Source organism: Capra hircus, chromosome 18 (genome assembly GCF_001704415.2).
Source record: "Capra hircus breed San Clemente chromosome 18, ASM170441v1, whole genome shotgun sequence".
Taxonomy (NCBI): Eukaryota; Metazoa; Chordata; class Mammalia; order Artiodactyla; family Bovidae; genus Capra; species Capra hircus.
In genome coordinates, this window is record NC_030825.1 from 3,113,828 (window position 1) to 3,384,895 (window position 271,068).

Sequence of the window (271,068 nt, forward strand, 5' to 3'; positions counted from 1 at the left end):
TTGATTCCAGCTTGTGCTTCATCCAGTCCAGCATTTCTCATGATGTACTCTGCATATAAGTTAAATAAGCAGGGTGACAGTACAGCCTTGACGTACTCCTTTCCCAGTTAGGAACCAGTCTGTTGTTCCATGTCCAGTTCTAACTGTTGCTTCTTGACCTGCATACAGATTTCTCAGGAAGCAGGTAAGGTGGTCTGGTATTCCCATCTCTTGAAGAATTTTCCACAGTTTGTTGTGATCCACACAGGCATTGGTGTAGTCAATAAAGCAGAAGTAGATGTTTTTCTGGAACTCTCTTGGTTTTTTGATGATCCAGCGGATGTTTGCAATTTGATCTCTGGTTCCTCTGCTTTTTCTAAAATCAGCTTGAACATCTGGAAGTTCATGGTTCATGTATTGTTGAAGCCTGGCTTGGAGAATTTTGAGCATTAATTTGCTAGTGTGTGAGATGAATGCAATTGTGCGGTAATTTGAGCATTCTTTGGCAATGCCTTTCTTTAGGATTGGAATGAAAACTGACCTTTTCCAGTCCTGTGGCCACTGCTGAGTTTTCCAAATTTGCTGACATATTGACTGCAGCACTTTCATAGCATCATCTTTTAGGATGTGAAATAGCTCAACTGGAATTCCATCACCTTCACTAGTTTTGTTTGTAGTGATGTTTCCTAAGGCCCACTGGACTTCGCATTCCAGGATGTCTGACTCTAGATGAGTGATCACACCATCGTGATTATCCGGGTCATGAACATCTTTTTTGTATAGTTCTCTGCCACCTCTCAGAAAACTAAGATCATGGCATCTGGTCCCATCACTTCATGGGAAATAGATGGGAAAACAGTGGAAAGTGTCAGACTTTATTTTTTGGGGCTCAAACTCACTGCAGATGGTGATTGCAGCCATGAAATTAAAAGACGCTTACTCCTTGGAAGGAAAGTTATGACCAACTAGACGGCATATTGAAAAGCAGAGACATTACTTTGCCAACAAACGTCCGTCTAGTCAAGGCTATGGTTTTTCCAGTGATCATGTATGGATGTGAGAGTTGGACTATGAAGAAGGCTGAGCACTGAAGAATTGATGCTTTTGAACTGTGGTGTTGGAGAAGACTCTTGAGAGTCCCTTGGACTGCAAGGAGATCCAACCAGTCCACCCTAAAGGAGATCAGTCCTGAGTGTTCACTGGAAGGACTGATGCTGAAGTTGAAACTCCAATACTCTGGCCACCTGATTTGAAGAGCTGACTCATTAGAAAAGACCCTGATGCTGGGAAAGATTGAAAAGGAGAAGGGGACGACAGAGGATGAGATGGTTGGATGTCCATCACCAACTTGATGGACATGAGTTGAATAAGCTCCGGGAGTTGGTGATGGACAGGAAGGCCTGGTGTGCTGCAGTGCATGGGGTTGCAAAGGGTCGCACGACTGAGCGACTACACTGAACTGAAGTGGAGTGTAACCTAGAGTTGACATAATGCTACCTATTGTGGAGATGTCACAGGCGAGCTCTAAACTCGGGGTGTTCAGTGCCTCCCAGCGCCATAGGGAGGGTTCGATACCACTTGGAGGTCTTCATCCCTAAAGTGGACTCTGCAGCCCCCTCTGTCAGGCTTTCCTATGGCACAGTGGCAGTTATGTGGTTTGATTCTGAGAACTAGCCAAAGCTTCTAGGTAAGTGATTGGGTTAGCGGTAATCTGAAAATGTTTCCACAGTAAATCTGGGAGCAAGCATCCTCACCCATGACTGAGAAAAGTATTTTTCCCCATGCTGAACAGTAAATCCTTGTATTGTTTTTCTTTCAAGTCTGTTTTACATATAGTGTTATGCAACTGTTAATGCTGCACTCCTAACTTATTCCTCCTCCTCCCTCCCCATTGTCTCCTTTGGTAATCATAAATTTGTTTTCTATGTCTGTGAGTCTGTTTGTTTTATAGACAATTCATTTGTATAATTTCTAATTCCACATGTAAGCCATATACAGTATGCATTTGTCCCTATCTTACTTCACTTAGTATGATAATCTCTAGATCCATCATGTTGCTGCAGATGGTATTATTTTATTCTCTTTTATGGCTGAGAAATATTCCATTATGTATACATATACTATAAACTTTATCCATTTACCTGTCAACGGACATTTAGGTTGCTTCCACGTCTTTGCTCTTGTAATTATTTCTGCTCTGAACATAGGGGTGCATATATCTTTTGGAATTACAGTTATTTTTCAGCTATATGCTCAGGAGTGGGATTGCTAGACCACTGGGTACTCGTATTTTTAGTTTTATAGGGAACATCCATACAGTTTTTCATAGCGGCTGCAGCAGTTTACATTCACATCAGCAGTGTACGGGGGTCCCTTTCTCCACACTCTCTCCAGTATCTATTGTTTGTAGACTTTTTAATGAACACCATTCTGACTGGGTAAGATGGTATCTCACTGTAGTTTTGATTTGTATTTCTCTGATAATTAGCAGTGTTGAGCGTTTTTTCATGGCCATCTGTCTTCTTCTTTGGAGAAATGTCTATTCAGTTATTCTGTACTTTTTTATTTTTTAAATTTAATTGGAGGCTAATTACAATATTGTAGTGGTTTTTGCCATACATTGACATGAATCAGCCATGGGTGTACATGTGTCCCCATCCAGAGCCCCCCTCCCACCTCCCTCCCCATCCCATTCCTCTGGGTCATCCCAGTGCACCAGCCCTGAGCACTCTGTCTCATGCATCCAACCTGGACTGGCAATCTGTTTCACATATGATATATATGTTTCAATGCTATTCTCTCAAATCATCCCACCCTCGCCTTCTCCCACAGAGTCCAAAAGACTGTTCTATACATCTGTGTCTCTTTTGCTGTCTCACATATAGGGTTATCATTACCATCTTTCTAAATTCCATATATATGCATTAGTATACTGTACTGATGTTTTTCTTTCTGGCTTACTTCCCTCTGTAGAATAGGCTCCAGTTTCATCCACCTCATTAGAACTGATTCAAATGTATTCTTTATAATGGCTGAATAATATTCCATTGTGTATATGTACCACAGCTTTCTTATCCATTCGTCTGCTGATAGACATCTAGGTTGCTTCCATGTCCTGGCTATTATAAACAGTGCTACGGTGAACATTGGGGTACACGTCTCTTTCAATTCTGGTTTCCTCGGTGTGTATGCCCAGCAGTGGGATTGCTGGGTCGTATGGCAGTTCTATTTCCAGTTTTTTAAGGAATCTCCACACTGTTCTCCATAGTGGCTGTACTAGTTTGCATTCCCACCAACAGTGTAAGAGGGTTCCTTTTCTCTGCACCCTCTCCAGCATTTATTGTTTGTAGAATTTTGGATAGCAGCCATTCTGACCAGCGTGAAATGGTACCTCATTGTGGTTTTGATTTGCCTTTCTCTGAAAATGAGTGATGTTGAGTATATTTTCATGTGTTTGTTAGTCATCTGTATATATTCTTTGGAGAAATGTCTGTTTAGTTCTTTGGCCCATTTTTTGATTGGGTCTTTTATTTTTCTGGAATTGAGCTGCACGAGTTACTTGTATGTTTTTGAGATTCTTTGTCAGTTGCTTCATTTGCTGTTATTTTCTCCAATTCTGAAGGCTGTCTTTTCACCTTGCTTATAGTTTCCTTCATTGTGCAAAAGCTTTTAAGTTTAACCAGGTCCCATTTGTTTATTTTTGCTTTTATTTCCATTACTCTGGGAGGTGGGTCATAGAGGACCCTGCTGTGATTTATGTTGGAGAGTGTTTTGCCTATGTTCTCCTCTAGAAGTTTTATAGCTTCTGGTCTTATGTTTAGATCTTTAATCCATTTTGAGTTTATTTTTGTGTATGGTGTTAGAAAGTGTTCTAGTTTCATTCTTTTACAAGTGGTTGACCTGTTTTCCCAGCACCACTTGTTAAAGAGATTGTCTTTAATCCATTGTATATTCTTGGCTCCTTTGTCAAAGATGTCCATAGGTGTGTGGATTTATCTCTGGGCTTTCTATTTTGTTCCATTGATCTATATTTCTGTCTTTGTGCCAGTACCATACTGTCTTGATGACTGTAGCTTTGCAGTATAGCCTGAAGTCAGACAGGTTGATTCCTCCAGTTCCATTCTTCTTTCTCAAGATTGCTTTGGCTATTCGAGGTGTTTTGTATTTCCATACAAATTGTGAAATTACTTGTTCTAGTTCTGTGAAAAATACCCTTGGTAGCTTGATAGGGATTGCATTGAATCTATAGATTGCTTTGGGTAGTATACTCATTTTCATTATATTGATTCTTCCAATCCATGAACATGATATATTTCTCCATCTATTTGTGTCCTCTTTGATTTCCTTCATCACTGTTTTATAGTTTTCTATATATAGTCTTTTGTTTCTTTAGGTAGATATATTCCCAAGTATTTTATTCTTTTCGTTGCAATGGTGAATGGAATTGTTTCCTTAATTTCTGTTTTCTTATTGTTAGTGTATAGGAATGCAAGGGATTTCTGTGTGTTAATTTTATATCCTGCAACTTTACTATATTCATTGATTAGCTCTAGTAATTTTCTGGTGGAGTCTTTAGGGTATTCTATGTAGAGGATCATGTCATCTGCAAACAGTGAGAATTTTACTTCTTTTCCACTCTGGATTCCTTTTATTTATTTTTCTGCTCTGATTGCTGTGGCCAAAACTTCCAAAACTATGTTGAATAGTAGTGGTGAGAGTGGGCACCCTTGTCTTGTTCCTGACTTTAAGGGAAATACTTTCAATTTTTCACCATTGAGGATAATGTTTGCTGTGGGTTTGTCATATATAGCTTTTATTATGTTGAGGTATGTTCCTTCTATTCCTGCTTTCTGGAGGGTTTTTATCATAAATGGATGTTGAATCTTGTCAAAGGCTTTCTCTGCATCTATTGAGATAATCATATGGTTTTTATCTTTCAGTTTATTAATGTGTATTATGTTGATTGATATGCAGATATTGAAGAATCCTTGAATCCCTGGGATAAAACCCACTTGGTCATGGTGTATGATCTTTTTAATATGTTGTTGGATTCTGTTTGCTAGAATTTTGTTAAGGATTTTTGCATCTATGTTCATCAGTGATATTGGCTTGTAGTTTTTGTGTGTGTGTGTGGCATCTTTGTCTGGTTTTGGTATTAGGGTGATGGTGGCCTCATAGAATGAGTTTGGAAGTTTACCTTCCCTCTGCAATTTTCTGGAAGACTTTGAGTAGGACAGGTGTTAGCTCTTCTCTAAATTTCTGGAAGAATTCAGCTGTGAAGCCATCTGGTCTTGGGCTTTTGTTTGCTGGAAGATTTCTGATTACAGTTTCAATTTCTGTGCTTGTGATGAGTCTGTAAAGATTTTCTATTTCTTCCTGGTTCAGTTTTGGAAAGTTGTACTTTTCTAAGTATTTGTCCATTTCTTCCAAGTTGTCCATTTTATTGGCATATAGCTGCTGATAGTAGTCTCTTATGATCCTTTGTATTTCTGTGTTGCCTGTTGTGATCGCTCCATTTTCATTTCTAATTTTGTTGATTTGATTCTTCTCCCTTTGTTTCTTGATGAGTCTGGCTAATGGTTTGTCAAGTTTATCTTCTCAAAGAACCAGCTTTTAGCTTTGTTGATTTTTGCTATGGTCTCTTTTCTTTTGCACTTATTTCTGTCCTAATTTTTAAGACTTCTTTCCTTCTGCTAACCCTGGGGTTCTTCATTTCTTCTAGTTGCTTTAGGTGTAGTTAGGTTATTTATTTGACTTTTTTCTTGTTTCTTGAGGTAAGCCTGTATTGCTATGAACCTTCCCCTTAGCACTGGTTTTACAGTGTCCCATGGGTTTTGGGTTGTGTTTTCATTTTCACTCATCTCTATGCATATTTTGATCTGTACCTTTTTTGATTAGGTTGTTGCACTACTTGTATATTTTGGAAATTAAGTCCTTGGCTGTCATATTGTTTGCAGGTATTTTCTCCCAGTGTGTAGGTTATGTTTTCATTTTGTTTTTGGTTTCCTTTGCTGTGCAAAAGCTTATAAGCTTGATTAGGTCCCATTTGCTTTTATTTCATCTTGGGAGACTGAAGGAGATACTGTTATGGTTTATATTAGAGAGTGTTTTGCCTATGTTCTCTTTTGTTTTATGGTACCATTTTGAGTTTACTTTCATATATGGCATGAGGGATGGAAAAGTATTTGAAGGCCAGTGAATGCTTGTGTTCTTTGGATGTTGTTTTAATAAAGTCAATAGTGTTTTTGTTTTGCCTTTTCTGTCCACTTAGATAGCTGGCTTGCCTCTCAACTCTGTTTTTTCCCTTCTGCTCCCCACTCCCTTGTCATTTCTCTTCCTTTGCTGCCGTGGATGCAGATGGAAGAATTTATATTCGGAACTGACATGGTGGCATCCTCTCTGGGGGCTTTGAGAACTGGAAACCAATTTTCACTAAAGTTAAGAACCAGCTGGAGATTCAGAATCTATAGAAAGCCTGGGATCACTTTGGCATGTGAACTAGATTATAACAAAAATGCCTCATATTTGTCTAAGATGTTAATTTTCAACACATTTTTAGGAAGAGCTCCTTATTTGATCTTTGTAACAACGTAAGGGCAGCATACAGTTTGCCTCTTGGAAGGCTGCAGTCACTGTTTAGCAGATTCAAGGAACTAAAATCTTGTTAAGGAACTTTCTGTTTATTACTTATTTAAAATCAGTGCTGGTATGTTACACTAGGGGGAAGCATTTTTGTAGAACTTCATATAAGACTGAAGACATTTTTAAAAAGGAGAACTGTTTTAATATGGTCTTTTACTCAAATTTAAAATAATTTGTTGAATAGTTAACATAGTCACATCATTTCAAAATCAAAATATATGGAAGGGTTTATAAATGAAGAGATTCTCCCTGTCTATGTGGACTTAACTTTGGGGAAATTTCTAACTTTTAAAAGCGGAGAGAATAATATAAAGAACACATGTCCCTGCCAGCCGGCTTCAGTCTAGCTTCATCTTGATCCCTGTCCCACTGGATCTTTCCTGGGTGATGGACTTGACCTTAAAACAAGCTGAGGATCTGTCTTTCACAGCTGTTAGAACATAGGAAAACACTGCCTTTTATTGCGTATCTCTTTGGGGGCCTTTTAATTAAGACCTTTTGTCCTACCATTGATGCCTGTAAGATTTTATTTGAGGGCCACACATAGTATCTTCCATAGCACCTTTCCTTTCTACAGAGTATCTTTTTTTCTCTGTCTTTATGACAAGAACTTTGTAGGGATGTTCCATAATTCCACCAAGGCTTCGCTTCTGATAGATGGCCCAGTTGGCTCTTCTCACAAAACCTCCCCAAGACACTTTGAGAAAGGAGCAGGAGGCGAGGTGTGTAGGGGAAGGCAGTTTTGAGGCCCCTCAAGCTGAGGATAGGGTTTGGGTCTGTTGTGTCGCTCAGAGCCCCTGCTGAGTTCCCTGCTGCGTCGGATGCCACAGCTGGAGACGCTGGAGATCATGAAGTTGGTGAACTGCCCCGAGACCTTCACCCCAGACATGCGGTACATCATGGGTGAGTCTCCCTCAGTGCGGGGCTACTTCATCCTGGTGGGAATGAACTGCAGGCCTTTCATTTGGTGGAGGAGCTGGAAAGCAAGTCCTTCCCACTCAGACTGGGCTTGCTGGGCTTCCTTTCTTCTTGTTCACATGGTCTGTGATGTACTTAGTCCAGCACGTTCGTAGTTAGCAGATGACGTGTCCATAGAGAGCTGTCCCCTTAAAGGTACTTGCCCCTTGTTCCAGGCACGTCACTGTACAGAATGTGTTTGGAACCCCTCTTTTGGAGTTAGCCTTGGATTTAGACAGGCATCTTCTTTACCTGTTTCTAAATTCTCTGGTACACTCTGGTAACAGGTACAAATGATTTTATGTGCACTGTTGATCTTTAGTGACGGTAAATACACATACCTAGTTACCACAGATGCAGAACTTTTCTCAAGGACACATAGCAGGAGTTGAGAAAATGTCTGTTTATTCATTTACAAACTTAGTAACATGAAAAGAAAACCTTAATTGAAATCTGGCTTGATAGAAACACAGTGCACAAAGTTAATGCCGCATTAATGGGGGCAGAAACACTCGGTCACCCTGGGTGCCTGTCATCCCCAGGGTGCGGGAGAAAGAGCCCGTTTACTAAAGGGCCTCGCACAGCTGCAGGACCACATGCTGACAGGGATGGGAAAGGGCTGAGCTGAACTGCACATTTACAAACGCAAAGAATGAGTTGTATCCGCTGCACTAGTTACAGTGGCGTTTTCATACATCCCAGGGGTTGACCAGAGAGTAGTGTTAGCTGTGCTGCTGGAAAACCCTTCACTGGAATGAGCTGCGGAAGCTTTCGACCCCACCACACCCGCCTGCTGAAGGTCCTTCTTCCATTTTTGCCCGCTGTGTGATGCTCTGGAGTGTAAGGCACTAGAACCTGGCTGGGCGGAGGAGGGCCCCAAGCCCCAGTTCCTGGTGTGCAAAGGGAATCCTGGCATCAATCTGTTGAAACAGGTGCTAAAAGTATCCCCTCCACGACTTATAATTCCTGTCCTTGAGAGACAGAAAAATGAGAAGGGAGGAAGTCTGCAAAGGATAAAAACAGGTGTATCTAAATATCATGAGAAAAATGACCCATGAAGAAATGTGTAATTCTCCAAGGGTTTTGCTCAGAGAAGAATCATATTATACAAGGAACAACTCTGGTGTTTAATGGACAAAGAGAAGGCAAAGACATACAAAAATACTCAGTCCTCTTAAAAAATAGTGTATCTGTAGTGGTGAGGGGCTGCAGATGCCAGCCCCAGATAGTGACAATGAAGGAGCCTTACAGCTAACTCAGCACCATAACGTGGAGGGCAGAGTGGCAGGGGCGTGGGGCACATGCTCACAGGGGAGCCCTAGTCCCCTCAGGACTCACTGCCCGGCCTGGTCACTGCCGTGTACTTCACCTGCCCTCTCTCTCTCCCACTCAGCTGTGTTTGAGGCCACGTGCCTGCACATGACGTGCAGGAGGAAGAATCCTCGCTCAGGAGGAACTTCCTCTGTATGATGTTGAGAAAATGCTGCTCATATCAACGTTTGTGAGGGATGAGTGTGGATGTGCAGAAAGAAAGGAAATAGTAGGTTATACTTGCATATTCAACACTGTTGACTAGATCTCTAGCTTGGATACTAAAGACGATCCTCACTGACTACACTGGCCAAGAGGCAACAAAGAGACACAAAAAGGACCTTGTAGTTAATGCCTGAAAGCCAGCTGATATAGTGGTTTTAGAGGCGGAATCAAGGGGGGTCATCTCTTCAGTAACACAAAATCACTTTTCAGAAGTGCCTGTCACTCCAGCCACACATGTGGTGGTGGAAGACAGGATTAACATCTCCAGTGCATGCAAAGGCAGGGGAAAGAAGCAAGCTGAAGAGTTATTCTTCACGTTTTGTTACTTTCTTGGAAGCAACAGCCCAGGAAAGAAGAGATGCAGCTAAAACTCTTGATCTGTACAAGGAGGTAGAGTCCAAGGACTGAATGCCTCCTGAGGAGAATCAAGCGGAAGTGACTTGGTGCTGCTCCAGTAGAAATGGGAACTCTGGGGCCAAGGTTAGACTGGGGTTAATCACTGGGCTAAATGGCATAGTGTGCATTTAGGGGGTACAGGGACTCCCCAAAAGAGCACCTGAATGTAGTGGGAACTGTTTGGTTCTGTCTCCTGGAGTGTGTCCTGCCCACGCAGTGCTGTGTGACCAAAACACAAGCTAAGGGACATCAAACGGGCTACCCAGCCAGGGAGGTTTCTTGTCCCTTTTTTTTGTGTGTGAAAACCTTCTCAATTAGAGCTTTTATCACAGAGAAGAAATCTTCAACGTCAATCACATGACCATAGGACTTACACGTGATACAAGTAACTAGGGGCTTATCTCAAGGGAGAAGACCCCCAGTAGACTTGGAACCTGGATTCTCCATCTGTTTGAAGCCAACACACTGTATTTCTAGGTTCAAAATGATTCAACTGAATATGCTGAGAAGATTGTGGACCCCCTCTCACAAGACAAATCATTTCAGAGAAGAAAGTTCATCCATCTAAAACAAAGAGTCCAGCCACCCCTTCAACAAACCATCGAGTCTCCAGGAAGAAAGAGATGAGTTGTCACGGGTCCAGTCCCCAAGTCAAGGAAGTGATACAGAAATGAGGATGTTTTGATTGTCAACCATGCCTGAGGCAGGAAGGAGTCACTCTTTTCAGTTTAGGACCAAACAGAGAAACCTACCAGATTCATATTGCCTATTCCAATGAAACAAAGGAGATTTCCAGGGTGAATGTAAAGTGCCAGAAGGTAAATATGTAAGTTTCAGGCCACTCAAAAAACAAGTGATGCCCCCAGAATCTTGACAGCTTGTACTTTACACATACATCTAAAATCTAGAATTTCCTTTGGATTCAGTCCCAATTGAATTTTCATTTATAAAGACAACTTCGCAGTGGTGCCGAGCATGGGATACCTTTAGTTCTACATCAGTCTCTATCTTCCTGGGTCAGTCAGCTCTCTGCGGGCAACACCTGCGTTGGCGAAGGCTCATGTCCTGCTCCCCCAAGTTTCACGGCTGCTGTTCTGTGCTCTCCAGCTGGGCAGCACACCTCCTCTCTGCCTGGAAGCAGCACCTCTCAACTCATTAAATACACACTTACATCAAAATACCAAACCCCCAACAGATTTCTAATCACGTACTCCCTCATTAATCAGTGAAGACCTTGTAAGAAGGTGGACACTGAAGTCAGTGATCAAGTGGGTAAACAGAAATCCCAGAGAAATGCCAGAGTAGGCAGAGATCTGAGAAGTTTAAGCTTCTCTAATAACATGAAAGGATCATCTTGAATATACTTACAGACCTGTCAGGACTAATGCAGCCAAGACACCAAAGGCTACGGTTCAAGTCCCTAGCAGCAATTTGTCTGCAAGGGGAAATGACATGTGGGGATGGATATCACAGTCCGGGAGATCTTTAGCAAACACAGGCAACGCTTAAAGCGAGCAGGGCCTTCTCACCCCAGTCGCTTTCTATTCCAGATGTGGAGAGATGGCTAGAAAGAGAAGATGGAAGCAGACCTCGGGCTCAGGTAACACACTCTCCCCACACTGGGATCAGAGGGCACCTCCACGTGGCTCTGTCTCTTCTCTGTGGGGGAAGCCAGACCCGGGGTCCCAAGTGGCTTCCAGCCACTCAGCATGGCCCCAGGCTCACTCCCTCAACCAGGGTGCCCAGCCTGCCTCCCTCGCCCTGCTCTAAAGGGGGAGAAGGTCTGCTGAGCCAGCGGCTCCTGTGGCAGGGACATGGGAGGCTGACCTGAAAGTTACGCGGGCTCGGAGAAGAGGATCATCAAGGTGGGGTGGCTGAACTGTGAGCAGCTGAAAGAAAAGCAGCACTGTTTCCAGAAGACTCAGCACTGCTGAGCTGTACTTTGAGGTCAGACTCTGTCAGCTGGGAAAAGCAGCCCAGAAGGCAAACTGGCCTTTCTCTTCAAACAGTGTGGCTTACTTGTCTACTCAGCCAAACAAACCAACCAAAAACCCCCTCACTGTAGAGGTTAGCAAGAGATGAAGAAACTTACAGGCAGGTGGCCCTTGCCCAACAGTCTGATAACTGGGTCAGTGGGGAGGCCCAGGAGGGTTAACTGTTTATCTCTGCTAACCCCCAGGTATCATCCTCACGATGCCTCTCTCATCAGCGAGGTAGGTGGTCATCCTCCTGACAGAGGGCTAAGGGAGCCAACCCGTAACACAAAGAAATGGGAGGAGGACCTGCCCGGCTGAAAAGCATAAGCTGTTCCACAACAGCAACCCACAGAATTCACAGGTTCTTGCAAGGAAACAGCCCCACAGAGAAGGGCACTTAGCCTGCAGCCTGCCTCGCTTCCAGACACAGCACGTGAAGTCAGGCTATCAGCACAACCCACCTCACAAGGAGTCTGCTCCTACCCTCTGCCACCACGGGAACCTGAGAGGTGGAGTAGCAGCGACCAGCCCAGAGTATCAGGAGATGGGGGACGCAGGGGGAGGAGGAGATGGGAGACGCAGGGGGAGGAGGAGATGGGAGACGCAGAGGGACGAGGAGATGGGAGACGCAGAGGGACGAGGAGATGGGAGACGCAGAGGGACGAGGAGATGGGAGACGCAGGGGGACGGGGAGATGGAGGGAGACAGGAGGGAGCAAAGGAAGAGTTAAAAGCGGGAAAGTCTACCAGGAGAGAAGAGATGGGAGGCCAGGCTTAACTCAAGAAAAGGGAGGGGTCGGGAGGAGGAGAAAAACCCCTATGATGATGATAAGGAGGGGTGGCAAGGAGGCCGCCTGGCCTCACTTCCCGTGCAAGTCACTCAGCTCCACGTCCTCCTTCCGGCGCTTATGCGTGAGGAGGGAGGAGACCGGGTAGAGCTTGGCCTTGGCCTGGAACCGGTGTCCTGCAATGTCAATCTCATATTCTCCCCGGTTGATGAAATCCGCTGTCACCACCTGCTCCTCCCCCGTGTCCTCGGAGAAGTTGTGCACGAAGCCCAGACACACGTGGCGTTCCAGGGTGTAGCCGTAGGCGCTGCTGGTGGTCTTGCCCACGTACCGCCCGTTCCGGTAAATGGGCTCCCCCCACCACGGCCAGAGGTCCAGGTCTGTGTCGTGGTCGTCCAGGATGAACATGGTGAGGCGCTTGTACACTCCACTCTGCCTCTGCTGCAGCAGCGCGTCGCGCCCGATGAAATCCACGCCCTAGGGAAGAGAGGCGGCGCTCAGAGGCCAAGCCCGGCGTCACCGCGGAGGGCCGCCCCTCCCCGCCTCCCCGCTGCACGCTCTGGAGAAGGCGTGCTTCCCACTGTGTGGAAACCTGCGTTCCCAACATGAGACACCTTCAGAGGATCCTTGCAACAGCAAGGTTTACATCGTTCTGTTTTATAAACACATTTCAATCACGAGACCACACAGAACAAAAACAGGCAGAAAAATCTACACTTAATAGTGCTTGTTCAAACTGTTTTAGAAAAGCAATGTTTTTATATAATCTCAACAAAAAGTCCATTTATATATTGTATGCATATATATTTATGCATATTACAAAAAAGCAGAATAAAAAATTAAAAAAAGTTTTCTTTTTATATTGGAATATAGCCAATTAATATATTGGAATATTATATTCTAATTATTTGGAATGTATTAACTCCAATATAATATCCCAATTAATTGGGATATATGCTGGGAGGGATTGGGGGCAGGAGGAGAAGGGGACGACAGAGGATGAGATGGCTGGATGGCATCACTGACTCTACGGACCTGAGTCTGAGTGAACTCCGGGAGTTGGTGATGGACAGGGAGGCCTGGCATGCTGCGATTCATGGGGTTGCAAAGAGTCAGACACAACTGAGTGACTGGACTGAGCTGAACTGAATTGATTAGCCAATTAATTGGAATATAGCCAACTGCAGTCCCCTGAACTACAAAGAGCTCAAACCAGTCCATCCTAAAGGAAATCAGTCCTGAACATTCACTGGAAGGACTGATGCTGAACCTCCAATACTTTGGCCACCTGATTCGAAGACTCACTGGAAAAGACCCTGATGTTGGGAAAGACTGAAGGCAGGAGGAGAAGGGGACGACAGAGGAGGAGATGGCTGGATGGCATCACTGACTTGATGGACATGAATTTGAGCAGACTCTGGGAGTTGGTGACAGGCAGGGAGGCCTGGCGTGCTGCAGTCCATGGGGTCGCAAAGAGTAGGGCACAACTGAGCAACTGGAGTGAACTGTTCACGGAGTGAACTGGACTGACAGCCAGATAACAATGTTGTGATAGTTTCAGGTGAACAGTGAAGGGACTCAGCCATATATATGTATCCATATATAGATCCATGTATGTGTCTATCCCCTGCCCCCCGCCCCCCGTCCCAGGCTGCCACATAAAACAGAGCAGAGTTCTCTACGCTATACAGTAAGTCCTTGTTGGTTATCTATTTTAAATATAGCTGTGTGTTCACATCCATCCCACACTCCCCAACTATCCCTTCCCCTCATTCTTCCCTAAAATAAACTTAACAGTGATTGTGTCTGAAAAAAAATGAGTGATTTTAATTTTGTTTTTCCCTATTTTCCAAACTGAGTATTCTTTAATTTTACATCAGAGAAAAATACTTACCTAATCATTCAAAAAGAGCAGCAGAGATCTACTATGTTGTTTGGTAGAGGATGACTGCTAAAAGATTTTGTTAAGTGAAAAAAGTAAGGTGCAATATACCAAGTGTGTAGTGTCCAAGCACCACAATTAAGAAAGCAGTGAAGGGAGACTCCTCTGCGTGCTCTGCACGGATGCTCTACAAGGAGACAGGGCACTGGTGCTTCTGGTCAAGCTGGCAGGAGGGCTGGGGGCACTCAGAGCGGGGAAAGAGAATTTTATCCTCTTAAATGGTGATTTAAAAAGAGCATTTCCATATATTAATTTTGAAACAAAAAAAATTGGGAAGTTGAATGTAATGTGACTCATTTGTACATGTTTGTGGCAGGTTAATGAATCGCCATAACCAATTCTGGAAAATGCCCAGAAAGCACTCAGTCTAAAACAGAGTGTTTCCTTAGTCAGTGTTTTATCCCTCAGACATCCTGAGGCCTCAGCCCCTGTCCACCTGTTCTCCTGCAGGCTCCCTGCCTGGAGAGCTGAGGGCGGAGTGGAGTATGCACACGAGTACAATACCTTGTCTAACTTCACCCGAGACTCTCCTCCACATTCCAGGGGTGTGGTGAGGGTGTTTAAGTCCTGACCCCAGAAGGCAAAAAACTTCTCAATTCGGAGACTACGAAGAGCATAATACCCAGCATTCCGGATTCCGTATTTCTGGCCCACGCTCATCACTTCATTGTATACGTGCAGGGCGTACTAGAGGGAGAGACGAGAGGTCAGTAATGAGCAGACCTTCAGCACTGAACATGGCGCACGGCTGGCTGTCCCTGCTACCCGGACAGGGCGGGAGGTTGGACATAATCCTCAGGAGCCCCATTGCCACAGCCCAGACTTAAGTTCCAGGAAAGCAGCACCTGTCTCTTCACTTCTCTAGAAATGTCTAGGATCTTAGCACAGAGCAGCACGACATAACTCACAGAAGCTCTCTTACCACTCAGCAAACAACCAATCTCGTAACCGCCTCTCCGCCAGCCACGCATCCTTCCCGCTGTGTTCTCTCGCCCCTGCTCCCCAACCCTGGTCCTTCCCTCGTGCACTGGACCACGCTGTGAAACTAGTATTGCAGGTAACTCTAGGCGTGCATGCACAACTCTGATCTGTCACACCAACTGTGGCATCTCAGCCCGGGAGCAGGTCACAGAGGATCTCCCACCACGTCCCGCAGCATCCAGTCTCTCACACTGCTTTGTTTTTGGTTCCAGATATGTTTAAGTACCAGACAACTTAAATGAGCAGAAAGTTTTCCAAACTGAAAGCAAATAATCTAAACATACTATGTTAAGCCTAAAGGCCAACAACAGCTATACTGTTTACTTTAAAAACTGTAACTCAGAGAAAACAAAACACAGAAGAATGAGAAAGACAGATGTTATATAATCCACACTTAGGTGTGGAATCTTTAAAAAAAAAACACACACACCAAAAAAAACCCCCAAAATAGCATCCAAACTCACAGAACAAGAGACCAGATTGGTTACTAGTAGGTAGAGGGGTGAGGACTGGAGGAAGGTGGTCAAAAGGTTCAAACTTCCTCATAAGGTAAGCACCAGGGATGTAGTGTACAACATTTAACTACAACCGACACTGCCGTGTGGTACACATGAAAGTTAAGAGTAAACCCTGAGATCTCCTGTCATCACACAGGAAAAAAGTTTTTTTCTTTTTTATTGAAGCTGTATGAGACAGTGAATGCTAAGTCTACGTAAGTCAATCCATTATACTGTCCACCTTAATCTTATACAATGATGTATATAAATTATCTCTCAATATGACTAGGGGGAAAAGGAAAAGCAGCTTCATTGGTATTGCAATTCTTTAATGTATATGGCTCTATAAACTGTACTACTGCAGCAAACAGGCCTAGACTAAACAGAACAATGTGGTCAAGACGATTTTAGATGTGAAAAAGGGAGTCTGAGCTATTGGTACAACACAGCCTGTGGTATGTGTGTAAGTCAAACACTGGAGATAGCAAAGGTGGGTGGAGGAGACCAGTGGGGACTGGCTGGGCAAAAAGAGTAAGAATGAGCCGTATCTTAGGCGGGGTCAGTGTCTCAAGCTGAACGCTTTGTGTCTGAGTTAAGAGGAAGACAGAGGAGGAAAGATGGAAAGCAAGCTACTAGTCTTGGACTAGAGAAGAAGAGCAAAGGGAAAAGTAGGTCCCCACCGTTTACTCACTTTCTCACTAAATGCCAGGCATTGAGGGTAAACAATCTGCCGTCTGCCACCATGCTTCTGGAAACCATCTCTTCTAAGAGACAAGTATAACCTTCTTGAGGACAAAAACCAGCTTGAAAAGAACCCAAGCAGTGCAAAAATTACCTCTTGGACTCATGGAAAACATAAGTAAGAATGGGACCAGCCCAAGAAAATCAGGTAGGAAACAGGCCTTCCCCCTCCTGATAGACTTTGCTGATTAACGACCTGGGAGCAGGTGGTAACAACTCAGTGACCATATTCACAGTTGATCCCCTGTCAGTACAGGCAAAATGTATCAGCTATATGTGTATCAGCTCTTCTCAAATTGTAACATTTGAGTGTGAAAAAGCAGATGAAATTTCATGGGATGGCAAATCCATGCTTGTCACAACTGGACACAGGAAAGAAAATGCAGGAATAAAATTGTTAAGAAACAAGAAAAATGATTACTATTTGTATATGGTCAGACTGAACTCTGGAAGTTCCAGAGAAACAACTGAAAAACAGCTATAAACAGTAAGACAGTTTAGGAAGAAAACAGGTTAAAGCATTAATAAACAGAAGAAAATCACCTAGAAGATACTAGAATAAAGATACCCTTCCTATTCACAATAGCAATACCACCAAAATATTATTCATATAAATTTGTAACATCTACATGAGGAAAACTTCAAAATGCTTCTGAAGGTCACACACACACGTCAGGGAACGTTTAACAGGAGGACTCCTGTGTGCTGTTTTCTGTCTCTCATAAATCCTCTGTTTCTTATCAGTTCCTGGTAATGACTGGAGCAGCACGCTGGTCCCAGGACTGAGGTCATGAGATAAAATGCATGCGTGGATTTCCTTCAGTGAACACTCTCCTTACGACAAAACTGCTTAGTCACGACCCTCTTTCTCGAGATATGGACTGTCTTCTGACATTATGGCCATTGCTAATTCCTCATTTCCTTGGTAACAGTTGCTGTACGTCTGGTTTCCTGCTCTTTGTCATTGTTGAAAGAAATTCCTTGCACAACAGCCTATATATACTCACAGAAGGATCATTAAAGCACCCTTGCTCCACCAGAGGCTTAGGTCCCCGTGTCTTTCTCTCTCTTTCCCCCTCTGGCTAATTCTCTGGAGCGTGGAAACCCGCCGAGCTCACTCTCCTGCCCATGCTTTCAAGACTTCTTTGAGAGAACGCCCTGTGCCTTCGTGAGTGGTGCAAGCCCTGTTCAAGGGTTTTATTGGTTCTCTGCGTAAACCAGGGAACATTAGCTTCTTTCTCTCTTTCACTTTCTTATCGTCGACTCTGGACCACCAGGTTCCGGTCCATTAAAGGACCGCAACACACACACACAAACCCAAATATAAAAGGTACATTCTGATTGTAATATTCAACACATGTAAGAACGTCAATTCTTCCTAATTGACAAACATAACACAACCCAAAAAATCAGGGTGTTTTTAACTAGATGATTATAAATGTTTATGAGGGAGCATAAGGAAATAGGAATTATTTTCCAGAGTTTTCCAAGCTGTGAGGGAGGAAAGCATTACCAAGTATTAAAATGAACAATAAAAACTCAATAATTAAGATAATGTGGTCCTGGATAAACAGAACAGAATAAAGGTTCAGAAATATACCCAAATGTAGCAACTTAGTATGTGATAAAGGTAGAATCTCATGCCGATTGGTCATCCATGTTAGAAAAAATAGTCTGATCCACAGCTCATAAAATGAACCAAGAGACAGTGCAAAAGATTGGTGCATTTAAATATTTTAAAAGCCCCACAAACCCATAAATAGCAATAAGACAAACTATAAATAAATTTAATAAAAACCTGAAAACACCAGAAGAAAAGTGGAAAAATTTTATAACTCTGGGGTGGGGAAGCCCCTTCTATGTATCAAAGTTTGGAAGCCACAAAAGGTTGATCAATTTATCTACAAAAAGAATAAATTTTTTTTTGCAACATATGGAACATTTTCCATAATAAAAGTAAAATTTAAAAAACCCTTCTACACGGTAAAAAAAAAACAACAAATCAAGACAAATGGGAAAAAAAAATTACAACTTAATAGGAAGGACTGTCTGGTTCAGAGAAATTGGGTAAAAAGACAAATAATTCAATACAAAAATGGACAAAAGATAGAGCCAGAACATTCATTCATATAGCACTTACTAAGCATTTACTATGTGCCAAGCTCCTCTGTGCTGGTGACACAGAAGTTAAATAACTCTGCATTCAGCAAACCTGTATTTAAAATGGTTAAACTGTTGAACAAAATAAAGAAAATATATATTCTGAGAGACACTGGTAAGCACCCTGAAGAAAAACAGGGAAGAGGCTAGGGAGGAAGGGGCTGGTGGACGCAGCTTTGAAGGTCTCATCAAGAAGGCAAGTGTGAGCAGACCTGAAGCAGGTGTAGCCCTCAGCCTGGTGGCTCTATGGAGGACGGACTGCCAAGGAAGGCGGAGGGCAGGTGGAAAGGCCCTCCCCCCCTCCCCCCGCCCCAGGCTTCAGACGCTCGCCCAGCAGGGAGTGAAGGGCTGGGAGCAAGAGGCAGGAAGAGGGGAGATAGGAGCAGCAGTGAGAAGGGCAGGAGGAGCGGTGCAGGCCTGCGGACAGGCTTTTACTCAGAGGGAGCCGGGTTTTGAAAAGCAGCTCCATCTCTTGCATAAAACTGCACTGACAAACTGCTCTGCCCCCATCAGCCCAAAGCCTGACAACCTGGTGCCAGTGCAAGCAATAAAGAAAAAGGGACTCTCGTACACTGCGGAACTTTTTATAACAGCCAAGGACGAGAAACCTGTAAATGTCTATTAACAGCAGACTAGTTAAACTATGATTCAGGGCCTTCCCTGCCAGTGGCTAAGACTCTGCACTCCCAATGCAGGAGGCCTGGGTTCCATCCCTGGTCAGAGAACGTGCTGCAACAAAGACTGGAGATCCCACATGCTGCAACTAAGGCGCAGCACAGCCAAATAAATCATTTAAAAATAAATGATTCGACTATATAATGGAATACAATGGAATACTGTAGCACTTTAATTAAAAAATGAAGGAAAAAAGGAAAAGGAAGCTCTTTCTTAGGTCCTGGCAGGGGAAGATCTGTAAACTGTTTGGTAAAACAATCAAGATGAAGAAGCGCAGTATGCTTCCGCTTGCGTTTCTAAAAAGGGGGTTGTGAAGATGTCTTTCAACTTGCTTCCATACGTACACAACTCTGACGTGATATAAACAATTCTATCACTGGTGGTGGCTGGTGAGAACTGGTCAGCGGCGCTGAACACATTTTAGAGATGTTTAATTTTAGACCATGTGAATGCTCTAGACCTACAGAAAACAGTAAAAACGTCACACCCTCTCTCACGCAGCCGGCTGCGGCGAGGAAGGCTGGCAGACGGGCCCTCTGCGGCCCCCCACCCCCTCCCCGCGGTGCTCACCTCTATGGGGATGTAGAGCATGAACCCCGGCTCGCCCGTGTGCGTCATGCTCATCACCCGGATCCCGTTGGCGTAGCCCACGCTCATCTCCTGTGGAGACCAAGGGAGGGGGTCACCGTGGAGGTGTCAGAGGATGAAGGTCTCAGGAGCCCTCTCATTAGCTCTGCACCCTCCCTGCGTCTGACCCTGGAGGAGACAGACACATGTGAATGAAGGAATTTCTTCCCCGATGGTCTGCTTCCAGGCAATGGGGTCACTAGGCACATAGCCCGGCCTCCCAACGCCCAGCTCAGGAGCGCCAGCCCAGCCGCTGGGGGAGTGGAGGCAGTCTTTGACAAGTAGGAAACACTCCTCTCCACAAAGTCCTGCTGAAGATCTGCTGGTTTTAGTCACGACATCAGGAGCTATGAAGAGCAGGCAAATGTTCCTTGGTGGACCTGGCCGACCAGCCCTGGGCACCTGCCCCAGAGAAGACGCTCGTTCACCTGCTACCCTGGGGGGCAGACACTGGGCTCCCCGTGTTCTGAACACGTTTCCAGCAGCAGTGACTCAAAAGGGCCTCTGACTCGACCACGCTCTGTGGCGGGGTGTGGGGAGCCCCAGAAGGCCCCCAGCAGGCCGCCTCCATGGGGAGGCACAAGGGTCTGGGGCAAGCCTCTTCTCAGAGCAAAGAAAGGGCTCTGACAGGGCCGGCCGACAGCTAACAGAGCTTTCTGCTGCTTTAACTGTGCCACAGAGAAGAGAGAGCTGTGAAGCCACTTAAGAGGAACCTGACTTCAGTCTGAACTTCAAAGAGCACCCCGTCAGTAACTGTTCCAGAGCTGCCTGTGACAGCTGCCAAAACATCCGTCTGTGCAGACCTCTCCATTAGCCGCCTCCCAGAGTGTTCAGCTGTCCTTCTTTTCACTCAGCTGCACTTTGTTTCACTCAGATCTACTTGCCAAGTGTAAGAAAGAAAACCATGGATGTTTAGGGATTCGCCTAGCCATTTCTTATCTGAAGGGGCCACGTACACAGAAGTCGCTTCATGGGTGGAAAAGAGGAAGCTCTGCATGGAGAGAAGGGACCTGACCTTGGCTGGCGTCTTCTGGCATCAGTGTCATAGTACTGCAGCATGAAAATGCAATCCACTGCTACAGAAGGCAATGGGCTTCCCTGACAGGTCAGCCGGGAAAGAGTCTGCCTGAATGCAGGAGACCCCGGTTCAGTTCCTGGGTTGGGAAGGTCGCCTGGAGAAGGGGAAGGCTACCCACTCCAGTATTCTGGCCTGGAGAATTGTCCACGGGGTCGAAAAGAGTCGGACACGACTGAGCGACTTTCACTTTCACAGAAAGCAATGAATATATAGAACTGATAATGAGAAAAGTTAGGTCCACTTTCAAGATATCAATGTTTATTAAATAAGAAGACTGTAAAGAATGGAAAATAGTGGATATACTCATTTTGTTTGCTTAATGAACATAAGAATACACTCTGTGGATGTTAACACCATAATGAGAACATGTAATTGCCATCTCTATACAAGAACATTCCCTGCTTATTTAAAAACTAGAAGTTTTCCAGTACTCACCTTGCAGAACAGACTTGGGAAGTGGTCTGGAGTCATAGGGGCATAGGACAACTCGGACAGCACGTCCACAGCTCGAGGACCAATCAGGTTGAGGGCTAAAGGGGAAAGAAAAGGACATGTCTGGCTGCTCCAGGTGAACAGCTGAGCCAATGGGGAAGGTCTGTTCTGGACTTGCTCACCTATGGCCAGGTCTGGGTGGCAAGACCATGAAAACCTTCCTGTGTTTAGGCAGTCCTAGGATGCACCTAGGTTCTGGCAAACACATTTATCCTGACAAGGCTGCTAAGTGCTGCCACTGACTCCTGGCATGTGAGAGCCTGGCCAGTTGTGGCCTCTTCCTGGGTACAAAGGAAGACGAGTCTCTACAGCCGCCTCTTCAGGGAGACTGGGAGCATGAAGCCAGAGGACAGGAGTCTACTCCCAGGCCTGGCCCTGAACACCTGCATAGGTCCCGCTCCCCGCCTCTTCCCAGTGCAGCTGTGTGATGGAAAAGCCTCAAACACAAATCAGTAACAGGAGAGCCCCAAGGAGACCTGCCCCCTGGCTGGGATCTGTGACAGCAGCTGAGCACGTCACACATCAGATACCCTCAGAGGGACTGGAAAACAGGCTGGCTTCCGTAAGCTTCTAGTTTTCCAATCTGGTAGCAAGAACGCCATCATATTTGCTACGATGAACTCGCCTCTGGTGGAGGCAAGGCAAGGGTCCTTTAAGTGAGAAGCAGGGAGGGGTTAAAGCTGAAATTAGGGGGCAGAAGAGAAAGGGCTGCTCCATGAGAGGATTGCTGAGGGGGAGATAATCAGGGAATAAGTTAACCATCCTTAAGAAGTATTTACTTACTTAAAAAAAAAAAAAAAAACTAAGGGGAAATTGTGATGAAAACAACATTTACATAATGAATTAAAATAATTTAATAATGAGTCATTCGTTAATTCAACAAATATTTGCACTCTGATTTGCTGACTGTAGGGGATACAGCAGTAACCACACAAACAGAGAAGCGATAAGTCATCCCACACTTCACTTATAACGTGGGGAAGTGCTAGCGATCCATTGGCTATGACCAGGAGCCTCTTACAAGAGGCTAATTCTGACACTCCTGAACACCAGATATGAAGAAGGCAAATGGAGAAGACAAACCTGGATCACTGGGCCAGCTGACCCCGGAGGGCCCTCTGACCCCAGCAGGCCCCCTGACCCTGGAGGGCCCCTTACCAGTGTATTTCCAGGTGACGTCCTCCAGAATCAGGTTGCTGTCTTCTGGCATGTATTTCTTAAGCCAAGCCCAACAATGGACCTGCTGGTCGGTTGGAGAAATCATGAAGAAACTGAAAGTGAGACCAAAAGTAATCAAAACCAGGCAGCAGAAGAATGATCAGGAAGCAGCAGGTTCTCAGCTAGAGTGAAAGCAACGGACAGAACGTGCCCAACGGTCTCTTCACTTTCAGGAAGGGCCAAGAGCACATCCTTCTCAGACACACCACGTCAGGACAAAGCAAGGTCTGGCGTCCTGCTAGTGCCAAGAAATCACACAGCCTACCAACGTAAGATAAGGCACTTTCTCCAAGCAGAATAACTAGCTCTCCACACTAGGCCTTAAATAATCTGGTGCGTTTCCCCTCTCCTCGTGGCGGGGCGGAGTGCGTGCGCGCGCGCGTGCACGGGCACTGCGGATGGACTGGCCGCGCCCCGATGGCACGCTTCCCGCGCTCGGCGGCGGCGGCGGCGCCTGGGGCCCAGCCGCGGGGCGGCGCCCGGCTCACCTGCGCTTGCCCAGCCGGGCGACGCTGCAGTCGTTCTCGTGCCCGCCGCGCTCGTTGAGCATGCCGGTGTGCACGACGTGGCCCACGGGCACGTCGAGGTCGTTGGAGAAGAGGCGCTGGAGAGCTGCGAGCGCCTGGTCCCCAGGGGACTGTGGGGGCGAGACAGAGACGCAGATGGCAGAGCCTCCGCCTGGCAAGGCGGCCTGCCGCGCACAGCCACTCGCTGAGAGAGTCCAGCTAGCTGGGCCTCGCGCAGCAGCGTGTGCAGCTTCACCCCACCGCAAGGAGCTCAGGTAAGCTAGCTACTGACTCTAGCGTCAGACAGGCCTCTACAAGCAGAGAAAGAATCAGAGACAAAGAGCTAAAAACTCCAGAAAATGTTAGAATTCAGCTGACACACTGAAATATACCCGAGTTCTTACAGAATCAGTTTTGAAGTGACAGATGGAAAACAAGAGGCATATAATAAACATGCATGTTTCTAAGTCTGTTCTTTGGGTTCTCAAATACTTACTGTTATTTCAAACTTTGTGAAAGAGGACATGTCAATGACACACACGGCTTCCTTACAGCACTTGACTTCCGACCCCACAATCTCAAACCAGTCTGGCTTGTAGAAAGTCTTGCTCTGCTCCAAGGCCAGGAGGTCTACAGGACAGAGAAAACCAAAGGAAGAAGCAAAAGGAGGGGATTTGTCCTGGTGGGTTTCCTTGATAGCTTAGGACAGTATAATTGGTTTTTATTATTTATTCTCCCAGGAACACAGTCGAGTATACTGATTTAAAAATGAGGTTTAGGACTTCCCTAGCGGTCCAGTGGTTAAGAATCTGCCTGTCAGTAAGGGGACACAGGCTTGATTCCTGACCCAGGAAGATCCCACATGGAGCAACTAAACCTGTGCACACAACTCCCGGAGCCCGCGTGCCCTGGAGCCTGCGCCCTGCAACGAGAGCCCGCGCGCCACAGCCGGAGAGCGGCCCCCGTGCGCCACAGCTGGAGAGCGGGCCCCGTGCGCCACAGCTGAGGGAGCCCCGTGTACCACAACCAGAGAGGGGCCCCCGTGCGCCACAGCCGGAGAGCGGGCCCCGTGCGCCACAGCTGAAGAAGCCCCGTGTACCACAACCAGAGAGGGGCCCCCGTGCGCCACAGCTGAGGGAGCCCCCGCTCAGCAACACAGACCCGGCACAGCCAAAAGTCCGTAATTTAAAACCAGACCAAACCAAGATTTATTATCCTTAGGACAAAAGAACAAATACAACAACGTGCCTTCTTACCCTTGTCTGGTGGCACGAAGTACTTTGGCCTCTCGAATCCATGTTTCTCCATCCACCTGGCTCCCTGCGCGTCCAGCCGGTCATAGAGAGGAGAGGTGCGTAACTGCCTTCCAGTCTGGAAATCCCAGCGGGGAACCTTCAGGTCATAGAGCAGAGCTAGGAGACGGAAGAGCAGGCCGTGAGAGCCCAAGCCACGGAGCTGAGCACCCCTATCCACGAGACTCTGGAGCTGCTTCCATTCAAAAGAGCATGCTTTCCAGGCTGCTGTAGCCCAATTTCCCAACAGCACCCAGTGTGACAGGAACGTTCCAGAAGAAAGGACTGCATTGTAAGAGCTGGTGTCGCCCCTCCACAGAGTTATACAGCTGTGAGTCACGTCAAGACTCCAGATCTTTGTTTATAGTTATTTTTAAGCTGGCAGGTGGAAACAATGGGAGAAAGGGTTCTAAACCTTGCTGAGCTCCCAGCAGGGATGAAGGTCACGTCTACACAGGACACGGGAGGTTATATAGTGTGAAACACCGGCACCTGCTTCTTTCCAGTGCGTGTGTGGTTGGAGTCTCAGACCTGTCACACACTTGCCCTGGCATTTAACCATCTCTGAAGCAAAAGGGCACATAGCGCACTTGATATGGAACCTGACAGGTTGCACAGTTTGTCCCACTGACATTGTTACATAACAAGGCTAGGGGCAGAATTCACTTCTCCTGATGTCCAATCTGCAACAGCAGTAAGTAAAAATATCCAGAAAGAGTATGATCTTTAGTGTCTTCCAAAGAGAAGACTGGACTTCACACAAGGCCAAACAAGAGGTACTTCGCTGAGGCAGAAGCAAGCCATGCTGCCCTCTCTGAATGGTCCAGATCTCTTCTGGGGTTTAGGCTCTACCTTCCAATTCCCCATCTTCTGTCATGAAAAAACTTGCAACTCATGAGAATCAGAGAAGGGCCCCCAAAGTGCTATATCTTTAAGAAGCTCAAGCTTCATTACGATTTGCACAGAAAATAAAAAATCTTGGCAGTCACACATACGGCTACCAGCCCGTGCACCACAACCACTGAAGCCGGTGTGGCCTGGAGTCTGTGCTCTGCAAAGAGAAGCCGCTGCAATGAGAAGCCTGCGCACCACAGCAGAGCAGCCCTCCCTGCCAGAACTGAGAAAGGCCGCACGCAGCGCCGAACACCCAGCACGGCCAAAAAGAAATACATTATATATATAGATATTTTAAGCTATCTCTAAAGAGCTCACTGGGAAATAAAAAGCCAAGACAAGATAGTAATCCTTCAAAGTCAGAAGCAAAAACAAAGAGAAAGTAGGAATGCATGTCTGGCATTTACAAGAGAAGTGGTTTCCTCTTTGGTGAGCATACGGTGGGTGATGACGAGAGCCACTTATGCTTTCAGACTAACTTGACAAATTCTCTGCCTTGGAAAGCAAACCATGATCTCAAAGACCAAGTGGGGAGTGCGAGCATTCACTGTGACACAGCAAAGTGAAAAGCAGGCAAAGACAAGAATGTTCAAGAAGCTGCTGCTACACGCCTGACATGAGTGACCCCCGTGTGTCCCAGTCCACCTCCTGGTCACGGAGGTGAGCACTGCACAACACACTGAGCAAAGCAGTCCACGCGTGTCATGGGCCTGACACCCCCAACACAGGCCTGGGCCGGCCAGATGCCAGGGCCCAACCTGAAGCGACTGCTGAGGAACCGGGGAGGAATCTGCCCTGTGGAGACAGCGCCAGCCAGACGCCTGCGGAGAGGGGCCGTGGGGATGCAGCTTCACTCACGCATGACCTCCATGACACGGTGGCGCAGGAAGGTTCGGCTGCTCTGGAGGGCTCCAAACCGCTTCAGGTCCAGTTCCCAGACGTTTTCCGAGGGGTAGCCGTGCACCATCCATTCAGCGAGGTACCTGCAAAGGGGGAAGTTGCCAGGCCTCTCAGCGCCGTGACACTCTCAGCGCAGGACTAGGACTCCAGCACCAACGGGATCGCAAGACCCTGTCTTGTCAAGACTGGCTGAGAGATTCTCTAATTCTTTAACTTCTGGAGGAAGCAAATGAGATCCACCTACTGCTCTCACAAGACCACCATGAGGACAGGAGCGCTAATGGTAAGACTGCCTGGGAAGTATTAGGGCTCGGCAGCCCACTCCAGTATTCTTGCCTGGGAAATCCCATGGACCGCAGAGCCTGGTGGGCTACAGTCTACAGAGTCGCAGAGTCAGACATGACAAGTGACTCAGTACACACGGGTGAAGGAATAAGGCTAAAATAAACATACAAATGTACTCTATACATGTTGATTTTTTTTCCCCTGTAAAACAGTCATCTCAGGAGGTTATATAGTTATATGGCCTATCACCTTTGCTCCAAACATTTTTGGTAACTTCTAATCCATAACTGTCTTCAGAGCCATTCCACAGTTCACCCAAGTATACTTACCGGTCAGTTAATTAAAAATTTTTTTAAATTGTGGTGAAATACAGACAATATGAAATTTACATCTCAACCATTTACAAGTACATACATCAGGGATGTTACGTATTTTCACACTGTCTGTAATGATCACCACCATTCACCTCCAGAATTCTTTTCACTTCCCAAACAAACTACATCCAGTAAACAGAGACCACCCCCCGCACCCCCATCAACCACCATTCTATGTCTGTCTCTATGAACAGCACTACTCTTATGTATTCAAATAGGTGGAATTTCATAGCATTGTCCTTTTGACACTGGCTTTATCTTTATTAGTACCAAATTTTAAAATAAAACCTTGGGTGATGAGCATGATCTTCTACTCTGCTCACCAACACTACTTCCAAACGCAAAGAACACATTCGAAGGACCAATGCTTGTTATGACTGAAGCAGTACAGACGAACACCCCACTGGTTCCCAGGCTAACTCCACAAGAGGGGTTCACAGTGACATGCCTGCAACAAGGGCCGAGTACCTTTACAGGGGCAGAGCTCTCTACGGACACGTGTCGTCCGCTTACTACGAACGTGCTGGACTAAGTACATCACAGACCATGTGAACAAGAAAGGAGGAAGCCCAGCAAGCCCAGTCTGAGTGGGAAGGACTTACTTTCCAGCTCCTCCACCAAACGAAAGGCCTGCGGAGTTCATTCCCACCAGGACGAAGTAGCCCCGCACTGAGGGAGACTCGCCCATGATGCACCGCATGTCTGGGGTGAAGGTCTCGGGGCAGTTCACCAACTTCATGATCTCCAGCGTCTCCAGCTGTGGCATCCGACGCAGCAGGGAACTCAGCAGGGGCTCTGAGCGACACAACAGACCCAAACCCAGTCCTCAGCTTGAGGGGCCTCAAAACTGCCTTCCCCTATACACCTCGCCTCCTGCTCCTTTCCCAAAGTGTCTTGGGGAGGTTTTGTGAGAAGAGCCAACTGGGCCATCTATCAGAAGCAGAAGCCTTGGTGGAATTACGGGATATCCCTACAAAGTTCTTGTCATAAAGACAGAGAAAAAAAGATACTCTGTAGAAAGGAAAGGTGCTATGGAAGAGCAGATACTATGTGTGGCCCTCAAATAAAATCTCATAGGCATCAGTGGTAGGACAAAAGGTCTTAATTAAAAGGCCCCCAAAGAGATACGCAATAAAAGGCAGTATTTTCCTATGTCCTAACAGCTGCGAAAGACAGATCCTCAGCTTGTTTTAAGGTCAGTCCATCACCCAGGAAAGATCCAGTGGGACAGGGATCAAGATGAAGCCAGACTGAAGCCGGCTGGCAGGGACATGGGACGTCTGTATGTTTTTCTCTTCACTTGTAAAAGTCTGAAATTGCCCCAAATTAAGGGGAAAAAAAATTAAGTTCAAGTGGAAGAAAGGACACTCTTCATGACAGACCCTTTCATACCTTTTGAATTTGGAACTAGATGATTATATTGCCTATTAAATAAATTATTTAAAAACTGAGTAAAAGAACATATTAACAATTTCGCTTTTAAAAATTCTCTTCCATCTTAAATGAAGTCCTATCAAAAGGTTTCAAAATAAAAGAAAGTAGGTTTCCTCCTAGCCTAAAATTTCAGCAATGAGTTTAGACGAAAAAGTGAGAAGACAAAATTAACCAAGATTTTAATTTTAGGTCTCTGAATCGGCTTCCCAGGAACTATATCCTTAGACCAGACAACCTCTGTGGACAACCAAATGGGGTTGTTACAAAGATCAAATAAGGAATCACAGGTATACCTTGATTTGTTTCCAGACTACTGTAATAAAGTGAATACTGCCATAGTGAGTTATGTGAATGTTTTGGTTCCCTCAGCGCATATAAAAATTATGTTACAGTGCATGTAAAAATTATATTGTATTATGTGTTCAACAGAATTATGTCTAAAAAAAACGAATGGACAGGATATTCCCTGGCAGTCCAGTGATTAGGACCCCACACTTTCACTGGTGTGTGCATGGTGTTCAATAGCTGGTCAGGAAATTAAAATCCTGCAAGCCTTGTGGGGAAAAGAACACCAAAAACAAAAAAAGCAAAAACACAATACCAATATACATACCAAAAAATGTAAATTAAAAAATACTTGGCCAGATATACAAGCAACCTAAGTGTCCATCAACAGATGTGGTATATATATACAATGGACTGCTATGCAGCTATTAAAATATTATTTTGCTACTTGCAACAACATGGACAGACTTAAAAGGTATTATGTTTAGTGAAATGAGTCAGAGAAAGACAAATACTGCATGCTATCACCTATATGTGGAATCTAAAAAGGAAAGAAACTAGTGAATATAACAGAAAAGAAATGGATACAGACTTGTGGTTATCAGTGGGAGAGGGAAGTGGGAAGGGGCGAGGTAAGGGGAGGGAGTATAGAGGTACAAAGTACTATGTATGAAATAAATAAGCTACAAGCATGTATTGTACAACACAGACTATAGTATTTCATAACTATTAATGGAACATAACCTTTTAAAATTGAGAACTGCTATACTGTTTGTACACATGAAACTTGTATATTGTGTACATCAGTTTTATCTCAAAAATGCCACTAAACATTCAACAATTTCCGCTCAGACTTCAGTATATTATTAAAACTATAAAAAGGTAAAAAAAAAAAAAAAACCCTTACTGCTAAAATATGCTATTATCCGAACCTTCAGCGAATCCTATCTTTTGCAACTGACAGATCACTGATACAACAGATAGATCATTAATACAACAGACAGATCACTGAAGAAATACACAGATCACAAACCACAGATCCAATGACACACATAACCGTGAAAAAGTCTGAAGTCTTCCTGTAACTACCGAAATTCAAGAGATGAAAGTCAGAAAATGCTGTTGGAGAATGGTGCCAATAGGCTTGTTCAGCGCAGCGTTTGCCACAGACCTTCAATTTACTGAAACAAACTCAGTATCTGAGAAGCACAATAAAATGAGCCATGCCTGTGTTTCTGAAAAGGCTTTAATGTGTAACATCTTAGACAAATACAAGGCTCTCATGTTAAAGTCTAGTTTACATACCAAAATGATCCCAGTCTTCCTGCAGATTCTGAATCTCCAGCTGGTTCTTGCCCTCAGTGAAAATTGGTTTGGGGTTTTTCTCAAAGCCCCCTGACAGGATGCCACCCTGCCAGTTCCGAATATAAATTCTTCCATCGGCATCTACAACAGCTGAGAGGGAAAAATGACAAGGGGGTAGGGAGCAGAAGAGAACACAGGGTTTAGAGGCAAGCCAGCTGTCTACACGGACAGAAAAAGAAGTTAGACAGAAACACCTAAAATTGCCCGTATTAACCAGGCAGTGTTCAGTAAACACAAGCATCATTAGCTTTAAAATGCTTTTCCCAGTCATGGGCGAGGATGCTCCTTCCAGATTTATTGTGGAGACTGTTTTTCTGATTACCCCTATACCAATCACTTACCTAGAAGCTTTGACTAGTTCTCAGAATCAAACCACATAACTTGCCACTGTGCTACATGAAAGCCTGACAGAGGGGGCTGCAGAGTCCACTTTAGGGATGAAGACCTCCAAGTGGTATCGAACCCTCCCTATGGCGCTGAGAGTCACTGAGCAGCCCGAGTTTAGAGCTTACCAGTGACATCTCCACAATGGGTAGCATTATGTCAACTCTAGGTTACACTCCAGACATGGCCAAGTCAGACCTCTGTCTGGGACTACAGTTAGCTTGCAAAGAAAGAAACAAAACTGCTCTAATGGTACGCCCACTTTGGCCATCCTTTCATAAAGAGACATTCAAGTCAAGTTAGAACGGGGTCCACCGCCCTGTAACATGCTCCAGAAAAGAAGTGAAAAGACTCTTCTGGGCGCAGTCTGTCCTCAGCAGAAAGCCTTTCTTGGCAGAGGACGGAGCAGGGGCGAGGAGACAAGAGTAAAAACAAAGTGCAAGTCCTCACTTGGCGTGCTGCTCGGCAGCGGGGTCTCCCAGGGGCGAGTCAGAAGGTAGAAGTGTTCGCAGGCATGTAACGGGATGCTAACCGGCTCCTCGCTGCACAGACCCAGCTCGTACGCCCACTACAGACGCACAGAGGGAGGGGTGGGTGGAGAGGAACAGAAAGGCGCGTGAGCAAGGGCGGCCTCTTGAGACGAGTGTCACTGCGAGCGGCTCCTGGGCGCTCCCGCTCCCCATCAGCTGTGGGAAGCCGACTCCCAGCTTTAGTTCCTAACGTTTCAGAGGGGAGCAACACTGAACCGGCTGAGCCACGGAGTCTGCTTTCTGAGCAGAGAAGACAGAGCCACCAGCTCGGAAGGGGAGCCAGGCCCTTGGAACCCCAAACACCAACCACGAAGACCTCCACGTGGTGGAAAGCACTCCCGGCTGCCCCTAGGACCGTGGAGGGGGGCAAGGGACAGTCTGCCTTCTGGGCTGCAGGGTTTGGGGTCCTGACACGGGACCCACGCTCCCGACACAGGGGCACCCCAACGCTCGTCTGCTGGGCGGCGGGATGGCACGAACCACCACGCAGCCCGACCAGGGACCGAGCGCTGTCCGTGCTGACTCTCTGGGCCTCCCTGAGCGGGGCTGCCCCTCGGCCGGGGAGGAGGGGGACGGCGCCCGGCTTCCACACGAGGGGCGAGGGCGGGCTTCCCGTGTGGAGGGGGAGATTCCGAGTTTTCCCGGCCAAGAAGGAACAGTGTGTCCCGGACGCCTGCTTAGTCCATCAGAAAACTAGGCTTACCTCTGTACCCCAAATCCTGGAGACAAAGTTAAATAAGAAAGGCAGCGACCCAGTCTCGTCACTGACCTACCTGACCAGCACAGTTGACAAAATACTGGCACTGGATCTGTCCTTTGTCTGTCTCCACGCCGGTGACTTGACCTCTTTTGACCATAACATGAAGAATACTTGTCCGGTCATAGATCTGAACACCTGTCCCAAGGTAAACACAGAGTTGGGTTTTGTCACCTGCTGTCTCAGAGTCAGGCATTTGCAGCAGCTTCTCAAGAAACACTGAACAGACCAGGCCCATGCTTTACCTTTGGAATCCAAAACACTCCTAGAACCACATCCTGAGATGGTAGAAAGGGGCCTTTCCCAAGACTGAAAAGACCAGGCCAACTGAAAAAACCAACTGAAGCACATGATGAAATCTCAGGGATCCTGGGCCTTCCCTGGCGGTCCGGCAGTTCCGGTCCACGCTTCTACTGCAGGGGCCTGGGTTCCATCCCTGGCTGGGAATCAAAGGCCCACAAGGAGCATGGCGCAGCCAAACAAAAATCCAGGGATCCTTAAAGGGGCCGGAGAGAAACAGTGCCACAGGGCCGCCTCAATCCTGATCGACCCACACCACGAAGCAGTCCATCCAGGGCGGACACCACCACAGATGAGCCTTCCCCTCGTTCATTCCAACCCCAGGACATGACCCCAGCTGTGCATTAAACCCCCAAGGCACGTGCCAGCCTTGGAGCTTCTCAAGTCCTGTGGAGGGAGAAAGGCCCTTACACCTAGAACGCTCTAAGCAGGACTGAAGCCAGCGCCTAGGAGACTTCACAAGAAAAACGTGGCCCTGAGGGAAACTGCGCTGACAGGTACCGCGCTGAGACAAAAACTCCAGAGCCGCGAGCCGGAGTTCCATGCAGAGCTGTCTGGTGGCCCTGCCGCCGCTGGGCCGCTCTCCTGAGACCAGCCCTCTCCTCACCCCGCGCCCACTCACCGCTCTGGGAGGCGGCACTGGCCAGGGCGAGCGCCACGTCGGCGGAGGACACCACCGCGTCCTCGGGGACGTGCATGGCCCCCACCAGGTCGTGCACGTTGAGCAGAGGGTGCAGCTCGGCCACTTTCCTGGGGGAGACGATCTCGCAGGGGATGCCTACGACACTGGCACAGAACACAGGGGCACAATGACATTCCCCGGCCTCCGCAGAGGTCCGCTGACAGGAAGGCGGGACGGGCTCAGCCTCATACGTACTTCAGCCTCGAGCTGATGCGCTTCAGGGAGATGAGCCGGTCCTGAGTTTGGGCCAGAAAGATGGAGCCCGTCCTAGTGTAACCTGGAAGGAGAAGCAGCCCAAGCTCAGACAGACCGGGCCACCTGCGGGGCACAGCGGGAGCCCACCAGACTGCCAGGCGGGCGACCCGCAGGGAGTCCTGGACGGGCTCAGCTCACAGCTCTGCGAGGGACGTACCTGTGACCCCTCCCTCCTGCACCCCTTTGGGTAACCAGGCCCTTTTCTCCTCGGTCCTTGGTGGGCACGTAACCGTGGCGATGGCTGTCCTCAGCGCAGCCGCAGGCCTATGACCTGCGCTCAGCCGGTCTGACCTCCTGGGACACTGGGGCTTGAGCCAGGAGAGAAGGCGGAGGTCCCTCCTCTCATCTCAGGAGCAGCAGTGTCCTGGCCAGCCCACCCTCCTTCCAGCTGAGGGCCTGGGTCCTCACCACCCGGCTCCACCCTGCCTCCCGCTGGCAGCTGCCTCCTAGTCCACAGGCCCCAGTGGCCTTCCAGAAGCTCCTTGTTGCCCAGCTTAGCCCCGGGCGATTCCTGCTATTTGCGGTCGACGTACTGGATGTGACCACTACGACACCTGAGTCAATGACAAGCCTCCCAGAGTGCAATGTCTTATCAGTTCTCATGAAAAAAAGCTTAAATCAGTCAGGTGTCTTTTTAAAACAGAAATATAGTCATAATCATTTCAGAGCCTGGTTTTTGTAAGTATTAGATATATCCTCATTATATTTATTCCTTTTGCTCTGTCCTAGGATATACAGAAAGCAAAAATGTTCATACCAGTGTGAAAAATAACTTGCTAAGTACAGGTCAATGTTTGTTCAGAGTTCCGTTTGTCTTCGACTGAAGGTAAGAGTTAAACACTATGGTCAGAAGTCTCTGAGTTTGCTTTTTTCCCCATAATAAAGCTGTTATTCATCTGAAATGCAACTACGTTATTTCTGCTAGTATTCCACTGTTGGTTCCCTCCCATTCTGATAGTTTTTTTTTATATTTGAGTATGGGGAATGTCCAAATCATTCTATAAGTCAAAACTACACAGCATCAAGCCAGAAATATCAACTACTCCCCACTTCCCCACCATGCACCGTGTTCCCTACTTACTCTGGGGGTGACCACCCTCAGCTGTTGTTGTTGAGGTGCTATGTCATGTCTGACTCTTTTGCGACTCCATGGACTACAGCCCTCCAGGATCGCCTCTGTCCATGGGATTTCCCAGGCAAGAATATTGGAGTGGGTTGCCACTTCCTTCTCCAAGGGATGTTGCTGACCCAGGGATCGAACTCTGGTGTCCTGCATAGCTGGTAGATTCTTTACTGCAGAACCTCCAGGGAAGCCCAGCCAACCTCAGTACTTTCTGATTTATTCTTTCTATATTTATTTGCAAAATAATGTATATTTTCTTATTGCTTCTTAGTTCTTATATAAAAGCAGTGCATTTTATACAGCTTTTAACATCTTGGTTTTCTCATGTAACAATGTATCCCAGAGATCATTTCGTAACAGTTCATAGACATCTTTCTCCTCCTTTTTACATCTACTTAATACTCCTGTGTGTGGACTTCATCAATTTTATGCATGCATATTTTTGTGCAAGATATTAAGGGGAAAAAACAAGGTACAGATATGCTTAATACAATCTCATTTTGGTTAAAAAAAAGTACACATGAACAGACCACAGAGTGATAACCTTGTGGTGGGTATTCAGTGGGAAGGTTGACTTTTTCTTTTTATATTTCTGTATTATTCACATTTTATCATAATAATTTATTATATATATTTAAAACTTTCTAAAAGTTCCTTATAACCCACAAAATATTTTTAAAAATTAATTGGTCATCAACTTGGTAAAGTGGCTTAATCTACCTGCATCTAAGTTTTTGAACTGTAAAAGAATGACCCATCCTTACTATAAGGTCAAATAATACATGAAATACATTCAGAAGACTATTAAAATTTTTAGATTATCACATTCAGTCACCTGACAAAAATTTATCAGGTACAAAAGAAGCAGAGCAGAAACTAATTTTGTATAATGAGGACTCCTGAAGTGACCCAGTAACTCTGAGTTGAATGCAGTTACCATACACCTCATGTGAGTGAACTATTTCAGAAGATTAGCTTATTATACGGCACCATTAAATCTAGGTTTGGGGACTTCCCTGATGGGCCAGTGGTTGTTAAATCTCTGTATTTCCACTGCAGGGTGGCGGGGGAAAGTCTGACCCCTGGTTGGAGAACTAAGATCCTGCATGTTCCTAGGCCAAGAAAACAAAGCAAAACAAACTAGGCTGTACAGATGTCATTCAACGTCTCAAGCAGTCCCCTGGAGGACCGCGGTCATGGGAGTGCCCACCCGTCCATCCTGCCCGACAGCAGACTCTCCTCAGGGAAGCCCCACGTCGTGTCTCACTGCGGCCCTGGCGGACGGCACCGGGGTGACACGCTGAGGAGGTGCCCTTGCTCTCGGCTGCCTGACTTCCTCACCGCCCCACAGGCACCAGGGAGAGATCAGGCCCAACAGGTGGTTTCAGACGGTGACCCAGAACAAAGGCTAGACTCAGTTATCTTCCTGAAGTCCCCATCCCTCTGGACTCTAATAGCGGAGGAGTGCCAGGCGCAGCAAAGCACGAGTCACTGAACCAAGGGACCAGGAGTCAGCAGTGGCCCCTCTGGGCCTGTTGTGGACCCTCTTCTGACTCAAACCCTCGTTAATGCCTGATTCAAGTCATTAAATTAAATCTGTCCAAAAAAGACTGAAATACATTTAGATCCGTGTCTACCATGTTTAAGTTACTAGAAAATCAGTCTTAAGTTACAATTTACAAATAAGGTTATACTTCAGTTGGCAAAAATAAAAGCTACCATCCTTTGTCAGCATTACTCTTGATGTGTCTGTGATTTGAATGACACAAGGCCTACAAAAGAGCATCCCTCACACAGGCTTTGTCCGGTTGTCAGCACTGGGCCTCACCATCCCCTAACAGTACTGTGGTCACCAAACTGCTTCATCAGCAATGAAACTAGCTTTGACTCTGGGCTTCTTGCTAACATGTCACCTTACAACAAAGTACTAGATTTTTCTTTCTACCTTGCTGCCATATGGATCATGGTCTTAGATTCATCTTCCTGCTCTTGGGACTCTTACTTACTCCAATAAGTGGCTTAGAGTCTGTGTCCTTATTCCCCTAATTACACAGGTAAGGAGAAACACATGTATGTGTTTATAGTTAGAAATACCAGTAAGTATCAATATTTGGGTGGGTCAAGCTATGATTTAACCATCAAATACCTGAAGTTGAGGTGCCAAGTGTTGCCACTTATTATACTTTGAGGAGTGGAATATATAGGAAATGGCCCAGGAAGATTTTCACTTCATAAGAATAACAGAATCTGACAAGGAGCTAGGGTACTGATTGAAGACCCTTCACCTACAGATAAGGAAAGTGAAGACAGTGCTACAAGCTAGGAGACTCGCCCAAGGCCAGAGCCGGACAAGCGGCGGAGCCCGGCCTGAGACTCAAGTCTGATTACCAGATCAACAGGCCACCTTGGTGCAGCGCTAGAGTGCTGAGTACAGGTCTAGACTACCTGCTTACCTGTCTGGATCCCCGTTTCTTGCTCTAACTGATGGTAGAGTTTGTTTGAATAATCTGCCATCTTTTGCTCGATGGCCAAGTGCCTGGCGGTGCTTAGGATGCCAGCACAGAACCTCGTGGAGCCAGCAGCCAGCCTGCAGGATAGATTGTTAGGGAGATGCATACATCAGTGAACACAGCAAGTTCAAGGTCCCTCATTACACCACTGCTGCAACGGCCACAGACGGAATCAACCTCACTGTCTATCAACACAAGAATGAGTTAAAATTTTGGAATTTCACCTATACAACATTAAAAAGAAAAAAAAGAAGACTTTCATGGACCAATCCTAATGGAGCAACTCTAATAAAAAGGGCGAGGTGAGGAAAACTATTTAGGGTATGCTGTCACTTGTATGAAAAAAATAAATGAATCTACAGATACCCGCATACACACCTACCAACACTTATTTGATCATATATGGAGAGGGTTATCTGGAATGGTACCTAAAGAACATAATTCACTTCCATAAGGGGAACTTGTAGTCAGAGGGTAAGGAGCTGAAGGAGACTTTTCCTATGTACTCCTTTACACATTTTCAATTCTGAACTACGTAAATGTGTCACCTATTCAGAATTCAGAATGAAGTCCAATTTGTGGCAGGGAACAAAAGCCTGGAACAGAAAAAGGACACTAGGGGAAATAAAGCCCCAACTTTAGTTTAAACGAATGTATCAGTAGTGGCTCATTAACTGGAACATTAATCCTGACAGAAGATGCTGGTAACAGATGAACATGGACGTGAGGTATACGGGAACTCCACACTATCACCGCAACTGTTCTGAACATCTAAAGTAATTTAGATTATTTCTAAAATAATCAAAGAAAAGGAACAGAAGTAAGACAGAATATAGCCAGTTTCATTTCAGCTCACAGAAGAAGCACCCGAGTCACAGTATTTATTGTTGAATTAATACAACAAAGAGAGCAAGATGTACTTTAAATCAGAAATAAATACATCATTTATCTACTTGTTACGTCTCAATCTCTGAAAACTAGAAAACAGAATATTAGGCATCACAAAACGAAGTCCTGAAGATTTCATTTTTGTAATTTATTCATACTACTTAGTGACATTTAAATTAGCTATTGGTGGATGGGCATTACTGAGATGACAGAGATGAGGGAAGCCGAGAGCAGCAGAGCCCCAAGCCATGGCCAGCAGGAGTCCTACCTGCCCTGCTCCAGAAGGACAACATCCTTCCACCCCATCTTGGAGAGGTGATAGGCCACGGACGTGCCCATGATTCCACCACCGCAGACGACCACCTGCGCCTGGGCGGGCAGGGCCACGGGGGGCGCCGCGGCCGCTGACGCGCTGCCTCTGGCCGGGGAGCCCTTCTGCCATCCTCGGCGGCTTCCCGGTCCTCGGACCACCGCCAGCAACCGGTGCAGCATCACGTCTGTCAGCAACGGGGGCCGTGCTCTCGCTCAGCCACGCAGCAGATCCCAGGAATTGACACTAGACAGAAGAAACCAAGTGTGTCATTCTGCTGTACTCAGAGCACAGGGTTAACGAGAAAAGCCTGAAACCCAGAACGCTGATTGTTCACTCAGCCAACGTTTCAGGACTTCCTGAGTTCCAGACACGCTGCCAGTTTAACAGCGGTGAAGACAAACGAGGAGGTCCCTGCCTTTACACAACTTATATCTGAGACAGACAGACAAGCAGCCAATATATGAACAACATAAGCAACAGAGCTAACAGGACAGGGTCGCTGGGGGCAGCCTCAAAATACAGTGGTCAGAGAGGAGACATTTGAAAAGACCTGCATGACAAAGAACCAGCCACGTGAGGTCGGAAAGAAGCAGCGTGTGCGAAGGCCTGGAGAGGCAGAGCTTGAGGAGTCAGCACAGAAGAGGGGACAGTGTGTGCACAGCACGTAAGAGGGGGCCACCTGAGGGCGCGTTGGAGGGGCAGGGACCAAACACACGGGGGCTCCAGCTCACCAGGAAAGGCCGCGCTGGAGGGGCAGGGGCCAACCACACAGGGGCTCCAGGATCCCCACCAGAGGCTGCGCTGGAAGGGCAGGGACCAACCACACAGGGGCTCCAGATCACCAGGAGAGGCCGCGCTGGAGGGGCGGGGACCAACCACACGGGGGCTCCAGATCACCAGGAGAGGCCGCGCTGGAGGGGCAGGGACCAACCACACAGGGGCTCCAGGATCCCCACGAGAGGCTGCGCTGGAAGGGCAGGGACCAACCACACGGGGGCTCCAGCTCACCAGGAGAGGCTGTGCTGGAGGGGCGGGGACCAACCACACGGGGGCTCCGGGATCCCCACGAGAGGCTGCGCTGCAGGGGCAGAGACCAACCACACAGGGGCTCCAGATCACCATGAGAGGCCGCGCTGGAGGGGCGGGGACCAACCACGCGGGGGCTCCAGGATCCCCGCGAGCAGCGGGGCTTACTCTAAGCGCAGAGGAAAACACTAAAGCAGGGGCATGACACGGTCTGCTCCGTGTCCCCAGGGTGAGGCTGGCTCCACAGAAGGCTCCCAGGAGGACAGGGAAAGCAGAGGTGAGCCAGGAAACTGTCACACTGCTCAGGGAAACGCCAGGCTGGCTCAGATGAGGATGGGCGCAGCGGAGCCAGAGCAACACCTGGATTGCTTGGGAAACAGAGCTGACAGAACTTATCTGCCAACAACTGATGCTAAAATGGGAAAAACGGAGAAATAAGGAGGAGGGCCAAGTCTGAGGGTTAAACAACCACGTTTAACCTGAGAAGGATCAGACATGGCAGAGGCTGTGAGGTGTCTGTGAGCACAGTGGAAGGTTCCAGAGTCAACAGCCGGAGACCCAGCAGGCAGCGCCGGGAAACTCGGAGCAGCTGGTGCCCAAGCGTGAGACTGCCATCTCTGAGGTGCCCGGAGCAGAAGCAGGAACTGGACCCCCTGCACAGCAGCACCGAGAGGGTGGGCAGCCTGCTCTCCTCCCCAGGAGCCACCAAGGGCCCCTGCTGTTGGTTTTCGCGCTCATGTCTCAGCACGACTCCCAAGAAAGCCGCGCCTGAACTTCTATCGATTAGCAAGTTCCAGAACCCACTTTGACACCGAGGGACCCGCCTGGAGGCTGCCATGACCATAAACCCTGGGCAGTGGCAGGAACTGACCCAGGAGACTCTGCTCCTCGCTCCAGCACCACAGGCTGCACACGACCAAGGCAGGGTTCTAACAAAATTGATGCGAAAACAGAACGGAGAACTCGTCAAGCTTCAGGCAACTGCAGGCAGAGCTGCGGGCAGACCAGAGTCACAGACGCACAGGAAGAGGCGGCCTTAGGAGCAGAGGGGGCGCCGAGCAGACGTCAGGGCGGCCCGCGGCGGGCAAGCCCCCACCTCCTCCACGACAGCCCCCCACCCGTGCGCCACCAGCAGCCCGAACCATCGTCCGTTGGGGGACTCTCGGATCCGTGCCCAAGGCAGGCACAGACCCTGTCCCAGGGACCAGCCATCCTTTGGGGCCCACCGCGCCTCAGGTCCCTGTCAGACTCTGCCTCAAGATGGAAAGTTGTCCACACAGTGAGTCCTAGTGTAAGCCCCTCCCACAGGCCCCATCGTCTCCCCAGTTCTAATCCTTCATTTCTCTCCCTTAAAACCTCACCATTTCTCCAAAGACGACAGACAGATGGCCAAAACACACAAGAAAAGACGCTCAGCATCACTAATCACTAGAGAAATTAAAATCAAAACTATAGTGAGGTATCACCTCTCACTGGTCAGAAGGGCTATCATCAAAAAACTGACAAACTCCAAAAGCTGGAGAGGGTGTGGAGAAAAAGGGAACCCTCTTTCACTGTTGGTGGGAACACAAATTGGTACAACCACTATGGAGAACAATATGGAGGTGCCTTAAAAAAACTAAATATAGAATTACCGTATGATCCAGCAATCCCACCACCGGACATATACCAGAGAAACTGATTCACTAAGATACACGCCCTCCAATGGTCCCTGGAGCCATCTACCACAGCCAAGACATGGAAGGGAGCTAAATGTCCACTGATGGAGGAAAGGATGAAGACGGTGCAGTACATATGCTACATATACCAGGGGCGTGTACAGCAGTCCATATACAGTGGGATACTCCTCAGCCACTAACAGGAACAGAACAAGGCCATCTGCAGCAGCACGGAAGGGCCTCGCGATTACCACACCAAGTGGAGCCAGCCCCACAGAGAGAGACAGAGACCATGTGATAGCACTCACACACGGAATTCAATATAAAAATGACATAGGGCTTCCCTGGGGGCTCAGTGGGAAAGAGTCTTCCCTCTAATACAGGAGACAAGGGTTCAATCCCAGATCCAGGAAGATCCCTGATGCCTCAGAGCAACTAAGCCCAGGCACCACAACTACTGAGCTTGTGTGCGAGAGCCCAGGAGGCGCAACTCCTGCGCCCACACGCCGCAGGTACTGAACCCAAGCGCCCTAGAACACGAGCTCCGTAACAAGAGAGGCCACGAAGCGAGCATCCTGAGCACCCCACCTAGAGAGCAGGCCCTGCTCACCGCAACCAGAGCAAAGTCTACACAGCAGTGAGGATCCAGCACAGCCAAAATAAACACAACTAACAAACGAAAACCACACAAGTGAACTTTTTACAAAACACAGACTCACAGATCTAGAAATCAAATTTATGGTGACTAAAGGGGGAATATGGGGTGGTGGGATAAACACACACTATTACATAAAGCTGATGAGGACCGAGCATATAGCACAGGAAATTCTACTCGATCTTCTGTATAACCTATTTGGGAAAAAAATCTGAAAAGGAACAGAGATTTCTATATCAGACCCACTTTCTGTACACCTGAAACTAACACAGCATTATAATTTAACTATACTCCAATAAAAGGAAAATTTTAAAAATTTTAATCACTTAAAAAATAAAGTGACCAGGGCTTCCCTAGTGGTCTAGTGGTTAAAAATCCACCTGCCAAAACTAATAAAATAAAAAATGAAAAAAAAAAAAAAAAAGAATCTGCCTGCCAATGCAGGGGACACAGGTTGGATCCCTGGTCCGGGAAGATTTCCCATGCTGCAGAGCAGCTAAGCCTGTGTGCCACAGCTACTGAGCCCAAGCTCTAAGCCCACAAGCCACGAGTACTGAGCCCGTTGGCCTAGAGCCTGTACTCCTCAACAAGAGAAGCCACAGCCGTGAGAAGCTCACACACCGAAAACAAGAGAGCCTCCGCCAGCTGCAACTAGAGAAAGCCCGCCCAATGCAACAAAGACCCAGTGTAGCCAAAAGTAAACAAATAAAAATTACAAAAAAAACCCAAAAACAAAACCCAAAACCCTGATAAGAAAGGTTCTCTGAAGACCAACTAATGCCAATATGGAGAGGCACCTATAAAGTAATCTGAACCACTCCCACTGCTGGCAAAGAGCAAGGGATCTCTTAGCTGGGTACACTTGTCCAGACTAAAGCTTTTACCTCCAGAAACGCCACAGGTCACAAGAGAAGAACAACGCCTGTAAAGCCAGTGGAAGAGCTGAGATACCTATTCAAAAGACAGGCAGCATCAGGACTTCCCTGCTGGCCCAGTGGTTAAGAATCCACCTTGCAACGCAGGAGGCGTGGTTTGATCCCTGACTGGGGAACTAAGATCCCACATGACAGTGAAGATCTGAAGATCCCCATGCTGCAGCTGACAGTGCCACACACTCACATAAATAAATGATGGAGGGGACACAGGTCTATCTATGGCTGAATCATGTTGATGTTTGGCAGAAACCAACACAACACTGTAAAGCCGATTATTCTTCAATTAACAATAAGTAAATTCAATTATATATTTTAAAAAAAAGCATCATCAGACAAGTTAAATGGTGCAATGGGTTAGATTGTTAATAGCCATTCTTGCTACTACACTCAGCAGGATCTTACATGAACATCTTGTTCAATGTTGTCGAGCTTTACTCACTTCATTATCAACATAACGGTCTGTTGTTCCCTCATTGTTTAAAGTTACAACAACAGTTACGTCCTTCAAGGATGTCTCCACTTAACAACGTCCTTCAAGGATGTCTCCAACTAACAACTCTGAGATGGACATTCAGATCTGCATCCCGTCCTCTGCAGACACCCAAACCACCACATTACAGAACTCTGGCCCTGTGCTTTTCCAGCCAGGCTACAGACTATAAATGCACTGATAAAGTTCACTTTAAAGGAACACATAGTGTAGGGACTACAAGGTGAGTGGGATTTTCATCTGCAACAGGACCACTCTGGCTCACACTGTACCCAGAGAGCACTAGGAATGATCTCAGTGGAGGTAGGGCTGGCCATTAGATCCGCAGTTTCACAGGGAGGTTTTACCTCTCATGAAGCAACACTGAGAAATCTCATCAGTTTGTTATATGATGGCACAGATTGGACAAGTCCTCTCATTTCTTTGGCTAATGTAGTTCTTGACAACAGTCTAGCTCTCGATCACCTGCTGGCAGAACGAGGTGGAATTTGCGAGATACTACTACTTCTGGCTGCACCTGAATGAATGTGATAGCACGGGTGGAAGTTCAGTTCAGCTCAGTTCAGTTGCTCAGTCGTGTCCAACTCTTTGCAACCCATGAACCGCAGCACACCAGGCTTCCCTGTTCACCCCCACCTCCCGGAGTTTACCCAAACCCATGTCCATTAAGTCAGTGATGCCATCTAACCATCTCATCCTCTGTTGTCCCCTTCTCCCACCTTCAATCTTTCCCAACATCAGGGTCTTTCCAAATGAGTCAGCTCTTCACATCAGGTGGCCAAAGTACTGGACCTTCAGCTTCAACATCAGTCCCTCCAAGGAACACCCAGGACTGGTCTCCTTTAGGATGGACTGGTTGGATCTCCTTGCAGTCCAAGAGACTCTCAAGAGTCTTCTCCAACACCACAGTTCAACAGCATTAATTCTTCAGTGCTCAGCTTTCTTTATAGTTCAACTCTCACATCCATACATGACTAGTGGAAAAACCATAGCCTTGACTAGATGGACCTTTGTTGGCCAAGTAATGTCTCTGCTTTATAATATGCTGTCTAGGTTGGTCACAACTTTCTTTCCAAGGAGTAAGCATCTTTTAATTTCTTGGCTGCAATCACCATCTGCAGTGATTTTGGAGCCAAAAAAATTAAGTCTGTCACTGTTTCCATTGTTTCCCCATCTATTTGCCATGAAGTGATGGCACCGGATGCCATGATCTTAGTTTTCTGAATGTTGAGCTTTGCCAATTTTTTCATTCTCCTTTTTCACTTTTATCAACAGGCTCTTTAGTTCTTCTTTACTTTCTGCCATAAGTGTGGTATCATCCTCATATCTGAGGTTTTGATATCTCTCCTTGCAATCTTGATTTCAGCTTGTGCTTCCTCCAGCCCAGTGTTTCTCATGATGTAGTCTGCATATAAGTTAAATAAACAGGGTGACAATATACAGCCTTGATGTACTCCTTTTCCTATTTGGAACCAGTGTGTTGTTCCATGTCCAGTTCTAACTGTTGCTTCCTGACCTACATACAGATTTAGGTCAGGTGGTCTGGTATTCCCATCTCCTTCAGAATTTTCCACAGTTTATTGAGATCCACACAAAGGCTTTGGCATAATCAATAAAACAGATGTTTTTCTGGAACTCTCTTGCTTTTTCGATGATCCAACGGATGTTGGCAATTTGATCTCTGGTTCATCTCTCTGCCTTTCCTAAAAGCAGCTTGAACATCTGGAAGTTCATAGTTCATGTACTATTGAAGACTAGCTTGGAGAACTTTGAGCATTACTTTGCTAGCGTGTAAGATGAGTGTAATTGTGAGGTAGTTTGAGCACTGTTTGGCACTGCCTTTCTTTGGGATTGAAGGCGAGAGGAGAAGGGGAGGACAGAGGATGAGATGTTTGGATGGCATCACTGACTCAATGGACATGAGTTTGAATAAACTCTGGGAGTTGGTCATGGACAGGGAGGCCTGGCGTGCTGCAGTCCATGGGGTCGCAAAGGGTCGGACATGACTGAGTGACTGAACTGAACTTCTTTGGGATTGGAATGAAAACTGACCTTTTCCAGTCCTGTGGCCACTGCTGCATTTTCCAAATTTGCTGGCATATTGAGTGCAGCACTTTCACAGCATCATCTTTGAAGATTTGAAATAGCTCAATTGGAATGCCATCATCTCTACTAGCTTTGTTCGTAGTGATGTTTCCTAAGGCTCACTTGACTTTACATTCCAGGGTGTCTGGCTCTAGGTGAATTATTACATCATCGTGGTTATCTGGGTCATGAAGATCTTTTTTTTTCTTTTTCATGAAGATCTTTCTTGTACAGTTCTTCTGTGTATTCTTGCCACTTCTTAATATCTTCTGCTTCTGCTGGGTCCACACCATTTCTGTCCTTTATCGAGCCCATCTTTGCATGAAGTGTTCCCTTGGTATCTCTAATTTTCTTGAACAGACCTCTTTCCTATTCCACTGTTTTCCTCTATTCCTTTGCATTGTGTGTATAATTGTGTTCCTTCCCTTCCCCAGGAGAAAGGAGCAGTGACCCCACAAGAGACTGACCCAGACTTGCCTGACCCTCACCATCAAGAGGTACGGTCAGCGTCCTCCTAGCTTCTGAACCATTACCACTCGGTCATCCTTGAAAAGACCCTGTTCCTCTGTGGCGTAAGCTAGCAGGCACCCCTACCCGGCTCCAGGCTACTTCCTGTTAAGCGCAGGCACATCTCTGTCTACATCTGGTTTCTGAACCTGTAACTCTGCTCCTCTCCTAACCTCTGACCTCATGTCCTCTCTTCCTTCATCACAGCAAATAACCTGTTTCATCTTGTTTCCTGAGACCCCTCCTGGAACCCCCTTTGCATCTGCAACCATCTCTGCCTTCTTTCACAGGGTCAAAGGTAATCCCTCACAGAGGCCTGGCTCCCACTTCCTGCCTCCTTCCTTTGAATCGAGTTCCATCAACTGTTCTCCTCTTTCATGTAACTTCACATTTCCCTCCTTCTCATCAGCATTTAAACGTGCTCGAGTACCCCTCGGCCTGCCGAGGAGATTTAAGCGGAAAAAGCAAAGCTCCATAACACTCTTCAATTAGCTACGTTTAATTTCTAAAATTCTAAATTATAAAACAATGGTCATTGCAAAAACTCAAAAACAGAATGAAATTAAGATTTCCCTCCACTCAAAGTTCACAATATCAGTGTTAATGATATTTTCATGTTATTTTTGCAGCAATGAGCTGCCCTGATGTCCACCTGTTTGCCATCACCTGTGTCTTAAGTCTTTCTTTTATGACCTTGGTGATGGCATGGTTGGTCAAGGAACGTTTTAAGCAAAATTTCTTAACATGTACACAATAAGTAAGTACACAGGCATTGCTCATACTTTGTTTCTCACTTTTCCCCCAACCTACTCTCTCCTAAACCAAACTGGTCGGGCTTCTTCCCCACTAGACCACAGCACCGCTCTCACGGGGAACACAAAGGCTACTGCTTCCCAGGGCACAGCCTGGGCGCCACCCCACCGGCCCACTGAAGGCTCCCTCCTGCTCACACGCTTCCCTGGTTTGCTGGGCAGCCTCCTCCCTTATCACATCCCACCAGCCTCTCCTCTGCCCTTCCCTCTGTGTGGATGTCCCTCAGGGCTCCCTGAGGCCAGCTGCTCTCCCCATCCATCCCTGTCTACACTGACATCCTTTCCTACCATGACTGACGGCCTAACCCATCCCTGAGCTCAGACCTGCAGGTCCAGCCGAAGAAGAGCCACCTCCACTTGGACTCCCACGGGTCAGACTGAGCACATCTCAAAGGTAAAGCCGTGTTCCTCAATCTCCAACTCCTTTCCACTTCCTCTGTCCCCCGGGGCACCCCACTCAGTAGAGTCCCAGGTGTCATCCCGCATGCCTCCCCTTCTCTCACCTCCTCTCTCCAGGCAATCATCCAGGCCTAACTGACAAGCCTACAGCCTACACTTCCCTCCAACGGACCCACTTCTCTCCGTCTGCACTGCCCTGTCCTGAGCACAGACCACAAACCTCTCTCTCAGTTCACTGCGGAAGGTTCCCCATGGGGCTCCCCACCTCTGACCTGCGCCACGGTTCTCCAGATGCCCCCCAGGCTTCACACAGGGGCCTGAGTGCACCTCTAAAATGAAAACCCTATTTCGTGCCCCTGCTTGCATCTTGCAATGACTATCTGGTGCCCTCAAAGTCACATTCCTTAAGAGGAAGTGCAAGACCCTTCCGCGTCTGCTCACTTATCTCTGGTCTCATTTCTCTTCTCACCTCTCACACTCTCATCAAATCTAAACTGCTGTAATTCTGCACACATGCCAGCATGAACTTTCTCTTCCACCTCCAGGATCTGTGCAAGCTCTACCTTCTAACTGGCAGTTCCTGCCACCCCTCCTCGCCAAATAAAGATAATCCCCTCAGCTCTCAGCCTGGGTGATATCTTATTTGTCCCCACCCTCCCCCCAACAGTTGGTTAGGTGACTCCTCTATGTTCCCCTAAACACCCTGCACATCCCCCAGCTCAGAGCCAGCCACACTCTGTAACAGTCTGTTTGCTGACCAGGGAAGCAAAACAGGAACTCATCTGAGAATAAAGATTTTAGAAGCAGATAGATCTGGGTTTGAGAATCTCCCTCACCTCTCATCAACTGTATGACATTGAGCAAGTTATTCAATTTCTGTGCTTCGGGCTGCTCATCTGTAACACGGGTTAGGAGTTCTACTTCACATGGCTGCTGCAAGACCAAAGCAGATAGGGCAGGAAAAACAGGGCAAATGGCACCTCAGAAGCACTCGGAAAGTGGGAGCCTTTAGTCCTTGATAATGGAAATCTCTGAGAGCAGGGACCAGGTGTAACTCAATCAGCATTTTTCTCAGCATTCACCGTAGGCACCTTGGAAATACTACTTGAATGAGATAAAACGAATGAGGACAAAGAACAAAGAAGATGGGGAAAAAGATTAAGCGATGACTCAGATCTCAAGCCTAGGGCCCCAGATGTGAGGGGAGAGCCAAGTAACATGAAATAACTTTTTTCCAAAAGGGTAATATTCTTATAAGTAATTATTATGTGCCAGACACCGCTTTATGTATACTGCTAATTTAATCCTCACACATCCATGAAAGAGATGGTACAATTTCTATTGTACGCCTGAGGAAACAGCAGCGCCGAGAACTGAAATGACTGATCCAAGCTCCTACGATACTGATGAGCAGCAGAGCCTGAATTGAAAGCCTGTCAGTTTAGCACTAGCGCCTGCCATTGAATCATTATTCCATGCTACCTCTAAATTAAACTGAGTTAAAAAAGGGTAGCTGTAAAGGAGGCCAGAACCACAAGGGTTAGCAAAGGTGGTATTAGAAACATAATAACGTTTCAGTTTCAAAAAGAAATAATACTAAAAGACCAGAGTGATAAGAACCAAGAAAAAGATTTTTGACCTTGTGCTCATCATGACCTTCAAGGGTCAGTGAAGTGGTGAGAACAAATCAAAGAAGGATTTACAGCGGATGCAAAGAATGAAAGGAAGGCAGGCAACAGAGTCTATTCCAGGAGGTTGGCAGCAACAGCAAATACAGCCTGAGGGCAAAGGAGACCCAATCAGTAGAGAAGAAATGGAAAATGTCAAAGATGAAGTAAAACACATCTGACTGAAAACCAATCATGTGTGTAATTTCTGCTAAACAACTTCAAACCTGTCTCTGGTTATGCTCAGATGTGCTTCCACAGATAAGAAGAAGACAGCTCCAGCTCCTGTGAGTTGTTCCTCTGCATGGTCACAGCATCCCGCACAAATTGGCTGCTGGTCACGAGGGACCCTGGGTGAGAAGCGTCTATTAATGGTGTGCTAAATGGATCAACACACCATTCCCCACACCTCCCTCAGCATAAAGCCCACCTCCCGCAACTGGTTTAAAACACGCAGACACACACTGACAGGCTCCTCTGGAGAGTCTGTTCCTACTGGTCTACGGTGCTGCATCTTTCAACAAGTGCCCCCCGTGATACGAAGTTTGAGAACCTGATCCAAACCCCTAGCCCGAGAAAAGCGCCCCTTGAGTCCGGCTCTCTCCTCGCCCCGCACCCCGTACACCACGCTCACAAACGCACGGGGAAAACAGACTTGAAGATGCCTCACTCAAACCTCAGTGCCATGCACATCAGTCCCAAAGGGTCAAACGTTAGAAGAAAGCTCCCTGCCCCGCCTGGACGTTCCCAGGTAACCTCGCTGCCGACTCTGCAGCAGCTGACCAGCTGGTCAAGCACAAGCACGTCCCCACGCGGGAAAACGACTCCACCTGCAGAGACGACCCGGGTGGACGAGCCTGACGCGCGGCGGGGGGCGGTGCACGGCCGAGGGGCGCCGGGACAGAGGTCACCCGGCCGCGCTGGGCGCCCGCCGGGCCGGTGCCCCGGCCTCGGCACGGCTCTGCGAAGCGTCACAGCCGCAGAGAGGCTGAGGGAACGCGGGGACGCGGCTCCCCAGGGCCGGCCGGAGCTACCGGAGCCAGACCACGGGAGAAGGCGGGGGGCGCGGGGTACCGGGCCGCCGAGGCCCGCGCGGACGGCAGGCCGGAGCGGCGTCCTCACCAGAGCCTCCCTTTACTTCACGGGCGGCCGCCTCGGCTGAGGCGGGGCGGCAGGCACGGGAGGACCCAGGGGTCCTGGGGGCCGGAAGGGGGGGTGAGGGCGGGGAGGGGGCGGGGCGGAGGGCGTGAGGTTCCGGGGACGCCGGAGACGCGACCTTCCGCGCTTTACGGTCCCGGGCAAGGGTACGCCGGCGCGTAAGCTCACTCGCGCACGCGCGCCGCGAGGCCGTGGCGAAGCTCCGCCCCTGACACGTGGGCTTGTTTGGGTCTCGCGAGGCTCCGCCCCTGGACTGGGCTCCCGCCTCCGCATCCTCCAAGATGGAGGCGAAGTGGAGGCTTGCCTTTTCGGAGCCTGCCTTTTAGGACTCTAGCCTCGGGCCGTTGATTTCTACAGATGCTGCCGAGACGGCGGCAGCCCCGCTGGAGAGTGAGTGAGTGAGTGTGAGTGAGTGTGTGTGTGTGTGTGTGTGTTCTCGCTTCCGTCGGGGCGAGTGCCCAAATGTGATACCCCGTGGTCCGCAACCCAAAGACACTCTACTCCAGGGAGTAAAGGCTCTTGGACGGACATCCGCTTTGTTTTTTGGAAGTCGCCCGAGTCTTCTTGGGGAATCGCTAGCAGGGCAAATCGGGGATCCGGTCTACTGGACCGGTCCGACCTCGGAGGCCGGGTAAGATCTCAGCTCTGGGCTGGATCTTTCTCTTTGCGCCTTCCCTGCTAGTCTGGACCAGAAGAGGAATCATTCACTCCGTCCTCTGAGGAGCTCACCACCGACTCCTTCGCCTCGCTTCCTATCACATCGTCCTGTTTTCTCTCCTTTCTAGAACGTATCACTATGGTAGATCAGTGTTGAACGTCTTTCCAATCTAGTTGCAAAATCTACCCTCGCACACGGTACCTACATTTCATGCATGACTATGTTCTCGCACTTAGAACTGTGTTTGGCACAAAGTCCAGGAAAAATGCCCGAATGGACAGCGATCTAACGGCACAGGCTCGGCTGTGTTGGGGGCCACACTCACCAGTTCCCAGTCTTTGGATTCAAGCTCGCCTCACCACACAAGCCAGTTTTGTTTAATGGATGGCTTCTTGTGGCCAGGCGTCATGCTGGGTAAGGGAGTAAACGTTGCTTATAAAACCACTGTCCTGTTTTCAAAGCAGAGAAGAGAATCTGGGAACCGAGATAAGGAAGACACACAAACGTCTACAGAGTCACTCTCCATGCAGTGGGCACGTGGCTGGGGAGAAGCCCCGCTCCTCCCCCTGAGACTACTGTTGCTGTCACTAGACTTGACATCCAGCATTCAGTGACTCCTCGGTGAGAACCTGGTACACTGCGTGTCCACCACGTACCTGTGAGCCCTTGTCTGCGTGGAAACCAGGGCTCTGTATGCATTCCAGTTCACACCCGTGGGGAGGGAAACAGCCAATGCCTTCAGCACACCAACCTCCACCCATAAATCATGCTGCAGTTTTGCAGTAAAACACCTGCTATTTCACAGAGAACCTGTAAGACAGGGTCATATTCCCAGTGGCTCCTGTGCCAGGCATTGTGCCAGTTGAAACTTCATCACAACTGTGTGAGTTTCAGGGATCCCTAACCTCTGGGATCCAAAGCCTGACGATCTGAGGTGGAGCTGATGTGATAACAGAAATGAAAGTGCACAATCAATGTACTGCGCTTTAATCATCCAGAAACCATCCCTTCCTACCCCAGTCGGTGGAAAAACTGTCTTCCATGGAACTGGCCTCTGATGCCCAAAAGGTTGGGGATGGCTGAATTCCTGCACCTGTGAGGAAAGTGAGGCCTATAAAAGCATATTCTCATGTTACAGATAATGAAAACCAGGCCTCACATGTAATATTTACATGAAGTAGTAAATATTCAAGTTAGTGCCAAGAAATGTGGTAGAGACAGTGGTGGTACATTAGGACCACCTAGGGAATCTAAACCGGTTTCGTCAGAATGAGCCGGAATCAACAAGGCTGAAAGACAGGTAGTTCCTGGAAGTTCCAGAAACTTCCCTCATATCTAGAAATAGCAGTTGTGTAAAGCTTTGTGGATGATGTAGGGCTTGAGCTGGTTCTTAAAGAAGCTCTGTCCATATAAACCAGCAGTAGGTGGCGCTGTGGCCTAGGAAATGGGGTTTCCTGGGTTTAGACAGCCCCTCCTATAGAGGGCACTAGGTGGACATTAGAAACCCGTCAGACTAATAAAATCTCCCTGGAGAGGTGATAACGCAGCATGGTCCCTGGAACGTAAGAGCGACTGAGGAGTGGCTTCTTGGGGTGCTGCCTCCCAAAGGGGTGGGACCATCTCTGCTGTTCTTAGCAAGAGAGGCTCTGTGGAGTCAGGGACCCTCAGACAGGTGGATCCCAGGCATCATCTGACTTGAGCCCCTCAGAGTCAGAGCTGAGACGGTGGTTGTGCTGGTTGGTTAAGAGTACAACTTCGGGCTGACCTGGCCTGGGTCTGGATGCCAGCCCTCCTTGGTGTATGACCTTGTGAGATGTTACCTCTCCTGGGCGTCTGTGGGAGTTCCCAACAAAGACTATAAAGAGGAAAAACCAACAGGCTGTGCATGTACGTAGAGGGAGAGATTTATGTTGGAGTGACTCACAGGACAGTGGTGCTGGCAGGTCTGGAATGCGCAGGACAGGTGGGCAGGCTGGAAACCCAGGGACCAGCTGATGTTGGGGTCTCCAGCTCCCAGGCAGTGTGGAGACCCAATTCCTTCTTCGTCCACAGGAACTCTGTGTTTTAAGAGCTTCACCGGAATGGATGAGGCCCACCCAGGTACAGAGGGTAATCTGCTTTACTCAAAGTCTAGCGATAAAACTGTTATTCACATCCAGAAAATACCTTTACAACAATATCTAGACTGGTGCTTAATCAAACATCTGGTTACCGCCTTCTAACCAGGTTGACACATAAAATTAATCATCACAGCATTCAATTATTCGCTTGTAAAGTGGGCAATGGCACTGTTTTGTTTGCTTTCGCAGACTCAAAACAATGTGTATAGACTACTTGGCCCAAAACTTGTTAAAACTTTTGTGCCACAGATACTTTTAATATTATTCTTGCAAACAAACATACCGCCCGGCACCAGGGGCTCCAGGCTGTGGGAAGTGGGGGTGATGAGCCAAACTGAATGACTGTGGAGGCTGGTGACACACGGTCGAAGAGCAGAAATCTGTGCCAGGCCTGTTAGCCTGATGCCTGTGGTGGGCGCTGGTGGGAGTCCCTAGGGGCCCGGGGCTGCTTTGAGCTCCTTAGGACTTCTGCATGAACTCCGTGGCTGTGGTGGAGACTCGCTTGCTAAGGGGGTGCCCTGGGAATCCAGTGAGCTGCGTGGGTATGGGTGACCTGTGGGCAGCTCTACCCCGGCATCCGCTGATCTTGGCCAACTTGGCTTCTGTGCTTTCCAGCTTTTTCCCTGCATGGCGCTGGGTGTTCACACTTATCAGTCATTTTCCGGAACTCTTCCCTTCCCCTCAAAGTGTAATGGAACCATTTCACAGCCACTTCTGTGAACATATTGGGACACTCACACAGTTCTGTTGATGGTGCTTAACTGAGCAAAACCTGGTTTGCCTCCACTGGGAAGCCTGACCCTAAGGAGCTTCTGTCAGAGGTAGAGGGGACTCTTTCCTTAGCTGTTTCTTGTGTCTCTTCTCAGGAAGAGCTGAGTGACTACACCCAGCCTTTTGAGGAAGACCTGACACCCCCACCCCCCCCAGCCGCCCAGAAGGCTCTCCCATCCCTCCCTCTGCCTGCTCACCAGTGCCCAGCAGGTCCTTCAGTTGGCTCTTCATCCTCTGCCCCAGGACGTCCTCCCGCCAGACCATTTCTACTTAGCGATCTGTTCGTCTGTTAGGAGACTCATGTGTTCTTTCCTCAAAGATGCAACTAGAGCTGGGTGAAACACACTGAATAGAAGAAAGGAGAGCTGAATACTCTCTAGGAAGTAACTGATAAGAGAGGCCCAACCATTTCAACATCTTGATTGTACAACTAGGAGACGGTACTGATGGAGGCTCTTTGAAGTTCAGACCGACACTGGGATCCACCTACAAACTGCTATTACAGTTTTCCTTTTTCTCCACAGCAGAGTGAGAGCTACAGAAAACTCTCCACTGTGAGCCAGGAGCAGTCCCCTTCCCGGTCTCTCTGCTGCTGCTTAGGAGCAGCACCCAGAGGGGCCGCTCGCATGAGGCTTCTTCTGGATGCAAATTCCTTTAGTGCTTGCTTTCGGGATTTACTACTTTCCCTGACAAGAACAGCGACTGGGGCAATGGCTCCTGTTTGGTAACTGAGCTGCTGTAAGTATGTTCTGAAAAACAGATGCCAAAAACTTGCACATTAATGTTCCTAGCAGCATTATGAAGAATAGTCAATAGGTGGAAACGACTCAGATGCCCATCAGCAGATGAAATACAGGATATCCATACAATGGAACACTGTCCAGCAATAAAAAAGGAATGAAGCGTGGGTTCAAGCTGCAACATGGATGAACTTTGAAGACATTGAGCTAAGTGAAAGAAGCCAGCCATAAAGGCTGCAAATTATATGATTCCATTTGTGGCAAATGACCAGAACAGGCAGATCTATAAGACAGAAAGTAGATTTACGGCTACAAGAGACTGGGATGGGACACTGGGGAGAAAGAGGGGTGACTGCTGCTGGATATGGGATTTGTTTTGGGGGTGATGAAGAAAATGTTCTCAAAATCGGTTGTGGTGATGATTACGCAACTCTGTGAATGTGCTAAACACCACCGACTCTTATACCTTGCATGCATGCATGCTCAGTTGCTTCAGTCATGTCCAATTCTTTGTGACCCCATGGACTGTAACCTGCCAGGCTCCGCTGTCCATGGAATTTTCCAGGCAAGAATATTGGAGTGGGTTGCCATGCTATCCTCCAGGGGATCTTCCTGACCCAGGGATCGAACCTGCAATCTCCTGTACTGGCAGGTGGATTCTTTATCCAGTAATCCACCTGGGAAGCCCAACTTCATACCTTTAAAAGAGTGAACTGAAGGGTATGTGAGTTAAATCTCAATGAAGCTGTTTTAAAAAAACACTGGAGGCCAATTTCTGCCTCCAGGAAGCAGGTGGATTGTACTCTGTGGGCACCAGGCATGGTTTTCTGTGGGGCAGGTGTCTGAGATGTGCCTGCAGAGCCTACAAACCACGGCTCTCTGAGAGAGCTGCAAGACGCTCTTACAGGATAACCTTTGGTTCCCTGATTTTGTTTGACATGAATCTAGTGCTCTGCCCCTCAGTCCACCTTCTGTGGAGCAGGAGTATTTCAGAAGTGCTCCAAGGCAATAATTTTGATTCATTCATTTGTTGTTTGTCCTCTAACTCCCTGCAGAGGGCCAGTGCTCAGGAAGCTCTTTAGGGAGAAAGGCAATCGGGAGGCCAGGAGAGCCTGTGCCCAGCTGACTTGACATGTACCAGTGCCCCTCCCCAACCACATTCCTCAAGTGCACATCAGTGGGGCCAGGTCCCATGACAGTGGCCCTCCCCTGCCCCACAGCCATGGGCTTTTCTAGAGTTTAGCTGCTCCCTGGAACATTCAGGCTGAATTTCTGAGGGGTCAGAAGGAGGGACCTGTCACATAGCCATCGTCAGTAAGCAGCCCTGACAGCAGTCACTGGTTGTGTGTGGGAGGTCTGCACAGTAATCAGTGAGGGCATCGCGAGAGCTGGGGATCAGAGGACTTCCCGAGTGTGGGAGGTCTGCACAGTAATCAGTGAGGGCATCGAGAACTGGGGATCAGAGGACTTCCCAAGTATGGAAGGTCTGCGTAGTAATCAGTGAGAGGCATGGAGAACTGGGGATCTGAGAACTTCCCGAGTGTGGGAGGTCTGCACAGTAATCAGTGAGGGCATCGGGAGAACTGGGGATCTGAGGACTTGCCTTGAAGCAGTTTTGGCAGGAGTTGATAGGAATTATGTGAATGGGAAAGACTAGAGATCTCTTCAATAAAATTAGAGATACCAAGGGAATATTTCATGCAAAGATGGGCTCAATAAAGGACAGAAATGGTAGGGACCTAACAGAAGCAGAAGATATTAAGAAGAGGTGGCAAGAATACACAGAAGAACTGTACAAAAAAGATCTTCACAACCCAGATAATCACAATGGTGTGATCACTCACCTAGAGCCAGGCATCCTGGAATGTGAAGTCAAGTGGGCCTTAGAAAGCATCACTACGAACAAAGCTGGTGGAGGTGATGGAATTCCAGTTGAGCTTTTTCAAATCCTGAAAGATGATGATGTGAAAGTGCTGCACTCAATGTGTCAGCAAATTTGGAAAACTCAGCAGTGGCCACAGGACTGGAAATGGTCAGTTTTCATTCCAATCCCAAAGAAAGGCAGTGCCAAAGAATGCTCAAACTACCACACAATTGCACTCATCTCACACGCTAGTAAAGTAATGCTTAAAATTCTCCAAGCCAGGCTTCAGCAATATGTGAACCATGAACTTTCAGATGTTCAAGCTGGTTTTAGAAAAGGCAGAGGAACTGGAGGTCAAATTGCCAACATCTGCTGGATCATCAAAAAAGCAAGAGAGTTCCAGAAAAACATCTATTTCTGCTTTATTGACTATGCCAAAGCCTTTGACTGTGTGGATCACAAGAAACTGTGGAAAATTCTGAAAGAGATGGGAATACCAGACCACCTGCCCTGCCTCTTGAGAAACCTGTATGCAGGTCAGGAAGCAACAGTTAGAATTGGACATGGAACAGACTGGTTCCAAATAGGAAAAGGAGTAAGTCAAGGCTGCATATTGTCACCCTGCTTATTTAACTTACATGCAGAGTACATCATGAGAAACGCTGGGCTGGAAGAAGCACAAGCTGGAATCAAGATTGCCGGGAGAAATATCAATAATCTCAGATATGCAGATGACACCACCCTTAAGGCAGAAAGTGAAGAGGAGCTAAAAAGCCTCTTGATGAATGTGAAAGAGGAGAGTGAAAAAGTTGGTTTAAAGCTCAACATTCAGAAAATGAAGATCATGGCATCTAGTCCCATCACTTCATGGCAAACAGATGGGGAAACAGTGGAAACAGTGGCTGACTTTATTTTTCTGGGCTCCAAAATCACTGCATATGGTGATTGCAGCCATGAAATTAAAAGATGCTTACTCCTTGGAAGAAAAGTTATGACCAACCTAGATAGCATATTGAAAATCAGAGACATCACTTTGCCAACAAAGGTCCGTCTAGTCAAGGCTATGGTTTTACCAGTTAGTCATGTGGATGTGACAGTTGGACTGTGAAGAAAGCTGAGCGCCAAAAAATTGATGCTTTTGAACTGTGGTGTTGGAGAAGACTCTTGAGAGTCCCTTGGACTGCAAGGAGATCCAACCAGTCCATCCTAAAGGAAATCAGTCCTGAATATTCACTAGAAGGACTGATGCTGAAGCTGAAACTCCAATACTTTGGCCACCTAATGTGAAGAGCTGACTCATTTGAAAAGACCCTGATGCTGGGAAAGATTGAGTGCAGGAGGAGAAGGGGACGACAGAGGATGAGATGGTTGGATGGCATCACTGACTCAATGGACATGGGTTTGGGTGGACTCCAGGAGTTGGTGATGGACAGGGAGGCCTGGTGTGCTGCGGTTCATGGGGTCTCAGAGTTGGACACGACTGAGCGACTGAACTGAACTGATGGGGGTACCAAAGCCCTCCCACCCCACGGGAATGCTTCCCAAGTGAGACCATGAGTTAGTGGAACTGGGCGTGGGCTCTGAGCCTCTGAAAGGGCCTGCTCTGCTCAGTCCCAGTACAGCTGCTGCCCAAGAAGTGGGGACCTGGCTGCTGAGCAACAGTGGGAGCGTCAGGAGGCCCCACTCAGATTCCCAGAGGAAACACCTTGCCTTCAGGAGTCTAGGAGGCGTGAGCGAGGGCCAGCTTCTCCCCTGGAAGACCATTTCAGGAAGCTCCTCCCACCCATTAGGGAACCTGACCACCCACAGCGCTTACCCAGAATCCAGACAGTGCAGGGAAAGGCAGACCGGGGTTCTAATCCTAGCTCCAACTGTGCCTCTGGCTGGCTACGTGATCCTGGGCGAGAATGTTATTCTGCTCTGAGACCCAGTTTCTTCATCTACAAAATAGGGCATATATTTTAAAGTCATTTCCACTGGTTTGTACAAACAACATTCATATATTTTTAAATTTGAAATTTTCAAACTTATTTTTTTTAATTTAAAATTCATCTAATTAAAATTAATATATGATTTATTTAAACCCTTACTTATATTCAAGTACATGTTTACCTTTTAGAACACTTCTTATTCTTCCACGTAGGATTCCTTTTGTGCAAGCCTCATAGTGATAAATTCTCTCAGCTTTTGTTTATCTGACAGCATCTTTATTTTAAAGGTTATTTTCATTAGGTTAAAAAAATTCTACGTTGGAAGTTTTTCTTTTCACTGTCTTCTGATTTCCATCGTTTATGAGAAGCCAGTCATCAATCTTAGTGTAACACAATACAAGGTCAGAAAAGTTTTTTTTCATGTTCAAGGCATCTTTATTGGTTGCTTCAAACTATTACAAAGTAAGAACTGCTGTTGGGCCCCTGGTCTCAGTAGTAGAGAAACAGCCTTAAAAACCTAGAGACCCAATTTTCCAAAGAGCTTCTCTCAGAAAGTGTGTTGGGTAACATGTTTTTCTTGTCCAGGATTACACACTGAGCTGTTATTAAGTCTCTCCTTAGTCCCCTTTAATTTGGAACAGTTCCTCAGTCTCTATCTTTCATGACTGAGTAAAGGGCAGTAATTTTGTAGAACATGGCTTGGTATGCGTTTGTCCAGTGTTTCCGCATGACAGATTCAGGCTCTGCACTTTTGACAAGAAGACTGCAGAAAGGGTGTTGTGTTCTCAGTACGTTGTATCAGGAGGCACGGAATGTCCATCTGTTCCACTCTCCTTGCCGTTAACGTGAATCACATGGTTTAGCTGCATTTTCTCCACTGAAAATCACTGTTTTCTCTCTGTATTTAGCAAGTAATTTGAGAAGACACTGCTGTGCCTCAGGTCGTTTTGGGCAACCAAGATGGGAACCAGGACCAAGGTCAGAAGCGCCCACTGGAAGTCTGTCGGGTTGGGCAGACTCTTGGGGTCAGGCCAGTGGCTGCTGCCCAGAGCTGGATGAGGGCTGGGGTCTTACTTGGTCACACAGGTCCCAAAGCCTGTGTACCTGGTCAGAGAAAGAGCCCACGGCAGGGGTGCTCATTCTGCTGCTAATCAGCCGTCTGAGAAGTCACCTCCCCACCTCTGTGCCTCACTTTTTCATTCAGGTGAGAGAGCTGGATGGTCTTAAGCTTCCCTTTCTGGCTAAGACCCTTTTGTTCTTAGCTCCTTTTGAGAACAGAAGCTAAATGCCTCTGAAGATTGAAGTTGGCCAAGGAGCTTTTACCCGAAAAATCACACACAAAACATGTGGGCTCTGCATGTGCTCAGCCGCATCAGACTGCGACCCTCTGGATCGCAGCCCAGCAGGCTCCTCCGTCTATAGGATTCTCCAGGCAAGAATACCGGGGTGCATTGCCATTCCCTGCTCCAGAGGCTCTCCCCAGCCCAGGGACTGAACTCATGTCTCCTAGGCCTCCTGTACTGGCAGGCAGGCTCTTTGCCACGGAGCCGCCTGGGAAGCCCTAATTCATTCAAAGACTGCTAAGGTGTCAGCCGGGCAGCGTAGCCCACTCATTGCTGCGGAGCCACTTCTCCCTTGTGGGGATACTGGTGACGAGGAGCCTAAACTCAGTTCAGTCCCCCACTTACACGAAGCAGGGTGGCCCCTCCAGGACACTCGTTCAGGTCTGATGGCTGCCCAGAGCCCCCTAGACAGAGGACGAGTCACAGCTGGGGCTCAAAATGCCTCTACAACGCCTCTCCTTTCTCCTACTCTTCACCCTCTCCCACCTCCACTCTACACCCAGGCCCACTATCTCCTAAACAAGTCGCTGAAAATGGATTTGAAGAGGCCGGAGAAGAAACCCTGGGTTCCAGGTCACCCCACCTTTCGAACTGAACGACCCATTTCATTACTTGAATACTGGTATGGCCATTACTACTTCAAGAAACCTTTGCTATCTGCAATTCAACACCCAGATGCAAATGAGCTTTGCTGAGAGCAGAGGCAGAAGACAAGACGTGGGAAGGTGTGAGGTGACTGACCCCAGGACTGGAATGGGGAGATAAGCAATGGCTAGACGTGGACGTAGCAGCACCCGGCAAACGAACGTGGCCCAGCTCTGGGCCTGAACGGAAGGCAGCCACCAGACACCAGGCGCTGTCGTGTGCTGCCTCTGTCAGAAGCTCCAGACGTGTTCCCCGAGGAAGCAGCCTCACGACATGGCTTAAGCACATGAGCAGGACGAGTAATTCTGGACACACGAGACTGAGGGTCAGAAAACCCTAGATTTGGCTTCCAGCTCTCCTATAAAAGGCCTCGGGTCCTGCTCTGCTTGACCTAATTAACCAAGAACAGGGGCGTTCAAACAGTAAGTTTCTGAGCATCAGTCTCAAGTTCACAGCCAGCGCTCACCACTCTGGAGACTTCTACGAGCATAGCAGGTGTTTGAGGAGGGTCCTCCCAGTCATCACAGAGAAGATTTAACAAGTAAAAACCTGCAAACTCTTTATTAAATTCTCCCATTTCATCTGTACAGAAAAAAAAACGCACATTATGTTCAGAATCTCGGTAACATCTCAAAATTACACAGCATGAACATGTAAAAACAAGGAACTGCCGGGATTTTATACATAGAAAGAAAAACCATTTACAAAAGAGGCTTGTTAATTTTACTTTCCTTCTTAAAAAAACAAACAAAAAGAAAACCCAGTTAAAGGCCTAAGATCTCACACAGCATTTGCTGGACAGTCTCTCTTCCAGCCTGGATTGACCCGGAAACACTGCGTGGGGAGAGGACGCTCAGTAAGCCTCGGGCTGCCAGCCCTCCTGTCAGTCACTTGTTCTGGCCAGGGAACCTGCTCAAACCATCAAGCGTGTGCGGCACAGGGCCTGCTGGGCTCTGGGGTCCAGGTATCAAATCTGTGTTGGGGGGAAGGCAAAACAGAATATCGAGGCACTGTCTGAATTCCCTCCTTGCCCAGGGAGACTCCTCTGCCACATGGCTGCCCATACCCCTACATGTGTGCTGTGGCGGGTCTTGGGAAGGAGGACGGGGAGACCACCACCAGGATCCTGTCACCACCAGCCCGAGCAGACAGTCCACCTCTGTGCTCAAGGTGACCAATAGCCCCTGGGTCTCCTCGGTGATCTCACTAGATGGTGTGGAGGGGCCCATCACTCTGAAGTCAGTCTGGGTTTGCTAATGACTTGTCTTTTGTCTGAGGTCTGGGCACAAAGGAGGATTGGGCCTCGAACTGCCCTGCCTGATATGTGACTCTGGTCCTAGGGGAGAGGACCAAGGGGAATTTAGCTGGAGAGATGGCCAAGCAGAGATGAGACAGAAACCCATCCACCAGAACATCAGCTCCAGCCCCTGGTCCTCTGGGAGCTGAAGACCAGTGGAGGAGCAGTGACTCAGGAGCAGCGTGTCCCCCAAGACCCGGGGAACCTCGGGGCACTGGAGTGCTGCATTCCATAAAACTACTTAGGTGCTGTCCAGATGGTGAGAGTGGATAAAAGGAGTTCTGAGATTCTTCAAATTCCTAAGAATTGGAAATACAAGTGCACACACCAAAATGCACATGATTCAAAAAGCCCTATTCTTTATTCTATGGCCCAAATTTAGTTTGAACGAGTCAGGCTATGTTGGATGGCTTCTAAGGGTCCCTACTGCAGGTTCCTTCCCCGTACGTGCTTGCGTGGAATAAGCAATATGTGGAGAATGCTTACTTTTTGGTGGGGGAGGGAAAGAAATGGGAAAAGCAGAGTTTTCCTCAGAGGAACTTCAGACCAGCTGAGAAAGGAGGTCCCACTAAGCAACCGACCCTTCGCCGGGTGACTCACACCAGCGGGGATCCTTGGGACAGAAGCGGTCCCACAAGCCTGGAGGTGGTGCACACAGGAGTCAGTCTTCTCCTGGAAGGGGGAGGGAAGTCAGCACCCTGTCTGACGAAATGTAAATGGAGGCTACAAGTCTTCACTGCTAGTCTCTCGTTACCTGACCTCAGGGAATGGGAAGAGATGGAATCTGATGGCCATTTCCTGTCACATCTTCTAGGAAAGCAGAGTCTCCCTCCCTCTCCAGCATCCCTGAGAAGAGAGTGTGCAGGATGAGAGTCAAGGGCCGCAGTGAACACCAGTCAACACCTGCTCACTCAATCCTAGAATTCCCCTTGCCTCTTAAGGATGCACTGGCTCAGAACAAGCTGATGGGGTCTACAGAACTGGGCCTGTGGGTGGTACCAGAGTGTCAGGGAATGCTAAGGAGGGGGGCTTTCTTGCTGGAGTGAACCCAGGCCTGTCTCGGAGCATCTTGCTAGCAGACTTCTCTTGGGACAGCAGCAATAGCGGAGGAAGGCCAGGGATGCGCAGGGCAAGACCTCACTCCACAGCCGCCTTGTGTGTGAGAAGCTCCGTGAGGGGGAGCAGTCAGGTTCGTCCTGCGCGTTCTGCTCAGATTTCTGATTCCCTGCGCTGCAGGGCCGCCAGCCCAGAGAACTGACCTCCCGGCTCCTCTGGACTGCTGTGGAGACACTGAGTCAGCACTTCTGAGACTTGAGTGAATGGACAAAGCCTGATGAGTCCCCTGGCTACTGTAATCTTCAGCAAGGGCATGGACCCTTGGTCTTGACCCAAAACCATACCTGCTGCTGATGTAATTGTTCCTGGATGGGCTAGACACCAGGAGATGAGAGAGCAAGAGGGCTGTCAGCTCCCCCACGAGAGGCATGGTTTCTTCTTGCCTAGTTCTTCCCTAGCTGATCTACCCAAGAGTGACCTATGAAGCCAGGGACCAGAGGTGGCTCAGAGCCTGTTTTTGTCACACCGAATGAGATACAGAATGGATACAGCTGGGCCATAATTTCTGATGGATGTATGAAACTGCTCAGTCATAGGAAACTACTCCAAGTTGGATGGTGAAATGCTTTCTGGCAACAAGCGATCAAAGATAGCGGCAGAGTTATCCCTTCTCTCTATCCAGATCATTTCTCAAGGTGACGGATGTTTCAAGAATCAAACTCTTTTTCAGACTTCCAGATCTGCTGCAGACAGCTGAGATCATCTCTCAGTTCAGAAAGAAGAGAAGCATCAAGATGAAGTAAACCGTGGCGACGTTTTACACACGTGGGGAGGGAGACAGCAGAGGAGGAGAATGGAAGCCCCCGCATCAGATGGGAAGTTATTCTGTGCTGTAAAGCACGTCACACGCATCAGTGGGGGCCTGTGTACATGTGGCAACCCCGCCTCTCGCTCTCAGCACCTGCCCAGAGCAAGGGAGGAGCCCCAGGAGGTGCACCATCCGCCAGCTCAGTTTAGTGCAACAGGGGTGGAAGGAGGGGTGGCGCTCCAACTCCAAGAGGTTCAAATGAGATGAGACAGAAGACCCGCAGGACAGCTGCTGAGAATCAGGAAGACCTTAAGAGCAGGACCTGAGGGGACCTGGCAGCTTAGAACCACCCTTGGTGACTGGTGGTGCCATAGGCAGGGGGCGTCTGCAGCTGGCGTCTGGAACCCACTGCCTCCAGCAAGAGTAGCAAAACGGAGAAAGAAAAGAAGCAAACCACAGCATTCAAATATATGTCAGTCAGGGTTAGACAAGGAGTCACCTGGACCAGCTGACCCATTCGTCCTGAACACATTCCAGGGAAGACAGAGGGGGGGTGGGCCCGCAGCACACGCGGACAGTGGCGTGGTGGGGCGGGGCCAGGCAGGGTGCATGGTCTATGTGGACAGTTTTAGGCACGTGATTTATAATACTCTGTGGACGTCTAACAGGTTAATAAAATATATATTATATAAATATATCTCCTACTGTACACACTGCCCTCTTGTGCAGCCACTGGATTCCGTGCCCCAAACTCAAGCCCAGGTGCCCCAGGCTGAACCGTGATGCTGGTATGCCTCCCTCTTGATACTCCAAGCCTGTCATCTCTACGCTGGAGGGCTGAGTGATGCTCAGGAATGTTTCCACAGAGCTCAGACTCAGCAAAGACTGATGAATCATCGAAGTGCAACATTTAGCCAATGCCTACTACCGTGGGGGTATGCAGCCAACGGACAGAAAGGAAAAACGGAGAAAGAGCCTCCACCTTTTACTGGAATCATGTTCCACGCCCTCTGCATGAAGAGGTATGAAGGAGCTTGTCTGGGAAGGTGGCCCAGAGCCTGTGGGAAGGTCAGCTTGCCATCCCTCCCTGAGACCAGGCTGCATCTTCAGAAGCCACTGTCTGACCTGCACTGTTGCCTGAACGTGACCCAAAGTGAGCCGATTCCGCCCTCATCCTGCTTCCTGCCCTGGCTTCCTCCCCCCCGGGTGGCGGGCTCCCCCAGCAGCGGAGGACTCGGGGAGGCACTGCCACCCCGGCAGGGCCGGTCCACACGCGGAGAGCCCCGCGCAGGTCTGGAAGGCAGGCCCAGGGCCCAGCCTCTCCTGCAGAGCAGTGGACGGATGAGCTGCTCACACCCCTGGGCCCTGAGGAGACGGCAGAGTGACATGTGGCCGTGGGTCTTGACCCGCAGTGGCTCTGCTCGGGTAGGGATCGGAAGGCATCACTGTTTCAGCAGAAGAAAACAAGACCCAAAGTGGGCTGGTTAGTCGTTTCCTGCTACTCGGTGAAATCCATGGCCCTGACGGGGCCAAAGGTGCTTCTGAGAGGTCAGCCAGACATCCCGGTTACAGCGTGTTGGGTGGTGTGTCTCCCCTCTAACGTCCTGCCTTCCTTTCACACCGCCACACAGAAAGAAGAAAGAACCCCATCGCTCAAATCAAGCCTGGAGATGTGTTACTATATACATTTTTTTTTTCTTTCTTTAAAAAAATTTTTTTTTTTTTTGGTGTTTAAAAAAAAAAAATTCAGCTGAGTTGCAGGTCAGGTGAATTGGTTCCAGAAGTATTGGTAGGTCCATCGGGATGAGAGACTTGTTTCTGGACAGGGAAACCCGAGTCTGCCGACAGAGGCGATCCCCAAGGCGGCCGGCTGCTGCACGAGGTCGAGGAGGAGGACACCATGGACGCGGGAGGAGTCTGCGGCGGACGCGGCGGTGGGCGCCTGCTGCTGCTCTAACGTGAGTGTCGGGGCCACCGCGCAGGAGGGCGAGGTGAGGGGGTGCGCTATACAGGAGGGCTGTACAAACGGGCCGCCAGACGGGCAGTTCCTCTGGGGCTCCGGGCGCCTCTACCTGTCCTTGAGCTCCCGTGTCACGCGCTTGGTGATGCGCCCACACATCAGGCCGACCAGGAACAGGATGCAGATGCTCCCGCTGATCACAGACAGGATGTAGTTCTTGGACGGGGAGGTCATCACTTGCATGGCGAGGTCAGAGAAGCCGTCCGCCGGGGCTACCTGGAAAACAAACGGCGGCATCGCCCTCAGAGAGATGTGGGCTGAGCCGATGCTCACTCGAAACTGCCCCCTCGGTTCCTACCATAACTGGGGTCATTTCTTTTGGGGAGCGAAGAGGGTGAGGGACGAGAAAATCAAACACAGAGCTACAACTGGTTTTCCTGACCACAGTGCTGTACACAGCCGCTGCACAAGATGAGGAAACGCAGACAAGTACAAAGCGGCGGGCCCGCAGAAGTGAGCACAGCGACCACCGCCACCCGGGAAGAGCCCTCACACGGAGGACCTAACCACGCGCGGACAAAGGGCTCAACACGCGTCAACCGTTCAGTCCTCACACGAGTCCCGGCATGTGGACTCCATGACTCCCACATCACAGGTGAAGACCCAGCAGCCCAAGGGGTGGCAAGGGGTCAACTGACTTGCACAAGGACACAGGTCCTTAAATAGTTTATTTTCCTCACACACTGCTGCCTTTTCAAAAACAAAGAGAGAAGCTGAGGCTGTGGTAGATGCTCATTCTGTCTTGCCTTGTTCCCACTCACCATCACAGCATCAGCCTCCTCTCCCCCACCAAAAGCAACCTGCAGGCGTGACTCACGCTGACTGAACACACTCAACGCGAGCCCAGCTGCGGACGCTGGGGGCCTAGCCAGCCTTCATGCCGGTGCTCTCTCCAGCGCCCCTCTGTGGCTGCCTGCTCTGGCAGAGTCAGGGCCAAACGGCTCCCCAGGTGCGCACAGATCTGTTCTGCTGGGTCTCAGCTTGGCCTGGGTGCCCAAGAGGGTCCGCACCAGAGGTCTGGGCTGCTTCTACACCCATCCGTGCACTGAGAACAGCATGACGGGTCTTGAGATTAAAGTGGTTTGAGCGCCAGCATGTGCCACCGGAAATCAAGCAGTGGAGTCACTGAGCAGCAGCCCTCAGTGGCCCAGAAGCAGAGACCGATGTGCAAGGAAGAGATCAATTCACGTCTCAGCCGTCCCATCTGGAGAGGACGGCTCCAGGCTCACAGAGCCCAGGAGTCCTACAGGTGCACTGAAAGATGTTTCCAAACACACTGACTCATGACAAGGACAAGGGGGTGAGCGAAGTAACTCAGAGAGACTGGGAAACTCAGAGCAGATGTCACTTCAGGAGATTCTCGAGGCTCATTACCTTTGCTGCGTAACTCCACATTTCGATCCGGTCATTGAGACGTTTTTTGCACTCCGGTTGTAACCTCACCCGCTTATCCTCCAGGGCCTCCATAAGGCAAGACATTTCTGTGCAAGGAAAGGGGTAAGAAGAGTCTGAAGATGTACAGAACAGAGATTTCAGTAAGGCGGGGGAGAAGGGTACCTACCACCAGGGAATTCAGATCCAGAGGCTACCCAAAGTGAAATCCCTTCAAGGACACTTAACCTAAGAGCTCACATGGAGAAGAATGTCTAAGGCTGGCTCTCCGGACTCTCTCTTAAAACCTCTTGATTCTCAGAGGACACACGTGGATCAGAAAGAGCCGTACCCTTGCCCAGGTTCCACGTCACACAAGACCTGACCTCGGAGCCCACTGCGGCCACTGGGAAAGCTGTCGGAGCCGTTCGCTGGGCAAGGCAGGAAGGGGGCCGTGATAATGACCTTAACTTTCGCCCCCCTGGTAAGTAGCTCAGCTTTCTCTTGTCAAACCTTTACCTCTGGTCAGGGCTGTACCAGCGTACACCTGCAGATGGCTCCTAAACTCATTTTTCACAAAGCATCAACCAGGCCCCCAGGGGTGCTGTCTACGGTTAAGCTGCAGCTACAGAACAGTCGCTGTAACTGATGTCTCCGCAGGATCTCTGCTCCTCCCGAGACAGCTCAGAAAGGGCTAGAGTGAACACAGCGACTTACGACGCCCTCGGCCAGGGGTGATGGCTGCACAGTGGTGTTTAATGTCTAGGGCACAAGCTGTGTGAAGAACCGGGTCCACGAAGATGTCTGCTTTGCTTTCCTTCAGCATGTTTAACACTTCCTAAGGCAAGGAGATCACAGAGAGCACTCTTATAGAGGACACACGGCGAATCTGTTGTCCGTAAATACTTCACGCACAAACAAGTCAAGGAGGGAAGGTTAAGCCAACAGCGGCTACTCGGAGATTGCTGGCAACGTGGTGAGGGTGCAAAGAACAGAGATTGTTCGCATCCAATTTAATTCAATAAATGTAATTTGGGGGCCGAGTGTACGCAGAGCTGTTTGCTAAACAAAGCAGGGCAATATTAACATCAGAATTGGGTTTTGGCATTCTGGTATACCATATTATTAAATACTAAGTGTTAGTGTTTACACTGACTTAAAGCAGTTCTTTTGTTTCTATAGAACTCTGTAGATGTGAAACCTGAAAATCAGAGTAATAAGCTATATTAAAATTCCGAAACAGAAAGCACGTTTGTAAAATGTCTCACTTTGTCTACATTACCCTCAAAAGGAAAAAAAGAATTGACAGCACCTAACTTCTACTGTGAGAACAATTCTTATCTGAGTTTAAAGATGTTCTGAACAACAGAAACACAAACATAACTGAAATCAGCTTGGCAGACACTGTTATTAATGATGAAATTGCAGCAAAGACAGTCCAGAAATACCTTCTCATGTAAAAATCAGTTTGCTCTCAATAGACTGTAAAACAACAATAAAAGCAAAGCAAAAAAAAAAAAAAAAAGAAGTATTGTTCAAAAAGTCCTCCCTGAAGTTAAATGAAATCATTTGATGAAATAAATGTTTGCAGGAAAATACATGGATTTAGCATTCAAGCAACTCCTACCATTCTTCAGACCATGTGGAGTCAGAAACATTTTTAGCAGATGAAAATATTTGCACACAGAGACTTCCTGCAGCTGAACTTTGGGGGCAAATAAGTGGGCAACAGGGAGGACAGGATGGAGGAGATATGGGACTGATGGTGCTGGTTCCCTGACCTCTGAGAATGGGTGCTCCGGCCTGCTGGGAACGGGACTTCTAAAACGACAAATATGTCTGGAAGGCTGTAGTCCAAGGCAATTTTTGCTGGTTATAAACGGGGTCTACGGAACCAAAGGGAACACACTGCTCTCCTGAAAATTGAAGGTGTATATGCTTGAGATGAAACTGAATTCTATTTAGGCAAGAGATGTGCTTATGTGTACAAAGCAAAGAACAACACAGTAACTCCTGGTGGAAAACCTAACAAAACCAGAGTAATCTGGGGAAAGATCACTCGAGCTCATGGAAACAGTGGCATGGTTCGTGCCAAATTCCGAAGCAACCTTCCTGCTAAGGCCATTGGACACAGAATTCGTGTGATGCTGTACCCTTCGAGAATTTAAACTTCTTGAAAATAAATAAAAGTGTGGATTTGTCCTGTTGTGCTTTTGTTAAATGGCTTAAAAAATTCTTTGTCCTGAATACAGTTGCTAAGTCCTAAAATGGTGGTGGCTATCAGGGATATACAGAGTACACAGGAACCTAGAGAATGTAGGACTATAGGAGGGTTTTGATGAGGATGGATGTATCTTGTATCTTAATACAAGACCTTAAATGGTAAGGGGAAGATTGCAAGTAATTTTTAGTTGGAAACAGTGGAAAGGAGTATCTTGGAAGGTTTCTAGTGATGGAGCACTGGAACCTAGCCTATGGAAACATTTTTAAACTTGGCAGCGCTGTGTGGCTTATGGGTTTTTTCTGTCCCCCAACCAGTAATCAAACCTAGGCCCTTGGCAGTAAGAGTGCAGGGTCCTAACCACTAATCGGCCAGGGAAGTCCCTTTAGCCAGTATTGATATATATGTAAAACTTCTCCAGATTTCCACATCAAATGGACCTATAATTCTTTTTATTTCAACTCTGGCACTGTAGTACTGGTACCTGTCTCCCTCATTACACTGAATAAACCTTGTTTTGATCTAAAGTAAAAAAAAAATAAAAATAAAAAAATTTGCACACAATATTCACACTGATTCAACAATATTATTGAAACACTTTTCCAAAAAGAGGTAAAGCTTTTTAAAAAAGATCAAATATATATTATTTTGCTTATCAATTTCATAAGACAATGTATGTTAACTATCATATTTTGATAAAATTTTTTATGTGATGTTTCTGAAATGAGCTAGATTTTTAGTTTCATTAACTTTTATGAATGTAGTACCCTTACTGGTATGTTGGAATTGACATTTTACTTCAGCATAGCACTTAAACATTGGTTGAGTCATGGAGACGAGACATATTCACAACTAATTAATAGGCGTGTAAGAATATTTAAGTTACAGGCAATTAAGGGTCAAAAGCCCAATGAGTTTGGTAAGAGGCATGGATAGAATTCCTGGAAGGCAGGTTTCGATTTTAGCACCGAGATGCACAGTCTATAGCTTTCAGAGGAAGAAGAGGAAGAGGAGAGAAAAACAAGCAACAGAAAACGGAGATTGACGGTAGTCACCTTTTTACAGCCTTCTGTCTTGATTTTCAGCAGGTTGACCTTGAGGCACTCCTCTACCTGGCCGGTCTGCTCCTGGGCTGCTGCTTCTTCGGCGCACAGGCTGGCGATCTGCTCGGGACACACGGAGAGCACAGGGCAGCCCTGCTCGCACTGGGCTCCTGGGCCTCTGCGTCATGCAGACTCACGGACCTCCCACAAGCGTGCCCTGGGGGCCTCTCAAACGGGTCCCTGGTGGCTTTCGCTCCCCTCCCACCACACGGCGGGCCAGGCTCTGTTCTCCTTCACAAGGACTGGCACAGAGCCGAAAAACCCATCAACATGAAGATACTTCATGCTGTCGACCTCCAGGCCTGAGTCAGACTGTCCCAGGCCTGGTCACAAAGACTGCTCCCTGATTCCTCAAGAAGAAGGTCAGATAGCCAAGTAAAATCCTAAAAGCAAATCCCTGACATTCTCAGAGCTTCAGGGTAAAAAGAGCTGCATAACTTGGAAACACAAACAAAGGGGTCCTGACACATAGCCTACAGCGCAGATTAAAAATGCAGCCTTCTTCTGGATAGCTTTATGAGTAAGCTTCTTTGAAATACGTTTAAAACTCATATCCATGAAACTGATGTATGGTGAGCAAAGTTCTCAACATGGCCTTTTCCAGCCAGGAAGTCAATTTCCAAGAATAGGCCCTTCATCAGAGGTATTTATTACAGGAGCACTTCCATTTTTCTGGCAAGTGTTGGGTGTGTTTTGGGTTGACCATCAGAATAAGGAGAGGGAAGACCAAATTAGACATAGACAGATATAATAAAATTCATGTTCCATAGAGAAATATGAAGTCAAAACTGAACAGTGCGGAGAAGGAAACGGCAACCCACTCCCATATCCTTGCTTGGGAAATCCCATGGGGAGTCTAGTGTGCAACAGTCCATGAAGTACAACAGGGCTGGACACAGCTTAGTGGCTAAACAACAAATGGCAGTTCTAGCCAATGTATGAGAGCAAAAACTTGTAAGGAATTGGGGGTTGGGGCTGAAACCAAAATCCTATTGTTTACAGATGTGAATGCCTATTTAGAAAAACCAAAATAAACTGCAAGCAAATATTTAAACTTAAAAAAAAAAAAAACAAAACTGAACAGTGGGAGGACTAAGGCCAAGTCAAATTCAGTGTTACGAAGAACCAGGAGCTCAGACAATGGAGAGCCTAGAAGAATCCTGGATTCAGGGCTGAAGGGAAAGAGTAAAGAACTTATCTCCAATAAAACCCTCCTGACCAGCTCTGTTCACAGCAAGTTCTCTACCCAAACCCTACCTCATCCGAGCAGTGGAGCTGGAGCTGGGGGTCGAGTCGGTAATCCAGAGCAGACTCCTGGATGATAATCCGGATCTGGTCTTCACAGTCTGAAGAGAGGCGCTACGTGTGACAAGGGGAGTACGTCAGCCTATTAGAACACGTTAGCTTTCCACTGGGGCCCTGGCTCGGGGAAGATGTGAGAAAGGTCTTGGGGAAAGCGGCAGTAAGCTAAGGACCTCCATAGAAAATGCTGCTGCAACTAGTGGAGGCCTCGTGCGAAGCCCAAGGCAGTGTACCTGGTCTGCGTATCTCAGCTTGAGGCAAGAGATGACTTGACCTTCTAACTCTGAATCATCCTTGGCCTTAGTCAGGATCCCATGACAGAATTTAGGGATGTCGGCTTTGCAGGCTTTCCTCAGCACGGGGTTTAAGCGGTAATCTAGAAGACAGGAGTAAGCACATGATGAAATACTCCACCTGGATGGACAAATGTTTTGAGATCCACTTACCCAAAGGGGGCATATTATGTCAACGGCCATCAATACACCATTATTTTTTTTATCCAGTAAATGTTTAATGGGCTCCTTCACTACACTGTTTTATTTCATTATTTCATTATTTTTATTTGTTTTATTTACCTCCCTGTGGCTTGGAGGACCTTAGTTCCCTGACCAGGGAATGAACCTGGGCCACAAGAGTGAGAGTGAGGAGCCTAACCACTAGGCTGCCAGGCAGCTCCTCCATGACGCTATTTTAAATCCCCAACATAACGTGGTGGAAGGGCAGATGTGGAGAATCCTACTCCCCAGCAGCTCTGCAGGGGACCAACATTCTAAGCAGTCCTCACAAAAATCATGCAGACATCAGTACCCTTCCCCATAATATATATATTCAAAAACACTGAATATCCACCTCAATTTGACCATTAAGTTACAAGGTCTTGCAACTTCGAGATTAAACGTCTCTGTTCTGAAACAGGTCACCCATGCATTCTCCCGCCACATGCACGAAGTTTTATTCAACCTCCAGGCTCTTTCAAAGAACTCTAGCCCTAATTCGTTTTGGATGCCCTGTAACGGCGGGTTCCCTGTGTTTTCAGCTTCCCCTTCCCCATGACTCTGTGTTCCTCTGGATACTCTTCAGGGAAGAAGTCATTTTGCTTATTACATCCAGACTCTTAGCAGCCACAGGTGCCACAGCACCTTCAGTTTAATCAGGCAAGCATATGCCCACTGCGCGCCTCTCAAGCTCCACCCTGTGGGACCAGGGAAGCCAAAGTGGTACCTGTGTTCTGGGTGATCTGGCGCTTGGTTATCATCTGCTTGCATTTGGGATCCATCAATTCACTGTTTTTATTTTGCTTCAAACACTGCAACATGGTTTTAGAATCTGCTTCTGGACAGAATCTCTGCAAAAAAACAAAGTTTTATAAAAGTAGTTAAATGCGGCAGTTAACACCATATTTATCACTCTTACATCTTCTAGGGAGCTTACGACAGAACCTAAAGGTACCACTTGGGACAAAAGAAACAGCAAGCCTGAGTAAGCACCCAGCCTTCAGATCCCTTTTATCTCTTCTCTACTATACTTCTCACATTTCTTTCTACTTCCTGTTTCTTATTTTGCATAGGACTGATTCCCTATTTACATGGCTATGCCACATTACATGGCATCTCATGAGCTTACTTATATTTACATGGCTATGCCACATTACATGGCATCTCATGAGCTTACTTACATATTGTTGACGTATGAACGTAACACTGGGCTACGTGACCATGTAGCCCTCAAACCATATCTACCCAACTCCAGTGGGAAACTCAGGAATGACCCACCAAACAATGTGAGCAGGGATGTGGGGAAATGACCTTTCTGGTTCCTTCTCCTAACAAATCCTGTGGAGCCAGATCTTGTACACCTGCTAGTGTCCTTGAAGTCAGAGATTCACTCTGACTAGTGATAAACTCATCTCTATCCGCTAATCCACCATCTGTTAATTATAGTCCACTGGTCTTAATATGGGGATGCGGGTTGGTGATTTTTATAAAAGGCATAAAATTCTTAGAAAGCTCTCTCAAATCACAACCTGATATTTCCATTTTTACAGAGGGCTCAATTCTTCCAGACCTACCTAAAGAGACTTCTTACTTTCACAATTTTCTTTAGAGTTTGTTTGACAGGGTGAGAAGTATTGCTTTATTTTAAAGGGAAGTTGAAACAAGGGGTTAGCACTTTGATCTCTTTGTACGCATGCACAGATCCAGGAATGACATCTCGTCACCCCGATGCAGGGGACGTTCGCTGGAGACGCAAAAGAACCAAAAGAACTTTAGAACAAAACAGCCACTGATGGCAGTAGACAGACGGCAGTGGACAGGACATCTGATGGTGGCTTTTCAGTAGGCCTCCACCAACCACCTCAAAACTCACCACATATTCAGCAGGCCTCGATTTTCTTGTGTCTCAGGTCAAAGTGAGGTCAGTCATTGTTGCTTAGTGGTTCTCAAACTGGAGCTGCCTTGGAACCCGTGGGTGCTTGTGAAAACAGAAGCCACCACTTGCAGAGACTGACTCAAGAGGTCAGGTGGGGCCTGAGAGTCTAAGTTCCCAGGTGGTGCTGGTGCTGCAGGTCTAGGGGCCAGAGTTCGAGAACCATGGCCTTAGCTCTACAGCACAGGCTGACGCTGAAAGACTGTGTGCCTTCACTGTGCAGGGTAAGGCGCTTGTGCTGCTGTCTCTGTGGCCCTGGCCCTGGAGCCCTCACCTTTATCATCTGCTTGCAGACTCGCGTGAGCGTGTAGTCTCTGTGGCCCTGGCCCTAGAGCCCTCACCTGTATCATCTGCTTGCAGACTCGCGTGAGCGTGTAGTCTTCTGTGGCGCTGGCTCTAGAGCCCTCACCTGTATCATCTGCTTGCAGACTCGCGTGAGCGTGTAGTCTTCTATGGCGCTGGCTCTAGAGCCCTCACCTGTATCATCTGCTTGCAGACTCGAGTGAGCGTGTAGTCTCTGTGGCCCTGGCCCTAGAGCCCTCACCTGTATCATCTGCTTGCAGACTCGCATGAGCGTGTAGTCTCTGTGGCGCTGGCTCTAGAGCCCTCACCTTTATCGTCTGCTTGCAGACTCGCATGAGCGTGTAGTCTTCCGTGGCCCTGGCCCTAGAGCCCTCACCTTTATCATCTGCTTGCAGACTCGCATGAGCGTGTAGTCTAGTTCCGGGTCCATCATCTCCGTCTCCTGCAGCTTAAACACTTTCTGGTGGCAACGAGGGCTCAGCTGCTTCTTGTTTTCTTTTAGACATTCAATAATCTAAGGCATAAGAATTATGGACAAGTTAAGGGGTGGATCCTCAGCCTCAGGGATAGAGGCAACCCAAATGTATAAAAATGATGGATGACGAGCAGGCTGCACTGGAAGTCTGTGGGGAAGGAAACCCTCTCAAGATTCCTGGTTTCTTCTCCCTTCCAGGGTTGTTTCTTGTAAGATTTCTTTTGGAGCATACATCAGGCTCTCTGCCTTTCCCTGCAGCAATAACCCTGACTCAACAGTAGGCACAAGCCAGGAAGTTCAGCTCAACTCATCATTTATCATATGGGAATAGAGCATTAGATGCCAGGTATGAACCAGACCCAACCCTTGCCCCTGAAGGGTGAGGGTTAAGGACGCTGGCAGAGACTCCAAGTCAAGGACTGGCACCACCAGAAGACGCACAGAGCAAGGAAGCTTTCAGCCGAGAGCCTCGGGAGAGACAGCAGGTCTGTCAACACCTTGACTTCAGGGATCAGGCCTCAAGACTGTGAAAGAATAAATTTGGTTTAAGGCACCCGGTTTGTGGAAATCTGGCAGCTCTACAAAACTAACATTCAGACGTAAGATGGACAGTGGACCTCTCATCAGAAGCTGCAGGGCTTTCTTTGGTGGGCCAGAGGTTAAGACTCCACACTACCCATGAGGGGGTGCAGGCTCAATCCCTGGTCAAGAAACTAAGATCCCAAAGGCTGTGTGCATGGCACGGCTTAAAAACCAAAAACCAAACAAAACAAGAAACAAAACTATGCATAGAAGAGTATGGAGTGAAATAAAGTACTGTAAGACAAAAAAAAATCCATCAACCTAGCATTCTATATCCAGCAAAACTGTTTTTCAAAAACGAAGACAGAAAAAAAAAAAAAAATGAAGACAGACTTTCTCACACAAGCAAAAACTGAAGCAATTCATTATCCATACATACAGCTTTCAAAAAAAAAGTTAAGAAAAGAAGTCCTTCAGGCAGAAGGGAAAACATACATAGGTCAAAACCTTGGATCTACATAAAGAAAGGAAGAGCATTAGAAAAGGAAAAAAAATGAAGGAAAAAAAATAAATTTTTTCCTATTTTTAGCTGATTTAACTGATAACAGCCTAGTAACAATGTACTGGGGGATCCTGGCATATGCATTAAAAAACGAATAATGTCAAAAGGGATGGGCAGAAGGAACTGTAAGTGCTCTCTATTAAAATACATACATTGGGGAAAAAAAGAAAAGAAATGACAAAACCCAACTGGTGGTCTCTCTGAAGAGCAGAATGGAAAGCCTAAAATGATACATTACGAATCTGGGAAACAGAACTGCAGAACTACCTGAGTGTGGTATACAGAGAGAAAGAAAGGAAAAACGTGGAAGACAGACGGACATGGAGGACAGATTCAGATGTTCCAAATGTCTAAGAGGAGTTCCAGGAGGAAGGATAAGGGAATTTTTGAAAGAACAATGTCTGAGAATTTCCTTGAACTGAAGAAAGACATGAATTCGGAGACAGGCAACAAGGATAATAAAAACAAAATCCAGATCTAACTATAGCACAGTGAGATTACAGATCATTAAAGACACAGAGAAAACTCAGAGGTAGATTAACCACACAGAGCTGAGAATCAGACTGATACTCGTCTTTGCATCGCCCGCAGCAGATACTGGAAGACAACGAGGCCGTCATCTCTGAGGCTGAAGCACCGTGGCAATGCCACGAGCCACAAGAGGTAGGTCCGACATCAGAAGAACACTGAAACAAAAGCACTTTACTGCATCTCATTCCTGGTGATTCTGGCTAGGGCCCTGTTCTGTGAATTAGAGGGGAAAACCAAAAAACCTCCCACGGTGGTTCTTATGTGACCTCCAGTTAAGAACTTCTGTGCAACGAGACCAAACAAGAGAAAAACGAATTTTGGGAGGAGGCGTTGGAAGGATCACTGGGAGTTTACTAGGCAGGCAAGGTGGGGGAGGTCAAGGTAACCAGAGAGAAGGAAGAGAATGAATCGGTGGCAAAGAGGAATGAAGGTGAGCAAAAGTACTCTGCTTGAGGTGGCTTAAGAAGGGATGATCAGGCAGGACAGGATGGGACCTATCCTACCCGCAGAAAATTATTAAAAAGATACCTTCATACTACTTTCACCATCAAAAAATAAAACCCCAAAAGTTACCTGCGCGTTGCCATACTGCACAGTGGAACAGTGGTTCCTGATGTCACCTTTGCAGGCTTCGTACAGATCTGGTTCCAGGCGGATGTCCTCTGTCTGCATGAGAGAGCCAGCATGGGAAAGTGAGCTTACTCTGCGCTGGTGAGATCAACTGCTCTACCCATTTGTCAACCTGACCTCGTCTGGTGCCCATAACTGCTATCCAGTTAAGCAGCAGCAGGGGCCACTGTGATCATGGGAGGAGGGCTGAGTCTCAGTCTGGCCACCATCTAGCTTCACGGCCTTGGACTTTCTTTGCAAAATGAAATGCTACCATTCTGCTCTGACTCCTTCACAGGACTGCTGTGAGATGAAATAAGGTAGTATGATGTGGAAACCACTTTGAAAGCTAAAATCATATGGAAGTAGGATTCCACTTATTATTTTACTGAAAGAGCCACGTTCACATCTAGGGACCCAAAGTTTCTATTATAAAAGGATGCGAAGGCCAGCTCCACTTAAAACATAATTATCACTGAATTACTACCTCTACCTGTGGAAACCTGGTCATGCAACTTTGGGGATATTAGTATTCTCTGGTGTTCATTACTACTTCCTGCTTAGAATGAATCTTCTCAAGAAGACTCTTGAGGGTCTCTTGGACTGCAAGGAGATCAAACCAGTCAATCCTAAAGGAAATCAGTCCTGAAAGACAATCAGTCCTGAGTATTCACTGGAAGGACTGATGCTGAAGCTGACACTCCAGTACTCTGGCCACCTGATGCGAAGAAGTGACTCACTGGAAAAGACCCTGACGCTGGGAAAGACTGAAGGCAGGAGGAGAAGGGGACGACAGAGGATGAGATGGCTGGATGGCATCACTGACTGGATGGACATGAGTTTGAGCAAGCTCTGGGAGTTGGTGATGGACAGGGAGGCCTGGAGTGCTGCAGTCCACAGGGTCGCAAAGAGTCAGACACGACTGAGCGACTGAACTGAACTGAGGTGAGATAAATACGATTCAAAATAAAAAACATAAAATTAATACATATTTTTAGCTGTCTTAACATGGCTTGGGCCTCACCTCAAACGTAAAGTGGAAGGTGTCCTCTCACAGTGTACAATGGGTGCCTTCCCAACACCCACGTCACCTTGATCATAAGTAAGCTCATCAGTGAGTGCCTCCCCTGACGGGGGACAGGGCACAGATCTCAAACTACACAATCCAACTGGAGAGGAGGGCCTCTGTTTCATGCGAGGTCAGTTTTCTCGTTTCTGTTTCCTGCTGGAGACCAGTATTGGAGCAGGTGGCCCGGGTGTTGCGGGCAGGCATTGTGCAGCCGTGAGGGAAACCAGCCTTAATGACGACGCTGGTGCCCAAGGACAGCAGAGCACAAAGGGAGAGACCTCGACCCTTGAGGACATTACTGATGCAATGACCGGCATCACACGCTCACAGCTTGTCTTACTTACAGCTGGGCTTCCAGTTACATGTGGTAAAAAATACTTAATCATGTTAAAAAAAAAAAAAGGGAAATGAGAAGCTGTCCTCTGGTAAAACTTTAGCACACAGCTCTAAGTCTACCATCACGCTTGTGGCTAAAATCTTCCCATTTGCCCTCGCCCTTCACCCAGCTCTCTAAACCCTGCCCTGTGGTTCCTGGGACCAGAGGCTGTGCTCCCAGGCATTACCATCTCCAGCTCCTCCACCCGTAGCTGCTTGCGGCACTTCAGGGACACCCTGTGTTCCTTGACTTCCTGGAGAGTGTCGTTGCGCACGGTGGTGCTCAGGCAGATCACCACGTCCACCCTGCATGGAAAGAAGAGGCCTGAACTGGGCTGGAGCCACAGAAAAGCAGACAGCCAAGACCTGGGCTGGGGCAGGGGCCACACCAGCCCTCCAGGGCCCATGTACCCCTTTACCATGTTCTGAATGCCTTTCCTGTTAAGTCTCACTGTGTTTCCAGAGCGCTCAATGCAGCAATTTGACTGTACACGTCACAAACACTGGGCCCCAGCCCGAATGCCGACAACATGCCTGGCTGGTGGGGAGGCCACAGAGGGGACGTGTGTGCAAGGACAGTTTACCACTTGTCAAATACATGTGACCAGAGGGGAATGCTACTCCACTCTCAACTCTGGACAATGTCTTTGCTACACTGTGAAGGATAGAAACCTAAGCAAAAATGGGAACCTGGTTTATCTGAGGGGAAATGCGTTCCAGAAGTTCACTTCTGCGAAGAGCAGCATAGAAGAATTTGGGAAGCCATGCTATCAAAGCTCATCGCTCTCCTCATTAGGACCTGGTTCCTAGATGAATGAAGTGTTTGTTTCTTTACTACTCTCTCACTCAGTGAAGGCCTGTGCGGCTTCCCTGAGAGATGATGTAATGGGATGATGCCCGAGGACATCAGCTAACCTCCTCTCCACACTGCAACCTGCTCACCTAAGTACACAAAGCTGTATCTGCTCCATCAGTTAGGCGGTCTGCACGGGGAAATGAAACAATGCTCCTTTAGACCACAGTCTCCCCACTTCAGAACTACCGCCAGGTGTGGCTCTCGGCTGCCACAGAGAGGCTCTGTCCAGGCAGCCCGGGTCCCGGCCGTAACACCAAAGGGGGTGTGCAGGGGGTCACCCTCCCAGATGGTGGCCGGCTGTAACACCAAGGGGGTGTGTAGGAAGTCTCCCTCTCAGACAGGGTCTGGCCGTAACACCAAGGAAGTGTGCAGGGGGTCACCCTCCCAGACAGGGTCCGGCTGTAACACCAAAGGGGTATGCAGGAGGTCACCCTCCCAGACAGTGGCCGGCCATAACACCAAGGGGGTGTGCAGGAGGTCACCCTCCCAGACGGGGCTCGGCTGTAAGATCAAGGGCGTGTGTAGGAAGTCTCCCTCCCAGACGGGGTCTGGCTGTAACACCAAGGAAGTGTGCAGGGGGTCAACCCTCCCAGACAGGGCTCTGGCTGTAACACCAAAGGGGTGTGCAGGAGGTTACCCTCCCAGACAGGGCTCGGCCGTAACACCAAGGGGGTGTGCAGGAGGTCACCCTCCCAGACGGGTCGGCGTAACACCAAGGGGTGTGCAGGAGGTTCACCCTCCCAGACAGGGTCGGGTCCCAGGGGCCTGTAACACCAAAGGGGTGTGCAGGAGGTCACCCTCCCAGACGGGGCTCGGCCGTAACACCAAGGGGGTGTGCAGGAGGTCACCCTCCCAGACGGGGCTCGGCCGTAACACCAAGGGGGTGTGCAGGAGGTCACCCTCCCAGACGGGGCTCGGCCGTAACACCAAGGGGGGTGTGCAGGAGGTCACCCTCCCAGACGGGGCTCGGCCGTAACACCAAGGGGGTGTGCAGGAGGTCACCCTCCCAGACGGGGCTCGGCCGTAACACCAAGGGGGGGTGCAGGAGGTCACCCTCCCAGACGGGGCTCGGCCGTAACACCAAGGGGGTGTGCAGGAGGTCACCCTCCCAGACGGGGCTCGGCCGTAACACCAAGGGGGTGTGCAGGAGGTCACCCTCCCAGACGGTGGCTCGGCCGTAACACCAAGGGGGTGTGCAGGAGGTCACCCTCCCATACGGTGGCTCGGGCCGTAACACCAAGGGGGCGTGTGCAGGAGGTCACCCTCCCATACGGTGGCTCGGCCGTAACACCAAGGGGGTGTGCAGGAGGTCACCCTCCCAGACGGTGGCTCGGCCGTAACACCAAGGGGGTGTGCAGGAGGTTGCCCTCCCAGACGGTGGCTGGCTGCCTGACATCTCAGCTACTCATCCAGCAGCCAAGAGGGGCCACAGCGAGGCAGAACGAAGCAGTTAAAAGCTACATACTTCTTCTTTATGTTGGGGCAAAGTTTCAACACGTCCTCCTTGCAGGCCATCTTAAACTTGTAAGAGAACCGAAAATCCTTCATCTGCACCTGAACAAGAGGATGGAAAAGAAAATCAGCAGCTCTGTGACAAGGCCTCACCCGCAGTGCCGGGCGTAACTGTGCTCACATGCTGTCTGCAGCAGCCTGCCTCCCGGCCGGCACAACCCTGTCTCCCTCAGGCTCCCTGGCTTGCGGAGCTCTCCAGGGCACGCTCCCAGGAAGCACGATCTTCTGATCTTCCGCTCCCAGGCACGCCGGCTTCCAGCCACACACAGGCAGGGCCTCTCCCCCGAGGTCTCCTCGCGGCGTGCTGCCTCACTTCCTTGACGCTTCCATTCAAACACCTCCTTCTCGAGTCCTCTTTTCTCCATCACCCTGCAGGCCTTACGCTGCTTTATTTTTCTTCACAAACTCAGCTGAAACTATACGCTTCTATGTAAATGGGTATTTGCGTTTCTCTCACTAGAATGCACCCAGATGGCCGAGGGCAGGGTGTGTCTATTCTTCCCCGCAGTCCAGAGGCCCTGAGAAGCACTCGAGGAAGCAGTCAGGGAGGCTAGTGCCCCAAGAAGAGGTCAGTTTTACAAAGATGACTAGATCTCATCCTCCCGGCAGGGAAGTGCTTGCTTTATTAGAAACACTTCACTTAGGCCTGGGGTAACTACGAAGACTATGGTTTAATCTTCTTATTCAAATGCCAGACCTGGGCAGCATGATTTAAAAGAAAGAAAACCTTAGCTCCTAGTATACTGATACCCATCTGAGCTGCTGCACTAAACAGGTATTTGGAAAAAATGATTTTTCACTGAAGAGGTGCTCTGATGTGCTGAAAGAGGAATAGGTTCAACAGCCTAATCACTGGGGACAAGAAGGGCGTGCCGGGCACTACTGACCAGCTGGAAGTGGGTGACTCCGACGGCGCACTTCTCGTTCATATCCTTCTGGTGTTTGTTCTGAATCAGACACTCCATCAGGTCCCCAGAGTCTATCTGGTTATCTGCCACATCCTGGGGAAGGCAGCGCACACTCAACACTCCATCTGTAACCATTCTTGAACACACCCCGCACCCCAGCCCAGGCAGAAATGCAAACGCGACTGATTCTAGAGCCATTACAAATAAGGCACACCAGACATTATGTGCAAACAAGCCTGAGAAGTGAGGGACCAAGGCTCAGCGAGAGGAGATTTACACAGCCAGTTGCCTGTACGAAGCTCCAATAAAAGCGTGTGCTACGCAGTCCTTTTAACTCCTCTCCTTATATGGAGCAAGCAGCAGGCTTGGGGGTAACACCTAACATCGTCTCCTGGTTGTCAAGACTCCTATGGATCCTGAGTATGCTTCACTCCCACAATTCAGGTAGCTCAGTGGGTCATAAAGTAACAGAATTCCCTCAACAGCAGGTAGAAGGAGACAGCTGAAAGGGGAGCGACACCCCACTGTTAACAAACCTTGGTGGTATGTATGGAAGGCAACTCAGTCCTGCCAAGGGGGTTCCCCCTTCTCCTTCCCTTACAAAGGGCATCTCGCAAGGGCTTCTAACCACCTCTCTGGCCGTCCACGAGGGGTCAGCAAACAGGGTTTCCCAGGGTGGCAGACTCCTCCTGACTCCTCCTGATGTTGTTTACATTTTCAACTTTAACTTGTTAAAGTTGGTTATCACTCAGGAATAATGTGGGCATTGTAAGTCCAATGCACGTGGGGGCCAGAGCCCTAGTGAAATTGGTTCTAACCCATGTTCCTCCAGATGTCACTTACGTGGCAGAAGTTCTGAATGATGGGCTCACAGGCTCTCATCAGCAAGGCTTCTATTTGAATATCCTGTAGAAAATTAAAACATGAGTAATTCTGCTTTAGAAAGGGCCAGGGGTGGGGGAAGGAGCTGTTTCTTTCTCTGCGTCAGTGTCATCTGATGGGTAAATAACCCATTAAGTGCGTTTGGGAGCTTTCCCAGCATTTCAGTGAGCGCCTCAGCGTGAACAGAGGTGCTACGCTCCTCCTCTAATGTTCCTTCACAGCACTGTGGAAGGCGAGTTTTCCAGAGGCAGATTCCCCTTGCGCTTGAACAAGAGGGAAGGCAGGATTAAGAGCAGTGGGGAGAAAACAAAATTTACAAATAATACTAGAGTATGTAAAGCCTTTGGAGTTTCTCCCCAGAGCCAAGTAGTTCAAAATGAAAACAGGAGTAACTGACATCTATCACCCTGCCATCAGACCAGACGCCAAACCGCTGCCTTTTGGGAACACACACTAACCGCCTTCTAGGGCAGTAACTGCTGTGCAGCACCAGCTGCTGAAATAACATTGTCCTTTAAAGAGCTGCACACCCCAGAATGTCCTCATTAGCCCACAAGGATGATGGGGATAAGACAGAAGCTGACGGGATAACAGAAGGCAGCACACTTCTGAAAAATAGAAGTGAAAAAAAAAAAGACCCTGAGAAATATAATTTTATATATCGCCCATTTTGACAACTTAAATAGTTCTAAAAGGCTAATGATAAAACAGCAATTCCCCGTTTCCCTGATGTCTGGCCCTACAAAACAACTTAAGCATTTTTAACTGCCTCCCCTTCAATGATAATCTCTGTATTTTGAAATAGTATGCCTATGCTTAGAAGCTTTTTAAAATCTCACTTTTTATATTTTAGTGGGTTTTAGGATGGAACAAAGAAAAACACATGTAATCAGTCTTCCACGTTTAACTGCAAATTCCAGGCTTTTATTTCAGTGAACACATATTACCAAATGATCTAACTGAAAGAGCTAAAGGATAACAGAATAGGAGTGCTTGGGCTATCCTTGAATGTGACTAATACTGGTCTAGTCACTGTGTTAATTCCGATTTATGAAGCAGATCAAAGGGCTAAATGCTGGAGAAACGAGGAAAGGGGTTCAGGAAGCATCACAATACTCTTCTTGATAAAGCAAGCAGGCAATCTGACAAGGTTGCTTTTGTTCTACAGAGAAGCTGCTCTCTCAAGAGTCTAGAAGCAGCAGAACTAAGAAGGAAAGAAAGGCTGCTGGCAGGGCACTTTCCTTCCACTAGCTGCAAACTGCGTACCTCAGATTCTAACTCGGTGAGGTTGCCGACTATGTCTCTGCACTCCACAGCTAAGTCGTCGAGATGATCCTGGAGGCACTCAAGCTCCTGCAAGGAAAAGGCACGCTCTTAGCATGTTAATTATACCAACGATCAAAAGGAGATGAGGTAACAGTGTCCACTTCCTTTACAGAGGTTTCCTCTTTTTAAAATGACTTCACTGAACAAAATGCTAAAGCTTTACTTGATTCCCCCAATTGGGATTGTTGAAAAGATAATGAATGATTTGACGTATCAGGGAGGTTAAGGGGGTCAAAGAAATACAGCAACCATGCCAATCCTTCAGAAGGCCAAACTGGTAAGGCCACAAAGAGGCAACGTTCAGGTGTTCTCAGAGTCTGAAGCTCTTACAGGCCTCCATTCCATTCCGTCAGCACCCTGCTAATCTGTACTTTCATGATAATCACTGGACAAAATATACAGTGCAAGAGATGGCGTATTTTCAGACTCCTCATGGGCAAAGCAGCCTGGGGACACAGGGTCTAAAACACAGTGGAGAATGAATAGGTCCTGCAAATCAAGCCTGGGACTCCAGCCCTTGCCCGCATGAAAGGATCCTCCGAGGGCACCTGCACAACCGGTGAGCACTGGAGCTTGAGTAACTGATCGCTGTCTTACTTGGGGGCTGAGCTGGAGCTACCTTGCAACACCGGTCTGTTATCACACCTAGAGGTCTTACGTTTTGCGTCTAGCTTACTTTCCCAAAGCACATGAACAGCTATTTCTCAGCAAAGGGCTCTGTTAAAGGATTAAGTCTAACTTCCCGACTATTCTGCAAGAGTCTGTTCTGGAATCAGAACGGAAGGGGGGGAGAAGGACTGCAGGAGTCATGCAAGAGTCAGAAAGGGCGCGGAGGGCGGGCGGCCCTAAAGGAAAATGCATAAAACTTTGGGGAGGAGATAAACGGCTAAAGGGAGAATTCCATTTGTAAGCTCATTTCCTAAGTTTAACTCAATAGTGATGGGCTGTAAAGCTTTCTCACTGTTACTTTACAGAGGGTATGAAAGGAAACTGCTTCGTGGGATTCCATATGACCACATCCCTTGTTTCATTAGATAGAGGCAGCAGAAAGCTAAATTATATGGCATTTTCTAACAATAAACTCGACAGAACTACAGCAGGCCCAGGAAACAGACGGCCAAAAATGATATTCCCAGGCCAGCAGATCTGAGTAGGCGTTATGTTGCTTTAAAAAACTGTCCAGTTCCTGCATATGTGACTTTTTACTAGTTTAATCCCAGAGGGTGTTTTGGAACTGTTCGTGCCTCGTTCTAGTATTAACGGGGCTTTAAACTAGCAGCTGCTTCGTACTGCTGGGTTCCTTCACCTAGAGATGAAAGATAAGCCATCTTCCCACTTATTGCACTGGATGCAGTAACATATCTTACATATCTTTTTTTTTTTCTTTTTGTTTTAACTAGGCACAAGATCCTAACAAGCCACTTAGAGCACGTACCTGATTCTTGGGACTAGTCCTCTTCTACACTTTCCTGAAGAGGTTATATAATAAAATGTAACAAGTGCCTGGCTAGGGTTATGAGCTCTGAGCAAGAAAGTCAATACACTTCATTTCTCTGAACATCAGTTGTATCAATTACAAGTGGAAAATGTAATTCCATTCCCACATCTCTTTTAGATCTGTGGTAGGGCAAGCACATACACTATTCATGCATATCAGCATTTACACATCAGTGTAAATATTTATACCCTGTATATATTTATACCCTGCCTTCCCTCAAAAGGACTTGACGTACCTCATAAAAGAAAAAAAAAAAAAAAGGCAAGATAAAATAAATAAAAATGAGTTAAAAAAAAAAAAAAAAGGGAAACTTTAAGGAAAGTGGAATGAAGCAGTAGCAAGTCAGTACACAAAATGCCTACAACAAAATCTTATACGCTTGCTAAAGGAAGGCTATATTTTTGGCTCAAGGATTTTCAAGAGGCAACACAAGGAGAGAAAACAATCAGTTATAAAATGTAATAACTGTAACATTAAATCAAACTAGCTGCTTAGGAGAAGTACAATTACAGAGACCAAAGGGAACATTTTCCTCAGGATTTCTTATAGAGAGAACAATAAATAACATAACAAATCCCTCTGTGAAGTCCGTGGAGATGGATTTCACGGTGCCTAGCCCACGTAAATGCTCGTCGGGACCAGCATTACTGTTGTCACCACGGGATAAACAGGTCGCTTTGCCACCTACCTGCCCTGTCTCTGTTTTCTCACTGCACCATTTCCCCAGATCGATCAGGCACTTGTCTTGGAGGGCGGGGTCCAACTTAACATCCATGGCACGCTGGTGGAGGATCCTCTGGACTTCAGCCCGGCATTCCCGTGAGAGCTATATGAGAAATAAGCAGCAAAATACTAACCGAACGACACGAGACACAGAAAAATCTATCATCAGAAAACTGATACATCTTTACAGTTATTTGAACCAAACTCTGTATCTCATCTCCTCCAGAAGAAAAATTAAATGTTCTAGGAGGCTTCTGAACACCTTTACCTCTTGGAATGTGATGAAACATTCAGCATTTTCTAAAATATTGTATGAAACACTATCCTTTTCCCAGAGGATCCTGATAAATGTGAGCTAGGCCCGAGTCACTACGCTGTACACATGAAACATATAATACTGTAAGTCAAATGTCGATTAGAATGTGAACGGGATCTGTCTGGATAAGGCGGAGAGTTTTTTTGTTTAGCTAAACTGATGTGCCACGACTCTGTGAACGTGGAGTAGAATGCTGGTCCTGATTTAAGAGAGAATAAACAGTATGAGACCGGCAGGCAGCAAATGCTGCCAAGCATACACAAATTTCCCAACAAGAGGCAGCACTCGGGGCAGAGGAATACCAGGAGTGGGGGAGGAGGCTGCAGCGCCCCAGTGCACCTGGGGGAGGCCTCATCAGTACAGGCATTACGGGTCCTTCCGCCAAGCGCAGACGCCTAACAGCCCTTTACGTCTTGGGTAAGAGCTTCTAATGGGTCTTTAAAGCTATATAAAATTAGGGTGGCAGAATCTATCTACTTATCTATTTAGATTTTGGTAACATAAAGAAAAACCGGAAATGTCCTCTCACTTTGTTAAAAACATAAAATCAGATGGGAAGAAGGTGGTAGAACAACTCTATGTACAGTCACTGAATGGAGAACCTTCAAGTAATGAAGTAACCCTCTTCGCCAGATACACTGACAGTTGTCTTAGGATGAACAAGAATCACAACAGTTTGTAGCAAACGAATTAAACAAACGACCGACAGGAAGAAATGCAGTCAGTATCGAGTGCATACCCTCCTGCCCTGCTCCTCAGTGCGGTAGGCATGGCGGTATAAGCAGGAGAACACAGCTCCCGGAGGCATAAGTTCACTGGTTTCATTCCAACCGTGGGTGTGGCAAAGACGCGATGCATCTCCCTGGCATTTGCGGTATAAGACAGGGTCCAGCCTGTAAGGTTAAGAGTTCAGAGACAGTCTTTCTATGCCTTTCCTCCCAATGACATGCTAAGGGGTTTCGCAAGGTGCCTGTCTGCGTACCGGTCGACAATCATTTCTAGGGTACTGGAGAAAGCAGGTAAGCACAAGTATATTTCTGAATTCTGTTCTTCAAGAACACATAGTAGTCAATCTGGAGAAGTTTAACCCTTAAAACAGAAGATTTAAGTTCTACCTCAAAGACGGTATCTTGCAGTGTAAGGCACACGACATTACAATAACAGACTCAGCATTCACATGCCCTGGTTGAAAGGAGACAACAAGGGTTGTAGCTATCACCAGGCACTTTGCAACTTTTCCTTAACACTTTTTTCCAAGTGTGCGTATAATTCAATCCAACCTGCTATACTAGATTCATTAAGATCAGAAAAGGACAAGATAATCAAGTTCCTTTCTAGCAGTTTCCTATGCGAGGTAAGGCAGTTACATTTTTAGTGTACCTGTACATGCTTATCAATTTAAAAACTTTTCTGACAGTTAATTCTGACTCTGGAGACAGTGAGTTAGGTGATGAGCCAGAGGCATCTCCAAATCAGACCAATGGACATTTCATTCTGTCTACATGATACTGTCAAATTTGACGGGAGGGCTACTTAATGGGAGGAAAAAGGCTAATATTTAATAAGCAGCTTTAACGACTGTGCAGCACAGGGTGGGAGGTGGGAGGGATGTTCCAGAGGGAGGGGACATACAAACACCTATGGCTGACTCACGCTGAATAATGGCAGAAACCAACCCAATATTATCAAGCAATTATCTTCCAATTAAAAGTATGAAGATTGTGAAGCATCTTTTGATCATGGACGAAGGAATCACAGAAGAGAAAAAAACCAAAAGACATTAGAAACCAAAACCCAAAGACATAATTTTTTAAGGTAATAGACTCAGTTAGCTCTTTGCTATTTCAGTTTAGACAGCATGAGTAAGCATGAGGAAATTCCCACCCCACTTTCTGAAGTCCTTTCAGGAGCTAACTTGAGGAAACAAAAACACACTGAGTCTTCAAATAATCTCTTTTCAGTAAAGTATGGGGGTAAAACACATATTAATCACCAGAAAAAAAAAAAAATGACCAAAGCACAACGGCTAAAAACAACTGAATCAGGAAGCAGCTCAACTTGAGGGGCAGGAAGAGCAGCCTGGTCCAGAGGCGGGAAGGGAAAATAAGGTGTGGAAAGAGAGAGACTGCAACCAACACTACAGTTATTCTGACTATGACAGAGAGTCTTTTAGCTCACCTCCCTCCCTGCTTGTCTGGTTAACAGGATGAGAAGACAATCAAGTTGCCATTTACTGATATGAGCTTCTTAAGATAGGATAAATTTAATGACTTTGAATTAGTCACAGAAATAAAGTAAAATCCCATACCCAAGACAAATCAATAAAAATTAAAAATCACTACTCTCTTCTTAGAGATGTATTTGAAGATGCTTCCGCTGCCCCACAGGTGCCCAAGTTCTTTCCAGATGGATGTCTGTAATATCAGAAACACCTGGCCCTGCCTGCCAACGTAGTAATTAATGGGGACACGGAGACAGACCTGCAGGGGCTGTCTCTGCCTTTAGATACTGTTCTGAAAGCAAGAAAGAGGTTTTTCTGGAGATCAAAGTGGCAGCTATCCCACAACTTAACAAAAACAAATTACTAGTGATTATTTAAAAAAATAAATGTGAAGGACAGTGACTATCCAGGAGAATAGGCAGAGACTTACACTTATTATGGCTTCAGAATACTCACTTCCAATCTCGGGAGATGAAATACTGCAGCTCTAAGAGACGGTGTTCACAATCTTCCACCATTTTCTCTGTGTATAAATGTTCCATCAGGCACGAGAGGATCCTGGGCAGAAAACAGGGGTGGAATTATAACAAGGGGCAGTTCTGGCTCAGAACTCTCATACCGTACTTCCTTGTCTGCAGAAAAAGCCATTCAGCTATTTTCCTAGGCAATCAGGAACTCACTTTCCCAAGAATCACTCAGATTAACTCAACCTAACCGTGACTCTGCCTTCTATCAACTTCAGAGCCACTTAGCACTGAGCACTCAGCTTATACAAGATCTGCGTGCAGCTGCTTTATAATTAGCTGTTTATTATGAGAAACTTCCAACCCATACAAGAGTAGAGAATCATATAATATCCATCTTCCCCTCCCACAGCTTTATCAATCTATGGCCAAGTTTGTTTTAACCCTATACCCCCTTAGATGATATTTTGAAGTAAATCCCAGATACCCTATCATTTCATTTGTAAATACTTCAGCATGTTTCTCTATAATATGGAAACATAATAACTTTATCCATCAAAGAAATTAATTTAAAAATCCTTAACATAATGAAATATCCTGTCAGCTTTCAAAATGTTTCCAATTGTCTCATGCCTTTTCACGTCTGTTCAAGTCAGGACCCAGAAAAGGTCTACATCCTGCATTTAATTGATAGTATCTTATATCTATTTTATCTGTAGGTACTCCCCCCGCCTCCTTAACAGTTGGCCGAGTTGTTTTCCTATTGGTAAATAGTCAGTCTTCACAGTGTCTGTCTACTTCCTCCAACCTCCTTCCTTAAGGAAGAAGACCTTTCTCTAACCTCTTACCCCAGCATGAACAGCTGGAGGGTATGCATAGCAGAACGGTGAGAAACGTGGGCTGCATTTGTTTTACACAGTTGGGCACTGCTGGCTGCAGGCTATAAAGATTTTTGCAGAATGGGAAACCTGTTCTTTCCTGCAACCTGGTTTTAACAGCTATTTGTATATTATATAGGATAAAATCAATACGTGAGACTCCAGTGATTTATCATAGCATTTTACAGCTTTCCTAGATCTTGGATATAACTTCAGAGTTCACGGTGTCCACAATGAACCCTTCCAACCACCACATTTTGTGTTTTATTTCAAGTATAATTAATTACTCTCCAATAATTGTCAAGAAGCCAACGTATATGAGTCAATATACAAATGGAATGGAAAGTATACAGCCAAACAGAGCATGTATCATTTTATCCTGAGACTTTCTCTTTTATTTGGCCATTAAGCAGAACGATTCAGTGACCTAAGTCTAAGACTGTGCATTCGCAGTCACTGTCAACAGACATCACGACAAAGCCAGGACTAGGTTCTCTACCTCACAGATGAGGCAGAGCCCAGGTCTCAGTCCCAACACTAGTCTTAACAAAAGCTGGTATGTGTTCCTGTTTCATGAAATTTCAGTTGTTGAACAATCTGAAAGTCATTTGAGGCTATGTTCCCCATGTTGCGCTGCCAGATACAATATGTGGATAAATACCACAAACAAGATAACCTACATTGGGTCTCCGGATCTTATGTGTTTGCAGGCTGTCTGTATTACAGATTCACAAGCTTCGTTCAAAGCTCGATCAATGCGGTAATCTGCACCAGGGTCAGTCTCCTGAATCAGTGTTTGAAGCTGGATGGAAAAAAAAAAAAAAGAAGGAAGAAAGCAAGCCACTTAACATCTAGGGTGAGCAGTGTTGTATCTTTAATCAGTTCTCAGTATGGGATACGGTTGTCACTGGCCAAGCTCAACAGCTCTGGTCAAACATGTTGCAACTGGTTCCTCTACTCTGCAGGATTATAACTTGTTGTAGGGATAGCTTGCCTACCTGCATGAACCATCCCTGGGTATTTGCAGAACAAAAGAACCTTACAATATAAAAGCTGCCTCTATCCTCACATCTATTAATCAAATTATTGTAAATTTGATATTCAGTGCCAAGCCAGACCTGAGTGGAGAAGAGTCAACAGAAGATATTTCCAATAAGAGATCTGATTTGGTCTTAAAAATCTAGAATTTGAATTTTGCTGCAAAGACACTGGCATAAAACAAGTATACTCTGGTTCATTAAAAGGAGATGTGAGCTTTCAGTTGTAAGAAATGTCAATTATAGAAAATAAGAATATGATATTACTTGTAATTTCCTATTTTTTCTCAACTTTTTTAATATACCTAAGAGATAAACCAGAGCTTGTCTATCACAGTATACAGAAAAATATTTGTTACTATGCAGCTGAAAATGAGAATTTATTCTTTAACATTTACTTCTGCTTCCAACCTTTGTCATTTGAAAGCATGAGAAGATGTGCCTCAGATTCTTTTTTTTCTGTCTTTGAGGAGAAAGCAGCTGGGGCACAGAAGAAAAAGCTCTAAATTAAGGATGAGAAAACCTGAGTTCTATTAATAGTCTGGCACTGCCAGATATTAGCTCTGAGAACAAAGGCAAGTTGATTAACCTCTAAATTCCAGATTTTTTAACTGCGGAGGATTATAACAAAGAATAATATATAGAAGGTTGTGTAAGCTGCAAAGCTTTTTACAGATTAAAAATAATCATTATTACTACAGATGGGCAGCAGATGGTGTTTTGGGGTGGAAATCTTAAATAACACAAAGCAAATTTGAAAACTACAATCCTTCTGCTTGGGGTTCCCTTTGTTCCAAGTTAAAGAATTGGAGACCATTTTGTGTCATAGATTTAGCCTCTGTAGGAGCCTTCTCTGAGCCTCATACATTTTACCTACAAGCTTACAGAGGTTCATACAAAAGCACTGACCCCATCACATATTTGATCAGAGAACAAAGATCAAAAGAAAATGAAAAAAGAAAAATCCCAAATCTGTCTACTCTCAAAGAAGTCAACAAACAAGATGAGAGAAATAGGAAAAATTTCCAATTTCCTGGGATGGAAATTATTTATACCAATTCTTTGTGGCAATTTGAAGAAGCCACAAAATGCAGTGGTTAGTCAGTAGGAAGATTATTACTACTGTCAAATGACTACCAATTTTATTTATGATGTTTGCTGATGAAGACCAAAATATTTACATCTTTTTTTGAGAGACTGTTATTAAGCATCATGCAAGTCTGAAAATTTCTCTAAGAACCGTATCAATTAAATATCCATGATTGACAGGCCAACTCTGAGCATCCTCCATGCATGCACCAGACTGCAGGTTCTAAAAGATGACAGTGAGTGCCCGACAGAACAGGAGGTTAACAGCTCAAGGGATCACCACCACACCAGAATCCAGTGACAGCAGCACGGGACGTTAACTAAGGACGTGAATGGTTACGTGATTATACATCTATTCCTTCCCTGACTGCTTAGAAAAACCCAAGAAAACACTTCCAAAAAATCATTCGTCTAGAGGACAAATAGCAGTCTCTTTGGTCTAGGAGAGACTGGGCCCAGATTTGTTCAGTCATAGCTGAAAAGAATTTAAGTTCATGTTCACAGGGTATTTGGAAGGGTATATACTCATTAATAATTATTCTGAAGCTTCACAGTTTGTTAACAGATCACTAAATCAAAGCCACCAGGCAGAAAACAAAGAAAATTAATGGTCAATCACAGACAAGTGTGGAAGTCTATTGTATCAAGAAAGAAAACTCTGAGAAACAAACTACTGCAGAACATTCCTCCATCTGGCTGAGGACAGATAATGAAGTAGACAACTGAGAACATTTTCTCCTTCTAGATCATCTATCTTCAGTTTTTGCCTAGTTCTTAATACCTAAAGTTCACTGTGATGACACAGATGATCCAGATAAATAAGCTCAGGAAGAGGAAGTTCCTCAGCAGATAAAATGTTTTAACATCAAAAATGGCAGGAGAAAATGGGTCCTTACCGCTTGCTGGCAGTTCATCCCAAGGTTTCCTTTCTCCCCCCGCACCACCTTCATCAGGCAGTGCAGGGTCCGCCCTTTCCGATGCAGCCCAGAGCAGTGGTGCTCGATCTCTCCTCGGCAGCTCAGGATGATCTCGGGGCTCAGAGAGAAATCTTCCATCAGCATGCGGCGGTAGTCCAGCATCTCCCCCTGGCACTCGCTGCTCACCTGCCGCCCTGTGCGGAGGCAAGGCACAGCACCGCGGGCATCGGGGTCAGATGCTGCCACCCACGGGAAGCACAAGTCTACCCCTCGACTCCAATACACGACTGAAAAGCTGAGAATTCAGCAAAAGCTTTATCAGCATAAAACTCCAAAGACTAGGGCTTACCTTGTCAGTGTTGTCTTACACAGATCTACGCTACTGAACTAAGAATGCATGTGTTTTGCCAGCAGAAGTCTTATCAGTATAACTACTAGGGTGGAAATGAAAGCCAGGAAAATCCCTGGCTTACAGCCTCTAAGCTTGTGGAAAAAACTTCAGACACTCACTACGGCTCCCCAACTCTTCCTTGAGCTGTCAATGCCATCTGCGAAAACTTATTAAAAAACAGCAACAACGTGACTGCGGCATGCCGCCATGCTGCGCTCGGTCGTGGCTGACTCTGCAGCCCACGGACGGTGGCCCGCCAGGCTCCTCTGTCTGTGGGCTTCTCCAGCCAAGAACACTGGAGCGGGTTGCCATTTCCTTCTCCAGGGGATCTTCCTGACCCAAGGATCAAATCTGCATCTCCTGCACTGGAGGTGAATTATTTACCACCAACGTATAAATGACACGTAACAAACTACACTTTTAAAACATGTAACTGGATAAGTCTGACATACATATGCATCAGTGGAACCATCGACATAATCAAGATACTGAACATACATCCATCAACTCCAGAAGTTTCCTCATGTTCCTTTAGAATCCCTCCCCTTTCTCTCTACCGCTCACCTCACGCCCAGTCAACCACTGCTTTGCTTTCTATGATTACAGATTGGTTTACTAGTTTGCAGTTTTTAGAAGCTCATGTAAATAAGGTTCATATAGATGGAATCACATGCTATGTATGAACTCCTTTTTGGGGTCTGACTTCAGACTTTTTAAGTTTCAACCATGAATCAATAGTGTGTTCCATTTTACCACCAAGTAATATCATCCTATTATGTGGTTATACTACAATTTGTTTAAAATTCTTTAAACCATTTATGGACATTTGGGTTATTTCCAGTGTTGGGCTATTACAAATAAGCTGTTACGAGCATTCATGCACGAAAGTTTATGTGGACATGTGCTTTCCCATCTCTTGGGTGAACATCTAGGAGTTACACGGCTGGGTCATAAGGTAGATGTATACAGAACTTTTTAAGAAACTGGCAAGCTACTTTCCAAAGTGGCTGCGCCATTTAAATTCCCATCAGCAGTGCAGTTCCAGTCCTTTCACACCCTTGCCAGCACTCAATGTGGTCAGACTTTTTAGTGGTAACAAGATTACTGGAGTGGGCAGCCATTCCCTTCTCCAGGGGAATCTTCCTGCCCCAGGGATCGAACCTGAGTCTCCTGCACTGCGGGTCGATTCTTGACTGTCTGAGCCACCAGGGACTCCCAACAATCTATAGAACTTCTATGAATTATCTGTTCATAGCCTATGGTGTGTACTTGCTGAGTCTTTTTGTGTTTCCTGTTAATTTGCAGTTTAAGAAGATTATCCATTGTTTTTTAAATACCAAATTAGATGTCATACTGTTTTATGATATGCCTTTACTAGTCAACAATCTCCACCTTTACATTTCAGGAAAATTTCATCAAATACCCAGACCATAATCAAAATTCTCCAAATTGCCTTCAAAATGTCCTTTGTTTGGTAGTCGGTCCAAGACCATGCACTCTCTCTGGTTGCTATTCTACTGGCTTTTAAGAGATTTTAACTGCCCAGATACAAAAAAAAAAAAAAAATTACCACAAACTTCTGAGCTTTAACAACTGATCTTTTCCCACCTAACTTTTAATCACTAGTCAATTGTCCCGGCATGATTCATTAAGCAGCTAGGAGCTTCATTTTTAATAGCCTATAGTCCATATTAAGAAATATTCCTTTTTTTGAAAAATTTTTTGGCTACGCCAAAACATGCAGCATGTAGGAGCAAACCCTCACCCCTGCAACAGCAGCACGGAGTCTCAGCCACCGGGCCTCCAGGAAGGGCCCAAGAGGTGCTCTTTCTTAAGGACCCTGACCTTTAAACATCCTTCTTGATTCCTTTGTCAAGGATTCACTTTTGGACTGAACAGACTCTGAGTCTGACCTTATGAGATAATCCTTTCTTCCTTTTCTGTTTAATTTCTTCATAAACACTGTTAGACTAATAATAGTACTTATCACTTACCATATGCTAAGTGCTATGTCAAATATGTTCAGTCCTCGTAAGAACACCTCAACACAGGTAATGTATTTTTGTTTTATAGATAGAAAAGTGAGATTTAGAGAGATTAAGAAACATAAACATTGCTCACCCAGCCAGTTAGTTTGCTGAAAGAGTCATAATTTGATGTCTCTCTGACCCAAAGCTAATGTGCTAAATCATTATACTTCCCTGACTCTCCTAAAACTGCTGTGCAACAAGCATTTTAAAAATAAAAATTCGAATTTGAGAAGTAAAACTTAAAAAAAAAAAAAAGCTGGGACATAAAGAAAAACAGAATTTAAGGCCATTAAGAGGAAAGGCCTTCAACAAGACTGAGGGCCTCCAAGCACTCAGCCTAGAGTTCTGCTTCCATAGACTCTTGAGTCACAGGGACAGGTGTACTCAAAAGAGCTAACACAGGAGGAAAGATCCAAAAAGGAGTGGAAAAAGATAAAAAGAAATGAACTCTCACCTCTATGCACAGCTGACTCCAGACACATCAGAAGGTAGGAGAGCCTGGCTTCCCGGGACCGGGGAAGGTTTTCCACGTTGCACCGGTATTTCTTCAAGTCACTCTTACAGGATTTGGCCAGTGAATAACTGACTTTATAATCCTGGGCAATCAGCTTCTGGCGGGTTGTTAGTGCTTCTCGACACTGAGGAGAGAGTGCAGCAGGAGAGCTGTGAGACTGCTCACGTGGTCCAGCTGCTCACATGTGCCTCTAAGACAAGCAGAGGCTCATGGCCAGGCACAATAAGCAACTGCAGTCATTAGCAAGATGTCTGTGTTTGAGTTTGGTTAAAATGAGCACAAGTGTGCTGAAACAGAGTGGCAAGAAGGAGCGATGTATGAGTGGGCAACTCTGGAATTCTATGGTGAGCTGCTGATTGTTGCAGCAATAGCAACTGTCCAAACACATAAATATTTGGTAGATTCTCATACATCAACTTGACAATGTATTCTTTTCCTCTTCAACAAATAAAGTAAATTTCACCAGAATGAAAGTGGCAACTGACATAACACCCTGGAAGTTCCACTCTGTACTTTTAAATTATTCAACAGTAAATGATATAAGGAACTGAAATAAAAAATAGTTCTTCAGCTGCACAGGAAAGTAAATGACAAGACACCAAGGCCCCAAATAATTACTTTTAAAAATCATAAGAGTCTTGCATGCATTGAGGGACAGAGGACTTACAGTAATGAGAATGCTTAATGAGGCAGCTGCTGAGAAATTCAGTCGCTAATTGCCTATGAAGCACACTGGTTTGGTTAGTCGAAACTTCTTGAGTACATAGGGATGGGTTCAGTGTAACTTTGATTAAAATTCTTTGATTTTACTCCCCAAATTGATTCCCCATTGACTTCCCTAAGTCCAGATATCACGAGAAGCTTCACTTTTTTCGTTTACATTTAATATGCTTTGGTTTCCTACTAAAGGCCCAGTATTTTATCTCTGAAAGGTTAAGCTATATCAGTATTTTGTATTTTGGTATGAGTTTATATTGTTTGAGAGGATCTGAGAAAGCTTTTAGGAAAATGAATAAAATGCTGATCTGTTTCAAAGAAATACTTACTTTTTCACTCATGGACTCTTCAAATTTATGGTTAAAGAGGCACTTATATACTCTGCCTTCACCAGCTTGTGTCTGTAAGATGGAATACAACACCATCACCATCACCATCATCACTGGCTAAGTAGTTATGCTGGGCATAATCCATAATCTTATATAGGACTTTCTATTAAATTATTATAATGCTGACTATCTTTGAACACATGACTCAGCCATTTAAAATATTTAGCAGCCTTTGAAAGAAAACAATGATTGCAGTAAATATGGAAAAAAAATTTCCCATGGCGTCTGGCTCCTGTCACGTGTTCCCAGATGTACTTACTGTTAATTAGTGAACCAAGAGAAAGGTCAATGAGTCTCCCTTCTTATAACTTAATGTTAGAGTCGGTAAAACTCTGGCAGTGGCTCTGTTCAGTGGTTCCGATATATTAATTCACAACAGCAGACACAGTGGGAACACACACGAGACACTCTTCAGTCCTTTGTGGTAAAGGTGGCGATCATTTCTGACTACAGGGTTAGAAAGTTGTTCTATAGAGTATGCAGGGAGTAACTAAGGACTTGGTTTTAAAAGCTGGCTGTCTGCTATTTCCTTCATCTTAGCCCAAACCACCTCAACATAAATATGTAATATGGCCAAGTTTTAGCCATGGGATATACGTGAATGGGATTCCCTGGTAAGATAGGATTCCTATATGTAAAACAGACTTCCAAGAACTGAATTGAGAAGTGAGATAAAGTAGAAAGAACACTGCAGTGGAGACTGACACCAAGTGTTCCCTAGATATCACCTCTGGCCTGAGCAGCCAGTACCCAGATAACTTCCTGTTTTCCTGGGACCTACTCCACCTTCCATTTCAGTGGCTTTTCTACATGTGACAGCGTTGGTTTAATTTTGGAATCAAGTATCAAAAAAAAAAGAAAGAAAGAAAGAAAAGAAAGAAACTAGGAAGAAAAGGAAGCAAAGAAGAACAGTTTCTGAGCTGACTCACATTTTCACAAAAACGTTCCCGGTCATCTCGGCAGGCAAAATACAAATGCCGGTCTAAGTGAAAGTCGTCCGAGGACAGCTCTGCCACCCGCAGAATGGCTTTCTTGCAGAGTTCAGAGACTTGAACCTTAGGGTCTCGTTCTTCCGCTTCCTTCACCAGGCCTTTCTCCAAGCATGACACCACCTCACCCTGTGAATGTGCATCCTAAAATAGCAAGGATACAACCATTTCAAAACTCTCACCAAGATGAGCTTCAAAATAAACATCATTTAGTTAAAACCAACAAACAAAAAACAACAAAAAACCTCAGCACAGAAGTTTACTAATGTTCTACTGAGACACAGGGTGGGGTCCAATCTCATTGTGGAAGTTACAGAAGATGTCCTTAATAATCTTTGGTAAGAATGTTAATACTCGAGAGCTATAAACAGAAAATACAGATCCTGGGAAATCTAAGTCTGTTCAGTTTGCGCTAGAAACAGAAACCTGACTTTTAGAGTTTAAAATGTCAGAATTTCTTTCTTTTTCTGTGACTGCACCACACAGCATGTGGGATAGCTCCCCAGAGACTGAACCCACACCTGGGACGTCACAAAATGTCGCAATTTTAAAGAATCCCAGCTCATTTACCTCTAAGAGCTACATGTTTCTCAAATAACAGTGCTTTAGTCGAGTTTAAAAAATAAGACAAACCAAGACATTTAGTGAGGAAATATGCTATAGAGACCCTCTTTCTCTATTTTCTATTGTCCACAAAGACCCCTACTTTTAGAGTAATGTTCACTTTGATGTTTCAGATTTATCTTAATGTGATTTAACAAGATTACCACCAAGTACACAAACTGCTTTTGAGAGCTTTCCTAAAACCATCCAATTATCTTTAAGTGTACATTGCATCAACCCCATAGCAACCACAACATGAAAAATTTTCCCTAAACATTTTCAGAGTTCTAATCTTCTATACTCAGAAGATATGCTTCAAAAACTTGAGCGGTGTATCTATAAATACAGCAAACCAAAGCAACAGAAAATAGTGTTATTATTTACTGACACATATACACACACAGGCACATAGGATCTTGTTATAATAAAATACCACATTTATGAAGCCATGAGACTCCTAAAATTAGGTAGGGAAACACTTGTTTTACTAAAATTTCAATTCAACAAGAAACTATGTATTTTTCCCTTTTGCTGTAATAGGGTTTGTTCCATAGCACATTAATCCCCAAGTACTTTCTAGAAAATGTTCATGCTCTCTCCTAACACACCCGTGAAGGGGAATAAGAGCTGTGGAACCCAGAGTGCAGCTGAGTAACCAGGGCTGCAGAATGTCCGGCACCCAGCTAACAGTCCACCAGTGGTTTCTTTGGACCTTGGAGTTCCATGAAACTCCTACAGTTTGTACGTAGGTTATGTGCATTTTTCCTGAGGAGAGTTCATAGCTTTCATTAAATTTCAAAAGGTGTTTTGGTCCAGAAAAGATCAGGAAGCGCGTTACACTGGCATATTCTCGTGCCTTCCTATTTTCTGTCTGTAGCTCAAACTCTGTCACTAGCTTGAAGATTCCATCCAGTGCTTAGAGATCTGAGATGGCCAAAAAGTATTATTAGGTAGTTATTCTGAAGGGAGAAAAAAAATTCTGATGGACAACTGAAAAAGAGTTAAGGAGAGAGAGGAAAGTGGACACAAACCCCACAAATTCAGGCTTAAAACAAACCTGGGATAACAAAGATTTGGAAACATATCAATCACTTATTATTTACAGTTAACAAGAGATTATGATATATATGATTTTATGGTATAAAATAATGTCTTATACCAAAGTCAAGTAGCTCATAAAACACCTTACTGAGATGGTCACTAGCAGTTAGGTCATAATCATACAGAAGAGACTGAAAAGAATAGCACGTTTGTCACTTCTCCATTTAGACTCACTTAGCCTTTAGTTCCGGCTTCACAGGGTCAAGAAGTGATTTCCCTGCAATGAATCTAAAGGTTTCTCTGTACACTTACGGTTCACAACTGTTTAAACATAGCAGCATCATGGTGTGAGACCCTCTAAGGAATGTGAAATGTAATTTTAATTATAGCAGTTATAGCACCACATATTGGCATTAGGCCCAAACATCACCTCCATTAGATGTTCTCTTTTATTATTATCGTAACTTCAGAAAATTTTTTCAAATCAAAGATTTTTCAGGAGTTCTTCTCAGCTCCCCAGAGTCTCTGAGCTTTCCAGGTCAGCCAGTTTGAGTTACAAAACTCAAATGTATGCAAATATTTGATAAAGAAGACTGTAGGGTTATTACTGAATACAAATGAAAGCAAGGGACTGTACCCAGCATTTAATCTACAAGAAATGAAGTTACTCGGGCTTAGATTTTAAAACGGCAACTTCTTAATAGGCAAGCTTGACATATGCATAACAAATGATCCTGTAAACGGAGTTACAGTGAGTTTAAATTCTACCGTGGTGAGACAAACGTCAGTCTTAAAGCTAGTATACAGTGTCCATGTAAGTGCTCAGCAGCTCAGTAGGTAATATTTTTTCTTCCATACATCTTGTGCTTTAAAATATATATATATATATATTTTTTTTTTGAAAGACCAGAGAATGACAACACAAATCAGGAAAACGGGCAAGAACTCAGTTTTCATCTCTGCTATTAACTATTCTCCACTTCAACATCTGCGATGTTTTTTTGTGATCTACCTCTCTAGAGAGAGACAAAAAGAACCTCTGAACTGTTCACAGCAGTTGGCTTTAAAAGGCGAGAATGAAAGAATGACACCACTGCTGAGTGAAAAGTATAAACGAGTAATAAGGAGGCACATGTCCGCAGCTGAGTTCCTGTACTGGATGTCGCATTCTGCTTTCTCTTCAGATGATATGAATTATCTACATCTACTTTCAAAGATCTGCTTTTTCTTTTTAAAAATAATTATTAAAACACATTTATTTAGAAAATTCCAAGTTTTATTAAATATATAGCTTTTGTTTTTAAAATTTACATATTCCAATATTCTGAGAAAAATCATGATGTTTTCAAATCCTGTCCATACAAGAGGCGGAGCACTAACAGATTAACCATGAGCCCTCTTCTCTGACTTTTGGAGGTCAGCTGAAAGCCAGGCACAGAGGAGGCTGCAAGCTTCAGTCTTTCAAACAAATTTAAAACTGATGAGTGTGTTCTCTTCTGTGGTCAGAAGCTGATTTATTAATTTTCAGAACAATTTTCATATCTAAATAACATGACTTCAGAGAAGTCAATTATATTTAGAAAAGGCAAGGGAGGGCTGAAGACAGACTGCTATCATTTTTAAACCTGGCTGCAGCATTAGCATGAGGGGCCTGGTGAGCTGCAATGAAGGTCGCAAAGAGCTAGACATAACTGAGCATGCACGCATGCGTGCGCACATACACACGTGCAGAAAAGAACACGCTTTCTCAGAAGCCCCTCTAAGGTGCTAAGGTGAGGGCCTGGTATAAAGAGAAATTCATCTCACTAGCAGGTAAAACAAAAGAGGAAAATTACAAAAATGTGCTTTTGGATGCCCCATATAACATTTTTTGTTATTTTAACAAAGCCGAAAAATCAACACTCACTGTCACATCTTGGGGCTCTGGCACTACTATTTTCTGCCACTGTTCAAGTCAATACAGATTTAGTAACTCGTACACACAGCCAAAAGCAGGTTTTATCTGGACAATCCAGATTGCTACTGGGAAGCCAGCGAGCAACTATCCTGGTGGGCAATGGGGAAGAGCTACTATAGGGAGAGGTGGATTATAATGGTCTGTTCTACAGCACGGACCACTGACCACAAATATGACAATGTGCCATCACTGATTCCTGCAAAGTGTCTGGAACACTTATGTGAAGATTTTTAAGAGTGAGATGGAATTGGATATTAATCCTCAGCACTATAAATAAAGTCACAGGAGCTTCTGAATTGTCAGGGTGACTTACGTGCTTTTGTGCCATTTCTACAATGTGTTGGGAAAGCCAAGAATCAGTCTTCTTTATTAAAACTGGCCTCTCATGAGCTGCCTGGAAGCTGTATGCCAGTCCACAGAGCTCTCAAGATCGACTCAGGTGCCCTGGGAAAGGGCCAGAGCCTTGCGCTGGAAGCAAAGGGTATTTGGTGACAGCCAGACAATGACCAGCCCTCAAAACTTCATCTGAACTGGTGTGTGCCATTCCAGAATTCTACCACTATGTCCCGGCCAAGAATGGAAGCCTGCAAGCAGTGCCCTGAACAAACAGAGGGCAAGGAGACAAATGGGTTTTGCTCTCGTACTCCCTAAACAGCAGATTAACGAGCAGCGGCAAGTAATAGCTGATGCCATCCACAGCTCTCAGCTACCTCTCCCGCCAACACCTACTACTTCTCAGGAGTTTTCACTTCTGCTGAGCAAACGGATTAGGCACAAACCTGACTGATCCTCCACCGTGACCTTCTGGACAACAGACCAATAAGAACAAAGAAAGATCACATATAACTAAGGAGGAAGAAACTAGGGAGTTAGTGTCTTTCCTGTCTTTACTAAAACTAGTTCTGACGTGAAGGTAACACATATCCTATTTACAGAGTACCTTTCTTTTGGCAAGCTAGAAGTACCCTTCATATATTTTAAAATTTTCTAATATTTAAATATGCTATCTTTTGTACTGGTGTGTTTATTAAGTAATTTTTGTAGACAACAGTGAGGTATGGTAAGAAAGGTTAGAGAACTTGAGTCTCTCCTAATCCAACTACTTTTCCCTCAAGACTACAGAAAGCTTTTCCAGAGGAACATTACAGGTAAGAAGTGGCAGCTGGTTTTGCATTTTGAAGGTAATACTCATCTTAGCAGATATTAATTCCTCTACTTCCCCACGCAGTATTGAAACGCTTGGTTACAAACAGATACAGTGCATCCACAGGCAAACTAGCCCTAGATACTGGGGCTGTCTGGACCTCAACTTTGAGTCCAGCCCCAGCTCTGAATCTTCTCCATGCCAATTATACAAAGCTGTTCATTCATCAAATTTGTAAGATCCCTTTGGTGAAGCCAGTGAAGGAGAGAGATACCTTTTCTCCAAGCCGAATGCTCCCACACTTCAGAATGTTGATGTCATTTTTACAGTCATCCATGAAGCCGCAGATGAGCCGGTAGTCACTGAAAATGATAGCTGTCATCTTGGTGATGTACTGGTGGCACTGGTACTCAGTGATGTTGCCTCGGTGATCCACCAAGCAAGAAACCAAGTAACCTTTTCCAACTGGTTCATCAGCACACTCTTTGATCTGCTCAAAGGAAAGTGGCTGTTTTAGGAAAGCATTCTATGCTCTTACCAAACCACCTTTACGAAAGAGAGAATGACATCTTCTTGTTTCTTCTTGAAAGAAAGAAAAGGAAAACACTGAGAAATGCTTTTGTTGTAAAGAAAATAGTGTGTGTGCTATGCTATTAAGACTTTTGCACTTCCTAGGAAATATCTTATTAATGTGTTTTGCAAGAAAATACATAAACAAATGCTTAGGTAAAATCCAGGTTTAAATGAAGTAAAACAGCTTTTTAAAAAAAAAAATTCAGTTTATTGAGAAAACTTCTTAAAATGTATTTTATTGAAAAGAGTTTTTGACAGCTCTTTTAAAAATGATTCTACTGAGAATTACCATTACCCATGCAAAGAATGCAATGGATAGTGATAAGATTAATCTAAGGCATAGGTCTGAAAAACAGGTGCAGAACTGAAGTCCAGTTGCTATCTCATGCAGAACTAAAGTCCAGTTGCTATCTCATGCCAACCTACACAGCAAACTATTATTGTTAGATAAGCCTAATTACTGAAGGGGGGGGTGTACTATTTTACCTCTCGACATGACATTAATGTGTTCTGAATTAACTATGGGTTTGGGCATTTTTTTTTTTTCATAGTGCTAGTTTGCTTAGAAAATAGGTAAGAGAGAAGGAAAAAATGCGAAGGATTTAACTCTGTAAAGAGGCAGATTATTTACTTTCCATTTCTAACGTCTGACAAATAAATTTCAACTTAATGTGTCTCTGCAGTTGTCATCAACAGCAATTTGTAAATAACACTGAAGGCCTAACTAATGGAGATGAGCAGAATTAAAGCAGAAAAGGAAGTGGGCATGTTTTTCAACTGAGTAGACTCCCAGCCTCACCACTGTGGTCTGAAACAGAGACATGTTTAAAAATGATGTTCAGTGCAGTCTGGCAAGAAGTCCAGGGAGGGGAAGGCCACTGCAATTCTAATTTGGGTCGTTTAGACATATGGTCTAGTGGATCAAGCAAAAGTGGCCCCACATGGGTAGTGTCTCTGCAAAGCGCATCCAAAACCACAAGTGCTAAGGAAGGAAATTAGGCTAAAAATGTTGAAGTTCAATCATAAAAAGTGCAATCTACTTACAGGGTTTTAAGGTTGAATTATAAAGCACAGAGGGTTGTTTGGAAAACGCCTACTGCATTTGGAGAAATTAAAAACAAACAAAAACGGCAGTTTTGACAAGAGGAAGGAGCCGAATGTAAATGTTTATTTTTAATATAAATGAGAAGGGAATGTTTCGTTGGGTTTTTTCTGACCAACAGAGACCATTATCCATTCTTATACCACCTCTGGTAAATATGTACACTTGATAAGACAAATACAATCTCCTTTTCCAGAAGGCACAGGGTGAAGGACATACCACACACTAATAGTCCTATAAGCCACTGGGTCTCTTCATGCCTAACCCCAGTATCAAATTCAGAGCAAGTCACAGACTCAGTTCAAGAGAGAAAATTGTGTTTATTTTCAAAGAAGCAAACTTGGGAAATTAAACAGCCTCACGCTGGCTTCAAGAGGCAGCAGAGATCGTCAACAGTCAACAAGCTGAATGCAATTCTTTCAGTTTAACCTTGGGCTCTTTTTTTGGACGATGCCTAAGAAGAGGGCCATAAATGTACTTCCAAGAAAAGGGCTTTTTTGTTTGTGATTTTTTAAAAAAGTAAAACAGAGATAAGCTTCAAAAGTAAAAGGAGAAATAACTGCTTAAAAATCTCAGTGGTTATAATTCAACTAATGAAAAAAGCCCTGCATGAGAAAGAACAGGCCTACTGGAAGACACCTGGGTTTTTAAAACAATGAAGAGCAAGTATTCAGACAGGCTCTACTAGGCAATCGATGGTTTAAAAATCTGAAGAAAGACTGCTAGACAGTTCGAATTAAAGCCTGAATTAAATGTATATTTAGCTTCAGTCACCTGAGATTTTACTGAAACACAGAGATGTTGTACCTATTCGTATTTTGGTCCACCACCAATTACAACCAGAGGTAGTGTCTGAATTAAAATTTTATGCTTTTTTCCAACCACTGTATTGGAGAGAATTTTAAAAACAAACAAACAAAAAAACTTCTAAGAATAACAATGAAAAACAGCATTAACTCATCAACATATTTATGAATGGAAGTAAAGTCTGATGTGGCTGGGGAGCAGATTCTTAAGAAACCATTAGAGAAACGCTACAGTGCCTCTACTTTTGACCTCATGCAAGAGAAAAGCAGACAATATTTGACCCAATCATGGAGAGTAAATAAAAAGTTCGGTTTGCAGTCTTCAGTATTTTTATGATGCTGTTTCCCTCCTTGAAGAATAGCTCCAAAACCAAGAGAGAAGAGGGAGATGTAGGGTAACATGTTCTATGTTTCCTGATAATTAATCTTTCTGGCTGCAGTGTGATCTCGCTCTACAGAGGGCCAAGTACCCCCTGTACACGCATCTGTTATGCAACCACAACATCCTCCAAAAGATTACAAGAGGGCCATAGCATAGCACACACACTGCAAGGCAGCCAGTGCTGTTTCCTCACTTATCTGGCTATGCCCAGGCAGCATGCGGGATCTCGGTTCCCTGACCCGGGACTGAACCTGTGCCCCGTGCAGGGGAAGCAGTCTTAACCACTGCACCACCAGGCAAGTCCCAACAGTCTCATTTTACAAATACAGATAGATGAAACCAACAAAGAGTGAAGTTATTCTGAAGAATCTGCAGATTCTCTGAGCTAAATCTCCGCATGGCACTCAGACTGGAATGTATAGTTAGTCACATAGTGAGCCAAGGTAGTCTGAGGTACGTAATACTGAATCTAAAAGCTGAACATCAAAGATTTAAAATAAGCTATTCTATTCTAAAGCCCCAACATATTTGAAGAAGGGTCACTGCTTTAAAAGAATAAAGCATATCTGATTCAGTAGTAGAAGGCGTGAGGAAGAAACCAGGTTCTCCAAGATCCCAGAAAGAGCTAAGTGAGGTACATAAGCTGAGGACTTACCTGGTCGGAGTAGGGTGTTCCCTAAGAGCTCAGGAGAAGATGGTCCTAAGTCATCAATGAGGTAGTGAGGGGACTTGCCTGGTGGTCCAGTGGCTAAGACTCCGAGCTCCCAATGCAGGGAGCCCAGCTTCAATCTCTGATCAGGGAACTACATCCCACATGTCACATCTAAAGACCCCACAACTAAGACCCAGAGCAGTCAAATAAATAAGCATATTAAAAAAAAATAGGTAGTTTGGAGACAAATCTATACAACGCAAGATCTCTGATTATTAACTTTGAGATAGAAAAGTAGCAATTATTTCCTTTGTGATTCTTTCAGTATGTAGAAATCCCCAACTTCATAGAATTTCTACCACTAATTCTAAAAAAGAAAATAAATTACAATTTTCAGTACCACAATTTCCACTAATATCATTTGATATTTACACTGAGCCAAGTAAAGTAATAGAAATATATCACCAATTAGCATACATGTAATATTATACACATTTTCAGTAATTATTTTTGTCTTTATATGTAATATCCATTTATAACAATATATATAACTTTTTCACAAACCTATCTAATGCTAACTCTTATTATTTGGAGCATATGCCTCTGTGGTTCAACTGGCCCACGTGCACAGCCAAAACACTTAGGACTGCTTATGAGCCTCCCGGGGAAACCACCCTGACACGCCTCAGCCATAAGCAGACTGTGCAATGTGTGAGAGTACTCACTGATGACAGGAGTGACTGTATTCTCCATCTGGGGACAAACAGAGCCTGACTTCCAACCTGCCTGAATCAACAGCATCCTACTGCGAGTGCAGAGGAAGAAAAAGAAGTCTGATTACACGCCCCCCCGCCCCTCCCCCTTGGTCTATCTCTGAACCGAGACGTGTGAATGCCAAGAGAAGCAGAGTAGCTGAGTCTCTCGTTCCTCCCTCAGCGACTGGTCTGGTCAACAGATGTCATTCTCTCTTTCAGGTCATTAAAGAGCCACAGAATTCTTTCTTTCACCACCTACCTCTGATATTGTAGACTTGCAAACTTCTCTGGCCACAGATTCAAATTTTGGATCTGTAGTGAGGTTCAGCTTATAATTCCACAACAACTAGGTACAAGAGAAAAGAACACAAAAAGCAAACAAACAACTCAGAATAGCATGAAATTTAACGTTAGTGGTTACTATGAATGACAAAATTCCATTATACAGTCAGATAAAGCATATTGACACTTCAGTTAATGAACAAAAAGTAAGATTAAAATGTTACTGTATTTATAGATAAAAGCAAAAAATGTGGAAACAAAATAAAGCACTACCATTCAAACATATACTTTTTTCTATTTTCACTTAAGGACAGATTTTTTTAAGTCAAGAAAAAATTAAAATGAAAATTCCTGATAAGAGTTTTTCCAAGAAAATATAAATAGATGTACATGTCAACTTCTTCTTAAATCAAAAAGTCTAATGCAGAAACTCAGAACTGGAAGGCTAAGTTACAGATTTCACAACCAACAGTGCTTTTCCCATGCTTTTTATGAAGGAATGTCGTCCAGAGTCTAATTTCCAAGTGTATCTTTCTTTATTCCTCTAAAACCCTCAACTTGACAAGTACATGATAAGGTCTGTTTTACACAACTGTTTCAACGCTTCAAACTATGAAATCCCTAAAGCCGTTACTATTCACCGGTGAGGGCTGAATATTACTTTATCTTTGCAGCTTCAGTTAAAAAATTTCAATACATGATTCAATTTCTGAAAAGCAGCAAAAATGAGCTCTTAAACTCTGCTCAGATGGAGAAACAGAGCAGGGGCTTTCTATGATGCAGGACATGGAGAAGCCTTTTTCTCAGACTGCTTCACTCCATGACTAAAGAATACAATCACTCATTCACCGACTCATTCAAACATCTGCTTAGCACTTCTGATGGTGTATCACACACAGTCTAATCTCAAGGGCTTCGCAGACTATTACAGGAAACAGAAGCATATGTTTGAACACATACTGAGTTAGGAAATGGAGGTTAAAGCAGGAGGAAAAAGGACAAAGACTGTCCAGTGGTGTCTATGGTCAATGGCAGGTAATGTGACCAAGTATGATATTTGGTTAACTGAATCACAAGATGTCACAGGAGTAATGCAATCAGACTTACAAATCTTTTTTTTTCCCTTTAAATAGTTTTTGAGGTTGTGTTATATTCTAAAAACCCTATTTTTTTTTTCATGTTTTCTTCCACTGTTTTTGTGGTGTTTTACTTTAAATCTCTGACCTATCTAGACCTTACCTAGAGTAAGTCATCAACTTAAGCAGCCAATCTGCTTCTCTGTTCTTGCAGTCTCCCATTCAAAATACCAAATAATGTGGAGGCGGAGAGATTTCTTCCAGTACTGTCAGATATATAACTACTCCTCTTTGAAGACACAACTCAAGTATCATCTCCACTATTAAATGTTTCCGGACATCAACCCACCAGGGCGGAATTCACTTTTGTGTCCCCCTGTACTCTTACAGGCTTCTGCCGAAGCATTCGGTACTTTCTGCACAGATGTGATTTCACATCAGCTCCTTTTAACGTTAGACTTTATACAATGTGGAGATACAGATATGACACTGAATGCATTAGTTGCAGTTATCTCTGGAGTTCTTATCTGCCAGCTCGAACCTGGCTCCATCTTCGAGGTGTTTAGCTGTGTCCAGTTTCTACCAGTGTCTGGCACATAGTAGATGACTATATGATGATTAAATGAAATAACTTTAAAAGACAAAACTCTTAAAATCGTACACTTGACTTACAAAGAAACAATTTCACATGGCAGCTGTAACTGAAGAAAAAGTTACGTTTACAAGTATTATTTGGCCGAGCTTGCCGGTTTCTACAATGGAGGACTATTTGTAGATTCATCATGGCCCTTAGATAAGGTTAATCATTCTCTTGTTAAGAGTAAGTGCATTTAAGAAAACATTATGCTTCCCAGAACAAAGGAAGAGCATCCTAATATCTGCCATCATATACATGAAACACATATGGCAAATTATGGGAAATCCATACTTACATGATTGCAGTCTGAAGAAATTTCATTTTCAGGCTAAAAGGAAAAAAAAAGAGAGATGATGTTAAAAAAAAAAATCCTCTCAAATTTTCAAACACCAGCAAAATAAACTCAAAACAAGAAATCTGAATATTCACTGATTATATTTTTTCAATAGGAGGAGCAGATTTTTAGATTGCTGAGGAGCAATATACCAGAAGAGCAGATGAGACATAGCCCCTTGGCAATCCACGGTACAATCTGGAAACTGGGAAAATGGAGTGGAATGTAGTAAAGAGCTAGAGCAACACTGACAGAAGGATCCTCACACGGCACTTCATAACTCCGAAAGCTAAAGAGGATCAGGCGCAATATAGGTGCTCTTGCTTTAAAGAAAGCCAGATATCTGAAAAAGGCAGGCTTACTCAAGAGGGCAGAAAAGGTCTGACAATGATTACAAGTTAGCCTCATGTCACCATTAGGGGAAGCAAGGTGGTGGGCACACAGGGCCTCCCTGAACTATTTCTGTAACCTTAGGAGCCCATAACCTCGCAGGTCTATGATCAAAAATATAACATTGAAAAAAAAACAAACTATATATTCCCATGAATACATTTGCTCATAAAGCCAGGTGCATACAACAGAGAATAAATGAACTTTCATTTCAGTGACATGAAAGTAGACGAGGTTATGCTTAAAGCTGCACAGCTTTGCCACACACTTCTTTAATGTCCTTGTTCATCCAGTAAAGGAGATACAACTGTCACAACGCACACAGCAGTAAAGCACTATCTACTTCGAGTCTCCACAGCTTTCTAACCAGCCCAGGCAAAGTTAATTCTGTCTCCCCTCTATGAAATATTCCTGACAAAGGTTGTGAATGATGCCATTTTTCTAAATGAAAAGATTCTCCCTATTCAAGGAAAGAAACAAAGCAGTACAAAAAAGAGAAAATATTAGCAAGCTAAACAGACACACCAAGCATCACGTCAAGAAAAGGTTTCTAAGGAACTATTCATTCCACTACAGGCATTAATTCTAACATATAAACTCATTTCTGTATGAACTTATAAAATATATTAGAAATGACTTAGATTGCTAGGCAATTGTGAGATTATAACACACCACCTCTGAACTTTCTCCCTTCTTGTCTAAGTAAGAATAGACATTTTAATGCCTTTCTGATGTGTCTGAGTCTCAGAAATCCGCCTCCATACTGTGACTTAATCTAACTTAACTCTGCTCTCTTCATTTCAATTCCAAGTGCTCAGTTTATAACGCTTAACAGTTTATTTGCAAGAAAGCTTTCTTTTGTTAAGGCAGTTTTCTATCTATCCCCTCTTCATCTACACTTTCCACTTTTTCCAGTCAATCAGTAATTCTACCTCTTACTCAAAGCACATATGGCAATTAACATCACTAGCATTCCAATCCCAAAGAAAGGCAATGCCAAAGAATGCTCAAACTACCACACAATTGTACTCATCTCACACGCTAGTAAAGTAATGCTCAAAATTCTCCAAGCCAGGCTTCAGCAATACGTGAACCGTGAACTCCCTGATGTTCAAGCTGGTTTTAGAAAAGGCAGAGGAACCAGAGATCAAATTGCCAACATCCGCTGGATCATGGGAAAAGCAAGAGAGTTCCAGAAAAACATCTATTTCTGCTTTATTGACTGTGCCAAAGCCTTTGACTGTGTGGATCACAATAAACTGTGGAAAATTCTGAGAGAGATGGGAATACCAGACCACTTGATCTGCCTCTTGAGAAACCTGTATGCAGGTCAGGAAGCAGCAGTTAGAACTGGACATGGAACAACAGACTGGTTCCAAATAGGAAAAGGAGTATGTCAAGGCTGTATATTGTCACCCTGCTCATTTAACTTCTATGCAGAGTACATCATGAGAAACACTGGGCTGGAGGAAGCACAAGCTGGAATCAAGATTGCCGGGAGAAATATCAATAACCTCAGATATGCAGATGACACCACCCTTATGGCGGAAAGTGAAGAGGAACTAAAAAGCCTCTTGATGAAAGTGAAAGAGGAGAGAGAAGAAGTTGGCTTAAAGCTCAACATTCAGAAAACAAAGATCATGGCATCCGGTGCCATCACTTGATGGGAAATAGATGGGGAAACAGTGGAAACAATGATAGACTTTATCTTTTGGGGCTCCAAAATCACTGCAGATGGTGACTACAGCCATGAAATTAAAAGATGCTTACTCCTTGGAAGGAAAGTTATGACCAACCTAGATAGCATATTCAAAAGCAGAGACATTACTTTGCCAACAAAGGTCCGTTTAGTCAAGGCTATGGTTTTTCCTGTGGTCATGTATGGATGTGAGAGTTGGACTGTGAAGAAGGCTGAGCGCTGAAGAATTGATGCTTTTGAACTGTGGTGTTGGAGAAGACTCTTGAGAGTCCCTTGGACTGCAAGGAGATCCAACCAGTCCATTGTGAAGGAGATCAGCCCTGGGATTTCTTTGGAAGGAATGATGCTAAAGGTGAAACTCCAGTACTTTGGCCACCTCATGCGAAGAGTTGACTCATTGGAAAAGACTCTGATGCTGGGAGGGATTAGGGGCAGGAGGAGAAGGGGGCGACAGAGGATGAGATGGTTGGATGGCATCATCGATTCGATGAACATGAGTCTGAGTGAACTCCGGGAGTTGGTGATGGACAGGGAGGCCTGGCGTGCTGCGATTCATGGGTTTGCAAAGAGCTGGACACGACTGAGCGACTGAACTGAACTGTACTGAACTGAGCATCTCTACTTGTGTTCATTTCCATTAACAATAATTTTGGTTTAAAGGGGCATTCTTGAAAGAAATTCAGAGCATCGGAGAATTTTCAAAGTAGTCAAATAAGATTTAAGTTACTCATGGGAAAAAAGTGTTCCCATGTTTACAGTCCACAAGACTTACATTAGCAAATTAATGACTGTTTTAACGTCCTGCTTCCCTACAGTGGTAGACTGGATTATTTCTCCCAGCTTTCCACTCTTAATAGTATTTGATATCCTTTGCCCTTTATCCTCGTACCTCTGCACAGCCTCCTGCTGTGGACTGAGTACACAGCCTGCTCCACTGATGTCAGGCCAGGCCGCTGACTTGCTCTGGCCAGTGAGACGTTAGCAGGCATAATACGAGCAGAGGCTTTAAATGTGCTCGGCTGGGCCTGTACTCTCAGGCTCCTGCCATTCCCCATGTGAGGAACATGTACAGATAGCTGCAAGGACAAGGAGAAACACGTGAAGCAGAAAGCCCTTGAAGTTTGGAGGGTGTCTGTAATGAAGAAGAAAATGACTAACAAGCCTATCAGGAAAATGAAATAATAAAAGTCTCAAAACCTTTAAGTTGTCATTAACTGCAACGGTCTAATTTAGTGAATCATATCAGTAAGCACACAGTACCGCACCTCTTATGAAGGAATGACAGTCCACAGAGACGTAAGTGAACTGCAAATCTGGAGATCAGGTTTGGTTTTTATCTCTCTCACTGTCCTGATTTGCAATTGACAATTTTTTTTTCTTTATAGATTTAGTTTTTCTATTCACAAAGAGAAGATGACAATATAGGAATGCTATGAGAAAAAGATTATGATGTTAAGTCACTGAGATTCATTGAACAGTTATAAAGAATTTTTAAGTGTAATTATCAATAATTTACTCTCATAAATTTTAAAAAGCCTATAGAATTAAAGGACAGAGTAGTTATTCAGAAGAACAGAAACCTGAAAAATACAAAATACAAAGTAGTAAACCCACAATACCAGCACAAATTAACTCTAGAAAAAGCAATACAGAAAAAGAAAATGCTACAGTTAAGCACTCAGCCATTTGATAAGAAATGAAAAGACAGAAATCTCAAGGAACAGAAACAGATGTGGGTGCTCACACAGGTGTGGGCCCAAGCCTGCACCGTTGCCATGAGGTCACAATTGAGTTACTTCATTAGACAGCACATCTCCTTCTGAGAATCTGTACACGCAGACAGGCCTGATGATCTTTAACCTTAGGATATGGAGAGTATGGGGACTAACACCAGAACTATTAAGGAAGAAGAGGCTGGAGATTGCTTTCCTTTTATTAACAGTGAAATAACACTCTAAAGAAAATGATTCCAAGAAATCAACCAACAAGTAAATACCGAATACATATGAAGTACCCGCAACTGTGCCAGGCATTGTTGCGGGATTACAGAGTGAGGCACTGGCCCTAACCACAGTTCACAATCAGCTGGAGAAATAAAACGCTGAGTTCAAGCAAATGAGCAAAAGCAGGCTTGAGCTGGGCCTGAACGTTCAGACAGGCCCGGGGGCCGTTCCAAAAGGGACGCAACTGAGAAGATTCCCTGGAGCTCAGGAAGAAAATAATTGAAGTTTTCTGTTTTGAAAAACTCATCCTTTATACTTTCACGTTTTTGTAATATGTGTTAGAATAACTGATATTTTATGAATAACCCATATCTACTAGGGTAAGCTTAGTAACTTTTTCAAGTAATAAGAACATGATGAAGACAGAAAATTGAGAGGCGAAACCTCTCTTTTAACCAGTTCAGGAGTCCTCCACTCAAACCCACCCCTTCAAATCAGAGGCAAAGTGAAGGTTCCTAGCCTGTGGAAGCAGCAAATTAGAGGCTAGGCTCTGCCACAGAATTAGCTGCTCTCTATTACTCTGGAGACAGAAACGTGGACTTCGAGAAGTCTTCTACATCAAGCGTTTCCTCACTGGAATTTAAAAACCTGTTCCCTTAACAATGGAAAACTGGAGGGAGACAAATTTATGAAAACTCTCACAAATAACTTCCTGTTAAATTAACGATCAAATTTTGGAGAAGAGCCTGCTGAAGCCGCATATGTTAGTATCAACAAAAAACTCATTATGAATAGAGGAAAGAGAGAAATAAGACAATGCGACGCAGCCCCCCAGCCTAATAGCAGCGACTGAAACAGGAGGAGCGCAGTTAACGCTGCGAACGACGCGGCAACAGCACCGTGGGAGACAGCCTGAGCACTCTGCGGCAGACAGCGCCGAGAAACCGGGCTGCCACCAGTGAAAAACGTGCAGCAGAGATAGGAAAGTCGTCACTGGACTGAGCCAGGCGCTACATTTACTTCTTATAACATGACGGGGGGCAAGAAAAATGGTATTGTGTCCAGTTTACAGATAAAGACAGTGAAATTCACAGAAATCAAATTACATAATCAAAGGCGCATCGCTAGGAGGCAACAGAAACTGAAGTTTATTCAAGGACAGTAAATGACAACCAGTGCTTACTGGGATGCTTTCTACCTGGACACTTCTCCCCAAAGTCAGCAGCTCAGGGTGAGCACAATGACAGGGAGACCTTCGGGAGGAGCAAGAAAAGGAAATGTAGAGGCCAGCAGCCTGGGTGAGAAACTGGCAATTAGATCAAGCACGGATCTAGACTGGGGTTTCCCCAGTGGCTCAGTGGTAAAGAATCCACCTGTCAAGGCCGGAGACGCAAGTTTGATGCCTGGGTCAGGAAGATGCCCTGGAGAAGGAAATGGCAACCCACTCCAGTATTCTTGCCTGGAGAATCCCATGGGCAGAGGAGCCTGGCGGGCTGCAGTCCACGGGGCTGCACAGAGATGGACACAACCGAGCACGCATGGAACGGGATCCGGATGAGCCCTTCAAATAACCGTAACAGGTTACAAAAATCTTTCATTAGTTCATGTGACTTTTCTAAATCAGTGATTCGAATGTCTGGGATATTACTATACTTTAACCTCCTAACTGGGTGAGTAAGACAAGCTGAAACAGTTGATTTTAAGGTTTAACACCCCTAACCCTTCCTATAAGTTCTGTAAACTCAGAATGGGCTTTTAGGGATAGAAACTCTGTGTGTGTGTATGTGTAGGGGGTGCTGGGGGGAGGAAACCCAACAGGTTAGCAGTAGTGTCAGCTACAGAAGCTCCGTGATCTCAGGTGCGTGACTTCTTCAGACCCTAGAGGACAGGCTTTGGACTAAAACAGGGATTTCATCACCTAGGATTCATGACAGACTTAGGAGTAAGGTTGTCTCGAAAAAGAATGCAGACTTCTGCGTGCAGGTATGTTTTCCTGAGAAGAGAATCCACAGCTGTTACCATTGTCTCAAAAGGATCCATAAGTAAGTCGGAGAAAGACGAATATTGTATGATTACTGCTTATATGGACAATCTTTAAAAAACTAAAAGAGACACAAATGAACTTATTTACAAAACAGAGACAGAGTCACAGACTTAGAGAACAAACCTATGGCTACCAGGGGAGAAGGGTAAGAGAGGGACAGGGAGTGAGTTTCGGACTGACACGTTCATTCTGCTGTATTTTACAGGAGTGACCCATGAGGACCTACGGAATAGCATGGGGAACTCTGCTCAGTATTACACAGCAACATAAATGGAAACAGACTTTCACAAAGAGCATATACACGAATATGGATAACTGAATCACTCTGCTGTACACCTGAAACACAACACTGATAACTATTTAGATATTACTATAGCAGTCTTCAGAACAACAATCAAAGTGACGCACTGCAATACCGTTTACCCTTGAACGACATGGGTTTGAAATGTATGGGTCCACTTACAGTTGGGTTTTTTTTTTTAAATAAATGTGTACTATGGTTTTTTTAAAAAGAGGCATTTATCTTAGATGATTGAGATTCTCTCCAGCTTTCTGAGTCTATAAAATCTGAGATGTGGAACTTAAAAATAGCAGTATTTCAATGCCACATCTTTTAATGCAGGTAATTTGCATATTATGATTAGGTTTCCTACTGCTTTATCTTAATCATTCTCTGCTGGTCAAAATCAAAACAAACAGGTTGCAGAATATACTGCTAGAAAGGTTGAGTCTGAATGTTCTCAATTAATTCACCCATCACATTCACTTAAGAGGATGATTTTTACAGCAAGCACAAGTCTGGAACTATGATTTCCCCAAAGGCGAATAGGATGAGTTAATGAGTCTGGCAGAAGAAATTAAAGGAGTCACAAAACTAACTTGGAAGCTGTCCCGGTCTCTAAAACAGAAATGCTGGGGTGTTAGACTGTGTCTAAAATATGAAACATTCTATAATCACATCTACTCAAGCTGAACTACCCACCAGATCATACCTGATACTAAATTAAGTGGCAACAGACTCTGTGCATCAAACACCAAGAGCAAACAGATCAGGAGCACTGCCGCTTTCACGGCCTTGCGAAAGGCTAGAGGCCAGGAAACAGCCTGATGCCTCCTTCTGATTAGGGACATTCTGCTGCAGCAGTAGGTGAATTCTTCTACAAATTGAGTCATGAAGGACCCAGTAAACTTCCAGTCATATGAGCAACTCATTTATTAACTAGGCCCACGCCACTTCCTCACGCCCACCAAAAAAGCAAACTGAAAACACTACAGTGGGTGACGATTAGAGAAACTCAGTCTCCCAGTCTTGGTACACTTCTCCTGCACAAGTGTGAACTGAACATTAGCCCTCAGTCAGATTCATAACTAAGCTCCTCTTAGTGCCGTATTCTGGCTCCACCAGAATTATTTTCTATTTGTACCCAGGGATAGCTGCTAAGTATTGTTTTATCAAAATAACAGTGATCAGCATAGGCTTTGTGCCCTCCAACAATGCTCTGATTCACTCAAGAGCTTTGCTTTCATATGATTCTTTAACATTTGCCCATCTTTTCAGAAAGGATTTACAAACAGGTTCAGTGGGAGGTAAAAAGAAAGGAAGACGGAGAGTTACGGATGGCTGGCTCTCAAGTACATATGATGAGGGAGGTAAAACCTGAGTCTATACCTGACCGTCACACAAAGTTGAATGCGGAGTTGAAGGAGCTAATGTTTTACAGAATGAGAGAAGTACCACCACCCTTTGTGAGTCAGGATGACAGAAATCAGACAGACTAATGGAGGAGGGAACAACCGAGTGCAGTCTTGCGAGGAGGCTGTGATCCGCTGATATGACAGTGTGTGGGGGCGGAAGCAGAGGCGAGGGGGCGACAAGGCGCAACACCAACGTGAGGAGGCGCCAGAGGGCGGGGACCTGAGCAAGAGCGCAGGAGGCATTCCCTCCTGCGGGGTCATTCCCAGGCGACCGTGAAGGGCTTCCCCGGCGGCTCAGAGGCAAAGAAACCGCCTGCCGTGCAGGAGACACGGGCTTGATCCCTAGGTCGGGAGGATCCCCTGGAGAAGGAAATGGCAACCCCCTCCAGTACGCTTGCCTGGAGAATCCCATGGGCAGAGGAGACTTGGTCATGAGGTCTCAAAAGAGTCGCACAAGACTTAGCGACTAAACAACAACAGTATAAGGTGTGTCTGTGTGCTTGGTCACGCAGTCGTGTCCAACTCTGTGACCCTACGCAACACGCCAGGCTTTCCTATCTTTCAGTCTCCCAGAGCTTGCTCAAACTCATGTCAAATAATGGTTTGTTTTAGTCCAAATTAATATGTTATGCTAAATACAGTGTAGAGAGTGGTGATTCAATTTATTATTGTTTACTTATGTGCTTCCCCAGTGGGTGGTGGGGTAACAACTGGGAAATAATGTGCAAATACTTTTTAAAATAATCTTTAAATATTTTATGAACTTTGAAGAATGAGTAAGAACAGCTACTTAAGAAACTGGAGATACTTAGGCACTGATCTATTCATAACTTCCATTCAGAGTTTTTACATAGCTCAAGAAGTTTATATCAAATGGGGGAAAAAAAGAGTAGCGAAGACCTACATACTATAAACAGAAAAGACTGAGAAAAATCCATCTCTAAAGCAGGTCACATGGACTCACAGACTTCACTGAATATAGAAGAACCAAAGAGCACAACATAAAGCCTTCTGCTGGGGACATAACGGTAGGAGTCAGGCAACGGCATCAAGGAAAATGTCTTTTTCCTCCTAATCTAAATGTGTGCTTCCAGTCTGGGCTCAGAGAAAGTTCCTGATCATTTGAACTGGTTGCTGGTCAAGGTCCCTTTATGTTTGCTTTCTTGGATTCCACTGCAGCCAGCTCTTGCAATTGCCTGTGGCTCAGGCCTGTGCATTCCAACTGGTTTCCAACCTCTATGCATTCTGTGCAGACAAGGCAGCGATTTCCCTAGCCTCGATCTTCTCTTCCTCTTCCCCAAGAGCAGACACAGTGACAATGCAGAAAGTGCCCATGTCTTTAATCTTTTTGGTCATTACTGCCTTCTTAGGAGGCTCTTGCTTCTGAGATATATATGTATTTCAGTTCAGTTACTCAGTCATGTCCGACTCTTCGCCACCCCATGGACTGTAGCACGCCAGGCTTCCCCGTCCATCACCAACTCCTGAAGTATACTCAAACTCATGTCCATCGAGTTGGTGATGCCATCCAACAATCTCATCCTCTGTCGTACCCTTCTTCCGCCTTCAATCTTTCCCAGCATCAGGGTCTTTTCCAATGAGTCAGTTCTTTGCATCAGGTGGGCCAAGTATTGGAGTTTCAGTTTCAGCATCAGTTCTTCCAATGAATATTCAGGGTTGATTTCCTTTAGGATTGACTGGTTTGATCTCCTTGCAGTTCAAGGGACTATCAACTGTGGTCTTCTTCAACACCACAGTTCAAAAGCAGCAATTCTTTGGTGCTCAGCCTTCTTTATAGTCCAACTCTCACATCCATACATGACTACTAGAAAAACTATAGCCTTGACTAGACATACCTTTGTCAGTAAGTAATGTCTCTGCTTTTTAATGAGCTAGGTTGGTCGAAAGACTAGCTTTTCTTCCAAGGAGCAAGCATCTTTTAAATTCATGGCTGCATTCACCACGTGCAGTGATTTTGGAGCCCAAGGAAATAAAAGTCTGTTTCCATTGTTTGCCCATCTATTTGCCAGGAAGTGACAGGACCAGATGCCATGATCTTAGTTTTCTGAATGTTGAGTTTTAAGTTAACTTCTTCACTCTTCTGTTTCACTTTCATCAAGAGGCTCTTCAGTTCTTCATCGCTTTCTGTAATAAGGGTGGTGTCAACATGTATCTGAGGTTATTGATATTTCTCCCGGAAATTCAGCCTGAACGGAATCTTGACTCCAGTTTGTGCTTCATCCAGCCCGGAATTTCGCATGATGTACTCTGCACATAAGTTAAATAAGCAGGGTGACAATATACAGCCTTGACATACTCCTTTGGCTATTTGGAACCAGTCTGTTGTTCTATGTCTGATTCTAATGGTTGCTTCTTGACCTACATATAGATTTCTCAGGAGGCAGGTAAGGTGGTCTGGTATTCCCATCTCTTGAAGAATTTTTCACAGTTTATTGTGATCCACAAAGTCAAAGGCTTTGGCATAGTCAATAAAGCAGAAATAGATGTTTTTCTGAATTCTCTTGCTTCTTCTATGATCCAGCGGATGTTGGCAATGTGATCTCTGGTTCTTCTGCCTTTTCTAAAACCAGCTTGAACATCAGGGAGTTCGTGGTTCACATATTGCTGAAACCTGGCTTGGAGAATTTGGAGCATTACTTTACTAGCGTGTGAGATGAGTGCAATTCTGTGGTAGTTTGAGCATTCTTTGGCACTGCCTTTCTTTGGGATTGAATGAAAACTGACCTTTTCCAGTCCTGTGGCCACTGCTGAGTTTTCCAAATTTGCTGGCATATTGAGTGCAGCACTTTCACAGCATTATCTTTCAGGATTTGAAATAGCTCAACTGGAATTCCATCACCTCCACTAGCTTTGTTCATAGTGATACTTTCTAAGGTCCACTTGACTTCACATTCCAGGATGTCTGGCTCTAGGTGAGTGATCATACCATCGTGATTATCTTGGTCGTGAAGATCTTTTTTGTACAGTTCTTCTGTGTATTCTTGCCACCTCTTCTTAATATCTTCTGCTTCTGTTAGGTCCAGACCATTTCTGTCCTTTATTGAGCCCATCTCTGCATGAAATGTTCCCTTGGTATCTCTAATTTTCTTGAAGAGATCTCTAGTTTTTCCCATTCGATTGTTTTCCTCTATTTCTTTGCACTGATCACTGAGGAAGGCTTTCTTATCTCTCCTTGCTATTCTTTGGAACTCTGCATTCAAATGGGTTTATTTGTCCTTTTCTCCTTTGCTTTTAGCTTCTCTTTTCTCAGCTATTTGCAGGGCCTCCTGAGACAACCATTTTGCCTTTTTGCACTTCTTTTTCTTGGAGACGGTCTTGACCACTACCTCCTGTACAATGTCACAAACCTCTGTCTATAGGTCTTCAGGCATTCTGTCTATCAGATCTAATCCCTTGAATCTATTTCTCACTTCCACTGTATAATCATAAGGGATTTGATTTAGGTCATACCTGGATGGTTTAGTGGTCTTCCCTACTTTCTTCAATTTAAGTTTGAATTTGGTAATAAGGAGTTCATGACCTGAGCCACAGTCAGCTCCCGGTCTTGTTTTTGCTGACTGTAGAGAGCTCCAACTTTGGCTTGCAAAGAATATAATCAATCTGATTTCGTTATTGACCATCTGGTGACGTCCATGTGATGAATATTCTGTTGTGTTGTTGGAAGAGGGTATTTGCTATGATCAGTGTGTCCTTTTGGGAAAACTCAGCCTCTGCCCTCCTTCATTTTGTACTCCAAGGCCAAACTTTTCTGTTACTCCAGATATCTCTTGAGCTCCTACTTTTGCATTCTAGTCCTCTATGTTGAAAAGGACATCATTTTTGGGTGTTAGTTCTAGAAGGTCTTGTAGATATTCATAGAACCGTTCAACTTCAGTTTCTTTTGCATTATTGGTTGGGGTAAAGACTTGGATTACTGTGGTACTAAATGGCTTGCTTTGGAAATGAACAGAGATCATTCTGTCATTTTTGAGATAGCACCCAAGTACTGCATTTTGGACTCTCTTGTTGACTATAAGGGCTACTCCATTTCTTCAAAGAGGTTCTTGCCCACAGTGTGTGTGGGTGTTAAGTCACTTAGTTGTGTCCAACTCTTTGTGACCCCATGGACCGCAGCCCACCAGGCTCCTCCATCCATGGGATTCTCCAGGCAAGAACACTGGAGTGGGTTGCCATTTCCTTCTCCATCTTGCCCACAGTAGAAATATTATATATATATATAATATGTATATTCTAAAATATGAAACATATATTTCATTTTCCCAAAACCCTGGCCAAACCTGACTATTACTGCATCCGCAGTGGCGGTCGTGGCGGCGCTCTTCAGCTGGGGCTGCTGGGGGACTAGCAGTCTACACTGTGCATGTCTTCCTGCGTGTCGCTGAATACCTCTGGCCTCCAGAGACACGCAGGTGTCTTCATCTTGTCTTACAAAACCTGTAGGCGTGTTTGGCAGCATCAGTCACGTAGGCCAACCCTGGGACTCATGGGTAACTTCTCTGCCAGTCCAGCACCAGGATCTGGCAGCACGAACAGCTGGCATCAGGGGTTTCTCACTGTCGTCACATGCCAGCCCCCACCCCATTAGAGGCACTGGAGTGGGCAGAGACACAGCCCAAAGACACAATAACGTAGAGTTGTTACACATACTTCTGTAGGAACACGATGCAATTTAAAGGGATGAAAGATAAACAGGCAAGGTCCCCTCAACAAACTAGAGCCCATTTACCCCTGGTTCTTGGACAGTCAGGGTATTAAGATGAGGTCAAGACTTACTTTCTTATACTTTTAAAATGAAACAACTTCAATGGTCTTTAAAATAGTAGGAATTAGCCAATGGGTCTGCTCAAGTTCAGATATTACGTACTCGTATATAAAAAATACTGGCAAAAAACTTGCAGCTTTGTCACCTTCAGTGAGGTTTTAGCCCTGTTTTAAAAACATGAAAGCATAATAATGTAGCTCATTACTAGACTTAAGAGCCTCCCCACAAACTGATCAACTCCTGACTCACTGACAGAAGTATCCATACCCATGAAGATGTCTCAAAATTTAAGAAATCAAATTACATCTTATTTTTGCTTAAGAAAACTCTACAACTAGTTAAAAATAACCAAATGGAAACACTCAAAATTAGTCAAATTTATCTATCTTCGTTGCCCAGAGCAAGGAATGGCAAATATGGATATAACAATCTAGTTACTGAACACAAAATACATCATTACATTACGGCCAAAAGGACACATATTTGGTTACGGTTTTACAAGTCTTAAAGTTAATTAAAAAAATGTAAATTACAAAATCAAGTAATGTTCTATACCCTAAGAAATACTGTGAACTCCTTCCCCATCTCCCCCCATTTTACTACCCTGAATTAGAAATAAAGGTGCCTATAAACTATATGAGACGGGTCATCCACAAAGATGTTTAGAGATTCTTTCTATAGAGCTCACTCAATCTTCTTCATCAGCTTTCCATCTGGGACCACGTCACTGTTGCAAAGAACAAGTTTCTCTGGAATGAAATCATCTGCATGAGAGCCTATAATCAGCGAGGAGGGAAAAGTTACCGCCGACTCACTCACTCATTTTTCTTCTCCCTAGGAGCAGACTTAGAAATTTAGAATCCAGTTTGGTCCCAGTTCTGGGGGGAAGAAAACAGAGCCAAGCGTTCTACCAAACGCTTGGCCAGACTCCCCATTAAGCCCCACGGGAAGGAGTCTTACACAAGCCTATCAGCATGGCCTCCAGCCGCAGCAGGCACACAGCTGTAGGGACAGAAGACCTTGTTTCTCACGGCCCAGCTTCATGGATGAAGTCAGTTTTGGTGGCCATGTTACAAAAGTGACACCTAGGGCATTATCATCCAGTCTCAAGTGGCTAACAGCTATAAATTATTCTGTAGACAATTCATCAAAAACCACGCACTCCTCTGAATTGTGATGGTCAGTGTAATACCACTCTTACACAAAACACAGCATCAAAATTCTCCTACAATGGCTACTCACAGTATTTTCATTACCTCATAAAAATAAACACCACCAACAGATCCCCTCATTTCATCATGTTTGAGAGGCAACATGGTAGGAAGAATTACGGACTACGGACATGGTAGGAAGGAGCCAGAAAAATTTAAGCTCTGATTTCAGTTTTGTTGCATAGTCACTGTATAACAAGCCTCGATCAAGTCACATAATTCTTTAGGCTTCAACGCTCATGTCCACAAAACAGATAAATCTTACTTCACGTACTTCACAGAGCAGCAAAGATAATACTGGCCCTTCCATCTCTGCACATAATAAAATCAAATAAACACCAAAAGCAACATAATTCATGGAGGCGAAGAATAAGAATTCAAAATCTATGACATACATATTTGATTGTATCTGTATATATTCTCTCTGAAAGGACACATACAAGTATTTTTCAGTATATAACCATCTGTACTTTTTGATTTCTGTACCACATGCAAAAAAGAAAAAACGGAGAACCAAAGACAATTCTATTGTAAGACAAACATTTTTGAAAATATTTGGAATATATCTTCATGTTTGGGGCAAAAAGGAAGTTTAATGATATACTCTTCCCAGTCCGTTTTTCCCTTCTTCCTCTTCCACTGTCTATTCCAAATCAGGCAGTGGTGGGGAGGAAATAGGCGACATCCATATCCTAGACCAGATCAAGTCCCCAGATGACAATATCCCATTCTCCAAGCTAGGATGATCATAAGAGGGGGTTGATAACTAAAACCAACTCTGTCAATATAACTTAAGACTGCAGACCACCCATGTTAAATATATGTATATAATTGTTATTTCAGAAAATCCTTCCCTAGGAAGTGTTAAGTCACTCAGTTGTGTCTGACTTTTTTTGTGACCCCATGGACTGTAGCCCACCAGATTCTTCTGTCCATGGAATTCTCCAGGTAAGAATACTGGAGTGGGCTGCTGTTCCCTTCTCCAGGGGATCTTCCCAACCCAGGGACCAAACCCATATTTCTCACACTGTAGGCAGATTCTTTACCATCTGAGCTACCAGGGAAGTCAACAAGACTAAATTAACACTGTTGGATTCAAGGAATTCCTAGAGATAAATCTGTCAGAGACTTGAATATTCTCATCCAAGCAAACAGCCTATTTACGAAGCAACAGATTATATATCAATAATTCAAATACACTCAGACCTTACAATAGTATCTTAAAAAGTTTGAGCGTCACAATTATTCTTCTTCAGAAGATTACTGGAAAATCTAATGTCTAAAATACAAGGCCTTGATTGGAGGCCTCTTGAATCTTTACACTAAAAACATAGAAAAGAAGGATCTATGACTAGAGGCAAGTTCACTATTTCAAAGAAAATATTCTAAATTCTGACGTGATATTACTACAAATGAAATGCCTCACGGACCACAGGAAAAGGACAGACCAAGTAACCAATAAGTGAGCCTCAGAAAGCACCTAAAAGCATTTTCCCAGCTGAAATCTTACTAAATAATCCGCATCAGAGCCTGACTGTGGAAAGGCTCTCCTGCATTAGAGAGAGCGTAACTGTATCTACTCAGAAGCAAGAGCTAGTATCTAACAACCCCAGACATGGTTTTCTTTCAGTTTCACAAGAAGGGGAAAAAAAAAAAAAAAAGACTGGGGCGTGAGGAATAACATAAAGTCAATTTCGGATTGCTCTTTCTCTAAATAGCTTGCTTTTGATGCCAAGGAACTTTTTTTAAATCTTCTACCTAGACTCTCTATGATTTTTATTTTCACCTCAGTATGCAAGAAGAAAAGCTTCAAGCACTTATATAAAATTTCTGTCAGTTCAGTTCAGTTCCGTCGCTCAGTCGTGCCCGACTCTTTGCGACTCCATGAATCGCAGCACACCAGGCCTCCCTGTCCATCACCAACTCCTGGAGTTCACTCAGACTCATGTCCATCGAGTCAGTGATGCCATCCAGCCATCTCATCCTCTGTCGCCCCCTTCTCCTCCTGCCCCTAATCCCTCCGAAGTCTTCGCATCAGGTGGCCAAAGTATTGGAGTTTCAGCTTCAGCATCAGTCCTTCCAATGAACACCCAGAACTGATCTCCTTCAGAATGGACTGGTTGGATCTCCTTGCAGTCCAAGGGATTCTCAAGAGTCTTCTCCAACACCACAGTTCAAAAGCATCAATTCTTCGGCACTCAGCTTTCTTCACAGTCCAACTCTCACATCCATACATGACCACTGGAAAAACCATAGCCTTGATTAGACGGACCTTTGTTGGCAAAGTAATGTCTCTGCTTTTGAATATACTATCTAGGTTGGTCATAACTTTCCTTCCAAGGAGTAAGCGTCTTTTAATTTCATGGCTGCAATCACCATCTGCAGTGATTTTGGAGCCCCCCAAAATAAAGCCTGACACTGTTTCCACTGTTTCCCCATCTATTTGCCATGAAGTGATGGGACCAGATCCCATGATCTTCGTTTTCTGAATGTTGAGCTTTAACCAACTTTTTCTCTGTAATATGTACTAAATAAAATTCACAAACTGCAATGTTCTAAGACATACTTAAAACGAATACTTTAACTGTAAGCTGTACTGTACACACCTTTATACCTACTCTGAGTCATCTGTCTGGTTAAGAATCTTACAATATTATGAATGTGGTGGCTACTTATGCCATTAACATAAAGAATTCAGAAGCATATACATAAGCCAAATATGTGATCCATGACAGATTTTTTTTTAATTTAGTACATAATTTACACAAAGATATCTTAGAATACATCATCTAATTAACTTACTAAAAACTTTTCCCTGGTGGTTCAGACGGTAAAGAATCTACCTGCAATGAAGGAGACCTGGGTTCGGTCCCTGGGTCAGGAAGATTCCCTGGAGAAGAGAATGGCAATGCACTCCAGTATTCTTGCCTGGAGAATTCCATGGACAGAAGGAGCCTGGCAGGCTACAGTCCACGGGGTCACAAAGAGTCACACGTGACTGAGCAATTAACACTAACTAACTAAAAACTTTTAGCCAGAATTTTAATTTTTAAACTTTATCTCAAAATTACCAAATACACATTTTAAAACAGAAAATAATATGGCACAGTTTGGGCCCAACAGCAAGTTAATGAAGTTTGAAAAGAAAGTGAAGGTATTAATACTGACTGAACAAATGACCTCAGCATTCATGACTTACCAAGTAACCTATTAGACTGGGTCACTAATTTGTTCCTGCCTCCAAAACAGAGAAACAGGCTGAAAATTGACTTCCCTAGTTTAAAACAGTCTCTTATAAGTTCATTTTGGGAGCATTAAAAATGCCTAAGTTTCTCTGATAGCTCATGCAACTCAATTACAAAAAACCCCAAATAAACCAATCAAAAAATGGGCAGAAAACATAAACAGACATTTTCTCTAAACAATAAACACAAACAGCCAATAGGCACAAGGCACAAAATGCTCAAGGTCACTAATTATTAGAGAAATGCAAATCAAAACTACATGAGATATCACCTGACACCGGTCAAAATGGCCATCATTAAAAAGTTTCCAAATAACAAATGCTGGAAAGGCTATGGGGAAAAGGTGTATTCCCTCCTACACTGTTGCTAAGAATATAAGCTGGAGAAGGCTCTGTGGGTTTTCCTCAAAAAAAACAAAAATTAGAGATGCTGTATGATCCAGCAGTCCCACTCCGGGCATATAACTGGACAAAAATATAATTCGAAAAGATACACACAGCCTTATGGTCACAGCAGCACTATTCACAACGAAAACACGGAAACAACCTAAATGCCCTTCGACAGATGAATGCACAAAGACACTGCCCACGAACTACCAGTCAGCTATAAAGAAGAACGAAATAATGCCATCTGCAGCAACATGGATGGACCCAGAGATCAAACTAAGTGAAGCAGGAAGAAAGAGGAAGACAAACACCTTGTGCTATCACGGAATGGAAATATGACAAAGAACTTACCTACAAAACAGAAACAGACTCACAGACACAGAGAACAGGCCTGTGGCTGCCAAGAGGGGCATGGATGGGGAGCTTGGGGTTAGCAGATGCAAATGATCATACACAGAATGGATAAACAAGGGCCTACTGTAGAGCATGGAGAACTGTATCCAACATCCTGTGATAAACCATAACGGGAAAGAATATAAAAAAGAATGTGTGTGTATATATATAAACATACATACATACATATATATATAAATATATATACACACACACATAGAAACACACAGAGATATAACTGAATCAGTCAGCTGTACAGAAGAAATTAACACAGAATTGTAAACCAACTATACTTCAATTAAAAAAAGTTCCTAAATGTGTCCGGCTTTATTTTGCTTCCTTGCCCCCCTGGAGGTGGCAGTACCTCAGTTAAAAACAGTATCCAAAAAATTCCTAAAAATGTAAGTTACCTCTTTAACCTTTACCTTGTTTCACCAACAAGCTTATTCAATATAATTATACATCTTCTCTAAAAATCTCAGGGGAAAAAATAGAGAAAAATGAATAGCAGATTCTTTTTCACCAAAGACGACTAATCACTTTCGCCTTTGAACTTGAGATTCAGTAGATCAGCCTACATAATTAATTGCCATGAAAACAGGTCAGACACAGCAAAAGCATCTTACATCTGTGTACTGGCTTAAGGCTACAGTTTCCATTAATGACAAGATTCAAAACTTTTCTTCCACATTTAGCTTTCTTTTTGCATGGGGACTAAAGCAGCTAAGACTGTGAAATTTTTTCATTCCTAGTCCTACTGAGGCTTCCCAGGTGGTGCTAGTGGTAAAGAGGGAAGTGAAAGTCACTCAATCGGGTCTGACTCTTTGCAAAACCATGAACTTGATGAACAGCAAGGATGGAGAAAGAGCTATCAAGAATTACATTTCTGGAGTTCCACTGCATGCCTCTAAAGGAATTCATCACCATTATTTATTTAAATCCAATTCCTTCAGGAGAAACTGGACATCCTGCATGTGAAGCTTTTAGAAATGACTAAGAAAAAAATTTCATACAAATAAACACCAATGGATTAGATCTGAAGGAGGGACGGAGGCGGAGAGAGAGAGAACTAAGGGCAAAAAATGATTATGTCCCTAAAACAACAAACAAAAATAATTCAAGAGGGAAGAGGAAGTAATGGCAAAGCCATCTTCTAGACAGAAAGAAAAACCCGTTTCCTTAGCTTGCTTTCCAGTTGCTTAGAAAAGACATTTCTTGCAAGCTTCTGCTGAAGTCTAACAACTCATTTCTAATTCTATCCCATGTTCCACTCTGTTCTTCACAAATTTCACTCGGTCTTTATGATCTGAGTACCCTGAAAATCTAAGTCAATTCTATACAAAACTTAAAGTGCTCTTTATCCAACTAAAATTTGCTGCTAAATAAAAGAATAAAAAGGAATTTTACTCTTTTGTAAAGTCATAACCCTTTACTCTTTGTTTACTTACTAAACAGGAAATTGCCTCTACCTGTGTCTAATCACTGTAAACAGACATTCAATTTGCTATGCGAGCACCAATTTTGTTTTATGGGAAAACTGTAAACTATTCTTCTACAGAAAATGGCAAACTTTACATGGGTATATGGGAGCAGGAAGGTAAAAGCCAAAAGAATCTTTGTTTTAACCTTAATTTAAAAAGAACTGTAAGGGGAAATATAGACTGTCACATTTCTTAAGAAACATCGTAGAATCCACTGATTTTTTTAAATTGTGTAACTTTTATTAACAATAAAACTTTAAAAATTAGAATAAAATTAAAGTTGATAAAAAGAACTCTGAAATTTGTTAAAGATAATTTTGTCACTGCAAGTGCGCTCGGTTTCTCCTTGTGAGTCTGAATGCAAGAGGACTACACTTTGTGTTGAGGTCTGACCTTGGGTAGAATCTCTACGGATTCCTGACCCACACCACAGGGCACACCTACACTACCTAAGCTGAGGCTGGCTGTGCTCAGCGTGCGCGGTATCGAGAGGGAGATTTCAGAGCTGGTAACTTCCTGGAGGTGGAAGTGAGGGAAAGAAAGAAGGGTGATGGCGCTTCTGCCTTACAGGCTGGGGAACAGAGTTGGGGGGGGGGCTTCGCTGAGAAGTGAAACCCAAGCCTGCAGGCCTGTGCTCGGTTTCAGAGATGGTGAGGCTGAGCTGCCTGTGGCTAGAAGTGCAGGAGGAGTGAGTTAGCAACAAGTGTCTGGAGCTCAGAAAGGAGGCTGAGGCTGGTAAGACAGATGTGGAATCACCACATTTAGGCTGGAATGAAATCACCTAGTCTGAGGGAGAACAGAACCACGACATTCAAGCCCCCAACAGAGGAAAAGATCAAAACAGGTAACACGAGTACGAAAGAGAAGCCACAGAGAAATGTTTTAAGAAGGAAGTGGTCACATAGTGATGATTCCACTTATACAGAATGTCCAAAGGTGCAAATTTTGAGACATAAAGTAGGTTAGTGGAGCCTAGGTATGGGAATGAACAGGGATTAATTATAAATGGGCATGAGAAATACTTCTGGGGTGATAAAAATGTTCTAAAAGTGGTTTATGGTGATGATTACTCCACAAATGATGGTAAAGTTGCTAAAAAATCAACATAAACTTGAAATGGGTGGATTCTAAGATACGTAAAATACACTTTAATACAGCTGCTTACAAAAAAAAAAAAAAATAACCAGGTTGAGTACTCCATCTTCCACATGATGTGGCTACTGCTCCTAGTGTGAGACAATGTTTGTGAGATTCATAAGAGGGTTAGACAGCTTCAGAGACTCAATGGACACCAATGGGAGAGCCCTCCAAGAAACAGTGGAAGACAGAGGAGCCTGGCACGCTGCAGCCCATGGGGCTGCAAAGAGCCGGGCACGACCGCGCGATGGCGAACAAAGCTGCAGGCTCCTGCCCCAAGCCATCTGAACCCCCACACCTAAGCACGCACTCTAACTCTGAAGTGTGAGAGATGCCTTATTTACCAACGGCCAGGGCAACCTTCTTAAATCCAGAAAGCAAAGTCTGATACACAGGTACAGAGAACAGAAGGACTATGTGATAAGGAGATGGTAAATTCCCAACCAGGCACATTTGAAAATGCGAAGGGATTTTTTTCTTTATCACTCCAGCTCGGGAGGGGGAGCAACACTACCATTTAGAAGGCAATGTTTTAATTATGATTTACTACTTTTAAAAACAGAAGATCCGAAATACATACTGGTCTTCACTTAGACTTAACAATAGATGCCTCAATGGTATTGGGTCAAACAGTTGTAAGCAGGTATTCAACATTTTTTAGAAATATAAAAAATACAAAAAAAGGCTGAGTATGCTAAATGTTCTTCAATGTATGGACAGTACCGCACAGGAGGAATGATTCCTTCAAAATACCAAAAGCACGCCTGTTGAAAAATACTGACTTAAACCACATTTCTATCAAAAGACAAAGTACCTGAAGATTCTTATTTTAGAAATTTAAACATGAGGCATCTGCGTTACCATCAGAATACTCCACTATATTCGAATTAAAAATAGAATTCCTCAAAATTTTAACTTTGAAAAATCACACATGACTATTAGTTGTTCAAATTTTAGAATAACATAAAATATTTAAAGCTACATTTAATTTTTCAGTTATTTGTCACTTAGCTTGAACCAGCCTTATAAATTTCTCTCTGAGCTTTCCTAGACATATACTCTGAGGAAACCAAAATTGAAAAAGACACATGTATCCCATTGTTCATTGCAGCACTATTTACAAAAGCTAGGACATGGAAACAACCTAGATGTCCATCAACAGATGAACGGATAAGGAAGTTGCGGTGCATATACACAGTGGAATATTCCTCAGCCATAGAAAGGAACACCTTTGATTCAGTTCTAATGACGTGAATGAACCTAGAACCTATTACACAGAGTGAAGTAAGTCAGAAATAAATATCGTATTCTAATATATATATATGGAATCTAGAAAAATGGTACTGAAGAAGTTATTTACAGGGCAGCAATGGAGAGACAGACATAGAGAATAGGCCTATGGACACGGGGAGAGGGGAGGAGAGGGTGACAAGTATGGAGAGAGTAGCCGGGAAACTTCCGTTACCATATGTAAAATAGATGGTAGCCAACGGGAATTTGCTGTATGGCTCAGGAAACTCCAACAGCGGCTCTGTAGCAACATAGAGGGTGAGAGGGGAGGGAGACGGGAGGGAGGATCTAAAGGGAGGGATATATGTGTACCTATGGCTGATTCGTGCTGAGGTTTGACAGAAAACAACAAAATTCTGTAAAGCAATTATCCTTCAATTTTAAAAAAAGTATAAAAAAAAAATCTCTCTGAGCTTTAAATACTTTTTTGACAGACCAGGCAATAACATTTATAAGCACTTCACTGTAATGTCAAAGTTTTATATTTTCCTTTGAAAATTCAGGAGCTGCCTCAAGATACAACTATAGTATACTGTGTATCTTTCCAGTAAAGCATTACACTGTATTAGAACCTGCTTATCTATTTCTGGAGGCTGGAATTTTGTCTATTCCACATACTCAGTGCCCAAAACAATTAACACAGTAAACGCTGTTTCAAGAATAACTATTAATAAAGAAAGTTATTGAAAACTACAGACATACTCTATATGATGAACAAAACTTAGCTGTCTGCCTTTAGTTTCAGAAGAATTAGCTAATTTTCTACTGGAAAGCCTTAATGGTAATTTTGTAAGGTTACAGAAATGCTTGGATGAAGGTTACAATGAACTAAATGGCAGCTCCAGCACCAGAGACAAAGAACAGGCAGAGGGCGGCTACTCGGAGAACTCAGGACACCTAGTCAACAAAGGACAAAACACACAGGAGTGAAGAGAGCAGCAGCCATCGCCTCCTTCCTGTCTCGTTCTCAACTCTCTCTGGGGACTTCCCTGGGGGTCCAGTGGTTAAGGATCTGCCTTCCAATGCAGGGGACCTGAGTTCAACCCCTGTCAGGAAACTACGATCCCACATGCCTGGGGGCAACAAGGTCCCTCTGCAGCAACTGAGACCCGAGGCAGCTAAATAAATATGTAAAACAAAAAACTAGTCACGTGTAAAAAGAAGTAAGCAAACTCTTTCCGTCACAAAGAACTACAACTTTCAGCCCATCTTTCAATACCTAAAGACTAATATTTGCAAAGTCTTATCATTCTGGGTATTTCAGGGGAGCAGGGCCTCAGGAGAGGAAGAGATTATCTCATCAAGAGAGGAGACAGCTATGGAGGGAATGAGCACTTAAGTTTCAGCAATTAACTAGCAATTAACTAGCACTGAAAGGTTTATCAGCTGTATTCTAAAAGGTATATATTTTCCTTTCTTGCAACAGTCATTCAAAAGTTTCTCTCTGACGTTGGGTGACAGAGTCCATAAAGTTTCCAGTACTGTTTGTGTTTTCGTAATGGTCAAATGTCAAAGCTGATAGGAAAATGGGCTACAAGACTCAACGGATAGGATATCCTGGAATCTTAGTATATCCTGGTCGATATGTTGGCTTAGAAAGATAAGCATATGGGGAGTAGCAGCTCTGCTTCATGCAGGCAATGGGTTTCCTAGTGCACCAGCAGTCAGACCATACGGTGCTGCTTTTACTGGCACGGGCAAGACAGAAGCTGCCAAAAACTCAATGTGCTATTTTGGTCCGTAAAATGTGATAATTCCTAAATTTAAAACATAAGCACTTGAAAATTAAAAAATGATTTTTTTAATTTTAAGATTTCAAAAATATTGGACTTTCATAACTCGAGGCTCCACTGGGTAACAGCTCTCAGCCTTTGAAATAAGACAAAGATTCAAGCAAAAGTCAAAAGATGGGGAGCAAGCTTGGCAACAATTCTTTTGAAATAAAAAATTTTTTTAAAGATTTAAACAAAACCTCTCCATAGTTATATCATAAAGATGCAATATACAGAAACAGCTTTTGGAATACTACGTTGTGACAACATCAAACAAGGGCAGTTGATGTGAGAAGCTGAAAGACGGTTCACCGACGGAATGGATCCTCTGTTGTTCTCTCGCCACTCCTCCGAGTTTTGCACAGTAACACACTTCCAACTTCTTAAATAAGCTGGTCTAATGCCTGAAGTTAGAACAAGCTTGGAAACATTCATGCTGAATCCTAGACCAATTATTTTACCCATACAAACTCAGCCCTGGATCTGAGTAACTCAGTTCAAGATTCTAAAAACAATTTCAAATGCTATATTGAGGCTGTTAACATTAATTCTAGAAAAGCAACTTTTGAGCTTCCGCACTTGTTTCAATGCTGTCCAGCTCTCCAAGCCTGCTCCTTTTTCGTAAATTAGGTTAATTATATGCAATAAAAATAGCTTTCAGTGTGGCCTGAGTTGAGAACATGGATTTTATGAACTATTTTATACAAGGCAAGAAAAAAAATGCTGTGTACGTGCCATCTGTTTACTGAGAGGGTCCCATGAAGCACTGCTGGAGGGGAGGGAGTGAGACGGGGAGCCAGGCAGGACTGTGAATGAGCAGGGGGGTTAGCCTTCTGGCAGCTGGAGCGCATTCCCACGGCACCTCTGGAAGAACATAAAGATCAGACCTCAGGAGTGGCCTCCTCCAGGAGTGAGAAGGCTGAGGACACTGACTCACCAGTTTTTGTCCGCCACTGGTGAGGGGCTGCAGGCAGGGGCATTAACTCCCAAGCCTCTCTGGCCCCTTCCACGTGAGTTAGCCGTGTTCCCAAGGCCAGAGAAGGCCCTGAGGCCTCCACCGGGGTTTGAAGAAAGCCGCCTGCAGCTAGCACTGAGACAGTGAAGGCAGAGGGAACACGGACAGGGCTCTGCTAGCCAGCAGAGAGGAACGCCTGGGCGTTCGGGAAACCTGCTACAACGTATAACAACATCTAAGGCAAGAAAAATCTCAGATAAGGACTAAGTTAAGTCGAAACTCGGAGAACTCCATTTTCCTGCCCATTCAGTACCTCGAATGACAATAAACACCAATTATCCAGACTAAGGGAACGATAAACTCAAATACCATCCACCGAAAGAGGGCTTCCGTCCCCTCAAACTGCACGGAGACCAGCGCCTGCCAGTCCCGGACCTGCTGGGCCCTGCTCAGGCCAGGCTTCCGGGCGAGGTGGCGCGAGTCTAAGAACCACTGAGGGAACAGAACTCGGGCTTTTGCTGAGAAAGACAAAGGAGCCAAACGCGGGGCACAAGCGCCCAAGGCGGCAGCCGAGCACCTTCGGTTTGTTCTCACACTTGCTTCTGCAAAGTCCTGAGAACATTAATGCCTACAAGTTATAAATTAACCAGAGCCCTACGACAGGAGGCTCTAAGAAAAGCTTTTAGGGTTTTACAGGACTGTATTGTCTCATCCCTTCAAATGCTCTTTTTTTTTTAAGTAAAAGAAAATACTGCTTTCAAGGGTCGGTTGGTTGACTTGTGCACGTGCGTGTTCACGGGCACAGAGGCTTGCCTTCAGGTGTCACGCCAAAGGCTACAGTGATGTTATACAGGTAACTTCAAACGTACGAGGTAAATCATGTACCAGGAGAATTACTGGGGAGAGAAAGGAGGAGAAAGGGGAAGGTATCCTTTTTAAAATACTTTTTTTATTCCACAGGCTCTTAACAAAACTTAACCCAACCATCCAAGTAGGCACAAGAGCCTACCTAGCCTACCTAGACAGAACAGGAAGCAGGTTACAACGAGAAGAAAATACAAACCTTTCCAGTGTCTCTTTCCTATATTTAATGCTTCTGAGGAGTTAAGTTTTAACCAAAGAAGTCTTAAGTGTGTGTAGTTTCACCCAAGACCTACGACCTAGTTTGGGGAGTGGAAATGGGCTATATAAAAAACTTCCTGAGCAACCAGAAGCAAATGGGACGTTTACTGGAGCCTCAACATTGTCTTTCACGGGGTGGATCGCCATCTTCTCTTTGAAATGTCTCGACCTGGAAGATACGAGCTCTGTTCTAGTTACAGATCCTTTTGCTCAAGCCAGTGTTCAGTCTCCGCTGTGGTTCTAAGTTCCTTTACCAGTTCTGAAAACATTTCGGTTTAGCACAAACACTAGCTTGTACGCCAAGGAATTAAACAGCATTGTGGAAGAAGACTTTAAGGAGAGCTGTCATCTGAGCTGGGCCTTGAAAGATGAGGGGAAATTTCAATAGATGAGAAAGAAGAGAGACTTCAGGCTTAGGGGACAATGCTCAGTTCTTCACAAAGCCCGGTTTCTCTGAGGCAGCTGATGCAGACAGTGTCCACCCAGAGGCAAAACATAGTCTCTGTTACACTCTATTTGGTAACTGATCAAAAGCAGCCCTAGGGTGATATGTAAACAAATAGGTTTAGCCTTGTTTCAATAAAACTTTACTTACAAAACGCACAGCCACTCTGTGAACCCAGGTTTGTAAGTTTATCTTTCTGACAAAGCCATACTGTCCTGATCACTTTATAATAAGTGCTGAAATACAAGTAATGCAAACCAGCCAATTCTGTTCTTCTTCAGCAATCTAAGCTACTGTAGTTCACTTGCATTCCCATGTAAATTTTACTCAGCTTGTTAGTTTCTATCCCCCAGCCCCTCAAAAAGTCTGCTGGGATTCTGATTGAGACTGCACTGAACTTATCTGAGGTCTTCCAAATCCAGGAATAATAGAATATTGTCTGTTTCTGTTAAGTTGGAGCTTTACTGTTGTGGACAAAGAATACTGCCTATCACTCGAGTACACAGCAAATGCGGCCACCACTAAGCTATCAGCCACTGCAACACACACACACACACACACACACACACACACACACACACACACACACACACACACACACACACACACACACACACACACACACACAGAGTTTGCTAAAAGGGAAACTCAGAATGGAGGGGAAAAACAGGATCCTGGCCCTAGACGTAAGATGCATATCTAAGGAATAATTTCAGTGAGCGCAAACTCTAGCATATTCTCATACATAGAAAACAATAAAATCACTAATTTGAAATGTCTGTTTTTTGTGAGTAGTAGTCATCTTTTGATGTTCAACATGATTCCTTTTTAGCAAAAATTCCTATATATTCTGGCGTCTTGCTGAAGGTGGAAAAGAGGAGTGAGAGAGCAGGCTCGAAACTTAAATTCAAAAAACTAAGATCATGGCATCCAGTCCCATAACTCCATGGCAAATAAAACAAGGGAAAAATGATTTTACTTTCTTGGGCTCCAAAATCATTGTAGACAGTGTCTGCATCCAGGAAATTAAAAGACGCCTGCTCCTTGGAAGAAAAGCTATTACAAACCTAGACAGTATATTAAAAAAGAGAGATGTCATTTTGCCAACAAAGGTCCACATAGTCAAAGCTATGGTTTTTCCAGTAGCCATGTATGGATGTGAGAGTTGGACCATAAAGAAGGCAGAGTGCCAAAGAATTGATGCTTTTGAACTGTGGTGTTGGAGAAGACTCTTGAGCCTCCCCTGGTCTGCAAGGAGATCAAACCAGTCAATCCTGAAGGAAATCAACCCTGAATATTCTTTGGAAGGACTGATGCCAAAGTTGAAGCTCTGATAATTTGGCCACCTGATGCAAAAAGCTGACTCATTGGAAAAGGCCCTGATGCTGGGAAAAGATTGAAGACAGGAAGAGAAGGGGGCAACAGAGGATGAGATGGCTAGATGGCATCACCAAATCAATTGACATGAGTTTGAGCAAGCTCCGGGAGTTGGTGATGGACAGGGAAGCCTGGCGTGCTGCAGTCCATGGGGTCGCAAAGAGTCTTACACGACTGAGCAACGGAAACAACATCCTGGCTCCTCCCTTGCCTCTTTGGAGCAGTGTCTCAAAGCCATCTAAGAGGCTGTCTCCTGGGTTCTAGTCCTTGGTAAGGCCCCAAAATAAAACACAGCCTGCCATTTTTAGGTTGTGTGCTTTCCTTCAGACGGCACTTTCTGTGAGCACATTCAGTCTCATGTACTGGCTTTAAGGCAGATTCTAACATCTTCTAACACATGTGAACAAAGCAGCGGTTACTCTGTGACACCAGCCCCCAGATTCTCCCGTATTAGCTGCGTCTCAATCAATTTAGTTCCCATACTGTGGAGTAGAACTCAGATCCTATGGCGAAGCAAGAAAAAATTAAAACATGGAAAGTTTTCTCTGCCCTCTGGCCTCTTCTCTCCCCCACTACTACGCAGTATATCTGCATTAAGCATCAACCAAACCACCCAATCAGTAGAAATACCCACTCCACTGAAAAGAGTCAACAAGGTAACCCCTTAAAGGATAACACTCCTTTCCTGATGGTCTAAGGAGCCATGCTTAGATCCGGATTGTGTAAACTGCCAATAACATGTCATTTCACGTATAGCCCTCTGTCTAAAACAACTCACAGTTCTCAGAGCCTTCTGAGACTTCTTCCCAGGATGTAATCCTCAAATGTAGCTTGAATAAAGTTTTCCACTTCCTTCATATATTGACTACTGATTAATTTTCACTGTCATACTACCTGACCCCACAAGCTAAGGGCTTGGTTTCATAAGACTGTTCTTACTTCAGACGTCAGTCATGACTCTCACTCAGGTCTCAAGGACACCTGTTAATTCTTCTGCCTGACTTGGCTACAAATGTAGGGGTTCCCATGACCCCCTCCTGCAGCTTAATAATTCTCTAGACCAAGTCACAGAATGCAGGAAAACACTTTACATGCATTTACCAGTTCACCATAAAAGACACAACTCAGAAACAAAGGGCAGAGTCTCCATGCCCACTCGGGACACGGCATCTTGTCTGTTCACCAACACACAAGCTCCTCAGGTCTTCTAGTTTGAGTTTGTAAAAAGCTCAGTCTCCAGGGAGACATTGCACTCCACCCTTGGAGGCTGGCAGGTTGGACTGAAAGTTCCAAACTTCATAAGCACTCCTCCCGACAACCAGCCCATCCCTAGGCTACCTAGGGGTCCCCTCTTAAATCACTTCATTAGCATAAACTCAAGTGTACCAAAAGGGGCTTGTTATGAAGTAACAAAGGAAATCCTATTACTCAGGAAATTCCAAGGGTTTTAGGAGTTCTGTGCCAGGAACTGGGGATAAAGACCAAATATATTTTTTATTATACCACATTCAAATAATGAGGAGGGAGACCTGATTTCTTATATAAATAAACCACTAATTTACCAGTGTGGTGGTATATATGAGGTGGATCGCTCAGACTCTACAACAGCATTTAAAAAAAATATAAATAAAAACTAGGTTGGGTCACTTCAAGCACACGGGGACCCACAAGAATACGAGTGGCTTCACTCAGGATTTGCCTTTAGTGTCCCCAGCAGGCACCCCTCAGCACAGTTAGTGTGAGCTACAATTCAGAGAGAAGTCTCCATTCTCCCAGCTAACTCACTCAACCCAGATTTTACTTCCTCTTCTGTAAGGAGGAATTTTCCCTTTTAATTTGTATTAAAGTTCACGGTTGAGTCACAGGACCTGTGTTTTATCTTTGTTCAAAATCTGATTGTCTGACAGATTCTAGCTTAACAGTATTAGCAATATTCTGGAACATTCCTTTTTTGGGGGGGGGGGGGGCAAGGCTGCATGGCTTGCAGGATCTTACCTCCCCAACCAGGGATCAAACTCATGCATCCCTTCAGTGTAAGCACAGGCTCCTAACCACTGGACTGCCAAGGAGTTCTCTGAAAGATTCTTTAAAGTACAGACTCTACAGCACCTTCCATTCCAGTTCTTATTACACTGTGCCATTATTTTGGTCTTCTTGTAGCTGTAAAAAGCTGGGTTTTCACTGTATATCCAAATTCCATAATTTGGTAATAAACAGCTCTTTTATAGAAGCACCCATCAGATAATACTTGGACTGCAAGGAGATCAAATGAGTCAATCCTAAAGGAAATCAGTCCTGAACATTCATTGGAAGGATTGATGCTGAAGTTGAAACTCTGATACTTTGGCCACTTGATGCGAAGAGCTGACTCATTGGAAAAGATCCTGATGCTGGGAAAGATTGAAGGCAGGAGACAACAGAGGATGAGACGGTTGGATGGCATCACCAACTTGATGGACATGAGTTTGAGCAAGCTCCAGAAGTTGGTGATGGACAGGGAAGCCTGGCGTGCTGCAGTCCATGGGGTCGCAAAGAGTCGGACAAGACTGAGCAACTCAACTGACTGATCTGATAACAGCTGCATTTACATATTCAAAGATACAAATTATCAGTCTAGGCTTATTATGGGATTATTAACAATCCTCAACCATGGGAATTCCCTGGAGGTCTGCTGGTTAGGACACCCCGATTGCCCTGCAGTGGGACCAGGTTCCATCCCCGGTTGGGGAACTAAGATCCTACAAGCCAAAAGCAACTTCAGCAGAAGCACGTGCACACAACATTCCCACCCACAGCAACCTAGTTCACAACAGTGGTAAACCGCAGGTACACAAGTCTTTCAAGAACCAGATACAACACAACACAGTCCTTTAAAAGAGATACTCGGGAATTACTATTCACACAAACACAATCTTAGCGCACAAACACAGCCTTAGGGTATAAAAATCAATTAGTACAATTCCTCAGTACTATTTAAATCCTACTTTGTTCAAAAATTATTTAAGGCAGAATTTCTTTAATAAATGGGTTGCTACACTTTTCTAAATATATTACTGCTAAAAATCAGTTCGTTGGTCACTGAAAGTCATGTGGGACATCATTAAACGATGATGAAAATGAACAGTCAGAAAAAGAACTATGTTAAACCCAAGAACTTCAGCAAAGCGTGTGAATAAAAATATCTTTTGACAGATGTATCTCATTAATATTAATTTCCTCAGCTTGCAAACTCAATGACATCACTGTTTTGTCACTTTAACTAGCTCTCTGCTCAACAGTGAGCCTGCTGATAGATACCCCAATAAAGATGAGATGCTAATATAAAAAAATGCAACTTCCTTCAGTTTATTTTATAGGATTCTGTGGTTAAAATGGAAAAAAAATAATTTAGAAGGCCAGTTATGGGGATTTCCCTGGTGATCCAGCGCTTCAGACTCCACACCCCCAACGCAGGCGGCGCCTGAGCCCTGGTCAGGGAACTAGACTCCACATGCCGCACCTAAAGCCTGCAGCCACACACAGACACAGCTCCGCCAAATCAGCAAGTTTAACGCACAGATGGGCCTCAGCTCTCATAGTCTGATTTTCACACACTACACACCTATATACCTAAGAGATTTGTACGTGTTGATTTTAAATTCTGTATTTACCAGCTGGCAAACTTGTGAGCTACAGAGTGGAGTTACTAACAGCCCAACAATATTTCATCTTTGGCAGTATCATTTCTTAAGTTTTATCTTTGTGAAATTATTAGAATATTTTATTGGGCTTAGAAGGGGAAAAAGAGAGTGCTAAATACTAGAAGAAGCATTTCAAATTTAATTTATTGCCTTCTGGCCTAAAACCAGTCTTCCATGTGTTCAATTATAAAAAATGAGCAATAACATGAAAGAGTGTGCATAAATGTCTGACTGTATTATTGAAGGCTGTACCTAAAAGGTTAAGAGTGGGTTAGGATTTTATAATATTTGCTAACTCACTGAACACCTGCTTTATACCATGCAAGTTTAACTTTAACCTATATGACTTTTATCCTTGTATCCATGGATACACGTTCATAAATTTGAGTACTTGAGAACTTCAAGACATTTTTAGAGGATGTGAAGAATCTGCTTTCTCTCTTGGGCAGGAGTGGTGGGGGCGGAGGGTCGGGGGGGACTTGCTTTTTCCCTTAAGAGTTGATGAAAGTTTTATATATTAGTTACTTTGGCCCCACTTTGGGACTGGAGTAGTCAGAAGAAGAGGGATGTCCCAAGAGAAAGGTAGGTAAAATACAGTTGACTCTGGAACACCTCGGGGGATTGAGAGGGGCAGACCCTCCTCACAGTCAAAAATCGGAGGATAACTTTAGAGCTGGCCCTCCGTGTCTATAGTTCCACATCTGCAAATTGAGCCCACCTTGGATTCCGTAGCACTAGACTGCTTATTTACCGAAAAAAGTCCACGTGGGCCCGTGCAGCTAGTTCAAAGGTCAACTGTAAAATGAAAACCTAACTTCTGCTATCCATTCTGCCCCTGACTACGTGTCTTCCTTTCACTCCTAAAATGAAGAGTCAAACCACACTTCCTCATGTGACTTTTATCACTGAGTCATCTTCTCTATCCCACCTTTTGGCTTTCTGCTGTTTTCAACGTTTAAAAAACGACTCTCTCCTCCTTAACTCTTTGCCTTCTGTAGCCCTCCATCCTCTCTTGGCTCTTGGACAGTGACACAAGATTATGTGTCAGCCTGACTGGGCCTACAGTGCCCTGATCATCTGGCCAAACATTATTCCCATCCGGGATTTAGTCTGGATCTCCTTAGCTTCTGTGTTTCTAGTGACCTGACTGTTTTGAGGAAGCCTGGTTAGGTGTTTTACAGAATGTCCCTCAATTTGGGTTTGTGTGATGGCTTTCCTCATAGGATAAACATTTTTTTTTTTTACTTAAAAGATGAATTCTTTCGGGGAAGAAGTGCCATTCACAACACATTACGTCGAGGCATACGTGCTGATGACGCCAGCTCTGGTCGCCTGGCCAAGGGAGTGTGTGCGGGCCTCTCCTTGTAAACTGACTCCCCTCTGCCTTTTCAGCCCACTCTGGAAGCGGCTCCCTGAGTGCAGGCCCCGCAGGAGGGGCGTGGGGAGTGAAGCTCTACCTCCTGGAGGAGGAAGTATCTATCTAAATCATCTTTAATCTTCTGTATAGAAGACTATCTCTCCTTCCCGTCTATTCATTTAACAGGATCAGTTTGGTCCCCAAGTCAGCTCCCCTTTCTGCCACGGCATCGTCATTCCCCGAGGAGGCAACGCCCACACGCCCAGCGGAACTCTGCGTGTACTTCGGACTCCTTTCTCTCCTGCAAGCCCCCTAAATCAGTCCTTCTCCATACTCAACTGTTTTCCATAGCGCTTCCTTCTCCTCCTTCCCTTGTGATTTGCTTTAGTCCAAATCCTCATTTTCTAGATGACAGTCTCTGAGTGGGTCTCTGTTTTTTTTGGCCTCCATACACTGGGCTGCTCCAATCTGCCTTTCACATGTATCATTCAGTCATGCTATATGACACGAAAATTTCTGGAGAGACAGAAAGAGTATCCTTGATTTGCATGAATACCTAGAACGTAGAATATGGCAACATGCTGCGTGCTCAGCCATGTCCGACTTGTTACGACCCCGTGGACTGTCACCCGCCAGGCTCCTCTGTCCATGGAACCTCCCAGGCAAGAACCCTGGGTGGGCTACCATCCCTTCTCCGGGGATCCTCCCGACCCAGGGGCCGGATCTGCGTCTCTCGTGTCTCTTGCACTGGGAGGCAGCTTCTCCACCACCAGCGCCACCTGGGAGCCCAGGATGTAGACCGCACATTAATAAATGACTGCTGGGGAAGTGGAAGAGAGCAGACTCTTTCTTCACCGAAGTTTGGCCACCATGCTAGAAAAATAAAACCAGCCAGCAGAAAATTAAAGAAACAATGGAAACATTTAAATGTTAATTATTTTAAACAACACATACTGCTGAGGTTTGAATGAAATATATATATAATATAGGAAGAATGTAAATGTCAGAGGAGAAAACGTCTAAGGTGCTGTAAAACTATAACTAACTAAGAAGCTAAGAAAAGGAAGATGTCCCTGCCCAAGGAAAGAATCCAAGGAAATCTTTCAGACTCCTCAATGGTCTCCTCAAATCTGGTGTTTTGAATTTTCTATAGGAGAGCATCTTGACTAAAATTACATATCCTGTACCACAGGGATCCAATCTTGTCTCTTGACCTATGAGCTGGAGATACTGTGATGGAGCTTTTCCAACTATTTTAACATATAAAATAAAAGGTGATAACAGTGGCAAAAAGGAGAGGGGGTACAAAGGGGACACATCTTACTTTTGTTGAGAAAATAAAGTGTGACTTACCCAAATGTCATTTACTTTTCTTTGCTTTTATAGAATGCTAGCAACGTTTCTGACTAGAAAAGGTTTAAATTTATTTTTAATATAGGGAACTATGATTGCACAGAGATTGAAAATTTTAAATCAGCAAAACACCAGACTTTATTATAAAGTTCTCAAAAACAGCCGGGATCTACAATTCGAGTTATGGAACCTTGGCCCTGCCTTTCACTGGCCTTGCCTTTTGGGCCTGCCCTTCACTGAGAGAGAGGGGAAGAGTGCGCTAGCCAGGATGTACACGTGCTCCTTGCCTCCTCTGCTCTGTTTTGGTGGAAGGAACACAGTAAGTTCAATTACCTGTATTATGAACATCTCCTTCAGCTCCGGCCTGGCTCCCCACAGGTGCAGTGAAGTTTACAATGCCAATTCTTTTGAATGGGAAATGAGCACACTGACAAGTATCTTTTTAGTCCAATGAAAGAAGTGTGTTCAAAACACTGGTTTCCCAGGACATGGAACTGTTTTTGATTTGGGTCACTCAGAAGTAAAACTTCTGGTAATATTCGTCAGGGACGTGGACGATGACAAACAATAAAATAACTGCAAACAATGCTAGCACAGACGGAGGCGCCGGGAGAGGCTGCTTGGGCCACCTTGCCACCGTGTGGACGCCGTGAGGGAAGCCAGCCCAGCAGCGCACAGTAGCAGGGGACCCAGCCCAGCTAAGAGGATGAGCCCAGGACCGCAAAAAGCCCAAAGCCAGCTGGTATGCCTTATCTTCAGTTGTATGAAGTCATCTCTCTTTCTACCCTAAGGTTGTTTGAATAAGACCTCCTGTTACTACAAAACGATCACAACTCCTGACAGAGTGAGGAACATATACTTTCTACTTAAATCTCACTTTGATCAAGGCAAAAGAAACAATAATTTACTACTCTTTAATCTAGTCCATGTTTATTTAAAGTTGCAATGACAGCACAGTCAAGGTCTCTTTTCTTTTAAAGAAATGCAGTAGTATTATGGACACTATGTGTTAAATGCGATGAAGTTACCCAATCAAATTTAGGGAGATAGGAAAAAGGAACATAGTACTTTTAAGACATTTATTTTTTTATATTCTGGCAAATGGGCCTGTTTACTTCCAAAGCACATTCACAGCAACTTCTGTCTTATATCTTCCAAAAGTAACAAGACACATTTTCATACCCATTATCTATTTAATCTCAATGGGATTTGTCAGCCTCCTAAATTACATTTTTCAACAAGGCCTAGAAGAGTTACTAAATTTTAACCTGCTTCTTTGTTACTCTCGTTTGTTTTTTTAACAGGCAGATGGCAAACTACTAAGTTTAGATCTCAGTATTAAATACATTCCATTAACAGATCCCTGGCTACAGCTGTAGCACACTGAAACCCTGGAGGCGATTTCAATGACAGACTCAGGGCAAAACGAATCAAATCAGAGTTTTGGGCAACTATTACAAAGAAAACGCCTACCTCTCTGGAAGGCCCATAAGCTGACGACAGGTAATTAGCTCTGGAAAGAAGTCATCATATTTGTCTCCTCAACGACAAAGACCAACCAAGAAACAGAATTTTGCTGCCGTTGGTTTGCAGCAATTGCTGCTACAACTACTACAAGAATGCAGACGCCAAGAGAGAGAACAAAAAATAATAAACAAAAAGACAAGTGCAGGAAGAGAACTTGCTTATGTTTTCATAACAATGGTTCTAGATCTACAGCCTGGTAAATATTAACACACTCAGCTTTGTAATTCAAAGCATCCTGAATTATTCAGCACTTGGAATAATTCCAGTTTGACTTTATCGTGACCTTCTCAGGTGACAATGAAACTAGACATAATTCACCACGCAAAACGGAAAGCATCAATGCTGACCTTAATCATAATAAACCCAAGTACTATGCGCGAGCGTGTTACAAGGCGCACAGCAGTCCAATCACGTAAGGGACAACAGTCTCATTTCTTACAGCACAACCACATTCACTAACCTATTTCTTCCTTCGCCTGTGTCATCCATGCAACACGAGTACAGACCCGAGTACCAGCGATTAAGCATCCATTCACCATCACACGAGTGTGATTCACCTTCTCCCACGTCTCTGACACTGCTCTAAAACATTTGCTTTGCTGTTCAAGAAAAAACATGTCTAACTTGAGACCACTAACCCCAAGACCCAAGAATCACAGCAACAGCCTACTGTAAGTTGCCAAAATATTTGATCTTCATACAGTATTTAAATGCCTTAATCCCTAGTCTGTGTAGTCCAGAACAACACTATAAACCACATTCCTTTTATTGGTCATGCTGTACAGCTTACAGGATCTCAGCTCCCCACCCAGGGACTGAACCCAATCCCTGGCAGTGAAAGCACCAGCCACTAGACCAGGGGACTCGCATAAACCGCATTCTTGAAGAGGAGTGATAAACAAAGCCACTTGTTCAGTGTCAAGAAAAACTGTCATTTCCTTAGCAACAGAGCTTGTAAATATAATAGAAAATAGCTGAAGAATACGTGGGTTTTAGTATAAGGAAACAAAATAATTACATCAAATTCTTTTACATCTCATCTGTAGATTTAGACTAGAGAATGTCAAATTACAACTCCTTTGCTGTGTATATATACGGCAGCTTAGAAAAATGACTCACTATAAAAAAAACTGAACCCTAAAATAAATATCCTTAAGCTATCTTCAAAATAGGGTTGCCGTAAATGTTTTAATGTTACATTTCCACTCAGCATGTCACACCAAGTAGGAGGTGGGTGATCCTGTCATCCAGGCACTGTTCAGTTCAGTCGCTCAGCCGTATCCCACTCTTTGCGACCCCACGAGCTGCAGCGTGCCAGGCCTCCCTGTCCAGCACCAACTCCCGGGGCCCACCCAAACTCATGTCCATGAAAGTTACGTTTCCACCCAGCGTGTCACACCGAGTAGGAGGTGGGTGATCCTCTGTCATCCAGGCACTGTAACAGCCATCAATCAGAGTTTTGGTAACCACTGTTTAAAAAGACACCAAGGCTGAATTTTCTACACTGGTAACACTCAACTTCCTATAGCCACAAACATATCTGACTAACTCAAAAACCCTAAAGATAATAAAAATATTTTGTTTCATGGGGTGGGGGGGTGTGTGTTTAAACTGAAATGTTACACTGAACTTTAATGACTTAGGTTTCCCCTTGGAAACTATGGCTCCCAGCTATTTAATTTTTATAGTTCCACATATATCTATTTGCAAAATGCTCAATCAATAGTATCTCGACTCTAGCATACATAAAAAAGCTTTAAAAAATAATGTATGTGGTATAATCCATTTCTGGTAATGGTAGGCTAGACTTTTTGGAACAATCCTCAAATTATAAACAACGAAAAATGTTGGAAGATAAAAATCTTCTAAAAAACAGTAAAGAGGTATCAAATGAAAATGAAGGTGAAAGTGTTAGTCACTCAGTCGTGTTCAACACTTTGCAACCCCATGGACTGTACAGTTCATGGAATTCTCCGGGCCAGAATACTGGGGTGGGTAGCTGTTCCCTTCCCCAAGGGAGCTTCCCAATCCAGGGATGGAACACAGGTCTCCCGCATTGCAGACAGATTCTTTACCATCTGAGTCACCAGGGAAGCCCTAACCTTTAGAATAACAGAAAAAAAACGATCATTTATCATTTTTATATTAAAAACTTTATGGAAAATATTTTATGAATAACAGAGGGTAGAATAAAATGAAAATTCTATCAGAAAGTGAAAAATTATATTAGAAATCTTAACATACATTTTAACAGGGTAAGCTCAACCATTTAGTCTATATTTTCCTGAGTTTGAAGGTATACATATACCCAGATGCCTATCAACTGTTAATCACAAATCTGGAACATATCCACGATTCCAGATTTCAAAAGCATCTTTAATAGATTCTAACTTCTCAATAGCTCTGATTTTTTTGCACTTGCATCATCAAAATGCAATAGGTTTGAAAATTTGATACTTCATAATCTTGTTGAAAATAGGACTGACCCTGCTTCATCGCTGCAAAACATTTTCAGTTATACTGAACAAGAGAACACAAATGAACGAGAGAACACAAAGACAAAGGTCTGTAAAGAAGCCACAGGAACTAGCTGCTCAACAGCAACAGTGAAAGCCAAACCAGCAGAAAGAAACTGTGCTCCAAGAAAAAATATTCCAAGCGAAAACACCAGACTGGGATTGATTTAAGGCCACAAACCCTCATTTCTTTGTCTTTTAATTGGAGTATAGCTGGCTTACAACACCGTGTTAGTTTCTACTATGAAGCACAGTGAAGCAGTTACACGTGTACATACATCCACTCTTTAGAGTTCCTTCTCACTCAGGTCCCCAGAGATCACTGAGTCGAGTTTGCTGTGCTATACAATAGGTTCTCAAGAGAGGGAATCTAACTTCTCCATTCTTTGGAATGCGGGCTTGGCCATCTGACTTGCTCTGGTCAATGAAATATTTCAGTTCAGTCGCTTAGTCGTGTCCAACTCTTTGTGACCCCATGGACTGCAGCACACTAGGCTTCCCTGTCTATCACCAACTCCCGGAGCTTACTCAAATTCATGTCCAATGAGTTGGTGATGCCATCGGACCATCTCATCCTCTGTCGTCCCCTTCTCCTGCCTTCGATCCTTTAGGATGGGCTGGCTGGATCTCCTTGCTGTCCAAGGGACTCTCAAGAATCTTCTCCAACACCACAGTTCAAAAGCATCAATTCTTCAGTGCTCAGCTTTTGTTATGGTCCAAATCTCACATCCATACATGACTACTGGAAAAATCATAGCCTTGACTAGGACTTCTGTTGGTAAAGTAATGTCTCTGCTTTTCTTCCAAGGAGCAAGCATCTTCTAATTTTACGGCTGCAATCACCATCTGCAGTGATTTCGGAGCCCAAGAAAATAAAGTCTCTCACTGTTTTCAGTTTCCAATCTATTTGCCAAGAAGTGATGGGACCAGATGCCATGATCTTAGTTTTTTGAATGCTGAGTTTTAAGACAGTTTTTTCACTCTCTCCTTTCACTTTCATCAAGAGGCTCTTTAGTTTTTCTTCACTTTCTGCCATAAGGGTGGTGTCATCTGCATATCTGAGGTGATTGATATTTCTCCCGGCAATCTTGATTCCAGCTTGTGATTCATCCAGCCCAGCATTTCACATGAGGTACTCTGCATATAAGTTAAATAAGCAGGGTGACAATATACAGCCTTGACATACTCCTTTTCCTATTTGGAACCAGTCCATTGCTCCATGTCCAGTTCTAACTGTTGCTTCTTGACCTGCATACAGATTTCTCAAGAGGCAGGTCAGGTGATCTGGTATTCCCATCTCTTAAAGAATTTTTCAGTTTGTTGTGATCCACACAGTCAAAGGTTTTGGCATAGTCAATAAAGCAGAAGTGATGTTTTTCTGGAACTCTCTTGCTTTTTCTATGATCAAATGGATGTTGGCAATTTGATCTCTGGTTCCTCTGCCTTTTCTAAAACCAGCTTGAACATCTGGAAGTTCTCAATTCATATACTGTTGAAGCCTGGCTTGGAGAATTTTGAGCATTACTTTGCTAGCATGTGAGATGAGGGCAAGTGTACAGTAGTTTGAACATTCTTTAGCATTGCCTTTCTTTGGGACTGGAATGAAAACTGGCCTTTTCCAGTCCTGAGGCCACTGCTGAGTTTTCCAAATTTGCTGGCATATTGAGTGCAGCACTTTCACAGCATCATCTTCTGGGATTTGAAATAGCTCAACTGGAATTCCATCACCTCCACCAGCTTTGTTCATAGTGATGCTTCCTAAGGCCCACTTGACTTCATACTCCAGGATGTCTGGCTCTAGGTAAGTGATCACACAATCACGGTTATCTGGGTCATGAAGATCTTCTTTGCATAGATCTTCTGTGTATTCTTGCCACCTCTTCCTAATATCTTTTGCTTCAGGTTCATACTGTTTCTGTCCTTTATCGAGCCCATCTTTGCATGAAATGTTTCCTTCGTATCTCTAATTTTCTTGAAGAGATCCCCAGTCTTTTCTATTCTGTTGTTTTCCTCTATTTCTTTGCACTGATCACTTAGGAAAGCTTTCTTATCTCTCCTTGCTATTCTTTGGAACTCGGCATTCAGACAGACATATCAGAAATAGACAACTGATATCTAGACCAGCAAAAATATCTTTTAAGAGTAAGAGAATAAAGACATTTCTGGACAAACAAAACCTGGCAGCTGGCCAGCAGGAGACTCTCCCTGGAAGCTATTTTTTTTAAAAATGTAGGCAGAAGGCAAGTGGCCCTAGATGGAAGCTTAGAGATGCAAGAAGTTATGAGGAACAAACAAAGCACTACAGGTCAATCTATGAAAATTTTGCTTCTATAACACAACAGTAATAGTGTCTTTGCCAGCAACCAATTCCAAACATTATGATTTATTTACCTGAGACTTCTGGGTATTTTTAAAAAAATCACCCTAGGTACAACTAGGGTTTAGAATCACTGACAAATAAAAAGCTTACATCTGTACATTTATTGTTGGCATTAATCCCCACCTTCCTCCCCATTTTATTTGGCTTGCCTTTTTTTGAAGTTACTGACTTGTGATTCTGCATTAACATATAAGTTTTTAAAAAATGTATCATCTCTGTAATACAAAGTGGTTTATTTTTGGATGTACAAAGGCCTAAATAACAATTACTACGTAATTTCTAATTATTCAACATTTCCCATCAACAGAATACTACTATAAACTCAAAGGTACTTCTCAGCTGCAAACACCCAAGAAAACCGCAAGTCAGGCTAAAGCTAAACTGGTTTTCGGGTTAAGGTTCTTCTCCAGTATATTCAGCAAAATTGTAACTAACACAAAACATCAGGCTGCAGGCCATTTGTTAACAGACAGCAGCAGATCAGGACACTGGGCTACTCAAACTGTTAACTGTTCATTTTCTTAAATTGTTCTGCTGCCTAAATACGGATGATGGTGCTTATTATCTTCCCAGTTGGTGCAGTGCTAAAGAATCTGCCTGCCGATGCGAGAGCGGTGGGTTCGATACCTGGGACAGGAAGATCCCCTGGAGAAAGAAAGGGCAACTCACTCCAGTATTACTGCCTGGAAAAACCCATGCCAAGAGGAGACTGGCAGGCTGCAGTCCGTGAGGTCACAGCAAGTGGGACACGACTGAGCATGCGTGCACACTTATTATCTAACTTAAATTACAAATCTCAGAACTAAAATAAACCCCCAAATAAATCCTTTAAAGGATTTTAGATCTTCAGTCTTTAAAGGATAAAAGATTTCCAAAGTAATGAATTTGGCTGCAATATCCAAGTAAGTAAGGAGGGGTGGAATCAATATAAGGAACACGAAAACAATGCACCTAACAGATAATGTAAATGAACAGAATACACGAACCATGCTTTATTGATTAAAAATGCACCTTTATTTACCACTGGGGGGGGCACTGCTGATTATAATTTTGTCATAAAGTTTAAGCTACATGGTGATTTAAAAAACATCAAGGTAAGGAACTTCCCTGGTAGCCCAGTGGCTAAGACTCCAATACAGGGAGCCAGGGCTCAATCCCTGGTTGGGGAACTAGGTTCCACGTAACACAACTTAAAAGAGCCCACATGGTACAACTAAGACCCAGCACAGCCAAATGAATAAATAAACATATATTCTAAATGTTAAGGTGAAAGATATGTTTTAGATTCAACGAAATATGGTGACAAAGCATTATAATCAAATTTTTTTCTTTTAAAATTCTTTAAAACTTTTCTATTAAAACTCCCAACCAAACCAACCACACCACCCAATTTAACATCAAAACACAGCCTCAAAGAAATAATGTTGCATTTATGAAGGAACAGGAATATTCAAGTTCATTATCATTCCTAAAGCAGCATCACAAAGATGTACACCCCCAAGACCAAGCACAAGGTAAGAACAAGCACGTGCGGGAGTGCTCTCTTTCCATCTCAAGCCCCAGGCTAGCTTAACAGCGTCACGCCCACAGCTTCTGGTTAATAAAAGTCCACACTGGATACAAGTAGAGATTATCATACCAAATGATTTAAGTCAGAAAGAGAAAGACAACTACCATCTGACATCACTTATGTGTGGAATCTAAAACAAGACACAGATGAACCTATCTACGAAAGTGAAGTAGAGCTACGGACAGACAGAAGCAGCCAGCGGTTGCCGGGAGAGAGGGGCCTCCCCTGGGGAGCGCATGAAGCGGGAGCTTGGAGTCAGGGGATGTCTGCTCTTTAAACAGAAGGGATAAACAACAAGGTCCTACTGCACAGCACAGAGAACTACATTCAGTATTCTGTGACAAACCATAATGGAAAATAAAACTAAAAAAAAACAATGAATGTTGGGAATTCCCTGGCAGTCCAGCGGTTAGGACTCTGCACTTTTGTTGCCAAGGGCCAGGGTTCAACCTCTAGTCTGGGAACTAATAAGATCCTATGAGCCTTGCAGTGCAGCCAAAAAAAGAAAAAAAGAATATATCTATATATGTATAACTGAATCACTTTGTTCTAGCACAGTAATTAACTCAATATTGTAAATGAACTATGCTTCAAGAAAAAATAACTTTTTAATAAGAGTCCACACCAACTGTAAAAACTGACAAGTTTGGTAAATTCTATAAAAATGAGGGCTATATAATCCGATACAGCATGACATCCTTCATACTGAAGGTAACATTAACTCAGATGGATTGTAAACTATTTAAAGAGTTGCACCAGGACTTCTCTGACGCTCCAATGGGCAAGAATCCACCTGCCAATGCAGGAGACACTGGTTCGCTCCCTGGTCCAGGAAGGCTCCACAAGACACGGGGCAACTGAGCCCGAGCACCACAACTGCTGAGCCCACGTGCTGCACGGAAGCCCTCGCCCTCTAGAGCCAGTGCTCGGAAACTAGAGCAGTCACTGCGACGAGAAGCCCGCGCACCGCAAGCGGAGAGGAGCCCACGTGGGCCACAGCTAGACAGCCCGAGTGCAGCAACAAAGACCCTGCACAGCCAAGAAGAAATACATACAGAGGCACACGCACGTTACATGCTACACAACGAGAGCCAAGAAGACACACAGAGGCACACGCACGTTATATGCTACACAACGAGAGCCAAGAAGACACACAGAGGCACACGCACGTTACATGCTACACAACGAGAGCCAAGAAGACACACAGAGGCACACGCACGTTACATGCTACACAACGAGAGCCAAGAAGACACACAGAGGCACACGTATGTTACATGCTACACAACGAGAGCCAAGAAGACACACAGAGGCACACGTATGTTATATGCTATACAATGAGAAAACGCTCTCTGTGTTCTGTACAGAGACACAGAGTTTGACGTTTTGTGCCGTACAAACAACCTCCACAATCTTGTAGTGTCTTCTTTTAACCTTTTAAAAACTGGAAAGACAACTCTTACCTCCAGACACAAAACCAGGTTGTGGGCTGGTTTTGGGCCATAGGCTGTAGTCTGCAATCTTCAGTTTAAAATACGAATTAGCTTAAATAGGGGCTTCAAAAGACAAGGTTGTGAAGAAATTAGAGAACTAATCTACTCTAGATCTTAATTTAATAGCTATTTGGTAATGCTTTAACAAGACCTGCTAAGCCAAAAAAAGCAAAGAACCTTACTGAAGAAAAAGATTATATTTTATTCTTTTCACTTAAAATGTACAAGGTTTGACAAGGTTCTGTTTACTCATGATCCTGAATGAGTACCTGAAGAAGTATTCTATTTTTTGGAGGAAATCACGTACCGATTCTAATTTAGAAAAACAGAGATTAAGATCTTACTGAGGGCAAATCATTTTTTTCCAATGACTTATCATACTTTATACATGGGACCTTACCCTCCATAAACCTGGGCTTCAATATAAACACACAAAAAATAACTTTTGAAGGATCATTCTATTTTTCTTTGAGGTTCTGAACTGAGGTTATCAGAACTGAGGTTCTGATAACCATCAAGAAGGAGAATTAAGTCTCTAGGACTACTAAAAAGCTATGCCTAAGGCAAGAGTTTTTGTATTTGTGCTGCCTAATATATACTTGCTTATCGAAGGGTAAATAAGTTTACTGCTGAGTTTTATATAATAGTGTTTTCAGTAGCTATTAAGAGAAACTTAGAAACTGAATGCCAATTCAGGAGATGTCTGTCAAATGACCCAGATATGTACCCTGAGCTCTTTCTACGCAGTGTATAAGAAATGGAACAGCTGAAGACATGAAGTGTGTCCTGCCATATCAGTAAACAAAGATGTCAGAGTCATCAGCTGAAGTCCTAAACCTGACTATCTGGCTTCTTTAGTCAGCGGTAACCTCCTAATGTTCTGCCCGCCTTTTGCTGCGGAACTCCTATATATCCTAGCCCCTCCCCTCACCTCCTTGGAGGGGTTTCTCAGAGCTATCTGAAACCTGTCTCCCGGGCTGCAGCCCTCATTTTGCCCCAAGTAAGTTAAAATTTAACTCCCAACTCTCACATTGTGCAATTTTTTTTCAATAGGTAAAACTTTTTCCAAATTTAGACCCACACAAGTTCTAAGTAAATCTATCCTGATATTGTTTAATCACAAAGGAAATCAACACCAAAAAGCAGGTTCTAGAAATGTCTTTTAACAAAAGAACTCTGCAGAGTTAACAGTGGCCATGACTGTGGACCCAGAAATGCAAAAGAAGCATAGCTAAAAGACTGTAATCCATAAAAGAAATACAAAAGTGAAAATTATAAAACACAAAGGGGAAAAGCAATAATTTGCTTGAAGTATTCTGACTTCACACTAAAACACTCTTACAGCCATGACCTAAACTTGTTCCCCATTCTCCATTAAAACTAAAAAAAATGAGTAAGACACAATTTTGTGGGGCTTCGTAGGTTTTTTTTCATTCGTTTGCTTTTTGTTTGTTTGTTTTTAACTAATCAGACCTAAGCAGCAATGAATTTGATCTCTTTTTTAAAAACTGTTTGTTGATTACTCAGGATTGATGAATGAGCCTGAGACAAGAAGGAAATGGACCAAAATTGATCTCATCAGAGTAGGTAAAAGCTTTCTGTAGAACTCGGCCAATTAATGCCACAATTCCAAAGCCACTGACTCACATGAATCCTGCCTGTGGTACAGCACAGTCTACTTTATCCCTTAGCTCTGCAGGAGTTCATGCTCTACAAAGCTCAATTTCAGAGCAAATACAGTTTGTGTGTTTTATGAGAACTAAATATAAATCGTTTTTAAGAAATCAATAGGCAATGTCTAATATAAAAAGAGAACAACCTAGGTATTCTACTTAAAAATCAGATAAATGCAAGAATACAAGAACTGAAAACAGTTGAAGGTAGGGAAAGCTAAAATAGGATTTAACAGTCTTACATTATAAACCTGGTTGTACTCTGATCTTAATTTTTATATATTAAAACTATGTATTACTGCTGAATAAAAAAAGAAGAGGACGAGATAAACTCCACATGCCTGCCAGGACCCTTGGAACGCAGGAGCGCTTTCTGAAGACGTGCTCCTATTCTGCTCTGCTGTGCTTCAGCATACAAAGAAAGCTATCTGGTTCAGAGATGCTGGCACTGTTTAACTTCCCCAAAGCACTATTTGCATGGATTATCTCAAATCATCCAGCTAAGACAAGATTTAAGAAAAGAGCTCTGAAACAAGGCTTTTCCAAGATAACATGGTCTAAGAAGGCATTTCAATAATCTTTAACTAGCTGAAAACAGGTAAATGTGTCCTGAAAGTTCTGCACTGAAGAGCCAGCTCTTAATAAGGGTTTCCCAGGTGGCTGAGATGGTAAAGAATCTGCCTGCAATGCAGGAGACCTGGGTACGATCCCTAGGTTGCGAAGATCCCCTGGCGGAGGAAACGGCAACCCTCTCCAGTGTTCTTGCCTGGAGAATCCCCACAGACAGGAGCCTGGTGGGTGGCCTGCAGCCCATGCGGTCACAAAGAGTTGGCCACAACTGAGCAATCAGCAAACAGCACAGCACAGCGCAGCTCTCAATGATCCACATAAACGGGCTGGTGCCCTAAACCAGAGTACTCGAGGCTGCCCCAGGAATGCTGAACAGCAATACTGTACCAGGATGCAGGACCTGGCAAGACCTTTATTAAGAGGTTTCTGAAGAGATCAAAGGACGTTTGTGAACAACAAAATGTACAAAACTTCAGAAATGTTCAGTTTGCTTTGAACTCACATGCTGCTGGTGCAACCACAAAAGCCAACAATACTGCACTTTCAGGAATACTGTCTGCAACAACATGGAACTACGTATGCGTGTGCACTTAGTCACTCAGCTGTATCGGACTCTTTGGACCCCATGGGCTCCTCTCCATGAGTTTTCCAGGGAAGAACACTGGAGCAGGTTGCCGTTTCCTTCTCCAGGCCACCCTTCCGACCCAGGCAGGCGGACCACCACTGTCCCGCGTGCGGCGCTGAAGCTACAGAAGCACAGACTACCCGCCGCAGCGTCGCTCATAACCACAACACAGGAAACAAGCACTCGCACACAGGGGATGGCTGAGTAAACTGAGGAAGATCGCTACAAATGGCATGAAGTGATTTCTAAGACAATGCTTTAAAAAAGCAAAATACCTAAGAGGACCAAATATGTTTAATTTTCACGTTAGAAAGAAAGGGACATATGAAAATTTACAGCTATCTGCTCATGGTACCAAAAAAAAAAAAATACAAAGTATAAACTAAAAACTGAGACTGGCTACCCTGGCAACGGGAAGGAAAGGGTGAGAGGATGGGAATGGGGTGAAAGGTGTGGCAGGGAAGCAACTCCAGAGCCATGTTTTTACTGACTCAAAATTTTAAAAATAAGAGTGAGGGGCGGCAAAAATGCAATCCAAAGAAAAGCAAATGACCCTAACTGGATTTCAAATGAACAGCATAACCATAGGGGAGAGAAGGGAAACGGAGGAGGGAAGATTCACTTGAGTTGCTTGTGAACACTGTTTTTTGACTTCGCTTCAGTCCAATGACAAAAAGAGCTACAAACAAATACTGAACCCTGGTCAGTGGGTTTGCTTTCTCATAATGACCTAGTTTTAGCGTTCTGAAACTATTTCAGTGTCTTATATGATTCAGCAATCAAATACTTTGTAGAAAGTAAGAACCAAGTTTCTCACTGTCCTAGAAGGGAATTATAAATACGAAAAGGGAAAAAGCTAAAATGAACCCTGTGGTACAGAAAGCGTCAATATGAACCTAAATCTACTTTGAATGTGTTGACTTATAAATGTACACATAGAATCTGAAGAGACGTCTGTGTATACACACACGTGTGCACATATATACACATCTGTGTACATGTGTGTGCATACGTCTATCTGCATTCAGTTCAGTTCAGTTCAGTCGCTCAGTCGTGTCCGACTCTGCGACCCCATGAATCGCAGCACGCCAGGCCTCCCTGTCCATTACCAGCTCCCGGAGTTCACTCAGACTCATGTCCATCGAGTCCGTGATGCCATCCAGCCATCTCATCCTCGGTCGTCCCTTTCTCCTTCTGCCCCCAATCCCTCCCAGCGTCAGAGTCTTTTCCAATGAGTCAACTCTTCACATGAGGTGGCCAAAGTACTGGAGTTTCAGCTTCAGCATCATTCCCTCCAAAGAAATCCCAGGGCTGATCTCCTTCAGGATGGACTGGCTGGATCTCATGCATGTATATAAATACACACACACATCTGGCTCTGTCTGCTGAAGCAGTGATAACTGAGTAGCAATGAGCACGTCCAGCATCCAGACCTTGGCTTCTAAAGACCATTCTCCACAAAAAGGAAACAGAGTTCCTTACAGAAGTGGTTGATTCCAGGTCTGGGACTGAAAAAGTACAAGATGAGCCTAGAAAACTTCTGGTTTCTGGTCTGACAGGGAGAGAGCTTGGAAATCATCATTCCCATACTCACAATGAGAAAAAAGCTGAACGAACTGAAAATCAACAAACTCTTCTGAAATCCATCAGACCTGAAGTCACAGGGCAAACCCCTGTCCCAAAACTGGAGGTGGTGAAAACAGGAAATCAAAGTTTACTGGAAGCTAAAGCCCAGGAGGAGAAGCCCAGAAACGGTTACTGACGATCGCACTGGTGTGCACAGAAATAAACCTTAGCAAATTTGGTCAAATGATTTTCAACAAGGGTACCAAGATCATTCAATGGGGAAAGGACAGTCTTTTCAACACATGATGTTGGAAAAATTTAACATTCTCAGCCAAAAGACTAAAGTTGGATCCCTTACCCTACAGCATGTACAAAATTAACTCAAAATGGAGCAGAGACCTAAATTTAAGAGCTAAAACTATAAAACCCTTAAGAGAAAGCACAGGGGAAATACTTTGCGATGTGGAATTTGGCAATGATTTCTTGGATATGACAGCAAAAGCACAAATAAAAGGAAAAAATAGATGAACGGACTTCATGGAAATAAAAACTTCTGTGCATCAAAGGACACAACTGACGGAGTGAAAAGGCAACCCACGTGACAGGAGAAAATGTCTGCAAACCATTTACCTGATATGAGTTTAATATCGGGAATTCATAAAGAACTCCTAGAATTCCACAACAAGATGCAACCTGACTAAAAAAGGCCGAAGGACTCGAGTAGACGTTTCTCCAAAGGCAGCATACAGATGGCCAGTAAAATGCTCAACATCAGTAAAAATCAGGGAAATGTAAATCAAAAGCACAGTATCGATTCACATCCATTAGGATATTATTTTTAGGATTTCCCTGGTGGTTCAGTGGATAAGACTCCATGCTTACAACACAGAGAATGTGTGTTCAATCCCTGGTCAGGGAACTAAGACCCCCACATGCTGCACGGCATGGCAAATATATATATATATACATATATAATTTTAAAAATTAAAAAATAGGAAAGTCTCTGGTGATCCAGTGGTTAGGACTCACACTTTCACTATGCGGCCCAGGTACAAGCCTGGTGGAGGAACCAGGATCCCACAAGCTTTGCGATGTGGCCAAAATAATAATGTAATAAACAAGTAAACAAACAAGTGTTGGAGAAGATGTGAACAAACTAGAACTTTATCCACTGCTGACGGGACTGTGAATTGGTGGCAGCCACTGCAGAAAACTGCATGGTCATTCCTCAAAAAACTAAAAACAGAGCTGTCATACGATCCAGCAATTCTAAGCCAAAATAACTGAAAACAGAGTCTCAGATACTTGTAAACCTATGTTCATAGCAGCATTATTCACAAGAGCCAAAAGGTGAAAGCAACTCAAGTTGACTGATGCCTGAATGGATAAATAAAACATTGTCTGGACACACAATCAAATATTATTCAGCTTTAAGAAGGGCAATTCCGACACATGCCACAACACGAATGAAACTTGAAAACACTAAGCGAAATAGGCCAGACACAAAAGGACAAATACTGTGTGATTCCACTTCTCTGAGGTACAAGAGGAGTCAGATTCAGAGACAGAGACAGACGGGGGTTGCAGGGGCTGGGGAGAGAAGTGGATGGTTAGCGTTTAATGGCTGCAGTGGTCACTTGGATGATGAAAAGTTCTGGAGACGGACGCTGGTGATGGTTTCACAGTGTGAAGATACTTAATTCATTTTGAACTGCAGATCTAAAAAAATGTTTTAAATGGTAAATCCTATGTTATATATATTTGACTACAATAAAAACTGGGAAAAAGTGGATGGCACAGTTTGGGGTTGTTTTTGAATTGTACTTTGCTGGTACAACAAAAAAAAACAAGCAGTTTGGTAGATGCCAAGGCTGAAAACAAACAATACAAGCCCAGATACTCCTCGCGTGCATTAGTGCAGAGAGGCTGAAAATAAGTGAGCTTCTACTTGCTCACAGCCAACGGAACGCTCCTTTCTTCTCTCACCCGGGCCTTCCTGCGCCCCGGAAGAGGCACCTAGGAGTGGGACAACAGCCGTGCTGCTGTGAGCGGGCACACTCGCCCGGAGACGGAGGGGCCAGGTGCCAGCACACAGTCAAGGCGCACCCCGACAGAGCTCTGGCGCTGCACGCTGGACGAGACACTTCTAGCTCAGCAGAGAAGGCTCACTCTGCGGTCCTGACATTTTGTATTCTTGAAGCTATAATTCTTCTTTACAGAGGATACTTTTGGTGCTTTTCCCAACTGTCCTGGATCTATTCCAGAACAGCATATATAACACTGTTTGTCTCCTCTCCTATAGGCAACCCAGGTTTACCAAACATTATTTGTGGGGCACAAAGCCCCTGGTCTTTGGCTCCACCTCAAAACTACCTTGCAATACTAAACAACATGATGACTATTCTGTAAGTGACTACATAATTATTTTGGACAGTAGGGATAATATCTCTATCTACTTTCACTGAAATTTAACTTAAGAAGGAAACAGTTCTGCAGAAGGAAAAAAGAAGAAAAGCAAAATAACCTTTACTCTGCGGGGCATAAGTTAAACCTAAAATAGGAACTTTCCTGGTAACTGGTAAGGTCTGTGAAATTCAGAGTTACAGCCTTTAAGTTCCCAGAAAAATTACAAACCATGTTTCCTGACACCAAACTGATTCGATTCTCCTCCTCCTCTCTTCCTTCATGAGCATTTACAGTCACCTTCTTCCCTGCCAGCATCTACCTCTTTCACCCTCTACTGGTTCCTTTCTCTTTGCCTTTAAACGCAAAAGAATTTCCTTAAACTTGAAAAATCTTTATTTAACTGAGATGCCCTCTCTTCTAGATACTCTCACCTGTCACTATCAAACTTCTGAAATAGACTAATAGAGTTTCGGATAGTCCAAATCCGGGTTCTACAGAATCTATCTCTGCTTTACAAAAAACCCAGTGCTCTTTCCTCAGTCATTAAATCTTAACTGTGTTCTTCTATTTACCCTAGTGACTACCACCACTCCTTTCAAATGTCCCTCTCCTCGGTTCCCACAACTAAAATTTTCCTCCTTGGCTTCCACAGTTAAAAACTCTTCGAAATCTTCTTTTAACTCTCAACCATTCCTCCCGTTCCCTCTAATTCTCTCAACAAGCCTCTTCCCAACCCTCAATTGTGAGCATTCCCCAGGGCTCAGTCCTTGGAATCACACTCTATTTACATATTCTTTAAGAGGGCTCAACCACTTTCATACCTCCAACTATAGCTTTTTTAAACTGAACAACTAAAATTTAGGTTCAGCTCAAGATCTATTTCCAAATTTACACCCTCTTACTGGAAATTGCTTGAAATGCCTGGCTGTCATTTCAAATTCAACACCAGCTAAGAATTACGTACTTTTGGAGGGAGCCGAACAGTTATGACTAACCTCTCTTCACTTGGTTAAATTCTACTATTTCTGCAGCTCAGTCATCATTTTCTCAGGACAATATTTCCAGATTCTCTGATTAGCAAAATGTACATGTAGATCTCTTTCAAAGTTTTTATCTTACCTGCAATTTTCCATTTTTTGTGTGATTCTTTAATGGCTATCTCCTCCACTAGACGGTAAGCCCCATGAGAACAAGGACCATGCCTTTCGGGAATGGGAGGTGAGCTATAGAATAATCCCCATGTTCCCAGCACCGACCATTAAATTTCAGACATGAAGTAAATAACAGTGATCCAAAGTCTGGCAAATGAATGAACAAAAGCACTCTCAATTTCTCGTAAGTAATGAGTCTCCCTTCAATCTCACTGCTATCTCCACTGCTACCAGTCCACTGTGGTTCACAGTTTAATGCCAAACACAATTTATTCAATGAGCTCTCTCAGATCTTCCTTACTTTAATCCACATTCACAAAAATAATTTCCTTAACTATTTTATTCTCTACCCAAGAATCTTCAATGACTTCCTACTTTCCTCAAAAACAAATCTAAGCTAATGCAGACATTCCACTAAAGAGCTCAAAATGTCAAGAACAAATAACGTCAGTTGCTCGGGGCAACCTTCTCACTGGCCAAGGCTCTGAAAAACATTGACTAATTCTTCATTCTAAATTCCTTGCAGACCTCCACCAGTAATATTACCTTGAAAATGTTACTATTAATTGCACCACAAATGCCAAACATTAACCAAGTTTTGTTGGCAATACATTTACAAACTCTTAGGATGTTTCCTACAAGGTATGATTAATACTATTATTTGTAACATTCTTACTAATTAGAATTTCAGGCAGTTGCATTTTATAAATTTGTCCTTAAATTCTAATGCTTGCTCACAGATTCAGCAGTTTTAAATAAAATTACAGCAAATAAATTTAGCCACCCAAAATAACAAATAAACTCTGGTTCAACATTAGGAAAAAAATGTGTTAAAATCATATACCCCATTAAGAAACTTCAAATTTCTTTTTCAGGAGATAGTTTCTGTACAAAATAAAATTTACAAAACATGTACCTAAAAATAAGAAAAAAAAATTCAACCATAATATGCTGTGATATGATACTCAAATCTTTATGAAATAGTATATTATGTAATATAAGAAAGTGCCTTAGTTTCTCTTCTTATTTAGGTCCAACTATTTAAACTGGGTTTTCTAATGTAAGTACAAGACAGATCATTCACATCATTTACAGCAAGAGCCACACAGAACAAAATATTAACAAACTTTCAAGATTCTTTATTTTCAAAATTTGTAACACTTCTAAGTGATTTAACCTGATGCCTGCGGAGTTTTATGAATGTTTCAATACAAAGAACTTCCTGAACTGAAAAACGGCATTATTAGAATACCCTTGCATCAGAAAAAGCATAGAATGAACAAGCCGGGGACACAGGGAAGGTACAGAGAGAGCGGAGCAAGTATCAAGCCATTATGATGCTGCCCCTGGTGAAGGAGAGCTACCCAATCTGAAGACAGAGGTGCAAGAACCCCCACTGGTCACATTCAACCCGAATTTCTCTTTCAGTGATGACCGAAGGGATGACTGGAAAAAAGACACAGACCAACTTTGGAAGATATCCTTCCTCATGCTTTTGAGGTATTAGATCCAGCTGAACATGGGTTTCTTTCTAAGGAAGAACTGATCAAGCAAAGGACTAAAGAAGGTGAGCGTTTTTCTCAGGAGGATACAGAAGAAATGCTGTCTGCTACAACTGCCCAGAATCGAATTCAATCATTACAAGGACTATCTAACAACGACAGTGATGAGATAAAAATGCTGGAGAAGACTCTTGCGAGGCCCTGGACTGCAAGGAGAGCAAACCAGCCAACCCTAAAGGGAATCAGTTCTGAATATTCACTGGAAGGACTGATGCTGAAGCTCCAATACTTGGGCCACCTGATGAGAAGAACTGACTCACTGGAAAAGAGCCTGATGCTGGGAAAGACTGAAGGCAGGGGGAGAAGGGGACGACAGAGGATGAGATGGCTGGATGGCATCACCGACTCGATGGACGTGAGTTTGGGTGGACTCTGGGAGTTGGTGATGGACAGGGAGGCCTGGTGTGCTGCAGACCATGGGGTCGCAAAGAGCTGGACACGACTGAGCGACTGAACTGAAACACTCTAAAGACTTCATTTCTAATTGAAAGGATAATTTTAAGAACTGCTTGTCCCTGTTATTAATAATTTCACATTTTATCTAATACTTCATACATACGCCAATTAATGCCTTCTAACAATAATTTCAGGATATTTGGTTTTTAAAGGTGATCATAACAATTGAAAACATAAATTCAGTATACCTGGCCTTATGGAATGACAAATTGCTAACTATTTAAAAGACTATTTATTTATTTTTGGCTGCCCTGGGTCTCTCTTGAGGGTGCAGGCTTCTCCAGTTGTGACAGTGTGGGCTCAGTAGTCGCGGCACTCGGACTTAGTTGCTCAAGACATGTGGGATCCCAGTTCCCTGCCAGGAATCAAATCAGCATCCCCTGCACTGGAAGGCAGATTCTTAACCACTGGACCACCAAGGAAGTCCCACAAATTGCTAATTATTTTTAAACTATTCTTGAAAGATTAAAAAGGAAAAGAAAGGACTTCTCCAGTGGTCCACTGGCTAATAACTTTGCGTTCCCAATGCAGGGGCCCTGGTTTGATCCCTGGTCAGGGAATTAGATCCCACGCCACAACCAGGAGTTTGCACGCTGCAACTAAAGTTCCTTCGTGCCACAACTAAGACCCTACACGGTCAAATAAGTCATTAATAAATCAATATTTTAAAAAGAAAACATATATGTATACCTATGGCTAATTAATGTCGATGTTTGACAGAAAACAACAAAATTCTGTAAAGCAATTATCCTTCGATTAAAAAATAAATAATTTTTTTTTTAAAAAAGGAAAGGAAAGAAAAAGCACACAGGTGGACAAATAGGCAGACAAGTACCTCACTGCTAGAAAACCACAAATAAATAGGACCCAAGTCTTGGAAGAAAGGGAAGGCTATCAAATTGTCTTGCTAAATACAGTGCTTATGGAGAATTAAGCAGACCTCAGCTCATGATTGGAGAAGGCGATGGCGCCCACTCCAGTACTCTTGCCTGGAAAATCCCACGGATGGAGGAGCCTAGTAGGCTACAGTCCATGGGGTCGTGAACAGTCGGACACAACTGAGCGACTTCACTTTCATTTTTCACTTTCCTGCACTGGAGAAGAAAATGGCAACCCACTCCAGTATGCTTGCCCGGAGAATCCCAGGGATGGGAGCCTGGTGGGCTGCCATCTATGGGGCTGCACAGAGTCGGACACGACTGATGTGACTTAGCAGCAGCAGCAGTAGCTCATGATTAAATGCAATTAAAAAAAATCTGAGCAGTAACATTCCTTCAACTTTATAAAATAGTCCTGTCCTCACACCACATCTAAACTCAAAAAAAGACAGTAAGACTTTCACCACAACTTTTAAAACTGAAGTACAGATGATTACAATGTTTCGGGTGTACAGCAAATTGATTCAGTTTTATATATATATATTCTTTTTTTCAGATTCTTTTCCATTATAGGTTATTACAAGGTGCTAAATATAGTTCCCTGCGCTTTACAGTAGTCCTTGCTGTTTATTTTACATACAGTAGTATCAGTCAATATCAAATTTGTCATTTATCCCTCTCCCACCTTACCACAAATTTTCAAAAAGGATTTCAACTTGGTTTTCCAAAAGGAATTTAAACAAGGACTCCAACTGTTCTGTGTTTTACCTCCAGTATTATATCCAGAGACATTAGGCAATTTGCTCAAAACTAACTGAGGGAGAAAGGGTGTAAAATGACATAGTGGTATAAACAAAGAACCTGTTTAAAAACGGTACTGAGTAATTACCCAAGATAAAGGTTTACAGTAAATACAGAGGTCAAGGCCCTCAAGCTAGGTTAAATGGTGAAGGTGCCTAACAGCAGAAGGTTTCCATTATGAAGTTTATTATTAACATAAAAAGCAGCCTATAAAGCCTAATCCAAAGTATCAAATCTAATCCAATTTTACATACAAATATCAAATTACCTATTCATATGTTAATGGGAATGCTTTCAAATTATCTAAAAACAACGTTTAAATATTGTTCATAAACTGTTCTAAACCTTGAACTGAAGAGCCACGACTCTTCCCTGTGACACTAACCTGACATCAGGTAATCTGCCGACTGCCACAGGACACCCGGACCAGCAGCGTTCCTCAGAGCGCTCGCAGATCCATACCACCTCCAGCCTCAGTCTCACAACTGCTCAATCGCTACAGTTAAGGAAACCGAAGCCTTGCATCAGCCTGAACAAGCACCAACTCTCCAAACTAGGCCGCATGACACACAGAAGAGTCCATTTCAAATGAGTAAGTTTAAGTGCTTGCTCAGCAATTTTTCAATTTGCTGGTAGGGAAGACACCAGCCATCTTCCGAGTCTAGGAAACAAAGGCAATGCACAGCAAGAATAAACCCATGTCTAGACTTCAGCATGCCTATAACTGATTTATCATCACAAAAGAATCATCACCAAATCGCCCAATAGAGAAACGAAATAATGGCATTTTTTGAAAAGTAAACTAAACATAGACATATCAAAAGGTTACCAACTTCCTATACAGGCTATTATTATTATTACTAAGTTACTGAACAACTATTCTGGATGACGGAGAATACTCGTTTAGAGTGTCACGCGAGTGTATGCTCCTCGGTTCTATCTCGTCACAACAAAGATTTGGAGCGACGGACATTAAAGCCCTTGGCGTGTCACAGCTCTCGGGCCTTGGACAAACCGTGTTATAGCTCTTAGACAAATCAGTGTTACAGCTCCATCTTATTTAGAAGAAAGCAGGAGAATCCATCCTTGAAGCAGGAGAGCATGCCACCCCAAAGACAGAGGAGAGTGGAGGAGCGCGCCAGCGTGCGGGGGAGAGAGAGCCCTTTGGCTCCTCTTTTTGTATGTCCCCCCCCCCCCCCCGCCCCCGCCCGCCGGGCCTTCCCTATGCAAACAGGGCTAGGCAGGAGGGCCGTTTGTTCTCCCCGAAGTCCCCACTCGGCCCTCAGACCTTCCTTTGAGCTTCCTTTGTTCTCCTTTCGTGGGCTTTCCCTGTCTTTCAGCCACCACCGTTTGGGACTCCTGTTTCCTACTCTACCTACCTATCAAGAGGGACCAACAATCTGCACTTCTGCTACACGCTGCTTGCTTGTTCTAGTTAACCTAAAGAGTGAATCCACTGTTGTCCCAAAATAATGTATAAACCACCATTACAAGGCACTGCTAAACTCTCAGGAAAATAGCAAAAGTTCCAGCACTTGCCAAGCTCAATTTTCCAGGCGAGGTATTCCTTGAATCCTAGAATTCCTTTTCGGTAACATAAATGGATACAATAATGGAAAGGCCAGATCTAGAAAAAGATGACTGTGAAAATAACGTCTTTAGAAACTGAGGGGGAGAAAAGCAAAGTCTAAGGATTCTGGCTCCTCACAGCAGAATGAGCAGACCTCCTTCAGAAAGACACTGGTTTTCCCAAACTCTTTGAGAAGGGGGAAAAAAAAGACTAATACAAAATAAATGCAGTTGCTTTTAACTAAGATAAAAGTTTTCATTTTTTGATTTTTCTTTTAAAGTTCTGGCAGTAGGAGAGTGTTTTGTTTTTATTAAGCACAAGAAAAGCTATGAATTAGAACTGACATGGAATACAATTTTTTCATACAGCTTATAGAAAATGTTTAAAACATTTATGTGATAAAACAAATATAGCAAAAAAGTTAATGGTAAAATTTTAGTGGTTGGGTAGATAAGTGATCAATGTATGAGTTTTTTAAAAAGCTTTCTGTAAGTTTGAACCATTCCATAATAAAGTGGGGGCTAAAACTAAATCACCTCTTACAGTAACAGTGGTGATTAAGTAAAATTATGTACACAAGCACACAGCAGTTGCCCAATAAATATTAGTCTACTTCCTCTTCCCTTTTGAACAAAGTCAGTTATCCAAAGAATGAGCTACCTGAAAAGTCATGAACTTCAGGTTCTAGAAATACATGTATGTTCGGAACTTGAAAAGTCTTTGACAGTAAACGGAAGTTCTTTTAAAGGCACAGATGAACTCAAGAGAAAGAGGAATCCCCTAGGTGCCAGGAAAAGGAGGGAGGGAGGATTAAAAACCACAGCACCAGAAATAAAGGCAGGAAGAGGGGAGACTGTTCCATTAACTTAGGGCTTGGGGCTTAACACCAGGAACAGGACACAAGGTCCTGACTGTTACCAAGTATAAAACTGACACTGGAAGCGAGATCACTACACAAGGCTGAAACTGCTTCCAAGGTTTAAATCAAAGAGCTTGTAACACTAGAAACCGATCACAAGGAAGTATTTCCATACATTTAGAGCATAGCGAAGAAAAATCTGACTGTTCATCAACAACTTTCGCCTTTCCTAGAGAAAATGGGAAGAACAGGACTGCTTTGGTATGCCAAATCAGAGGCTGGCACATGAGCCTGACCTGACTTGCCCAGACAACTGGCAGGCTCGCCTGCTGTCTGGGGACGGTCACAGGAGCGCCTCGCCCGGTCCCCTGTGTCCAGGTGCTGCACGTGAGCCCTTCTCGCCAGACTGACTGAGGCCAGGGCTTTTATGAACTTGTGGTTCAAAGGGTGAATTCTATGGTGTGTGAATTACAAGAAAGGAAGGGTAATAAGGAGTTAAAAAGAAAAAAAAGCAGCGGGCCAGGGCAGCTAACTCTCTTGTGTGCCTGAAGGCAGAAAGCTCCACAGCCCCAGGAAATGCAGCCACAGATGGGGAGGAACCAGGGTCTCCAGATCACCAGCCTCCAGCAAGTCTTCACAACCTCTCTTGTGTTAAGCCACTGCATTTTGGGGTTTGGCATAATGGCAGTTAGTTTTGCCCTAAACAATGTATTAAGGAAATCTTTTATCTTCTAAGTTGGTAAAAGGTTTGGCTCAACCCAGTTACAAACAAACTGACCTTGACACAAAATGAAATTATACCTGTGGAACTCTCATTTAAGGTAGTTTCGTCAACATGAGTAATGGAAAAATATTTCTTTATCTTAATTAAAAATAAAAAAAAGTTAAATAGGTAACATATACATAATAGCTCAAATATTTTTTAAAAAATCAAAAATATAGGGAATTCCCTGGTGGTCCAATAGTTAGGACTTGGCACTTCCACTGCCATGAGCCTGGGTTCAATCCCTGGTGAGGGAACGAAGATCCTGAAAATCACATCTCATAGCCAAAAATAAATTTAAAATATAAAAGAATAAATAAAAATAAAAGAATATAATGGAAAGTTTCCCACCTATTTTTATCCTCCATTAGTCCTAATTTCTTCTGTATCCTTCCGGAGCATTCTAATGCAAATACAAGCAAATACTGATAAATACTTGTATTCTTATTTTTCCTATTTGATTACAAAAACAGTAGTATACTATACCAAGCAATAACTTTACTTTCCTAATTTAGTAACACATCTTGGAGATCTTTCCATACGTGACATAAGGAGCTTCTTTTCCACAGCAATACAATAGTTCATTGTAATGATGCACAGTAATTTATTTAATCACTCCTTTATTGAAGGGTGTTAGGTTGCTTCCAATTGAGGTTGCTTCCAATTATTTGCTATTACGAAAAAAAAAAAAAAGCTTCAATTTAATTCCTCTTACACATTGACCATACTGTTATGTATTAATTTTCAGAAGCAGAATTGTCAAAAGATACATTTGCAATTTAATAAATAATTCTCAATCTCCTTTTCTAACAAATTCTCCTAATCTCCTTTTGATATGTTATAAGTTAAAACTCAAGGGATGGTGATTTCTACTCCAGTTCATGAAGGATTAATTACCATAGAAAACGCCATCGTAGTAATTAACAACTAGGCACAATATATGAAATAAATTTCAGTCATCGGCCAACAGGCAGCATAAGCCTAAAACGCCTGAGAGAAGGGAAACACCGTGAGCCTGCCGGTTTCCCAGCTTACTGCCAGGAAGGGGTTTCCAGGCGGCAGCACAGGGAGGGGGAACCCAAGCAGACTCGGGGTACTGATGAGCAGAGAGGTCAAAGTGCAGGGGCTCCAAGGTGGCCAAAATTTGCAAAACAGAGTGGATAATGGACAGGAGAGCTGTACAAAGAGCCGAGGAGAAAGTCAACGGGATCTCCTGAGTCAAGTTGTATCCTTTGCGCCTTCAGTGGGAAATGAGACACTGAGAAGCCAAGCTCACCCAGGGCAGGGAGTGCGTTCCCACCAGCAAGCTGGGAAACTGAGGAGAGTTGCAGCTCACTAGGAGATCAAATTAGGCCTAGCCTAAAGGCTGCTCTGGACTTGCCCTAACAAAGTTTAAAAGTCTCAAAAGGATCAAACTGATCTGCATGCAACCTGTGTGCCAGACAAAGGCCAACACTCTTTAGGAATTCAACAAAATGCAGCAGAGATGTAAAACACACAATGACCAACACCCAGCCAAAAAGAAAAAACACCGTGAAGGCAGGAAGTAGAAATGTGGATGCCAGAAGAAAAACTCATCAGTAGAAAAAGACCAAGAAATGACCAATGACGGGATGAGCAAGTAACGCCTTAAAACAGCTGTTACAAAAAGCATTCAAGGTCTTAAAGGAAAATATGAACACAAGGAAGACAGAAATGGTCTCTATCAGATCCATATCAAACTTCTACAGATGAAACCAGAGCATCTAAAATAAAAGATACACTGGACAGTTGCCATTAATAGCAGGCCGACAACCACAGAAGAAAAGATCTTTCAACCTAAAAGATACAGCAACAGTAATAACGCAAAATGAAAGACGGGGGGAAACCCAGCCACATCGCTGGAGGGGAGAGGAGGGTGAAGAACAGAGCCTCATGACCAAGACGGCAGCAAGCAATTTAATCCCTTTATGATTTGAGGAATAGGAGCACATAGTATGTTTTCAACTATTCCTTGGCATATTTACATTAAAATGGGCTATAAAAATACTTTTAAAAATATGAAAACATATCATTTATGTTAATGTGAAAATTATCAGAACAATGTGGTAATACACAACAACCAAAAAAAAAAAAAGATTTTAAGTTTTTAAAGACTTGGATTTTAAAATTTAAAACTTCAAAAGAGTTCAGAAGTCTAAGCTCCATATCTTAATACTTACATGACTTGGGCAAATCACAACCCATCTGATTCTTGCGGTGTTTCAGTCTGTAAAATTAGGCCGACCTCTGTCCTATCCACTACATACCATTATCAAGAGCTCCAAATGAGATTACAAGCATTCCATAAACTAAATACTAGTCCACAACTTAACTCAGAGTAATTCAGTTTTTTAAAAGCACGTGTATTTGGTGAGTCCTCTGACATTTATACCTAGTTCCACATCTCCCCTATTGTGAGAGAAGTTTTTCAGAATACATTATTTTTTAAGAAACAAAACTCTCAAGTCACCTTTTCTAAATGCCAAAAAATCATGCTATTTATTAATTTACCCATATAGTGAGTGCTCATAAATATTTCACAAATAAACGAGTAAGGTATAAAACAATCTACACTGGTTCCCGTCTTTCAACCTTAGGGGCAGATAAACCCAAGGAGAAGCTGGGGAAAACAACCTCAGGAAGACGTCCCAGGTGAAAGTCCTACACCACAATGACTAAACTTCTCTGATCCCCTTGCTCTTAACTCTTGATATTAAGATGATGGACCTCCCTGATGGCTCCCTGGTAAAGAATCTGCCCGCAATACAGGAGACCTGGTTTGATCCCTGGGTTGGGAAGATCCCCTGGAGAAGGGAATGGCTACCCACTCCAGTGTTCTTGCCTGGAGAATCCCACAGACTGAGGAGCCTGGCAGGCTCCAGACCATGGGGTTGCAAAGAGCCAGACACCACTGACTAACACAATACTTTAAGATGATACAAAAGGAAACAATGAATATTGCCACAGAAGCAGATACTATTGACTCAAAATCTGAACAAGGACGAACAACTGACTGAACCATATGAAGCTGCTTTTTATAAATCAAATATGATTGGTTCAGTTCAGTCACTCAGTTATGTCCAACTCTGTGACCCCATGGACTGCAGCACACCAGGCCTCCCTGTCCATCACTAACTCCCAGAGCTCGCTCAAACTCATGTCCATCCAGTCAGTGATGCCATCCAACCAGCTCATCCTCTGTCGTCCCCTTCTCCTGCCTTCAATCTTTCCCAGCATCACGGTTTTTACCAATGAGTCAGTTCTCATGATCTTTTCCAATGAGTCCGTTCTTTGCATCAGGTGGCCAAAGTATTGGAGCTTCAGCATCAGTCCTTCCAATGAATATTCAGGACTGATTTCCTTTAGGACAGATGGGTTTGATCTCAAACATTAGTAATTCTAATGGTTCAAACTGCTAGTAAAAACAAGCCAGGAAACAGTGCTTAAAGGAGAGCTGGTAGTGGGGAGGGACAGTGGGCTGTGCCAAGGGAAAGATAACGAGCAACAGTCTGGGGCTGAAACTACTCAAATCACTGCATATAAAATCTCTGTCAACAAACAGTATTTACATGAAAAGCCTGTAAACTCAACAGCTGTAACCTGGTACTCTCTGGAAGCCATGAACTACTTGGCGGGGGAGGGGAAGCAAACAGTAGGCTGTCACGTAGGGAGCTAGTGGGAAGCAGAGCTGGAGAACAGAGAAGCAACCTGAGACCAAATTTATTTCCTAAAGAGGATGGAACCATATCCATCTCCTGACTTCTGCTTTCACTGCTAATTTCTCCTGCATCAGATAATATTTTCAAGCTGAAAACCAAGACAACCTTATAAATTCTTGAAACGTCTCATAATGATTTAAAAAAAGAAAACCAGCAATTCTACACACTAAAAGTTTTTATCTATACACATCAGTCACATCTTAATCTAGCAAGTAAGTTTTAAAAAGAGATTGTGGAATTCTAGCTATTTCGAAACTATTCACAACTAACTCTACTACCTAATAACATCAGAAAGAAAGCTTACATACTGAAAATACCTTGTGCTGTTTTTAATGTATGAGTAACTTATGTATTTATACTTTAATATAGATTGTTTCAAAGGCCAGCCAATGTTCCCACTTTAGCAATTTATAAGTCCTTACATTTTACTTTCCCTCTGCAAAGTTGTCAACTTTCAGGAAAATTTACGTGATTTTTATATTTATCTGGTTTAACAAAGGGCAAAAAGATAAGGATCAATGCCTTCTGTTTCTCAGCTGATAAAACAGCTATTTAGTCATTCCAACCTGCAGAGCGAGGATGTTTCAAGCAGTACTGTCTTAGGAATAGAATGTTTTTTTCCCCTCTCACATCAGAGAACAGAGATTTCCTTTGTCTTGATGGGCAGTATATCCCAAATTTAGGCATCATTTAGGCCTAGAAAATGAAAGAACACTTGGTAGAACTGAATTCCTTCACCCAGGGAATTCACTCCTTTGCCTCCACAACCTCAAATTGTATCCATTTTAAATTCCTGGTGAAGACTCAGTAAGTTTTTGACCTTACTGCTCTTCAGGTAAGTTCAACTACAGCCTTTGTGAAGAAGTCTTGGATGGATTATATAAAAGGTACGGCTCATTACAGTTCACATTTCTCTTAAGACAGTGAACGTACAGCCATATCTTGAAGGGTGTCATCTGCAACAACAAAGGACCACTGATGAGCAAGTACAATTTGATGAATATTTCAAAAATTTTTTTTTCATTCTCATCATAACCCTGTGGAAGTAGGTTTTATACCTCAACTTTACAGATAAGAAAGGTGAAGTTGAAGAGAAATCTGTCCAAAGTCACAGTAGGTGGTAGGTGAGTGAGGACTTGAATCCGGACTATAGTTTCAGAATCCACTCTTTTCCCGCTCACTCCGCTCACGCCACAGCTTCTCCTATGAAAAGCCCCACATGATAAAAGCGCCTTGACAGATTATTTCATGTGCAGCAGGTATGCTCAGTAGATGGCCATTAATTAACAAATGGTGGACTCTATGCCTGATTAAAACTCTCCATTACATCCCCTTTTCCTTCTCAAAGTTTTTATTGACTTTATGTTGTTTATCACATTACAGAGCTGATTTGGCTGGCGTGGGAACGGCGGAAGTTCTGTAAGTGACTTTCCAAGTTAAATTACAAATGAAACCTTTCTAGACATCAGAGCATTTTCTTTAAACATGATTTTTAAATTCTTTTTTCTTTGTTGTAATTCTGCATTTGAACTGATTTATAACATACATACATTCCCTTGGTTAATTTCTCTCACATATTTCACTTCGCTGTTTATCTTATGATTTAAAGTATGCATCACATATGTTTTCTGTTTGTTTTTAAAGGAACACAAAAATGTTTTAAAGAATTTGTTCTATTTCACAAGGATATAGATCCAGTACCCATTTTCACTATGACTCTCCCTACATAGAGTTATAATGTTATTCAATCCTTCAACAGGAGAATTTATAGGTTACTGTAAGCACCATGCAACTGATCTAATTTTCTAACTTCAGTAAAATTATTAAAGCTGAGTGAAAATAAATGTCTGGTTCTCTTAATACACTGTTTTTAGATTCCAGTCCACACTTCTAGTTCTCCACACTCTATTTTAATGCAGATACAAGGGTAAGTACTGGCACAGTTCTGAGGACCATCACTTGAGATTCTTTTTAAGTTTTAAATATATCTAACTCAACCAAATAAAGATGAGTCACTTACTGACTCCCAGTTTTATGAGTTTAGCTCCTCTCACTCTGAAGGAGCTATTGTACCCCTGACAACTCATAAATTCAGCATGAGGAAGATGACATCCATCCATTAAGCAGATCAGCAGGCACTTTAAGGTGGCTAAATTAAGAATTTCATGATATGAACAACCAATTTAAGATTGAGACGCACTGACGGGCTTTAACTGGATTCTCCCAACCATTTTCTCCACCATATGCTCATAGAATTTAATTTATTCTTCTCTTATGGCACTTACTACTTTATAACCTGCATTATGGTCTTAATAAAGATATCTTTTACTTCTTCCAGGCTGGTGTTGCCCAACAAGAATATAATGGAAACCACATATGTTATGTCTTCTAGTAGTCACATTGAAAATTAAAAAGTGAAACTGGCTTTAATAATGTTTTTAACTCAATATACCCAGCATACTCTCATGTGAACAGTAATCAGTGTAAAAAGAGATGAGACTCCCGGGTGGTCCAGCGGTGAGGACTCCGCGTTTTCACTGCTGAGGGCGGGGGTTTGATCCCGGGTGTGGAAACTGTGATCCCCCAGGGTGTGCAGCACGTGCCCCCACAAAAACTGAAAGAGTTTATTTTCCTATGTGTGCAAAGTCTTCAAAATCAAGTGTGTATTTGACACTTACAGCACAGCCCAACTCAGACTGCTCCTATTTCCACGGCTCGGCAGCTGCATTTAGCTGGTGACTACCACGCTGGACTACCACAGGGATGGCGGAGGGGCATGAGCCATTTTACAGCTGGACAAGACTTGCTTTCAAGTCTTAATTTCACTAGTTACCGGCCCAGAGGCAGCTCCCTCATTTAAAAAAATAGTCATCATTGAAATAATACTAATGATATATTTTTCATAAGATTAAATGAGATACATAACACCTAGGAAACATCCTGTCCCTTAGAACAAGGCAAACAAAAATCCCTCGATAAATGCTACTATTATCATATATTTGTAGCCTTTAACACTAGGCACAGTGAGTTGCACACAGTATGCATTCAATAAATGTTTGCTGAAGGAAGAGAAATTACTTTGCACGACATTAAACAAGTCATCTTAACGGCTTCTCTTTAAAATACATTTCTCATATAAGCAAGAGAAGTTTTCTGGGCAGATTGTTGCTGATGAAATTTGTTTTGAACACATTAGAAGAAACGTACAAAGAGAATGAACCATCTCATCTCTTGGACTGTTCTTTATTGTCTTCCAAAGAACAATGAATTATTAAGCACCTGTTTACGGGAAAGCATTCTTATCAAGAAACTTCTTAAAAACTTCATTGCGTAAGTGACAGTGCTATTTTACAAGTAACTCAATTATCTGCAGGAATATTTTATCTCAGGTTGGGATAAAAACACACCCCGTTTCTGGGCTTTACTTGAAGAACAGTGGTGCAAGCAAGACCCTTTATAATCTGGACTCAAAAAATTCTCAAACTCTCTACTTGAGTCAGTACAGTCCCTTTAATTTCTCAAAGCACCTTTCCTTTTCGCCTGCGCTTATGACTCCCTTGCACGTCTCATAGTCCTACACTGACAGAATCACAGAGCACCAGCGCTGAAAGGATCTTAAGTGGTAAGCCAGTCTTCCAAAGCATATGTGGTAAGCAAGATGATTTCAAGTGGTCTGTGCTATCATTGCCTACTTCAATGGTCACAGAGTTTGTTTAATGTTAAAAGAGAAAAATATAACAAGCACATCAGATTCAAGGACTCATGTAGGGAGTTCCCTGGTGAACTAGTGATTAGAGTTTGCCGCTGTCACTATCATGGCCCAAGTTCCCACTGGTTGGGGAACTGAGATCCTGCAAGCCATGTGGTGGGACAAACAATAAAATAAAATTGGAAGGAAAAAACGGAAATCACGTATATGTTCACTTACAACAGGGTTAAACTGTCCCTCAGTTCAGTTCAGTCGCCCAGTCGTGTCCAGCTCTTTGCGACCCCATGGGACTGCAGCACGCCAGAACTCCCTGTTCATCACCAACTCACTCCCAAGTGTGCTCAAACTCATGCACATCAAGTCAGTGATGCCATCCAACCATCTCATCCTCTGTTGTCCCCTTCTCCTCTTGCTCTGCCCGTCACTACTTAACTGTCCCTCAGTTCAGTTCAGTCGCTCAGTCGTGTCCGACTCTTTGCGACCCCATGAATCACAGCACGCCAGGCCTCCCTGTCCATCACCAACTCCTGGAGTTCACTCAAACTCATGTCCAACGAGTTGGTGATGCCCTCCAGCCATCTCATCCTCTGTCGTCCCCTTCTCCTCCTGCCCCCAATCTCTCCCAGCATCAGAGTCTGTTCCAATGAGTCAACTCTTCGCATGAGGTTGCCAAAGTATTGGAGTTTCAGCTTCAGCATCAGTCCTTCCAATGAACATCCAGGACTGATCTCTTTTAGGATGGACTGGCTGGATCTCCTTGCAGTCCAAGGACTCTCAAGAGTCTTCTCCAACACCACAGTTCAAAAGCATCAATTCTTCGGTGCTCAGCCTTCTTCACAGTCCAACTCTCACATCCATACATGACTACTGGAAAAACCATAGCCTTGACTTTGACCTTTGTTGGCAAAGTAATGTCTCTGCTTTTGAATATGCTGCCTAGGTTGGTCATAACTTTCCTTCCAAGGAGTAAGCGTCTTTTAATTTCATGGCTGCAATCACCATCTGCAGTGATTTTGGAGCCCCCCTAAATAAACTCTGACACTGTTTCCACTGTTTCCCCATCTATTTCCCATGAAGTGATGGGACCAGATGCCATGATCTTCGTTTTCTGAATGTTGAGCTTTAAGCCAACTTTTTCACTCTCCTCTTTCACTTTCATCAAGAGGCTTTTTAGTTCCTCTTCACTTTCTGCCATAAAGGTGGTATCATCTGCATGTCTGAGGTTATTGATATTTCTCCCGGCAATCTTGATTCCAGCTTGTGCTTCATCCAGCCCAGCATTTCTCATGATGTACTCTGCATAGAAGTTAAATAAGCAGGGTAACAATATACAGCCTTGACGGACTCCTTTTCCTGTTTGGAACCAGTCTGTTGTTCCTACTTAAGGGTAAAAAAAAAGTGGTGATCTGATTTTTAAGCCAAGAGTAGCAGAGCTGGGATCCATCCAAGTCTAAATCCTAGTTCTGTGCTCTGTTCATTGCTCTAAAGGATTCACTGCCCATGTAACATGCAGTGATGAACACTCTCTTATACAACTGTTTCCTGATCACAATCCCCTTTATCAAACCAACTGTAAGCAATGCTGGTGTCTTAAAATACTAGTTCTCTTCCACTATGGTAAGCGCATAACCGAGCAATCACACCTTGATTATGAGGTTAGACTGCTTCCAACCACTGAGAGTCAGCACAGGAGGCAATTCCATGTTGGCTCAAACAAAATAATCATAATATATCCTAAAATCAAACAATGTTTGGATTAATTGCTGTTTGCATTATTCATTTCACTATTTTCACCCATGAATGAGCACGACGGTACACACATAAATTCTACAAACTATAAATACAGACAGAATACACAGGAAACAACTCATATAGATCAAATAAAAGGGATCTCGAAAACTAAATTGTACACAGGAGGAAACTGAACCTTAGTGGTAAAATGACTGGCTCTCCCTGGTAGCTCAGTGGTAAAGAACTCGCCTGCCAATGGAGCAGACGCAGGAGACACGGGTTCAATCACTGGGTCAGCAAGGTCCCCTGGAGAAGAGAAAGGCAACCCACCCCAGCATTCTTGCCCAGGAAATCACACAGACAAAGGAGCCTGGGAGGCTACGGTCTATAGGGGCTGCAGAGTCGGACACGACTGCTGAGCACACACACACTTCCAAACCCAGTCCAAGCCTGGAAGGCCCGAGTGCAGTCCTCTTACCTTCTCTTTTCTTATCCGATGGCTGGATGCAGTAATCATCCAGAACCTACAGGAGGGGCCTGGGATGAGAGAGCAGGGGCCTGGTACATGAGTCACTACAGAAACAGCATAAAGTGGCACTGCATGAATGGAACGGAGAAGCAGTTCTACATTTAGTTAACAGCGGTGCCAGCTCTAGTCCTAATTTGCACTTCGTGGTGTTCCATTGATTCAATACAAATAGTAGGGGGATACATCTAAATTCTTCCATTATACAAGTTATGCTGAAGGTAACACAGAATCTGAAAATCTTTTCATGAAGCAGAAACTCTACTTGTAATGGACTCAGATTAGTAATTAGCTTTGTCTAATGATGTCGGTCTGTCCACCTGAGAAATCTATACAATACTGCAATGCTAAGATGCTGCTGCTACCCAACTGTTCTTGGTAGTGAGGAAAACAGAATTCTAATTCCAGGCTGCTCTTCTCACTTTGTGTCCATTTATGAACCCCTGGCATTCTCAATAGCCATATGCTAACTTTCCTAGCTGCAATCATCCATGGAGGATTAGAAAGCATACAATCTTTGACGTCAGAGAGAATTTTCTGAATACAAGCCTTACCACTTAGGTCAGGCTATAACACTGGACAACTTACTTCATCTCTCTGAGTCTGCTTCTCAACTAAGATAATAAGATAACACTATTCACCTCACAGGATAAATAATACAGATACTGTGGCCTACTATCTTAGGACACAGTTAAGAGAAAGACTAAGAATAGAAAAAGAAAATGTTCACCCACGAGTCAAAGCAGGTTTACGGTTTGTAATGTAATTCCTCTTCAACGTATATTAGTGAAAGTGCAAGTGAAGTCACTCAGTTGTGCCCGACTCTGTGCAACCCCATAGACTGCAGTCCACCAGGCTCCTCTGTCCCTGGGATTCTCCAGGCAACAGTACTGGAGTGGGTGCCATTGCCTTCTCCAATATATATTATGCTGCCGCTGCTGCTGCGTCACTTCAGTCGTGTCCGACTCTGTGCGACCCCATGGATGGCAGCCCACCAGGCTCCCCCGTCCCTGGGATTCTCCAGGCAGGAACACTGGAGTGGGCTGCCATTTCCTTCTCCAATGCAGGAAAGTGAAAGTGAAGTCGCTCAGTCGAGTCCGACTCTTAGTGACCCCATGGACTGCAGCCCACCAGGCTCCCCTGTCCATGGGATTTTCCAGGCAAGAGTACTGGAGTGGGGTGCCATTGCCTTCTCCAAATATACATATTATAGTCCATCTTAAATAAATATTTACAAAGCATTCACTCTGTGCATAGAAAGTGGTCAAAATGTATAACTTGAAACTGATATATCAAAAGAAGGTACCAAGAAATTCAGAAGAAATACTCTTAATGCTTTTATTTTGGCTTAGCTGTGCGGCACAGTTCTCAAGCCAGGAATCAAACCTGTGCCCCCTACATAAGAGCAGGGAGTCTTAGCCACTGGACAGCCAGGGAAGTCGCCATAATACTTCTAAATACTAAAAAATAGCAAGCAGGTTCTGGTTTTATCTTGTTTTAAGTCCTTATCAGAGACTTACACTGAAGTTTTTATAAATGAAATGACATAGTGTCTGGGACTTGCTTTAAAATACGCCATTCCCCCAAGCCCTGTGATTAAACGAAGTGGGGACAGTTTAAGCTGGGGGATACGTACGGGGCAGGGAATCATCACACTATTCTCGCTACTTCTGTTCATGTATTAGAAAGCTTTTGTTCCTTTTTAAAAAATCTAACAACAAAAACTATGCACATCACTAATAAACTTCTAAAGAATCAACATCTCCACGTGAAACTTCTGCCATTTCAGCCAAAAATATGTAAAGTATTTTAAAATTACTCTCAACATAAAGCATGTCTTTTTTATCAAACATTAAACTAGACAACAGTACCTTCTCTTCCTTTGGTATTACTTTTCCTCTAACTGCCAGAACAGCCCAGGATGTATTTTTCCTTTTACTTATACTAGAAAGTATATGTATGTGAACTAGTTATATGTTTTTTTAACTAGAACTACTATTAACTACATACAGAGATACACACATAACCAGGACTACTATTCCATCATTACTGCTAATATACCCACTATGTAACAGCAGGCCCAGTGGGTATACTTGACCTTTTAAAAAGCATGACTCATCTGAGAGGGTTAAAAAAAAGAAAGAAAAATCCCCCACAACATGTATCTTCAAAATAGTAACCAAAAAATAGAAAAGCTGTGAACTAACCTTAGTCTATATGCTGTTTAACTTACAGTTTTCACATAAAATTTTAATTTGCTGGCATACCATACATTAGACAAACTGTAAGTATCCACTGAAATTATTTAAAGGTAACTATCAGTTCAGTTCAGTCGCTCAGTCATGTCCGACTCTGCAACCCCGTGAATCGCAGCACACCAGGCCTCCCTGTCCATCACCAACTCCCGGAGTTCACACAAACTCATGTGCATCGAGTCGGTGATGCCATCCATAAATACCTTCAAATAGATTCTGTAAGTGAATTAATACATAACTTTGAACACTAAAGGGAACCTTAAAATATTTGAACTTAAGACTTAACCTAACACCATATATCCATGCTACTTCAAAATAAAAATGTGGTTTACCACACTACCATTCAAATAGTCATATGCTTTGCATTTTCGAAATACTAACAGCAAGAACACAGAGAACAATCTTCCCCCAAATAAGTATCCAAAGGAATAAAGAAGCACAAATGTCTGCGTTCCTATCAAACAGTCCTACGTACCAAAAAGCACATAAGAAACACGTGCCATACTTCCATTTCAAATGTGCCTAGCTAGTTCACTTTCTTCTTATATGCTTTCAAATGCATAGATTTAACTAATTCTCTAAGTGGAGTAAAATTTCTTTTTGCTGTCTTTAAAGGAAAAAAAAAAAAAGTAGTTTAAAACTAGCTCCACCTCTTAAAGAATATATATAGTTGTTCATGGTACTATTCTTTCAATTTTTATGTATATAAAATAGGAGGAAAAAAAAACAACAACTGGAAATTTGGAATAAACCCCTGCCCTCCAAAAGCCCCCTCTTTCAATTTACATGACATCTTTTCTTCCATAAAACAGACTCCATTAGTTTACTTCACCTTCAATCAGTCAACACTATTTACTGAGTCTAGGCACTGAATTAGGTACTCTGGAAAGCTACAAAGGAAGTACAAGACCTAGTAACTACCTTCAAAGAGTTTAAATAACATCCCCAGAAAGGAAGGAAAATGTAGTTACCAAAACAATATCCCTGCTGAGAGTCTTACACTCAAAGGTGGAACTACAGGACCTGCACTTTCAGGCCAGGTTTTTTACAGTAAACAATGCAAGAAATACAGTATCTAGCTAGCTAAACCCACTCCAAAAGTGCTCAGATCTGGTATTTATGGATCATACATGCTGCTGCACACTTCTACAGGCATGACAAAGGAACACTGCTCCTGTGAGTGACAGAATCCACGTGTCCTTAATACATGTCAAGAAAGAGGTACTCCTAGAAAGGGCCACTTTCCCTAATAACATCCTGTTTCTGCCACAAACTACTCACCAAATGTTTGGTCTTCAACATTACGATCCTAGTTTGAGAGAACAGCATGTATTTTATATCCTCAAAGGCCAAACAGAAAATTTCAAGAAGCTTGACACAGTTAAGAATCTTAGCTGTACTGACTACAGGAGTAGGTGACGAATCAAGAACAAGGGATTCTTTTTCTAATTTTCAAATTGTAGATAAGTCATCTAAGGCTCCACATTTCTGGTGGCTCCAGAAATTTCCTTTCTCTCTGTCCCCTGAGCATGTATATCTTTTCCTCTTGTGAATTACTCTGTATGGACTACCAGAGCAAATATCAAGTGGGATAAGGGGGGAAAAACTGCCAAGACTAGCCTTTTTCTACAAACCAATGGTCTTCCTGTGACCATGAACATCTTAGGCAACTCTGATAACAATTTTCCAAATAAAACTGTATCAAGCAGTGGTTTCATTCTATGTCAACTTTGGGGCCTTTGTTTAAACGTTGGAAAAAGTGTCCCTACCAGATTTGCTCCCAAACTTTGATAACTGTCAAAATTGCACTTAAGGTCTGCAGCATTAAATCTAGAGAATTCTGTGTTACTAAACTGAATGGCATCAAAGAACATCAAAACAAGACGGCATTAAGAGGTACAGTCAGACAAGCAAAAAGATCAGAAAGCAAAGACCTCACAGCCCAGCTTCAAACGCTGCCTCAACTTTTCAAGCTTTGGGACCACTTGGGATTCATTACAAATTGACCAAAAGACGTGAAGGAAAAAAAAAAAAGCATATATTAGTTTCAGCAGCTGATAAATAACAGGAATTTTTGAATTACAGAAGAATAGGGTAAAGACAGTAAATCTGGCTGCAGACTACAATACACATCAGAACAGAACTCGAGCTGTCTAAACATTACCTACTGCCAATAAACAGAAGGGCATTCTTTACCAGCTGAAGTACGCCAACCATCTTTCACGTTTTAAAGAGCTGCTACAAATTACCCAAACCGAAAAGAGGGGCAAAATCCTACACAGGTCTTCACCGAGGAGCCACCGCGCTTAGAGCATCACACAAAAGACCGGAGCAAACATAGACTCGCTCTGGGCCTCGGCCGCCGGCGGCCGGGAGCCGGGGTGGGCGTCCCAGACCCCCGCCGGGAGCGAGTGAGGGCTGGGGGTGGGGTCCCCTCCCCGGAGCGCGCCGGGGAGCGGGCGGCCGCGCAGAGGAAGCGAGAGGCGCGGCCGCGGCGTCAGCGGCTGCCCAGGCCGCCCGGCGTCCGCGGCGGCCAGGCCTGCGCGCCCGGCGCCCGGCGCCTCACCTCTCGCACGTCCTGCAGGCACTCCAGCACCGCCAGGTTGTTGCTCCAGGTGTGCTTGGGACACACACGGCTCACGTCCTCCCGGCAGGATTCTTCCTCCGCCAGCTTCCAGCCCCCGCCAGCCCCGCCGGGCCCTGCTCCGCCCCGCCGGACCGGAGACCCGCCCGCGGGGAACGGCGGCTGCTGCTGCTGAGGCTGCTGCTGCTGAGGCTGCTGCTGCTGCGGCTGCTGCTGCAACTGAGATGACTGAGGCAGCAGGAGCTGACCCGGCAGCACGCCGCCTCCCGGCTGCGCTCCGAGGGGAAGAAGGTTGCTCCCCGGGCCCGGGCCCTGCCCGTGGCCGCCCGGGCCCTGGATTTTCTGCGCGCCGTCCGCCGCGAGCAGCAGCAGCGGCAGCGCCGCCGCCAAGCGGAACATCCTCAGTACACGTCCACACGCCGCCATCTTGAGTCCGCGGCGAGCTCGACGTGCCCGCCGGCGCCGCGTATTTAAATGAGGGGGCGGGGCGGGGCGGGGCCGGCTGGGTCCCTCCGAACCCCTCCCGCCGCGCGCACCCGCCGCTGGGCGCCGAGCGCGCAAGCCGCCCGGCTCTGAGGGCCCGCGCCCCGGACCTCGGCCGGCGAGAGGGCGACGCTGGGCGTCCCTGGCGCTCCTTCAGATCCCTGGGGAGGACCGCTTTGCCTAATTTCTTTGGTTGTCCGTCACCAAAAGAAAAAAAAAAAAGGATTGTGATTGCCACAACCAAGATGGCCGGTAGACTGTGTCACCCGTTCTGTGACTTGAAAGAAAAAACTTTATGTGTAGAGGTGAGCCTTACACGATAAGGTGTATTCCGATATCCAAGAACCTCTTCTTGCACTTCTCCCTGCTTCCTTCCATCTGCCTCAGAAGCTTCTCTTACCCAGAGAGGAAGGCAGCGCTGAATCAGGGTTAGGAGCACTGGTTCCAGAAGAAAGAGCCCGTTATTCTAGCTCTTGGCAGACTAGACAAATCTTTTAATTTCTCTGAGCCTCCTCGTCTGAGAAGGCAGAGGAGGAACTCTAATGTAAAGTATAATTGTGAAGATTAGAAATAAAGTGGCTGGCCCGCAATATGGGATTCAAAAAGTTATAACCAATATTATGAGTAAACCGGGAAACCCTTTGTATCTGAGCCAGATTTTAAACCCACATTTCGAGGAGGAAATAGCAAAACATGCTGAGGCCTCAGGTTGGTTGTGTCTCGGTAATTGGCTTGTTGTCCTGCATGCAGCATCTTTAGCAGCACTATAGGTGGGAATGGTTGTTTCACTTCTCACTAGTCCCCCCTCCTCCACAGGAGAGAGATACCTTCCCAAAGCATCTTCACATCTATTGTGTCATTTGAGCTATGCATCAGGCCTGAGTTGGGTTCTCACTGAAGAATGGCAGAGATGGTAACAGTTCTGCACAGGAGGGTTAAATGTCCTGCCCAGGATGAACTTTGCCAGCCTGGAACCAGAACCCCTGGCCTCTCACTTGGTGTGGTGCACTTTTATCCCACCCTGCCGATATACCATGGTGGGGAATCAGGGCAGCTTGGGACATGTGATCCCCACGAGTCATCCATGTTCACAAATGCAGCTTCTGCTGTCCTGACCCACAAATGGGCAGTGAAGACCAACAAGACATAACTAGAACCTGAGAAATTGGGTGGGGGTTCATGGACTCCATAAGGAACTGCTGAAACTAAGAATATTCTGGGGGTACCAACTGCTCACTGTGGCTGACACAGGCCTCTGTTTTTAGAAATGAGAGCATGTTCCTGACATTTCTGCCAAAACTTCCTCAAGCTACTGCTATAATGTGGTCCTGAGCATTAGTCACTCAGTTGTGTCTAACTTTGCGATTCCATGGACTGTAGCCCACCAAACTCCTCTCCATGAAATTCTCCAGGCAAGAATATTGGAGTGGTTTGCCATTCCCTTCTCCAGGGGATCTTCTTGACCCAGGGATCGAACCCAGGTCTTCTGCATCACAGACAGATTCTTTATCATCTGAGCTACGAGGGAAGCTCCATGTGGTCCTAAGGCTATGGCCAACTTTGAACATTGACTAAGATAGTCCAGGGTAGACCAGATAAATGTACATGTTCCTTAACAGATGATGGCACCACACTCCAGTACTCTTGCCTGGAAATTTCCATGGACGGAGGAGGCTAGTGGGCTGCAGTCCATGGGGTCTCGAAGAGTCGGACACAACTGAGCGACTTTGCTTTCACTTTTCACTTTCCACTTTCATGCATTGGAGAAGGAAATGGCAACCCACTCCAGTGTTCTTGCCTGGAGAATTCCGGGGATGGGGGAGCCTGGTGGGGTGCCGTCTATGGGGTCGCACAGAGTTGGACACGACTGAAGCGACTTAGCAGCAGCAGTAGCAGCGTAGGTAAGTCTCAGGCAGGCTAGAGACCTGAAGTTCTTGAAAAGCCACTAAGGGTCATTACTTTTTTGAGGGGAGTTGGGGGTGGGGAGCGAGGCATGCCATGCCATTTGTGGTATCTTAGTTCCCCAACCAGGGATTGAACCTGGGCCCTCAGCAGTGAAAGCACTGAGTCCTAACCACTGCATCAGAGTCATCAGTGTTCAGTAATGGGTCTGCGTGTACTCAGACAACAAATGAGAGTTTATTTTAAGCCAGTTTAAGGCTAAAAATTGACCATCTGCTAAGGGAAGCCAGCAGTTGCCTGTCTCTCAGCCTGCACTGAGGAAACCCTGCACCCGGCCACAGATTGCCTCTGGAGATAGGGAGGAGTATATGTGCCTATCTTGAAATCACAGTGACCAAGAAGCAAAATCTGGGAACCTGGCCAGCTCAGGCTGTGTTAGGCAAGTCAGACTTTACAAAAGACACAAACCACCAGCCAGTGGGAAGAGGGTTGACCTAACCTGGGTCTCCTGGACTCTGTTTCTGTATAAACAGACTATCTCCACCACAAGCTAGGAATTTATTTTACCCTTTACTGTACTCCTTGTTTCTTGATCCTCACTTCCATAACTCACTCAATAGCTATGTGCTGAGAATTTTATTAATATGCCACACACTGCTCAGGAACTGGTGTAAATGTGAGATAAACAATAAGACAGTGAACAAAGATCAAGACAATTTAAGATACTGTAAGTGTTATGATGAAAATAAAACATATGGGATGATGGGGGGAGGAGCTTTTATATAAAGGCAACTAATGATCATTGAGCTATGAGTGAATTGGCATAAATTTATTAAAAACAAAAGAGGGCGAAATCTAAAGATGTCTTAGTCTGTTCAGGCTTCTGTAACCAAACAGCACACGCTGGGTGGCTTATGAACCATAGAAATATTTCTCATAGTTCTGGGGGCTAGAAATCTAAGATACGGGTAGCAGCATGGTCAGGTTCTGGCAAAGGCCCTCTTCTAGATTGCCAACTGCCAACTTCTGTCCTCACATGGTGGAAGGGACTGGGAGCTGTGGGGGTCTCTTTTATAAGCACACTAATCTCATTCATGAGGGTTCTACTCTTATGATCTAAGCACCTCCATCCCTAATTCCATCACAGTGGGCATGAGGATTTTAACATATGAATTTAGGGGGGACAGAAACATTTAGACCATAACAAGAGTTCTAAAAGCAAAGGTTAATGACAAGTTCAATACAGGGGAATAAGCATTCAAAATGAAGGCCTATGTGGCTGTATTCAAATGAGGAAAGAGGGGACTAGAAGGAGGATATATGGGGCCATATAGGCCCTGCAGGACATAAATGGGGAGGATTCTGACCCCAAATATGAGTGAAAATACAAATATGTATTTACACTGAAATAAAACCATAAAAACTAGATAAAATATATAAAGTATCTTTTGAGGGGTTAGCAAGTAACTAACCCAGTGAGGAAATGAGGGGACTAGTCTTTGAGAGAAGCGAAGTACACAGTGGAACTCCATCCAGATTTTTTTTTTTTTTCAGTGGATTGTCCAAATTGTGGCTCAGAAGAACTGAGCCTATGAAGACAGCAGTAATCTTATTGGACTGAAAATACACAGTGGCTGGGACTTAGGGTCAAAATACTGGAGAGAAGGAAGCCAAAGAGAAAGAGCCAAAAATTTGTGAACAAATTTCTCTCGAGTGGCTAACTGACTCCTAAGCTGTACGTGAACATAGTCAGACTCCAACAAACCCAGAAGAAAACAATAACTGAGAGAGCAGGAAATTGAGAGAGACTTCCGCACAGCGACCCCTGGCACGGTAGTAAAGAGTCCGCTTGCCAGGGCAGGGGCTGCAAGAGACATGAGTTCGATCCATGGTGGGGAAGATCCCCTGGAGAACGAAATGGCAACCCCCTCCGGCATTCTTGCCTGGGAAATCAGAGGAGTCTGGAAGGCTAGTGACGGGGTCACAAAGAGTCAGACATGACGGAGCACACGGCACAAGCACACAGAGAGCTGGGGGGAGGCTAGAGCTTGGAGCCGACCGTGGTGGAGAGGCCTTGGGAAACGCCCGTAGCTTTTTTTTTTTTTTTTTTTTTTTAACCGGAGTGGGTTGCCATTTCCTTCTCCAGGGGATCTTCCTGACCCAGGGATCAAACCCAGGTCTCCTGCATTGCAGGCAGACACTCTACTGTCTGAGCCACCAGGGCATCACCCTTAGCTTTTACCTGAGGCCTCAGAAGGTTTACACCCTAGAAACAAAGGCCCTACTGCAGGAGAAAGGACAACACCGCCGGGATAAGAACTTGCTCTAGAAGAAAAGGCAAAACTAGAATACGCCACCTCTAATTAAGCTTAAAACACGCCTTAGTGGGGCCAAGGTGACCCTCCAGTACCCTGACTTTAAGAAGAAAAATCAACCTTTTTGGAGAAAGATTAATACTATCCAGAGCTTCTATAATGTTTAATCTGCATGATCCAACAATGAATCAAAAATCATGAGGCATGCTAAAAACAAAATGAACCTGAACTAAATAACCAAAAAGTCAACAAAAACATGATTTGGATATTGGACTCATCAGATGGGGACTTTAAAATAACTGTGCAGATAAAAGAGAGAATGGGTAAAAATAGAAAATTTCAGTAAAAAATAGGATTTTATACAAATGGACATTCTAGAACTGAATTGAAATTCACTAGATAACATTTACAGCAGACTGGATTGGGTTGCTTTAACAGAACACCATAGGGAATTCCCTGGCTGTCTAGTGTTTAGGATCCCATGCTTCCATTGCTTGGAGCACAGGTTCAATCCCTGGTCACAGAAATAAGGTCCTGCAAGCCGTGCTGTACAGCCAAACACACACACACACACACACACACACACACTCACACAAACACAACAACAAAACCCAAAACAGAATAGCATAGACTGGATATTTGTAAACAATAAAAATTGATTTCTTACAGTTCTAAAGGCTGGGAAGGTCAAGATCAAGGTCCTGGCAGATTCAATGTCCACTGAGAGCCAACATCCAGGTGTGAAGACAGCCTTCTTTGTGATGCACCTTAATTGGTAAATGGGAGCCAGGGAACTCTCCAGGCATCTTTTATAAAGGCACTAATCCCATTCATGAGTTATCCATCCTCATGACCTATTCACCTTCCAAAATCCACCCCTCATCAAATATCATGACACTAGGGGTTAAGACTTCAACATATGAATATGCTGGTGGATACAGATATTCAGTCTGTATCACTGGGTATATAAGAAAGCATTCCTCAGTGATCAATGCAAAGAAATAGAGGAAAACAATAGAATGGGAAACACTAGAGATCTCTTCAAAAAAATTAGAAATACCAAGGGAACATTTCATGCAAAGATGGGCTCGATAAAGGACAGAAATGGTCTGGACCTAACAGAAGATATTAAGAAGAGGTGGCAAGAATACACAGAACTGAACAAAAAAGATCTTCATGACCCAGATAATCACGATGCTGTGATCATTCACCTAGAGCCAGACATCCTGGAATGTGAAGTCAAGTGGGCCTTAGGAAGCATCACTATGAACAAAGCTAGTGGAGGAGGTGGAATTCAAGTTGAGCTATTTCATATTCTAAAAGATGATGCTGTGAAAGTGCTGCACTCATTATGCCAGCAAATTTGGAAAACTCAGCAGTGGCCTCAGGACTGGAAAACGTCAGTTTTCATTCCAATCCCAAAGAAAGGCAATGCCAAAGAATGCTCAAACTACCACACAATTGCACTCATCTCACATGCTAGTAAAGTAATGCTCAAAATTCTCCAAGCCAGGCTTCAACAATTCATGAACTGTGAACTTCCAGATGTTCAAGCTGGTTTTAGGTAAGGCAGAGGAACCAGAGATCAAATTGCCAACACCTACTGGATCATCGAAAAAGCAAAAGAGTTCCAGAAAAACATCGACTTCTGCTTTATTGACTATGCCAAAGCCTTTGACTGTGTGGATCACAATAAACCGTGGAAAATTCTGAAAGAGATGGGAATACCAGACCACCTGCCCTGCCTCTTGAGAAACCTATATGCAGGTCAGGAAGCAAGAGTTAGAACTGGACATGGAACAGCAGACTGGTTCCAAACAGGAAAAGGAGTACGTCAAGGCTGTATATTGTCACCCTGCTTATTTAACTTCTATGCAGAGTACATCATGAGAAACGCTGGGCTGGAAGAAGCACAAGCTGGAATCAAGATTGCCGGGAGAAATATCAATAACCTCAGATATGCAGATGACACCACCCTTATGGCAGAAAGTGAAGAACTAAAGAGTCTCTTGATGGAAGAAAGAACACAGTGAAAAAGTTGGCCTAAAGCTCAACCTTCAGAAAACTACAATCATGACATCCAGTCCCATCACTTTTTGGCAAATACATGGGGAAACAGTGGCTGACTATTTTGGGGGGCTCTAAAATCACTGCAGATGGTGACTGCAGCCATGAAATTAAAAGATGCTTGCTTCTTGGAAGAAAAGCTATGACCAACCTAGACAACGTATGAAAAACAGAGATATTACTTGGCTGACAAAGATCTATCTAGTCAAAGCTATGGTTTTTCCAGTAGTCATGTGAGAGTTGTACCATAAAGAAGGCTGAGTGCCAAAGAATTGATGCTTTTGAACTATGGTGTTGGAGAAGACTTGAGAGTCCCTTGGACTGCAAGGAGATCCAACCAGTCCATCCTAAAGCAGATCAGTCCTGAGTGTTCATTGGAAGGGCTGATGTTGAAGCTGAAACTCCAGTACTTTGTGGACACCTGATGGAAAAGACCCTGATGCTGGGAAAGACTGAAGGCGGGAGAAGGGGATGACAGAGGATGAGATGGTTGGATGGCATCACTGACTCAATGGACATGATTTGGGTAAACTCCACAAGTTGGTAAAGGACAGGGAGGCCTGGCATGCTGCAGTCCATGGGTCACAAAGAATCAGACACGACTGAGTGACTGAACTGAACTGAACTGAATGGCAGAAGACAGAATTACTGAATGGAAACAATCAATAGAAAATATCCAAAAGAAAGCACAGAAAGAAAAAAAGATTTTTTATAGAAGAACAGACAGTAAGATGTGCAGGACACAGTCAAATGGTCTAACATACATATAATTAGATTAGAGTTGCGAAAGGAGAGGAGAAAGAGAAAGCTGCATTTCAATGTTTGAAGAGACAGTGCTTTGAATTTCCCCAAACTGATGAAAGATATCAACCTATAGATTAGGGAAGTTCTGTGAACCCCAATCAAATAAATACAAAGAATACCTCATCTGGCATGTCATTATAAAACTGCTGACAATCAAGAGAAAAACTCTTGAAAGCAGACAAAGATGCACTATCTTCAAAGGAGCAACAACACATATCTGATTTTTCAGTAAGAAAAAATGGAAGCCAGAAAACAGCAGAATGACATAATTTAAATACCAAAAGAAAAAAAAATGTTGCTAACCTAGAATTCTTTGGCATTGGAATGAAAACCTGATCTTTTCCAATCCTGTGGCCACTGTGGAGTTTTCCAAATTTGCTTGCATATCGACTGTAGCACTTTCACAGCATCATCTTTTAGGATATGAAATAGCTCAGCTGGAATTCCATCGCATCCACTAGCTTTGTTCATAGTGATGCTTCCTAAGGCCCACTCCATGGCTCTAGGTGAGTGATCACACCATCATGGTTATCTGGGTCATTAAGATCTTTTCTGTATAGTTCTTCTGTGTATTCTTGTCACCTCTTAATATCTTTTGCTTCTGTTGGGTCCATACTGTTTTTGTCCTTTATTGTGCTCATCTTTGCATGAAATGTTCCCTTAATATCTCTAATTTTCTTGAAGAGATCTCTAGTCTTTCCCGTTGTTTTCCTCCATTTCTTTGCATTGATCACGGAGGAAGGCTTTCTTTGAAACTCTGCATTCAAATGGGTATCTTTCCTTTTCTCCTTCGCTTTTTGCTTCTCCTCTTTTCTCAGCTATTTTTAAGACCTCCTCAGACAATCATTTTGCCTTTTTGCATTTCTTCTTCTTGGGAGTGGTTTTGTTCACCACCTCCTGCACAGTGTTACAAACCTCCTGTCCACAGTTCTTCCGGCGCTCTATCAGATCTAATCCCTTGAATCTATTGTCCCTTGAATCTATTTGCCAAGGGCTAGAAAAGGTCAGTTTTCATTCCAATCCCAAAGAAAGGCAATGGCAAAGAATGCTCAAACTACCACACAATTGCACTGATCTCACACGCTAGCCACGTAATGCTCAAAGTTCTCAAAGCTAGACTTCAATGGTACGTGAATGGAGAACTTGCTGGTTTTAGAAAAGGCAGAGGAACCAGAGATCAAATTGTCAACATCCACTGGATCCACTGGATCATAGAAAAAGCAAGAGAATTCCAGAAAAATATCTACTTCAAAGTTATTGACTATGCCAAACGCTTAGTCTTAGACTTAGACTTAGTCTTAGACTGTGTGGATCACAGTAAACTGGAAAATTCTTAAAGAGATGGGAATCCCAGATGACCTTACCTGCCTCCTGAGAAACCTGTATGCAGGTTAAGAAGTAACAGTTAGAACTGGATAGGTAACAATGGACTGGTTCCAAATTGAGAAAGGACTCCATCAAGGCTGTATATTGTGACCTTACTTATTTAACTTATATGCAGAATACATCATGTGAAATGCCAGACTGGATGAATCACAAGCTAGAATCAAGATTGCAGGGAGAAATATCAATAACCTCAGATATGCAGATTATACCACCCTTATGGCAGAAAATGAAGAGGAACTAAAGAGCCTCTTGATGAAAGTGAAAGAGCAGAGTGAAAAAGCTGGCTTAAAAGAACATTAAAAAAACTAAGATCATGCCATCAGGTCCCATCACTTCATGGCAAATAGATGGGAAAACAATGGAAACAGTGAGACTTATTTTCTTGGGCTCCAAAATCACTGCAGATGGTGACTGTAGCCATGAAATTAAAAGATGCTTCCTCCTTGGAAGAAAAGCTATGACCAACCTAGACAGTGTATTAAAAAGCAGAGACATTACTTGGCTGACAAAGGTCTGTCTAGTCAAAACTATGGTTTTTCCCATAGTCATGTCTGGCTATGAGAGTTGGACCATAAAGAAAGGTGAGCGCTGAAGAATTGATGCTTTTGAACTGTGGTATTGGAGAAGACTCTTGAGTCCCTTGGACTGCAAGGAGATCCAACCAGTCCCTCCTCAAGGAAATCAGTCCTGAATATTCATTGGAAAGACTGATGTAGAAGCTGAAATTCCAATACTTTGGACACCTGATGCAAAGAACTGACTCATTGGAAAAGACCCTGATGCTGGGAAAGACTGAAGGCAGGAGAAGGGGACAACAGAGGATGAGATGGTTGAATGACATCACCGACTCAATGGACGTGAGTTTGAGCAAGCTCCAGGAGTTGGTGATGAATAGGGAGGCCTGGCATGCTGCAGTCCATGGGGTTGCAAAGAGTCAGACATGACTGAGCAATTAAACTGAACCTAGAATTTTACACCCAGGGAAATTGTACTTCAAAAATTAAGTAAATTAGGGACTTCCCTGGTGGTCCAGTGGCTAAGACTCCGCACTTCCACTGCAGCGGGCACTAGTTCCATCCTTTATTTGGGAACTTAGATCCCCTATGCCTCACAGCATGGCCACAAAAACAATGTGATGAAGCACTGATATACACTACAATGTGGGTGAGCCTTGAAAATGTAATACTCAGTGAAAGAAACCAGAGACAAAAGGCCACCAACTGTAGGACTGCATTCTTCTGAAATATCCAGAATTGGCAAATCCATAGCAACATAAGTAGCTTAATGGTTTCCAGCACATGGGGGGAAGGGAGAACTGAGAAGTATGGGATTTCTTTTGGGAATGATGGAAATATTCTGGAATCAGATAATTGCAATGAATCAGATAATCAGAACCGTAACACTGTGATTATATTAAAACCCACTGAATTGTGCACTTAAAATTGTTAAAATATTGGAGCTTATGTTATGTGAATTTTACTCAATAAAAGTTTTTAAAAATGCAATTCAGTGCAGTTCAGTTGCTCAGTCAACTGAATTTTGCGACCCCATGGACTGTAGCACACCAGGCCTCCCTGTCCATCACCAACTCCCAGAGCTTACTCAAACTCATATCCATCGAGTCGGTGATGCCATCCAATCATCCTCTGTCATCTCCTTCTCCCGCCTTCAATCTTTCCCAGCATCAGGGTCTTTTCAAATGAGTCAGTTCTTCGCATCAGGTGGCCAAAGTATTGGAATTTCAGCTTCAGCATCAGTCCTGCCAATGAATATTCAGGACTGATTTCCTTGAGGAGGGACTGGTTGGATCTCCTTGCAGTCCAAGGGACTCTCAAGTCTTCTCCAACACCACAGTTCAAAAGCATCAATTCTTCAGCGCTCAGCTTTCTTTATATTCCAACTCTCACATCCATACATGACCACTGGAAAAACCATAGCTTTGACTAGACAGACCTTTGTCAGCCAAGTAATGTCTGTTTTTCATATGCTGTCTAGGTTGGCCACAGCTTTTCTTCCAAGAAGCAAGGGTCTTTTAATTTCATGGCTGTAGTCACCATATGCAGTGATTTTGGAGACTAAGAAAATAAAGTCTGTCACTGTTTCCATTGTTTTCCCATGTATTTGCCATGAAGTGATGGGACTGGATGCCATGAGCTGTTTTTTGAATATTGAGTTTTAAGCCAGCTTTCTCACTCTCATCTTTCACTTTCTTCAAGAGGTACTTCAGTTTCTCTTTGCTTTCTGCCACAAGGGTGGTGTCATCTGCATATCTGAGGTTATTGATATTTCCCCCTACAATCTTGATTCCAGCTTGTGCTTCATCCAGCCTAGCATTTCGCATGATGCAAAAATGCAATTGGATTCACTCAAAAAAAGGTGAAATAGAGACATCTGCAGACAGACTAAAGCTGAGAGAGTGAAGTAATTCATTGCTAGCTGGCCTGCACTACCCTAGGCTGAAAGAAAATGATCTCAGATGGAAGTAGGGGACTGCAGGAAGGAATAAAAAGCACAGAAAGGATAAATAGGCAGACAATATGGTTTGGAACAATGATAATGATAGATTTTTAACATGCAACAGTGAAATATATGACCCCATAGGATATTAAGGATGCAGAATTGTAATTGCCACACCCTGGAGTCTAGGATAAACACTAAAAAATACTTACAAGAATGTGTAAGTGTAAAGGATTTGATTAATCCAAAAGTAGCCAATAGGGGTGGGAATAAAGTAACAATGGAAACAAGGGATAAATAGAAAACAATTGCATTCGGTTTGAAGTGAAGCTTAGTCATGTCTGACTCTTTCAGACCCCATGGACTGTAGCCTGCCAGGCTCCTCTGTCCATGGGATTTTCCAGGCAAGAATAATTGAGTGGGTTGCCTTTTCCTTCTCCAGTGGATCTTCCCAAACCAGGGATCAAACCCAGGTGTCCCGCATTGTAAGCAGATGCTTTAACCATCTGGGCCACCAGGGAGTTCAGTTCAGTCGCTCAGTCATGTCCGACTATTTGAGACCCCATGAATCGCAGCATGCCAGGCCTCCCTGTCCATCACCAACTCCCGGAGTTCACTCAGACTCACGTCCATCGAGTCAGTGATACCATCCAGCCATCTCATCCTCTGTCGTCCCCTTCTCCTCTTGCCCCCAATCTCTCCCAGCATCAGAGTCTTTACCAATGAGTCAACTCTTTGCATGAGGTGGCCAAAGTACTGGAGTTTCACCTTTAGCATCATTCCCTCCAAAGAAATCCCAGGGCTGATCTCCTTCAGAATGGACTGGTTGGATCTCCTTGCAGTCCAAGGGACTCTCAAGAGTCTTCTCCAACACCACAGTTCACAAGCATCAATTCTTTGGCGCTCACAGTCCAACTCTCACAACCATACATGAGCACAGGAAAAACCATAGCCTTGACTAGACGGACCTTAGTTGGCAAAGTAATGTCTCTGCTTTTGAATATACTATCTAGGTTGCTCATAACTTTCCTTCCAAGGAGTAAGCGTCTTTTAATTTCATGGCTGCACTCACCATCTGCAGTGATTATGGAGCCCCCCAAAATAAAGTCTGACACTGTTTCCATTGTTTCTCCATCTATTTCCCATGAAGTGATGGGACCGGATGCCATGATCTTCGTTTTCTGAATGTTGAGCTTTAGACCAACTTTTTCACTCTCCTCTTTCACTTTCATCAAGAGGCTTTTTAGTTCCTCTTCAGTTTCTGCCATAAGGGTGGTGACATCTGCATATCTGAGGTTATTGATATTTCTCCCAGCAACCTTGATTCCAGTTTGTGTTTCTTCCAGTCCAGAGTTTCTCATGATGTACTCTGCATAGAAGTTAAATAAGCAGGGTGACAATATACAGAATTGACGTACTCCTTTTCCTATTTGGAACCAGTCTGTTGTTCCATGTCGAGTTCTAACTGTTGCTTCCTGACCTGCATACAGATTTCTCAAGAGGCAGGTCAGGTGGTCTGGTATTCCCATCTCTTGAAGAATTTTCCACAGTTTACTGTGATCCACAACAGTCAAAGGCTTTGGCATAATCAATAAAGCAGAAATAGATGTTTTTCTGGAACTCTTGCTTTTTCCATGATCCATCAGATGTTGGCAATTTGATCTCTGGTTCCTCTGCCTTTTCTAAAACCAGCTTGAACATCAGCAAGTTCACGGTTCACGTATTGTTGAAGCCTGGCTTGGAGAATTTTGAGCATTACTTTACTAGCGTGTGAGATGAGTGCAATTGTGAGGTAGTGTGAGCATTCTTTGGCATTGCCTTTCTTTGGGATTGGAATGAAACTGACCATTTCCAGTCCTGTGGTCACTGCTGAGTTTTCCAAATTTGCTGGCATATTGAGTGCAGCCCTTTCATAGCATCATCTTTCAGGATTTGAAACAGCTCAACTGGAATTCCATCACTTCCACTAGCTTTGTTCATAGTGATGCTTTCCAAGGCCCACTTGACTTCACATTCCAGGATGTCTGGCTCTAGGTGAGTGATCACACCATCATGATTATCTGGGTCATGAAGATCTTTTTTGTACAGTTCTTCTGTGTATTCTTGCCACCTCTTCTTAATATCTTCTGCTTCTGTTAGGTCCAGACCATTTCTGTCCTTTATCAAGCCCATCTTTGCATGAAATGTTCCCTTGGTATCTCTAATTTTCTTGAACAGATCTATAGTCTTTCCCATTCTGTTGTTTTCCTCGATTTCTTTGCATTGATCGATGAAGATGGCTTTCTTATCTCTTCTTGCTATTCTCTGGAACTCTGCATTCAGATGCTTATATCTTTCCTTTTCTCCTTTGCTTTTCGCCTCTCTTCTTTTCACAGCTATTTGTAAGGCCTCCCCAGACAGCCATTTTGCTTTTTGCCTTTCTTTTCCATGGGGATGGTCTTGATCCCTGTCTCCTGTACAATGTCATGAACCTTATTCCGTAGTTCATCAGGCACTCTATCTATCAGATCTAGGCCCTTAAATCTATTTCTCACTTCCACTGTATAATCATAAGGGATTTGATTTAGGTCATACCTGAATTGTCTAGCGGTTTTCCCTACTTTCTTCAATTTGAGTCTGAATTTGGTAATGAGTTCATGATCTGAGCCACAGTCAGCTCCCGGTCTTGTTTTTGTTGACTGTATAGAGCTTCTCCATCTTTGGCTGCAAAGAATATAATCTGATTTCAGTGTTGACCATCTGATGATGTTCATGTGTAGTCTTCTCTTGTGTTGTTCGAAGAGGGTGTTTGCTATGACCAGTGCATTTTCTTGGCAAAACTCTATTAGTCTTTGCCCTGCTTCATTCCACATTCCAAGGCCAAATTTGCCTGTTACCCCAGGTGCTTCTTGACTTCCTACTTTTGCATCCCAGTCCCCTGTAATGAAAAGGACATCTTTTTTGGGTGTTAGTTCTAAAAGGTCTTGTAGGTCTTCATAAAACCATTCAACTTCAGTTTCTTCAGTGTTACTGGTTGGGGCATAGACTTGGATTACTGTGATACTGAATGGTTTGCCTTGGAGATGAACAGAGATCATTCTGTCATTTTTGAGATTGCATCCAAGTACTGCATTTCGGACTCTTTTGTTGACCATGATGGCTACTCCATTTCTTCTGAGGGATTCCTGCCTGCAGTAGTAGATATAATGGTCATCTGAGTTAAATTCACCCATTCCAGTCCATCTTAGTTCGCTGATTCCTAGAATGCTGATGTTCACCCTTGCCATCTCCTGTTTGACCACTTCCAATTTGCCTTGATTCATGGACCTGACATTCCAGGTTCCTATGCAATATTGCTCTTTACAGCATCGGACCTTGCTTCTATCACTAGTCATATCCACAGCTGGATATTGTTTCTGCTTTGACTTCATCCCTTCATTCTTTCTGGAGTTATTTCTCCACTGATCTCCAGTAGCATATTGGGCACCTACTGACCTGGGGAGTTCCTCTTTCAGTATCCTATCATTTTGCCTTTTCATACTGTTCATGGGGTTCTCAAGGCAAGAATACTGAAGTGTTTTGCCATTCCCTTCTCCAGTGGACCTCATTCTGTCAGACCTCTCCACCATGACCCATCCGTCTTGGGTTGCCCCACAGGCATGGCTTGGTTTCATTGAGTTAGACAAGGCTGTGGTCCTAGTGTGATTAGATTGACTAGTTGTCTGTGAGTATGGTTTCAGTGTGTCTGCCCTCTGATGCCCTCTTGCAACACCTACCATCTTACTTGGGTTTCTTACCTTGGGCGTGGTGTATCTCTTCACAGCTGCTCCGTACCTTGGACAAGGGTTATCTCCTTACCACTGCCCTTCCTGACCTTCAATGTGGGATAGCTCCTCTAGGCCCTCCTGCGCCTGCACAGCCACCGGGGCCACCAGGGAAGTCTACTTAAACCTAAGTGAATTGGGAAGCTGTTGGAACAGTATCAGCAGGGGTGTGGTTTAATCCCCAGGCAAGAGCTAATAGTCTTTAACCACCTCACAACTACCCCCAGGGCTCAGAGTGATGTTGGGCACACAGAGGGCAACCATTCATGAAGGCTTACCAAACTCCAAGCTGCTCCTCCCCCTGCTGAGTGGCTGAAGTGACTTCCCAGAAGACCTCTAACCATTCTTCTCATTGGGCAAGCAACGTGAAAAGGAAATGGTCGGGCAGAGCATCCTCCCCTGACTTCTTGCCATCTTTTCCATGTGAGGACTGTGGCAGCTTGCAAAGTACAGGAATACTTTTCCAACCATGACTGTGCCGCTGAATCAGCTGGAGTGATTTTCAATTTTGATTATGGAATCCAGGAAATGTGCTTTCCCAACAGCTAAGGCAGCACTGGTCCCTGCCAGTCTTTGGCAACTTTCTCTCTAGTGCAGGGCTGCATTGGTGGTCTTCCATTTCCTCAAGGACTTCCTGACTTTGCCATGTCCAAATTTTCAAGATCATGTAGATGTGACATTGACCCGTGAAGTTCCAACACTTAAAATTTTTCTTTTCCTTTAACGCTCAGCTCAAAAGTCTCAACATTTTTGAAGCCTCCTTAGAAAAATTAACCCCTTTTCAACAGGCCATTTTTAGATTTATTTATAATTCAACAATTCTTTTCCTCCTATATACTTCCTGCCTTGGGAATAGCACTGTAGAAGAACCAGCCTAGACTGTTTGGGTTTCATTACCTAATCCACCATTTACCTCCTAGTGGGTTATTCTGAGTTCTGTGAGAAGCAATCTCCAGACAGGATTAGCTGTGAAAGAAAATTAGGGTTACTGTAGAACCTCACAGAAAAGGGCCTGCTTTAACATCTCTTGCCACGCTCAGTCACTGGCTGAAAGATCCCTTGAGGAGTGTGGCCTCAGTGAACCCGACGATGGCATTTCAGAGCACAGCAGCGAGGACTGTTGGTCAATTACAGTCCTTAAGCGACCTGCGAGGAAGATTTTCCTAATCATCCCATTCCACCCCTTATGCCCAAGATTTCTCTCCACAAATTTGATGAGCAGCTCTACAGTTTCCATGGATCTCTTTTTCAAAGGGAAAAACTCAGAGGAGGGAGGTTAGTGAGATAAACTAACATCCACTACTGCTGGTGACCTCGGGGCTATGAGTGGCATTTATCCTGTTTCCTCCATTTTGAATTTCCTTTACCCTCAGCTAGCACCTCAGAAGTCTTGCTGGCTTACCTGGAGATAGGCCCCAAGCCTTCATTCCTGGGGTGGTAGTGGTGGTGGGCATCCTAACCTTCTCAACCTGGTGCGGTACTGTTGCATGTCTGCCAACAGTTACAGAGGCAACAGAGCAGCACCAGCAGGCAACCCAGTGGATCACCTGGCTCTTCCCCTTTACTCCCATTATGCACAAGCAGCTCTACTTTCTCCTGTTGATCAGGGTTTGTTACCACTGCCAATACGGCGATTCCTCTTCTCATGTACTGGTCCCTGGGTATAAAGTTCCAAAGTGCTCTGGTAGCAGCCCTAATGTGTAGTTTTGTGGGACCCCTGCTGTGTCCTCTGGCAAAGTGCACCCCTATAGGAATCCAGGACCTTCAACCACATGGAGCCCAGGTTGCTGGAATGGGAAGAACAAAAATCGCCCAGGTCACTGAGAATGACAGTGAATGAAGCCACTCCTGTTTCCCCATGTGGTTCCTAGACCCATGTGTCCTTCCTACTGGGGAAACAGCACCAACAGGGGTCTCTTACTTAACACCGCATCCTGAAGAACGACACCCTATTCTTTCCGAATGTTGCTTCTTAGCCGGTGCTTCATTATCAGTATTCTGTTAGCTGGCTGTTTCTGGATGGTATAGCATTACGTGACAAGACCAACAGACCCCACGGTCATGGATCCATTTCTGCAATGCCATCACTGGACAGTGGGTCCCCTGGGTCAGATGCTATACTGTGCAGCAATCTGTGCCTCAATCTGGTATTCTGCCGGCAGAGGCTCTCGGAGTAAGAAAGCTAAATCCACGGCCACAATAGCTATCTATTCCCATAAGGAAGAGGAAGGGCCCATTGTAGCTGACTTGCCACAAAGCAGCTGCTCGATCTTCTCTAGGAATACGGCGTATCAGAGACTCAGTGTTAGTCTCTGTTGCTGACAGATTGGACGTTCAGAGGCACCCTTGGTAAGTGGCAGTCCACTCTCCGAGACAGAAGTCGGGCCTATATGTAGCCTCCATCTCTGCCATTAGGGCCACTCCGTTCATGGGCCCAGCATAGTAGGTCTGCAGTGGCTGAATGCTGGCTGTCAACTGGTTGTCATTGAACTACTTGGTTATTCAATGACTCTTCCATGGTGGAGGCTTTCTGGTGGGCATTGTATTGTAACAAAAAAATTTTTCACACATTGTGCCTTCTCCATATAGCCCAACCACATGCCGTTATCCAAGAACAGTCTGTTGGACCCTGCCCAGGAAATCTGTTTATATTCTCACCTGAAGCCACTTCTTCCACACAAAGTGGAAAGATCAGGGCACAACTTGAAGCTCTACTCAATGAAATATTTGTCACTCTCCACCATCTTTCAGGATCCTTCTTTCATCCTTTAGATTTTAATGGTGGCACTAATCACCATCCTCCAACCCCCATCCCTCAATAAGACACTTTTCTTTTTGGTTATGCCTTGTGGCTTGCAGGATCTTAGTTCCTTGACCAGGGATTGAACCTAGACCGTGGCACTGAAAGTGCCAGTCAGTGGTTAGAGAGCAGTTTCCAAGGTTTAGACTTGGCCTTTCCTGTCATAATTCTTATCCCACAAGCCAGAAACATGTTGATAGATCGTTTTCACAATAACTTAGTTTCTAGATCTAGATTATTATAGATCATTTCCAGTTATGTATTTGGGGGTTGGGGAATGACCACTGGATGGGTTCACACTAGGTAGGGCCACTGTGAGCCATAATCTGGCCAGGACTCTTATTTATAGTACGAGGTCCCCATGGGCCAGGGGCCTATGTTAATGCTTTTGGTCTGATATCAAGGACAACTCGATCAAATATCCAAAAAGTCCTCAAATATATGGTTATTTCTCTCTTGTCAGTGTACAGTCCCAGGTAAATGGCCATGAGTCTCTTTGGGGAAAACACTGAAGGAACCATACACTTGGCATGGTGTCGTAGCGTCTGTTCCTAGGTTCATAGCTACTTGTTCATCAATGCATTCTGGATCTGAAAATTGGCTCAGGTCTAAAAACTGAGCAAAGGAACATGCGCTTTGGGGTAGATGTTTAAAAGCACCCTCTTTGGTTATGTCTATTCTGCTCCCAGGGATGCTATCTTTTATTGGCTCTCTCTCCCCGGTTCCCTGCTGGTCAAGGTCCTTTGGTCAGTTCTTCAGTCTTGCTGGTAATAAGGGTAATTGTGGTCTCCTAGCTTCTGAAAGTAAATCAATGCCACTTGGTCTTTATTATTCTTGGGCCTCAATCATCCCCATCTTACCACATTTCCTGGAACTCTGGGCATCACCTATGTTATCTAGGTCTAGGAGGAAGCAGAAAATCAAAGAGGATTAGGCATCAACAAAAAACCAAACAACCCAATTTAAAAGTGAGCAAGGGAGTTGAATAAACATTTCTCTAAAGAAGATATACAAACAGCCAATAAGCACATGGAAAGATGCTCGACATCACTAATCCCTAGGGAAATACAAATCAAAACTACAGTGAGATACCACCTCACACCATTCAGATGGCTACTGTTAAACAAACAAACAAAAACCCAAAAGCAAAAATCGGAAAATAAAAGAGTTGGAAAGGATGTGGAGAAACTGAAACTCTTATGCATTGTTTGGTAGGAATGTAAAATGGTACAGCTGCTAGAAACAATATAGCAGTTCCTCAAATAATTAAGAACTGAATTACCACATGATTCAACAATTCTGCCTCTGAGTATATACCCAAAGAACTGAAAGCAGGGTCTCAGAGATATTTGTACACCCATATTCATAGTAACATTACTCACAATAGCTAAAATGTGGAAGCATCCTAACTGTCCACTGACAGATGAACGGATAAGCAAAATGTGGTATACATGTATACAACGGAGTACCACTGTCTTAAAAAGAAAGGAAAATTTGACACATGCTACAACATGCATGAACTTTGAAGACATTAGGCTAAGTGAAATAAGCCAGTCACAAAAAGACAAATACTGCCTGATTCCACTTAGATGAGGCCATTAGAGCAGTCAAATACCCAGATATCACCCTGTGTGGTAATTCCAGCCTCAGCACCCAGAAACCAAGACAAATGAGGGCATTTGGAAGAATGTAAAATGTCACAAGTACATGACTATCTGCTTTAATTGTGAATGCTAAGTATAGCATATGTAAAATAAGTATAGGATATGTAAAATTTAATCAAATGCCACTTACGTTATTTTCTCTTGAACTTGATTTTTAACCTGTTTCTTCTCCTATAAATTGGAATAACAATATTTACTCCATAACACTGTTGAAAAATGAATGTGTTAGAAAGGTGGGGAAGGCAATGGCACCCCACTCCAGTACTCTTGCCCTGAAAATCCCATGGACAGAGGAGCCTGGTAGGCTGCAGTTCATGGGTCACTAGGAGTCGGACACGACTGAACAATTTCACTTTCACTTTTCACTTTCATGCACTGGAGAAGGAAATGGCAACCCACCCCAGTGTTCTTGCCTGGAGAATCCCAGGGATGGGGGAGCCTGTTGGGCTGCCGTCTATGGGGTCGCACAGAGTTGGATACGACTGAAGCGACTCAGCAGCAGCAGCAGCAGCACCAGCAGTGTTAGAAAAGGGCTGTGTAAACTACAAAGGGACAAACAAGAGATTGTTAACAAACAAACTGATTAAAGGACAAGGACACACAAATGTCTATTTTTAGAAACTTCACTTACAGTCAACCACTGAGATGGGAAACCAAGGAAAGAATACTCTGGAAGAGGAACAGTGGTGGTAGGTTTCTTGGTAATGTGGGGTTCACTTCTTCACTCAGGACCTTTCCACCTCTTTCCATTGGAGCACATGGCTCCATGACAGTGTTAACCGGATGGATCTAGTCTTCCTGCAATCTAGTATACTCCAGTGCTGTTCAGCTGGAAAGCATTTTCAGCCTTTCCAGTCTAATCTCAGAACACCACGATTTACAGCCAAAGAAATTCCTGAACCGAACAGAACAAAGAAACTGAGGCAAGTGGCCAGAGCTGTGCTGAGCAGAAACCCAGGAGTCCACACGTGCCCAGTGCTGCTGCCACTGCCAGGAGCACTGCCAAAGACTAGGACAAAGAGAAGAGAAAGTCCTCTCCTCCCCACACAGAAGAGTCTTCCGGACTCAGAGACTAATAGGAAGCCAGCAAGCAAATGTAGCTTGCAGGATTAGACCCTTGAGTCTGCGAGTGAACAGACAAGTGACCAGTGCTGGGGACTTGAGACAACAGTAAAAGAGAACTGCCAACTAGTGCCTCAACTTACTTCATTAATTTAAATAAGACGTTTACTTTTGATCCAGGGACCATCCTGTGTAATTCTGACCCAGTACTACCGGAATGAAGAAATCTACAAGGCAGTCTGGGATTAGACCCCTTTTCCAAAAGGCACACAGGTTCCCGCCTCTAGCATTCAAAGAGACACGACACCAGAAGCTGAAACATATGGTAAATGCTTTATTTTCATATTTTACATTAAAACATAAAACACAAACATTAAAACATAGGACATGAATAGAGATTCCACTGTCTGGTTTTCAAAGCAGGTACAAGGATATATATATCAAGAAAATATTTTTGAGTCTGCTTAACTCCAAACCCTCAAATGGGAAAACAATCTCAGAGACTGAGGTGAGGGAAGATGGTGGGGCAGAGCCTGCATCTACAGATGTCATCTCTCCTGCCAGGCAGAGGGGAGTGGGAGAGGGAAGTTCTTCCACTGGAGAAATCAGTCACAGTCGCAACAATTTTTCTTTCTCAAACATCTAAACTTACTAGGGGAATGCAAGGACTGGTAAGGCATGAGATTCTTTCAACTTCTCTAATAATACAAGTCCCTTGGTTCCTACGCTTGGGGGTGGGGGCGGATCTCAATCAGCATCAGCTAAGTGTACTTCAACATTAGTCAAATCCTAACCCTACCCCGGATTCTGCCCTAGCCAAAGACGAAGGCAGCCAGGGCCTGACCACTTGTATCCTCTCTCTTATCATCTGCTGAAACCAGATTGCTTTTTAATTCAAATCCTTTTCTGCCCCTGAAGCCCTAGGCCTGGGCAGTTTCTTAATTATCAACATATCAAAAGATTACACCTCTTCTAGAAAAGGGAGCTCTTTCCCAGGTTCTGGAAACTGGCTTTTTGAAAGATGTCCTTAAATAGAAGGAGGCCATTCTTTAAAAAGCACAGCTACAACATGGAACTCTGGGGAAATCTTCTGCAATAAGCCCCTGCTGGTGAGAAATGCTGGAAATAGCTCAGGGGTTGACAGAACAGAACTGTTTTAAAATAAAAATAATGATAACATTTCTACAACAATTATTTAAGAAATTCAGTTAGCCATCCTGCTCCCCAAGAACAGGGAGCATGCCTTGAGACATGTTCTGTTGTGGAGAGTAGTTTAGTAGAGTAGCCTTTTGCAAAGCAAACAGATATAAACTGAACCCTCTACTGGAGAAAAGTACAGCTCCAAAAGTGGGACAATCCAGGGCTGGAATGAAAGCTGGTGAGCATCTCCCTGCAATGCACACAGGCCTCCAACCACTGTTATTTTACTAAAAACACTTTCTTAAAAAAAAGTTAGGGAAGGAGGCAAGTAAGAGGAATTTAGAATCAAACATCAGTTTCACCTGGGGGTAGCCTTTAACCAGGGAATTCTAAACACACTCAAGAATGGCTCTTACTCCAAGGGGTTGACTTTATTCAGAGAGAAACTCTTTAAAAACGCAAGAGACAAGTCCTCTTCTGCTTTCAACAGCAGTCTAAGCAGCTTCTCTTTTGTAAGCCTCTCTTGGTTAGATCTCTCTAACCATGCTTCTGATCTCTCATACTAGTAAGAGCTTTGACATATGGCTCCATCTTTTCCTAGTGAGAGGACAAAGCACTGGCTTATATAAAACCAATCCTGAGATCTTAGCTGCCTAGGAAAAAAGTGAGTCTTCCCCACTGCTCAAACAATTGGTCTCTTTCCTTGATTTGCACGTGATGAACCCCATACACTTGGCATTAGGAAAGGATCTACAGCTCGTCAGCTGCCATCATCACTGGGTTTACCACTATCCTGGCACTGCACACCTGAACAAAGCTGTTCCTGCCACAGAGCAGACCAGATGAGCTCTCCCACACAGTTCTGTGGGGATGAGACCAAGTTACTAAAAGATTATCAGCCAACAAGGTCAGAAATAGGTCAAATCCTTCAGCAGATTGTATAGTGCCCTCTTGTGCTCAATTGAAGACTTCTGCATCCACACTGCATCCAAGAAGCATCAGAATGGTTAGTCCCATCAGGAACATAAGCACTCCCAAGTCATGCAGTCAAGTGACAAGACAACTCGGGTGGGATGTCACATCCAGAAATGCTTGGTGTACATTCATATCCCAAGTGACTGCAGGGAGGATACTCTCCAAGGCCCAGCAGAAAGTCTGATCAAACACTGATTCTCAACAAAGATTCATGAAGGCTTTTAACCCAAGAAATGGATAATGTTGATGGAGTACCAGTCACTTATTCTTTTGATGGACACTGAAGATACACCATCTATAGTGTTTTGTTGACCTGGAATCCGAGGATCATATTAACCTAATGGAACCATGATCCCACAAGTTCTAGGCCACAGACAATAAGCACAGATCTTGCTCAAGGCTGTGAGGTACTAGCAAACAACATGTAACATTAACCAGCAACATGATTGATAAGTTTCAAGACCATGGTCACTCCCACCTATAGATGTGGACGGTCTTTTCTGTTAAGGTAGCCAGGTAGCTGTTATGATTCACCTCAAATGGGCAGATGTCCAAGACAGGCTGATCGGCCTGCAGATCCTGCAGCAACGAGCCACTGCCAGCATCCCACAGCTTAAAAAGAAGAGATAAAGGTCAGGAGTCCTTCAATTCAACTCGGGACTTGCAGTCTTTATCATCACACAACTCTGAAAGCACTGCAGAGACAACACTGCCCAGGGAGTAAAACAGAATGTCCCTAACCTTCACAAGGTTGCACAAAAGCAGCACATCTGACATAGGTCATGCACAGCCTCACCTACTATAATTCGCAATTATGGGCTACCTCTGAGTGGATCTGAAAACCAAGCCTAGTATTCTCCCCTTCAGTCTACATGCCAAGAACTCTATTAGGGGAATAAGGGTCAACAAGACAATAAGTCCCTGTCTCTGCCCTCATGGAACCTGTATTCTAACTGCTGCTTTCTTCTCCTTTAAAAAAAAATTTATTATGGTCAAAAAATTCATGTAATAAAAAGTAGAATAGTACTATGAGTAATCCATCACCCAGATGACTGTTTTTACCATACCTGGTTTACTGTTTTTTTTCTTTGCTGACATCATGTATTTTACCCTTATACACTTAAGTATACATCTCTTAAAAACAAACAATCAAAAGACATTTTCCTATATCTCAATGTCACTATGCCTAACAAAATGAACAATAATTTCATAGTATTCTCTAACATTAGTGCAAAATAAAAATTTTCTGACAGTCTCTTTGTATATTGGTTTTGTTTGATTCAGAATTCAAATAAGGTCCACATTACCCTTGGTATTCATAAATTTTAATAAACCTCTCTTAGTTTGAGCAGATCCAACCTCCCCACTCTTTTCTCCTTCTGCCACTGACTTGTGGAAGCAGGATCTGTTGTCCTACAGAATGTCCACAACCTAGGTTTGTTTGCTGCTTTCTGTGCTATTACTTAACTTATACTCTTATCCACTGCAATTCCAGTAAATAAAAGCGTTAAACTGAAGAGTGACACTATCCAACATGGCTGCCATTAGCCACATAAAAATTACACAAAAATTTAACAATTAAGTTTTTCATTCACATTAACATTTCAAGTGATCACATGGCTAATGCGCCTTAACTGGGCAGTGCTGTTCTATGGATTCAAGGACATCTAGGCATCATGTATTCATTTTGCCTTACATCAAGGGGCAAATTATTTCTGCTTAAGCCACTAACAGTGACACAATAGTTGATCATGTATTCAAGTGGTAAGAGGCTGACCCCTCCACTGTAAATTCCCCATCAACCTTTCATGTGTTAGTTTAATCTTGAATTGATCAACTATTTTATAGAGGTTTCAGTAGTGCCCTTTTCCCCCTAAAACATATAGCTATATGTTTATCATCACACAACTTTGAAAGCACTGCAGAGACAGCACCACCTGGGGGCTAAAACAGCCTGCCCCTAACCTTCACAAGGTCGCACAAAGGCAGGATATCTGACATAGGTCACGTAAAACACTACAGCTCACATATAAAGAATGATGTCAATCTACAGATATTGGTATGGAAAGATAACCAAGATAGGAAGTTAAATGGAAAAGCAGTATGTATTGGGTTGGCCAAAAAGTTTCTTATGTTTTTAAATAAAAATAAAAGACCATTTTCATCAAGAACTTTCTCGAACGTTTTGTTATACTACATTCTGCCATTTTTCAGGCAACTTCATAACTTTATCTTCCGAGAACTTTTTATCTTTTTGAGCAAAGTACTATTCTAAGTGCTTTTTACAGTCTTCCACAGAACTGAAACTTCTCCCATTAAGAGAATTTTGTAAAGACTAAAATAAATCAATGGAAATACAAAGGTGCAATGTCTCGTGAATAGAGCAGATGAATAAGAACTTCCCAGCCAAGCTGTAACAGTTTTTGCCTATCATCAAAGAAATATATAGTCTTGCATTATCCTGATGGGAGATTATGTGTTTTCCGTTGATTAATTCCGGACATTTTTCATTGAGTGCTGATTTCAGTTGGATTGAGTGCTGATTTCAGTTGGTCTAATTGTGAGCAGTACTTGTTGGAATTAATCATTTGGTTTTTTGGAAGGAGCTCATAATAGAGGACTCTTTTCCAATCCCACCACATATACAATATCATCTTCTTTGGATGGAGATTGGCCTTTATTGTGGTTGGTGGTGGTTCATTTCGCTTGCCCCAGGATCTCTTCTGTTCCACATTATTGTACAGTATCCACTTTTCACTGCCTATCACAATTTGTATTTAAAAAGAACATTTTCATTACATTTCAGGAGAGAATCACATTGGAGAAGGCAATGGCACCCCACTCCAGTACTCTTGCCTGGAAAATCCCATGGACAGAGGAGCCTGGTAGGCTGCAGTCCATGGGGTCGCTAGGAGTCAGACATGACTGAGTGACTTCACTTTCACGCATTGGAGAAGGAAATGGCAACCCACTCCAGCGTTCTTGCCTGGAGGATCCCAGGGACGGGGGAGCCTGGTGGGCTGCCGTCTCTGGGGTCGCACAGAGTTGGACACGACTAAAGTGACTTAGCAGCAGCAGAGAATCACATGCAGAAACACAGTCAAAGTGTTTTTCACTTAACTTACGTGGAACTCGGACATCAAAGTGATTAACATAATCAGGCTGATGCAAATGATCTTTCACACTTGATTTGGATATTTTGAGTATGCTGGCTAACTCCTGTGTGGTATAATGTTAACTGTTCTCATTTAATGTCTCGAGTTGATCCCTATCAACTTCAACTGACCTACCTGACTGTGGAGCATCACCCAGCGATAAATCTCTAGCACAAAACTTCGAAAACGCTTTCGACATGTTCAGTCACAGCACTTTTTCCATACACTGCACAAATCTGTTTCTGCATTTCAGTAAAGTTTTTACCTTTCTTGAAATAAAGCATAATATGCTGAAAACATTGCTTTTTTTCCTTCCACTGTCAATATTAAAATGGCTACACAAAAATTCACCAGTTTTGACAAGTCTTATTTTTAGTACACACTGATATGATAGCTGTCACAATATAATCTAACAAAATTGTTTCAAATGAAGTTACAGACAACCATGTGCTCCTAGAGCCACCAACAGAAAAAACAAACTTTTTGGCCAACCCAATAAAGTATGACTTGTAGAAAAAAAGCAACCATACATATACACATATGAAGGTATGTGCAATCACAGAGAACTTTGGTCTTTTGCTTTAAACACATCAGTATAAAAAACTGACAGACTACTCACCAGGGCAGATTTTGATGCTTCATCCCCAGTACACACCAGGATGCTGCCATTATTCTCTGGATTTTGGAAAATGGCACTCTTGGTTAGCAATTTGCAGGAGGGTCCCCCAAGGAATGTTTGTACAGGATGGCAGGAGCAGATGGGCTCTCCAGCATTATCCAGTTTATAGGACATCTCCATGAGCACACTTCGTAAGGTGTTGTGATTTTTATCTAAGAGAAAGAGAAATCAGTATTGATCTGTAGGGATGGTCCAAAGAAATTAAGCAAGTACCTAAACAACACAGCTGAGTAGAAAAGGCAGTTTCATCAAGCCATTGTTAATACCTACAGAGCAAACACAGTAAGAACAAAATAATAGAGCACAAATGAAATTCAGAACTTTGGGCTATAGGATGAAGTAAGTTATCTACAATAGGTTTTTGTCTATGAAGGAAACAACTCTGAGAATAAGCTAGCCTTTTAAGGAAAATCACTGTATACAGCTGGACTTGTGTTTTGGTTTTTATCTTCCTTAAGGGTTTGGGCTACAAGGTCTTTTCCTTCCCCCAGTGAGGACCCCACTAATACCCGGAACTGTACAAATAAAGTGAAAGCATATTATCACAGAAGGGGAAACATATTGCTGTGGTCCTGCTGAGAGACAAACAAAAGCTAGAGAACAGAATGGGATCTCCAAGCTTTCTACATGTCATAGCAAGTCTGTGGAGATAGGGGACCTAGGAGATGGGTCCAAAAGGGAAAGGAGAGTCTGCTGAGGCAGCTTCTCAGCTCAAACAAAATTTAAAATGATTAGGTCAACCCACAACTAGCAGAAGTATGGGCACTTTAATGAATATTTCTGACCAAAACATCTACTTGACCATCAATATAGCTCACCAGATTAGATTCATTATCTTTCAGCTAGAAAAAACCTGTGAATTTAAGCATAGTCGGTCAAGGGTTGCAGTCCTGGTTCTGGAAGCTGTGAGAAGTTCAGCTGGCTAGGGCCACCATGGTTGTCCAGCTACTCCCCACTTAACTTTGGGGCCCCAAATAAGGAAGAACAGCTAAGTGTCTGGGCCCTCTACATGACTGCTTTCGTCTGGGCTGTAAGCGAACTGAGCGGCAAGCAGAAGACATGAAACTGATGTAAAGGCAGCTCAGTGGCCTCAAGAGCAGGTCTCCTCATTCCATCCTACTGTCCTAAGTCAGAGAGGATCCTAAAGTGGAGGATCCTAATTCCACTTCCAAGGAGTACCTGGCCAAGTATGTCCCAGTTCACACAAGTGAGGGACAGGGAGGCAGGCTCCACAGAAGCTCCCTGAAGGAGCAAGAGCTGTTAGTTCGTGAGGGGCTGACCAGCACCACCTGAGAGCTAGGGCAAGCTCTCCTTTCCTCCCCTCTACCAATCTACTTCCAAACCAACCACAGGTGCCATGAGGATACCCCAACAACACTCACCAGGCCTATAGGTCACGAGACAGTGGCGGGTGCTGCTCTCTACCTGAAAGTCTACGCAGCCCCCAGGCTCCATGGGCAGCACATGAGGCCAATGAGTAAAGCCCATTTTCAGCTCCCAAAAAGAGGCATTCTCCAACGCTCCAGCCAATACGCCACCATACGGAAATGCAGCAGAGGCAGCTCTGGGCACATATGACAGGGATACTAGCGGGCATCTGAAGGGAAAGAAAGGAAACCGAGTCTCACCTGCCAATATCTGAACTACTTCAGGCGCCACTATGAGGAGTCAAGGACATTCCTACCTCTATAGAAGAAACTGTATGAGTCACTGCCCTCTGATACCTGATAAAACTACCAACCCACTCTGTAGGAACAAAAGGGCATATATATAATATTCCACACCCAGTTTCAGAGGAAATTCCACATGCTCTAAAAGCAGTGGGGAGAAAACAGAGTAGGAAACTTAACAGTACAAGATTACAAATACAAGGAAGCCTGACTGGTGTAAAGCTTCTGGAAATGGGGTTAGACACACACACACACACAGAGTCAGAAAGGAAATTCAGCTTATACATCCAATAAACTAAAGCTTCCAAGCTGTATTTGAGAGACTCTCTCAATTAAAATACAGCATAGAGAATTCCCCAGTGGTCCACTGGTTAGTTCACAACAGGCCAAGAAATGTAATCAAGGTCACACAGCTCATAAATGGTGGAGTTGGGTTCTGAACAAAGTAGTGATTTTATTTTGGCACACTGTGACATGTAATTCTATGAATCTGGTTATACTTGGTACGAGAACTTTCTGCCATATGAACTATCATGAACACAAACTCTAGGATCTTACTGATTCTGAAGTGAGAACAGATCAGAGTACTCAGAGAACTGCCCTCTGTGAGAAACTCTGATCAACTGTAAAACACTCGTAAAAGAGGATTAATATAATAGTCTAAGAGAAAGCTGTTACTTTCAGGTGGCTCCCTACCTAGCTCTCTGAGGTACTAACTCCTGGACGTGAGAGCTTGTATTTCGAAGGTCATATAACAGAATTGAACCGTTGACTAGTCCAGCATAGATGTAATTGTTTTCATCAAGACACCAGCAGCAGCTCCAGACAGGCCGCCCAGTATTGTAAGTCTGGACCACGGTATTTGTTTCCAGGCTGTAGAGTTACAAAAGACTTTTACAATTATGCATTACAAAAATACAAAATTCAAATACAGAACAAAGATATAAAGATAAGAACACACCCTCACATCAAAACTATATGGATTCCCAATTTCCCCTAAGGTCTGTGGAGATAACTCCTCAATTCCACAATATTTGTTTTGGAGGATACAGATTTTCCTCCTAAGCTGTAAGGAAGAATAAGTTAAAGGGACAGATAAACAGTATATTCCTTCCCCTGATCCTATATGCTTCTCCACGGCTACCTATTACACAGATAGTCAATGTTTAACACTGAAAAATTAGAAAACACATATAAGAAAAATAAAAAGTTATAATCCAACTACCCAGAGGTAGTCATTAATGACAGTTTGGTATTTAACCTTTCTTTTTTCCCTTCTATTTTTCAATACTACTAAAATTAAGTCATAGCATTTAGATATATATAAAACATAATAGAATTGATACACTGAGTTTTGGGGTAAAATTAAGCTGAAGCATTCTTGAAAAGTCAAAAGATATATATCTGCATGGTTTAAGATATATTTTGTAGCATATGTAATTTTAAAGAAGTGGACCACCACATATTCAGCTTTGCAACCAGCTGTGTCCACTTCTTAAAGCAATACATTTAAAATTCAATGAACCTGGATCTGAGAAAACAATGCCTTGGACAGCTCCCATCCCATTCCCACCCCAAAAGCCAAAGTCATCATAACACAGATACTAATTTCCAAGCTATTCAACACTAGGCATCCCAAGGCCCATCTTCCCCACAAAGTACTCACCTGGTCAGTTTAATTGTGCTGTCCAGGGAAGCAGACAGAAGTAAGCCTTTGGATCGACTGCTGAAAGCCAGTCCACGTATTTGTTTGCCATGCATAGGAATATACTGACTGCTTTTCATGTCGGCAGTACTCAACATCTTAACACCAAAGCCTGCCAAATTTATGAGAGAGTGAAACAGATCACTGAAAGTCAATTAAGGGCAAAGGAAACTACCATTTCAAGCAACACCTTTGTTCACCTTTCTTGGCATGTCAGTTTCTGGGAAAAAACTAGGCGAACAAAGAAAATAATTCCCAGGTTATAATTTATTTTAAAAAGTACATTCTATCCCAAATGTCTATCAAGTATATGAGAAACCATCATATATACATACAGTGGAACACTACCCAGCAATAAAAAGAAATGAACTACTGACAGACACAATAATATGGATAATCTTTATAAAGTTACCTTGAAAGAACTCAGACAAAAAGAGTAACACTGTATGGCTCCAGTTATGTAAAATTCTAGAAAATATAAACTAATATACCGAGATAGAAAGTAGTTGCCTTGGGATGGGGAGAGGAGGGAGGAACAAGTGGATGATGGATTACAAAGAGCCTGAGCAAACTTTCAGGGCAACTGATATGTTCATTATCTTGACTGGTATGAAGTTTTAGAAGTGTTTTAGAAGTGTATACAAATATTGATACATACATCAATACTCACCAAATGGTATATCACATTAAGGAGGTGCAGTTTACTGTATATCAATTATACTGTAATAATAAAGCTTTTAAAGGAAAGCGAGAGACTAGTCTTTCTGAACCACACACATATACTCAAAAATGTAGATGAGAGTGAACAACAAAGAATGGAGATAAGTAATTTCTGTGTCATGTGGTCAAGATGTTACATTTTTCTGAAACAGACTGAAAATAGGTAAAATCAAGTATCTTAATGTATATCATTCCAAGAGGGGAAAGAAAGCCAAAAACTTGTCCTTTTAAATTTATTTGTTACTCTGTTCTCTTACCAGGAAATAACAACACATTTATTTTACCAAGTATATATTTTATCTGAGTTATACACTAACAAAATTTGTCAAATCTTAGATTTAAGATATCCTTAAGGGACTTCCCTGGTGGTCCAGTGGCTGAGAATTTGTCTTGCAGTGTAGGAGATGTGGGTTCAACCCCTGGTCTGTAAACTAAGATCCCACATGCCACAGAGCAATTAAGCTCATGCACGTCAACTACTGAAACCTGTGCGCTCCAAAGCCCACCTGTCCCAACTAGAGAGCTCAAGAACTGCAAGGAAAGATCCCGCACGATGCAACTAAGACCCAATGCAGCCAAATAAATAAGTGAGTTGAGACACTTGGAAAAAAAGATAGCCTTGAATCACACTTCTCCTTCGCTAGGGAATCAAGTGAGAGAAAGTTTATTGTGATTCTGCTAAAACAGAATTAGCAGAGCCAGAGAAACAAACATGGAAACTATAGGTTTTAAATCAACAAGGGAACTTGAGATTTTGCCTAGTTAATCATTAAAGGAAATAAGAAATTAGCATTATCAGTCTATCAGGACGAGCTGGCTGTGCAGGACAGAACAGACACCCTAAGAAATAAAGGAACAGATTACATCCAATTTGGGGAACAACTGGAATAAATAGTTTTCCAATTAATTATCTTCAGGTTTCACTTGAAGATAAATCTTTTTATTAAAACTGTGAATGGAATATAGCAACATTATAAACAATCCTTTTACTTTCCCCTCAATTGGAGCCTCCTGATAGCCTTTCAACTCACAGTTAGTGTCAGTGAATAGACAAATATATGATATTCAAGGGATTCCACTACAAATCCTATACATACCTAAGTATGGGGGACACAGTTTTGAAGCATTTGAAAGGAACTTCTAAGTGGGGAGACACTAAATCAGGAAGAAGCAAAGGGACCTTACAGTTGGCAGAAATCATATGCTGAAGAGAGCAGGAAAAAACATCTAGAAACATTGGGCCTGTGAGGTTTGGTTTTCAACATTAAAACAACCTAAAATGAAACTTGAAAAGCGCACAAAAAAGAGAAGATCAGTACAATATTAATAAAATAATAATGTTTCCAAATTCTTTTACTTGGAATTTGTCAATGTGCACACTACTGAAAATAAGCATTCAATCTTGTTTTAACTTGAATTAGACCTTGGGGTAGTGTTTTTTTTTTTTTCAAATATTTCTAGTCTAAAATGAATCTGTATTTTAGCAGGACATAAAGGCAATTATAGTTCTTATCCTTGGACAACTCACACTTCTAAGTATGTGTTCTCTCACTTTACCATGGTTCAGCATCTCTGCCCTTCTGGTGAACAAGTTTACAAAAGTCAGACAGACAGTGCAGACATCTCTGTAGTGCCCTGAAGTATCTTTATCAAGGAAAGCAACTAGGAAAAAAGTGATTTGGTGGGCTGTGGACAGTGTTCACCTACTAGTGAGTCCTGGATTATCCAAAAAGGGAGGAAATAAATAGAGTCCAACAATGAACATAAAAACTGAAGTTCTGGACTATTTACCTGGAAGGAAGGCGGCCTGAGGAGAAGGTTGTGACACCACCAGGCAGCTCAAAGCATCACAGTATGTCATGACTCGACAGTTTCCAGTTTGAGACACTGTGAATGTCTTCTGGAAATGGTACTTCTGTTGACTCTGGCTGGAGGGCAGGCCACTTAGGAAATGTGGTTGGGAACCCCCAGGCTGCTGTGAGATCTTATCCTGACCAATAAGTTTTTGCAAGTCCTAAAACGAAAACGGTCTGGTATTACCCTCAAGTACAATTCCTTGATCTAATACAAGGATATTTATCCTTTACATGAAAATGTTAACATGAATTCTAAAGTACTGCTGCAGGTTTCACAATATTTCAACAAGCAACTGAAACAGGGAGAGCACCATCATCATACAGGGCTGAAAGTCTTTAATGATTTAGACACTGTGTCTAAAATTCTCACTTTTTTGGTAGATTCAAGCAAGTGAAATGACCTAAACATGTTGTGAATTATCAGGTGGCTGTTCAATTTTTTTTTTTTTAATTCAGGATGCAGTAGAATTCATCATAAAGCACATACATAAGTTCTAATAAAAAATAAAGTTGATCATGTTTCCTTCCTGAAAACCTTGGTAAATCCTATTTGTATCTGAGTAAAACTAACTATTTAGATGCCTTCTTAATTCCTATTCCAACAGTTCTTTGGATTAGAAAAGGCAAACTTACCTGAACACGACTTTGAAGCCTAGAGCATTCATCAGTGAGGGCTTGAAGCTGCAGCCGACACTGTGCCGAATCTAACTCAGCCTTCTTCCTTAGCTTCTGTTCCTTTTGTAAGGAACTAGAGGGGGAAAGCCAGCAACAGGTGGAGGTTAGAAAGGCTACAAAAGACTTCTCATCAAGATGCACAGTAAATTATGATATACACACTTTGACTGTATCATTTAGGGAATAAAATATAATGAGAAAAATCTCTCAAACCGAGAAACATTACAGAAGAATAGCAGACAGGGCTGAGCTCATGGAGTGGGTCACTGGGTCACTCCATTACTGGAGTGGTCTCACTGTTGAGGTAGGCAATGACCAGGAATTTGGCTTTTACTAAGGAATGGGGTGGAGAAGGCGATGGCACCCCACTCCAGTACTCTTGGCTGGAAAATCCCATGGATGGAGGAGCCTGGTAGGCTGCAGTCCATGGGTTCGCGAACAGTAGGACACGACTGAGTAACTTCACTTTCACTTTTCACTTTCATGCACTGGAGAAGGAAATGGCAACCCACTCCAGTGTTCTTGCCTGGAGAATCCCAGGGACAGGGGAGCCTGGTGGGCTGCCATCTATGGGGTTGCACAGAGTCGGACACGACTAAAGCAACTTAGCAGCAGCAGCAGCAGCAGCAAGGAATGGGGACATAAAATGCAAAATGAGGGATTACAGCCAAGCTCACTGCCTGCGTTAGTCAAATTAGAAAAGAGTAAAATGACCTGTTAAAAGACCAAGATCATCTACCAGATAAAAAAAAATCAGCTATTAGATGTTCATGAGATATTCAAATAAATAACATTATAAAAAGAGGTTGGAAGTTTTAAAAAGGTATATACCAGGTAAATGCTTAAAAAAAAAAAAAAGACTGATTACAATTAAAAAGGATGGACAAGCATAAAGAGGAATAATGTACAATGAAAGGACACATTCATAGGCATGAAAATCATAAATCTGTGTTTCAAAATATGAAATGCAAATAGAGATTTCCACTCCAATAAGATAGGAGAGAAAAAAGATGAAAATTGGAAAGGAAGAGATGAAGTGGCTCTTATTTATCTTTATGGAAAATTCAAGAGAACCCACAAGCTATTAAGAGTTTAGTAAGGTTACTAGAGTTAAGATCAAGAAAATTAGATCAACGGCATTCCCATATACCAGACAGGTGATTTGTAAATGTAACAAAAAGTTCATTCGAAATAGCATTCTAACAGCAACCTAGGAATAAAGTTAAGGCCTTTAAGAAGCAAAATACAGTTATAAATGACACAAGGAAACAGTAAACAAGTGGAAGGATATATAATGTTGATGGCTAGAAAGACTAAACTGAAGCACTAGAACTAACAGATCCTAGAACAAAAGAGTAGTTCATTTATAATTTAGAAACTTAATTTAGAATAGAAGTAGCAATTGAAATTTATAGATAGGACATACTTCACTAAAAGTAAAAACTTTTTCAACAAAGGATACCATAAACAAGTCAGAGACAAATCAAAAACTAGAAGATGACGTGTGCAATGTGCACAACCAGCAACCAGTTAGTATAAGGAAAACAAAGAACTATAAATCAGTGAGAAACAAATAAATAATAAATAATATACAATATAAGTAAGTAAAATATTTGAACAAAATTTACAGAAGAGTATGTTCAACCTCATGAGTGATTGAGAAAAACCTCATACGGAAAGCAAACTAAAGTAAACGCTACTTCACTTCATGAAACTGGCAAAACTAAGTCTGATAATATAAAGTAGATGAAGGTATGAAAAAAATGTGAAATCCCTTACATTACTGCTGCTGGTATAAACTGGAAAAGCCTCTACGAAGAGCAATTTGACAATATCTAGTAAAGTTGAAATTACATGTACCCTATGATAAAGCAAATCCATTTCTAGACGTAATGATATTCTCACCCATTTCTCTGCAGCATGGCTAATACTAATGAAAACTGGAAACTACTTGTCTGCCAATACAAAATACATATAGGAAAACTACAGAACTAGAACACTTTATAGAAATTAAAATGAATCAAAGAGAGCTACATGTATCAACCAGGATATGTGCCTCAAAGTATTAAGCAAAATCAAGCTACAGAAGAAAAACTATAATCCAATAACCCTTGCATAAAATGTGAAAACTTTCTAAATCACACTGTATGTGCTTTATGGTCATAGATCATCTGAGGAAAGAGACGGAATTAAGATAAACTTGGTGCACAGGGAAGCCTCCTCGGTATCTTATAAGAATATATTTCCTTCTTAAAAGACCCAAAACAAATATGGGAAATGTTAAGATTTGATAAAGTTGAGCCTGTGGGTATTCATCCTATTTGTCTCGGTATGTATCACCATTTTGAAATTCTTCTCAAGAGGCTAACGAGTACAACGATTGTAGTAATCAGCAAAGTTTTAAATACAATCATGCATTAATAGCCACCCATACTGGTTTTGCCTTTTCAAGAAAATTTCCCCCACCACGTACCAGTCATTTTAACATACTACAAATAAATATTCATTGGAGTGAATAAAAAAAGGCAAACAAGGAGTAAAATTCATACATCTGTAATTCCACTTTACAGTGACTACTTATGTTTTTTACCAGTTTGCAAAAATATAATCACACTAACAACATGCTTTCACATGACAACATACTATATGTACTTCAACATGAGTTTTAATCAATGTATAGTGTTTCATCACATGGATATGCCAGAGTTTACTCAATCAATTAACCTTCTTGGTTTGGATTATTAACTAAATGAAAAGCCTGATTAAACACATTTTTGTACATATCCTTAATCATTTTTTTAGAATGCCTAAAGCAGAATTACTTTTAGACTTCTGAATTATATTGCCAAAGGCCTCTCTAAATGTTAATATCTATGTACATTTTTACCAGTAATGCATAAGCAAACCCACATCCCTGTACTCTCAATGAGGGGGGTTGGGGGGTTGGGGGGGGTTTTTGGCTGCTGCTGCATGGCATGTGGAATCTCAGTTCCCTGACCAGGGAACAAACCTGCCTCCCCTGCACTGCAAGGATGATTCTGAACCACTGGACCACCTGGGAATTCCCAATCTTTACTGTTCTTAAAGCATATTTTATAAGTAGTGCTTTTAGCAACTGTCCATGGGCTTCCCAAATCCCAGTAATTTCTTGCATTGTATTGTTTCAGTTATGAGACTTCTTTGTAGAATACTGTGGCAGGAGGGCTTAGGGACACAAGAAGCAAAAATTCTCAGTTTTTAAAAAAGTATCTTTAAGCCTATTCTAATGACAAGGAGGTTGAGACTTGGAGTGTGTTCTAGATGGCCGTGAATTGGCCACAATGAATTGGCCACTCATTCCCTGATTCAGTATTCATCGAATTTAGTGGTAGAGGCAGACTGAAAAGGTAATTCCTTAGGGAAGAAGCTGAACAGGCTACCAAAAAACCCAGGCTATCTTTCTGTGAGGGTCTGCTGTCCAGCTCAGGTGTGAGGTATTACTGTATGGCTAAAGGTTTCTCTATGACTTTTGATTTCAGGAGGGCTTACCAGACCAAGTCTTGGCTTCCCCAAGTCTTATTACCAAAGATTAAGTCTTAGCGCTGACTCCAAGTTCACAGGAATGCCAAAGTGCTCCTGCAGAGCTACCTGCTCCAATCAGCACACCCTCAGGCCCTGAAAATGCAGGCTCATGAGAGGTGCTGAGCACACAGGTGAACGCAGCAGTCTACCACCTGTTGCTCTTCTTTCAACCCCCTCTTTCAAGAAAGGAGATTTTTTCCTCTACTTCTCAGTTGTTTTCCTGTGCATTGGCTTCATTTTCTCATATTCTATACTAGCTTTTTTCCCTGACGAGTTCAAGCAAAAGTCCTGGGGCTGACATTCATTGAGCTAGGTGAAGTCACAATGATTTGTTACTCCAGATCATCACTTTTAATCCTATATGGAGAGCAAACTGTTCATCAGGTGATCAGACATGTATCATAAGTCACAATGTTAAATTGCCAACAATCCCCAGAGATCCCTAATCACAGTCCAAGGAAAGCCTCAGAATCACACTAAGAGTGAATCATACCCCCCTTTTCAGGTGAGCCTACAAAGAACCAAAAAGGAATATTCCAGCTAGACAGACTGTTTCCACCTACCTCTTCATGAGCTCCTGCTCACTAGTGTCCAAAGCTCTCAAGGTCCGGGCATAAAGGACAACGATATCACTTTGCTTGGCTTTCTTGTTGCACTAAGGAGCCCAACAGGACACAATTAGTGTGGTTCTAGGAATCCGCCTGACTTAACATGTTGACTGTGCATATACACAGTTCTTAATTACGATCTCTACCTGGGGACATTTTCGGGTCTGTCCTCTGAGCCACTTTGAAATGCATTTGTACCCAAAGAGGTGCCCACAGCGCAATGCAGAGAGCCGGTGATCCCCAGCATTGGTCCACTGTTCCAGACAGATTGTACAAGTGTCTCCTTCTTCCTCATCCACAGAAGCAGAAGTTAGAGAAGGGTTAGACTTCTGGGGAGACTGCTGGATGGGAACCACAATACATTCAAATTAGAGAAAATGCAAAATCTGTCTTGAAGATATGAAACTAACAAATTAACAAGTCACACAAAAATGAACAGACCCAATTGAAAAATGCCAAAGAAAAACCCAACACCCATGAATCACTTCCCATTCTTTCCAGAGTGCAATCTGGTCAAAGATAATATAAACTGTGAAAATATTATTATTATCCTTCGAACTCACAAAATTCTTGATTTTTTTTCATTCAAATGACAAAAAGGAGCTAATTTACGAAGATATTAAAACAAAACAAATGCAGAAGTGACCCAGTTAAATAACAACAGGGAATATTAAGTCTTTTATACATTTGAAATTAGGTTCATAATTCAAGTAACTATAAAATATCTAGTTCATGTGAATAAAGATAAAAATACAAGGGAAAAGAGAAATGAATATAAACAGCTCACACAAAAATACAAATGGTTAGTAAGTGTTCAGCTATAGTTAAAGAAACAAAAATTAAACTATGTTTTTACTTCTTTTCATCTATTAGATAATGTCTGGTAACATGAAGCACTGAGGGTGAGGAAGAAATGGGCATGCTTACATACTGCTGTTCCAAGTAGAAACTGGCACAAATTTTCCAGAGGGCAACTTAGCATTATCTATCAAAACTAAAAATACAAACATTCTTCCTTTGATAAAGCAACCTCTCTGGAAGAAATATATCCCATGAATATAACCACAAGTATTTGCCAAGACAGTAATGCAAAGATGCTCAGTGCAGCATGATCTTAGTAGGAAGCAACAATAGTGCACACGCAAGGGAACAATTAACTAAAAATGTATTCCTATGTAAAAACACTATGCAGCTGTTACTACCAGCAAGAATGAGATTCAATTTTATGTTGGACAGTCACTAAGTTATGTCCGACTCTTTGCGACCCCATGGACTGTAGCCCACCAGGCTTGTCTGTGCATGGGACTTCCCAGGCAAGAATACTGGAGTGGGTAGCCATTTCCTTCAATTTTATGTACTGACAATAAAAAGCTCTCCAAGAGAAACTTCCCTGGTGGTCTAGTGACTGGGAATCTGCGTTCCAATGCAGGGGACATGGGTTTGATCCCTGGTCAAGGAACTAGGATTCCACATGGCACAGAGCAACTAAGCCCAGGCACTGCAATGACTAAGCTTGTACACTCCAGAGCAGAGAAGAGAAGCTTGTGTGCTGCAACTAAAGAAGGCCCTGCGTGCTGCAACGAAGACCCAGCACAGCCAAAATTAAAAAAAAAAAAAAAAAAAAGGACATGACTAGAATCAAGATTAGTTGAGCAATTAATCACACATTTAATCACCTAGTCTTACAATTTAAAAAACCTCTCCAAGATACAAGTCAGGGGGAAAAGAAACCAGTCCTGGAACAGGATAGTATATAATCTCTCTTTTAAAATAGAGCATTCGAATGAATTCAATAAAGTCGAAGGATACAAAATTCATCTACAGAAATCTGTTGCATTTCTACACACTTACAATGGACTATCAGAAAGAGAAATTGAGAAATATAATCTCATTTATGAACTGTATTAAAAAGAATAAAATAAACTAGAATTAAATCTAACCAAAGAAGTAAAAGACCTGTACTCTGTAAACTATGACACTGAGGAAAGAAACTGAAGACGACATAAACAATTGGAAAAACATATTATGCGTGTTGGAAGAACTGGATTGGAAGAATTAACATTGTTAAAATCATCATCCTCCCACCAAGGCAATCTACATATGCAATGCAATCCCTGCCAAATATGAACAGCATTTTTCATAGAACTAGACTAAATGATTTTAAATTTATATGAAAACAAAAGACTAGAAACAGCCAAAGCAATCTCAAGAAAGAAAACAAAGGTGGAAATATCACACTCTCTGCTTTCAATCTGTACTACAAAGCTACAGTAATCACAACAGTATGGTACAGTCACATAAGCAGACATACAGATCACAGAACAGAACAGAGGGTGCAAAGACAAACCCACACTTACATGGGCCATTAATTTACGAAAAAAGAGGCAAGAGTAGACAACAGGGAAAGACAGACTCTTCAATAAATGGTGTTGGGAAATCTGGACAACCAGACCACTTTTTCTATTTTATACCATAGTTTCAGGTGTACAGCAAAGGGACTCAGCCAAACACTGGACTACTTTCTCACATCATATACAAAAGTAACCTTGAAATGGACTATAGATTTAAATATAAGACCTGAAACCATAAAATTCGTAGAAGAAAACATAGGCACTAAAGCTCTTTGACAGTAGTCCTAGCAATATTGTTTTGAATATGTCTCCTCAGGCAAGGGAAGGAAGCAAAAATTAACAAGACTATCAAACTTAAAGCTTTTGCATAGCAAAGGAAACTAACAACAAAATGAACAGGCAGCCTACCAAATAGGAGAAGATATTAACAAAAGATATCTGATAAGAAGTTAATATCCAGAATAAATGAAGAGCTCACACAACTCAACAACAAAGAAACCTGATTAAAAATGGTCAGAAGGCGGGAATACAGATTTTGCCAAAGAGATGGCCAAGAGAAAAATAAAAAGAAAAGATGTTCAACATTAGTAATTATCAGATCGGTTCAGTCGCTCAGTCGTGTCTGACTCTGTGTGACCCATGAACTGCAGCACGCCAGGCCTTCCTGTCCATCACCAACTCCCAGAGTTCACCCAAACCCATAAGTCAGTGATGCCATCCAACCATCTCATCCTCTGTTGTCCCCTTCTCTTCCTGCACTCAATCTTTCCCAGCATCACAGTCTTTTCAAATGAGTCAGCTCTTTGCATCAGGTGGCCAAAGTATTGGAGTTTCAGCTTCAACATCAGTCCTTCCAATGAACACCCAGGACTGATCTCCTTTAGAATGGACTGGTTGGATCTCCTTGCAGTCCAAGGGACTCTCAAGAGTCTTTTCCAACACCACAGTTCAAAAGCATCAATTCTTCGGCGCTCAGTTTTCTTTATAGTCCAATTCTCACATCCATACATGACCACAGGAAAAACCATAGCCTTGACTAGACAGATCTTTGTTGACAAAGTAATGTCTCTGCTTTTCAATATGCTGTCTAGGTTGGTCATAACTTTCCTTCCAAGGAGTAAGCGTCTTTTAATTTCATGGCTGCACTCACCATCTGCAGTGATTTTGGAGCCCAGAAAAATAAAGTCAGCCACTATTTCCCCATCTATTTGCCATGAAGTGATGGGACCAGATGCCATGATCTTCGTTTTCTGAATGTTGAGCTTTAACCCAACTTTTTCACTCTCCTCTTTCACTTTCATCAAGAGGCTCTTTAGTTCTTCACTTTCTGCCATAAGGGTGGTATCACCTGCATATCTGAGGTTATTAATATTACTCCTGGAAACTTTGATTCCAGCTTGTGCTTCCTCCAGTCCAGCGTTTCTCATGATGTACTCTGCATAGAAGTTAAATAAGCAGGGTGACAATATACAGCTTTGATGTACTCCTTTTCCTATTAGGAACCAGTCTGTTGTTCCATGTCCAGTTCTAACTGCTGCTTCCTGACCTGCATACAGATTTCTCAAGAGGCAGGTCAGGTGGTCTGGTATTCCCATCTCTTGAAGAATTTTCCAGTTTCTTGTGATCCACAACAGTCAAAGGCTTTGGCATAGTCAATAAAGCAGCAATAGATGTTTTTCTGGAACTCTCTTGCCTTTTCCATGATCCAGCGGATGTTGGCTATTTGATCTCTGGTTCCTCTGCCTTTTCTAAATCCAGCTTGAACATCTAGAAGTTCACAGTTCACATATTGCTGAAGCCTGGCTTGGAGAATTTTGAGCATTACATTACTAGCGTGTCAGATGAGTGCAATTGTGCGGTAGTTTGAGCATTCTTTGGCATTGCCTTTCTTTGGAATCGGAATGAAACTGACTGTTTCCAGTCCTGTGGCCACTGCTGAGTTTTCCAAATTTGCTGGCATATTGAGTGCAGCACTTTCACAGCATCATCTTTCAGGATTTGAAGTAGCTCAACTGGAATTCCATCACCTCCACTAGCTTTGTTCGTAGTGATTCTTCCTAAGGCCCACCTGACTTCACATTCCAGGATGTCTGGCTCTAGGTGAGTGATCACACCATCGTGATTATCTTGATCATGAAGATCTTTTTTGTTCAGTTCTTCTGTGTATCCTTGCCACCTCTTCTTAATATTTTCTGCTTCTGTTAGGTCCATATCATTTCTGTCCTTTATTAAGCCCATCTTTGCATGAAATGTTCCCATGGTATCTCAAACTTTCTTGAAGAGATCTGTAGTCTTTCCCATTCTATTGTTTTCCTCTATTTTTTTTGCATTGAGTGCTGAAGAAGGCTTTCTTATCTCTCCTTGCTATTCTTTGGAACTCTGCATTCAAATGGGTATATCTTTCCTTTTCGCTTCCCTTCCTTTCACAGCTATCTGTAAGGCCTCCTTGGACAGCCATTTTGCTTTTTTGCATTTCTTTTTCTTGGGGATGGTCTTGATTCCTGTTTCCTGTACAATGTCATGAACCTCCGTCCATAGTTCATCAGGCACTGTGTCTGTAGGATCTAGTCCCTTAAATCTATTTCTCACTTCCACTGTATAGTCATTAAGGATTTGATTTAGGTAATACCTGAATGTAATTATCACGGACATGCAAATTAAAACCACAAAGAGATACCACCTTATACCTGTCAGAATGGCTATCGTCAAAACAACACCACATAGCAAGCATTGGCAAGGATATGGAGAAAAGGAAACACTTGTGAACTGTTGGTAGGAACATAAGCTGGTGCAGCCACTAAGGAAACAGTATGGATTATGGACAAATACCATATGATCTCACTTAAATGGAATCTAAAAAATAAAAGAACAAAAACCCCGCAGGCTAACAGACACAGAGAACAAATGGGTAAGTGCCAAAGGGAAGGGAGTGGGACGGGGGCGGGGGCGGGGGGGGGGGGGTAGGTTGGATGACAAAACCGGTTGAAGGGGATTAAGAGGTACTAACTTGCACTCATCTCACAGCTAGCAAAGTAATGCTCAAAATCCTTCAAGCCAGGCTTCAACAGTAAGTGAACCAAGAACTTCAGATGTTCAAGTCGGATTTAGAAAAGGCAGAGGAACCAGAGATCAAATTGCCAACATCCGCTGGATCATCGAAAAAGCAAGAGTTCCAGAAAGACATCTACTTCAGCTTTATTGACTATACCAAAGCCTTTGACTGTGTGGATCACAATAAACTGTGGAAAATTCTGAGAGAGATGGGACTATCAGACCACCTGACCTACCTCCTAGAAACCTGTATGCAGGTCAGGAAGCAGCAGTTAGAACTGGACATGGAACAACAGACTGGTTCCAAATAGGAAAAGGAGTACATCAAGGCTGTATACTGTCACCTTGCTTATTTAACTTATATGCAGAGTACACCATGAGAAATGCCGGGCTAGATGAATCACAAGCTGGAATAAAGATTGCAGGGAGAATTAACAATAACCTCAGATATGCAGATGACACTGCCCTTATGGAAGAAAGTGAAGAACTAAAGAGCCTCTTGAAGAAAGTGAAAGAGGAGAGTGAAAAAGTTGGCTTAAAGCTCAACATTCTGAAAACTAAGATCATAGCACGTGGTCCCATCACTTCACGGCAAACAGATGGGGAAACAATGGAAACTGACAGACTTTACGAGCTTGGGCTCCAAAATCACTGCAGATAGTGACAGCAGCCATGAAATTAAAAGATGCTTGCTCCGTGGAAGAAAAGCTATGACCAACTTAGAGAGCATATTAAAAAGTAGAAAGAATTATTTTGCTGACAAAGGTTCATCTAGTCAAAGCTATAGTTTTTCCAGCAGTCAAGGATGGATGTGACAGTTGGACCAAAAAGCTGAGCACTGAAGAATTGATGCTTTTGAACTATGGTGTTGGAGAAAACTCTTGAGAGTCCCTTGGACTGCAAAGAGATTCAAGCAGTCCATCCTAAAGGAAATCAGTCCTAAATATTCATTGGAAGGACTGATGTTGAAGCTGAAACTCTGATACATTGGCCACCTGATGCGAAGAACTCATCATTGGAAAAGCCTGTGATGCTGGGAAAGATTAAAGGCAGGCGAAGGGCACAACAGAGGATGAGATGGTTGGATGGCATCAACAACTTGATGGACATAAGTCTGAGCAAGTTGTGGGGAGTTTGTGATGGACAGGGAAGCCTGGCGTGCTGCCGTCCATGGGGTCTCAAAGAGTTGGACACAACTGAGTGACTGAACTGAACTTCCAGTTATAAAATAATAGACCATGGGGATGTAACATATAGCCTAAGGAATGTGGTTAATAATACTGTTATAGGTTTGTATGGGGACAAATGGTTACTAAACTTATTGTGGTGATCACTTTATAATATATGCAAATGTCAAGTCACTTTGCAGTACACCTGAAACTAACATTGTATGTCAATTATATTTCAATAAAGAAAAAAGTATGCATATAAGTAAATTTACATGAGCATAATTTTTCTGAAGAGAATAAATAAAAACAGAAATATACAAAAAGTGAATCAGTGATGTTTCAGAACTGGCAGGGTCCACAGTTTATATAAATATGTCTCATATTAAGGACAGTGATGTTATTTTTAAAAATAAAAACTGTTTATCTCATAGCAAGCATTCTGCCAGACAGTTTATAAACTGCATTCATATCTGCTATTTTAATTGATACATAACCTTGTTAGGTGGGCAGGACAAGTTTTCAAACCTTCCCCTACCCTCTGTTTTTAAACCTAAGGGTAAGCAGTCACACAAATAATGAGTAACATCTGGACCCCCTGCCTACAAAGTCTGTGAGTTTTCCATTTTAGCCTGCAGTCTCCTTTTTAAAGGTAAATGCAAATTTAAAAGGATGTTCATATTACCTGTTTGGGGAGAGTGTCTTCTCCACCAATACATGTAACTTCTTGGTCTGTTGAGATGTCTTCTAGTTGCTCTGTCAAGTTGTTTCCAGAAATGATGGGACAGGTAACATATAAAAGACGATATAAGTCAGGCATGAGGCTAGCAGCAGAGCCTAACTCACCACAGCTTTCCCTTTTACAGCAACACTACCAATTAGAAATGGCAGGGAGAGCAGATTCAGTCTCTGGTTGGGGAACTAGATCCCGCATATCAAGGAGCCAAAAAAAAAAAGAATTCACTGATGCTATTTCAATCTAAGACCCTATGAATACATTCATTACTTTTTTTAATGCTCAAATTGCCCCAAAATATTCAAAGTGCCCTAAGCCACTAGGTTCTCTTTCAAGGTTGCACCTATGCCTACTGACATAACTGTAAGACATACAGCTTTGCTTTCTACCACAATAAAATGCCCTAGGCTCATCCTGTATATCTCTTATCACAGACTTGGAAAAGAGTGACCAATTCAGTGGGTCACAAATCACATAAAATTGCAAGCCAGATAAAATTCTTTCTGTATAGTTATGGCCAGTGTAAGCTCATGGCATCAACAACTCAACGGACATGAGTCTGAGTAAACTCCGGGAGTTGGTGACGGACAGGGAGGCCTGGCATGCTACAGTCCATGGGGTCACAAGGAGTCGGACAGGACTGAGTGACTGAACTGACTGACCGAGTGTAAGTTCTGTACTATAAAGCAGTAATCTATGACATCCAGAGTGAAGAGGAAAAGTATCAAAACACAAGTCTAGAGTTTCTAGCCTCTGGAGCCTAAGCTTTTCGGATGTTGACCTTGTGAATGAAATCTGGATAAAGAATACTCACCTTCTAAAACAACAGCTTCAGGCTCCTCTGCCTGGGCAACTCCCTCCTCAAACTCTGTGGAGCTGTCACTGTCAGAATCAGAACCACCTGATACCTGCAAGTCATCAGAGACAGGATTCCTAGTCTCTGAACCGTAAGAGGTGGTTGACGAATGAGGCTGGGTCCTGCTCGCTTGAAAGAAAGCATCCAACGGTGCTCTCAACCTATGCATGGAGAAAGACAACAGAATTCTAGTACAACATACTATCATCACAAGAATAATCAACAGTAATCTGGAGGTAAACCCTAGTCATTTTAATCATCACCAGGCCACTAAATGTTGAAGTAGGAACAGAGATTCAGGCAGATGCTGACTGGACTACATATGCTCTTTCCATTCAATTATTCCATTAGCTCACACTGAAGCTTGACCCTTCTGCTAAAAGCTAATCTTACTTTACTGGTACTTCTTTTGTCAGTATCTTTTAAAGACATGACTCATTAATACATTAAAAGAAAGAGAGAGAAAACTAACTCAGCAATTTGTCTGCTGATATTAGGGGGCTGAAAAGAGAGTGGGCAAGATAAAAAAACGGCCCTGTTGATCAAATACAGCCTCATGAATTCTGCTGCTGCAGCTACTCAGACCAAGGTCTTTGGGGGTATTAAGTCTGGCTACAGTCATTATTGTTTCAACTCTCATTTTAAGCCATTTTTCAAGTTAAAAATGCCAAAAAAAAAAAAAAGTTTAAAGTTCTCTCTTTTGCCCACTCAAACTTTCTGTTGAGCTCTCCAGCGATTTTTTTTCCATTTAGTACATGTGTCAACTCCAGTATTTCTACTTTGTACATTTTTATAACTTCAGTCTCTTTATTAAAATTGTCTATCTGGTGACACAGTGTTTTATCTTTTGCTTTAGTTTTTTGAATATATTTAAATAATCTAGTAAGTTCAACATTTTGGTTTCTTCATAAACATTTTTTTTCCCGTGTAATGATTATACTTGCTTTACATGTCTTATATTTTCTTGAAAATTGGACATCTCATAAAGCATAATGTGATAACTCTGGAAATGAGAATTCACCGTTCCCAGGGTTTGTTGCTGTTATTTGTTATAGTTGCTACTGTTTGTTTAGTGACTTTCTGAAGTAATTCTATAAAGTTTGCATTCTTTGCTATGCGTGCTGCTTAGCTTTGTGCTCAGTTCATGACTAGACAGAGATTTCCTTAAACACCTGGAATCAATAAGCCTCCCAGTCTTCACTGAGGTATCTGACGTGTGTGTTGGGGCACATCATCAATAATCAGCCAGGCAGGTGACAACTCTACCTTAGACTTCATTTCTTGCTTACGCAGAGCCTCAAGGTCAGCCAGAGATGAGAGCCAACTGCCTTAGTGCCTTCTTAGGCCTTTCTTGAGCATGGGTACAGCTGCACACAGCCCTCGCTATGTATGTGGCCTTTTAGATTCCCAAGAATATGTCAGAACTTTTTAAAACCCCATATGAAGATCACATCCCCCAGCTTTTCCTTTTAGGCTTTCTGATTAGTCTAATGTTTGCCCCAGTGACCATCCACTGCCTCAGGCAGATCCTGGGGAATAGGCTTTAAGCTTTTAGGACTAAGACAAGAATAACCTTTCAAGTGGCATTTTCCAGGAAATCACTGAACAGGTGAAAAAAGATTTCTTTGCCACTGAGGTTTCAAAGTACCTCCAATTCCATTCTACTCTCTCTAGTTGCTTCTAGGCTACTGCCCTTTTCTGTGATTACAGGCAGTTTTCAAGACTACTATGGAGCTGAGAAATAGATTTAAGGGCCTAGATCTGATAGATAGAGTGCCTCATGGAACTATGGAATGAGGTTCGTGACACTGTACAGGAGACAGTGATTAAGACCATCCCCATGGAAAAGAAAGGCAAAAAAGCAAAATGGCTGTCTGGGGAGACCTTACAAATAGCTGTGAAAAGAAGAGAAGCAAAAAGCAAAGGAGAAAAGGAAAGATATAAGCATCTGAATGCAGAGTTCCAAAGAATAGCAAGAAGAGATAAGAAAGCCTTCTTCAGCGATCAATCCAAAGAAATCGAGGAAAAGAACAGAATGGGAAAGACTAGAGATCTCTTCAAGAAAATTAGAGATATCATGGGAACATTTCATGCAAAGATGGGCTCGATAGAGGACAGAAATGGTATGGACCTAACAGAAGCAGAAGATATTAAGAAGAGGTGGCAAGAATACACAGAAGAACTGAACAAAAAAGATCTTCACGACCCGGATAATCACGATGGTGTGATCACTCACCTAGAGCCAGACATCCTGGAATGTGAAGTCAAGTGGGCCTTAGGAAGAATCACTACGAACAAAGCTAGTGGAGGTGATGGAATTCCAGTTGAGCTATTTCAAATCCTTTGAAAGTGCTGCACTCAATATGCCAGCACATTTGGAAAACTCAGCAGTGGCCACAGGACTGGAAAAGGTCAGTTTTCATTCCAATCCCAAAGAAGGCAACGCCAAAGAATGCTCAAACTACCACACAATTGCACTCATCTCACATGCTGATAAAGTAATGCTCAAAATTCTCCAAGCCAGGCTTCAGCAATATGTGAACCGTGAACTTCCTGATGTTCAAGCTGGATTTAGAAAAGGCAGAGGAACCAGAGATCAAATTGCCAACATCTGCTAGATCATGGAAAAAGCAAGAGTTCCAGAAAAACATCTATTGCTGCTTTATTGACTAGGCCAAAGCCTTTGACTGTGTGGATCACAGTAAACTGTGGAAGATTCTGAGAGAGATGGGAATACCAGACCACCTGACCTGCCTCTTGAGAAATCTGTATGCGGGTCAGGAAGCAACAGTTAGAACTGGACATGGAACAACAGACTGGTTCCAAACAGGAAAAGGAGTACGTCAAGGCTGTATATGGTCACCCTGCTTATTTAACTTCTATGCAGAGTACATCATGGGAAACGCTGGACTGGAAGAAGCACAAGCTGGAATCAAGATTGCTGGGAGAAATATCAATCACCTCAGATATGCAGATGACACCACCCTTATGGCAGAAACTGAAGAGGAACTAAAAAGCCTGTTGATGAAAGCGAAAGAGGAGAGTGAAAAAGTTGGGTTAAAGCTCAACAATCAGAAAATGAAGATCATGGCATCTGGTCCCATCACTTCATGGCAAATAGATGGGGAAACAGTGGGAACAGTGTCAGACTTTATTTTTAGGGGCTCCAAAATCACTGCAGCCCCCCAAAATGGTGACTGCAGCCATGAAATTAAAGGACACTTACTCCTTGGAAGGAAAGTTATGACCAACCTAGACAGCATATTCAAAAGCAGAGACATTACTTTGCCGACTAAGGTCCGTCTAGTCAAGGCTATGGTTTTTCCTGTGCTCATGTATGGATGTGAGAGTTGGACTGTGAAGAAGGCTGAGCACCGAAGAATTGATGCTTTTGAACTGCGGTGTTGGAGAAGACTCTTGAGAGTCCCTTGGACTGCAAGGAGATCCAACCAGTCCATTCTAAAGGAGATCAGCCCTGGGATTTCTTTGGAAGCAATGATGCTAAAGGTGAAACTCCAGTACTTTGGCCACCTCATGCGAAGAGTTGACTCATTGGAAAAGACTCTGATGCTGGGAGGGATTGGGGGCAGGAGGAGAAGGGGACAACAGAGGATGAGATGGCTGGATGGCATCACTGACTCGATGGACGTGAATCTGAGTGAACTCTGGGAGTTGGTGATGGACAGGGAGGCCTGGCGTGCTGCAATTCATGGGGTCTCAAAGAGTCAGACACGACTAAGCGACTGAACTGATGGAGCTGAAGAGAATGGGAATAGGGAATGCCACAAAGCTCACAGTTCTTACTGAGACTCAACTGGCTTTCTTTGAGACTCACTCACTGAACTGCTACAAGCACTGGATAATTTCCAGAATACTGAAAAAGTTGATTTTGATAAATGTTGCCAGTTGTTTCATTGATTCGATACAGAGGATTTTTCTGAGGTCCTTATTCTGTCATTTCCACTGATGTCACTCAGGTTTGTTTTTTTTAAGAAAATGCTAAGCAAGTTTACAAATTTATTTTTAAGAACTATGCATGAACAGCAACTATAGCTACTCATGAGGATAAGCACATAAGCACAGCATTGCCTAAGAACATTTGAACTAAATGAAATATATAATAAAGTTAACCTATTATATGCATAGGGCTTCCCTTATAGCTCAGTCGATAAAGAATCTGCCTGCTGCAATGCAGGAGACCCAGGTTTAATTCCTGGGTCGGGAAGATCCTGTGGAGAAGGAAATGGCAGTCCACTCCAGTATTCTTGCTTTGAGAATCCCATGGGCAAGGAGCCTGGTAGGCTACAGTTCATGGGGTCTTAAGAGTCGGACATGACTTAGCGCCTAAAGCATCATCATTACATGCTTATCAATAGCATTCTATATAGAAACCAGCAAAAATTAAGTGATTAATTTTAAAAAATCACTCATTAATATTGCTTTTATTAGCAAACAGGCATTTCCAAGGTCAGGAGGGGACTATGAAGAGCAACTGGGAGACAGTGCTTAGGAGTATAGTCTTGAAATCCTCTTCTTTTCCTGCACTAATCATCTCTGGATTAAATAACAGTAGAATAAATTCTTGCCCCTTGCTTACCCTCTGTAGTCCTAGATTCCATAAGCTCCATGAAAACAGGTACCCTGATCTGTCCTGTTCAGATGTATGTATCTCCAAGGCAAAAGTTCAGTCTCTCACATAGTGGAGTGTTACAAATATTTGACGAATGAATGATGACGCTGACAGTCAGAATCAAGCAGCCTCAAACAAAGAAATAGGAAAGGAGTTTGTGACCTTGATTGAGAAGTAATTGGGAAAAATATCCCACTAGGTAGGTTTCCCCAACGTGGTGGAGCCTGAGGCAAAAGCATCTCACCTTGGCCCAGGCTCTCAATACCTGGTGCAGGGGTAGTGTGTCAGGTGAGTAAATGCCGCCAAACACCATAATGAGAATTTCACTTCAGGATATTCAGAAGGTATAAGCAAATCAGTCCTGGGAAAGCTCAGACTTCTTTGTGAATTTAGTGTGGAATTAATTTACAACGCAATATTTAACAGCAAAAAATTTTAAGTCTCATTTATCAGGCTCCAGAATCCATGTTTTCTCTGCACAGTTGCTTTGCCTTGAAGGTTTATTCTCTTTGTGGAGACAGACAAACTGACATAATTTAACATCTAAATTATGTAGCTCAATCCCTGAGCACAGATTCTACACACATCAAGAAATTTTCTGATTATAGAGTTTGGCTTCTGTGTGTCAGTATCCTCTAGGAGAACCATGGTGACAATGCCAGAGAATCTGGTCTCTGTGCTGTTTCTAATTTTCTCTGTAAATTGGCACCTGATTTATAAGTGTCATTCTCCTGTGAACTCATTACACTAATGTCCCCAACCAAGTGCAATCCCCTCACCCACTCACCCAATGTATGAACAACCAAGTCTGAGGACAATTTAAGAGTCCTCTTCACAGTTCCTGAGGATACCACTCTCAACTTTCAGCCCCCTTATTATTTCAACAGGGTCCCCAAATTGCACTACAAGGTACCTTCGTCTATGACACAAATATATGAAATCCTACTTTGCTTTGAAAATCATTGTAAATGGCACCTTAAAATAACAGAGTAGCATGCACTTGCAACTCCTGTCAACACAGAACTTCTCACCCTTGATGGATCACATCCAGCATTGACCAGGCATTAGAGACTACAGCCACAGTAACAGCAGCCCTGATACACTAATCAGCAGGATCCATTGAAAAGGATGCTGAAATCCAAAATGAGAAGGCACAATTCCAATTCCAGGGTTATCTCAGTCAAGTCATAAATCACCCCATCATCTTCCTAATTTGTAAAACACAGATAACAGATGGCCCAGCTACCACTGTTTAGTGCCATCTCATTCTTTTCAATATTTATTTTTTATTATTTGTTTGGCTGTGCCGGGTCTTAGTTGTGGCATGCAAACTATCAGTTGCCACATGTGGGATTAAGTTCTCTAACCAGGGATTGATCCCAGGCCCCCTGCATTGGGAGTGCAGAGTCTTAGGCACGGGACCACCATGGAAGCCTCTCATTATTTTCACAGTGTTAGAAAAATGGATCTGATTGAAGCTTCCTTTATTTGATTTTGTAGACAACAGTCAGATCCAGGTTCCAACATCAGCTCTAACTTCCTCTGTACTGTCAACTCCGAGACCCTGAATAGATCATTCTCTCAGGGTCCAAATTTCTTTCACATTTAAAATGAAAAGGTTGAATTCAATTTCTTTCAACATTATGAAGACATTTAGAGAGCCAACTGTGGAACTAAGTATTTCAAATAAAGCAGAAGTTAAAAAACAGATTAAAATATAGACAACTGTTATTCTTCATAATAACTGTCAAGACTTGACAGCTAACCCCTTCAAGAGGCAAGTTCAAACCAAAACCTATGGAAGAAAATTATTTTTAACTCTACAACACAGTCTCAGGAGAGGAGGGCTAGAATGTTTCCCACTTAGTCAGATAAGTTCTATATTAATTCACACTCTACTTTTCACAAGGGTTCTCTAAATCCAGCCTGCCCATCTTACAAAATCTACTGTACCACTAAGTGGAGTGCCAATGAACAATGAATCTTGGGCAAGTGGAGTGGACTTGCAAGTTAAATATATATATGTATATATTTGATGTACAAGAGACAAATGATCAAAAGAAAAGCCAGCCTCTGCAGACACCACTGCTAACAAACTACCAGCAAGTTTTCAAAACCTATCTGTATACCTTTATCCTCTCCACTACTTTGTGAAGTAAATAAACCAAGTAATTTTATTTTCATCTGATTTATGAGGTACTGGGGGTTCCGAAAGGTTACCCGACTTGCCAAGTCACAGTGCCAATTCCTGGCAGCACTGGGGCTATCATCAGGGCCTAAAGTTCATAATTCCCAATCAGGTACTAATCCCACTATTTACATTTCTATTTACCTGGCACTGTTTGTCCTCTGGGACCCTCCTGCTCTTGCCCTCCGTGAAGCAGAACTCCTCCTATTCCTCCTCGCTCTCACGGGCCCCACACTGCGGTCTGAAGTTGGTCGCAGGAATTCCAGCATGCCATGAAGTCTCTGCAGCCCACTGATGAAGCTGTTCATTGAATCCAATGAAGGCACTTGGGGAGTGCGGTTAGCACCAGATTCCAGCCTAAACTCCTCTAAAACTCCTGGATTGAGGTTCCCCACAGTCTCTGTTCCTGAGAGCTCCACTTCCTCTGTCAGATCAACAGATATCTGCGGAATAGGCGGAAGCAGCGGCACTCTCTCTGGGCTGTTGATCACCTCCTCAGGAATGGGTTGGAGCAGGGGTGGTCCTCCTTCGATGCTGACCACCTCAGCAAGTATAGGAAGCAACACTGGTGGTCCCTCCTGGTTGCTGACCTCCTCACTATGAGGAGGCTGGAGCAGGGGTGGTCCCCCTTGGCTGCTGACCACCTCAGCAGGAGCAGGCTGATCTGCAGCACCATGATCTAATTGCACCTGAAGATCATATTCCATTGCTTCATGAGCCATCACTGAGGAAGCAATATTTGTAAAAAGTATTAGTAAAATGTATCAGCTACGTGGCATGTTTTATCTAATTATGTCTATCATTTAATACTTGTTTAAGATCATTCTTGACAAAACTGAGAAACTTCAAAAGATGATTTTAGCTCTTTTCTTATAAGGACTTTTAACCAGTTATCCTCTTTGCCCTTCGAAAACATAAAGTCATGTGATCACAGCACTAGTCTTTAAAAGAATCTATAAAATAAGAGAATTGAACTATTGAAAATAATCCCCCAGATCTCTTGCAGTTCTGTCATGACCTATATATGGACATTTACTACAACAAATGCATCCAATGCTATATTTAATTTTAGCAGGCAATATTCATCTTTCATGGCACTAAAGTGCAAAAAATAAACACAGAAAGAACATTTCCACAAAATAACTCAATTAACAACTCAAAATAGAAATTTACCTATTTCCTCCAAAAAGGCTGGGCAACCTTTATTTACTTCAACTTTTTCATTACTTTTGTTTTCTGTCTCTAAGTCCATTTGTTAGTCCATTCAACAAATATTTATTAAGCACTGGTTATGTTCCTTTCATTATTTGTTTCCTGTCTCTACTCCACTACGTTAGTCTATTTTTCAAGAAATATTTAAGCATCTGTCATATAGTCAGACACTCCACAGAGGCAAACAGATAACTGGACAAGACCCAGCATAATACAATTTACATTCTAGCAAATGAGAGAATAAACAAATCAATGTGAAAAATTATATATTGTGCCATTTGGTTTTGGGAGTGGGGGGCAAGACACAACAGTGAGAGGTGGCCTCTTATAAGTGAAAATTAAACCAAGACAAGAAGGATTAAAAGAAGTTGGCCATATGAAGAGCCAAGAAAGAGTTTCAGAAGAAAATTAATACAAGGTGTCTGCTAAGTATGGGTTTAGTGCATCAGAGAAACTAGGAAGCCCAGCATAACGAGAATAGTAAGAAAGAGCAGACAGTATGAGGTTTAATATGAAGAGTGAAGTTGATGATACACAACACTTTCACTAGAAGACCTTGGTAAGGAGTTTCTTCTGCGTTAGGAATGGACTGTAGGGGAGGAAAAGTGCAGGCAAAGTGACCACTTTATAGGCTATTATGAGAGTATAAACTAGTGGTCACAGAGGCAAGACTAGTAGCAGTGGAGATGGAACAGTAGACAGCTTTAAGAATCCTCAGTATAGTCATGCCACTTAAAATCTTGGGATAGATTAACTACCTAAGAAGGAGTTGAGATAAAAGAAAAGCAGGCCAAGGACCAATACCAGAGACATTAAAAGGATAACAGTTATAGGAAGAGAACCCAGAAACCAAGACCATGAGGTAGGAGAAAACCTGGGAGAGTGTGGTGTCTTGGAAGAATGATGCAAGGAGGGGACAGTCAAGTGTGTCAAGTGCTACTGAGGGGAAGAATGATCACTAGATTTAGCAATGTAGAGGTGACAGATAATCTAGAAAAGAGCTGTTTCCCCAAAGTGATGAGTAGAGGCCAGACTGGAGTGGTCAGCATAAATGCAGAGAAGTCCAATAAACACAGCAGATAAAGTATGTTTTTCTTTCTCAGTCATTTCTGAAAATCCATGAACATGACCCCAATCCCCCTGCAAGAAACAGCATTAAAAAAAGAATAAATCACAAGCACAAAGCAAAGAGAGTATGAGACATACAAATCAGTTTTCCGTACCAACAACTGATAGGACTGTGTGCTACTGAAAAGCAAGCTAATTTCCACTGAGGGAACTGTAGAAACCACATATCACAGAAGATAGCATTGAAAGATGGAGATGCAAAGGAGGATCAGCTGAAAGCCTGTGAAAGTAATCTGTTCCTCAAGGCAACAATAAAAAACATCTCCCTCTATGCTGCAGAAAACTGGAATTTTGAACCACACAGACTTAAGACCAGCAGTGAAAACAAGGAGTTAAGTAAAATTCTACAAACTTTCACAAGTGTGAAACACTTCCAACCCTTCTCCCCAGCTGCACAAATCCAGAATGCAATATTCTGGTTTTTACACATTCTCTATGCCTCAAGGCAGGAGATTAGAGGACTGTTCTCTAGAGAAAACCAGCTGAAGAGAAAATATCTATAAATACTAACGCTTGTAAATCTCAAGAAAATGGCTGGGTCTCTGTCCTTATAGCTAACGGTAAAAGTCCCTTGGTTGGTAAGGTTCAGTCATTCGTACACAGCTTCCAATCAGTCTTCTGGGGCGGGGGAGGGGGGGGGTGTCTCTCTGCAAAACAAACAGCCAAAGAACAACTGACATTCAAGAAAAGCCTCCAACATGAGAGACCAAAGCAGACAAAGAGAAGAAACTTGGAAAAAAGAAATGTGATGAAAGAAATGGTAATAAGTAAGTAAATAAAATAAATCCAAACTTAAAATGCCAAGGGAAAAAAATCAAAATAAAAGCTTTAATAGAAGGATTGTAAAATAAACCTGAAGAACTCTCAGAAAACAAAAGACAGCAAAAAATAATAATATTAAAAGGTTAAGTCAGAATACTTGACTAACTGAAGTACAAGAATGAGAACTCAAAATGGAAAAAAAAAGTGAAGCAAAACCTCTGGTCAAGATGGAACCATAAACTCTCTTCCCACTAAGAATCCCAATTCAGTAAATTTCCTCAAAAATTATGCTAAAAAGAAAAAAGGAGACTACAGATGAAACTCCATTATTAATTCCATCCTTAGGGCACTTAAAAATATGCAAAACCACACTACTATATGGATTTATAAATATAAGGTAGTATAAAAAAGCCCAAGCATGAAAAATACCCAGTTAAGGAGCGGGAAGGTGCTGGGTTACCTATGAGGCTTTGACTATAGAATTTATTTATTTAAGAAAAAGAAAGAAAGAAGAACGCTACCAAAAGGTCAAAGTCAAAATTTGTTAGATAGGGGTGGTGAATGGACCAATTTTTAAAAAATTATTCAGATTAAAAATTATACAGATGTGTAGAACAGTCTTTTGGACTCTGTGGGAGAGAAAGAGGGTTGGATGATTTGGGAGAATGGCATTGAAACATGTATTATATCATATATGAAACGAGTCGCCAGTCCAGGTTCAATGCATGATACTGGATGCTTGGGGCTGGTGCACTGAGATGACCCAGAGGGATGGTACTGGGAGGGAGGAGGGAGAGGGGTTCAGGATGGGGAACACATGTATACCTGTGGTGGATTCATGTTGATGTATGGCAAAACCAGTACAATATTGTAAAGTAATTAACCTCCAATTAAAATAAATAAATTTATATTTTAATAAATAAATAAAAATTATTCTGTGCACTTTTCAGTATGGTTAACATTAAAAAGTGAAATTTCTTCCCATGATATGCCAGTTCTGATTAGAGAACAAAAGTTCTGGTGAGATGTGAAAGGCCCAGAGCCAAATCCCAGCCTCATTCATCGGTGTATCCTACACAAGAAGTACACAGCAGATGCTAAATACTTACTGAATTACCCACGATACATACACCTAAAAACGCAAAACCAATCAACTTCTAAGAACGTATCAGCACCCAATATTGACAGACAGAAGAGATAGAGAACAACGTCATCCTGGAAGAAAGTTCTCTACACGGCCCCGTGCTGGAGCAAAGCTTCCCCATCAATGTGGGCCAACACAAAACCCGCCAGGCCTGGGGTTGAGCAGGGGCGAGTCGGCGGGTCCCCGCCATGCCGTGAGCAGCCCGTAGACATCCCGTGGTTTTCCCAAGCTTTCTTACTCAGATTTCAACCAATGTCCACGCTAGGCGCGATGAAGACTCCCAATTAAAAAGACGACGAGGCGCGGGCGGGGAGTCGGGCCGACCTGGGTTCGAATCCGTGTTCGGTCACGTCCTACCTGAGGACCTTACCTAGGACGGTTGCCCAGCTTCCCTGTTCGACTTATTCGTCTTTAAAAAGTGGGGATAATACAAGTATTTACGTCACAGTGTTGCTGTGAGGTAAAGCTGGATAGAACGATAGGTCTTTCGTTCAACTTGAAAGTGAGGCAAGTAGCGGGCACTCCGTGTGACAGCAGTTATCTGCACACGAAGAGTCCGAGGCTCCGCTCCCGGGAGAGCGACCAGGGACCTCTGACTCCGGGCCAGCGACCTCTTGACCCCAGCCCTGCGGCGAACTCTGCTCCTTCCAGGAATCCGGAGTTGCTTCCTTCCCCGCCCCACCCGCACCTCGGGGGCCGCCCCAGCAGCCCCGAAAGAACGGGAATTTAGGTGCCTCGGCCCCGACCGTTGGGACCGCCCGGAGCGCCCAAATCTCCTCAGACCATCGAGTTCAAGCCCGCCCCCAGCCCAACTCGGGCCCTGCGTCCAGGGACCCAGGGGAAGTCGTCCCGGACCCAGACGCCCAAGGCCTGGGGAGAGGCAAGTGCCCACCTCACCTGAAGCCAGAGCACACGGTCAGACTCGCCAGGTCGCGGGAGGCGCAGCAACCGCCATAGAAAAACTTGCCGGACTGGCTACTACAGCCACTTGCCAGCAGCTCAAGCCGCCCGCCTGAGGTGCTGGCTCGGCCTGTTCCTATTGGGCAGCAGTTCCAGCCGGTAGCCAATACCCTCTCTTCTTCTTTCTTTGGTCGCCGCTGACTGAAACAGCGGCGCTCTCATTGGCTGACCCTTCGTAAACGGGGTAGGCAGGACCACGCGCAAGGAAGCCTCGTACAATTGGTAGAAATCAACGTCCGTCAACACACGCCCAGCCCCCAAAGAGAAAAACGGAAGAAGGCTTTTACCGCTCTTTGTTTGAACTTTGTGGCGGGAGGAAGTTGTAAGGGAAAGATTTTTTAGTCCATTTTGAAAAGATGAAAATATTAAGACTGTGCCTCATGCTGTTTCGCCTAAAGTCTTTGGTGAAGAAGATGCCTGTCACCAAAGCCAACCTTAGCATTTGTACTTTTTTTTCATCTTCCTGCCTTTAAGGGAGCTTCTACTGAGCAAGGTTAATATGAGGAGAAAGGAATTTTATTTTGTAAACAAATACAAATATTATGGAGTAGAAAGAAAAATATTTTGAATGATTCTCACTGTTGTATAAGTAATGGCAGAGGAGCCATTACTTATATATACCACCTGAAAAGTATATACCACCTGAAACTATCACAACATTGTTAGTCATTTACGCTGCTGCTAAGTCGCTTCAGTGGTATCCGACTCTGTGTGACCCCATAGATGGCAGCCCATCAGGCTCCCCCGTCCCTGGGATTCTCCAGGCAAGAACACTGGAGTGGGTTGCCATTTCCTTCTCCAATGCATGAAAGTGAAAAGTGAAAGTGAAGTTGCTCAGTCTTGCCCGACTCTTAGCGACCCCATGGACTGCAGCCCACCAGGCTCCTCTGTCCATGGGATTTTCCAGGCAAGAGTACTGGAGTGGGGTGCCATTGCCTTTTCTGTAGCCATCTATACTCCAATATAAAATTAAAAGTTAAAAAATAAATTTAAATAACATATTCAAACAGACTTGTACATAAAAATCAATAGCATCTTTATCTGTAATAGCCAAAAATTATAAACAACTCAAATGTTCATCAGCAGATCAAAGGATAAATAAATGGTTACACTCATACATTGCCATAGTTTTCAACTATTTTTCAGCTAGAAAAGGAATAAATTAAGGATACATGTGATTACATGGATGAATCTCAAAAGTTATACTGAAAGAAGGCAAATTTATCATATATCATATGATTACATTTATATAAAATTTTAAAACACAAACTAATCAGTAATGATAGAAAGCAGGTCAGTGGTTGCCTAGGGAAATGGGGGTGGTAGGGTGGTGGGAGGGAGTGATTATAAAGGAGCACGAAGAAGCTTTGGGAAGGGATGCACATGTCCATTATCTTGATTGTGGTGGTGCATATATATGTCAAAACATCAAATCACACATGTGAAACGTGTAATCCACTGTGGGACAATTATACCTCAAAAATGCCATTTAAATCAGAATTGCAGGGCAGGAGTGAAGAGGGGGTTTGACTGTATGCACATAATAGGACTTTGGGGCATGATGGTAATGTTTGTCATCTTGATGGGGGTCTGGATCAGTCATCTGTATGAATTTATTAATCTCATCAAATGGTATATTTAGGATTTGTGTATTTCACAACATGGAAACATTACCTTCCCCCATCAAACAAACAAACAACCACCACCACCCTGTAAACAAATATTGAACTGCAGTTAATAATATAAATGCTGAAATGTTTAGTGATGAATTGTGTTGATGTTTGAAATTTTCTTCTAAATGCATAAAAAGTAAGGATAGATCAACAGTAAGAAGAAGAAAGGCTAAATTGATAAGTATGTGATAAAATATGGTGAATTGTTAGGTGTAGAATCTAGGTGGTGACTATTCAGATGTTCAGAGCATAACTCTACTGACATTTCTGAGTATTTGAAAATTTTTATATTTATAAATGTTGAGGAAAAAATTAGGTATAGGGCTTTGGAAGCTGTCTTGTGCGAGTCAGGGGTCCCTGAAGATTAAGCTTTATTACTAATACTTTTACAGTGAATCCGCCTCTGCAGGTGGATCTGCCAGAGCATGTATAACCTATAAGGGAGAACTTACGCTGTAGCCCCTATAGCCACAGAGAACAAAAGATTTCAAAGATGAAAATAGCACTACCCGATGATTAGCTCAAGAAAAGCCTCAGTGTTCAACCTGTCCTGGTTGACTCTTTTTTAACTTAAAAATGTTCTAGGTTTAAAAACATCAAGAATAAATAAAAGATAAAAAGGAATAGAAATGAACCACAATTTTATTCCCCAGATTATAAGCTCCAATTTATTTTGCCTATTTTTTTTTTAATTTAATTTTATGGAACTATAGTTGTGTTAGTTTCAGGCGTACAGCAGAGTGATCCACTTACGCATGTAAATATATTCCTCCTTTTTTAGATTCTTTTCTCATATAGGCTATCACAGAATATTGAATAGAGTCCCCTGTGCTATCGAGTAGGTCCTTGTTGGTTATCTGTCTTATGTATGTTCATCCCAAGCTCCCAATTGACTCCTCTCCCTGCCTGCCCCCACCTATTGTTGTCTCCTCAGTAATTGGAACAATGCCCAGCACATTGCTGTTGAATGATTTGGGATGAGTTCAGGTGGAAAGAAAAGCAGTGACAAGTAGAGGTCACCTTACCAAGAGCAAAGGTGTAAAAAAATTCAGAACAAACAGGTTACATCCAGGAGACATGGGTTTCTGAGAACTCTTAGGCTAATATATTTAGTTTGTCCTGTACAGCATAAAAATAATTTTTAATGAAGTGCCAATCTTTAAAAAGATGGACAATTTACCAAAAATGTGACAAAGTGGATGGCTCTGGAAACACTGGGGTCCTGTTCCTATATGATAAAAACAGGCTGCAGCTGAGCAGAGGCTGCCCTTTCTTCACAGAGTTCACCTGTTCCCCGAAGTCTCTCCTTCAGGCTCAACTCACTTTTTAGGCTCCCACTAGACCTCACAGGTATTAGAGTTTGCAGTCTCTGGCGGGAGCACTCTGGGACCAGATACTGGAGATCAGGTTGGCGTCAGAGATAAAAGGCCTTGGGGATCCAAAGGGGGATTCTGTACTTAGTTCAGTGGGAAAGAGGAAGGATCAATCTTTGCCCAGCTGTTTACTGCTGTCACAGTTCACCCTGGAACTTAGTGGCTAAGACCACAGCCATTTATTTAGCTCATGGTTTTGTAAATGGGCCGTCTGGGCTGCTTCTGCTGTGCGGTTCTTCTGGTCTCAAATGGATTCATCTCTGTGACAGACGGCTCCATGTAGCCTCTCCTTCTCCAGCACCCTTGCGCAGCTTGCTCCTGGCAGGGGAGGGCTCCAAGAGACGGGGTGGAAGTTTGTAAGGCCTCTCGAAGCCTGGGCTTGGAACCAAAACACCACCACTTCGACATTCTGTTGGTCAAAGCCAGTTACAATACCAGCCCAGGTTCAAGTGGTGGGGATGTAGATTCTACTTCTTTTTTTAAAAAAAAGTTGGTTATTTTTTAATTTTTAGCTGTGATGGGTCTTCATTGCTGCGCAGGTCTTTCCTCTAGTTGCAATGAGTGGAGGCTACTCTTCGTTGCAGTGAGCGGGCTTCTCATTGCAGTGGCTTCTCTTGTTGCAAAGCACGGCCTCTAGGGTGGGTGGGCTTTAGCAGTTGGGCTCAGTGGTTGTGGCTCCCAGGCTCTAGAGCGCAGGCTCAATAGTTGTGGTGCACAGGCTTAGTACTGTGGCATGTGGGATTTTCCCAGGCTAGGGATCAAACCCATGTCTCCTGCATTGGCAGGTGGATTCTTTACTACTGAGCCCACCAGGAAAGCCCTAGATTCGACTTCCTGATGGGAGGGGCTGCTAAGTCACAATCCCAAGAGGTTTGGATCCAGAGAGAGACACATTTTTGTAAAACTATCAGAGTTATTATCAAAGGTGTACTTTTGACAGTATCATTGGGAGTGGCATGGATTACGGGAGTTGTTTTCTATTTGTAACAGAGAAGTGCTGCCCCCCTGTATCCATAAATAAATCCATGCTGAAGGATTTGAGAGAAAAAGATGCCCAGCTCGTGTTCTTCCAACTCCTTGTTCAGGGACAGTTTCAGTTTCAACACGTGGCTTAATAAAAGGAAGACAGTCTGTTTAAGATTTCTGTGAATGAATGAACAGAAAGTTAGACAAGCTCAGGAACTGACCGTCACGTTAGAAACAAAGACATTTCCATACTACAAAACAGTGTAGAAACTGCACTCCCCTTGGTCTGGCTGGAGTCCAAAACACCATCAGCATTCATGCCTTTGGAATGTGATGTTCCCTCTCACTTGGACAACTTTTGCTAGTTATTTTTTCTTTTATTTTTGTAATTTTACTTGGACAACTTTTAAAATACAACTACCTTGTGGGAGACGTAAGCTCACACATCTTCGTGTGAATTAGTCTCAGGTATTAGATTCTCTAATAGCAGGAGGACCTGGGTTTAAGGGAGCCTGGAAAAAGGAGGAAGAAGACAAAGGAGAATTTGAAGGAGAAGAAGCTGCTGTAGAAAATACTGCAGCTTCTCATCCACCCTGAAGGGTAATTCTTCAGGAAGCGCCACCGAGTCTGCCCGTCTGCGCTATGAGGGCAAAGAGAAAGTGTCCGGTAGAAGCTAGGCCAAGGCTTAGATTTTGTTAGGGAAATCAAAATGGAAGTAGTCTTGTTCAGGCTTCAGAAGCAGGAGAGCAGGCCACAGACTGACTTCTGAGCCTGCCTGGACTACGTGCCTGCTTGCAAACACACCAATTGTTACCAGGAAGCCAAGCGGCACTTTAGATCAGAGAGGGAATGGGTCTTGGATTTCCTTGAGCCCTTGGAGGCCTGGCCTGCTCCCTAGGGTTCCAGAAAATCTTGTGACTCACGAGGTGAAACAAACAACATTGTAAAAGTTAAAGAGAAACCATCACTGCCTTTTGCATGCAGGCTGATCCTCATATCAGTGGGCAGCCTGGGAGTATAAACAGGAACTCCCCAAACTGCAATTTGAAGTCTCACCCGTGGGGTAGACGCACTACCGCGGACCTTTTCCCAAATGGGACTCGAGATTGCTGTTAACGAGGGACTTCCCAGCACTTTTGAAGTCTGGAGGTTGTTTGGCCTAATTTGGTGATGTATGTTCTGTTACTTTTCTCTGTTGTTTTTCTCTTCTTTTAATGACTATATATTGAAATGAAGTCAATCAATCCTCTATTAAATATTGAAATTGTTTATTGTGTGTGTAACGAGTGGTTTCTTTTGTTAATGAATCTTTTGAACTTAAAAGTAAAACTTTCGGCAAAACAGATTTTCATTCCAAAAGGTAGGGATGCGGCAAAGGAAGGGAAGGGATGAGAAACCCTCTCTAACATGACTGTTAGAGTGATTCCCAATGGACCATCAATGAACAGGCCTTGAAGGACTTCGTGCCAGAGACTTCTGTAAATAGTGGCGCCGTCCTTGGGGGGACTGCCCCCAAAGCCTGGACACCTATCTCTTTAGTTCCTCTCTCAGGCATTTAATCTTCATTTATCAATGCCCTCCACCCCCAGGTCTCTAACTCAGCATATTCTCACCTGTGTGCCCCAGGATACATGCACAAGAATGTTTAAGGGTGAGGTTCCTAACAGGACGATTAAAATCTCCATAGAAGAGGAAGGGGTAAGTAGCGTGCATGGCTATCTAAGTGGCCTACTATACAGCACTGCGAAAGAATGAGTTTGAACCATCACGTTAGCATGGATGAATTTCAAATCATTTCTTCATGCTGCCTGATCAACTGAAGAAAGTTGTGCTAGAATATAGCATGATATCACTTACAAAGTCCTTATACATTTGTGCTAAGCTGCTTCAGTTGTGTCTGACTCTTTGTGACCCTATGGACTGTAGCCCACCAGGCTCCTCTGTCCATGGGAATTTCCAGGCAAGAATACAGGAGTGGGTTGCCACTTCCCCCTCCAGGGGATCTTCCCAACCCAGGGATCAAACCTGCATCTCCTGAGGCTCCTGCATTACAGGCAGCTTTTTTTTACCGCTGAGCCACAGGAAAGCCCATAATTTAGTGTACCTTGGTTAAGGAGTTTTTTCAACCAATTTTCCTTATTTTACTGTTTTAACCTCCCTTCTTTCCATCATTCTTACTTTCAGAAATACTTGATGTGACCCATAATTCCCTGGAAATTCTGCCATGTAATTCACATTTGGTTCACGTGCTTGACTTATGATTCAGTTTTCTAGGATATCTGCTAATCTAGTTACTAGTTGTCCACTGGCTTTCCAGACTCAAAATTTCACTCCTTTCATATTGTCTTCCATTCTCTCTGTCTTAGTAGGCTTATGTCTTAAAAAATTCTTTTCTAACATTTGATTGGTTAGGGAAGTGAGTTAAAGATTATGTATATGCTTATGTAATAGGATTTACTTAAGAATTTGAAATGATTCCTCATTTTGTTACTGCTGTATGCTGTATTATATGTATGCCTGCTGTATTATAATTGTAAAATTTTATCATTCAAACTGTAATATTAAAAGCATATTCTCTCCTGAAAAAAATAAATAAATAAACTAAAACCATAGACAAACTTCTACCAGAAAGTTAGGATAGTGGCTCCTCCTGGAGCAGGGGAGAGGAATGTGAAAGCAAGGGATGCGAAGGTCCCTTTCTGAGTTAGTGGTAATGTTCAAGTCTTTAACCAGGAGTGGATATGTGATGTTCTTTATCTTCGACTTAAAAAAATGAACATACATATTGAATCACTGCTGTACTGTGATACATATCACAATAAAGATAGGAAGAACATGATTTTGTTTCTTTGAATACTGTAGCAACTTCAGTGGAAACACTTCCCCAGTTTCTAGATAGACTGCATGTGAGTCAGGTTCTCTTGTGTCTGGAGCTTCGTGGAAAGCCTGAGAGATCTGGATCTAGAGTAGCGGAGGGAAGCATTCCCATTGAGGGAGATGGTGTAGGGAAACTACGGAGGAGCAGCTGATAACGTGGTGAAATAAAAGTCTCAGTAGAGGAAAATGGCACCCCACTCCAGTACTCTTGCCTGGAAAATCCCATGGAAGGAGGAGCCTGGTAGGCTGCAGTCCATGGGGTCGCAAAGAGTCAGACAAGACTGAGCGACTTCACTTTCACTTTTCACTTTCATGCATTGGAGAAGGAAATGGAAACCCACTCCAGTGTTCTTGCCTGGAGAATCCCAGGGACGGGAAAACCTGGTGGGCTGCAGTCTTATGGGGTCGCACAGAGTTGGACACAACTGAAGCAACTTAGCAGCAGCAGCAGCAGTTGATAAAAGAAAAGGAAGGAAGGGAGAGAAAGTATCAGTTCAGTCGCTCGGTCCTGTCCAACTCTTTGCGACCCCATTACTGCAGCACACCAGGCTTCCCTGTCCATCACCAACTCCCCGGAGCTTACTCAAACTCATGTCCATCGAGTTGGTGATGTCATCCAACCATCTCATCTCCTGTCTTGCCCTCCTCCTGCTTTCAATCTTTCCCAGCATCAGGATCTTTTTCAGTGAGTCAGTTCTTCGCATCAAGTGGCCAAAGAATTAGAGCTTCAGCATCAGTCCTTCCAATGAATATTCAGAACTGATTTCCTTTAGGATGGACTGGTTGGATCTCCTTGCTGTCCAAGGGACTCTCAAGAGTCTTCTCCAACACCACAGTTCAAAAGCATCTATTCTTTGGCACTCAGCTTTCTTTATGGTCCAACTCTCAGATCCATACATGACTACTGGAAAAACCACACCTTTGACTAGACAGACCTTTGTCAGCAAAGCAATGTCTCTGCTTTTTAATATACTTTGTCATAGTTTTCTTCCAAGGAGCAAGGAGTGTCTTTTAATTTCATGGCTGCAGTCACCATCTGCAGTGATTTCAGAGCCCCAAAAAATAAAGTCAGCCACTGTTTCCCCATCTATTTGCCATGAAGTGATGCAACCAGATGCCATGATCTTCGTTTTCTGAATGTTGAGTTTTAAGCCAACTTTTTCACTCTCCTCTTTCCCTTTCAATAAGAGGCTCTTTAGTTCTTCTTCACTTTCTGCCATAGGGTTGTGTCATCTGCATATATGAGGTTATTGATATTTCTCCCAGCAATCTTGATTCCAGTTTGTGCTTCATCCAGTCTGGCATTTCACATGATATATTCTGCATATAAGTTAAATAAGCAGGGTGACAATATACAGCCTTGATGTACTCCTTTCTCAATCTGGAACCAGTTTGTTGTTCCATGTCTAGTTCTAACTTCTTGACTGCATACAGATTTCTCAGGAGGTATGTAAGGTGCTCTGGTATTCCCATCTTTTTAAGAATTGTCCACAGTTTGTTGTGATCCACACAGTCAAAAGCTTTAGCGTAATCAATAAAGCAGAAGTAGATGTTTTTCTGGAACTCTCTTGCTTTTTCGATTATCTAACAGATGTTGACAGTTTGATCTCTGATTCCTCGCCTTTTCTAAAACCAGCTTGAGCATCTGGAAGTTCACAGTTCATGTACTGTTGAAGCCTGGCCTGGAGAATTTTAAGCATTTCTTTGCTAGTGTGTGAGATGAGTGCAAGTGTGCAGTAGTTTGATCATCCTTTGGCATTGCCTTTCTTTGGGATTGGAATGAAAACTGACCTTTTCCAGTCCTGTGGCCACTGCTGAGTTTTCCAAATTTGTTGGCATATTGAGTGCAGCACTTTCACAGCATCATCTTCCAGGATTTAAAATAGCTCAACTGGAATTCTATCACTTCCACTAGCTTTGTTCATACTGATTCTTCCTAAGGCCCACTTGACTTCACATTCCAGGATGTCTGGCTCTAGGTGAGTGATCACACCATCATGGTTATCAGGGTCATGAAGACCTTTTTTGTACAGTTCTGTGAATTCTTGCCATGTCTTCTTAATATCTTCTGCTTCTGTTAGGTCCATACCATTTCTGTCCTTTATTGTGCCCATCTTTGCATGAAATGCTCCCTTGATATCTCTAATTTTCTTGAAGAGATCTCTAGTCTTTCCCATTATATTGTTTTCCTCTATTTCTTTACACTGATCACTGAGGAAGGCTTTCTTATCTCCCCTTGCTGTTCTTTGGAACTCTGCATTTAAACGGGTATATCTTTCCTATTATCCTTTGCCTTTTGTTTCTCTTCTTTCCTAAGCTATTTGTAAGGCCTCCTCAGACAACCATTTTACCTTTTTGCATTTCTTTTTTCTTGGGGATGGTCTTAATCACTACCTCATGTACAATGCCACGAACTTCCATCCATAGTTCTTTAGACACTCTGTCTATCAGATCTAATCCCTTGAATCTATTTGTCATTTCCACTGTATAACTGTAAGGTATTTGATTTACATCCTACCTGTATGGTCTAGTGGTTTTCCCTACTTTCCTCAATTTAAGTCTGAATTTGGCAACAAGAAGTTCATGATCTGAGCCACAGTCAGCTCCCGGTCTTGTTTTTGCTGACTGGATAGAGCTTCTCCATCTTTGGCTGCAAAGAATATAATCAATCCAATTTCAGTATTGGCCATTTGGCGATGTCCATGTGTAGAGTCTTCTCTTGTGTAGTTGGAAGAGGGTATTTGCTATGACCAGTGCATTCTCTTGGCAAAACTCTATTAGACTTTGCCCTGCTTCATTCTGTACTCCAAGGCCAAATTTGCCTGTTACTTCAGGTGTTTCTTGATTTCCAACTTTTGCATTCCAGTCCCCTATGATGAAAAGGACATCTTTTTTGGGTGTTAGTTCTAGAAGGTCTTGTAGGTCTTCATAGAACCGTTCAACTTCAGCTTCTTCAGCATTATGGGTTGGGGCACAGTCTTGGCATTCTGCGGTATTGAATGGTTTGCCTTGGAAACGAACAGAGATCATTCTAACTCAGTGAAACTATAAGCCATGCCATGTAGGGCCACCCAAGACAGACGGGTCATGGCGGAGAGTTCGAACAAAATGTGGTCCACTGGAGAAGGAATAGCAAACCACTTCAGTATTCTTGCCTTGAGAACCCCATGAACTGTATGAAAAGGTAAAAAGATAGGACACTGAAACATGAACTCCCCAGGTCGGTAGGTGCCCAATATGCTGCTGGAGATCAGTGGAGAAATAACTCCAGAAAGAAGGAAGAGATGGAGCCAAAGCAAAAATAACACTCAGTTGTGGATGTGACTGGTGATGGAAGTAAAAGTCCTACGCTGTGAAGAACAATATGGCATCGGTGTTGCCGCCGGCACTGCAGGTAGGGCTCGAAAGTGGCTGACGCACCGTGTGGGAAAAGGAAGGTAGAGACAGAATATAAGTTTTAAAGATGGGGCTGGGGGACTCAAGCCTCTTGGGTCAAGAGCCCTGTTCCTTGGAGCCGCACCACTTTTACTGAGTGTCTTGGCAAGCAGAAAGTACCTGTTGTGCTACGATGAAGTCAGCCTCCTGTGTCCCTGGTTACGTCTCCCACTTTATTGATTACTTTAAACTATCTTTGTTATTTTCTTGTACAAGGGCTCTCACCTAGCTGGAGGTCACAGACCAACATATGCCTTGGGAAAACATCTTAGTGTGTGCACAAACAGCGTTCTGAACTTGCGCTGACTCGGCATTCCAAGGTCCACACTATGTTTTTCCTTAGCTTAGCAGGGTATGATGACCCCAACTGATCAACCCAATGTACTTTCATTTGTGTTATGCTGTATTGCTATATTTTGCTTTTATTCTTTTCCCACAGTGATTTTCTCATGGCTTAGCCAGAGCAACAGGTGGCTGACTATTAACCCCTGCACATAGGAACCTGGAATGTTAGGTCCATGAATCAAGGTAAACTGGAAGTGGTCAACCAGGAGATGGCAAGAGTGAACATCAACATTTTAGGAATCAGTGAACTAAAATGGCACTGATATGACCCTGGAAGATGAACTCCCCAGGTCGGTAGATGCCCAATATAGTTCTCCTCTGAGCTACAGAAAGAGTATAGGCTGGAATAATCTGCCTTCCCAACCCACTTTAGACTAAACAATGCCCTTCGGTCAGGGTTTCTAAACTCCAGTGCTACTGATAATCTGGGCTGGATAATCTTTGTTGTAGGGGTTGTCCTGTGCATCCTAGGATGTTGAATAGCTTCTGTCCACCAGATACCAGTGGACATGTCCACGCCACCCCACCTCCCCTGAGCTGTAACAGTCAAAAATGTCTTTAGACATTGTCACTGTTCCCCGAAGGGCAAAACCACCCCTGGTTGTGATACACAAAGAAAATCTTTCACAAATGTTAAGCAACACATGAGGTCCATGCTCTTTAGACCAGAAAGAGCCCTACCTTTAACAGAGGGCCTCCTGGAGGGTTCATAGGCACGGCAATCATCAACGATCTCCCGCAACTGTGAAGGGCAATCTTCGCCCACTGGCTCCCGGTGCCGAGACTCAGCCACCAGCTGGTAGATCTTCTTGGAATCACAACCTGGAGTGGAAATGGTATGACGGGAGGCTTAAAGATTGCTCTGGCACCCACACATCCCTCTGGCTGCTGCTGGCTGGCATCAGACCTAGGGACCCTGAGAACTGGAGACCTAGGAGCTTCCAGTGACCCCACTGACCAGCTCAGGCAGTGCCCACATTGAAGAAGAAAGCGGCCAGGACAGCACTGATGTTTAATTCTAGTCTACCGTCTGAGTCAGCTTCCACACTGGTTACCTTCAAATGGGCTCTTCCCAGTGGCGATCTCCCAGAGGACAATTCCAAAGCTAAAAGAGAAGCAAGAAAACGAACAGTGATAACAAGTTTCCTTTCTTCCATGCCCCGTAGCCATTTCCAGAAAACACAGAGAATTTTCTTTTTTCTGTTTTTTGCACTGTGTAGCTTGTAGGATCTCAGTTTCCCCAGCCAGGGACTAAACCCAGGCCATGAAGTGGGAGTGCTAAATCCTGACCACTAGCCCACCAGGAACTCCCCACGGTGAACTTTCTCATCACCATCAATTACATTCCAGGGATGCTCCTCCCTACTGGCATTTGACTTGGACTTTCTTGTCAGGTTCATCTGAGAATTAGCACGAGAACATAAACATACCTGTATATTTCAGCTTTTATGTCGTATTTATTATACACATTTTCCAACCTCTGGGGTGAGATGTAGGCGGCAGAACTGACTCTCTCTGCTGCTTTTCCTCTAGTTCGTCGGCTGATGGAGGTCTGTGTTTTGCTCAACTCAAATCCTGCAAGCTAGAGAGAGAGGTGACTCAGAGGCGGAAAGAAACGGCACGCTCTCAGGTGGGAAGCAGAGGGCAGGAACTGGTGCTACACGTGACTGTCAGGGGATGGTCTTTTTCCTTTGGGATGTTTCCAGTGAGGTCTCCTGGCCGTGTGGCTACTCTCCTGGCTGCATTCTGGGTTCAATCTATTATGGTGCATTGACCGAGAGAAACACAAAGAGGTTTCCTCTCTGTAAAAATGAGACAGTGAGGATTACTTGAAATGATGGTTGTCAAGCACCTGTAAAACTTGGTATGTTTTTTAAAAATTAGTTGATTGATTTTTGGCTGTGTTGGGTCTTTGTCGGCGCGTTGCAAAGAGTGGGGGCTACTCTCTAGTCGCGGCGCTACTCTCTAATAGCGGGGTGGGGGCTACTCCCCAGCTTCGGGCTTCTCACTGTGGTGGCTTCTCTTGTCAGGAGCACAGGCTCCAGGCGCCTGGGCTTCGGCAGGTGTGGCTCACAGCTTAGCTGCTCTGCTGCATAAGGCTTGGCATGTTGTAGTTATTCTAATATTACTGCATTAGATATGTACAGGGCTTCCTCACTAGATAACTCCCCTGTGTTAGGATGGATAGGGGTGCCTGGAGCTACCAATGGCTTGTTTTCTCTTGGAGGCAGACAAAACAAAAACAAAGAAACGAAAACCCTCCAACAAGACAGGGGACCCTCTCTGTCGTATCTGTCCCCACCTGGCCAATGCCATGCTCTTAAAGAAGGCACAGCACAAGTCATGGGAGAGTGTGTTCTTCCTGCTCCGTGTATATCCGTCATTAGCACCATTTGTGTGCAGAGGGCTGTCTGTGCCAAATGCAGCCAGGGAGCCAAGCCTGGGGCAAGAATTAGATGCTTACGTGGCTCCTCCTTCTTATTGACAAGTTCAGGAGCGCTGACATCCTCTGACGTCTGGCTCCACACTAACCACCAGGGGTGAGAAGCTGAATAGCACATGTTACAGTCACATGTGATGAGCACCAGGAGAGTGGTATAGACACCGTGCTTTGGGAACACTTTCTTATATTACACCAACGGCGGGGAGATCCAACCAGTCCATCCTAAAGGAAATCAGTCCCGAATGCTCTTTGGAAGGACTGATGCTGAAGCTGAAGCTCCAATACTTTGGCCACCTGATGAAGAGAACTGATTCAATGGAAAAGACCCTGATGCTGGGAAAGATTGAAGGCAGGAGGAGACGACAGAGATGGTTGGATGGCATCACCGACTCGATGGACATCAGTTTGAGCAAGCTCCAGGAGTTGGTGATGGACAGGGAAGCCTGGGGTGCTGCAGTCCATGGGGTCGCAAAGAGTTGGATATGACTGAGCGACTGAACTAAATTGCACTGAGTGGTGGGGAAAGACATTTGAAGGGCAGAAAAGACCTGTCTCTTGTTATTCAGAGAAAGCTATCTACAGATGACAAAGAATATATTCTTTTAGCATTTGGGAACTGTGGACGTGAGGTTAACAAAACCCTTTCCTCATCCACAGGACAATCCGAACGCCAGTGAACTTTTCAGTTCTATTCCCCTGGGAACCTGACAAAAGCAGACTGTTACTTATGCTCCTAAGTAATATATATTGCTGCTGATTAATAAATGACCAGTGACCAGGAAGTCATTTATGGACGAGAGGTAGGGGCGGTGGGGACTGTGAAGAGCTATAGGGGTGCTGGGCTATGTGGTGACTCATACCTGGCACGCCCCTTGCGGGGATACTGGAAGGCATGCCTGCGGAGTTTATAAAAGAATATCGGGGACTTCCCTGGCGGCCCAGTGGATCAGGAACCACAGTGGATAAGAGTGCAGGGGACACAAGTTTGATGCCTGGTCCAGGAGGATCCCACATGCTACACAGCAACTAAGCCCGTGAGCCACAACTACTGAAGCCAGAACTACCTAGAGCCCGCAGGCTGCACTACTGCAGCTCGAGTGCCCAGGGCCTGTGCTCCACAACAAGGAAGCCTCTGCAACGAGAAGACCTCACTCGCTGCAGCTAGAGAAAGCTCTTGCAAAACAACAAAGACCCAGCGCAGCCATAAATAAATAGAAAACGCAGTGATACCACACACACACACACAAACTCCTCCAGTTTTTAAAAAAAGAATATTCACTCCTGTGAGTCGTGAGGCTTCTAAGCTTCTCCTGTGCCCACAGAGAGGAGCCTCTTTCTCTCGCACTTGGGGTGAGGCTGAGGAGGATATCTCCTGGAGGATTGTGGTGGCTCCCACTGGATGGAAGGATTTGATGCTGCCTAGGTGGCATGCTGTGTTTCCTGCATGATACCCTTCTGATTGCCTCCAGGTGCCAAGTGTGGGCCACGGCCAGTCTGTGAGTCTGGATGCCTCCTTGGACCTAAGAAGACACCCTCATGGGTATTGCAGGGACACAGAAGTGGTGTCCAGGCATCTAAGAGGAGACAGCTCTTAGCCCGCCCCTGCTGGGTGGACAGTGGGGGAGATGAGCATCAGAAGGGCAGGGAGGATTGAGTCTGTCCAGTGCGGGCCACGTGGGGCACTGTCCAGGCGTAGGAAGCGCTGAGCTCGGAAGCGCTTCAGCCAGTTCCACGGTGAAGGCAGAGAAACAAGCCCGCACAGGCTTTTAGGGAAACATGCATGCCTCTCCCAGCACCAAACAGTCACATGGGTCAAACTCAGAGGGTGCCCGGAAGGCCACGCTTACCTTCACACTGTAGTCTTTAGTCACCAGGAAGCTCGTGCTACTGATGCTCCTGTGGAGTTCTGAGGGTGTTTCCGAATGGTGCAGCCTGATGTGACCAAAGGCAGGGTACGTTAGTGACCTTTGCACAGACTTTCTTTTTTTAAAAAATAATCTTATTTATTTATTTTATTTTTGGCTGCGCAGGGTCTCTGTCTCTATATGGGCTTTTCCCTAGTGGCAGAGAGCGGAGGCCACTCTCTGGTTGCAGTGCCCCTCTCTAGTTTGGGGCTTCTCATTGCAGTGGCTTCTTTCGTTGCGGAGAGCGGGCTCCAGACACATGTGGGCTTCAGTAGCTGTGGCCCATGAGCTCAGTAGTGGCGGCTCCCGGGGTCTAGAACAGAGGCTCAGTAGTTGTGGCCCATGGACTCAGCAGCTCTGCAGCATGTGGAATCTTCCTGGACCAGGGATCAAACCCACGTCTCCTGCATTGGCAGGTGGATTCTCTACCGCCGAGCCACCAGGGAAGCCCCCGCACAGACGTTCTTGAAAAGCATGGCAGTCACTACCGGGATGATGAGGCTGGTCAGTACCAAGCCTTCTTCTTGGGTAGGTATCCATGGGTTAGTGGGAAAACCAGGATGCAGAGGTGAGATCTGACAACTGTGTGCTGCACGCTTCTGCGGGGCTCTGCCTGGGAAGCAGTGAGCAAAGCAAAGGGCTGAGGCATGGCTGGATGGCTGGGCCATATCTAGGACCCTTCTGCTTGAAACAGAATGGAAAGCCGGAGTTTCCACCAACTCAGTAAGTGGTGGGGACTTCCCAAGTGGCACTAGTGGTAAAGAACCTGCCTAAGTTCTTTGGATGAATGGAGCTCCTGCCTCCCATTTGGGGCTTCTATCATAGAGTCAGTCTCAGGTTGGGTTCTCCCAGAAGCAGATCATCAGCATGGACTGTACAAGTGACTGATTAGGAAGGTATTTCCAGCAATTAAGCCCTCATGCCACAAGTACTGAAGCCTGAGCTCTGCAACGAGAGAAACCACCGCAGTGAGAAGCCTGGGCTCCACAATTGGAGAACGGCCCCGTTCCGCACAACTGGAGAATGGCCTCCGCGCTCCACAGCTGGAGAACGGTCCCCGCTCCGCACAACTGGAGAGCGGCCCCCTCTCTGCACAACTGGAGAACGGTCCCTACTCTGCAGAGCTGGAGAGTGGCCCCCCGCTCCACAACTGGAGAGCGGTCCCCTCTCTGCACAGCTGGAGAGTGGCCCCCGCTCCGCACACCTAGAGAATGCCCATGCAGCGACGAAGACCCAGGGTAGCCAAAGATAAATCAGGGAGTGAAATTTTAAGAGAGAAGATAGTCCCAGGAAACCAGTGAGGGAGCTGTGGAAGCAGGGCAGAGAAGGAGGAGAAATCAAGCGAAGGCGTGACTTCAGGTGAAGTTCCAGGCTCAGCCTAATCCCACAGGGACCTCTGAGAATAACTGCCCCTCAGGGTTTGTTCTGCATGAACCAAAGGAGCTGGACTTCTGTACCCATACCGGTCGTTCAGTGACTATGGCTTGGGGTGAGGGAGGGGAGGAGAGAAACAGGGTCAGGGACGGGGCTGTGAAGTTCCTGGGCATTTTCAGCTCTCAGGGCCTAGAGGCTCTAGCACCCTTGGATGTTCCTCTACAGATGGCGGTGATGAGCTGTTAGCAGCAAAGTATGCTGAGTGGTGGATGAGAGTGCAGATCAGGTAAGGGTCAGCGGTCGTCTGGATAGGCACAGTGTCCCCTACAGTCCAGATCCTTCTCACACAACCCACTAGTGTACAAAGTTGAGGAGGATAAGTTGTACGATTTCCAAGAAAGAGCTAAGGAAGTATTCCCCAAAGTATGGGATAAGTGGCATGCAAGGTGATATAGTAAGAAAGGTATTCTTTTAATTCCAGTCTTTCTGATTATGTCAAGAAGAAAGTCTCAGTTTGGTGCTGGAGGTCTTTGACACTTCTCTAAATCTGCTAACATCTCCTCTGCGAAAAGATAATGCTGGTCTGATTTGCAGATCTTTTCCTAGGCAGCAACATTTAACCAGAATTTAATAACATTGTTTTGGTTTTATTTGTGGTCACCTTTTTGTGCTAAGTGATTCTGGTCTCCAATTTATGGTAGTAATAGAAACTGTCCCCTGTTTTTTCCTTTTTTTTTTTTTTTACAAAGTGAGCTAATCAAAGGGAAAATATTAAATAAATAATATTGGGATTACTGTGAATACGGTAATAACTACGTATGTGGTCTGTTAGTGACTGATTTTGGGGGGCCCTTAGGCTAAAGGAACCATAGATTATATAAAATAAAGGACATCCAGATGATTTTGAATTTTGAAAAATCAATACTTTAAAAAAAAGAAAGTACTAAAAAAGTATAGGGGTTATATGGAATTCTGTATATCTGAAATTTCAGTAACAGTATATCTGGTGTCATATTTGGAACATACTTACATTGTACTAACATTGTTTATTGCTTATCTGAAATTCAAGTTTAACTGGACCTCTTGTATTTTTATTTGCTAAATGTGGTGATTTGCTCAAGGAGGCTTCCAGCCTCTTCTCTGCTTGTCTCTGGGTCAAGCAGAAACGGAGGCAGACTCATCCTCTTCCTCTGGGCGCCCTCTCCCCACGCTGGTACCTGTACAAGCCTCTGGCTGCCCCCAGGGCCAGGATGATGCGCTTGGCCAGGGTGAGGTCCTTTTCCCGATCCAGCAGCTCCCTCAGGGTCCCGAGCTCACAGTACTCCATGACGATGGATAGCTGAGGGGGTGTCACTGATGGAAAAGAGCTGATTGCTGTGAAGATCCATCCCTGCTCAGAGGTCCTGTTTTTTGTAGCCCATCCCACCCTCTCTCCAAGAGACAGACGCAGCTCTGCTGTGTTTCTCCGTCCCCATCTCACATGGTTTGACTCCTTGAATGAGTCCAATACCCACAGAGTCCCCATGCCTCTTCTCTGTGGCCTTTGGCATGTCAGAACTCTACTCTTCCCCTAGTTATTTGAGTAACTGACTCCCCCACTCAACACTGCAACCCAAGAGGGCAGGGCCTGCTTTGTCCAGACAGTGCTCACGGGAAGTTGAATAAATATGTTGAGTAGGGGAGCTCAGACAGGAAGCTGAGGCCTCAGGGCAGGGCCATGAGACCTGTAAGAACTGATGTACACAGAGTGAGTCAGTCACCCAGGAGGATAATTACTGACGTACACAGATTGAGTCAGTCACCCAGGAGGATAAATATTACTAGAAGTTTTCCTTTAGCCTGGGATTCTATGCTCCAAAGTCAGGTCACCTGAGCCTGTGCAGAAACTTCCAGAGGGGATAAGAAGGGAGCTGCTCTGTCCTCTCTGTAGGCAAAAGCAGCAAAACATAACCAGCAGGAGAAGCCACACTGTGAGAGGAAATGCAGCCACTAATGGTCAAGGTTAGAGTCCTGTTTGGGTCAGTCAGCTTTGCAATGTTTACTGCAACAAAATACACTCGTCACCCAGGTCAGCATCTGAACAAGCATTTCCTTGGTTCCCAGTGAATCAGCAGGAAGAGATGTGGTTGCATTAGTGCAAACCAGCCCTCAGGCTGAAGCCAACTTCAAGCCTCCTCTCCTGAAAGAAGATGGGAACCTGCATCGTGGGATGCGAAAAAACGGATGTCAATAATAAAAGCACCATGCAGATGCCACCCTTTGAGCTGTTGTTGTAAAACAACGCAGTAAAGCACAAAGATGTATGACAGGCCACAGACAGGGTACCCAGTCCTGGAGGCACCTCTTACCTGTTTCATCGATGCAAATCCCAAACATGCGCAGGATGTTGGGGGAATCAAATTTCTTCATGGTTCTGATTTCATTATTGAAAGTATGCCTCACTATTCTATGAGAATAAAAAGGGAAAATAGGGTTTCAGGTTGGGGAGGTCCTTCAGAAAACATTCGGTGTAGTGACCATCTGTATGTGCGTGGGGCTTGAGGGATCATCGGCCATTCCCTGGTGGCTCAGATGGTCAAGTGACTGCCCGCAGTGTGGGAGACCCACGTTCGATCCCTGGGTCACGAAGATCCCCTGGAGAAGGAAATGGCAACCTACTCCAGTATTCTTGCCTGGAGAATCCCATGGACAGAGGAGGCTGGTAGGCTACAGTCCGTGGGGTCACAAAGAGTTGGACACGACTGAGCGACTTCACTTTCACTTGAGGGATCATCAGCATCTCCCAGGGGTGAGGATAGGCATATACAACCTGTTCTAAAGAGTCACCTGGTAATTCTTAGTCAACTTAATATATGCATACCCTATGATCCATCAGTTCCTCTCCTGGCAACACAGCCCCAAGCAATTCCCATACAGGGCCATAAAGGGATACCTATGGCAGCGTTATTTTTGATGGGCAAAAGTTAGAAGCAGGTTGTGTTCCATCACTGGAAAAAGAGGCAAACTGTGGATTTCCACCACGGATAGCAGTCAGAAGGAAAGGACTACAAGCAGAGTATAAGTTTCATGACGCTGAGTGATAATGGTAAGAAACGCAGGCGGCAGACGTGACACACTACATCTGTGAACATTTAAAATGCACGTGTATAATAACAGCAAACATTTGCAAGAACACATACAAACAAAATATTTTATTGTCCGTGAAAGGGATGGGAACCCAAGAAACAGCGATGAAAGGGAACCTGCCGTTAAAAATATCTAAATACATGAATAAACAAGAGATGTTTCTAGAATCGATTTTGGAAGACGTACCTTTAAGTCTAGACTGTGTTCCTTAATAACAGAGAGCCAATATTTAAACCTCTGGGGTCTGAGTTCTGCCATATCAGAATATGGAGACAGTCTGCCCCTCTCCTTGAGTTACAGACAGGAAGTAACTAGGGGAGAGAACCATATAAAACAACTTACCCAATGTCTTTGGCCTGGGAGTTGTTGAATACTTTTATGGCCACTGGAGATTCGTGGTATTTTCCTTCATAAAGTGTGCTGGATTCATTTTCCTTTAGTAGGATCCAATCAGCTTCTGGAAGCTCCTCCTTCTTAATCTCCTTGATTTGATCCTGTGGGAACCCCTTCTTGGGTTTCTGTGAATCTGACCTCATCCCTAGGAGAGAAGGTAATAAAGAGTCAATAGCTGAGGAGGGTGTCTTATGAGGGAAGAGGCATCTTAGCAACGCTTGAGAGGGAAGCCCCTCCTAGTGAACCAAGCTGGGTCTGCCTGGAGCTTCTGATGCCTCCTCCCGGGAGAGAGGTCCCGGTGCCTCTGAGTGACTGGTAGAGACACAGCTGATGGTAACCGAACGTCTCATGTACTTCTTTCCCCTCTTCTTCGGATCCAGCCTGTCTCCAGCCTACACCCCATCTCAATCCATCTCTCTCATCTCCTCCTACTGCACAACAGCTTGGCGCCTGAGCGTTTGGCATCTTGTCTAGTGAGTTCAGTTCTGATAGGCAGACACACAGTTTAAGCTCAGTAACCCCACTGCTGCTGTGTGTCTTTCGTCTCCCTTACTCTATGCCGTGGCTGGGAACTCTCAGAAGGCAGAGTCTTTCTCTATACCTTAGTTTCCTCTACACACAGGCTCTAGCATAAAGCAGAGACTCACAGATGTGTAGAATGGCTAAGCATTTTTAATTTGATTTGAATTTTTTTTTAATTTTTAAAAACTTTTAATTTCGTATTCAGGTACAGCTGATTAACAAACAATGTTGTGATAGTTTCACGGGTACAGCAAAGGGACTCAGTCATACATATACATGTATTGGATTTTGAATTTCTTCTTGGAATTTCAGCAAATGAATTGAAGCTTTGATGCTATCTAGAGGAAGTCATCAGGGGACTTCCCTGGAAGTCCAGTGGTTATGATTCTGAGTTCTACTGCAGGAGGCACGGGTTCAATTCCTGGTCAGGGAACTAAGATCCCACAAGCCACAAGGGAAAAAAAAAGAGAGAGAGAGGAAGTTGTCAGCACTTTAACAGGTGCTGGAAGATATCTTGCTGGTCAAGAAATCCCCTTCAAACATGACCCCACGCACAAAAGCCTAGGCCAGCCATGAACACATCCCCAAAACCTGTGGGCTGCTTGCAGCCATCCAGGCCAGAAAATGGACCAAGCTGGGGTGGGGGAGCCCGAAGTTTCTAACAAATTCATGACTTCTAGTTTGGGGCAGCCAGAAGCAGCAGGGTACGTGGCAACTCACAGCTCTGCACGGCTTCGATGGTTTCCTTTATGTTCTCCAATTGCCTCAATAAAGTTTTTACAGTTTCTTTCTCTGCAAGAAAAACAGCAGCAAATTCTCAAAAACAGAAATGCTCAGTGAAAGCACACTGAGATATCCTTTTCTCTTCTCTCATGTTCATTACAGTAGGAATGATTACTGTTCACGAATATCTGGCTCTCCACTTCCAAGCAGACAGGAACTGCCCTGACACATGACTGCGTGCCTTGCTTTGGCCAAGAAATGAAGTGAAAGAAATTTTCAGGGAAGTCTGTGTCAACATGAAAATGCCACAATACTGAAACATCCTGGAAGGACGACAGCTACCTTAGAGAGTCTCCTGGACTTTCTCTGAATGAGAAAAAGGCATTTCCTTCTCTAAGACACTGAGGGGTTTTTTTGAACCATGCTATAGTCATATATATCCTGACTTACATATTCAGAAATATGGTAAAAATTGATCATATACTAGATAGGGTGACCAACCATCCCAGTTTTCTCAGGACTGAGGAGCTCTGAGGATATGAGACCTTCAGTGCTCAAACCAGGAAAATCTCAGCAGACAAACACATACCTGGTTCATAGCATTAATATTTCTAAAACCTATGTGGAAGTTAATCTGCCAACCTGTATCAAAGTTTTAAAATGTCCATACTCTTTGATCTAGCAATTAGACCCAGTAACTCAACTTTTAGGAATTTTCCCTAAGGAGATCCTGAAATACATACAGAAAGACTCGCTGTAGAACTATTAACAATAGTGAAAAACTGGACACAATTTAAATATCCATCAATAGAGAGCTCCTTGAATATATCTGGTCCCTATAAACCAAGGATACTAGACAACTCTATGGGTATGTATATGGAAGAATATTTAATGAGCTTATTTAATGAGAAAAACAAGAAGGAGAACAGTGTGCTTAGTATGCTATTGATTGAACAACAACAAGAAAGAAAATAGATACTTGACTCTCCAAAAGGCTATTCAAGAAACTGGTAAGAGAGCATGTGTCTGGGAATGGAACTTTGCTGTCAAGGGTGAGAGGCAGATTCCCACCTCATGCCTTTTGAATTTTGTCCTGTGTGAAAGTATTACCAAGTCAAAATGTTTTCACACAATTGCAGGAAGTATATGCTTTCCTCCAAGTTGATGACACCGAGGTGCCTCCTTCTACCAGAAAGTGGACCAATGAACGCTAAAGATGAGGAAGGCCAGGGACCAGTCCTGCTCTTTGGCAGGATCAGCTGCTGTGATGCTTTCAACATCACTTCAACCCAATTCCTGACTTCACTTTTCCTTGGTGGTAGGTGTTTGGTTGAGGGAATTAAAAATGCCTCACTTTTCCTCATCAAAAAAACAAACAAACAAAAAACCATTTGCCTACAGGTCTCTTCCACATCTGGTTTGTGATGCCAGAGAGTCTCCTGCGGACCTGACTGGGGATGCACCGTCCTCCACATCAAGGGTGAGAATGGTTATCCCTCTGAGTTCCAGTGCCTGGACAGTTCATCGAAACTCTACGCTTAACTCCTCTCCCTCCACCCACAACCCTAATAAGAGGGAAGGATCTGGAATTAACATCACCACAGTCTGCAAAAGTGTAAAGTCATATCTGTTTCCATTGTTTCCTCTCTAGCCCAGCCCGTATCTCGTTCCCTTGGAGCCCTGCCCTCCACTCAGTCCAGCCCCGGCCACTCTCACCCCAGCCACTGCAATGTCTGCACAGCCTCCGACGTGGTCTGATGGCACTCTCACTTCCGCTCTTGCCCCTGGCTCTGCTGAGTTACTGGCCCCAAGTCTTCACTCCCATATAGTCATATCATATATACACACTCTGGCTGTAGCCTCATGGCAGGCACCCCTCTCCACTCAGACGTCTGGAATTCTGAGTCTCATCGACAGATACCTGCCCAAACCTCTTCAACCTTCCTGATTTTCCGGTACACCAAAATGAGACTAATACACCTGCATGTGCATCCCCCACCTGATAAAACTCCTCACCACTCAGTCCTTGGATGGCCTTCCTGTCCTCCTCTGCATCCTGCTGGTCTTCCTGTTGCCAAGACACTCCTGGGCTGAGGCTTGAAGTATGCCTCCACTGATCCACCTGGAGCAGCAGAGAGAGCTCCTCCCAGACATCGCTCAGCCTCTGGTTCACCCCACCAAAGATTATGCTGTCGCGCCCTGCTGTTAAAAACTTCTGGATATCGGACTTATTGCTGAACTTGTCTATCCGCTGCTTAGCTTCCTCTAGGGCAGCCTGGAAACGGCTCAGCGCAGCGCTTATCTGGGAGGGCAGGTTCCTCTCTCCTTGGTCCTGGAGCATTTGCAGAGGCTGCAGCAGGCCCTGGATGCGGTTCCCTAGACGTCGGCTCTGTTTCTGGCAGTATTTCATCTCCTCACACTGGTTGTAGATAAGCTGGCCTAAGGAGATGATCTGCTTCAGCTGATCCATACCTGGAAGAAACTGATGGAATCTGTTTAAGTTCCAGGAATCTCCTTCATATTTACTACTGGGATAAGGGAACATCAAGGGTGTCTGTGATTTAAATGGCTGAAGAGGTCTTCCTATTGTTTTCACGTAAGGTAGAGATGGCTTGCGTCCACCAAAACCTTCCAGTTTTAGCTGGGAAGTACTGGCTTTGCCAGGGGCTTCCCCGGTGGCTCAGTGGTAAAGAATCTACCTGCAATGCTGGAGATGTGGCAGGAGCTGTGGGTTCGATCCCTGGGTCAGGAAGATCCCCTGGAGGAGGAAATGGCAACCACTCCAATATTCTTGCCTGGAAAATCCCATGGATGGAGGAGCCTGGAGGGCTACAGTCCACAGGGTCACAAAGAATCTGATACGACTTGGTGAATAAACAGCAAATTGGCTCAGATGGGACTACATCTCCCAGACTTCCCTGCAGCTTGACGGGGCCATAGGACTATTTCTCACAGAAGGGGTATGAGCAATAAAGTGTTACTTTGGGTTTGAGTCAGGCTTGTCTCCTCCACACGCTGTCAGCTGGTTGTATAGGAGGATGTCGCCCTGGGTGTGGTGGAGCCCAAGAATGAGGAATCCTGGATCCCTGAAGCATCGCTCGGAGGAGAGCCGCTCATACACCTGGAATGACTGCCAGGGACTGCTAAGTGAGCAAGGAATAAACTGCTATTGCACTTGAATCATTACATTTTGGGGTCAATTTGTTAAAGCAGGTCAGCCTATTCTAACAAGCATATCCTGCCAAAGCATAGGGGTGGCCATAGGTCAGTGGGTTGAAACGCTCAGATCCTGTCTAAAGAAGGTAAGGATTACCCAGTAAAGTCAACAGCTGCTGCTCATCAAGGATAAAGGGCCCAGTGGTAGAAGATTTTCTAGTTTTTAGAGAGTAGTCAGAAATCTGGATTTTTATATTTAATCTGTCAATTTAAAGTCCCACAACCAAGTCAAAAAATGTTTTAAAAACTATGCAGTCCCACACTGTGTTGGTCAAACAAATTTTGTTTGTCAACCGAAGATTGCCTTGGAAGCCTCAGTTTACAACCTTGGCCACAGCCAGCCGAGGATGTTCAGGACTGTAATAGAAGCCGGCTTCTGTTAATCTCAAACTTTTCTTTCTGTCTCTTTTTCCAGTGCTTGAGCGTGCCTGCCTCTGTGGTCCACACCTTCCATCCCTCCCTAGTGGGTTTTTGGCACTCTGTAAATCTACTTCAGCCTCCCCACTGGCCAATGCATCGGTAAGACTTCTTGTTATAAGTGCTGGTCTCTCAGAGGCATTTGCGTAAAGACTGAGAAGCTTCCCAGGCTCAGCAGAGTTGCGGTGGACATTTGTGTTGCCTACACAGTTTCCATTTCTCTGCTCCTGATGCGCTGTGTGTGTGCTCAGTCGTGTCCTACTCTGAGGCCCCGTGGACTGTAGCCCACCAGGCTTCTCTGTCCATGCGATTTTCCAGGCAAGAATACAGGACTGGGTTGCCGTCTCCTGCTCCAGGGATCTTCCCAACCCAGGGGTGGAGCCTGAGCCTTTTGCCTCTGCTGCGTTGGCAGGCAGATTCCTTACCGCTAGCGCCACTTGGACTACCTTCATATTTTCTGCAACAATCTGTTCCTCCTTCCATCAGCAATCCGTTTGTGGATTTGAGGTCTATCCCATTACTCAATTACAGGCTTCAAGAACCAACAACTTTCTCTATTGCTTAAGCCAGTCTGAATCATATTTGCTGTACATGCAACCAAAAGCAACTGGGTTCAGTAATGAATGATGCTAACAGCGAAGATCCCGACTCGCTCTATCCACCTGCTGCAGGCTAAGTGATTCGGAACCAGGAGGTCACAGCGGTTACCTTAATTTTGTAGATGAAGACACTAAGTTAGGGAGAAGGTTGTATTTAAATAAGTACAGGGCCACGGAAACAGTTTCCAAAGCAGTTTTAAACAAAGTTAATCTCAACAGTTCAATGAAACAGGTAGGAGTAGTAGTACTAGTTTGGAGAAAGTAGTTGGCCTGGAACCAAATCTGGCTTAAAAACTAGTAGAAGTGAAACCAAATAAGCAACTATTTGATGCTTTTTGTTGTTATTGTCTTAGCATTATATTGATCTAGGAAGGGAAGTAACAGGGTTGCTGCTGCTGCTAAGTCACTTAAGTCGTGTCCCACTCTATGCGACCCCATAGACGGCAGCCCACCAGGCTCCCCAGTCCCTGGAATTCTCCAGGCAAGAACACTGGAGTGGGTTGCCATTTCCTTCTCTAATGCATGAAAGTGAAAAGTGTTAGGGCATGCCTAAAAAAGACTCAAGGGGTCTCAGGCTACCCGGATATTCCTAGTTGCTAAGCAGAGAGATTCAAGGCCATTTTTGGGGGACTCTTAGGGGCAGTGAACTTTATGCCTTTCTCTGGTCCACTGGAGACAGAAGCAGATGTGAAAGTGTTGCTCAGGGAAACTTGAGGATTTCAGCTTCATAGCTCCAAGCTCCAGTTACCTTATTCAAGAAAGCCTTATCTCAGCAATAACTAGTTAAAAGATAATGGGGAAAATATCCAACTCATCGAAGCAATGACTTAAAAGAATACATTTCACAGGAAAAGTGATGACATGGTATGAAGAAAACCATGGAAAACAAATCCTCAAGAAATAGAGAGAACTATTATTTATTTTGGCTGGGGAGATTAAAAATTACAAATCTGGCAATCCTTTTCAAATATAAATCTAATTCAATGCAGTTCCAGTAAAACTCTCAGTGGTACATTTTGGTATTGAAACTGCTGCTGCTGCTGCTAAGTCACTTCAGTCGTGTCCGACTCTGTGCGACCCCACAGATGGCAGCCCACCAGGCTCCCCTGTCCCTGGGATTCTCCAGGCAAGAACACTGGAGTGGGTTGCCATTTCCTTCTCCAATGCATGAAAGTGAAAAGTGAAAGCAAAGTCACTCAGTCGTGTCTGACTCTTAGCGACCCCATGGACTGCAGCCCACCAGGCTCCTCCGTCCATGGGATTTTCCAGGCAAGAGTACTGGAGTGGGGTGCCATTGCCAACTAAATGATTCTCAAAGTTCATTTGAAAGAGGAAATTAGTAGGAATAGTCAGGATTTTTGTAATAAAATAGGGGCCCATATATCAGTTATTAAAATTGTAACTAAAATCGTTTAGGGCTTATTGAGCATAGGATAAAGATATCAAGAGGATGAAAGGGAATACAAATACATATACACTTTTACTCAACAATGTGAATTTCTAGGAATCTGTGCTGTAAAGAAGCTCCTATGTGTATAGACAGATGAGTGCTAAGGATGCGCACTGAGGTGCTATTTATAATATGCAAAACTGCTGACACCCCTAATAAGGATATGTTCATAGGTTCCTTGCAGGAAAACAATGAGGGGTAAAAGTCACTAATTTTAAAAGTGAAAAATCTTTAAATGGTTAGTAACAATCCCATAGACGGAGGAGCCTGGTAGGCTGCAGTCCATGGGGTTGCTAAGAGTCAGACATGACTGAGCGACTTCACTTTCTCTTTCCACCTTCATGCATTGGAGAAGGAAATGGCAACCCACTCCAGTGTTCTTGCCTGGAGAATCCCAGGGACGGGGGAGCCTGGTGGGCTGCCATCTATGGGGTCCCACAGAGTCGGACACGACTGAAGTGACTTGGCAGCAGCAGCAGCAGCAGCAACAATATAAATCCATGAAAACTTCTGATGCCATTTCCCCCTCTCCTCCAATAACTGGCATCAAGCAACCTTTTCTGGTGAGACTTTTAACACAGAGTTATTCCTCTTGTGCCTAAAACGGGCTCTGGAAAAGCAAGGGGGCATTAACCATCAAGACGTGGGATCAGCTCCCGGCAGTTTCCGCACTGACTGCCCGCAGCGGGGCTGTGCAGGGCAGTGGGCCGGCTTCCGGAGGCCCCTCCACGGCGACCCCCGCGTGTCCCCTCCCCTGCACCGCGCCTTCTTCAGCAGGAAGCGGCGGGAGAGGGAGGCCGCACCCTCGGGGCCGAGGAAAAGAAACCAGCCCGGTCCTGAGTTCCGGGAAACGGGCCTGTGGCGCTCCCCTCGCCGCCCAGGATCCCGGCTGCGCCCTGCAGCCCCCGCGCCCCGGGCACCGCGCGCGCCGGGAAGACCGCCGGACTCACCCCGCCCTTCCCGAGGCCGTCCCGTCGGTGCGGGGCGCGGTTCCCGGAAGGCCCGTCGGCTTCTCGGACGTTCGGCCCCCGACACGAAGTCTGCGACTGGGGACCCCGGGGAGGAGCCGGGTCGCGCGCCTGGTGCCCCGCCGGCCGGCAGGCCCGGAACAGACGCCAGCGGCGGGGAGCGGCGTGCCCCTCGGAAGTCCGGCGGCCTTCTGCTCGCCGGCCCTGCTCCCCGCCCTCCCCGCGGCCCCGTCCGCCTGTCGGGCGCCGAGTCTGGCGCGCCTCGGAGCTGTGACAGGGACCTTGAAGCCGCCCCCAGGCTCAGGCGCCCTGGTTCCCTAGACCTCTTTGCAGCCGGTTCAGGCAGAAGGCCCCTCGCTTCCTCTTGGTCTCCCCCGCCCTGTCCACCTCTCCCCCACCTTACCGAAATTTCTCAGTAACTTTATGGAGTGCTCCTGGTGCCACGTCCTCTGCTTGGGGCTGGGGACTCAGAAAAGAATAAGGCTCCAGAAACTAGTGGAGCGAGCACCCAGTATGGGAAAGATTAGATGAGCAGAAAAAACGGAACTGGAGAGAAGGTTCTCGTGTCTGCTTCTCGGTGCTTGGAAATACCGAGTGTGGTGGGGAGAGAGCCAAGGAAGACACACACAGGTGGGATGGGCTTAGGAGAGGGGGCGGCGGTGGGTGCGGGAAGCCAGCTTCCTCCTCTAAAGTCGCGGCAGAGACCTCTGCTTTATTAAAGTTAGCTGAGTCCTTAGCTAGGAAGTCTGAGCAATGTTATTCATTAACTCATCAGACTGTTCCCTCCAAAAGGACAGAACTGGATTGTAAGAGAAGAGTTTTCGAGTGGGGAAGCCCTGGGTGCAGGATGTCTGGGGTGTTTATTCATTTACATTCTCTGGCTGCTGTTCTTCTTCACTTACTGCCTCCTCTGTTTTCTTCTTAGGTCGGCTAGCCTAGAAGTCTGAGGAAAAGAATCGCCAGCGTGTGATTTACTGAAGGAAGCCTCTCAGGATCGAGGGTGGGAGGGGCATTTGGGGAAAATTAGCTAAGCAAGGCCAGCTGGTCTCGGTGGAGACTAGCTTCAGCCAGACTCCATGGAGAGGTTAGCCAGAGGGAGCTCTGCTCTGGATACATCAGAAGTTAGGTCCCAAGTCTTAACAAATTCAAGAGGACTGAAATCATACCAAACGATGACATCCACCGTGGTCATCTTTTCTGACCACAGTGGAATGAAACTAGAAATCAATAGCAGAAGGAAAACAGGAAAGCTAATTAAACAACTCTTGAACAGCCATTCTGTCAAAAAAAAAGAAGTCCAGAGAAAATCAGAAAGTACCTGGAAAGAAATGAAACACAACGTCACAAAACTTAGAGGATACGACAAAAGCAGTACCAAGAGCTCAGCGATAGGCAGTATGAGTCCAGAGCAATACACTCCGACATGACACAGGAGAAAGGGCCCTCCCTGCTGGCCCACTGCTTAGAGCCTGCCTGCCCACGCAGAAGACAAAACCTCAATGCCGGGTCTGGAAGGATCTCACATGCCACGAGGCCACCAAGCCTGTGCGCACAGCTACTGAGCCATGGGTCCTGGAGCCTGCGCTCTGCCCTAAGAGAAGCCGCCGCAGTGGGAAGCCGAAACACCACAAGGAATAGCCCCGTTCACCACACTGGGCTTCCCTGGGGGCTCAGCTGGTAAAGAACCCGCCTGCAGGGCAGGAGACCCCCATTCAGTTCCTGGGTCAGGAAGATCCGCTGGAGAAGGGAAAGGCTACCCACTCCAGTGTTCTGGCCTGGAGAATCCCAGGGACTGTCTCGTCCACGGGGTCACAAAGAGTCAGACACAGCTAAGCACCTGTCACTTTGACTTTCTCACCACAATTCGAGAAAGCTCACATGCAGCAAGGAAGACCCAGTGCAGCGTAAATTAATTAAGAAAGGGAGAAAGATCTCAATCAACCAAACTTAACACTTCAAGGAACTAGAAAAATAAGAACAAACTAAGCCCAAGGCTAGCAGAAGAAGGGAAATAACAAAAAGTAGAAATAAACAGAAAAATAATAGAAAAAACTTGAAATGGAGTTTATCTTTTAAAGATAAACTCTACAAACCCTTAGCTACATTAAGGGGAAAAAAGAGAAAACTTAAATAGAATCATCAATAAAAGACATTACAACTGATGTCACAGAAATAAAAAATAATCAAAAGAGACTGTAATGAGGAATTCTCTGGTGGTCTAGTCTTCACTGCCATGGGTCTGGGTTCGATCCCTGGGTGGCAAACTAATACCCACAGCGTAGCAAAAAAAAAAAAAAAAAGACAGAGAGACTGTGATAAACAATTATACACCAACAAACTGTGGAACCTAGAAGAGACAGATAAATTCCTAGAAACATACAGCCTCCTAGGACTAAATAATGAAGAAATAGAAAGTCTGGCCTCGTGGCTCAGTTGGTAAAGAATCTGCCTACAATACAGGCTAGATCCCTGGGTCAGGAAGATTCCCTGTAGAAGGAAATGGCAACCCACTCTAGTACTCTTGCCTGAAGAATCCCATGGATTGAGGAGTCTGGTGGGCTACAGTCCATGGGGTCGCAAGAGTCGGGCACAACTTAGCAACTAAACCACCACCACCATAATTAATAATGGAGATTTAATCCGTAATGAAAAACTTCCCAACAAAGAAAAGCCCAGGGCCAAATGGCTTCACTAGTGAATTCTACCAAACATTTAAAAATGAATTAACGCCAGTCCTACTTAAACTCTAGCAAAATACGGAAGAAGAAAGAACACTTTGAAGCGCATTTTATAAACTCAGCCAAAAGCAGACAAAGGCTTAAGAAAATTACAGGCCAGTATCCCTGATGAATATAGATACAATAATGCACAACAGAATACTAACAAATCAAATCCACCAACACATTAAAAGGATCAGACACCATGAGCAAGCGGGATTTATTTCTGGGATGCAAGGATGGTAACATACGAAAATCAGTTAATGTGACACACCACATCAACAGCATAAAAACATGATAATCTCAATAAGTGCAGAAAAAGCATTTCACAAAATTCAACACTCTTTAATGGTAAAAACTGTCCACAAATTAGGACTAGGAGGAAATTATCTCAGTATAACTAAGGCCGTGTATTACACTCACAGCCAACATCATACTCAATGCTGCAAAACCGAATGCTTTTCCTCCAAGATCAGGAATAAGGCAAGAATGCCAGCTTCCACCACTAGTAATTCTCCCCCACGTTCAAATCCTTCCATGTCTGTAACTCCTTATTTCTTCAATTGCCTCCTAAATAAACCACTTGCATCCATATTCTTGTTTTAAGATTTGCTTTTTAGGGAAACTTAATGAAGACAGGCTCCCACCTTCATGCTTTCATCAAAACGATATTTTTTCTTCTTTTTCTTATCACTCCTTTCCCCCATATAGAAGATGATAAGGTGTTTCAGATGGAGAGCAGATGAGAGTCTTGGCATTTTCCAAATTTCACATTCATCCCATAGCATCCCTTATTACTTCTCTGTAAAGACATCTCTCTCGATTTTTTGCAGCCATCATATCTTTATAGAAAGTTAGAACTGGAAAGTTCATATATATAGTTTCAGCTTTTTCTCAAAAATAGTAGATGAGATAAAATAATAAGTTAAGAGAACAGGTAAGGTGGAAAAGAGATGAAAATTTACAATCACCAATTCCTAGTCACAAGGGTGCAGAGCGTCATGCTGTCATCAGGGGGCAGCAGAGGCCAGGACAGGGGAAAACCAAAGCCCAACAATGTACCCTGCCTGAGATCCGGCAGGGACAGAGTAAGAGAATCGCGGTCATGTCCCACTCTTCAGGAACCCATGGACTACAGCCTAGCAGGCTCCTCTGCCCCTGGAATTCTCCAGGCAAGAATACTGGAGTGGATAGCCATGCCTTTCTCCAGGAGATCTTCCCAACCCAGGGATCAAACCTGGGTCTCCTGCATTGCAGGCGGGTTCTTTACTAAGCCGCCAGGGAAGCGACAGAGAGGAGACCAGCATTTACTGGGGCCTGTTACAAGTTGGGCCCAGTGCTGGGTACAATTAGAAATAGTACAAAGTTCAAAGGCAGAGAAAAAAGTCACAGGCTCCAAGCTTCAGGCTTTCCCACCCCCCTAGATGTGTTGGCATCTTGATAATGCCCCTGCTGGCTTTAGCATCGAGTCTTTGACTCCTCCTTAGGCCTCTTGCACTTGGAGATGAAATTCTCTAACTCTAGCAGATGATCACCGAGTAGGGACGACGCTATGAGTGCCAACTGACTTAAGGTTAAGGGCACTTGCTGTATTAGTCTGCTCTGTAGGGCGGGGCTCATTCCCTTTCTTCCCAAGGCCTTGTGGAAGTTCCTAACCCCCTGGAAAGTTGTAGCGGGCACAGCAGGACGCTCTGGGAGACTCAGTCTAATATTCACTGAGTGGGCCTTTTCATTAACAGATTGGCTCCCCCTCCCCAAATCTTCTCATGGCTATGCTACAAACTCACATATATTTTGGCATTTCTTCCTCGTTCTGTTTCAATCTCTTTAAAGAAGGTTTTTGGTTTTTTTTTCCAATTAACTTTTTGCTCAAACGTGCTCATCTTAGACCTGCCTCCAGTGAACTCCCATATTTACAACTAGTTGGTCTGCT

The 271,068-nt window shown here is 43.9% G+C and overlaps 5 protein-coding genes across 10 annotated transcripts; 1 reads left to right on the forward strand and 4 right to left on the reverse strand.

The window, feature by feature from the left end:
* On the reverse strand, positions 7,962–49,226 carry LOC106503078 (pyruvate dehydrogenase phosphatase regulatory subunit, mitochondrial). 3 transcript variants are annotated; one of them, XM_018061698.1, is made up of 19 exons: positions 49,118–49,226; positions 48,223–48,345; positions 37,717–38,004; positions 36,504–36,637; positions 32,868–32,949; positions 32,613–32,776; positions 31,707–31,828; positions 30,854–30,971; positions 29,960–30,109; positions 27,538–27,730; positions 26,235–26,359; positions 24,447–24,602; positions 23,687–23,820; positions 23,173–23,321; positions 22,625–22,737; positions 21,410–21,504; positions 19,840–19,929; positions 14,720–14,902; positions 7,962–12,750 (listed from the first exon to the last, which is right to left on the reverse strand). In XM_018061698.1, exons 3-19 carry the CDS (start codon positions 37,938–37,940, stop codon positions 12,346–12,348), a joined length of 2,637 nt encoding a protein of 878 aa, XP_017917187.1. In that variant the 5' UTR covers positions 37,941–38,004; positions 48,223–48,345; positions 49,118–49,226; the 3' UTR covers positions 7,962–12,345. The 3 variants fall into 3 exon arrangements, with proteins under 3 accessions (XP_017917187.1, XP_017917186.1, XP_017917188.1); XM_018061697.1 differs by lacking the exon at positions 49,118–49,226 and adding an exon at positions 48,826–49,107; XM_018061699.1 differs by lacking the exon at positions 48,223–48,345 and having other exon boundaries at positions 49,118–49,218.
* On the reverse strand, positions 59,759–181,413 carry GLG1 (golgi glycoprotein 1). The gene is made up of 26 exons (XM_018061700.1): positions 180,926–181,413; positions 108,239–108,271; positions 106,208–106,294; positions 101,953–102,168; positions 96,874–97,077; positions 95,885–95,956; positions 94,779–94,962; positions 91,883–92,097; positions 89,541–89,662; positions 87,975–88,076; positions 86,037–86,190; positions 84,947–85,084; positions 82,701–82,787; positions 81,396–81,458; positions 80,532–80,645; positions 79,598–79,686; positions 77,465–77,582; positions 75,797–75,889; positions 73,510–73,647; positions 71,625–71,748; positions 70,637–70,779; positions 70,359–70,460; positions 69,054–69,161; positions 66,495–66,615; positions 65,781–65,887; positions 59,759–64,622 (listed from the first exon to the last, which is right to left on the reverse strand). Exons 1-26 carry the CDS (start codon positions 181,367–181,369, stop codon positions 64,455–64,457), a joined length of 3,546 nt encoding a protein of 1,181 aa, XP_017917189.1. The 5' UTR covers positions 181,370–181,413; the 3' UTR covers positions 59,759–64,454.
* On the forward strand, positions 67,598–67,998 carry LOC106501714 (60S ribosomal protein L35a). Its single transcript, XM_018061701.1, is given in 1 exon segment — positions 67,598–67,998. A coding segment is annotated over 1 exon segment (333 nt). The 5' UTR covers positions 67,598–67,612; the 3' UTR covers positions 67,946–67,998.
* On the reverse strand, positions 203,382–238,676 carry RFWD3 (ring finger and WD repeat domain 3). 2 transcript variants are annotated; one of them, XM_005691792.3, is made up of 13 exons: positions 238,552–238,676; positions 233,553–234,132; positions 226,549–226,751; positions 225,684–225,754; positions 218,577–218,768; positions 218,386–218,477; positions 214,220–214,334; positions 213,522–213,744; positions 210,972–211,122; positions 210,002–210,178; positions 209,018–209,232; positions 207,576–207,787; positions 203,382–204,413 (listed from the first exon to the last, which is right to left on the reverse strand). In XM_005691792.3, exons 2-13 carry the CDS (start codon positions 234,128–234,130, stop codon positions 204,270–204,272), a joined length of 2,373 nt encoding a protein of 790 aa, XP_005691849.1. In that variant the 5' UTR covers positions 234,131–234,132; positions 238,552–238,676; the 3' UTR covers positions 203,382–204,269. The 2 variants fall into 2 exon arrangements, with proteins under 2 accessions (XP_005691849.1, XP_005691848.1); XM_005691791.3 differs by having other exon boundaries at positions 218,577–218,771.
* On the reverse strand, positions 239,634–267,114 carry MLKL (mixed lineage kinase domain like). 3 transcript variants are annotated; one of them, XM_013970972.2, is made up of 11 exons: positions 266,822–267,114; positions 261,785–262,250; positions 259,766–259,837; positions 258,473–258,668; positions 257,353–257,450; positions 256,222–256,357; positions 253,574–253,658; positions 250,714–250,865; positions 250,339–250,388; positions 249,965–250,105; positions 239,634–242,803 (listed from the first exon to the last, which is right to left on the reverse strand). In XM_013970972.2, the coding sequence occupies exons 2-11, from the start codon at positions 262,236–262,238 to the stop codon at positions 242,772–242,774; spliced, it is 1,416 nt and encodes a 471-aa protein (XP_013826426.1). In that variant the 5' UTR covers positions 262,239–262,250; positions 266,822–267,114; the 3' UTR covers positions 239,634–242,771. The 3 variants fall into 3 exon arrangements, with proteins under 3 accessions (XP_013826426.1, XP_017917192.1, XP_017917193.1); XM_018061703.1 differs by having other exon boundaries at positions 256,222–256,378; XM_018061704.1 differs by lacking the exon at positions 266,822–267,114 and adding an exon at positions 266,401–266,570 and having other exon boundaries at positions 256,222–256,378.

Coding starts and splice junctions, on each gene's coding strand:
- RFWD3 (XM_005691791.3), bottom strand. CDS start 234,130: ATGGCTCATGAAGCAATGGAATATGATCTTCAGGTGCAATTAGATCAT. Junction 225,755..226,548: donor TGAAGCTGTTGTTTTAGAAG/GTGAGTATTCTT, acceptor ACAACTTGACAG/AGCAACTAGAAGACATCTCA. Junction 213,745..214,219: donor GGCTTCAAAGTCGTGTTCAG/GTAAGTTTGCCT, acceptor TTTTCGTTTTAG/GACTTGCAAAAACTTATTGG.
- MLKL (XM_018061703.1), bottom strand. CDS start 262,238: ATGGATCAGCTGAAGCAGATCATCTCCTTAGGCCAGCTTATCTACAAC. Junction 250,866..253,573: donor CTAAAGACTACAGTGTGAAG/GTAAGCGTGGCC, acceptor CTCTCTCTCTAG/CTTGCAGGATTTGAGTTGAG. Junction 250,106..250,338: donor TGGGAAGAGCCCATTTGAAG/GTAACCAGTGTG, acceptor TTTCCACTCCAG/GTTGTGATTCCAAGAAGATC.
- LOC106503078 (XM_018061698.1), bottom strand. CDS start 37,940: ATGCTGCACCGGTTGCTGGCGGTGGTCCGAGGACCGGGAAGCCGCCGA. Junction 24,603..26,234: donor CCGTGTCATGGAGGTCATGC/GTGAGTGAAGCT, acceptor TCCGTCTCCTAG/CTCTGCTCTATGACCTGAAG. Junction 22,738..23,172: donor GCCCGGCTGGGCAAGCGCAG/GTGAGCCGGGCG, acceptor TCTCACTTTCAG/TTTCTTCATGATTTCTCCAA.
- GLG1 (XM_018061700.1), bottom strand. CDS start 181,369: ATGGCGGCGTGTGGACGTGTACTGAGGATGTTCCGCTTGGCGGCGGCG. Junction 108,272..180,925: donor GCCTGCAGGACGTGCGAGAG/GTGAGGCGCCGG, acceptor TTTTCCTTTTAG/CCTGAAAATGAAATTTCTTC. Junction 102,169..106,207: donor GCAAGTCTACAATATCAGAG/GTAGGTGGTGAA, acceptor TCCTTTGAGCAG/ATCAAAGAGTGTGCTGATGA.